Here is a 288,358-nt window from a genome sequence, read left to right on the forward strand (position 1 = left end):
TACATAAAGATAATACATACCAGGACCTTTTCAAGTCTATGTGAGGCCAGTTTCACACGTCCGTGTCTCCAGTACGTGTGGTGACAGTTTTCACACGTACCGGAGACATGTACACATGTACACCCATTCAAATGAATGGGTCTGTGCACATGTCAGTGTGTTTCCATGGACCATGTGTCCGCGGGCAAAACACACTGACATGTCTGTTTTTTGCCATCAGCACGGACGGCAAAACGTCCCGCACACGTGCACATGGAGAACACACATTGATGTCCTCCGTTTCACACGGATGGCCGCTGGGGAAGAAGTGCTACTGTAAGCGCTGTTCCCCGGCGACTGGTGCTGAAGTTGGCTTTCATCATCCTCCCCTGCTGTGCTAGCGAGCAGAGGAGAATGATGAGCGTTATATTAAAGTCCGAACGACAGCAGGTGGAGGCTTTTGGGACTGTTACCCCCATCATCCCACACCTGCTGCCGCTAATAACAGCACAAAAAAAAAACAAAAAAAAACAAAACAGCTCACCTGTTAGGCATGTGTTGTGGGGAAGCATGGATATCATGTAGTCATCACGTGAACAATAGAACAAAAAAAAGGGGAAAAATCCAGCTTCCAAAAATTCAAGATTTATTGACAATAAAATGCAAAGTCCAGTCAATTAATTCACATAATAGTGAGTGGCAGGCAACGTGTTTCGAACAATAACATGTCGTTTTTCAAAGCTGTGAGAAGGAACATGTTATTGTTCGAAACGCCTGCTACTCACTATTGTGTAAATGAATTGACTCGACTTTGCATTTTATCTACTATATAATGTGTCTAAGGGTCACTTCCGTCTTTTTGTCCTTCTGTCTGTCACGGATATTCATTGGTTGCGGCCTCTGTCTGTCATGGAATCCAAGTCGCTGATTGGTCTCACCAGCTACCTGTCATGGCTGCCGCGACCAATCAGCGATGGCCACAGTCCGATTAGTACCTCCCTACTCCCCTGCAGTCGGCGCTAGCTCCATACTCCCCGCAGTCACTGCTCACACAGGGTTAATGCCAGCGGTAACGGACCGCGTTATGCCGTGGGTAACTCACTCCGTTACCGCCGCTATTAACCCTGTGTGACCAAGTTTTTACTATTGAGGCTGCCTATGCAGCATCAATAGTAAAAATATCTAATGTTAAAAATAATAAAAAATAAATAAATCATTACATACCCACCTTTTGCGATGCTCCGGTGACCTCTGGCTGGTTCCGATGCCAAGGATGGTATGGGAGAAGGACCTGCCATGATGTCACGGTCATGTGACCGCGATGTCATCACAGGCCATGCGCGTCTGCGGGAGAAGGACCTGCCATGACGTCACGGTCATGTGACCGAACTACAAGGGGCTCTCGGAAGGTGAGTATATGTTTATTTTTTAACCTGTGACTTACGTGGCTGTGCAATATACTACGTCGCTGGGCAATATACTACGTGACTGGCCAATATACTACGTGGTTCTGTGCTGTATACTACGTCGCTGTGCAATATACTACGTGGCTCTGTGCTGTATACTACGTCACTGGGCAATATACTACGGAACTGGGTAATATACTACGTGGCTGGGCAATATACTACGTAACTGGGCAATATACAACATGGCTGGACAATATACTATGTCACTGGGCAATATACTACGTGGCTGGGCAATATACTACGTGGCTGGGCAATATACTACGTGGCAGGGCAATATACTACGTGACTGGGCAATATACTACGTGAATGGGCAATATACTACCTGACTGGGCAATATACTACGTGGCTGGGCAATATACTACGTGGCTGGGCAACATACTACGTGGCTGGGCAATATACAGTTAGGTCCATATATATTTGGACAGAGACAACATTTTTCTAAATTTGGTTATAGATATTACCACAATGAATTTTAAACAAAACAATTCAGATGCAGTTGAAGTTCAGACTTTCAGCTTTCATTTGAGGGTATCTACAGTAAAATTGGATGAAGGGTTTAGGAGTTTCAGCTCCTTAAAGGGACACTGTCACCTGAATTTGGAGGGAACAATCTTCAGCCATGGAGGCGGGGTTTTGGGGTTTTTGATTCACCCTTTCCTTACCCGCTGGCTGCATGCTGGCTGCAATATTGGATTGAAGTTCATTCTCTGTCCTCCGTAGTACATGCCTGCACAAGGCAATTCTCTGTCCTCCATAGTACACGCCTGCGCAAGGCAAGATTGCCTTGTGCAGGCATGTACTACGGAGGACAGAGAATGAACTTCAATCCAATATTGCAGCCAGCATGCAGCCAGCGGGTAAGGAAAGGGTGAATCAAACACCTGAAAACCCCGCCTACATGGCTGAAGATTGTTCCCTCCAAATTCAGGTGACAGTGTCCCTTTAACATGTGCCAACCTGTTTTTAAAGGGACCAAAAGTAATTGGACAATTGACTCCAAGGCTATTTCATGGACAGGTGTGGGCAATCCCTTCGTTATGTCATTCTCAATTAAGCAGATAAAAGGCCTGGAGTTGATTTGAGGTGTGGTGCTTGCATTTGGATGGTTTTGCTGTGAAGTAAACATGCGGTCAAAGGAGCTCTCCATGCAGGTGAAACAAGCCATCCTTAAGCTGTGAAAACAGAAAAAAAACTCATAGGAAGAAATTGCTACAATATTAGGAGTGGCAAAATCTACAGTTTGTAACATCCTGAGAAAGAAAGAAAGCACTGGTGAACTCATCAATGCAAAAAGATCTGGGCGCCCACGGAAGACAACAGCGGTGGATGATCGCAGAATAATCTCTGTGGTGAAGAGAAACCCCTTCACAACAGCCAACCAAGTGAACAACACTCTCCAGGAGGTCGGCGTATCAATATCCAAATCTACCATAAAGAGAAGACTGCATGAAAGTAAATACAGAGGGTTCACTGCACGGCGCAAGCCACTCATAAGCATCAAGAATAAAAAGGCTAGACTGGACTTTCCTAAAAAACATCTAAAAAAGCCAGCACAGTTCTGGAAGAACATTCTATGGACAGATGAAACCAAGATCAACCTCTACCAGAATGATGGAAAGAGAAAAGTATGGCGAAGGCGTGGTACAGCTCATGATCCAAAGCATACCACATCATCTGTAAAACACGGCGGAGGCAGTGTGATGGCTTGGGCATGCATGGCTGCCAGTGGCACTGGGTCACTAGTGTTTATTGATGATGTGACACAGGACAGAAGCAGCCGAATGAATTCTGAGGTATTCAGAGACATACTGTGTGCTCAGATCCAGCCAAATGCAGCAAAACTGATTGGTCATCGTTTCATACTACAGACGGACAATGACCCAAAACATAAAGCCAAAGCAACCCAGGAGTTTATTAAAGCAAAGAAGTGGAATATTCTTGAATGGCCAAGTCAGTCACCTGATCTCAACCCAATTGATCATGCATTTCACTTGTTAAAGACTAAACTTCAGACAGAAAGGCCCACAAACAAACAGCAGCTGAAGACCACCGCAGCGAAGGCCTGGAAGAGCATCAAAAAGGAGGAAACACAGACAGCGTCTGGTGATGTCCATGAGTTCAAGCCTTCAGGCAGTCATTGCTAACAAAGGGTTTTCAACCAAGTACTAAAAATGTACATTTTATTTAAAATGATTGAATCTGTCCAATTACTTTTGGTCCCTTTAAAAACAGGGTGGCACATGTTAAGGAGCTGAAACTCCTAAACCCCTCATCCAATTTTAATGTGGATACCCTCAAATGAAAGCTGGAAGTCTGAACTTCAACTGTATCTGCATAGTTTTGTTTAAAATTCATTGTGGTAATGTCTATAACCAAAATTAGAAAAATGTTGTCGCTCTCCAAATATATATGGACCTAACTGTACTACGTGACTGGGCAATAAACTACGTGGCTGGGCAATATACTACGTGACTGGGCAATATACTACGTGGCTGGGCAATATACTACATGACTGGGCAATATACTAAGTGGCTGGGCAATATACTACGTGGCTGGGCAATATACTACGTGACTGGGCAATATACTACATGACTGGGCAATATACTACGTGGCTGGGCAATATACTACGTGGCTGGGCAATATACTACGTGGCTGGGCAATATACTACGTGGCTGGGCAATATACTACGTGGGCTGTGCAATGTACTACGTGGCTGGGCAATATACTACGTGGCTGGGTAATATACTACGTGGCTGGGCAATATACTATGTGGACATGCATATTCTAGAATACCCGATGCGTTAGAATCGGGCCACCATCTAGTTCTCAATAAATCTGGAATTTTTTATGATGATCGGGGTATTCCACAGCCACCGGCTGCGATAGTTTGGAAATAAATGAAAAACCCAACGTGGGTTCCCCCCTATTTTATTGAGCCAACCAGTTGTCAGCTTCTGCAAGGTTGGTTATCAGGAATAGAGTGGTCCCAATACTGTTTTTTTTTTATTATTTAAATACATAATTTAAAAAAATGGCATGGGGTCCCCCCATTTTTGATAACCAGCCTTGCTAAAGCTCACAGCTGGGGGCTGCTGTTCTCAGGCTGGTAAGGGGCCATTGATATAGGCCCTCCAGCCTAAAAACAGCAGCCCGCATCTGCCCAGAAAAAGCCACCTCTATAAGACACCTCTCCATTACTAATTCTGTAGTTGTAATGTTAAATAAAGACACAGCCAGAATAAAGTTCTTTATTTGAAAAAAATTACACAGACTCCTTTAATGTTCTATATTAAACCATGCTTAGTTCGTGTGGTACTGACGTGGCACACGGTTGCCACACGTGTGTCACACGTAGTACACACACGGACACGGATATCTCCGGTACCGGTTTTTCCCGTATTGGAGATATCAGGACATGTGAAACCAGCCTAAGACTACCCACGATGAGTTTTTGATGACTTTTTCATGCTGCGTATTCTGGAAAAAATGCAAGTAACCTATTTTAATTAATGGCTACAAAAGATCTGTAACATCAATAACTCACTATAAGCTCATCGTCAGTGGCGTAGGAAGGGGGGTGCGGGGGGGTCGGTCCGCCCCGGGCGGCACAATGCTAGGGGCGGCCGGCGCTGCAGGAGAAGAAGATAAAAAAAAAAAAAAAAAAGACGCCCCTTTAAATCTTCGGGCGGCGCCGTCCGCCGCCACGACCAGGGCCAGCTCCCCCCACCCCCGGGTCCCGCCCCCCGCTCTAATACTCACCTCTCCTGGTTCCTGCGGCTTCAGCGTCCTCTGACTCTGCGACGTCTCAGAGCAGAGGGCGCGATGACGTCACTACTGTGCGCGCCGCTCTGCCTCTCTGTCCTGAGCGTCGCAGAGCCGGAGAGACGCTGACTGCACCGGACCTGCGCTGGGAACGGGAGAGGTGAGGATTTTACTTTTTTTTTTTTTTCTTTATGTCTGACTGTCTGGGGCTGGGGCAATGCTGGAGACCATGGGGCAGATTGCTGGACACACTGGGGCAGTACTGGAGACCATGGGGCAGAATGCTGGACACACTGGGGCAATACAGGAGACCATGGGGCAGATTGCTGGACACACTGGGGCAATACAGGAGACTATGGGGCAGATTGCTGGACACACTGGGGCAATACAGGAGACCATGGAGCAGATTGCTGGACACACTGGGGCAATACAGGAGACCATGGGGCAGATTGCTGGACACACTGGGGCAATACAGGAGACTATGGGGCAGATTGCTGGACACACTGGGGCAATACTGGAGACCATGGGGCAGAATGCTGGACACACTGGGGCAATACAGGAGACCATGGAGCAGATTGCTGGACACACTGGGGCAATACAGGAGACCATGGGGCAGATTGCTGGACACACTGGGGCAATACAGGAGACTATGGGGCAGATTGCTGGACACACTGGGGCAATACTGGAGACCATGGGGCAGAATGCTGGACACACTGGGGCAATACTGGAGACCATGGGGCAGAATGCTGGACACACTGGGGCAGTACAGGAGACTATGGGGCAGAATGCTGGATACACTGAATACTGGAGACCATGGGGCAGATTTCAGGACACATTGAGGCAATGCTGGAGACCATGGGGCAGAATGCTGGACACACTGGGGCAATACTGGAGACCATGGGGCAGAATGCTGGACACACTGGGGCAGTACAGGAGACTATGGGGCAGAATGCTGGATACACTGAATACTGGAGACCATGGGGCAGATTTCAGGACACATTGAGGCAATGCTGGAGACCCTGGGGCAGACTTCTGGACATACTGGGGCAATACTGGAGACCATGGGGCAGATTGCTGGACACACCGGGGCAATACTGGAGACCATGGGGCAGAATGCTGGACACACTGGGGCAATACAGGAGACCATGGAGCAGATTGCTGGACACACTGGGGCAATACAGGAGACCATGGGGCAGATTGCTGGACACACTGGGGCAATACAGGAGACTATGGGGCAGATTGCTGGACACACTGGGGCAATACTGGAGACCATGGGGCAGAATGCTGGACACACTGGGGCAATACTGGAGACCATGGGGCAGAATGCTGGACACACTGGGGCAGTACAGGAGACTATGGGGCAGAATGCTGGATACACTGAATACTGGAGACCATGGGGCAGATTTCAGGACACATTGAGGCAATGCTGGAGACCCTGGGGCAGACTTCTGGACATACTGGGGCAATACTGGAGACCATGGGGCAGATTGCTGGACACACCGGGGCAATACTGGAGACCATGGGGCAGAATGCTGGACACACTGGGGCAATACAGGAGACCATGGGGCAGATTGCTGGACACACTGGGGCAATACTGGAGACCCTGGGGCAGATTGCTGGACACACTGGGGCAATACTGGAGACCCTGGGGCAGATTTCTGGACAGATTGAGGCAATGCTGGAGACCCTGGGGCAGACTTCTGGACACACTGGGGCAATGCTGGACACTGGGGCAGATTGCTGGACACACTGGGGGTAATATACTGGACACACTGGGGCAATGCTGGACACTGGGGGTAATATGCTGGACACACTGGGGCAGACTGCTGGACACACTGGGGAAAGGCTGGACACTGGGGCAGATTGCTGGACACACTGAGGGCAGATTGCTGGACACACTGAGGGCAGATTGCTGGACACACTGGGGGTAATATGCTGGACATACTGGGGCAGATTGCTGGACACACTGGGGGTAATATGCTGGTCACACTGGGGCAGATTGCTGGACAACATGGGGGTAATATGCTGCACACACTGGGGCAGATTGCTGGACAACATGGGGGTAATATGCTGGACACACTGGGGGCAGGACTTGAGGCATGGACAGAATGTAGATACGGGGCATGATTGGAGACACGGGGCAGGATTGGATCATGGGGCAGGACGGATACGATGGAGGCTGGTGGGGCAGGATGGGGAGATCATATGGGGTAGAATGGATACTCATGAGGGCAGGATACGACAACATATGGCTGGAGCCAGGAATGAGATAAACGGGGCCAGGGTGGGGAATATTATTACCATAGGGAATAATTAAGGGATATTGTTACTGCAGTGATGTATTTATTTTATTTTTTGAGTATACTGTTTTAAATGGGGGGGCGGTCCTGTTACTGTGCAGAGTGACACTATATCACCTTTTTTTCTTCATGTGGTGTAATGTAGAAGTTGTGAAAAATTAAGTAATGTGTTCTGCAAGCGGAGCTCGAGATAACTGTGTTATTTCCTGCAGAAACGAGTCCTGGCTGGAAGGAATGATGGCGGTCTGTGCTGGATGAAAGATGAAGGACTTCACCTAGAGACGTCACTGGTGAGTCAGTGTTACCTATACACTGACACTATACACTGTATACTATATAGAGGTCCTGTGTATAATGTCACCAGCGATCTCTGTATTACCTCTACACAGACACTGCATACTAAGTACAGATCTCCTGTGAATACTGGCACTTATGGTGATAGTATTGTGTTTTTTTTTTATTACTGATCAGTATTGTAGTATTCAGTCACTATGTGGTGGTAATATGTGGTCTGGAAATGGTGCGGTGGTATTTGTCCCTTGTATGTAGTATTATTCGGTCACTATGTGGCCTGGTCATGGTGTGGTGGTATTAAGTCACAGGTGTGGCATGTGGGGGTGACACCATTAGGCCCAGTTTAAGTTCTACAAAACAGGAAAACCATTTTTGGTAACCTTTGTGTGTATTGAGCTGGGGGGGGGATGGGGGGGCGCCAAACTCGGGAACAGCCCCGGGCGGCAAAAGCTCTAGCTACGCCTCTGCTCATCGTGGGAATGTAATCTAAGTGCAGGTGCAGATGAGCATATTTTCAGTTTGAGTGCGATCCTACAAAACATTGGAATGCACTGGGACCAATGTTAGTCTATTGGACCATGCACATGTCCGATTTTTTCTTTGGACAAAGCCCGTCTGCGGAAAAAAATGCTGCATTCCCAGGTTTGACCCAATATTCAGATTGCCCCCGGCCATACAAGTCAATGACTCCTTGCAAACCATCAGACTGCACTTGGATGACATCTGAGTGCAGTCTAATTTCCACAGACGGATACATGGAGAAGATGGAGAATTTTTTTTCTACATTTTCTCCACATCCAAGACAATCAGGTCACACTCTGATAGGCGTTTTATTAGCATAATTGTCCCAATTCTCTAGGATGAGAGAATCTGTGGTTGCCTGCACCTGCCCAAAAGGGAAGCTATCTGCTGATTCATTCTGCTCAAAGCACCATTATACTCTGAAATGCTGTTTCAAAGAAAACGTAGTGATGATGAATCCAAGAGGCACACCCCGCAGGCTCATCTAGACTGACAGGTCTCTCCCTATATGTGACTGTGCAGGAACAGGTCTGTCAGCCTAGCTGAGCAGGAGGGGAGAAGTTTTCGGAGACCAGCCTCTTGAACTAGTCATGTCAATTCCAAATGCGCTTTCATCTATCTTTTTCTCTAAGGGGGGGCAGTTTTCCAGAGAAAACTATAGGTGTTGGCAATGCAGAAGCTGGCCTCTGATTAATGCTGCCATAGAATTGGATCAGCTGACATGTTCCCTTTAAAGAAGATAATAGATTTTATACCAATAACCTGTTTCTTCAGTGTCCAGGGACTAGTAAAGCAGGAAAATCAGGCTAGGCAACACTCACTGGATGGAGGAGAAATGTAAAATTACTTGTTTTCTTCTTCTTTCTTCCTTAAAGAAAAGGCAGAACAATGTACCATATTATGTGCAAATGTAACTTTTTATTTATTTCCAACTGATCCTCTGGATTGAATGAGTTATGTATGGTGACTGGCCTCTTATTTAATTAATAAGGTTTTTTAGTTTGAAGCACTGTGGAAACTATTGGTGCTATATAATCGAGTAAAATAAATACTGTAAAAACATGTTTCTGGTGATTTTACTGAATCCAGGTGCGAGAAAAACAACAATATTGAGTGTGTTGCCTACAGACGGGAAAGTTGCCATATACTTTAGATGTCAGCTCAATGATCATTCGGTCTCCAGTTATTCCTTCGAACCCCCGATACACAGCATGGCAGAGCGCATAAGTGGTCTGTAGGCCGATAAACTGCTGCCAGACATGGCTTATCTCATCTGAGTACAAAGAGATTGTGAATGTTAAAATCCCACTACCTAATACTTCTCTTTCCTGACATTTGTCATCAGGAAATGTCACTTCCACCAATATTAGTCTAATCTGCATGGCCACCTAAAGAACCTAACATTTCATAGGTAAAACTGACTTTTACCCTTCATTGTAATTCTGCATGCAATAAAAATGAGATGACTAGTGAAAAGTAATCTCTGTACAATAGGGTGTATCCATCTAAGGAACTTTAAAAACACAATCTCTTTAAGGGGTTAAAGTACAGTCCTTGATCTACCTAATGGCCATAAAGAGCTCCATTGTCCCAATGGACTTTGATGGTTTTTCATTATAGTATTAATCACTTAAAAAACTGACTGCTGCACTAAGCTGTCCAGGTTTTACGACCGAATCTGCGATCAGAGGTGCAGGTATATCGAGTCCGGAGGATGCAATTTTACTTTGGCCCTGGAGCTAAGGGGGCCCAAAAGGTCCCTTTGGCCAATACCTGCAGAAGACTTTGCATTGGGTCCCACAAGCTTCATGGTAAGCCACTGTCTGTGATTGAGGCAGAAGTGAACGTGGTCCAAACGCTGCTTGGGAAACTGGCTGCAGTAACCCAACGCATGTGTGAACCCAACCTTAAAGGGAACAGGCCGTGTCCCCAAATGCCCTTAGGCTAAGGCTGCCATCACACGGTCAGTATTTTACATCAGTATTTGTAAGCCAAAACCAGGAGTGGAACAATTAAGGCTCCTTTCCACTTGCGAGACATATGTCCGAGTCTCGCAGGTTAAAACCCTCCTCTGGCGCCGGCACTCCAGAGCGGAGCGTGCAGCTCCATCTGTTGCTGTGCGGCTGCATGCTCCGCTCCCAAGTGCCGGCGCCAGAGCTTGGTTTTAACCTGCGCAACACGGACGTATGTCTCGCAAGTGGAAAGGAGCCCTTAGAGGAAAAGTATAATAGAAACAAGTCACCTCTTCTGCATTTATCACCCACTCCTGGTTTTGGCTTACAGATACTGAGGTAAAATACTTACCAAATACTGAATGTGTGACGGCAGCCAAATAGTGTAAAAAAAGCTGTTCTGCTGCCTTACTAAAAGAGTGGCTGCCGGGAGAAAATGAACTTTGTTCCTCTTGGGAGCCATGCATCTGTACAGATTGAGCTGTCAAAGTTCCGGGGCATTCCCACAGCCGCTGCTCCAAATACTGTGATGATTGTAGCTGCACCGACGCGCCTCTAAGGCCGGAGTCACACTACAGCGAGATACGGCCGAGTCTCGCAGGTTAAAACCGAGTTCTAGCGCCGACACTCAGGAGTGGAGCGTGCAGCTCCATGTATTGCTATGCGGCCGCACGCTCCGCTCTGGAGTGCTGGTGCCAGAGCTTGTTTTTAACCTGCGAGACTCTGCCATATCTCGCTGTAGTGTGACTCCGGCCTAAGACTGAAAGCGTTAATTTTCTCCCGGTAGCCGCACTTTCACTAAGGTGGCCAGACAGCTATATAACACTATTAACCTACAGATTAATGCTATACCAGCAGTTAAATACCACTTAGTGACATGAGTTTCCCTTTAAAGGGTTGTTTGCGTCTTCAGCCAAAAAGGGGTTATCCACTACCAGGACATCTCCTTCTTGATGCAAATGTCCGGCCCCCATAAAATACTCAAGCCTATACTCCCCTCCCGTGCCGGCGTCGTTCCTGTTGTGCTGGTCTCGGGGCTCTGTTGCTGCTGCTGTGAAAAGTGACGCTGACACCCAATCAGCGTTGGCCTCGCTGTCTCCGACTTCGGACAAATCGAACAGGAAATTAGCGCTGCAGCTGATCTCGGACTTCTTCTTCATGCTCAATTTGACAGGAGGTGGAGACAGTGACGCCAGCACTGATTGTCACAACAGCTACACGGGAGCTACAGGAGACGGAGTGCCAACAACGCAGGAACGGTGCCACCACAGGAGGTGAATATTGTGTTATGGGAGCCAATTGAGGGGTGTGAGAAGTTGTCCAAGTAGTGGACAACTGCTTTAAGGAGTGCTCGGCTTCTGTCAGCAGGAGGTGGGGTGATGCACTCCTGAAGACTGACAGTGCAGACCAGCGCTCATGAGGAGGTGTGGTGGGGCGATGTGCTCCTGAAGACTTAGTCTGGACCTGCGGTCCTGAGGAGGTGGGGTGGGGCGATGCACTCCTGAAGACTGAAAGTCTGGACCAGCGATCACTAGGAGGTGGGGGGGGGCGATGCGCTCCTGAAGACTGAAGGTCTGCACCAGCGGTCACAAGGAGGTGGGGGGGGGGGGGGGTCGATGCGCTCCTGAAGACTGAAGGTCTGGACCAGCGGTCACAAGGAGGTGGGGTGCGGCGATGCGCCCCTGAAGACTGACAGTCCGGACCAGCGGTCACAAGGAGGTGGGGTGGGGTGATGCGCTCCTGAAGACTGACAGTCCAGACCAGCGGTCACAAGGAGGTGGGGCGATGCACTCCTGAAGACTGACAATCTGGACCAGCCGTCACAAGGAGGTAGTGTGGGGCGATACCCTCCTGAAGACTTACAGTCCAGACCAGCGGTCACGAGGAGGTGGGGTGGGGCGATGCACTCCTGAAGACAGACAGTCTGGACCAGCGGTCACAAGTAGGTGGGGTGATGCACTCCTGAAGCCTAACAGTCTGGACCAACGGTCACAAGGAGGTGGGGTGTGGCGATGCGCTCCTGAAGACTGACAGTCCGGACCAGCGGTCACAAGGAGGTGGGGTAGTGTTGTGAATTCTGTGGCTGAATTCACTCCTGTGGTCACAAGTGGTACTGCAGCTTCTGAGCTTCCTCCCTCAGGTGTTCTGGTGAGCTCGTTAACTGCTTCATTACTTAACTCCGCCTGATGCTGCTATCCTTGCTCCTTGTCAATGTTTCAGTGTTGGATCTGAGCTTCTCCTGATTGTTCCTGTGACCTGCTGCTCTGTATAGCTAAGTGCCTTTTGCTTTTTTGTTGCTTTTTTTCTGTCCAGCTTGTCTTTTGTTTTGCTGGAAGCTCTGAGACGCAAAGGGTGTACCGCCGTGCCGTTAGTTCGGCACGGTGGGTTTTTTTTTGCCCCCTTTGCGTGTCTCCTTGTCCCAGGAGAAGGCTCAACTTTTCGCTAATCGCAGACGCCGTGTGGGTCCCCGACTTCGTGTTGGGGATCTGGTTTGGTTATCTTCTCGTCATATTCCTATGAAGGTTTCCTCTCCTAAATTTAAACCTCGTTTTATTGGTCCGTATAGGATTTCTGAGGTTCTCAATCCTGTGTCTTTTCGTTTGACCCTCCCAGACTCCTTTTCCATACATAATGTATTCCATAGGTCGTTGTTGCGGAGATACGTGGCACCTATGGTTCCATCTGTTGAGCCTCCTGCCCCGGTTTTGGTGGAGGGGGAATTGGAGTATATTGTGGAGAAGATTTTGGATTCTCGTGTTTCTAGACGGAAACTCCAGTATCTGGTTAAATGGAAGGGTTATGCTCAGGAAGATAATTCCTGGGTTTTTGCCTCTGATGTTCATGCTTCCGATCTTGTTCGTGCCTTTCATGCGGCTCATCCTGGTCGGCCTGGGGGCTCTGGTGAGGGTTCGGTGACCCCTCCTCAAGGGGGGGGGTACTGTTGTGAATTCTGTGGCTGAATTCACTCCTGTGGTCACAAGTGGTACTGCAGCTTCTGAGCTTCCTCCCTCAGGTGTTCTGGTGAGCTCGTTAACTGCTTCATTACTTAACTCCGCCTGATGCTGCTATCCTTGCTCCTTGTCAATGTTTCAGTGTTGGATCTGAGCTTCTCCTGATTGTTCCTGTGACCTGCTGCTCTGTATAGCTAAGTGCCTTTTGCTTTTTTGTTGCTTTTTTTCTGTCCAGCTTGTCTTTTGTTTTGCTGGAAACTCTGAGACGCAAAGGGTGTACCGCCGTGCCGTTAGTTCGGCACGGTGGTTTTATTTGCCCCCTTTGGTTTTGCTTTAGGGTTTTTTGTAGACTGCAAAGTTCGCTTTACTGTCCTCGCTCTGTCCTAGAATATCGGGCCCCACTTTGCTGAATCTATTTCATCCCTACGTTTTGTCTTTTCATCTTACTCACAGTCATTATATGTGGGGGGCTGCCTTTTCCTTTGGGGAATTTCTCTGGGGCAAGTCAGGCCTATTTTTCTATCTTCAGGCTAGCTAGTTTCTTAGGCTGTGCCGAGTTGCCTAGGTAGTTGTTAGGCGCAATCCACAGCCGCTTTTAGTTGTGTTTAGGATAGGATCAGGTGTGCAGTCTACAGAGTTTCCACGTCTCAGAGCTCGTTCTTGTATTTTTGGGTATTTGTCAGATCACTGTGTGCGCTCTGATCGCTAAGCACACTGTGTTTCTGGATTGCCTTCATAACACCTGTCATTAGCAAACATAACAGGGTAGGGCGATGCGCTCCTGAAGACTGACAGTCCGGACCAGCGGTCACGAGGAGGTGGGGTAGGGCGATGCACTCCTGAAGACTGACAGTCCGTACCAGCGGTCACAAGGAGGTGGGTTGGGCCGATGCACTCCTGAAGACTGACAGTCTGGACCAGCAGTCACAAGGAGGTGGAGTGCGGCAATGCACTCCTGAAGACTGACAGTCCAGACCAGCGGTCACAAGGAGGTGGGGTGGGGCGATGTGTTGTGAATTCTGTGGCAGAGCTCCCTCCTGTGGTCACAAGTGGTACTTCGGCTGATTCTCTCTGTGAGCTTCTGTTGGTGGAGGGAAGTGGTACTGCGGCTTCTGAGTTTCCTCCCTCAGGTGATCTGGTGAGGTCGTTAGGTGCTTCTCTACTTAACTCTACCTAATGCTTTGATCCTGGCTTCCTGTCAATGTTCCAGTGTTGGACTTGCTTTTCCCTGGATCATTCTTGTGGCCTGCTGCTCTGCATAGCTAAGTTCTTCTTTGCTATTTGTTTGCTATTTTTTCTGTCCAGCTTGTCTAATTTGTTGCTGGAAGCTCTGGGACGCAAAGGGTGTACCTCCGTGCCGTTAGTTCGGTACGGAGGGTCTTTTTGCCCCCTTTGCGTGGTTTTCTTTAGGGTTTTGTGTAGACCGCAAAGTTACCTTTTCTATCCTCGTTCTGTTAAGAAAGTCGAGGCCTCACTTTGCTGAATCTATTTCATCTCTACGTTTGTCTTTTCATCTTAACTCACAGTCATTATATGTGGGGGGCTGCCTTTTCCTTTGGGGTATTTCTCTGAGGCAAGGTAGGCTTATTTTCTATCTTCAGGCTAGTTAGTTTCTCAGGCTGTGCCGAGTTGCATAGGCAGAGTTAGGCGCAATCCACGGCTGCCTCTAGTGTTGTTTGGAGAGGATTAGGGATTGCGGTCTGCAGAGTTCCCACGTCTCAGAGCTCGTTCTATGATTTTGGGTTATTGTCAGATCACTGTATGTGCTCTGACCGCTATGTCCATTGTAGTACTGAATTGCCTTTCATAACAGCGATGCACTCCTGAAGACTGACAGTCTGGACCAGCGGTCACAAGTAGGTGGGGTGGGGTGATGCACTCCTGAAGACTGACAGTCTGGCCCAGCAGTTACAAGTAGGTGGGGTGGGGCGATGCACTCCTGAAGACTGACAGTCTAGACCAGCGGTCACAAGGAGGTGGGGTGGGGCGATGCACTCTTGAAGACAGACAGTCTGGACCAGCGGTCACAAGTAGGTGGGGTGGGGCGATGCACTCCTGAAGACTGACAGTCTGGACCAGCAGTCACAAGGAGGTGGGGTGTTGCAATGCGCTCCTGAAGACTGACAGTCCGGACCAGTGGTCATGAGGAGGTGGGGTAGGGCGATGCACTCCTGAAGACTGACAGTTCGGACCAGCGGTCACGAGGAGGTGGGGTGTGGAGATGCACTCCTGAAGACTGACAGTCCGGACCAGCGGTCACAAGGCGGTGGGGTGGGGCGATGCATTCCTGAAGACTTACAGTCTGGACCTCCGGTCCTGAGGAGGTGGGGTGGGGCGATGCACTCCTGAAGACTGAAAGTCCGTACCAGCGGTCACAAGGAGGTGGGGTGGGGCGATGCGCTCCTGAAGACTGACAATCCGGACCAGCGGTCACAAGGAGGTGGGGTGGGGCGATGTGCTCCTGAAGACTGACAGTCCAGACCAGCGGTCACAAGGAGGTGGGGCGATGCACTCCTGAAGACTGACAATCCGGACCAACGGTCCTGAAGAGGTGGGGTGGGACGATGCACTCCTAAAGACTGACAGTCCGGACCAGCGGTCACGAGGTAGGGTAGGGCGATGCGCTCCTGAAGACTGACAGTCCGGACCAGTGGTCACGAGGAGGTGGGGTGATGCACTCCTGAAGACTGACAGTCCGGACCAGCGGTCACAAGGAGGTGGGGTGGGGCGATGCGCTCCTGAAGACTGACAGTCCGGACCAGCGGTCACGAGGAGGTGGGGTGGGGCGATGCGCTCCCGAAGACTGACAGTCCAGACCAGCGGTCATGAGGAGGTGGGGCGATGTGCTCCTGAAGACTGACAGTCCGGACCAGCAGTCACAAGGAGGTGGGGTGATGGACTCCTGAAGACTGATAGTCCGGACCAGCGGTCACGAGGTGGGGTAGAGCGATGCACTCCTGAAGACTGACAGTCTGGACCAGCGGTCACGAGGTGGGGTGATGGACTCCTGAAGACTGACAGTCCGGACCAGCGGTCACGAGGTGGGGTAGAGCGATGCACTCCTGAAGACTGACAGTCTGGACCAGCGGTCACGAGGTGGGGCGATGTGCTCCTGAAGACTGACAGTCTCCTGAAGACTGACAGTCCGGACCAGCGGTCACGAGGAGGTGGGGTGGGGCGATGTTCTCCTGAAGACTGACAGTCCGGACCAGCGGTCACGAGGAGGTGGGGTGGTGCGATGTTCTCCTGAAGACTGACAGTCCGGACCAGTGGTCACGACACTCGTGTGAATGGAGTGCTCCCATAGAAGTAGCTATGCCTTTTGCAGCAGGGCACTTAGACTGATCTAACTACCCAGCCAACTCAGAGTGGCACAAGCGGGCTGTAAAGTACAGCGCCGCCTAGGGGTGCACACTCTTTACCTAGGTACCCGGCCACAGTGGGATTGCAGAGTGGTCGGTAACCTAGGCAACAGTGTACAAATAAAAGTCTCTGTTATTGAGAACAGAGACGATTGCTCCTACATGCCCACTGCAATCTGACTGATTGGAGGAACGGAGATTGCCTAGAAAGAAGCAGAATGTGGATATAAAAAAAACCGGGAGAGCTGGTCCGCTATTGTCCTGAGCCCCGCACACCGGAGCGCCTCCGCTCACGCACCGTGTGTAGTGAGTAGTGACCACACTCAGCACCTCTAGACCAGAGGGATTGTAAATAACTACGCCCACTAGAGAAACACGTGACGTACGCGGCTCACCGCGCCTGCGCGTACCCTGCAGAGCGTGTTGTGGACGCGCTTTGTGCTCGTAACTCCCGAGCGCGCAGCCGCGGCCTCTCCGCCAGTGTTAGTCCGGTGCCCGCTGCCTGTATCTTCTCGTCTGCCATGGGCCTGCCCCCCTGGGATAACCGTCCCCTTGACAACTGAGCTCGGGCCGACATGTTGTGTGCACAGTCTCAGAGCCGTCGCTGACAAACACTGGGCCGGAGCCCCGACCCCCCTGAGGAGACGCCGCCATGGCCGAGCAGACCTATTCGTGGTGAGAGGGGCTGGTGTGGTGGGGATGTGGTTGGTGCTGGGCCGTACTGACCGGGCGCCGCGGTCTCGGCTTTGTCTGGGCCCCGGAGGGCTGTGCACCGGGCGGACCATTGTGGGAGTGCACAGAGGTCGTTGCGGGCCCGGTAATCGGTGGTGACTGCGGGCGGATGCGGCGGGCAGGATGGCGGCCGCTGATTGTGCTGTGGATTGTACCTGCTGCCGCCTTTGTGCGGTTCCTGTGTACAATGGGGGCTCTATGTAAACAATGGCCTGTGCCATCCCCCGGAGACGTGCCCCTTCTCCAGGGGTCCCCTATAATGGGGGCATCTTCTGTGGAGCTCTGGATGACCCCTATAACGGGACCGTCCCGGGGCCTCAGGACCGCTGCAGGGCGCATCATTTTGGGTTCTGGACCGGGCTTCAGGACTAGTGTCACCTTCTGTCTGTACAGACAACATGGTAGGAAGAGGAACTGGACCAAAATATTTGTCGTCATCATCATGTGCTTTGTTCTGTCTTCCTTCCTAAAGGTAAAATAACATGTAGGAGAAGAACATTTACACACTGCCCAGTGTCCTAATATTGAGGTCTGCACCTGGCTGCTGATGCTCCATTGTGTGGGTACCCGTCTGCTTTCTAATATCAGACTCCATGTAATGCAGTGGAACTTGCTGCATGCCTGGAGGGTCCTCCTGCACAAAGCACGGCCCGCCCGGAGGGGTCCTGTGTGTCCCCGGACCGGCAGTCACAATGCTAACGTATGATTGCAGTCAGAGCCCACCCTATAAAGCTTGTACGCTTTGGGGGAAAATGTCAGCGTTATTTTTAAGTTGTTGTAGTTCCTCAAAAGTTTATAAATCAGCTTCAATACCCCATAGCACAGTTGGGCAGCGGTGCTGTATGCCTCTATAGTTCTGCACCATCCACAAAGTATGGCTCACACTACACTGTAATCATATACTGCCGGCAATCTGCCAGAATGAGTACATGGGCATCAAAGTGTTTGAACTGGCTGGTATTTATTCATGTTTGTGTTATCAGCACCTCTGGGGCCCCCACCATAAATGCACACAGACTTCCTTTTAATTTTTTAAGGGACTGCTAAAGTGCAGTGCCCACGATATCTTTGGCAGTACCATATAGGATGAATGGAGCAGTGGCACAGCTTCATTCTAACAGCGCATTTCTGAACTGTTGTCATGATTGGCAGGGGTCCCCAATATTCAACAACTTATCCCCTATCTACAGTTAAGATGGAAATAGCCCTTTAAAGCTGATTTGGTAGTCTATGCTCCCTTATGTGAGGACATTGTAGTCTGGGGACAGATCAACTCTCCTGTTGACCAGAGTGATGAAAGGATAGGTTGGACACCGTTATGAGTCTGGTGTTTCTATGAGGGGAGCATGGTGGTGATTTCGGCTGGTTGCTTTGACAAGTGTTGTGAAAGCATTCTCCCGTGAGTCCACTGGACAGAGCATTTTCCCCTGTAAGCAGCGAGACAGCCGTATAAATCAGACCGAGTTCGGAACACAGTGCACGGACTGGCCGGTGGCTCTCCTGACCCGAACTTGACAGCTTAAAGGGACACTGTCACCTGAATTTGGAGGGAACAATCTTCAGCCATGGAGGCGGGGTTTTTGGGTGTTTGATTCACCCTTTCCTTACCCGCTGGCTGCATGCTGGCTGCAATATTGGATTGAAGTTCATTCTCTGTCCTCCATAGTACATGCCTGCGCAAGGCAAGATTGCCTTGCGCAGGTGTGTACTATGGAGGACAGAGAATGAACTTCAATCCAATATTGCATGCAGCCAGCGGGTAAGGAAAGGGTGAATCAAACACCCAAAAACCCCGCCTCCATGGCTGAAGATTGTTCCCTCCAAATTCAGGTGACAGTGTCCCTTTAATTTATTTTTATTCAGCTGTCACTCTCGGGGCGGTAGAGCCGACGGCCAGTCCATGCACTGCACACCGAACTCAGACTGATTTATACAGCCATCTGACTGCACCCTAAGGGTATGTGCACATGTTGAGGATTTTGCTGTGGATCCGCAGAAATGCTGCAGATCCGCAAGTGATTTACAGTACAATGTAAATCAATGGCAAAAAGAATGCTGTGCTGATGGTGCGGAAAAATCAGCACGGAAAACGCAGCAGAATCAAAAAAGGACCATGTCAATTCTTTTTGTGGATCTGCTGCGTTTCTGCTCCTATTCCGTAATAGAAATCCGCAGGGGTTAAAAAAAGGAAGCAATCGGCACAAAATCTGCAGCAAATTCGCAAAAAAAAGCACACAAGAAAAGCGTAGATTCTGACCTGTGTTTTCTGCCAAGAAATGCAGTATCAGCACAGAATATTCCACAGTAAAATCTGCAAGGTTTGCATATAGCCTTAAATTTCTGCAACAATTCTGTCACTGTGAATTCACTCATAAGACCAAGTTCCGTTCCCATGTGTGAAAGTGCTGCATCTTTTTATTTTTTTTTGCTGGTGTCTACACCTAAATTGGGTAAGGCTTCTCCTTGTGGAGAGTGACATTCCACCAAGATGCACATTCTCTGATTATTTGCTTTCTTCCCTTTTGTTTTTTTTTTTGTTCTGATTTGGTGCAATGTTTTTTAATGCATTTTTTTTAGTGCACAAACACTTTGACCCTAATTGTTTTTCACACAGGTTTTTATTAGGGGGCAGAATGGAGAAGCCTCTTAAAGGGAACCTTTCACCTCCAAAATCGAAGGTGAGGTAAGCCCACTGGCATCAGGTGCTTATCTACAGCATTCTGGAATGCTGTAGATAAGCCCCCCAATGTAACCTGAAAGATGAGAAAAAGAGGTTAGATTATACTCACCCAGGGGTGGTCCCGCTGCGGTGCGGTCCAATGGACGTCGCGGTCTGGTCCGGGGCCTCCCATCTTCTTACGATGACGTCCTCTTCTTGTCTTCACGCTCTGGCGCAGGCGTACTTTGTCTGACCTGTTGAAGGCAAAGCAAAGTACTGCAGTGCGCAGGCGCCAAGAAAGGTCAGAGAGGCCCGGCGCCTGTGCACTGCAGTACTTTGCTCTGCCCTCAACAGGGCAAAAGTACGCCGGAGCCGCAGCATGAATACAAGAGGAGGACATCATCGTAAGAAGATGGGAGGCCCCGGACCGCCCGCCCAGGTGAGTATAATCTAACCTCTTTTTCTCCTCTTTCTGGATACATCGGGGGGCTTATCTAGAGCATTCCAGAATGCTGTAGATAAGCCCCTGATGCCAGTGGGCTTAGCTCGAACCTGTCACCAGGTTTGACCTATATGAGATACAACCACCACCACCTTTCTGGCCTGATATACAGCATTCTGTAATGCTGTGCTGTATATCTGCCCCATCCTACTCCAATCCATGCCACTTCAGGCCTCCATGGGCACCTCTCCACAATCTTACTTCACTCGATGGTAGGAGTAGGATCGTGGCATAACAAATGCTGCTTGTTATGAATTTGATCAGGGGTCGATGCACCTCTGGCCAGAACTGTGGTGTATCGCCATGTCAGAAAATTTTTGCGCAACTCTGCATTTGAAAAAATGTTTGCAACTTTTCAAAGATCTGTACGAATTCTGACATAAAAGCCTAGATGAATCGGAGAAATAAGTCGCAGTTTTATGCGTAGAATCAAATTTTTTACAGGCCCCACCTGACCCCACTCATAAAAGCCTATAGAGAAAAAAATACTAAAAACCTAAAGTCAAACACAGTTGGGCTGGGTTTTCCACTTGGATCATGGAAAATGAACATCTTAATTCAGACTTCAGGGGTTTTCTGATAGACAAAGGCTCTGCCATATAAAAGGCTACACGCCTTATTGCAGCCAAAGACGCCAAAAAATGGCTCTTGTGGACGCAGCCTGTCTATGTATCACATGATCAAATGAATATAGCTGACATTGAAAGCTACATAAGGCCTGATTCACACATCTACAAGTGCTTCTCACGAAATTAGAATATCGCCAAAAAGTAAATTTATTTCAGTTCTTCAATGCAAAAAGTGAAACTCATATGTTATATAGAGTCATTACAAACAGTTATCTATTTCAAGTGTTTATTTCTGTTAATGATTATGGCTTGCAGCCAATGAAAACCCAATAGTCATTGTCTCAGTAAATTAGAATAATTAACAAAAAACACCTGCAAAGGCTTCCTAAGTGTTTAAAAGGGTCCCTTAGTCTGTTACAGTAGACTCCACAAACATAGGGAAGACTGGTGACTTGACAGATGTCCAGAAGGAAGATGTTCACAAGGAGGGTAAGGCAAAAAAGGTCATTGCTAAAGAAGCCGGCTGTTCAGAGGGCTGTATCCAAACATATTAATGGAAAGTTGAGTGGAAGGAAAAAGTGTGGTAGAAAAAGGTGCACAAGCAATCGGGATAACCGCAGCCTTGAAAGGATTGTTGAGAAAAGGCCATTCAAAAATTGGGGGGAGATTCACAAGGAGTGGACTGCTGCTGGAGTCATTGCTTCAAGAGCCACCACACACAGACACCAGGACATGGGCTACAAGTGTCGCATTCCTTGTGTCAAGCCACTCATGACAAATAGATAATGCCATTAGTGTCTTACCTGGGCCAAGGAGAAAAAAAACTGGACTGTTGCTCAGTGGTCCAAGGTGTTGTTTTCAGATGAAGGTAAAATTTTGCATTTCATTTGTAAATCAAGGTCCCAGAGTCTGGAGGAAGAGTGGAGAGGCACACAATCTGAGCCGCTTGAGGTCTAGTGTGAAGTTTCCACAATCGGTGATGGTTTGGGGAGCCATGTCATCTGCTGGTGTAGGTCCACTTTGTTTTATCAAGACCAAAGTCAGCTCAGCCGTCTATCAGGAAATTTTAGGGCACTTCATGCTTCCCTCTGCCGACAAGCTTTTTGGAGATGGAAATTTCATTCTCCAGCAGGACTTGGCGCTTGTCCACACTGCCAAAAGTACCAATACCTGGTTTTAAAACGACAATATCATTGTGCTTGATTAGCCAGCAAACTCACCTGACCTTAACCCCATAGAGAATATATGGGGTATTGTCAAGAGGAAGAGGAGAGACACCAGACCCAACAATGCAGACAAGCTGAAGGCTGCTATCAAAGCAACCTGGGCTTCCATAACACCTCAGCAGTGCCACAGGCTGATCGCCTCCTTGCCACACCGCATTGATGCAGTAATTGATGCAAAAAAAGCCCAGACCAAGTATTGAGTGCATTTACTGAACATGCACTTCGGTAGGCCAACACTTCAGGTTTTAACACCTTAATGACCAGAGATATTTTTGGTTATGTACCGTATATACTCGAGTATAAGCCGACCCCCCTAATTTTGCCACAAAAAACTGGGAAAACTTATTGACTCGAGTATAAGCCTAGGGTGGAAAATGCAGCAGCTACCGGTGAATTTCAAAAATAAAAATAGATGCTCCATACCGTTGATTATTGCCCCATAAGATGCTCCATATAAAGCTGTGCCACATATAATGCTCCATATTGTTCATTATTGCCCCATAGATGCTCCATATAAAGCTGTGCCATATATAATGCTCCATACTGTTAATTATTGCCCCATAGATGTGCCATATAAAACTGTGCCATATAGTGCTCTGCACCGTTCATTATTGCCCCATAGATGTGCCATATAAAGCTGTGCCATATAGTACTCTGCACCGTTCATTATTGCCCCATAGCTGCCATATAGTGCTCTGCGCCGTTCATTCCTGCACCATAGCTGCCATATAGTGCTCTGCGCCGTTCATTTCTGCCCCATAGCTGCCATATAGAGCTCTGCGCCGTTCATTCCTGCCCCATAGCTGCCATATAGTGCTCTGCACGTTCATTATTGCCCCATAGCTGCCATATAGTGCTTTGCGCCGTTCATTCCTGCCCCATAGCTGTGCCATATAGTGCTCTGCGCCGTTCATTCCTGCCCCATAGCTGTGCCATATAGTGCTCTGCGCCGTTCATTCCTGCCCCATAGCTGTGCCATATAGTGCTCTGCGCCGTTCATTCCTGCCCCATAGCTGTGCCATATAGTGCTCTGCGCCGTTCATTCCTGCCCCATAGCTGTGCCATATAGTGCTCTGCGCCGTTCATTCCTGCCCCATAGCTGTGCCATATAGTGCTCTGCGCCGTTCATTCCTGCCCCATAGCTGTGCCATATAGTGCTCTGCGCCGTTCGTTCCTGCCCCATAGCTGTGCCATATAGTGCTCTGTGCCGTTCATTCCTGCCCCATAGCTGTGCCATATAGTGCTCTGCGCCGTTCATTCCTGCCCCATAGCTGTGCCATATAGTGCTCTGCGCCGTTCATTCCTGCCCCATAGCTGTGCCATAGAAAGCTGTGCCATTGCTGCTGCAATAAAAAAAAAATGCCATACTCACCTCTCTTGCTTGCAGCTCCTCTGCGTCCGGTCCCGGCGTCTCTCCGCACTGACTGATCAGGCAGAGGGCGCCGCGCACGCTATATGCGTCATCGCGCCCTCTGACCTGAACAGTCAGTGCAAGAGGACGCGAAGACAGAGCGGCGCCTGGCGGGTGGAACGCGGACAGGTGAATATTACATACTTACCTGCTCCCGGCGTCCCGCTCCCTCTGCCTGTCACACGGTCTTCGGTGCCGCAGCCTCTTCCTCTATCAGCGGTCACCGACACCGCTGATTAGAGAAATGAATATGCGGCTCCACCCCTATGGGAGGTGGAGCCGCATATTCATTTCTCTAATGAGCGGTCCCACGTGACCGTTTACTGAGGAAGATCTGCAGCACCGAAGACCGTGTGACAGGCAGAGGGAGCGCCGGGACTAGGTAAGTATGCCTCAGCGCCCTCTCCCCCTCACCTGCCGTCCACCGTGACTCGAGTATAAGCCGAGAGGGGCACTTTCAGCCCAAAATTTTGGGCTGAAAATCTCGGCTTATACTCGAGTATATACGGTATTTTCATTTTTTGCTGCCCTTCTTCCCAGAACCATAACCTTTTTTTATTTTTTTGGTCAAAATGGTGAAAAAAATTCCAAAATTTGTTAAAAAAAAAAAAAAAAAAAAAAAGCGCTGTTTTGATACCCGTAACATCTCAATTTTTCGTGATCTGGGTTTGGGTGAAGGCTTATTTTTTGCGTGCTGAGCTGACTTTTTTTAATGATATCATTTTGGTGGAGATACAATCTTTTGATTTCCCGTTATTGCATATAAATGCAATGTCGTGGCGAAACACCCCTCCACCACCACCACCACCTAATTCTGACATTTTGACTTTTTTCTTGTTGCGTCGTTTAGCGATCGTGTTAATTCTTTTTTTATATTGATAGATGGGGCGATTCTGAAGTCGGCAATACCAAATGTGTGGTTGTTTTTTTTTTTTTTTTTGAATGGGGCGTAAGGGGTGGTTATTTGACATTTTTATATTTTTAAAACTTTTTTTTTTTTTTTTTTACTTTTGGCATTCTTCAATAGTCTCTGGGAGACTAGAAGCTGCCATAACCCAATTGGCCCTGCTACACACAGCTGAGGATCAGATCACCTGTATATAGAGGAATTGCTGACCTTGCTATGAGCGCCGACCACTGGGACCATAGGTGACTGTCCACGTTTTGTATTGAAGAAATGAAATAAATTAACTTTTTGATGATGCACTAATTTAGTGAGAAACACTTACATGCTTGCACTGACCACAGGTCTTACCTGTACTCAAAGGCATCTACAGACATAATATGGATGTGTGAATCCACATCCATTCTTTGGTTAGATGCAATGAAAACTGGTACGCTTTAGGCCATGTTCACACAATGCGTTTTTTACTGCGGAACCGCCGCGATTTTGCCACTGCGGGTCCGCAGCTGTTTTCCATGCAGGGTACAGTACAATGTTACCCTATGGAAAACAGGAACCGCTGTGCCCACATTGCGGAAATTCACTAAAAAAGCCGCGCTGAATTGCTGCGGTAAAAAAAGGACCATGTCATTTCTTTGTGCGGAACTGCAGCGGTTCTGCACCCATAGACCTCCATTGTGAGGTCAAACCCGCAGTAAAACCCGCAGACGAAAAAAATATCTGCGGGTTTTACTGCGGTTTGTGGTGCAGAACCGCTGCAGCAGGAAGTGCGGGGAAGCGGGCGGAAGTGCGTGGGCGGAGTGTGGCTGCCCCCCCGTGCTCCGATCCCGCCCCCCCGTGCTCCAATCCCACCGCCCCGTGCTCTTATCTCCCCCCCTTATACTTACCGGGCCTCCCGGTGTCCGTCCGTCTTCTCCCTGGGCGCCGCCATCTTCCAAAATGGCGGGCGCATGCGCAGTGCGCCCGCCGAATCTGCCGGCCAGCAGATTCGTTCCAGGCATATTTTGATCACTGTGATAACCTCAGTGATCAAAATAAAAAAAAAAGTAAATGACCCCCCCCCCCCCCCCCCTTATCACCCCCATAGGTAGTAACAATAATATAAAATAAAGAATTTTTTTTTCCCCCACTACAGTTAGAACTAGGGTTAGGGGTAGGGTTGGGGTTAGGGTATTTTCAGCCATTTTCACACATTTTCACACAGACAATCTGCTGAGAAAACTGCATAAAAAAACGCACTAAAAACCGCATAACAAAACGCACCAAAAACGCACCAAAAAACGCACGTGTTTTCTGCCAAGAGCTGCGGTTTTTAGTGCAGAAAAAACGGCAGGGAAATCAGGACGTGTGAACATAGCCTTACAAGACTTTTGTTGTTTAAGGGTATGTGCACACGTTGCGGAATCTCTGCGGATCCGCAGCGTTTTTTGAGGTGCAGAAACGCTGCAGATCCGCAAATGATTTACAGTACAATGTAAATCAATGTGAAAAAAAAATTCTGTGCACACTTTGCGGAAAATCCGCTGTGGAAACGCTGCGGTTTAAAAGTAGCATGTCACTTCTTTTTTGTGAATCTGCAGCGTTTTTGTACCCATTCTATTATAGAAAACCGCAGGGGTAAAAAATGCAGCATATCCGCAAGAAAACCGCAGCAAAAACGCAAAAAAAACGCTGCGGAACCACACAAACAACGCGAAAAATCCACAGGTGCGGATTCTGCCTCTCCTCTCCAGAAATTCCTAAGCCTAATCCGCAACGTGTGCACATAGCCTTAACCAATCATTCTTAAATGGGTTGTCTGTCTTAGGCTACAAGTCTACAGTGACTGTAGACTTGTGAATCCTCACTGTGTGCTGGGAGTGAGTGGTCATGTGACCACAAGTATGTGATTTACATACTTTTGGCTGCATTACGACAAGTGGTGTCTGTCCTCGCTCAATGCACTTGCGTTGACTGAGGCCGCGCACATCTAGTCGGCAAGTGACCATATGTTTCAACGCATCCGCTGCCCATTCTGAAGTCCGGGGAGGAGGGGGTGGAGTTTCGGCCGCGCGCGATGGACAAAAAAAGTTACATTGAACGTTTTTTGTGATGACGGTCCGCCAAAACACTACAGATCCGTCGCACGACGGGACGCAACGTGTGGCCATCCATCGCGATCCGTCGCTAATATAAGTCTATGGGCAAAAAACGCATCCTGTGAGCACATTTGCAGGATCCGTTTTTTTCCCCAAAACGACGTATTGCGACAGATTGCTAAAAACGCAAGTGTGAAAGTAGCCTTAGCGACAGATTGTGACGGATGGCCACACGTTTCATCCGTCGTACGCTGGATCTGTCGTAAAATTGCGGTCTGTCGGGCGGAGAAAACGTACAGAACGTTTTTCTGCACGTCGGAAAATCGCTCCCCGACGGATCCTGCGCTGCCTGTCGTTGGCTATAATGGAAGCCTATGGACGCCTATCCGTCACTGACTGTAAAAAGCAGGAATCCAGCGACTGATGCCGACTTTTCAGACTGAGCATGCGCGGAAGAATTTCACATCTTTTCAAAATTTTGACGGATCCTGTGCAGATTGTAAAAGCGGAAGTGTGAAAGAGGTCTAAGTGATCATATGCTGCCCAGTACTTTCTATGACTGACTAATTTTGTATGCATTGAAATGTTATATAGGAGACAAAAATTAAGTTTTTCTATTTAAATATAATCTGTCAATAGAAGGATCAACCCACTTGAGGAGTAGTATGGACATTTAGGTCATAGGAAGTTGACTACAATCATACCTTGATATCTGCAATCTAATGTCTTATTCCACAGAAATCCACATTTTTCATATATGTTAATAACCTCTTCCAGGCTTTGGGGAGTATGTTGTCTGGAAGAAAGCTCTGCCTCCTGAGCTTATTCTAAATAGAAGGGGGAGTTAATACATCACAGCCATTGCACATCACCCTGGTAACACCCCTTCTATTTATATTAATTTCTGGAGGCAGAGTTATCTTCCAGACATGATCCTCCCCATAGCCTGGAATTGGTCATTTACATAAAGTGATCAAATATGGTGACAGATTCCCTTTAAATAGGTTGTCCACTACAATGTAATTTAAACATTGTAAATGAGGCTTTCTTAAAATACCTTGCGTTACCAAATGTGCCTGTGAGCAGCGTCAGTACGTCATGTGGTGCTCTGATTAGGTATACATCAGTATGCCCACCTGCACCGCTTCACTTCCATCCCCGTGAGATTTGAGCATCAGAGAAGGGGCGGGCCAGACGGATGAAAGAGAAGGAGGTAATAGAATACAAGGGCTGACTAGATTCACTTAACCTTCCCGGTGAGGCACGTCATCATCGGGGCCGCTCCCCGCACCATATGCGGCGACCGCAGAGCTCTGCACACGCCGTATAAGGCGACACCGTCAAAACAGCTGACGTGTGTCAGGAAAGATGTGGGCTCATTGCTGGAGCCCACATCAAAGAGAGGGACACAATATGCACCGTACATGTATGGCTCATGTCGTGAAGGGTTTAAAGCACCAATTCATTGTTGTTTTTTTTAATCCCTTTATTAGGGATCACGTATGGAAGTGTAATGCATGTTCTTGCATACTCACCGGTCAAAGTGATTTTTTTTTTTTTTTTTTTTACCTGTTACAACTGCAGTCGCATAGTGTCAAAGCAAGGGTGAAAATGGCTGCCAGTGAGAATATCTCCACATGTAGCACACTTGCATACATGATTTTTAACAAATTGACCAAATGCTCTCCCTCCACCCCCACCACTCTCTGAAAAAAAAAACAACAAAATGCTGGAGTAATGCTTTAACCCCTTTCTGACATCGGACGTACTATCCCGTCGAGGTGGGGTGGGCCCCTATGACCACCGACGTGATAGTACGTCCAGTGCGATCGGCGGCGCTCACGGCCGGGTGTCAGCTGCCTATCGCAGCTGACATCCGGCACTATGTGCCAGGAGCGGTCACGGACCGCTCCCGGCACATTAACCCCCGGCACACCGCGATCAAACATGATCGCGATGTGCCGGCGGTGCAGGGAAGCATCGCGCAGGGAGGGGGCTCCCTGCGGGCTTCCCTGAGCCCCCCGCAGCAACGTGATGTGATCGCGTTGCTGCGAGGGTCTGCATACCTACCTCCCTGCTCCAGGCCCGGATCCAAAATGGCCGCGGCATCCGGGTCCTGCAGGAAGGGAGGTGGCTTCACAGAGCCTGCTCAGAGCAGGCACTGTGAAGCCTGCAGCACTGTAAGTCAGATCGGTGATCTGACAGAGTGCTGTGCAAACTGTCAGATCGATCTGTGATGTCCCCCCCTGGGACAAAGTAAAAAAGTAAAAAAAAAATTTTTCCAAATGTGTAAAAAATTAAAAAAAATATTCCTAAATAATGAAAAAAAAAAATTATTCCCATAAATACATTTCTTTAAATAAAAAAACAAACAAACAATAAAAGTACACATATTTAGTATCGCCGCGTCCGTAACGGCCCGACCTATAAAACTGACCCACTAGTTAACCCCTTCAGTAAACACCGTAAGAAAAAAAGAGGCAAAAAACAACGCTTTATTATCATACCGCTGAACAAAAAGTGGAATAACACGCGATCAAAAAGACAGCTATAAATAACCATGGTACCGCTGAAAACGTCATCTTGTCCCGCAAAAAACGAGCCGCCATACAGCATCATCAGCAAAAAAATAAAAAAGTTATAGTCCTGAGAATAAAGCAATGCAAAAATAATTATTTTTTCTGTAAAATAGTTTTTATCGTATAAAAGCGCCAAAACATAAAAAAATGATATAAATGAGGTGTCGCTGTAATCGTACTGACCCGAAGAATAAAACTGCTTTATCAATTTTACCAAACGCGGAACGGTATAAACGCCTCCCCCAAAAGAAATTCATGAATAGCTGGTTTTTGGTCATTCTGCCTCACAAAAATCGGAATAAAAAGTGATCAAAAAATGTCACGTGCCCGAAAATGTTACCAATAAAAACGTCAACTCGTCCTGCAAAAAACAAGACCTCACATGACTCTGTGGACCAAAATATGGAAAAATTATAGCTCTTAAAATGTGGTAACGCAAAAAATATTTTTTGCAATAAAAAGCGTCTTTCAGTGTGTGACGGCTGCCAATCATAAAAATCTGCTAAAAATCCCACTATAAAAGTAAATCAAACCCCCCTTCATCATCCCCTTAGTTAGGGAAAAATTAAAAAAAATGTATTTATTTCCATTTTCCCATTAGGGCTAGGGTTAGGGCTAGGGTTAGGGCTACAGTTTGGGTTGGGGCTAAAGTTAGGGTTAGAGTTGGGGCTAAAGTTACAGTTAGGGTTTAGATTACATTTACAGTTGGGAATAGGGTTGGGATTAGGGTTAGGGGTATGTCAGGGTTAGAGGTGTGGTTAGGGTTACTGTTGGGATTAGGGTTAGGGGTGTGTTTGGATTAGGGGTTCAGTTATAATTGGGGGGTTTCCACTGTTTAGGCACATCAGGGGCTCTCCAAACGCGACATGGCGTCCGATCTCAATTCCAGCCAATTCTGCGTTGAAAAAGTAAAACAGTGCTTCTTCCCTTCCGAGCTCTCCCGTGTGCCCAAACAGGGGTCTACCCCAACATATGGGGTATCGGCGTACTCTGGACAAATAGGACAACAACTTTTGGTGTCCAATTTCTCCTGTTACCCTTGGGAAAATACAAAACTGGGGGCTAAAAAATAATTTTTGTGGGAAAAATTTTTTGTTTTATTTTTACGGCTTTCCATTATAAACTTCGGTGGAGCCCTTAGTGGGTCATAGCGCTCACCACACATCTAGATAAGTTCCTTAGGGGGTCTACTTTCCAAAATGGTGTCACTTGTGGGGGGTTTCTACTGTTAAGGTACATTAGGGGCTCTGCAAACGCAATGTGACACCTGCAGACCATTCCATCTAAGTCTGCATTCAAATGGCACTCCTTCCCTTCCGAGCCCTCCCATGCACCCAAACAGTGGTTCCCCCCACATATGGTGTATCATCGCACTCAGGACAAATTGGGCAACAAATTTTGGGGTCCAATTTCTCCTGTTACCCTCGGGAAAATACAAAACTGGGGGCTAAAAAAATTTTGGTGGGAAAAATTTTTTGTTTTATTTTTACGGCTCTGCATTATAAACTTCTGTGAAGCACTTGGTGGGTCAAAGTGCTCACCACACCTCTAGATAAAGTTCCTTAGGGGGTCTACTTTCCAAAATGGTGTCACTTGTGGGGGGTTTCAATGTTTAGGCACATCAGGGGCTCTCCAAACGCAACATGGCATCCCATCTCAATTCCAGTCAATTTTGCACTGAAAAGTCAAATGGAGCTCCTTTCCTTCCGAGCTCTGCCATGCGCCCAAACAGTGGTTTACCATGCAGACCATGCAGAGTGTGCACAAAGACCTCCGCACCGACTCACGGTGCGGAGGTGCCACTCTGCATCCCAGAGCTTCCAGCTAGCAAGACAAAATCATGAAAGCAAGCTGGACAAGGAAGCAACGAACAAATAATTAACTAGCAGGGACTTAGCTTCTGCTGGAGTAGACAAGTCACCATAAAGATCCAAGAGCGAACTGAACAAGTACAAGAACATTGGCAGCTGGCATGGAGTAACGATCTGAGTGGAGTTAAATAGAGCAGCCAGCCAAAGAATAAACTACGTCACCTGTGGAAGGAACTTCAGAAGCAGCAGCTCCACTCACAGCCACCAGAGGGAGTCCATGGACAGAACTCGCCAAAGTACCCTTCATGACCACAGGAGGGAGTTCGATAACAGAATTCACAACAGCGTCCCATCTCAATTCCTGTCAATTTTGCATTGAAAAGTCAAACGGCGCTCCTTCCCTTCCGAGCTCTCCCATCCGCCCAAACAGTGGTTTACCCCCACATATGGGGTATCAACGTACTCAGGACAAATTGTACAACAACTTTTGGGGTCCAATTTCTTCTCTTACCTTTGGGAAAATAAAAAATTGGGGGCGAAAAGATAATTTTGGTGAAAAAATATGATTTTTTATTTTTACGGTTCCATATTATAAACTTCTGTGAAGCACTTGGTGGGTGAAAGTGCTCACCACACCTCTAGATAAGTTCCTTAGGGGGTCTACTTTCCAAAATGGTGTCACTTGTGGGGGGTTTCAATGTTTAGGCACATCAGGGGCTCTCCAAACGAAACATGGCGTCCCATCTCAATTCCAGTCAATTTTGCATTGAATAGTCAAATGGTGCTCCTTCCCTTCCGAGCTCTGCCATGCGCCCAAACAGTGGTTTACCCCCACATGTGGGGTATCGGCGTACTCAGGACAAATTGTAAAACAATGTTTGGGGTCCATTTTCTCCTGTTACCCTTGGTAAAATAAAACAAATTGGAGCTGAATTAAATTTTTTGTGAAAAAAAGTTAAATGTTCATTTTTATTTAAACATTCAAAAAATTCCTGTGAAGCACCAGAAGGGTTAATAAACTTCTTGAATATGGTTTTGAGCACCTTGAGGGATGTAGTTTTTAGAATGGTGTCACACTTGGGTATTTTCTATCATATAGACCCCTCAAAATGACTTCAAATGAGATGTGCTCCCCACAGTTTTAAGCGTACCCTAAAAACTCATTTGTTCAGACTGGCCTACCGCCTCAACGTATTAACCTAACGATCCCTGTGTGGCCTATTTATATGTAAAAAAACCAAAAAAAAAAACCAGGTTCCTCGCATCATGTTCTCATTCACTTTATGCAGTTAATAGCCTCTGTGTCTGTACTGCTACATACTTAGCCAGTTAACTGGTTCATGCAGCTTTACATGAACACCCGAGCCTTACACTATGGCCGGTCCGAATAACTACAGCAATTGTTACCATCCACCTCTCGTGTCTCCCCTTTTCCTCATAGTTTGTAAGCTTGCGAGCAGGGCCCTCATTCCTCCTGGTATCTGTTTTGAACTGTATTTCTGTTATGCTGTAATGTCTATTGTCTGTACAAGTCCCCTCTATAATTTGTAAAGCGCTGTGGAATATGTTGGCGCTATATAAATAAAAATTATTATTATTATTATTAGATGTGGTCCCTAAAAAAAAAAATGGTGTTGTAAAAATGAGAAATTGCTGGTCAACTTTTAACCCTTATAACTCTCTAACAAAAAAAAATTTTGGTTCCAAAATTGTGCTGATGTAAAGTAGACATGTGGGAAATGTTACTTATTAAGTATTTTGTGTGACATATCTCTGTGATTTAATTGCATAAAAATTCAAAGTTGGAAAATTGCGAAATTTTCATAATTTTCGCCAAATTTCCGTTTTTTTCACAAATAAACGCAGGTACGGTACTATCAAAGAATTTTTACCATTGTCATGAAGTACAATATGTCACGAGAAAACAATGTCAGAATCACTGGGATCCGTTGAAGCGTTCCAGAGTTATAACCTCATAAAGGGACAGTGGTCAGAATTGTAAAAATTGGCCCGGTCATTAATGTGCAAACCACCCTTAGGGTATGTTCACACGTTCCTGATTTCCATCCTTTTTTTTTCAGGACTGTTTTTTAAAAAACTGCAGCTCTTGGCAGAAAACGCAGGTCCTTTTTTTGGTCCTTTTTTTGATCCTTTTTTTGATCCTTTTTTTGATCCTTTTTATCCTTTTTTTATGCAGTTTTCTATGCAGAGTCTGTGTTTTCTAGGAAGTTTTTTAGGGTTAAAATGGCTGAAAATACCCTACCCCTAACCCTACCCCTAACCCTACCCCTAACCCTACCCCTAACCCTACCCCTACCCCTAACCCTACCCCTAACCCTACCCCTAACCCTACCCCTAACCCTACCCCTAACCCTACCCCTAACCCTACCCCTAACCCTACCCCTAACCCTACCCCTAACCCTACCCCTAACCCTACCCCTAACCCTACCCCTAACCCTACTCCTAACCCTACCCCTAACCCTACCCCTAACCCTACCCCTAACCCTACCCCTATCCCTAACCCTACCCCTACCCCTAACCCTACCCCTAACCCTACCCCTAACCCTACCCCTAACCCTAACCCTACCCCTAACCCTACCCCTAACCCTATTCTAACCTTAGTGGGAAAAAAAAAAAATCTTAATTTTTTTTATTGTCCCTACCTATGGGGGTGACAAAGGGGGGGGGGGTGTCATTTACTATTTTTTTTTATTTTGATCACTGAGATAGGTTATATCTCAGTGATCAAAATGCACTTTGGAACGAATCTGCCGGCCGGCAGATTCGGCGGGCGCACTGCGCATGCGCCCGCCATTTTGCAAGATGGCGGCGCCCAGGGAGAAGACGGCCGGACGGACATCGGGACGCCGGGTAAGTATACGGGGGGGAGATTAGGGCACAGGGGGGGGGGCATCGGAGCACTGGGGGGGGCATCGGAGCACGGGGCGGTGGGATTGGAGCACGGGGGGGCGGGATCGGAGCACGGGGGGGCAGCCACACTCCGCCCACGCACTTCCGCCCGCTTCCCCGCACTTCCTGCTGCAGCGGTTCTGCACCACAAACCGCAGTAAAACCCGCAGATATTTTTTTCATCTGCGGGTTTTACTGCGGGTTTGACCTCACAATGGAGGTCAATGGGTGCAGAACCGCTGCGGCTCCGAAAAAAGAAGTGACATGGTACTTCTTTTTTCCCGCAGCTATTCAGCTCAGTTTTTTTTTTTTTATTTTCCGCATTGTGGGCACAGCAGTTCCTGTTTTCCATAGGGTACAATGTAATGTACCCTGCATGGAAAACAGCTGCGGACCCGTAGCGGGAAAATCGCGGCAATTCCGCAAGAAAAAAAGGATCGTGTGAACATGGCCTAATGGTAAAGGGGTTAAAGGGAGTCTGTCAGCACAAAATGACTGTTCAAACCAAGCACAGGCGCTCGGCTCACCTTTTGGCGTGGCTGAGCAGTCACCCCACTGTTCTTCCCTCATCTGGCTCCTATAAAGTCAATAAAGGAAGAGCGGAATGGAGATAGATGGAAGATAAGCAGGTGGGAAGGTGCACTGAACTGTTTGGCCATGTTGACGGTGCACTGAGCACCTGTGCTTGGTTTGAATAGTTATTCTGTGCTGACAGGCCTAAAATACTGTTACAAAACTGATGTCTTTTTTTCCACAACAATGTCTGATTTGTGTTGGATTTTCTAAATAATCATTGCAAAAAAGGAATAAAACCTGCAAATAAAAATGCAATCCGATATGAGCTGGTTTATAGATAAATTGTGGTAAAAAATGCTGTAGTAATCTGTTTTTTGTAATGTTGCCAGTAATTGCAGCACTCGTTGCCATCAAAATAACACTGTTCAATAGAAACCTAACCCCACATTAATGAAGACTATCATACGACACAACTGGCACGTTATGATGGCTTTTATCATGAACAGAAACGGGCTCAAATTTGATCAAATGTAAAAAAAAAAATGCAAGAAATTATGTGAGATTAGAAGCATGTGAAAACATGTTTTGTTTTAACCATAGAAAATACATGTAACCATTGATATGTTTTCATCTCGTTGATTTATCGTCATACTATCATGGCAAACTTTTGAGGCAAAAGCGTCTCTTGGTTTAAAGTAATTGTCCCAACCCTTGTTTATCACAGGGTGTGATATTTTCTTAAGACGCAAAAGATGAATAAAGCATGTTTTTGCTTTGATGTGTCCTTGTTGCTAAGGTATACATAGGATAAACTGTTTCATGTCCTTATTAGTTGATCAAGTAAAAGTCAAGCACTTATTACTCGCCTCCTCAAAAACGCTTTGTTTGTCAAGGTGGATCCTTTTCATAGGCGTGGTAATATTTTACCAGGAAGTATGAAAGCAAGTGATTATCAGTCAAATAGGGTGTGCAGTATGCCAATACATTTGTTGTTAATACCTCCATAAAGTGGTGGGTCCATCATGTGCCTATTCAACCCTTAAGTTTTTTCACATTCTGCACTTCTTTTGTCAATAGTGTACTTACAGTACCTGCATTAAATCTTCTCAACACTGATTCCCAAAGTTTACCCTGGCTTTTTTTTCCTTTATGCTCTATTGATCCAATGATGGATCAGTACTGTACCAAATGACCAGCTAGTTTCAATATCCTCTGTATGTAGACATTATGCATCTGCATTAAGATTATCTCTAAGGCCTCTTTCACATGTCAGTGTCTCCGGTACATGTACTGACAGTTTTGTCACGTACCGGAGACACTGACACACGTAGACCCATTCAAATGAATGGGTCTATGCACATGTCTCCGTGTTTTCACGGACCGTGTGCAAAACACGGAGACATGTCCGCTTTTCTCTGGCAGCATGTACCGCAATACGTCCCGCACACGTGCACATGGATAACAGTGTGCACTCTCCTCCGTGTGCACGTAGCGCCCGTAGGAGAGACAGCGCTACAGTAAGTGCTGTCCCCCCTGTGTGTGGTGCTGAAGCCGGCATTCATTCCTTCTCCCCAGCAGCATTCGCTGGAGAGAAGGAATGAAAAATCAAGGTTTTTTTTTGTGTTTAAAAATAAAGTTTGTGGTTCCCCTCCCGCCTCCCATCCCCTGTGCGTCCGCCCGCTTGCTGAGAAATACTCACCCAGCTCCTGCGATGTCTCCTCTCAGCGCCGGCAGCAGGTCCTGTGTGAGCGGTCACATGGTCCCGCTCATTACAGTGATGAATATGCGCATATTCATCACCGTAATGAGCGGTACCATGTGATCGCTCACACAGGACCTGCTGCCGGCGCTGCGAGCATACATCGCAGGAGCAGGGTGAGTATTTTTCGGCAAGCGGGCGGGCGCACAGGGGATGGGAGGCGGGAGGGGAACCACAAACTTTATTTTTAACACACAAAAAAAAACTTGATTTTTTTTCATTCCTTCTCTCCAGCGAACGCTGCTGGGGAGAAGGAATGAATGCTGGCTTCAGCACCAAAAGCAGGGGACAGCGCTTAACTGTAGCGCTGTCTCCTGCACGGTCCGTGTGGTCCTCAGTCGGCACACGGGCGGCACACGGCTGCCGCACGTGTGCCACACTGATGTGCCACGTGAGCACACGGACACGGATAACTCCGGTACAGGAATTATCTGGACGTGTGAAAGAGGCCTAATGTGGCAGGAGCCAAAAAAATCATCATCTGTGAATTTGACTCAGTGCAGAATCTCAGTGGCACAGTACTTGCAATTTTATCATGCAGGCAGTTTTGGTGACCCCCCCCCCCCCCCCATTCAATCAACATAATGAAATGCATTTGCCTGGTAGACCATGAGAACAGATAACTTAATCGCTGAATCATAGAATGTTAGTTGTAGGGACCTCCAGGATCATCGTGTCTAACCCCCTGCTCAATGCCGTATGCACTAAACCATCTCAGACAGGTGTCTGTCCAGCCTCTGTTTGAAGACTTCCAATGAAGGAGAACTCGCAATCTTTGATGGCAACCTGTTACAATTATTGATCACCCTCTCTGTCAAAAGTTTTTTTTTTTTTGTCTAATATCACTTTCAGTTTAATTCCATTGCGTCTTGTGTTTCCGTTTGCAAATGAGAATAAGGACGATACCTCTACATTGTGTTATCCCGTCAGGTATTTGTCGACAGCTATTAAGTCTCCTCTTACCCTTCTTTTTTTGCAAGCTAAACATTCCCAGATCCTTTAACCGTTCCTCATATGACATAGTTTGCATTTTGTGCACCATCCTGGCAGCTCTTCTCTGAACTTGTTTCAGTTTGTTGATGTATTTTTTAAAATGTGGTGCCCAGAACTAGACACAGTATTCCAGATGAGGACTGATCAAGGAGGAGTAGAAGGGGGATAACTACTTCACGTAATCTAGACTCTGTGGTTCTCTTAATACAGCGTAGAACTGTTGGCCTCTTTTGCTGCTGCATCACACTGTTGACTGTTTTCACATGTGCTGTTGCTTAGTTCTATTCCTCCTATTCTGTAGATGTAATTTTCGTTTTTTTTTCCCATATGTGGAATCTTGCATTTCACCCTGTTAAATACCATTCAGTTAGTTGCTGACTATTGTTCAGTCTTCTCTAGAGCCTTCTGAATCCTTTCTCTGTCTTCTCTAGTGTTATCGACAGGGCCGTGGAGTTGGAGTCGTGGAGTCTGAGTTAGTATAAAATGGACCAGCTCCTAGAATATATAATATATTGGGTAAAGTAGTTCTGTGCAGTATGAGCTGTAAGTGTTTTCAGAAGAACTTGGGAAAGTTATAAATTGTCCTATAAATGTCTGTTTTGTTCCTGATCTAAGGATCTAGGCTTTTAATTGCGATGAATCTGTGCTGCACTTAATGTGCATGCTCAGTAGTGAGGCAGTGCTTTGGAGCAACGGAGTCGGTGTTTGGCTTACCGACTCCACCACCCTGGTTAGCTATCCCTCCTAGCTTTGCATCATCTGCAAATTTGATTAGTTCACCTTCAGTTCCCTTATCTAGATCATTTTTAAAAATGTTGAACAACACTGGGACCAGGAGAGAGAAACTTTTCCGATTGAATGTGCAACCATTTATTACCACTCTTTGCGTACGATCACTGAGCCATTTGTGAATACACCTAACCATAGCCTTGTCACTCCCAGACTTGGTAATTTTTTTCAATAAGGATTGTATGAGATACTTTATCACTTTGCTGAAGTCGAGATAAACTATATCTACCCCATTTCCATGATCCACCCAGTCAGTGATTCCATCATTGAAGGAAATTAGATGAGTCTGACATAACATAACTTGTTTGCTACAAATCTTCTTAACCTTTTTTGATGATGGGGACAATGTTTTCCTTTCTCCAATCTTCTGGGTCTTCTCCTGCTCTCCAGGATTTTTCAAAGATTGTGGCTAGCAGTTCTGCAATTTCCTCTAACTTAAATTCCCTAGGATGTAATCCATATGGACCATAACCATAACCATAACCATATGGTTACCCAGGGACCTCGGCATCGTTGGTCGCTGGAGAACTGTCTGTGTGACAGCTCCCCGGCGACCACACTACGATTTACCTACGATCACAGCCAGGTCATATCGCTGGTCGTGATCGTAGGTAAATCGTATAGTGTGACGGTACCCTTAGAGAAGACAGATGCAAAATAGGAATTTAAGTTTGGCCCTCTCAACATCATTTTTTACCACTTCACCCTTTTCATCCTGTAAAGAAAGTCCCATAGCTTCTTTGAGTGTTTATTTGCTTTTGACAAACCCCCCAAATCCTTTTTTTAACTGATTTTGGTCTCCCTTGCAAGCCTCACTTCATTACTGGCTTTAGCTCTTCTAACGCTTGCCCTGCATTCCCTGTAGACAGCATTAGATTTTTCTTTAGATATGCCTCCATCTTTCCATTTTATATAATTATCCTTTTTAGCAATTATTTGTGTTCATTCTTCCTGGCGCCTCTCCTTTTTTTTCAGGATCATTACTGATTGCACTGTGAAATATGCCATTAATTTTCAGATAAAAAGAACCATCCGAGTAAGGTAGTATTAGCAGAATTATATATAGTTGGGGACTAGTGACAAAATCCAAAATAGAAAAAAATTCAGCCTTATGTAAGTATTTTTGTCTTTTTGAATGGCCGAATTCTGTAGAAAAGTGCAGCCTGATGCTATTCTGACTGGAAACCCTCCATTTACTGAACAGGAGTCTTTTTGGCTTTAGCCCTCATACATATCCGATAACTGTTAGCAGTCGATCAAATGATCAGTTGGCCATCTCTTCCAACTCCCCCATACACACACGAACGCTTGGCTGCATTGATCAGCTTTTATTTTCAGAAAGCTGCTGCCAGACTCTCCTGGCATTGAATTATCTACCGAAGAACAAAAGGTCTTTCCATTGTAAGACAAACATGCTGCTTCCTTCTCTCCTCCAAGATGGATGTGAAGAGACAAAAAGCTACTGTACATATGCTGATATCAGCAGATTTGTGTGTTCCTTAAGTTTCGAACATAATGTGGTGTGAATAGAGCCACATTTGTGTATTTTCACTTTTAATGGGATCAGAGTTTACATGGAGTTTCCTGATCCATGTGTCCATTGAACAAAATCTTGATATTTTACTTTTGGCGACTAGGTTTGTGAATTTTGCATCCATGAAAACTGGGTGAGCAGGGCTCTGAAAACACTGTTGGCGCCATATTGATTACCGTATGTACCATGGGCCTCTTTCAATCTGATTTTCATGGCTTGTTAGTTACAACTGGTACAGCACGGCCTGAATACTACATAAAATTGTGTTTCTAAACCTGGACATCTATAGAACACATACTTTTTGTACTGTGCCAAAACCCCTCCAAGCCACATTATTCATACATGAGTTCCATTGTGTACAGATCAGTGTTCAGTTACAATATAACCTGTTCAACCAGCCACATGTGGCCTGATGCAGTCATTCAACATGTTCATTGTCCAGTTTGTCTGCTTTGACCAGGTTATTTCTCCTTCCATATTAAATGCTGATGAGGTCCCATATCAATATCTATGCTAAGTACAGTAAAATGTAATGACTGCAAGATAATCTGGCGTTTACTAAAGCCATTAAAGTATACCTATCATGTGTATGTGTGTGTACATAAGATGGTTGTCTCTGGCCATCATATGTCTCGCATCCCATGTATTCCTGCAGTTTTCCATTTTGATTACCCTATCCATTCAGTTGACAATGAAAAATAGGTAGAGACTAACTGTTATGTCTCCTATACCCCAGAACACCTAGCTAATTAATAGAAACTTCTTACCCCAATACACACAAGCAGATCCCTGAGAAGTATTATCCTTCTATATTATTTCAAAACACTCTTTTTCGGTGATTAATTTGTATCTCCGTTCATACTGCACCCATACACACAAATGATACACCATTTGAAAGGTAAACTTGCCCCCTTCAGCAAGAAAATAGCCAAACAAACCTCACATCCACGATGTGATCACAAAACACACTTTAAACATTATTTTTCATAAACCTTCAGTAAGGTGCAGGTGTGTGGTGCAGGTGGCACCACACTACCCCATGCATCCTACCACAAAACTGAAACAAATCCTAACATGTGCCTTGGGGGCTTTCCAGCTTGCCGAACTCCTTGCCCAGCCGATTTCAGGCAGGTACATATAAAATATTTGCTACATATGTGGAAGTAGAATAAACTTCAGCTTTAATGAATGCATCCTAAAAGGGATCGGACAGGTTCTGAACCATCAGATTTCCCGTATTATTGGACAGGCAGTCATTGAAAAGTCTATTTTCCTTCTAAGGTTGCAGCTATTGGGGTCACCTCTGGTTCCAAGTAAAATTTCCGGATGGGAGAGATTGGTGGAAACAACCTGGACAATTTTTTTTTTTTTTAAATCCAACCGTAGGGGAAAAAAGTAAAATAATCTGCAGATATTACTTTTTTTTTTTTTAACCCCTTCCCGACCTGTGAAACAGCATATGCTTCATGAAAGTCGGTGGCAATCCGACCTGTGAAGCATATGCTGTGTCACAGAATGATCGTCCCTGCAGGCCGGGTGAAAGGGTTAACTGTAATTTCACCTGACCTACAGGGACAGGGGGAGTGGTATTTCAGCCCAGGACAGGGGGGGTGCCCCCCTCCCCCCTGGCTCCGATCGCTCCGATTGGCTGTTTCACTTTCATCGGTGCAATTTGTAATATTTCACCTATGAAACGTGGTGAAATATTACAATCCAGCCATGGCCGATACTGCAATATCATCGGCCATGGCTGGAAACCCTGATCTGCCACCGATCTCCTCCCCAGTCCTCCGTCCTGTCCTGTAATGTGCTCCGCTCCCCTCCGTCCTCCTGTCCGCTCCCCAAAATGGCGGGCGCAAGCGCAGTGCGCCTTCCGAATTGGCCGGCAGATTCATTCCAGGGGATTGGGGTTGGGGGTGGGGGTTAGAATTGGGGTTAGAACTAGGGTTGGGGTTAGAATTGGAATTGGGGTTAGAATTGGGGTTAGAACTAGGGTTGGGGTTAGAATTGGGCTATGTGCACACAGTGCGTATTTGGCTGCGGATCCGCAGCGGATTGGCCACTGCGGATTCGTAGCAGTTTTCCATCAGGTTTACAGTTCCATGTAAACCTATGGAAAACCATATCCGCTGTGCCCATGGTGCGGAAATTACCACGCGGAAATGCTGCGTTGTATTTTCCGCAGCATGTCAATTCTTTGTGCGGATTCCGCAGCGTTTTACACCTGTTCCTCAATAGGAATCCGCAGGTGAAATCCACACAAAAAAACACTAAAAATCCACGGTAAATCCGCAGGTAAAACGCAGTGCCTTTTTCCTGCAGATTTTTCAAAAATGGTGCAGAAAAATCTCACACGAATCCGCAACGTGGGCACCTAGCCTTAGGGTTAGGGTTGGAATTAGGGTTAGGGTTGGAAATAGGGTTAAGATTAGGCTTGTGGTTAGGGTTATGGTTACGGGTGTGTTGGGATTAGGGTTGGGATTAGGGTTGGGATTAGGGTTGGGATTAGGGTTGGGGTTAGGGTTGGGGTTAGGGTTTGGGTTGGGATTAGGGATGGGATTAGGGATGGGATTAGGGTTGGGATTAGGGTTGGGATTGGGGTTGGGGTTGGGGTTAGGGTTGGGGTTGGGGTTAGGGTTATGGTTACGTGTGTGTTGGGATTAGGGTTGGGGTTTGGGTTGGGGTTTGGGTTGGGATTAGGGTTGGGATTAGGTTTGGGGTTAGGGTTGTGGTTAGGGGTGTGTTGGGGTTCAGGTTGTGATTAGGGTTATGGCTAGAGTAGGGTTAGGAGTGTGTTGGGGTTAGTGTTGGAGTTAGAATTGAGGGGTTTCAACTGTTTAGGCACATCAGGGGTCTCCGAACGCAACATGGCGCCATCATTGATTCCAGCCAATCTTGCGTTCAAAAAGTCAAATGGTGCTCCCTCCCTTCCGAGCCCCGACGTGTGCCCAAACAGTGGTTTACCCAAACATATGGGGTACAAGCGTACTCAGGAAAAATTGCACAGCAACTTTGGGGGTCTAATTTCTCCTGTTACCCTTGGGAAAATAACAAAATGGGGGCTAAAAAAATTATTTTTGTGGGAAAAAAATGATTTTTTATTTTCACGGCTCTGCGTTATAAAATTCTGTGAAGCACTTGGGGGTTCGAAGTGCTCACCACACATCTAGATTAGTTCCTTGGGAGGTCTAGTTTCCAAAATGGGGTCACTTGTGGGGGGTTTCTACTGTTTAGGCACATCAGGGGCTCTGCAAACGCAACGTGACGCCCGCAGACCATTCCATCAAAGTCTGCATTTCAAAACGTCACTACTTCCCTTCCGAGCCCAGACGTGTGCCCAAACAGTGGTTTACCCCCACATATGGGGTACCAGCATACTCAGGACAAACTGGGCAACAACTATTGGGGTCCAATTACTCCTGTTACCCTTGTGAAAGCAAAAAAATTGCTTGCTAAAACATAATTTTTCGGGAAAGAAAAATTATTTTTTATTTTCACGGCTCTGCGTTATAAACTTCTGTGAAGCACTTGGGGATTTAAAGTGGTCACCGCACATCTAGATTAGTTCCTTGGGAGGTCTAGTTTCCAAAATGGGGTCACTTGTGGGGGATCATAGGCAGCATCAATAGTATTTGATTGATTGTATTGGTCACACAGGGTTAATAGCAGCGTTAACGGAGTGCGTTACACCGCGGCATAATGCGGTCGGCTAACGCTGCCATTAACCCTGTCAGCGCTGACTGCGGGGAGTATGGAGCGGGCGCTGACTGCCGGGTGTAAGGAGCGGCCATTTTGCCGCCGGACTGTGCCCGTCGCTGATTGGTCGCAGCAAAACAGCCACGACCAATCTGCGACTTGGGATTTCCGTTACAGACAGACAGAAAGACACAGACAGAAAGACGGAAGTGGACCTTGGACAATTATATAGTAGATGTTGGGGGATCTCCTTTAGGATGGAGTCACACACCATGTATAAAATATTGGTCAGTTTTATACGAACGAGAATCACAGAAATGTTCCCTGAACAGTGATCCGTATGAAATCCGTGTGCAATGCGAGGATGCGATTTTCGTGCATGTAAGCATCCGCATGGCGATATAATATATCAGTAGTAACAAGAGAAAGAGGCTGATGTCTTTACCTGAGAGTTCATCAGTGAGCTTGTTATGCCATTCATTGTAAGGGGAAAGTTTGGATCTTTTTTTTTTTCTTCTGTGCTTCTCTCAGCTGATTTATGACCACATCTGAGTTGGGTATGCAGATAAACAAAGTGCCTGTCAGGGTATGTGTAGACTGGTGTACTTGTGCATTGTCCAACCCGCAACAGCCAGATGTTACAGTATAGTGGATGGGATATCAAGAAATCCCATTCGTCCACAGACGCCTGCGGATCACCTGTGGAGACAAACATGCGGTGCGTCTCTCTGGACCACAGTGTGTCAATTTTGTTCTCATTTCTCTCTTCAATTTCTGAAATACCATAACTTTTACGGTCACTGTAAAAACGGCTTGTAACCCCTTCATGACCCGGGGTATTTTCGTTTTTTGCTCCCCTTCTTCCCAGAGCCATAACTTTTTTTTTTATTTTTCCGTCAATATGGCCATGTGAGGGCTTATTTTTTGCGGGACGAGTTGTACTTTTGAACGACCTCATTGGTTTTAGCATGCCATGTACTAGGAAACAGGGGAAAAAATTACAAGTGCTGTGAAATTGCTAAAAAAGCACAATCCCACACTTGTTTTTTGTTTGGCTTTTTTGCTAGGTTCATTAAATGCTAAAACTGACCTGCCATTTTGACTCTCCAGGTCATTACGAGTTCATAGACACCAAACATGTTAATAATACAATAGGTTCTTTTTTTTTATCTAAGTGGTGAAAGAAAAAATCCAAACTTTGGTTAAAAAAAAAAAAATAATTGTGCTATTTTCCGATACCCGTAGCGTCTCCATTTTTCGTGATCTGGGGTCGGGTGAGAGCTTATTTTTTGCGCTTCAAGCTGACGTTTTTAATTATACCATTTTGGTGCAGATATGTTCTTTTGATCGCCTGTTATTGCATTTTAATGCAATGTCGCTGCGACCCCAAAAATGTAATTCTAGTGCTTCGAATTTTTTTCTCGCTATGCCGTTTAGCGATCAGGTTAATCCTTTTTTTATTGATAGATCAGGCGATTCTGAACGTGGCGATACCAAATATGTGTATATATATATATATTTTTATTTTGAATGGGGCAAAAGGGGGGTGATTTAAACATATATATAATTTTTTTTTTTTTCATATTTAAAATCCTTTTTTTGTGTAAATATATTTTTTATTAACCCCTTTACCCCCAAGGGTGGTTTGCACGTTAATGACCGGGCCAATTTTTACAATTCTGACCACTGTCCCTTTATGAGGTTATAACTCTGGAACGCTTCAATGGATCCTGGTAATTCTGACATTGTTTTCTCGTGACATATTGTACTTCATGACAATGGTAAAAATTCTTTGATAGTATCTGCGTTTATTTGTGAAAAAAACGGAAATTTCGCAATTTTCCAACTTTGAAATTTTATGCAATTAAATCACAGAGATATGTCACACAAAATACTTAATAAGTAACATTTCCCACATGTCTACTTTACATCAGCACAATTTTGGAACCAAAATTTTTTTTTGTTAGGGAGTTATAAGGGTTAAAAGTTGACCAGCAATTTCTCATTTCTACAACACCATTTTATTTTAGGGACCACATCTCATTTGAAGTCATTTTGAGGGGTCTATATGATAGAAAATACCCAAGTGTGACACCATTCTAAAAACTACACCCCTCAAGGTGCTCAAAACCATATTCAAGAAGTTTATTAACCCTTCTGGTGCTTCACAGGAATTTTTTGAATGTTTAAATAAAAATGAACATTTAACTCTTTCACAAAAAATTTAATTCAGCTCCAATTTGTTTTATTTTACCAAGGGTAACAGGAGAAAATGGACCCCAAACATTGTTGTACAATTTGTCCTGAGTATGCCAATACCCCACATGTGGGGGTAAACCACTGTTTGGGCGCATGGCAGAGCTCGGAAGCGAAGGAGTGCCATTTGACTTTTCAATGCAAAATTGGCTGGAATTGAGATGGGACGCCATGTTTTGTTTGGAGAGCCCCTGATGTGGCTAAACATTGAAACCCCCCACAAGTGACACCATTTTGGAAAGTAGACCCCCTAAGGAACTTATCTAGAGGTGTGGTGAGCACTTTGACCCACCAAGTGCTTCACAGAAGTTTATAATGTAGAACCGTAAAAATAAAAAATCATATTTTTTCACAAAAATTATCTTTTCGCCCCCAATTTTTTATTTTCCCAAGGGTAAGAGAAGAAATTGGACCCCAAAAGTTGTTGTACAATTTGTCCTGAGTACGCTGATACCCCATATGTGGGGGTAAACCACTGTTTGGGCGGATGGGAGAGCTCGGAAGGGAAGGAGCGCCGTTTGACTTTTCAAAGCAAAATTGACAGGAATTGAGATGGGACGCCATGTTGCGTTTGAAGAGCCACTGATGTGCCTAAACATTGAAACCCCCCCACAAATGACACCATTTTGGAAAGTAGACCCCCTAAGGAACTTATCTAGAGGTGTGGTGAGCACTTTGACCCACCAAGTGCTTCACAGAAGTTTATAATGGAGAGCCGTAAAAATAAAACAAAAATTTTTTCCCACAAAAATTATTTTTTAGCCCCCAGTTTTGTATTTTCCCGAGGGTAACAGGAGAAATTCGACCCCACAATTTGTTGTCCAATTTGTCCTGAGTGCGCTGATACCCCATATGTGGGGGGGAACCACTGTTTGGGCGCATGGGAGGGCTCGGAAGGGAAGGAGCTCCATTTGGAATGAGGACTTAGATGGAATGGTCTGCAGGTGTCACATTGCATTTGCAGAGCCCCTAATGTACCTAAACAGTAGAAACCTCCCACAAGTGACCCCATATTGGAAACTAGACCCCCCAGGGAACTAATCTAGATGTGTTGTGAGAACTTTGAACCCCCAAGTGTTTCACTACAGTTTATAACGCAGAGCCGTGAAAATAAAAAATATTTTTTTTCCCACAAAAAATATGTTTTAGCCCCGAGTTTTGTATTTTCCCAAGGGTAACAGGAGAAATTGGACCCCAAAAGTTGTTGTGCTATTTGTCCTGAGTACGCTGATACCCCATATGTTTGGGTAAACTCCTGTTTGGGCACACGGGAGAGCTCGGAAGGGAAGGAGCACTGTTTTACTTTTTCAACGCAGAATTGGCTGGAATTGAGATCGGACGCCATGTCGCGTTTGGAGAGCCCCTGATGTGCCTAAACAGTGGAAACCCCCCAATTATAACTGAAACCCTAATCCAAACACATCCCTAACCCTAATCCCAACAGTAACCCTAACCACACCTCTAACCCTGACACACCCCTAACCCTAATCCCAACCCTATTCCCAACCGTAAATGTAATCTAAACCCTAACTGTAACTTTAGCCCCAACCCAAACTGTAGCCATAGCCCTAGCCCTAACCCTAGCCCTAACCCTAGCCCTAACCCTAGCCCTAGCCCTAACCCTAACCCTAGCCCTAATGGGAAAATGGAAATAAATACATTTTTTTTAATTTTTCCCTAACTAAGGGGGTGATGAAGGGGGGTTTGATTTACTTTTATAGCGGGTTTTTTAGCGGATTTTTATGATTGGCAGCCGTCACACACTGAAAGACGCTTTTTATTGCAAAAAATATTTTTTGCGTTACCACATTTTGAGAGCTATAATTTTTCTATATTTTGGTCCACAGAGTCATGTGAGGTCTTGTTTTTTGCGGGACGAGTTGACGTTTTTATTGGTAACATTTTCGGGCACGTGACATTTTTTGATCGCTTTTTATTCCGATTTTTGTGAGGCAGAATGACCAAAAACCAGCTATTCATGAATTTCTTTTGGGGGAGGCGTTTATACCGTTCCGCGTTTGGTAAAATTGATAAAGCCGTTTTATTCTTCGGGTCAGTACGATTACAGCGACACCTCATTTATATCATTTTTTTATGTTTTGGCACTTTTATACGATAAAAACTATTTTATAGAAAAAATAATTATTTTGGCATCGCTTTATTCTCAGGACTATAACTTTTTTTTATTTTTTTGCTGATGATGCTGTATGGCGGCTCGTTTTTTGCGGGACAAGATGACGTTTTCAGCGGTACCATGGTTATTTATATCTGTCTTTTTGATCGCGTGTTATTCCACTTTTTGTTCAGCGGTATGATAATAAAGAGTTGTTTTTTGCCTCGTTTTTTTTTTTCTTCTTACGGTGTTTACTGAAGAAGTTAACTAGTGGGCCAGTTTTATAGGTCGGGCCGTTACGGACGCGGCGATACTAAATATGTGTACTTTTATTGTTTTGTTTTTTTAATTTAGATAAAGAAATGTATTTATGGGAATAATATATATATTTTTTTTTTCATTATTTTGGAATATTTTTTTTAATTTTTTTTTACACATTTGAAATTTTTTTTTTTTACTTTTTTACTTAGTCCCAGGGGGGGACATCACAGATCAGTGATCTGACAGTTTGCACAGCACTCTGTCAGATCACTGATCTGACATGCAGCGCTGCAGCCTTCACAGTGCCTGCTCTAAGCAGGCTCTGTGAAGCCACCTCCCTCCCTGCAGGACCCGGATCCGCGGCCATCTTGGATCCGGGGCTGGAGGGAGCAGGGAGGGAGGTGAGACCCTCGCAGCAACGCGATCACATCGCGTTGCTGCGGGGGGCTCAGGGAAGCCCGCAGGGAGCCCCCTCCCTGCGGGAAGCTTCCCTGTACCGCCGGCACATCGCGATCATCTTTGATCGCGGTGTGCCGGGGGTTAATGTGCCGGGGGCGGTCCGTGACCGCTCCTGGCACATAGTGCCGGATGTCAGCTGCGATAGGCAGCTGACACCCGGCCGCGATCGGCGGCGCTCCCCCCGTGAGCGCCGCCGATCGCACTGGACGTACTAGCCCGTCCATGGTCATAGGGGCCCACCCCACATGGACGGGATAGTACGTCCGATGTCAGAAAGGGGTTAAAGAGAAGAGAATTTTACAAGAAAAACAGTAGTTAAAAACTACGACAATGAGCAAAGTACTTTTCCTTATAATATACAATTCGAGAAGAGTAACACAAAAAACACTCATTCACAAACCTTGCATAAATCTTACATAAAAGAGAGAAAAGAAGAAAAAAAATTAGAGGGAGTAAACCCTCCAGAATGACTACGGTAACTTTAACTTATAAGCAAAAACTCCTTGCCCCCGCAACAGGCGAGGACTTTCAAAACCGTAAATAAAAGAAAGCATACCTAAAATCAGATCGCCCATGTCCCCAAGAGCGAGACATGAACGCAAATATTATTATTATAATTATAAAAGTAACTGGTAAATCATGGTACAGACCTATCACACCGAACTGGTGGAAGGAGAACAGCTCACCCAGGGGGGAGATAGAAAGAGGAGGAAATAGAGGGGGGAGCCCAAGTAGGTGGGGCTCAAGAAAAGAAAATTAAAATGAGAATACGAAAAGAAAAGAAAAATAGCTTAGTAATCAACTGTAGAATAGACAGGCGTATCAGGTAAACAGGTCAGGGAAACGAGCAGAATCTTTAAATAAAATCCATTCAGTCCAGATACCTAAAAAGGAGACCCTTGTCTGTGAAATGTTTGCATCAATTTCCTCCAACCTAAAGATGGTTTCAAATTCTGAAAACCACTCCACAACATCGGGGGGAACCGGGTCTCGCCATCGGCGGGGGATCACCGTCCTAGCAGCCGCTAGACAAAACTTAAGGATATCCTTTTTTTGGGATCCCACCGAACCGGGAATCATGGAGAGCAATGCTATCTCCGGAGTACCGGTGATGTGCTTGCCTGTGATCAAACCATAATTTCGGAAAACTTGGTCCCAGAATGTTCTAATCAAGGGGCAGTCCCACCAGAAAGGAGCCAAAAGGGAGCCAATGCCATTTCCACACCTCCAGCAGCAGTTTGAAATTGAGGGAGAAAATTTGTGTAACCTGTCAGGAGTGAGGTACCACCTATATTGCAGTTTATACCCCTTCTCCGAGGCCTCACTGGAACTCGGGAGTTTATGGTTCATCAGGAAGCAATGCTCCCATTCCTCATCCGACAAAGTCCGCCCCAAATCCTTTTCCCAAGCAGACTGGAAATAGAGCCTTGTGTCAGAGTCAGGTGTTGAAAGAATTGAGTAGAGGGAAGAGATTCCCCTGCTCGGGGCGTCTCCACTGGCAAACAACAGTTCCAAGGGAGAGAGTCTATAGTGCGAACTCCTTGGCAAATTCAAAGAGGCCAGGAAGGACCGGACCTGCAAGTACTCCCACCATAGAAGTTTAGTGGAGGGAGATTGGGTTTGGAGGGAACAGAGGGTGGGAATCTCGCCACGCTGTGAGATATCACCAATCCGTATGTCATCCTCGTATTTCCAACCCATGAAGGCTTTCCTGTGAATGCCCGGAGGAAATGCCGGGTTGCAAAAAATAGGTGTAAGAAGGCTGGCCCCAGAAGGAGCAGACCCCTTCACACCACTGCAGTGCCATGCCCTCATAGCCTCTGAGGTTAGGAAAGAAAATCTCCCCCGTTGAAGAGCATATTGCTTTGGGAGCCACTGAAGATAATGAAGAGGCAAATCGGACCATTCTTGTTCTAACTCTACCCATTTTTTAAATTTAATTTTATATTTCCAGTCCAAGAGGCGAACTAATATGGCCGCCCTGCAATAGCTTCGGAGGTTGGGAAGACCCACCCCACCAAACTGACGTGGCCTAGTAAAATCCTTTTTTTAACTTTTGCCATGCTTCAATAGCCTCCATGGGAGGCTAGAAGCTGGCACAACTCGATCGCCTCTGCTACATTGGAGCGAAGCTCAGATCGCTCATATGTAGTATAATTAAAGACTTGCTATGAGCGCCGACCACAGGGTAGCGCTCACAGCAATCCGGCATCAACAACCATAGAGGTCTTCAATAGACCTCTGGTTGTCATGCCGACGCATCACGGACCCCTGATCACGTGACTCGGGGGTCAGCGATGCCCTCATTTCCGATCCGATGGCCGGAAGCGCTAGTTAAATGCCGCTGTCAGCGTTTGACAGCGGCATTTAACTAGTTAATAGCGGTGGGTGGATCGCGATTCCACTTGCCGCTATTGCGGCAAAACTGTTCAAAACAGCTGACATGTCCCGGCTTTGATGCGGGCTCCGGCGGCAGGGGATCTGACCTCGGGCGTACTATCCCGTCTGAGGTCAGAAAGGGGTTAATTTGCATAAAAAAAACAACCCAAAGTTAAAGGCGCTTCAAAAACGCAACGTGTTAACATATCCTTAGTCTGACCTTGCAGAGAACATAAACCTGGTTTATTACAATGTTTACCTTCTTGATCTCTGTAAACATAGTACTAAATCAGTGCTTGTGTATACAGGAATAGGAAGCACTGACGGGTGCTTCTTCCTCCAGATCCAGTGATCATGTGTGTACTGTACGGAGGTAATAAGAACTGCTGGGTGTTAGAAAACCCACTTATGTCTGCTGAGCAGTCAGGTGGCTAGATTTACCCTGTATCTGAGGCTAATATACCAGCCACATGAAGAAATCTACAATAAAAAGATTATATATATATATATATACACACACACACACACACACACACACACACACACACACACACACACACACACACACACACACACATATACACACACACACACATATATATACACACACACACACACATATATATACACACACACACACATATATATACACACACACACACACATATATATACACACACACATATATATATATACACACACACACACACACACACACACATCTATTAATGGCTATGGACGTTTGCATTGCTGGTATCTGTAAACTCTGCTGGATTGGCCAATGAATAGCTGCTAATAGTTTTCTTTATACGGTAGTTGTATTTCTACAATGTATTTCGTTAGACAATGAGTTATCTAATACATCATTATTGGTATGAATGTCAGTTAAGTGTCTCCACCCAAGGTGAAAAATGATTTTGGGTGTAGTTACATGAAGGAAGATGCAACATGCAAATAATTCACTACTTTCCTTTCTCGTAGTCATGTAAAAGGAGACTTCTCGGTTTTGCGTAAAAAATTCACATTATCTTGGAATGCATAACAAATGGACTTGGTGCCCACATTTTCACTGTCACCTAAGAAGGCTGCAGCGCTTCTTAGGCTGTGTAGTGCCTCTTGATAGTCTGAGACTCTATTCCCAGCTCTTGGATTCACAAGTACTTCTCTATAAATAATAAATAATCTTTATTTTTATATAGCACTAACCTATTCCGCAGCGCTTTACAGTTTGCACACATTATCATCTCTGTCCACATTGGGGCTCACAATTCCCTATCAGTATATATCAATAAATTCCCTATCAGTATGTCTTTGGAATGTGGGAGGAAACCGGAGAACCACAGAGGAAACCCACGCAAACACGGAGAGAACATACAAACTCTTTTGCAGATGTTGTCCTGGGTGGGATTAGAACCCAGGACTCCAGCGCTGCAAGGCTGCAGTACTAACCACTGAGCCACCGTGCTGCCCGATGGGGAGTTTTAGAAGAGGAATATATCATTTGAACGTTATTTAATCTCATATGTCAGCCAGTGTATCACACTTACGGCATAGTCACACGAGGGCTTGATTGAGCATTCTCTCAACCTGCTTTTGCTTGATTTTAGGAGTTTAAAAGGGAATTTGTCAGCATGTTTTTGCTGCCTAATCTGATAAAAATGTAGGGACAGCTTCCCTGATTCCAGCAGTGTCAATTATTATTGTTGTTATACATTTTTATAGCGCCATTTATTCCATGGCGCTTTACATGTGAATACGGGGCAAATATAGACAAATACATTAAACATGAGCAAATCACAAGGCACACGGGTACATAAGGAGGGAGGACCCTGCCCGTGAGGGCTCACAGTCTGCAGGGGATGGACTTAGTTACTGGGCAACTTGGTGTAGTTTTTATAAAATAACTTTTATTAGGAGATTATCACTATAGGATTAGTAAACCTGCTGTCAGATGACGTCACCGCTGTGCTTTACGGCCAGCCGGCGCTCACAGTGCAGAGAAGCACAGCGCCAGGGGACAGACACCGGAATGTAAGTATGTAGTGTTTGGATTTTTTTACGTTTACACTGGTAACCTTGGTAAACATCGGGTTACTAAGCGCGGCTTTGCGCTTGGTAACCCGATGTTTACCCTGGTTACCAGTGAAGACATCGCTGGATCGGCGTCACACACGCCGATTCAGCGATGTCTGTGGGAGTCCAGCGACTAAATAAAGTTCTGGACTTTCTGCTCCGACCAACGATGGCACAGCAGGATCCTGATCGCTGCTGCCTGTCAAACTCAACGATATCGCTGTCCAGGACACTGCAACGTCACGGATCGCTAGCGATATCGTTCAGTGTGACGGTACCTGTATTCCTACTACTGTCAATTGTTTGTTTTCAATCCGGGGAGTCCTCTTTAAGTGATGGCACTTTCCCTTTAATGTTGTAACATATGTAGCTGTTGAACCTAGCAAACCTTTATCTCAAACTGGAGATGTGAAGATATGCTATGTTGTAACTAATCGATGAAAGGACATCACCATCCAGTCCAGAGCAGTCTTTTTCTTTTTACATGTTGTAAACTGGAGCAATAATACAGAATAACTGGTAGTGCAGCCCTTATTTTCCTACTGCCTTTTACTTAACGTGACTATTGTCAAGTTCTTGTATAGTTGTCCTTTAAATAGTAACTTCCGTATATACTAGAGTATAAGCCGACCCCCCTAATTGTGCCACAAAAAACTGGGAAAACCTAATGACGCGAGTATAAGCCTAGGGTGGGAAATGCAGCAGCTACTGGTAAATTTCAAAAATAAAAATAGATACCAATAAAAGTAAAATTTAGACATCGGTAGGTTACGTGTTTTTTTTTAATATCCATATTGAATCAGGAGCCCCATACAATGCTCCATACAGTTCATGATGGCCCCATAAGATGTTCCATATAAAAATACGCCCCATGTAATGCTCCATATACAAATGTGCCACATATAATGCTCCATGCAGTTCATTATGGCCCCATAAGATGCCCATATACAAATATGCCCCATATAATGCTCCATACAGTTCATTATGGCCCCATAAGATGCTCCATATAACAATGTGCCACATATAATGCTGCTGCTGCAATAAAAAAAAATGACATACTCCCCTCTCGTCGCTGCTCCTTAGCGTCCCGTCTCTCCGCACTGACTGTTCAGGCAGAGGGCGCCGTGCACACTAATACGTTATCGCGCCCTCTGACCTGAGCAGTCACCGCAGAGGACGCGGAAGACGGAGCGGCGCCGACGCTGTAACGAGGGAAGGTAAATATGAAATACTCACCTGCTCCTGGCGCGGTCCCTGGCAAGTTCTCCAGGACAGAAATGGTCTCTGGCGCCTGCAGCTTCTTCCTCTGTCAGCGGTCACTGGTACCGCTCATTACAGGAATGAATATGCGGCTCTACCCCTATGGGAGTGGAGTCCATATTCATTACTTTAATGAGCGGTACCACATGACCGCTGAACAGAGGAAGAAGCTGAGGGAGACCATGGGACATGCGGGGACCGTGTGAGGAACGCCAGGAGCAGGTTAGTATGTGACCGTCATCACTCCCCCTCACCCGCCGACCATGACTCGAGTATAAGCCGAGAAGGGCACTTTCAGCCCATTTTTTTGGGCTGAAAATCTCGGCTTATACTCGAGTATATACGGTATATATTCACATAAAGCAGTAGGTTTAAGTAAATTTTAAGATTAAGCCATCCTGTGTATGTACTTGAGGACACCACCATTTCCAGCGATAATAAAACTTAGATCATGCATTGTCACCAGTTGTCCCTTTTGCATGCTCCATCTCTAATTTGCAATCCACTGGGATCTGTCTGGAAGGAGAATCTGTGCCGTGATCTCTCCCATATACAGCACAGAACACAGAGGAAATCCTGTTCTTCAGTTAATAGACAAGCTGGGGCAGCGTGGAGCCATTCTACAGAAATGTTGAGCTGTCTAGATGTGACTCAGCTCTTGCGTGAGGTACAGTGACATGTAAAAGTCTGGGCACTCCTCCATGTCAAAATTATTCATATTGTGAGCAGTTAAGCAAGTTGAAGATGAACTTTTCTCTAAAAAGTCTAAAATGAAAGTTGACCGCTCCTGTGTTTAACTTATTATATTTTTCTTCTGTTTTGTATTTGTGTAGCAACACTGCAAACAGTCTATTGCTTTACACTATTGTATCTCTTATTGTTTGTGGGCTATGACCTTCTACGTTGAGAATTGTATATATTTTTTTATCTTCTAGTCTATATAATTCTTAATTTTGCTTAATTATATAAAGATTGTCTATGGGACAACATTTCTTGTGAGGTGTCTTTAGATGTTGAGGCTAATAAATTTGCGGATTATAAGGCAGATGTGAAGTGTCTATGGTTTTATCCCAATCCCTCACATAAAACTAAAATTACTTACATCCGCAATCTCTAAACTATACATAGGACCTGTCATTCTAGTTTGTGACTTTTACATGCATGAACTTTGTTATAGGCTTCATAATTGTGTGAAAATCACAGTTGCCAATTTAACAGGACATCGTGCCTCTTCTATTCTTGTAGTGATGATTTCATCAGATAGCTGTGCAGATTTGTTGGTGGCTACATACAGAGACTCAGGGCCTGCTATGTTACTGCAATAAAAATGCCTATAGTCAAAGCATTTTTTATTACTTTTCTACAAACCTTCTGTACTAGAGGTGATCATTTACTTTTGCAATGTTTTTGCTGTGGAACGTCAAATGAAAACTTTAATTATGAAAACTGACCAAGTAAAGTGAATGTTGTCACCATAGGAACCAAAACTGGAGTAACATAATAGCATCTTAAATGGGCTTGTCCAGTTTAATATTTTTTATTTTTTATTTTTCTATATTGAGTAGAAAATAAAGTTTTCAATTATACATGTATTTAACCCCTTTTCAGACACGACGTAATGGTACGTCATATGTTGGCCCCTTGTCTTTGCAGGATCTGAGGCCGCACTATTCATAGCAGGTGATGGCTGTGCCACTCAGCCATCATCTGCCTCTAACAGCCTCAAATAGGGCTGAGCTTTCCATGCAGATGTTAGCCTGTGAAATGCTGCTGTCAAGCTGTGACACAAGCAATTGCAGTGCACAGACTTGTGGGCATTCTGTGCTGCTAACCGCCCATTGGTTGCCTGGCATGGCGGTCTGTGACTGGCATTCATAAGAGACCATGATTTTTACTATACACAGCAATGTTATACTGTGTACAGCACAAGCGATCAGACGATTGCAGGTTCAAATCCCCTAAAATGGAACACAAAATACTGTAAAAATGAATTTAAAATATGAAAAAAATATATATGGTAAACTGTCAAATCGCTGTTCTTTTCCCCCATTTAAACATATGGCAACTTTTTTTTTATTTCCTTTTGTGGTTTCTCCATGTCTGCAAATGTCTGGTCTATCAAAATATAAAAATAACCTGATTGATAAATTAAAAAAAAATCCTAAGTACCGTACCTAGTTTTTGTTTTTATTTCTGCTGCTCTTCTCTAACTGAATAGTACTACCTATAGCTTCTGTAATGTGACCCCTGCCAGTCAGTACTGTCCAGGAATTTAACAAGCAGGTAGCATTTTTTTTTTAGGTGCAGGATTTATCCATGAATTCTTCAGGGCATCTCCCTATCGTGTGTACGGTTAGAGGGGTTGGCTAGTTTTTCTTTATTTTATTAGTCATATTGAGGACATGACTCTGGCACTTTCTAATGTATTAGTATTAGGCTGGGTACACACGATCAGTAATTGGCAGCGCTTTGGATGTAGCACATGTCCGCTGCCGTCTATTGATCACAGGTAAATCCTCATGTGGTCACTGAATCGTGCGTCATCATCACGTCCAATACATTGTACTGGTGAAATTTATCTAAAGGTACCTTCACACATAACGATATCGTTAACGATATCGTTGCTTTTTGTGACGTAGCAACGATATCGTTAAGGAAATCGTTGTGTGACAGCGACCAACGATCAGGCCCCTGCTGGGAGATCGTTGGTCGCTGAACAAAGTCCAGAACTTTATTTCGTCGCTGGATCTCCCGTGGACATCGCTGGATCGGCGTGTGTGACACCGATCCAGCGATGTCTTCACTGGTAACCAGGGTAAACATCGGGTAACTAAGCGCAGGGCCGCGCTTAGTAACCCGATGTTTACCCTGGTTACCAGCGTAAAAGTAAAAAAAAACAAACACTACATACTTACCTACCGCTGTCTGTCCCCGGCGCTGTGCTCTGCACTCCTCCTGTACTGGCTGTGAGCGTCGGTCAGCCGGAAAGCAGAGCGGTGACGTCACCGCTCTGCTTTCCGGCCGCTGTGCTCACAGTCAGTACAGGAGGAGTGCAGAGAAGCTGAGCGCCGGGGACAGACAGCGGTAGGTAAGTATGTAGTGTTTTTTTTTTTTTTACTTTTACGCTGGTAACCAGGGTAAACATCGGGTTACTAAGCGCGGCCCTGCGCTTAGTAACCCGATGTTTACCCTGGTTACCGGGGACTTCGGGATCGTTGGTCGCTGGAGAGCTGTCTGTGTGACAGCTCTCCAGCGACCAAACAGCGACGCTGCAGCGATCCGGATCGTTGTCGGTATCGCTGCAGCGTCGCTTAATGTGAAGGGGCCTTTAGGCTACTTTCACACAAGCGTTTTTTCAATACATTGCAATGCGTCTTTTATGGGAAAAAACGCATCCTGCAAAGTTGTCTGCCGTGTTGTGGTGGACCGCCGGGAGCAAAAAACGTTACATGTAACGTTTTTTGCTGCCGACGGTCTGCCATTTCCGACCGCGCATGCGCGGCCGGAACTCCGCCCCCACCTCCCCGCACTTCACAATGCGGCAGCGGATGCGCTGGAAAAATGCATCCGCTGCCCCCGTTGTGCGGCGCATTCACTGCAAGCGTCGGTACGTCGGCCCGACGCACTGCGACGGGCCGAGTCCGACGCTAGTGTGAAAGTAGCCTTAATAGACATGTTGCAGTCTGGAGAGATGTGCCGCATGTCTGTCTCCGCATGTGATCTTGAAATCCCATCCATTATAGTTTAACATCGGGACGGTGCAGAAGTACATAGCGGCAAACCCGCAGCATTTACTGATTGTCTGCACCTACCATTACAGGTTCTCTTCCTGTACTTGTTAGTGACGCCTTCCTTACAGACTGCACAGCTCTCCTGTGGCTACTGGAGAAGGGTCCTGTGAACAGACCTGTCCACCAGCCTAATCCAATTATAACCACATCCTATGTGCAGAGTATTACAATTAAAGGAGGCTGATGGACGGGTCTGGTAACATGCTCCTTCACCAGCAGCCATTGTATGGACAGGAGAGCTGTACAGTCTGAGGAAGACGTTACTAACAAGTGCAGGTGGACAACCTGTAATACTTGTGTATAGAAAGTGCCACAAAATCATGTTTGTTAAAATAAAGAAAAAGCCAATATGAGATGCAGCTGTAGACCTCATGATAAATCCTGCTCCTCCAAAATTACTATTACCTTTAAAGGGAACCTGTCACCCCGAAAATCGCGGGTGAGGTAAGCCCACCGGCATCAGGGGCTTATCTACAGCATTCTAAAGCAGATAGATGAAGCTGCAACCCATAATGAGGTCCTGGTTATGGGGGACTTTAACTACCCGGATATTAACTGGGAAACAGAAACCTGTGAAACCCATAAAGGCAACAGGTTTCTGCTAATAACCAAGAAAAATTATCTTTCACAATTGGTGCAGAATCCAACCAGAGGAGCAGCACTTTTAGACCTAATACTATCTAATAGACCTGACAGAATAACAAATCTGCAGGTGGTCGGGCATCTAGGAAATAGCGACCACAATATTGTACAGTTTCACCTGTCTTTCACTAGGGGGACTTGTCAGGGAGTCACAAAAACACTGAACTTTAGGAAGGCAAAGTTTGACCAGCTTAGAAATGCCCTTAATCTGGTAGACTGGGACAATATCCTCAGAAATAAGAATACAGATAATAAATGGGAAATGTTTAAGAACATCCTAAATAGGCAGTGTAAGCGGTTTATACCTTGTGGGAATAAAAGGACTAGAAATAGGAAAAACCCAATGTGGCTAAACAAAGAAGTAAGACAGGCAATTAACAGTAAAAAGAAAGCATTTGCACTACTAAAGCAGGATGGCACCATTGAAGCTCTAAAAAACTATAGGGAGAAAAATACTTTATCTAAAAAACTAATTAAAGCTGCCAAAAAGGAAACAGAGAAGCACATTGCTAAGGAGAGTAAAACTAATCCCAAACTGTTCTTCAACTATATCAATAGTAAAAGAATAAAAACTGAAAATGTAGGCCCCTTAAAAAATAGTGAGGAAAGAATGGTTGTAGATGACGAGGAAAAAGCTAACATATTAAACACCTTCTTCTCCACGGTATTCACGGTGGAAAATGAAATGCTAGGTGAAATCCCAAGAAACAATGAAAACCCTATATTAAGGGTCACCAATCTAACCCAAGAAGAGGTGCGAAACCGGCTAAATAAGATTAAAATAGATAAATCTCCGGGTCCGGATGGCATACACCCACGAGTACTAAGAGAACTAAGTAATGTAATAGATAAACCATTATTTCTTATTTTTAGGGACTCTATAGCGACAGGGTCTGTTCCGCAGGATTGGCGCATAGCAAATGTGGTGCCAATATTCAAAAAGGGCTCTAAAAGTGAACCTGGAAATTATAGGCCAGTAAGTCTAACCTCTATTGTTGGTAAAATATTTGAAGGGTTTCTGAGGGATGTTATTCTGGATTATCTCAATGAGAATAACTGTTTAACTCCATATCAGCATGGGTTTATGAGAAATCGCTCCTGTCAAACCAATCTAATCAGTTTTTATGAAGAGGTAAGCTATAGGCTGGACAACGGTGAGTCATTGGACGTGGTATATCTCGATTTTTCCAAAGCGTTTGATACCGTGCCGCACAAGAGGTTGGTACACAAAATGAGAATGCTTGGTCTGGGGGAAATTGTGTGTAAATGGGTTAGTAACTGGCTTAGTGATAGAAAGCAGAGGGTGGTTATAAATGGTATAGTCTCTAACTGGGTCGCTGTGACCAGTGGGGTACCGCAGGGGTCAGTATTGGGACCTGTTCTCTTCAACATATTCATTAATGATCTGGTAGAAGGTTTACACAGTAAAATATCGATATTTGCAGATGATACAAAACTATGTAAAGCAGTTAATACAAGAGAAGATAGTATTCTGCTACAGATGGATCTGGATAAGTTGGAAACTTGGGCTGAAAGGTGGCAGATGAGGTTTAACAATGATAAATGTAAGGTTATACACATGGGAAGAAGGAATCAATATCCCCATTACACACTGAATGGGAAACCACTGGGTAAATCTGACAGGGAGAAGGACTTGGGGATCCTAGTTAATGATAAACTTACCTGGAGCAGCCAGTGCCAGGCAGCAGCTGCCAAGGCAAACAGGATCATGGGGTGCATTAAAAGAGGTCTGGATACACATGATGAGAGCATTATACTGCCTCTGTACAAATCCCTAGTTAGACCGCACATGGAGTACTGTGTCCAGTTTTGGGCACCGGTGCTCAGGAAGGATATAATGGAACTAGAGAGAGTACAAAGGAGGGCAACAAAATTAATAAAGGGGATGGGAGAACTACAATACCCAGATAGATTAGCGAAATTAGGATTATTTAGTCTAGAAAAAAGACGACTGAGGGGCGATCTAATAACCATGTATAAGTATATAAGGGGACAATACAAATATCTCGCTGAGGATCTGTTTATACCAAGGAAGGTGACGGGCACAAGGGGGCATTCTTTGCGTCTGGAGGAGAGAAGGTTTTTCCACCAACATAGAAGAGGATTCTTTACTGTTAGGGCAGTGAGAATCTGGAATTGCTTGCCTGAGGAGGTGGTGATGGCGAACTCAGTCGAGGGGTTCAAGAGAGGCCTGGATGTCTTCCTGGAGCAGAACAATATTGTATCATACAATTAGGTTCTGTAGAAGGACGTAGATCTGGGGATTTATTATGATGGAATATAGGCTGAACTGGATGGACAAATGTCTTTTTTCGGCCTTACTAACTATGTATGTTGTAACATACATTTGCACCACATGTAGGGAGCTGGCTTAGGAGCTGAGCCTGCTTCTTACATGGTAGGCATTCGTGGGGCCTTCTGCTACCATCGGAGACCAGAAATGGTCCTGATTGCTGTTTTTTAACCACTTAGATGCTGCTGTCATTCTGACCGTGTCAGTTAAGTTGTCCAATTCTGAGTGCGAGTCCCTATTGGTAGCCTCCACTGTGATGTAAATGGCGTGTTCAGGTGAATTGCATTGAAAGTTTAATGAACTGCAGTATATATTGTGCAAATTATCACAGGTTCAAGTCTCTTAGGGGGACAAAAAGAAATGGAGACTATTTTTTTTAAATGATGTAAATTGTTAAAGTTTAAATCGCTCATATTATGCTGGCATATACCATAAATCATCGCTTTTAACACTTATGTGAACGTTGGATTCAAAGGGATATTTCCATCTCCAAGAGGCTTGTCTAATTGTAGTAGGTGTAATAATTATAGCAAATACCTCCAATTAGGAATGTAATACAGTTTTTCTGATTCGCTATGCTCATGATAATATTGGCAACTGCTTCCAATTAGAAACGTAGAATAGTTTTTTCTGATTCGCCATGTCTCTTTCCTCATGTGCAGGTATTGCAGGACCTTAAGTATCCATGGTTACAACCACTTATAGGGACACCTAGCTAGTTGATAGTGGTTGTAACCGTTGATGCCTAAGGTCCTGCAATGCCTGCACATGAGAAAAGAGACATAACGAATTAGAAGAAATATACTACGTTCTAATTGGAGGTATTTTCGAATATTATTATTACACCTACTAAATATTGGGATAGGATCTTTGAGATGAGAATACTCTTTTAATGTCGAGGAAAATGTTTATTATACAACTTTTAATTTGGGTAAAAAGACCTGCAGTGAATTCAGGACTGGCAAGTTTCACAAGAGAAAATAACCTAGAAATGTTTAGTTGTAAACAGAAAATGCTCCTTTATCTTCAATTACTGCTCTGACCTCTCCTGCTGGTAATTCCTGTTCTAATATTGCCAGTCATTGTTTCTAGCGGTTGGCAAATGATATAGTTTGGTAGTCCCGACATACATTTGGAGTTTGCAGGGTGCAATACTACTGCAAACTTGCCGAATTGGTTTTATACGTAGGTTACTCAGCACAATCCTGCTGACAGGTTCTCTTTAAAGGGGTTGTTCAGTCAACAACGATAAGTCTGCAGTCACTCTGGTGCAGCAGTGCAATAATTTTGGCGTACAGGTTCTCCTTTTTTTTTTTTTTTTTACAATGATGTTGTTTAAAAGGATTACCTGGTCAACACTGATAAATTTGCACTCATTCTGTGTGACTGCAGATTTCTGAATCTCCCCATCGCATGCACTGAGCACTGCGGGGATTCGCTGGATTATGACCTGGGAGCTTAAGCTATGTAAGAGTTATACATACCCCCAGCAATGTGGGCTCGGCCTCGTTCCATACAAGTGTATGGAGGTCAGGGGTATGTGTAACTCCTTCATGGCCTCCGTTCCCAGGTCTGAATCCGGCGAATCGCTGCAGTGCACACTGCGTGCTCTGGGGGGATTCAGAAATCTGCAGTCACACAGAGTGACTGCAGACTTATCAGTGTTGACCGGGCAATCCTTTTAAACCACATTGTTGTAAAAAGAAGGGGAAAAGTTATGCCAAAATGATTGCACTGTTGCACCAAATAAGGAAAACCTCTCCTATTCATTGCAGGGTCTGACTGCTTGGACCCTCTAAAGAAAGGAGCATTACAAAACCCAATCTGAGTGGAGGTTGAGCTTGCGCACCTCTGCTCCAGCCATCTGTATGGAGCTGCCAAAGATCACGGAGAGCACAGCTCTGAGCTTTCCCCTGAAGATCATTTGCCTGGTGCCAGTGAAATAGTGTGATATGGCTGAACGTTGGTAAAATATGATTAGCTGCTCACTGGTGTAAAGCTCTGCTCCAATATACACAACTATCTGCTCAGGGAGATTTTGTTATCTTTAACCTTTTAATTACAGAATTAAATTACATTTTTTTTTTTCACCTCAATCACATTTATTTTTCTTTCTTGCGTTTGTATGTTGTAGTGTTTGCATAGAGAAACCGAGACATAATTTCGTATTGGACTTTTTTCCAGGAATGTATGGGTTCTTATGTGTATTTGCTTCTTCATTTACACACTTGAAACTCATTAATTGGTACTAAATCATTCTGTCTACATCCAAGAAGTCACATACTAAAGATGGATTTAATTAAATTATATGTGTAAAAATAACATTTTTAGGCTGTGGTCACATATTCAGTTGTCATATTTTTGTAACGAATCCAGTATTAAAAAACAAAACCCTGATCAGTTTATAAATGGATACTTTGGTTTTGATTTTGCATCTGCTTTTGTTCTAATTGTATCTGTTCCCTTTTTACCTGCGGTGTCTCTATACATCTCTAATGTGCTGGGCATGAGTATTCCTAAAAAATGGACCTGTTAATTGGATCAGTTGACTAAGTCATCCGCTCTCATAAACTGTAATTTGAAAGAAAAATATCTGTTTACTTCCAGTGTTTTTTTTGGCTGGAGAAAAAGTCAGCAGACTGCAGCACTGTATAAACAAAACGTTTTGTCAGATGTGTAAAAAATGTTATAGTTTTATTTTAGTATATTAGTATTTTCTCTAGTCACCTTCCACGACCGCATAGGAGGTTGTCTCCACGCCCTAATGGGGGACAGGAAGCACAAGAGGTTAAAAGACCCTCCCACCTCCCAATCCTCAGTGTCTTTCCTGTCCCCCATGGGGCATGAAGAGGTTAACCGGTATGCTGTGTGGCCGCTGAATACAGCGTTACCTGATTTTATGTAGTCGGGCAGCGGCGGTCGGTTTCCCCTCCGCAGTGAGGCTGCTCCCGTCTTCCCCCTTGCAGTGGATTCCGGGACCTGTCCTGACCTTCCTGCGCCTCCTTTGGGGGTTAAGCATGTCAGTGATCCCTGGCTGGAGGCCTCCAGCAGCTCTCCGGCCCTTCTTCTCCCGCGCGCGTGCTGCTCGGCGAACCCGGAAGTGACGTGTGAAGCACTTCCGGGTAGCGCTTTTTGGCGACCTCTCTAGTTTCCGGTTTTGTCAGCCATCTTGGCCCCCAGAGTACCGAGCAGCTTATGGAGCACGCTGAAATTATCAAGCCTGCTCAGGACCCTGGGAGAAGGAAGGGGGGAAATGTTTTAGGATGCTGGGGGAGGGGTTTAAGGATATAAACCCTCCAGAAGACGCCATCAGGTAAGGCAGAATGGATGGTGTTCCTGTAAGCCTCGCGTCTGCAGAGCCCAGCGCTACCCCTGCCCCAGTAAGTGTGGGTTATGGGGGTGGGTTCTAGGATAGGCATACTGGGCAGATGTGTGTCACTCCTCTCCTTTTTTATTATAGGGAGTCAAGGCTACACACAAGCCCTCCAAGTCCGCACCTAAGTCTGCCATCTGCCTTAAGAAACTCCCTTCAAAATGGGACAAAAAATTGTGCCATTCATGCACAGAATAAGTAATTAGGGCTGAACATCCCTCCCTAATAGAAGAAATAAGATGTATTGTTAAAAATGAAGTCCAATCATCCCTTGCTAGCCTGTCACCTCCTAATACTACTCCATTAGCTCCGGGTCCTTCAGTTCCTAAGAAAAGGAAAATATATATTGATCCTTCTGAGTCTGACTCGGGCGGTTCTGTGAGTTCATTCTCGTTTAAATGGGAAGAATCCTCACTTAAGACCTTCAGAAAAGAGGACATATTTTTTCTCTATGGAGTATATGGAAGACCTAGTTTCTGCTGTGCGCAATACTATGGGGTTCGAACAACAGGAGTCCTCAGGTGCAATACAGGATGATCTGTTCAGTGGTCTGAAGGCGGAAAAACAGTTAGGTTTTCCTGTCCATGAAAATATTTAAAGTATGATTTCTCAGGAATGGGAATCTCCAGAGAAGCACTTAAATATTCCATCCGAATTAAAGAATAGATTTCCCTTGGAGGGAGAGTCCACCAATTGGGAAATCCCTAAAGTGGATGTCCAAGTTGCAAGAGTGTCTAAGAGGGCATCCCTTCCCTTTGAGGACTCGTCACAATTAAAAGATCCAATGGACAGAAAGGTAGAAAACCTCTTAAGAAAATCTTGGGAAACTTCTGCCTCATCATTTCAGACTAAAATTGCCTCCACATGCGTAGCTCGATCTATCTATAGGTGGATAAATCAGCTAGAAACCCACATATCCCAGGGAACCTTTAGAGGACAGCTGTTGGACTCTCTTCAGTTGTTGAAAAATTCTTCAGGGTTCCTAGCCGACGCATCTGCTGAGTCTGTTCATACAGCCGCTAGAGCAATGGCTCAGTCTAAAGCCCCCGTCACACATAGCGAGATCGCTGCTGAGTCACAAGTTTTGTGACGCAACAGCGACCTCAGTAGCGATCTCGCTATGTGTGACACGTAGCAGCGACCAGGCCCCTGCTGTGAGATCGCTGGTCGTGTCGGAATGGCCTGGACCGTTTTTTGATCGTTGAGGTCCCGCTGGGTAGCACACATCGCTGTGTTTGACACCTTACCAACGACCTCGTTGACAGGACGTCCCATTGAATCGTCATGAAATAGCATCGTTGTACAGGTCGCTACAGGTCGCCGCATCGCTGCTGCGTTGTTGGGGAGATCTCACTGTTTGACATCTCACCAGCGACCACATAGCGACGCAGCAACGATCCCTGACAGGTCGTATCGTTGTCGGGATCGCTTAAGCGTCGCTATGTGTGACGGGGCCTTTACTCTGCTAGAAGAGCTTTATGGCTAAAAATGTGGAGTGGTGATGTGACATCCAAAATCAAACTCTGCTCCATCCCGTTTAAAGGTGGACATGTGTTCAGGCCTGCCCTTGACGACATCTTGGAAAAGGCCACAGACAGAAAGAAGTCCTTACCAGAACAAAAAGTAACATAAAAGCGCTTTTTTCATTGCTCTTTACCGCAAACTGCTCAAAGGGGGAAGGGAAAAACGGGAAGGTGGAGCTATGCTAAGGGGAGGGGAAAAATATCCTTGTTCCCCAGAAGCAACAGGAAGATAAACAATGACTCGGACGCTGTAGGGGGGAGGCTCTCAAGGTTCCTTCACCAATGAGCATTAATATCAGAAAGTCATTGGGTGACAAACATTATCAGAGAGGGTCTATTGATAGAGTTCCAATCTCCTCCCCCTCGGGGCATACGAGTAACTTCTCTTCCCTCATCAAACTCCCAAAATCTTTTAATATCGGGTCTTCAGAATCTTCTGAAAGCAAATGTGGTTTCCCCAGTGCCAGATCAAGAACTAGGGGAGGGTCACTATTCCCATCTTTTTATAGTAAAAAAAACCATCTGGAGATGCACGGATAATAATAAATTTGAAGGGTCTAAATCGCCGCGTTCTGTACAGATAATTCAAAATGGAGTCGGTAAAAACAGCGATTCCACGGATAGGCCCACAATATGTCATGGTAACGATTGAACTAAAAGATGCTTATTTTCATATTCCCATTCACCCTTATCACAGAAAATATCTAAGATTCGCGGTCCTTCAAAATTGACAGATAAACCATTATCAATACAATGTGCTTCCATTCGGAATATCTTCGGCTCCGAGGATATTTTTAAAAATCATGGCAGAGACGGTGACATACATTCGCAAACAGGGCATCTGTATAGTACCCTATTTAGACGACCTGCTTATTATAGCTCCGACCTCTCACATACTCATAACTCAGGTTCAAAAAGTATTAGATATCCTCCAGTCGTTGGGGTGGATTCCAAATTTAAAAAATTCGGAGCTCCAGCCCTCCATGATAAGACAATTTTTAGGAGTGGTCCTAAATTCCAATCGACAAATGTTGTTTTTTCTGGAAGATCATCGCAACAACCTGATATGGAAAATAATGAATTTCAGAGGAATGAGATGTCCTACCATTCGAGAGGCAATGTCTGTTTTAGGCTCAATGACTGCCTGCATTCAGACTGTTCACTGGGCCCAAGCACACTCCAGAACCCTTCAAGCACATATATTAAAAAATTGGAACGGAAATCCCAATTCCCTAAACAGTTCAGACCCCTAGCAGAGTAACAGCGTCTTTGATTTGGTGGCTAAACACCGTGAATCTCAGGAGGGGAGAGGCATGGTGTCAATCTCCCCTCATCACGGTAACTACAGGTGGCAGCCAGAGGGGCTGGGGAGGTATGGTCCTGCATACTCCTTTCCAGGGTCTCTGGAGTCCGGAAATGGCTGCCAGTTCATCCAGTAATAGCGGTTGGATACTAGATAAAACTTAGCTTTTATTTATACTAAGAGTAAAAAATGAATGACCGCTAAAAGACACAAGATACAAAAACAACAGAAAAACCAGGGATCTGTGATACATGTGCCCTAAAACCAAACACAGCAAGGGAAAAACACATAGACGTGGACATATAACAGACAATTGACTGTGATAATTGGTCCTATTGTATGGATAGACCAAAAGATAGATAGCATATAGTACCAAAGAAACTGGGAAGTACTAGTCAATATATGCCACTCGCTAGGCGGTTGAATCATACCTCGCTCCCCTGATGATTCTGGTAGGATGAAACGCGTCGGGAGACGCTGTCTTATGTCACGGCCTCACCATTACCTTACCACGGCAAACTAGACCGACGGACTCTGGTGAGATCCACCCACAACAGTGGGCTATATGTGTGGTAATCCCAGCCCGCAACAGCAGGCGGGATCTGTTTTGCAATCCCATATGTTTGAACAGCAATTGGGTTGTATGCAGGTATAACGGTGTGCCAACACTAAAGGATTATGGTGTGCACTGAGTACCGTCATAACTACTATTAGCTATCCTAAAGGTTTTTACATAGGTGCGCTATATAAGGGTCCAGTGCATTATAGACGTTTTATGAGGCTTTTGTGACTACTGCTTTGTCATTGACTGTTAACATACACCTAGCACATCTGTCGTTGTTCCATACAACTAGCTTATGGTGTTAGCGCTATTTGCGCTTGGTAGCAACAACTATATAGTAACTAAGGGTATGTTCTAGTTTACACTCCCTATTTATGACTGGGGCATTTTTTTAGCCATTAGGTGGATATGATTTTTGGTGATATATTGTGGCACCACATTACCACACTAATATAGCGAGTGGCATATATTGACTAGTACTTCCCAGTTTCTTTGGTACTATATGCTATCTATCTTTTGGTCTATCCATACAATAGGACCAATTATCACAGTCAATTGTCTGTTGTATGTCCACGTCTGTGTTTTTCCCTTGCTGTGTTTGGTTTTAGGGCACATGTATCACAGATCCCTGGTTTTTCTGTTGTTTTTGTATCTTGTGTCTTTTAGCGGTCATTAATTTTTTACTCTTATGGTACCGTCACACTAGACGATATCGCTAGCGATCCATGACGTTGCAGCGTCCTGGCTAGCGATATCGTCCAGTGTGACAGGCAGCAGCGATCAGGATCCTGCTGTGCTGTCGCTGGTCGGGGAAGAAAGTCCAGAACTTTATTTGGTCGCTGGACTCCCCGCAGACATCGCTGAATCGGCGTGTGTGACACCGATTCAGCGATGTCTTCACTGGTAACCAGGGTAAACATCGGGTAACTAAGCGCAGGGCCGGGCTTAGTAACCCGATGTTTACCCTGGTTACCATCCTAAAAGTAAAAAAAACAAACACTACATACTTACCTACACAGCCGTCTGTCCTCCAGCGCTGTGCTCTGCTCTCCTCCTGTACTGGCTGTGAGCGTCGGTCAGCCGGAAAGCAGAGCGGTGACGGCACCGCTCTGCTTTCCGGCCGCTGTGCTCACACAGACAGTACAGGAGGAGTGCAGAGCACCGCGCTGTAGGTAAGTATGTAGTGTTTGTTTTTTTTACTTTTAGGATGGTAACCAGGGTAAACATCAGGTTACTAAGCGCGGCCCTGCGCTTAGTTACCCGATGTTTACCCTGGTTACCGGCATTGTTGGTCGCTGGAGAGCGGTCTGTGTGACAGCTCTCCAGCGACCAAACAGCGACGCTGCAGCGATCCGGATCGTTGTCGGTATCGCTGCAGCGTCGCTAAGTGTGACGGTACCTTTAGTATAAATAAAAGCTAAGTTTTATCTAGTATCCAACCGCTATTGCTTCTGCAATTCTCTTTTTTGGATTACTACCCAGCTATAGTACAGTTCATCCAATACCAGGGAGCTGAAGGCGGTGGAGAAAACCTTCTTGGCAGCAAGTGGGATCATTACAGGACATCACATAACAGTTTACTCGGACAATGTCACCATTGTAGCCCACCTCAATCATCAGGGGGGCACAAGGTTTGACAAACTAAAAGCTATATCGAGTCGAATATTTTGCTGGGCAGAGAAGCATTTACTATCCCTAACAGCTGTACACCTGAAGGGATCCGCCAACAGGCAGGCAGATTTTTTGAGCCGGCAGAATATAAAACCAGGAGAGTGGAAACTGAGTCGGGAGATCTATTTAATGTTGGTTTCCAGATGGGGTCTACCAGACGTCGACTTCTCTCTAAAGCCCAGAGACGGTTCCGAGGGGATAGATGCAGCAGTGGAGCTTCCCCCCCAATACCAATGATTGCCAGAACCCTCCAGAAAATCAGGGAGGAGCAGGTTCCAACTATAATAATAGCTCCAGTATGGCCAAAACGAAGTTGGTTCAGCCTAATAATCTTCAAGTTGACGGACCGGTGCTTCTACCTGTCAAGACAAACATCTTATCCCAGGGACCGATATATCATCCGGATCCTGGAAAACTGAAGTTGGCTGCCTGGCTTCTGAGGCCTGAGTACTAAAAGAGAAGGGGCTGTCGGATAGGGTGATAGCAACGCTTCAAACGTCTAGAAAGCCGGTCACTAATAAAATATACAACAAGATGTGGAAAAATACTGGATTTCTTACAGGGGGGCATAGACTTAGGCCTGAGCCCTAGTACTTTAAAGGTTCAGGTCTCTGCCCTCAGCTCTGTTTTTGATTTTTACTTAGCTGGCCACAGATGGATCAAAAGATTCATGGTGTCAGCCATAACGAAAAGTCTTAGAAGACGTCTCAATATTCCTCCATGGGATCTAAATGTGGTACTTAAGGGGCTCACACAACATCCATTTGAGCCTCTATCATCTTGTACTCCCCAGATTCTTTCTTGGAAAGCAGCCTTTCTAGTGGCTGTTACTACAGCGAGACGTGTCGGAGAACTTCAAACACTGTCCATTAGAGAACCCTACTTCACCGTTAGAGATGATAGCCTAGTTCTACGACTTGATCCATCATTTCTCCCTAAGGTTGTATCAGAATTTCATCGTTCCCAGGAGATACGGCTTCCCTCCTTTTGCCAAAATCCGAAAAATTCAGGTGAAAGAGAATTAAATACTCTTGATGTTAGTCGAACAATACTATACTACCTAGAACAGTCTAAACCTTGGAGGATTGACTCAAGTCGCTGCATGTCTCGGCTGTACGACAGTTGCAACACATGGGAAGATTGCCTAGCAAATGGGCAATCTCTGAAATATACAGCACAAACTGACAAGCTATTAAATATCTGCACCACAGGTCAATTCTTTTATAAAACACTAGATGGTGGCCCAATTCTAACGCATCAGGTATTCTAGAATATGTATGTATGTATATAGCAGCCACATAGTATATAGCACAGGCCACGTACCAAACAGTATATAACACAGCCCATGCAGTATATAACATTGCCCACGTAGTATTGCCCACGTAGTATATAGCAGCCACGTAGTATGCAACACTGCCAATGTAGTATATAGCACAGCCCACGCAGTATAGAACACTGCCCATGTAGTATATAGCACAGCCCACGTAGTTTATAGCACAGCCCACGCAGTATCGAACACTGGCCACGTAGTATATAGCAGCCAGGCAGGATATAACACAGCCCACGCAGTATATAGCAGTGTGGGCACCATATCCCTGTTAAATAAAATAAATAATAGTTCTATACTCACCCGCCGGCGTCCAGCGAAGCTGTGTCGATGTGCGTGCAGCTGCCGCCAGCTTCCGTTCCCAGCGATGCATTGCGAAATTACCCAGATGACTTAGAGGTCTCGCGAGACTACGAATTCTTCTGGGTAATTTCGCAATTCATCGCTGGGAACGGAAGCTGGCGGCAGCCGCGCGCGCCTCGGCAGACGACGGAAGGTGAGAATAGCAGGTGTTTTGTTCTTTTTATTATTTTTAACATTAGATCTTTTTACTATTGATGCTGCATAGGCAGGACAGGCAGCTGGCGAGACCAATCATCGATGTGGGATTTCCGTGACCGAAGTTGCAGACAGACAGACGGAAGTACCCTTTAGACAATTATATATATACTAGATGGCAGCCCGATTCTAAAGAATCGGGAGTCTAGAATCCATATATACTTTATTTATTCAAATGTAAGAATAATACAATTAATAAATAATAGTAAGAAAGAACAAAAAATGGCTGCACTCACCAGCTCTTGACAATTCTTGTTATTTAAGGTACAGTTACACAGGATCCATGAACATGCTTATGAGGGGAGGGATGAAAGACATCAGACGACAACTTTGCGTGTTGTGGCAAATGCCACAACAACGGTTCTTTGCTTAAGAACAATAATGTAAATAATAAATAATATGTATCAATAACTATGTATATTGGTATGTTCTATGACATTTTAAAATATTTCATTATTATGTGGAAAGGCTCTTAGTACCCATACTGGCGCATACTTGTGTGCCCATCAGGTATTTTCACAGTAATTTTACATCTGATGGGTTGGTATGAAACGTTTTTAATCATCTCTTGGGCTTAGCTAAGCCTTCATTTTAAATAATTCTAATAGGTACAACAGAAATAAAAGCCTTTTTGTGTACCCAAATTTTTTGTGTTTATTTTTACAGAAGTGTAAAATTTAAGAAATCAACGTTCACCGATGGGCTAATATAAGCATGCCCATCAACCACATCACGGTAGCCTTTGAACTGATGGGTCCTAACTAACTGATTCCTATTTCTTAATACTCAGACCTCTTTCACATCTGCATGTTTCTGATATTTGCAGAAGTAATGTTAAAAACAATACAACTTCCACACTTGGCACCAAAGAACTGACCTACAACACACTTTCAGCAAGTGCCATGCAATGTAGATGAAGCTTGGAGTTAACTTGCAGTAAATGCAGCAAACGCGGCTTCGGCAATTGCATTAAATGCAGCCACAACAAAAACACTGGTAAGTGGGATTTTGTGGCGAAAACAGCAGAAACCACATGTGCCGCACCTGCCGCAAGTGAAGTACAAATTCCGTATACATTGCATGCAACTTACAGCAAGAGTGGCGTGGGTCAGCCCTTAGGCAGGAAGTGCAGAAATAGCCTTTTTTCCACCATAAATTCTCCAAATAGCAGAAAAATGTTGATGTGAAAGCAAAATCTCTATTCTTTCCCTATCTATCTAAAAATGTACCTATCTATATATCTATTTCTATGTACAGAACACACCTGAAGATAGAGATGTGTGTGAACAGCCATCCCACCCGTCTCTTACCTGTTAACAAAAACCTCACCCTTTTTAAAAACAAAATGAAATCTCTCAGCAGCTATACTGCTGGAGCTTCAAATACAGGTTCCTATCACCAAATACAGGCATTTGAATGATACACATCTTACATCTTGTACTTAATGTGTGTTCTACTTACCTATAAAAATATGTATTGATATATCATATTTCTAAATTTATGTAGATATGATATAGAGTTATTAACCCTATATGCTAATGAGTACGTATGTTATATACGTATTTCCTACATAAGTACTTAAAATCTATATGTCTATGGCTACACTAATTTTTTTTTTTTCCCCCCTTATCTCTACGCATAGAATTTGCCTATTGCTGTCTGTTATTAGAAAAACTGAATAATGAAAAAAAAGAAAATTAAGTTTAAACTAAAATATTTTTGTACACAATATTACGTGTGAAGACTTTAGTACTATCAGCCAATAATTGTCCTTGAAGTGGTGTATTAACCACTTTAACCCTCACATTGCAACATTGCTTCACCCTGGAAAAAGCAACATACAATTGACCATGGGCAAAAGCAGGTTCTGGTAGATAAATGCCAACTCGATGGAGGGTCTGGCCTTGAGATTTATTTATGGTCATTGCAAATGCGGGCTTGATGGGAAATTGTCTCCGTCTTAATTTAAAAGGTAATCCAGTCTCTGATGGACACAAATCAATTCGTGGAATGAATACCACATTTCCTGCTGCTGACCCACTAATTACTTTAGCCAGTATGATATTGGCATGTAAGGCAGTGACAAAGAGCCGCGTACCATTGCAGAGACCTTTGTTCGTGTTCACATTACGTAATAACATGACAATGGTGCCAATTTTAAGTTTCAGCCGATGTGAAGGCATACCAGTTGGTTAGTGAATTCAAAAACTCAAGTGGGTATTGATCGAGGTCATCAGCTTCATCAGGGTGGCTTTTCGCTCTGCATCATTACCATACTTTATATCAGACCTGATCTTACGTGCGCCATCATAAGCTTTGGACTCTGTGTCATTAGTATACTTAACAGTGTCCTTACGCTTGCATCTATCCTCTGTACTCTTGTTAGCACGCTGTTTGCGCTTACGTGCGGCATCGGCGTCTTTTTGCTCTGCATTATTAGTATACTTTCTATCAGACCTAATCTTACGTGCGCCATCAGCAGCCTTGGGCTCTGTGTCATTAGTATCCTTACTATTAGAGCTCATGTTGGCTAAGCTAAACAGCTTTAAGCGTGGTGGTGGCAAACAACAGGTTAATAAGAGGCAGTGTCAGGTAGTAGGAAAATAGCCAGTTAATAATAGGCAATAGTTCTTTGCAGGAATGCAGATATTAATAAATAGGCAGTTTACATTGCAGAGAAATTGCTGGGCAATAATGGACAATGTCCTTATGTGGCAAATAATAGAGCAATATACCCAATGTGGAAAAGAAGAGGTTAATAAACGGCAGTCTCTCAGTATAACAGTCAGTGAATAATAGGCAGTATATGGAGAAAACACCAAACAAAAGTTCAAAATTGGTGTGAAAATGTCACTGAACCACTTCACAACTAAATATATATAGTTTTGGTAAATGGTATTATCATTTTTTTGACGAAATTCGGCAGGAGCTTGAAGAGCAACGTCACTGGGCCCGCCTCCACGCAGTAGAAACTTGCTGTGAGGTAAAAATTCAAAAATCGCACCAAAATGGCGGGCGGAGTGTGTCACAGTACGGCACGTTTCTGATTGGTCGCTCGCAGCAGGCGGCAACCAATCAGACACTGGACACTGTTGACGTCACTTATCTCCGGACATTAGCTCCGCACATTAGCTCCGGACAAAGCCACGGAAGTTGGCACAAATTGCAGGAAGTAGTATTCTAGGCAATTAATCTCCGGACATTAGCTCCGGACATTAGCTCCGGACATTGGCTCTGGACAAAGCCACGGAAGTTGGCACAAATTGCAGGAAGTAGTATTCTAGGCAATTATATATTAGATATACTAGATGGTGGCCCGATTCGAACGCATCGGCTATTTTAGAATATGTATGTCCACGTAGTATATTGCCCAGCCACGTAGTATCTTGCCCAGCCACGTAGTATCTTGCCCAGCCACGTAGTATCTTGCCCAGCCACGTAGTATCTTGCCCAGCCACGTAGTATCTTGCCCAGCCACGTAGTATCTTGCCCAGCCACGTAGTATCTTGCCCAGCCACGTAGTATACAGCACGGAGCCACGTAGTATGCACCATATCACTGTAAAAAAAAAAGAATTAAAATAAAAAAATGGTTACATACTCAACTCCTGGAGCCTCCGGATCAAAGCGGCCGGTTCCCGATGCTTGTCGCGCTCTGGTCTGAAGATTGCATTGCGGTCTCGCGAGATGATGACGTAGCAGTCTCGCAAGACCGTACGTCATCATCTCGCGAGACCGCAATGCATGCAGCGGTCACCAGGGCAGAGCGGGAAAGGCCGGTTCCTGATCCGGGGGGCCACCGGAGGGTGAGTATGTAACTATTTTTTATTTTTTAAATTATTTTTAACATTAGATATTTTTACTATTCATGCTGCATAAGCAGCATGAATAGTAAAAAGGTGGTCATACAGGGTTAATAGCAGCGTTAACCGAGTGCGTTACACCGCGGTCAACGCTGCCATTAACCCTGTGTGAGCGCTGACTGGAGGGGAGTATGCGGACGCCGGGCACTGACTGCGGGGAGGAAGGAGCGGCCATTTTCTTCCGGACTGTGGCCGTCGCTGATTGGTCGCGGCAGCCATGACAGGCAGCTGCCGAGACCAATCAGCGAATGAATAACCGTGACAGACAGAAAGAAAGAAAGAAAGGACAGAAGGAAGTGATCCTTAGACAATTATATAGTAGATATAGATGTGAATGAGGGACAAAAGGTTGGGCATGTTGGAAAACCAACAGGTCCCACACATTAGATCGGTCAGCCTTAGATATAACTCTCCATGGCTCCAGACTAGAAACCAATCCTATAGTCTGGCAGTTATTCTTCATCCATTTACTCTTTCATAACCTATTAATTGCATGTTTGTAGTATATGGGGCACGGAGAAGTGGCAATAAGACTGCCATGGATTTGCATTCACAGTTCTGCTGGTTGCTATAGGAAGCAGTCAGCAAACTTATTGGCTCCATAGCAGCTTAGCCAATCTCCGATTTATGCAGGACCGTTTTTCCTATCAGTTTACTGTCATACAATTCTCCAGTATCTGAATTCAGAGTTGAACCATAACAGGCTGTAACCCTGATCACAACAAGTAATGCAAGTTATTTGCAAGGTTACACTTTTCATATAGATTTACGTAATTCTTTGTGTAAGCTGGGAAGATAAGCACAAAGGTAAACTTGAGTGGTTCTAAAATGGGAAGAAGCCTAAGGCTATGTTCACATGCTGTGGATTTTGCAGCGGATCCGCAGCGGTTTCCCATGCGTTTACAGTACAATGTAAACCTATGGGAAACGCAATCCGCAGTTCACATGCGGAAAAAAACGCGCGGAAACGCAGCGGTTTACACCAGCTCCATAATAGAAAACCGCAGGTGGAATCCGCACAAAAACCGCGATAAATCCGCAGGAAAAACGCAGTGGACCATTTCTATGTGTGCACATACCCTAAATGGCATTTCAACCAGGTCATCGCTAATAAACAGATTTATTTACGCTGTGCTTCCCTCACTACAATGACTCCAACATCAGACTTCCTACTTTGGAATTGTCAGCCTTGTAACACATTTTTATGACAGATAAAATAAAAATCCCAAACAAAATATGCATCTTAAAATCACAAAAAATATTATGCAACCTTTAAAAAATTTTTAAATGTCCCATGCCAGTGATTCCCGATACCCTGCCAAAAAGTGTCAAGCTAACCAATTTTACTGTTAGGGTACGTTCACACTAGCGTTGCGCCGCCCTGCGTCGGCGACGCAACGCGCGACGCATCGAAAAACGCGCGCAAACGCGCGCAAAAACGCGCGCGTTTTGCGACGCGTGCGTCGTTTTTGACCAAAATCGGACGCACAGAAAATGCAACTTGTAGCGTTTTCGTGCGTCCGACGCCAGCGTCGGAAACGACGCACGTGGCGAAAAACGCAACCAAAAAGACGCACGCGTCCCCTATGTTAAACATAGGGGCGCGTCGCCGCTGCGTCGCCGCTGCGTCGCCGACGCAACAGCGGCGCAACGCTAATGTGAACTTAGACTTAAGCAGTGTGTTTCTGAACCAGGAATGTGCTGGGCAGTACTAAGAGAATAAAATATTAGAGGTTCTGAAGTCGTGACTTACTCATGGTCTACTTTCAAATACTACTACAGTAAAATGAAATCTACTGAATGAACTTATACTGTGGATTCACACAATGCATACCTTTCGCGGAACTTCAGCTGAGGGATTAGACACTAAAATCTACAAATAAAATGTATAGTACAATGTACCCAGCGGATTAAAAAAAATTCTGCCAAATCAGCATGTCGTAACTGTTGAGTAAATGACAGATTTTGATTCTGGTTTTAATTTATTGCATTGAGTTAAATCTGCAGCTTAGATTTTCACTTTTAACAACAAAATCTGCCTGTAACATTACATTTTAATTATAAATTTTGATGGAAGATTTTAGGAAAGTTCACATTTAACACATTGTGCACATGCCCTAATACTGTGTCATTTTAGATGCAGAGAAACCATAAAAAAGGTGGTGTAGGGCATGGCTTTGTACAGACATTGATGACATTTTATGAGCGAACAAAGCGAAAATAAAATGAGTACTACTTATAGAAGATGAATAAGCATGGAGCTATACATTATAGTGTCACAATCCCTGTGGCTGGGGAGGATAAACCTACATCAGAGGTATACTAGTCACCTTAAAATATTTGTCACCAGATCAGCAGATTGCAGTGAAGGATAAACCATTCTATAATGTCCATAATAGAGGCTGTTAGGATCAGTGCAAATATGTATTTCAACGTCTGTCTGGGCAGGTTTCATCTGTAGACTGTAAAATTCAAAGGAAACGTGAAGATTGATTCATCAAAGCTTTTATGCCAGAAAAGTGGTGTTTTCACAGCTCTTTGAATTGGCTTCACCGAAATGGACGAGGCTAAGAAAGGACATTTTTACGCCCAACTCTTTAGGAATTTGGCGCTTACTCCAGCAAGAGTGGTGCTGTGCCTTCATGCTCTGTTCCAGTCTTAATGAATTGCACTATAGTCTTACATGACTGGTAACTACAGTTGTGTTTTTTTTCGTTGCAGAAGTTCTGCACACTAGATGTTGTATGGTGTATGAGGGCAACTCTCGTCTGACATACAGACAGAATGCTAACACTGCTCTGTTAGAGAGTACCGTATATACTCGAGTATAAGCCGACCCGAGTATAAGCCGACCCCCCCTAATTTTGCCACAAAAAACTGGGAAAACTTATTGACTCGAGTATAAGCCTAGGGTGGAAATGCATCAACTTCCTGTGAATTTCAAAAATAAAAATAGATACCAATAAAAGTAAAATTAATTGAGACATCAGTAGCTGCGTTCATATATCCCCATATCTGCCCCATACTGTGCTCTGCTGCGTTCATATATCCCCATATCTGCCCCATACTGTGCTCTGCTGCGTTCATATATCCCCATATCTGCCCCATACTGTGCTCTGCTGCGTTCATATTGCCCCATAGATGTTCGGTATAAGTCTGTCCCATGGCCGCTGCTGCTGCAATAAAAAAAAAAAAAAAAAGCCATTCTCACCTCGCTGATTGCAGCTCCCAGCGTCCGGTCCCGGCGTCTCTCTGCACTGACTGATCAGGCAGAGGGCGCCGCGCACACTAGTGCGTCATCGCGCCCTCTGACCTGAACAGTCAGAGCGCAGATAGACGCCGGGAAGATGGAGCGGCGCCCGGCGGCTGGAACGTGGACAGGTGAATATAACATACTCACCTAGTCTTGGCGATCCTCGCGCTGTCCCCGCCTGTCACAACTGTCTTCGGTGCCGCAGCTTCTTTCTCTATCAGCGGTCACCGGCACCGCTGATTAGAGAAATGAATAGGCGGCTCCGCCCCTATGGGAGGTGGAGCCGCCTATTCATTTTTCTAATGAGTGGTCCCACGTGACCGCTGAAGAGAGGAAGAAGCTGCAGCGCCGAAGCCCGTGGGACGGCAGGGACAGCGCGAGGATCGCTGGGACTAGGTAAGTATACCTCAGCGCCCTCTCCCCCTCACCCGCCGACCCCACCTCTACCGTGACTCGAGTATAAGCCGAGGGGGGCACTTTCAGCCCAAAAATTTGGGCTGAAAATCTCGGCTTATACTCGAGTATATACGGTATATCCTTTTCACTTCTGGTAAACTTGTGTAGCAGAGAAGCTGTATGATGCAGATACCCTCTGGATCAGTGGGGTGAGCGTTATAAATGGAGTTTGCATTCTCTTGGCTTCTTTGTTTGTATTATAGAAAACGCTGAATGTTCTTTTTATGTATTTACATTTTGTACCTGCTTTACATTCGGACTACAATGGATATCAATAGGAGATCTGCATTGCTGTTTAAATGCAGTGGATTTTTTCCCGTTCAGCGGGGCTAATTTGAATGTGATATCTGCGGTCTATCAAGCTGCATATCTGCAGCAGAAATTTGAGGATATAACTCACATTTGAGGCAGTTACTGAATTCACACCTGAAATGCCTGAATGAGGCCATTGAATTGGACATCAGTGAAGCAGTGTCTGAGTACACACTGCAATGCATGGACAGCCTATGAGGCTTTCAAGTTTGGGACAGAAGACTGTGCAGCAGGTCCATACGTCTGGCTTGTACATGGAGTTACTAATAGGCTATGATCCAAACGCTGTGCGTACTCTGTGTGAACACTGCTGCAGATTATTAATTTGCACTGGTGTGCCAAGCAGCCAATCCCTGATTGTAGGCTGGCTGTCTTATTTGGTATTACTGCACCTGTGCAGTCGCCATCTTTGCTTGGGCCCACTGCACCTTGTTGGTGCATTTGATTTGAGGCCTGGACAGGTGAGCACCATTGCCAGTTTTTTCTGTGAGGTTTTTTTTTTAAATGTATATTTAAAATAAAACCCTGGCTTACACAATAGATCATTTTCTCATGATGCATGCCCTTTAAACCACATTTCACTTGGAGTGTTGCTTTGGGAAAAGCTAAGGTACCGTCACACTAAGCGACGCAGCGATACCAACAACGATGTCGATCGCTGCAGCGTCGCTGTTTGGTCGCTGGAGAGCTGTCACACAGACAGCTCTCCAGCGACCAACGATCCCGAAGTCCCCGGGTAACCATGGTAAACATCGGGTTACTAAGCGCAGGGGCGCGCTTAGTAACCCGATGTTTACCCTGGTTACCGTTGTAAATGTAAAAAAACAAACACTACATACTTACTTTCCCGGTGTCTGGTCATGTCCCTCGCCTTCAGCTTCCCGCACTGACTGAGCGCCGGCCGTAAAGTACATCGGTGACGTCACCGCTGTGCTTTGCTTTACGGCTGGCCGGCGCTCACCAGTCAGTGCGGGAAGCTGACGGCGGGGAACCTAACCAGACAGCGGGAATGTAAGTATGTACTGTTTGTTTTTTTTACATTTACAACGGTAACCAGGGTAAACATCGGGTTACTAAGTGCGGCCCTGCGCTTAGTAACCCGATGTTTACCCTGGTTACCAGTGAAGACATCGCTGGATCGGCGTCACACACGCCGATTCAGCGATGTCAGCGGGAGATCCAGCGACATAATAAAGTGCTGGAGTTTCCCCAGCGACCAACGATCTCCCAACAGGGGCCTGATCGTTGGTCGCTGTCACACAGAATGATTTAGTTAACGATATCGTTGCTACGTCACAAAAAGCAACAATATCGTTAACGATATCGTTCAGTGTGACGGTACCACTAGTTGAGAAGCCACATGTGAGATTTTGCCTAAGGGTTTAGTTAACACTTTAGAATCATCTTTAACACATACAAACTCTGTTTTGTCTCATGTTAAAAGCCAACCCTCATGTGAGCTGATTGTCTTGTCAAGGTGTGAGTTTCTAGTTTGATGTAAACACAATCTACAGGTTGTGTAATGACAAGTTCTCCAGCTTTCCAGGATACGTTTACGTTTTCATTGGCCATTGTAAAGTATGTAAAGAAGCTGAATACTTGTACAGGCCTAATACTACCAACAGTTCTTGAAGATTGGATCTAATCCAGGTACCTCTCTGTAAGGATGCATTTACACTGAAAGATTATCGTTGAGAAGTATCCTCAAAAATGCTAATTTCACAATTATCTTTCCATTTAGGCAGGCTAAAGATCAGTCGATGAATCAGTGAAATGTTATTTTGCGCAGTGCAAATGATCATTGTTCTTGGCGGTGCATTGTCCTGGGTAAACAGGTCTCTCTGTCATGAACTATGGCAGCGTTTGAGCACTGAGCGATGTATTACAGATTACTCAGTGTGCATCATTTGCTTTCATCTGCCTGCGTAAACAGGCTACTATGACCGCAGATCGGTAAGTTTACTGATTGGCGTACTTTTAGTTCCAAAGTCAGTGTTATAAATGGACGTAAAGGTTCTGTTCACATGTCAAATTGACAAAGATCCAGTGTGGGGGAAAAAAAACCTGGAAAACCCAGATTAATTACAATCTGAGCAAAAGCCGATGCAAAATGGGACTATAGTTTCCGTTTTTGAATGGATATGTCATGAAAAAGGTATCTGTTTAAAACTGGACACTTTGATTTCTGTTTACACTCATATTTGATCAGCAACAACGCTAGTAAAAACTGAGCAGCTCTTATATTTTGGGCATGATTTCAGAACGATACAAGGGAATGGTATTTGACACTTCCAGTCCCATTCAAATGAGTGGATCATGTACTGGAACCTTTTTGGTTTAATTTTTGTAACCAATACCGGAAATAACTACTGAACATTTGAAAAAAGGCTAAAATTATGAAGAATGAGGGGTTTGTCTGTGGATGTAGAAGCTTTAGTCAAAGCGGAAACAAACTATGGTACTTTAAGATAAAACCAGAAAGTCCCTTCTGTACTTTGGGCATTTGTTCCCCTTGCCTAGCTAAATCGGAACACACCTGCAGAGTTACTGAAGGTGGCAGGCGTTACACAACTGTATGTGCTCAATAAGGAACTTATCCTTGGATATTTATTTCTTCAGATGGCTTTTCTCTGAGATCCAGTGCATGATTACTGCTTCCCAAAGCAACTATGAGAGCCTGCATTATATAAAGGGCTCAATATAACCTCATACTTGGGCTTTTAAAAGAACAGTTTTTCAATACTTTTTCACAAAGATTTTTTTTTTTTTCCGGAATGCTTTTCTTCGTACTTTGGCACATTCCTCTTTTCATCGTAACTTCATTGTAACACTAGGTTGAACATGTAAATTGGAATGAGGTCCATTATCGCGTGGCTGAGGGTCTGAATAGTGGGTCCTCTGCGCCAGGCATTGAACTACATTGGACTTCCACTCTTTAGCCTAATCACTGAATCCAGGAACATGATCTTTCCATTTTGGGGATCTTTTGCAGGAGACTTGTCTCTGGGATCTGGCAGTGGGATGGTTAGCATGTGATAGGAGCCTGCTATATGTTTTGTAAGTACAGGAAGAATGTGTGAAATAGAAATTGTTTTAGTAAAAGACAAATAGCTATAAATGGTAAATGCTCAAACTGGGCTACAGTGGCGTACTACCAGTCCAGTTCTTTTGGTTAGAGACTGCGTCCCCTCTTAAAAGGAATCTTATCACCCCCCCCCCCCCCCCAAGACGAGTATGACCCATTAATATGGGCATACAGGTAATAGAAATGTTACTCTACCTGTATGCCTCATATTAATGGTCTAGTCAGGGGTGGAGAATGTTTTTTTTTTTTCTACCAAGGGCTATTTGGATATTTATACCATCCTTCGGGGGCCGCACAAACTCCACCCGCAAAGTATATCCTGACTGTGGCACTGGTGTCGGGACCTAATCTTTCATTGCATGCCCTTCAGTAGTGAACACTGCGTGTGTGCTAACGGAGCAAGAAGAAATTAGTGAGCTGGTGAGAATCAAAATACAGCTCTTTGTCCAAGAATGTGGTCCCCGATAATCTGCCCGGGGGCCTAATAAAAGGTCATCGAGGGCCGTAGATGGCCCTGGGGCCTGAGGTTCCCCACCCCTGGTTTAGTTGCTGAGAAATGTTATATCATTTCTTTGTTAGGGTACCGTCACACAGTGGCATTTTGATCGCTACGACGGCACGATCCGTGACGCTCCAGCATCGTAACAATATCGCTCCAGCGTCGTAAACTGCTGTCACACTTTGCCATGTACAACGCTGGAGCGATAATTTCATGACGTATGTGCGATGTAGAAGCCGTTGGTTACTATGCGCACATCGTATACAATATCGTGCACACCTTTGTTACACCATGCGATCATGCCGCCACAGCGGGACACTAGACGACGAAAGAAAGTTTCAAACGATCTGCTACGACGTACGATTCTCAGCGGGGTCCCTGATCGCAGGAGCGTGTCAGACACTGCGAGATCGCTGGAACGTCACGGATATATCGCTGGAACGTCACAAATCGTGCCGTCGTAGCGATCAAAATGCTACTGTGTGACGGTACCCTTAATGATTTTTTTTCCAGGCTCCGGGGTGTGCTGTGCCTGGAAGAAATCTCGGCCTCCTGTCTTCATTGTAATACTTGCCCCCTCCCCATCAGCGTCCGTTACGGGCCTGGAATCCTGCGCCGTGCACTCCCTGAGAAATACATACCTGATCCTTCCTTCTATGGGTGCTGCTGCATTCAGGGATCTTCTGCGCAGGCGACTTCAGTGCCCTCCGGTGTGCGTGCCGATAAGGTGCTCTCCCCACTTCCCTGCATAGTCATCACCATGTACACATGGTTCCTAGTGCTGACTGTGCAGGGAGGAAGTAGGGAGTGCATATTATCAGGGCGCACACCAGAGGTCACAGTGACTCACCGGCGCTTGAACAGAAGATCCTGTAGCTTTATATTACTTTATGGGCAATTTACCGTATTTGTTTTACACTGTTACATAGGACCACGTATTTCCAGAGGTTCACAGACAATGGTATTCCAAGAACAGTACAACAGCCTGTGCCATCTTCAGTGTAGTAGAGGGGTTTACAGGGAGACTTGTCTAGATCATTTTTTCCCAAACTCCAGTCCTCACAGCCCACAACATATCATGTTTTCAGAATTTCCTTCGTATTGCACAGGTAATGGAAAGATTATTATGGTATCAGAAAATGCCACAGGTTCTCTCACCTGTGCATTACTAGAATAATCCAGAAAACATGATGTGCTGGGGGCTGTGAGGACTGAAGTTTGGGAAATACTGGTCTAGATCATAGGTCAGGGGCTACATGTAACCTGTAATGCTGTTGTTTGGGGCCCCAAACCGTCCATTCAAAAACATGTACTTTCAATGTTAGAGGAGTGACACATGTCGGGAGTAGTAACCTGTAAGTACTAATGGTGCGGCCATAACTAAAGTCGAGGAATTGGTTATGCATGTGCGCAACAACCATTATTGTAGATTTATGGGAGGAATTAAGCACATAAAGTACAATACATGAAGTCACACAGACAGTCTTATCTTTTCTGGAGCATAGTCAGTGGCGAATGAGACCCCAATCTCCTGATTAATAATGGGCTTGCCCCATTTCCACTTACTAGACATTGATGGCATAAACTTTCATTTCTGAAATACTTAAAGGGGTTGTCTAGTATTTTTAGATGTATAACCTATGCTTCAGTGGGGGTTGACCTAGTCCAGGAGCCAGCGGCAGCGCAAAACTGTCCGTGTATAGCAGCTCCCGCGGGATACTGCAGATCAACCCCTATTCATGTGAAGAGAGGTGCAAGTCCAGTACGCGGCCACTGCAATGAGTTCATCCAGCCATGGCTTGTGGGGTTGCCAGGTGTGGTACTCCGACCGATCTGGTGTTGCTTACCTATCCTAAGGATAGGCCATCAATATAAAAGTACCAGAAAACTCATTTAATTCCCCTTAAAATGCTGGAACACTTCATAGAGTAAACATTTGTCATGTACTTTCATATTTCATTGCACCTATAATTGCGCGTTTCGCAATGAAATGCTTCGTCCAGGGGTGGTGGGTCCTCGGGTGCTCTTACATGGTAACTATACCTTTATTATTACTATGACTACATGTTTCATACCCTAATGGTTTAGCGCACTATACCTGTGCCTATGTGATTAATGATTGCTTATCAGCACTTTACCTACTTTGCACATATTTATGCACTTGTTGTATGCACAATTATTTGAATTATACCTATTGTGATTATTATTTTTGTTTTGTATATTCTTTGTCTGTATACTATCATGTATGCTGTCAGTATTGAAGTTGCCCCCGAGTGAGTCCCACCTTTGCTTCTGCACTGGTGACTACTGCCCTGTTTTTATTCCTTTTTTATATATATTCAATAAAGTTTGTACCTTTTATATACATTTGGCGGTCCCTTTTGTGAAGGTTTTTGCTTTGGTATTCTCAAACACTATGCTTGACAAGTGTGACCAACCTGTCAATCACTTTTCCAAGTGATATTTCAAATCGCTTGGAAAAGCGCAAGCATTCTGCAAGCTAAAAAAGCTTGTGTTTTGTGGGAAAACGCATGCGAATTCCGCATGCTTTTTACCCGCGACAGGGAGTTGCGGAAATGCTGCCGTCATTTCCGCAGCATTTCTGCAACGTGGGCACATAGCCTAAATGTAAGCAAAATTAAATCTAGAAATGCATTAGAAAGGTATAGTTACTCTTTAAGAACTTTTGCGTTCGCATGTCCTGTGTATATTCCTTCTGGAAATCAAGACTACTGCATGTTGCAATTCACCCTGTAAATTGGATGTGTCCATACAATTTGATACTCAGGGCTCGCACACCTTAAAGGGAAGGTACTGCGTTTGTAGGTCATTAATAAATCACTGTAATGTAGCATAACATGCTGCTATAAGCAAGTTTGAAATGCACGTGAAACAGATTTCATGTGTTATATGAGTTTAAAGAATGTACTGGGGGCTGACATCTTGGTTTTGCAGCAGTAGCAGGGCCCTATCAGTGTCAGATTACGGCACCCCATGGACATAGGGTCAGCGCTGGTCTATTATCTCCTATCTGTAACATTGCAGCAGCATTAGCAGTGAGCTGGGCACGCCTCTGTGGGCTGCACAACTCACTGCTGTAGGTGTGACTAGCTGCCATTTTATTATAGCCCAGTGCTATGTGCCGAGCTCCACTTACGCTCTATCACAGGACAGAAGAAGCCATCACTGCTCCTCTGTACTCCAAGCAGGCACATCCTCTGCTCCTCACACGCTGCCCTGTGTGCTTCTCCTGCTGTGTCTCCGCCTCCCCCTCACACACAGTCCCTGTGATCTCCTGTAAGCTGCACTCACAGCCTGCAGAGAGGGAGGTGACACCTGGAGAGAGAGAGAGCAGGGCAGCTGACAGGACAGGGATTAAGGTGGGGGAAGGGGGATGGCAAGAATGTTATTCACGAAAAATGCTGAGCCCACTGTGTTCTGCTCCTCTGTAAACAAGCTGCGCCTCTGATGCAGTAACTGCTGGTGATAGCAGGTCACAGGGCAGTCACACACAAAATGGCGCTGCCCTGTGATGCTGCTCTTCATTCTGCCCCAGGGATATTAGACCACCCAAAAGGGGAGGGAAATGGTGATGTCAGCAGTTACTGCCCCAATTTTCCAGGAAAGAATAAAGCTGCTAACTCTTACTATGGCTGTTTGAGGTCTAAAACGGAAAATGCTCCCCCCTAGTGGTCAATATGTATATTTGCAGAAAAATATATAATAACATAAGCAAACAGTGCAAACATTGCATTAATACATTTTAATTACTATTTTAAGCTTAATTTCACAAAAAAAACAAAATACAAGAAAACTGGTGGCACCTTCCCTTTAAAGACAAGGGGAAGGGTAGCGCAAGTTGTCTCTTTGCGGTAGGAATACAGAGGAAAGTCCGACTTCTGAAAATATCCTGATCCCTGTTTCATCGTGATTGCAAATATTTACTGATAGACATCTCTGGACAGATCAGTTCTTCCTAACTCCCTGGATCCATGGGATCCAACTGGTGTAGCTTTCTGAAATAAAAATCCGATACACATAAGCTTTTATGTAACAGTTACATCTTCAGTTTTCTAATGAATGAAACGTACAATTTATTAAATACTTGGCATCAATTTTCATTGCTGAAGTAGTTTTTACACTGTGAAAAAAGTGAGTGACACTGGTTGAGCTTCCTTCTACATGGCGCCTTTCACCTGCTGCTCATCGCCCAGGAGCCAGCAAGTGCCACCCATGTGTACTTCTCCCAAGGAAGCCAGAATTGACACCTGCAGCACGACACCCTGGGCTTTGTGTTGGGCAATCTTTTTGCATGCCTTTGCCTTGGACAATCGGGTGCTAAGAGGCAGCTGTGTGTGGTGTGTTCATTGTGTGCCCGAAGTAACAAGCTCTCACTGATCTCGGTGTGTCTGTAGAAGGTGACTGCAGTGGGAGCAGAGGAGAATGTGCTCATTGTCCGGCCCTGACAGAGCGCTCTGTGTCTTGGCCTGGCGTTTTCTACAGCCTCTCTGTGGTGGAAACTCCTGCCTGTGTAACAGACACAAATAGACTAAGACTGCAAACCAGTCATTTAAATCCCTCTGGCCTGTGTTGTGAGTTCAGAGACGGGGTTGGGTGGTGCTTTTGTCTTGAATGGTAGACGTAGTCTGCATAGTGTGTGGGTGGATGCAGTCGTCTAGCGTCATCCTGCCACCATACCGAACTTTATATGCAAGTTTATTAATGTGGTCTCTACAAGAAGTCCTCAATATCTGAAGGGCCATACATACATGCCCTGTGCGTATAACAGAAGGTGTATTCAGGGGGCTCGTGTTGCTTATTCACAGGGATGAAGGCATTCTGTGGGATGAGAACCGATTTCGTGGAGGCAGCAGGTTTAGTGTGCCCCACGCCTCTCTGGATCTGCATCTAGAAAATAAATCTTTGTAGAACGGTGACGTCTCGCTTTCTTTGTTGTAAGGCTTCCTTGCTGGTTCTTCAGGTTGTAGTCAGAATGCAGAGCAGGTCTGGTCAGCTCTTATTGGTTGTATTTCTGGTAGATTGTGAGCTTGGGGTTAACTCCTAAAAGGCATTGTGTAACGTAATTGAATAATACAGGCGCAAATGCTTCATGATATTTTGACAGACCTAGTTTTACAAGTTTCAGCATTTATTGGAAGGGCTTGTGTTTGCTTGTCCTCAATCAAAAAGCTCCAGTTCTAGTTGGATTTTTAGAGTGTGTGGGTTCTATGACTTCAATACATTTACCACCTTGATTGTAGAGTTTAATTCCAATATACATACTAATGTTAAACACGTTATTTGTGGATGGCTACGTGTGACTTGGTGACCAGTGATGGGAAACCTAACCTGTTCGGAGACGTGATTTTCTTTTTTTTTTTTTGTGGCAGGTCGCAGTGTGTCACAGAAGGAAATCATTGGATGTGAGGTGGCAATACGACACTGCGCTTTGTGTTGCGTGACACAGCGCTCTGTAGCACTAGCCTCATCCACGTATGAATTGATTACCAAAATCAGTGGCCAAAGTGACCCTTGAGGATCCTGGGCATGCATTGGAATGCCCACACTTCTCTAGTGTGACCAACCCAGACAATCCCTTGTAATATGGCTTTGCACTCGGTACTTTACTGTGACTTTTTTGCATGACTGTTGTTCACACTTTTTGGCCAAAAAACAGTCTCTGAATTTAAAAATCTAAATTAACCCCTTTCTGCCATCAGACGTACTATTCCGTCCATGTGGGGTGGGCTTTACTTCCCACGGACGGAATAGTACGTCAAAGGCGATCGGCCGCACTCACGGGGGGAGCGCGGCCGGGTGTCAGCTGCTTATCGCAGCTGACATCCGGCACTATGTGCCAGGAGCGGTCACGGACTGCCCCCGGCACATTAACCCCCGGCACACCGCGATCAAACATGATCGCGATGTGCTGGCGGTGCAGGGAAGCTTCCCGCAGGGAGGGGGCTCCCTGCGGGCTTCCCTGAGACCCCCGCAGCAACGCGATGTGATCGCGTTGCTCCGGGGGTCTCTCACCTCCTCCCTGCAGAAAGTCCCGGATCCAAGATGGCCGCGGATCCGGGTCCTGCAGGGAGGGAGGTGGCTTACCAAGTGCCTGCTCAGAGCAGGCACTTGGTAACGCTGCAGCGCTGTTTGACAGATCGGTGATCTGTCAGAGTGCTGTGCAAACTGGCAGATCACCAATCTGTATTGTCCCCCCCTGGGACAAAGTAAAAAAGTAAAAACATTTTTTTACAAGTGTGTAAAAAAAAATAAAAAAATCCTAAATAATGAAAAAAAAAAAAATATTATTCCCATAAATACATTTCTTTATCTAAATAAAAAAAAACCAAAACAATAAAAGTACACATATTTAGTATCGCCGCGTCCGTAACGACCCGACCTATAAAACTGGCCCACTAGTTAACCCCTTCAGTAAACACCGTAAGAAAAAAAAAAAAAAGAGGCAAAAAACAAAGCTTTATTATCATACCGCCGAACAAAAAGTGGAATAACACGCGATCAAAAAGACAGATATAAATAACCATGGTACCGCTGAAAGCGTCATCTTGTCCCGCAAAAAATGAGCCACCATACAGCATAATCAGCGAAAAAATAAAAAAGTTATAGTCCTCAGAATAAAGCGATGCAAAAATAATTATTTTTTCTATAAAATAGTTTTTATCGTATAAAAGCGCAAAAACATAAAAGAAATTATATAAATGAGGTGTCGCTGTAATCGTACTGACCCGAAGAATAAAACTGCTTTATCAATTTTACCAAACGCGGAACGGTATAAACGCCTCCCCCAAAAGAAATTCATGAATAGCTGGTTTTTGCTAATTCTGCCTCACAAAAATCGGAATAAAAAGCGATCAAAAAATGTCACGTGCCCGAATATGTTACCAATAAAAACGTCAACTCGTCCCGCAAAAAACAAGACCTCACATGACTCTGTGGACTCAAATATGGAAAAATTATAGCTCTCAAAATGTGGTAACGCAAAAAAATATTTTTTGCAATAAAAAGCGTCTTTCAGTGAGTGACTGCTGCCAATCATAAAAATCCGCTAAAAAACCCGCTATAAAAGTAAATCAAACCCCCCTTCATTACCCCTTTAGTTAGGGAAAAATAAAAAAAATGTATTTATTTCCTTTTTCCCATTAGGATTAGGGCTAGGGTTAGGGCTAGGGTTAGGGTTAGGGCTAGGGTTAAGGCTACAGTTAGGGTTAAGGCTACATTTAGGGTTAAGGCTACAGTTAGGGTTAAGGCTACAGTTAGGGTTAGGGTTTGGATTACATTTGCGGTTGGGATTAGGATTAGGGGTGTGTCTGGGTTAGAGGTGTGGTTAGGGTTACCGTTGGAATTAGGGTTAGGGGTGTGTTTGGGTTAGGGTTTCAGTTATAATTGGGGGGTTTCCACTGTTTAGACACATCAGGGGCTCTCCAAACACGACATGGCGTCCGATCTCAATTCCAGCCAATTCTGCGTTGAAAAAGTAAAACAGTGCTCCTTCCCTTCCGAGCTCTCCCGTGTGCCCAAACAGGGGTTTACCCTCACATATGGGGTATTAGCGCACTCAGGACAAATTGGAAACAAATTTTGGGGTCCAATTTCTCCTGTTGCCCTTGGGAAAATACAAAACTGGGGGCTAAAAAATATTTGTGGGAAAAAATTTTTGTTTTATTTTTACGGCTCTGCATTATAAACTTCTGTGAAGCTCTTGGTGGGTCAAAGTGCTCACCACACATCTAGATAAGTTCCTTAGGGGGTCTACTTTCCAAAATGGTGTCATTTGTGGGGGGTTTCAATATTTAGGCACATCAGTGGCTCTCCAAACGCAACATGGCGTCTCATCTCAATTCCTGTGAATTTTGCATTGAAAAGTCAAACGGCGCTCCTTCCCTTCCGAGGTCTCCCATGCGCCCAAACAGTGGTTTACCCCCATATATGGGGTATCAGAGTACTCAGGACAAATTGTGCAACAACTTTTTGGTTCCAATTTCTTCTCTTACCATTGGGAAAATAAAAAATTGGGGGCGAAAAGATAATTTTTGTGAAAAAAAAAAAATATTTTTTATTTTTACGGTTCTGCATTATAAACTTCTGTGAAGCACTTGGTGGGTCAAAGTGCTCACCACACCTCTAGATAAGTTCCTTAGGGGGTCTACTTTCCAAAATGGTGTCACTTGTGGGGGGTTTCAATGTTTAGGCACATCAGTGGCTCTCCGAACGCAACATGGCATCCCATCTCAATTCCAGTCAATTTTGCATTGAGAAGTCAAATGGCGCTCCTTCGCTTCCAAGCTCTGTCATGCGCCCAAACAGTGGTTTACCTCCACTTATGGGGTATCGGCGTACTCAGGACAAATTGTACAACAAGGTTTGGGGTCCATTTCTCCTGCAACTCTTGGCAAAATAAAACAAATTGGAGCTGAAGTAAATTTTTTGTGAAAAAAAGTTAAATGTTCATTTTTATTTAAACATTCCAAAAATTCCTGTGAAACACCTGAAGGGTTAATAAACTTCTTGAATGTGGTTTTGAGAACCTTGAGGGGTGCAGCTTTTAGAATGGTGTCACACTTGGGTATTTTCTATCATATAGACCCCTCAAAATGACTTCAAATGAGATGTGGTCCCTAAAATAAAATGGTGTTGTAAAAATGAGAAATTGCTGGTCAACTTTTAACCCTTATAACTCCCTAACAAAAAAAAATTTTGGTTCCAAAATTGTGCTGATGTAAAGTAGACATGTGGGAAATGTTACTTATTAAGTATTTTGTGTGACATATCTCTGTGATTTAATTGCATAAAAATTCAAAGTTGGAAAATTGCAAAATTTTCAAAATTTTCGCCATGTTTCCGTTTTTTTCACAAATAAACGCAGGTAATATCAAAGAAATTTTACCACTATCATGAAGTACAATATGTCACGAGAAAACAATGTCAGAATCACCGGGATCCGTTGAAGTGTTCCAGAGTTATAACCTCATAAAGGGACAGTGGTCAGAATTGTAAAAATTGGCCCGGTCCATAACGTGCAAACCACCCTTGGGGGTAAAGGGGTTAAAATCTATATTTAAGGTTAAGTACCATTGTAAGCACTGCACATGTTTGGCCACCGTTGCTATACTGAATTGGTGTCTGATATATATATTAGGCAATGTGCTATGTAATAAGATAATGAAAAAAATTATAACCTGCACATAAGCTGTGGAATAATGGGGAATTTTAATAATTAGGTATAATTAAAACGGGCTTGTAAAAATGTACTGCACAGCATGTGAGTTTCAGTAGCGTATTTTCAACAATAGAACGTCATTAGATGCGATAAATCCCCATGTACCGAAACACAAGTGCAGTTAATAAGAACGCAGCATTTTGGACGCAGTGAAAAGGCGCGGCGTCCAAAACGCTACTGTTCCTGATCGTGGGCACACAGCCTTAGGTTACTGAGTGCCGCCCTTCTTGCACAATCTGAATTTTTAGATTTAGCAGTGAAGCAGGGTTGAAAAGCTTACCCCATCCACACTGCTCTCTGTATACAGAGTCCATATATCCATAGACAGTGACATGCCTGCTAGTCACAGCAATGATAAGCTACTGGTGTTAAGGTACCTTCACACTGAACAACTTAGCAACGATATCGCTAGCGATCCGTGACGTTGCAGCGTCCTGGATAGCGATATCGTTGTGTTTGACACGCAGCAGCGATCAGGCCCCTGCTGTGACATCGCTGGTTGGAGCAGAAAGGCCAGAACTTTATTTCGTCGCTGGACTCCCGCAGACATCGCTGAATCGGCGTGTGTGACGCCGATTCAGCGATGTCTTCACTGGTAACCAGGGTAAACATCGGGTTACTAAGCGCAGGGCCGCACTTAGTAACCCGATGTTTACCCTGGTTACCAGTGTAAATGTGAAAAAAACCAAACACTACATACTTACATTCCGGTGTCTGTCGCGTCCCCCGGCGTTCTGCTTCCCTGCACTGTCAGCGCCGGCTGGCCGTAAAGCACAGCGGTGACGTCACCACTCTGCTTTACGGCCGGCCCTCACAGTCATTGCAGGAAGCAGAACGCCGGGGGACGCGACAGACACCAGAATGTAAGTATGTAGTGTTTTTTTTTTTTTTTTTTTTTTACATTTACACTGGTAACCAGGGTAAACATCGGGTTACTAAGCGCGGCCCTGCACTTAGTAACCCGATATTTACCCTGGTTACCAGTGAAGACATCGCTGAATCGGCGTCACACACGCCGATTCAGCGTCACACACGCCGATTCAGCGTCACACACGCCGATTCAGCGATGTCAGCGGGAGATCAGCGACCAAAATAAATTTCTGATCATTCCCCAGCGACCAATTATCTCCCAGCAGGGGCCTGATCGTTGGTCGCTGTCACGCATAACGATTTCGGTAACGATATCGTTGCTACGTCACAAAAAGCAGCGATAGCGTTAACGATTTCGTTATGTGTGACGGTACCTTTAGAACAAGCATAGTAAGCAAACAGTCTCCTGGATAAGAGAGGCATTACTGAAATCAATTTTTAGCCCCACCTCATGCTGTCTTCAGATTGCATAGGAAAAACCTGCTGACAGATTCCCTTCAACCTCCTGCTGACATCAGTTGTGTGCATAATGCAGCAATGATGATGTTGCACAGGGCCCGCAATTCAGAATATGCCCCTGTGATAGCAGCCGATAAGGAAGGGGTTCACCGTGGTCATGGGCCACTGATGAGGTCGCTGGACCAAGCCCCAGAAAATCTGATTGCTTAACTATAGTAGTTAGCAGTATAAATGAATAACCATGTAATTACCAATTTGACTTTAACTGTGCTCACTCTTCTGCTCTCGGCCAGGTTGATGTCACTTTCTTTGGTCACCTGACTGCTGAAGGCTATGATTGGCTGCAGTGGTCAGGTAACTAGAACAGTTTATCATCAGATATCCAACCACTGAAGTTCTGCACCCAGTTGTGTTAAAATCCTTGCTGTTGGAGAGCGAGTCTTAAATTGAGCCCAGCTGCTATGTACCTCCAGATAGAGTGGTAATCTGCAGTAAATTGCATTTACATAATGTGTGGCAGGCTTACTGGAGCAGTGGGTACAGTGATAAAATACAGTTTCATAGTCCCTGCAGCTACTTGGCCTTCCAGCCATCAGGGCAGTGCAAGGGCCATTACAGTCACTGTTCACTACAGTGTGTGAGCCTGTTATCACTCACCTACACATTGACTGGTCGTCTACACCCGTCCAAATACACACACGCCCTGCTCTGTACATGGTTATGGTGCGGTGACTGTAAGAGCCCTGCTCCAATGGTTGGAAATGAGCATCTTCCAGGGAGAATGCACCTTCTTTTCCTCTATAAGCAGCAGACACGATTGCCCGCTGACTACCGCTGTATCTGCAGGTGCACAGTGTTTTTGGAGGTGACCAGTCCACATTGTTCACAATTTTCTTTAACTGTAATCCCTGTTGGTAATGCAAGACTATTTTATTCTGAACTACAATTAATTTCTTCTACATTCTGATCAGAATTCAGGTTATAGTTATGTCACTAATCTATATATATTTTTTATTTCTACAGGGCTTACTCCTTGGTGGATTCCAGTCAAGTCTCCACGTTCCTTATTTCGATCCTCCTCATAGTCTATGGCAGCTTCAGGTTTGTGTCTTTATGCGTTGTACCACCTAAGTGTGACTTTTTTTTTTTTTTTTTTTTAGCTTCATAGCATGTTAGTGCTAAACTGTGCTTTGCATGTAAAAAAGCCATAAAATACAGCTTTATACACAGGCACGCTATCTTACCAGACAAGGCTATGCAATGTTAAGCGTATTTTCTGATGATCTTTGAAGCCATTCCTCACAAGATATGTGATGGTGATATTTCTTAGCACTGTCTGACCTAATTCTGGCAGTTTTGTTCAATATATTGTTTCAAGTTTAACTGCTGCTTTTTTTTTTTATAGAAACATCAATAATTAAGGGATTAGCTCGCCTGCTAAGCAGACTTTCCAAAAAATAATTTGTAAAAGCGTTTAAATCGAAAATGTGAATTTGTGGATTTCGGGTCCTTTCATTGGCCCACATTTATTATTCATTTTAAAGCTACATTCACAAAACCATTATCCATGTGCCTGTTCTATGTGATTTTTTTTTTTTTTTTTTGTGTGTTGCACACTCACTCCTATCTTTATTGATCCACATGTACATTCGTTTTAAAAGCCAATCCCTGTGTCAAATCAATTTCTCATTTGTTTTGTGAATCGGACTGCCATTAAAGATGGATTCAAAAAAATGGAAGACATACTTTCAACTTCAGCATTCCATCTGTTTTTCAACTGTATTTAACTGATCTGTTGTTAGAGGACATTTCTACAAATTTTGCATGTTGAGCTGCGCACACACAATGTAATAGTAGCTGCAGAGCGAAATATTTTTCCCCCCACCTCTCCATTGCAAATACATTAGCAATCAAATTATTGGTTCCTAATGAGTTAACTTTTATTAGGTTGGTATTATCAGATAGCAATTCATACAGGGAGAATTACATTAATTATGTGTCTAATAGTTTTATTCCGCTCTGCACCCACTATTATATTAACCCCTTCACGACATGCGCCGTACTTCTTCTTGCAGACCTCTATGGTTGTCGCTGCCTGATAGCGATGAGCGCTACCCGGTGGACAGCGCTCATAGCAAGTGAGGTATTCTGTTACATGCAGTTGATCTGATCATCGCCTGCATGTAGCAGAGCCAATCTGGTTATGGCAGCTTCTAATCTCCCATTGATTAGAAGATGCCAAAAGTAAAAAATAAAGTTTTTAATTACACAAAAAATGGAGAAAAAAAAGTTCAAATCACCCCCTTTCGCCCCATTCAAAATAAAACCATAAAAAACCAAACATACACACATTTGGTATTGCCACCTTTAGAATCGTCCGATCTATCAATATATATATAAAAAAGGGCGTAACGAAAAAAAAATCAAAACACCAGAATTAAATTTTTTGGTCGCTGCAACATTGCATTAAAATGCAAGAACGGGCGATCAAAAGATCATATCTGCACCAAAATGGTATATTTGAAACGTCAGTTCGGTACGCAAAAAGTAACCCCTCACCCAACCCAAAATGGAGACGCTACGGTTCTCGGGAAAATTACACATTTTTTTTTTTTTTTTTAAACAAACTTTAGATTTCTATTGACCACATAAATAAAAAAAGAATCTAGACATATTTGGTATCTATGAACTCGTAATGACCTGAACAACCACAATGGCATGTCAGTTTTAGCATTTGGTGAACATGGCAAAAAGCAAAACACAAAAAAAACCAAACAGAAAACCTAAAAACAATTCTGAAATTGCACTTTTTTTTTTTTTTTCAATTTCACCGCACTTGGAATTTTTTCCCATGTCTAAGTACACGACATGGTAAAATCAATGGTGTCGTTCAAAAGTACAACTTGTCCCGCAAAAAAGCAAGCCATCACATGGCCATATTGATGGAAAAATAAAGTCATGGCTCTAGGAAGAAGGGGAGCGAAAAACAAACACAAAAACGAAAAAGGGCTCCGTCATGAAGAGGTTAAACTGAATGTCCAGCTCAACATGTAAAATTAGTTGGAAGTTTTCTTTAACCCCTCAACGACTGCCGTTCCAAGACAGCTGTTAAGAGGCTTTAATCCTCAGCGCCGCTTTTTCCCTGTGCTCAGGGTTATGTGTTTAGCAAAACCACCACCAGTGGGCGAAAATGCCACGGTGACAACTGAAATAGAACTGCTGGTGTCTGCGACTTCAGCCCCTTCTGGTTTTGGAACTGGTTGGGGACAATTGACTCCTTAAATGCTGTTGTCAATTGTGACAATAGCATCTTAGTGGCTAAGTGGATGTAAAACACTCCTTTTAATACCGTCGGCCCCCTATGATCTTCATCGCGGGTGCCGATAGTTGCCATCAATCAGCCGAGGTCATCTGATGACCGCAGGGTACAGTGGCCTGTTATTCACTAGTATAAAAGGCTGAGTCAATGCAGGTCTTATACACTGCAGTACATGAGACCAATAATCAACAGTGAAAATGAAAAATGTTCATGTCCCAAAGTGGGACTAAGTGACAAAGTAATAATAATAAAAACACAAAATTATGAAAACCCGTTTAACAACTAAAAACACAGCTTTTTTTTTTTTGCTTAAAAAAAAAGGTATAGATCATTTGTATCGCTGCATCCGGAGCAACCAAATCTATAAAACAGTCATGTTGTTTTTCTGTATAGCAAACACAGTAAAATAATTAACTCCTTTACGACATTTGCTGTATTTATCATTATAGGTCTCCTCACCCTGTTTAATGTGGGCTCTGTCATGTTTTCCGGCACAGGACAGCTGATATCAGCTGACACATGCCCCTAACAGCCGCAGGTGGAATCACGATCCACCTTTGGCTCTTAACATGTTAAATGCAATTGTCAATCTCTGACAGCAGCATTTAACATGGCCACATCGGAAACGAGTCATTAGCTTCACCCATCGGCGCCACTGTTACATAATCACCTGGCGCCGATGGGTTTGAATGAGAACGCGGGATCTGCTGGAGACCCCTGCGCTTGTCATTGCCGCTCTGCTATGAGCCTTACCCAGTGGCTGGCGTTCATAGCAGATGATCAATTCTGCTACACATAGTAGGACTGAAGCACTGCTATGTATAGCACAAGTGATCAGAAGATCGCAGCTTCAATCAAATCTTCTATGGAGACTATTGAAACAAGTAAAAAGTAGAAAATGTTTTTAAAAATCTAAAAGTTCAAAACCGCCCCTTTCAAAATAAAATAATAATTAAAAACAAAATACACATATATGGTGTCGCCGCTTTCAGAAACGCCTGATCTATCAAAATGTAAAAAGAATTAATCCGATTGGATCAAAACGCCAGAATTCCTTTTTTTGGTCACTGCAACATTTTAACATGTTAAATGCCGCAGTCATTCCGCTGTAGGAAATTGGCTGTGGTGGTTATTTCCGCTCTATGAGCGCTGCCCAGTGGCTGGCTCTCATAGCTGATGATCAGTATTGCTACACATAGCAGAGCTGCAGCCCTATTATGTTTAGCACAAGTGATCGGATGATAGTCGCTTCAGTTCTTGTAAGGAGACTATTGAAGCAAGTAAAAAGTGGGGGAAAAAGTTTTTTTTTAAAAATATGAAAGTTCAAATCACCCCCTTCAAAGTAAAACAAAAAAAAAAATCAAACATACTCATTTGGTATTGCTGTGTTAAGAAACTCCTGATCTATCAGAATATAAAAAGAATGAATCCGTTCATTAAACTGCAAAATGAGAAAAAAAATCAAAATGCAACATTTCATTAAAATGCAATAACAAGTGATCAAAAGATTGTATGTACCCCAAAGTGATATCAATAAAAACATCAGCTCAGCTCGCAAAAAATAAGCCCTCACTCTGCCCCAGATCACAAAAAAATGAAGGCGCTACGGGTCTTGGAAAATTGCTTTTTTATTATTATTATTATTATTATTATTATTATTACAAACTTTTGATTTTTTTGTTAACTTAAATAAAAAAAACAACCTATACGTGTTTGGTATCTGCAAATTGGTAATGGCCTGGAGAATCATAATGGCAGGTCAGTTTTGGCATTTTAGTAAACATGGTAGAAACAAGAAAAACAATTGTGGAATTGCACCATTTTTGCAATTTCACCTTACTTTTAATTTTTTTCTCGTTTTCCAGGATACTATATGGTAAAAGCAATAAGGTCGTTCAAAAGTAGAACTCATCCTGTAAAAAAAAGAAGCCCTCACACAGCCACATTGATTGAAAAAATAAGAAAGTTATGTCTCTGGGAAGAAGGGAAGCAAAAAACAGATGTGCAAAAACTGAAAATCCCAAGATTTTCAAGGAGTTACAAGGAGTTAAGCTCAAAATTGGCTCTGTCGCTAAGGTGTTAAAATAGATAAAAGTTCAGATAGTCTACCTGCTTCAGTTTTTAAAAACAGATGATTAAACAATCTCGTACAATGCGGAGGCAATACACTTGCCACATGAGAGCAAATCGGTTCGTTTTACACAGACACAAAAATCGAAAGATCTGTGAATGTAGCCGTAGCCTGTTTTGGAGGCAATTGTACAAGTTTAGAGAGCCACACCTAAAATTATGCCAAATTAGTTCAACTTTGGCATTGTTTTATTCCCAGTTTGTGCCACAATTTCACTATGATATAGTGTAGCCTGTCCTTTTTGTCTTTGTTTTGCAAATCTGTTTAAAACTAGTTTTATTCTTTACAGGTCTCTGAATATGGACTTTGAAAATCAAGATAAAGAAAAGGACAGCAGTGGTTCTCCAGGAGCATTTAGTGGGAACAGCACCAATAATAGTAAGCATGACTTCAGATTGTGTCCCATATGGAATTCTATATTTTCCTACAACTACCATTATTTGCATGATTTTTTTTTTTTGTTATTAGACAGAATCTGAAGTATGTTTCAGAAGTTGTTACTCTAGATTGTAATCTAGATTGTAAACTTGATGGCAAAGCTTTAACCACATTGGCAACATCTCTAACAATTTCAGGGTATAAAGGAATTGCCTCATACACAGTTTTGATAAATGGTTGAACTCTTGTACTTTGAGAGCAAGTGAAAAATTTTACTTAAATCTGGTCAATCAGTTTGCTATGGGAATGGAATGCTTTTCCCTGTGGTAATGTTTTGACTGCTTCATGTGGTTCAAATACTTTTCAAAATGATACTCCTCATCTAATGAGGCTGAAGATAAGGTAGTAATGGTAAGACCCAAGTCCTCTTGCTCTTGGCAGTCCTGTAGCCCACTCATCCTAACTGCTACCTCAATCAGAGCTTCTTTTCATTTAGTAAGCTGTTCATCATCCAGCAATATACGATGACTCGGGTCCACATAAACAGCTGCCATAAGAATTTTATTTTCTTATAGCAGTGTCTCTCCATTTCATTAAAGCAGCAATGCCATCTGCGATTTAAACTCCCTCTTTGGGACAAGCAAAATAGCAAGTTCTACCACTCCTTTACGAAAATATCAGAAGTTAGATCCTCAGCTTCTAATTTTTTAGTCACTGTGAATAGGTGATGAAACAATTCCTTCAATTCACCTGCCACCTGTGTCCATTGACCTTCATGTAGTGTTACCAGAGGGTTGGCCGTATCTCCAAGATAGGGTTTTGGCTCCAGCAATCGCTAATTCATTAGCTAGGTGCTGCCCCACCGAGTTGCTTGATTGACAATTGCCCCTTTTCCACCTTGTCTCTTGAAGATGGAATCAATTTTAGAAGTTCTGGCAGCAATAACCAATTTCCTCACTTCGACAATAAGAGTTCCAGCATTTCCCTCTGGCGGACTATCTTATTGCCAGCTGCGACGAGTGCACAACACCGTGCATGTGATTAACGTGAGAAAGCTTTGAATAGTAATATTTGTTCCTCAGTTACAGGACTGTGGCCTTCCATCTCAAACATACTGAATCTGAAGTTTTCTTCTAGCTGCTGTTCACCTTCATTATTCTCATTCATCAGTTTACCTTATATACTCAAGTATAAGCCGAGATTTTCAGCCCATTTTTGGGGGCTGAAAGTCCCCCTCTCGGCTTATACTCGATTCATACCCAGGGGTCGGCAGGGGAGGGGGAGCGGGGGCTGTCTAATTATACTCACCTGCTCCTAGCGCGGTCCCTGGCGCCCCAGCTTGTTCCTGTAGTGAGCGGTCACATGGTACTGCTCATTACAGTAATGAATATGCTGCTCCACCTCCCATAAGGGTGGAGCCGCATATTCATTACTATAATGAGCGGTAACTGTGACCGCTCACTACAGGAAGAAGCAGGGACTGCACCGCACCAGGAGCAGGTGAGTATAACTGGGAGGGGATATTCACCTGCTTCCCGTTTCAGCCGCCGCTCTGTCTTCAGCATCTTCTGCAGTGACGCTCAGGTCAGAGGGCGCGATGACGTTGTTAGTGCGCGCCCTCTGCTGAACGTCAGTGCTGAAGACAGAGCGGCGCCAGAACGAGGAGCAGGTGAATATTGAAAGTGCCGGGGGCCTGAGCGACGGAGAGGCGAGTATGTGATTTTTTTTTTTTTTTTTTTTATCGCAGCAACAGCAAATGGGGCAAGTGTCTGTATGGAGCATCTATGGGGCCATAACGTTTGTGCAGCACTATATAGGGCAAGTGTCTGTATAGAGCATTGTATGGGGCCATAACGTTTGTGCAGCACTATATGGGGCAAGTGTCTGTATAGAGCATCTTATGGGGCCATAACGTTTGTGCAGCACTATATGGGGCAAGTGTCTTTATAGGGCCATAATCAATGTTTGTGCAGCACTATATGGGGCAAGTGTCTGTATGGGGCCATAATCAACATTTGTGCAGCATTATATTAAAAACACTTAACCTACTGATGTCTCAATTAATTTTAATTTTATTGGTATCTATTTTTATTTTTGAAATTCACCAGTAGCTGCTGCATTTCCCACCCTAGGCTTATACTCGAGTCATTAAGTTTTCCCAGTTTTTTTGTGGCAAAATTAGGGGGGTCGGCCTATACTCGAGTATATACGGTATTTGTTCTTATCGTGTTTGAAGCGTTCAATTACAATAGCAATAACCTGTTTTTCCACAAAGGCCAGGATAAAGTGACTGGTGACTTGTCATGAGCTTTAGTATCTTTTACTGCCAGTGTCTTGGTAACAATTTTCTTGTCACGATCAAAACAAACGTTGATGGTAAAATACAGATGCTTCTTACAAAATTAAAATATTAATAAAAAGTTAATTTATTTCAGTTCTTCAGTACAAAAAGTGAAACTCATATTAAGTCATTACGAACAGTGATGTATTTCAAGTGTTTATTTGTGTTAATGTTGATGATTATGGTTTACAGCCAATGAAAACCCAAGTCGTTTATCTCAGTACATTAGAATGCTTTATAGCACCAGCTTGAAAAATTATTTTAAAATCCGAAATGTTGGCCCACTGAAATCTAAATGCAACTCAATACTTGGTCGGCACTCAATACTTGGTCGGGGCTCATTTTGCATCAATTACTACATCAATGCGGCGTGCCATAGAGGCGATTAGCCTGTGGCACTGCTGAGGTGTTATGGAAGCCCAGGTTGCTTTGATAGCAGCCTTCAGCTCATCTGCATTGTTGGGTCTGGTGTCTCTCATCTTCCCCTTGACAATACCCCATAGATTCTCTATGGGATTAACGTCAGGCGAGTTTGTTGGCCAATCAAGCACAGTGATACTGTTGATTTTAAACGAGTTATTGGTACATTTGGCAGTGTGGACAGGTGCCAAGTCCTCTTGGAGAATTAAATTTCCATCTACAAATAGCTTGTCGGCAGAGTGAAGCATGAAGTGATCTAAAATTTCCTGGTAGGTGGCTGCGCTGACTTTTGGTCTTGATAAAACACAGTGGACCTACATCAGCAGATGACATAGCTGCCCAAACCATCACTGATTGTAGAAACTTCACACTAGACCTCAAGTAGCTTGCATTTTGTGCCTCTCCATTCTTCCTCCAGACTGTGGGACCTTGATTTCCAAATTAAATGGAAAATTTACTTTCATCTGAAAACAACACCTTTGACCGCTGAGCAACAGTCCAGTTCTTTTTCTCCTTGGCCCAGGTAAGACACTTCTGGCGTTGTCTATTGGTCATGACAGGCTTGACACAAGGAATGCAACACTTGTAGCCCCTGTCCTGATACGTCTGTGTGTGGTGGCTCTTGAAGAAATGACTCCAGCAGCAGTCCACTCCTTGTGAATCTTCCCCAAATTTTTGAATGGCCTTTTCTTAACAATCTTTTCAAGGCTGCGGTTATCCCGGTTGCTTGTGCACCTTTTTCTACCACTCTTTTTCCTTCCACTCAGCATCACATTAATATGCTTGAATACAGCTCTCTGTGTGAACAGCCAGATTCTTAAGCAATGACTTTGTGTCTTACCCTCCTTGTAAAGTGTGTCAATTACTGCCTTCTGGACATCTGTCAAGTCAGCAGTCTTCCCCATGATTGTGGAGCCTACTGAAACAGAATAAGGGACCTTTTTATACACTTAGAAAGCCTTTTGCAGGTGTTTGTTATTATAATTTACTGAGATGACTTCTGAATTTTCATTGGCTGTAAGCCATAATCAATAACATTAACAGAAATAAACTCTTGAAATAGATCACTCTGTATTGACTCTATATAATGAGTTTCACTTTTTGTATTGAAAAACTGAAATAAATTAACTTTTTGATGATATTCTAATTTTGTGTGAAGCACCTGCAGTTCACTCTGTGACGTGTGCAGGCATTCATTTTAAGAAATATAAAGCATCTCTTGAGTCTTTTTAAGATCCTCCTTTTAGTTAAGGACTTCTTTAATCATTAATTTTCTAATACTTTCTCTTTCCAGAGAAACCCCAAGTTTGCGGGCCATTTCTCCATTAAGAGCTGGTCGTACAAATAATAATGGTGCACAGTCTTTCACAACAAGCCCTATGAGCGGTCTTTTCTATCAAATAATTTTTATTGATTTTATAAATTTAATAGAGGTAAAGGGTAACGGAAAACAGGGTAGAAGGGACAAAGGGAAAAGACAGGCATACATATATAAACTACTGTAGCTTACTCAAACAGAAAAAGACTGTAGCTTACTCAAACAGATTAAATGTAGCTCAATATTAAACCTAATACAACTGTTTCTTCTTAATAACAAAAAAGTAAGTATGATGTATATAAGGGCCTGTCTGGAATCACCTAAGGTGACCCTAGGACTTTGTGGGGGCAAAGTACGGTTCATTTACAAGCTACAATTGAGGAATAAGTGGAAAACAGCTTTTCCGGGCCTTTGGTAATAAAGTTACTATTTTCAGTAAAATGTTGATTGTAGAACTATTTGACTTGGGATGAAAGTTTGATTTGGACATAGAAAGGAGTCCGGGAGAACCCATGGAGGATTTTATACCGGCTCATTTCAGGAAGTCAGCTCCCTCCGCTGGAGAAGAAATATTAAGCAACTTAGATGCAAATTTAATTTGTAGTGTAGATAACTGAGTCCAATTGTAAGGTATTCTGGCCTTTTGAAGCTCACGAGTAGTGGATTGAAATAATTTCCTTTTATGCAAGGTTTCCTTATACAGGTCTTTAAAAAAGGTTAAATGACTAAACGGAGAAGAGAGGAATCTTGGCTCTTTTGAAATAACGAGTAGTGTATTTCTGACCCAGTTGGGGTAAAAAGAGACGATAACCTCAGTAGCAGCATCAGACGAAAGAGTAGATGGCCTGCAAATTCTAAAGACCTTCTCAATTAAAGGGAACCTGTCACCCCGTTTTTTGAGATTGAGCTATAAATACTGTTAAATAGGGCCTGCGCTGTGTGTTCCTATAGTGTATGTAGTGTACCCCGATTCCCCACCTATGCTGAGAAATAACTTACCAAAGTCGCCGTTTTCGCCTGTCAATCAGGCTGGTCAGGTCGGGAGGGCGTGGTGACATCGCTGGTTCTTCCTCAGCTTTACGTTGGTGGCGTAGTGGCGTAGTGGTGAACAAGCAGCGCGCGATCTGCGCTGTAATCCCTTGCATCGGTGGGGGCGGCCATCTTCCTGGGGCCGCGCGTGCGCAGATCGAGTGCTCTGCTGCACGGGGCTTCAGGAAAATGGCCGCGGGATGCCTCGCGTGCGCATTAGAGATCGCGGCGGCCATTTTCCCAAAGCTGAGTTTGCATCTCGGCTTTGGGAAAATGGCCGCCGCGATCTCTAATGCGCACGCGCGGCATCCCGCGGCCATTTTCCTGAAGCCCCGTGCAGCAGAGCACTCGATCTGCGCACGCGCGGCCCCAGGAAGATGGCCGCCCCCACCGATGCAAGGGATTACAGCGCAGATCGCGCGCTGCTTGTTCACCACTACGCCACTACGCCACCAACGTAAAGCTGAGGAAGAACCAGCGATGTCACCACGCCCTCCCGACCTGACCAGCCTGATTGACAGGCGAAAACGGCGACTTTGGTAAGTTATTTCTCAGCATAGGTGGGGAATCGGGGTACACTACATACACTATAGGAACACACAGCGCAGGCCCTATTTAACAGTATTTATAGCTCAATCTCAAAAAACGGGGTGACAGGTTCCCTTTAAGTTTTTCCCATGGGCGTTGGGAATTAAATGAGAAACTAAGGAAGAGATGTAATCCCTCAACTGGAAAAACTGGACTGTTTTTGGAATCCCTCTGATCTTCACATTGTTTTTCCGTTTAAAGTCTTCAAGATTAGTTAGACTTTTTATGAAGGAAGTAATATCTTTTGGAATGTTTTTCAATGAATCTGAGATTGTAGTACTGTTCTGATCTTTAGTAGGATATGTGGACTCTTGAATTTTGAATGAGGAGACAATTCTCTTTGAGTTACATAAAGAGCCATCAGAAGCTCCATAGGATTTTGAAAGTGAGACATCCGCTATGCGCAATAACATATCTTTGAAGAGCTCTTTGATGAAACTCTCGGAAGTTTTGACTTTGTGTATAGAATCATCAGATTCCATTTCGATTTCAGGCGATATTTTTGTTGTCGTCATTACTAGTATTTTTCCCTGAAATATCTACTGAAACTAGGAGGGCCTTACATATGTTGATGATAAATTTTTATGTTGGGTTATCATCGGTTGCTTGAATATAATTTATCAATGAATTATTGTAATTACATTGCCCTTGTAATTTTCTCTGAATTAGTTTGACGGATTTATTTTTTTGTTTAAATTTTTCAAAAATTTCAGAATGTTCACAACTGGTTGCATGTTCTGAAGAAGAATATGAACATGAAGAAAAATTGTCACCGGGAACCATGTCATCAGAAAAATAGTTACCTCTGTAACCAAAAGAATCTGTATCGTTATAAAACTCCTCAGAGTGACTATTCTCCAACTTTCCCGATGAGTCCGAGGGATTCATCTGATTGATCAGATTTGTTTTCTATATCTTTGTGAGAAGAAACAAATTTGTCTGTGGAGAAGATGTTTGTTGTTTCCTTAACAAATTTAGCAGAGTAAAGAGCTACATTAGGAAATTCCCCTTTAATTTCCCCCAGATTGTAGTCTCTAGTAGTATGTGTGGATTTAGAAGGGGTACTCTTTTCAGGTAAAAATTTCAGATGCAGACTCACATTTTTCCCATTAGATAAAAGCTTGGCCTCATTTGACTGTAAATTAGACATGTGCCCTTTAAGGGTGTTACTTCTCAATATATTAGTTGACTGATAAAGTAGTTTTTTGCTTTTAAGTACTGGTAGTTTACTTATTGTTCCTGATGATTGATCAGTAAGGCCATTTCTTTGGACTTTACTCTCCTTTATTTTGTTTGATGCATTTGAGAGGGTTTTCCTCTCATTGTCTCTGTATGATATTTGCTCTCTGAAAGCTTCACCTTCTGCCTGGTCATGAAGGGGTGTCACTGATTTTGTAACTGTAAGACACTCCCTTCATCCTCCCTCTCTGAGTTCAATGCCCATCCTCTTATACTGCCATTGACCCTTGGTATAAACACAGTTGCATCATATCTCAGACCCTCTGGGATCTGGAGAGCCTAGTAAACACTGCCGAGGCCATGCAGCTTTGAAGACTTTGACTCTCCATCTGTTCCTGATTGTTGCGTCATGGCTGCAGTGATCACTGTGGTCCCTCTGCGCTTCTTCTTATAACTGGCAGCCTGCACCGGAGTCTGGATAGGAGCAGGAAACTTCTTTGCTTTAATTACCTCTCCCCTTAGTTGAGCCGCAGCCCCGGAAAACACTGCGATCCCTCGGCGCATCTTGTCAGCTGGCATCGGAGGTTCTGTAAGGTCGGGAATCTCAGCCACGTTACCATTTTCTTTTTTCTGCTGCATCATTGTTTCAGGATCTCACGTGTCCACCCGGCTTCTCCTCAGGACACCGTCAGCTGATAGTGGAGCCTCGTTAAGTGCAGGGAGCTTTACAGCTGATGACCGACAGGCGATCTGAGCACCATGAAGCCGTAACTCCTTCGGGTTTTGGCAGGGATCAATATTATGAGGTTAAGGCTTATTCACCTTTACCTCAGAAAAAAGCAGGCCTCCATTAGATCTCTTCACAGTGTCCCTCAGTTTCAATAAAGGAATTTTCTTGGATGAATGGTCTTTTTTCTTCTTATATCCAAGTCCAGGCATAATCGCACAGGTTTTATGACCAGGTATTCTATAATTAAAGGGAACCTGTCACCCCGAAAATCGTGGGTGAGGTAAGCCCACCGGCATCAGGGGCTTATCTACAGCATTTTGTAATGCTGTAGATAAGCCCCCAATGTTACCTGAAAAAGGAGAAAAAGACGTTATATTATACTTACCCAGGGGCGGTCCCGCTGCTGGTCAGGTCAGATGGGCGTCTCCGGTCCGCTGCGGCGCCTCCTATCTTCTTTCCATGACGTCCTCTTCTGATCTTCAGCCACAGCTCCGGCGCAGGCGTACTTTGCTCTTCCCTCTTGAGGGCAGAGGATATCGTACTGCAGTGCGCAAGCGCCGGAAGGGCAGAAGCCCGGCGCCTGCGCACTGCAGTACTTTGTCTGCCCTCAACAGGGCAGAGCAAAGTACGCCTGCGCCGGAGCCGTGGCTGAAGATCAGAAGATGACGTCTTGTAATGAAGATGGGAGGCGCCGCAGCGGACCAGAGACGCCCATCCGACCTGACCAGCAGCGGGACCGCCCCTGGGTAAGTATAATATAACGTCTTTTTTTCCTTTTTCAGGTATCATCGGGGGCTTATCTACAGCATTACAGAATGCTGTAGATAAGCCCCTGATGCCGGTGGGCTTACCTCACCCGCGATTTTCAGGGTGACAGGTGCCCTTTAAGTATGCTTTAGGTAGCTGAAAATAGGGGATTTTCAGGAGCTATGCAAAAGCACGTCCACTCTTGTCCACCGCAAACCGCGCCTCCTTTATGAGCTGTCTTTTAAACATATCTGCTGTCATTGTTACAGTAAATTTGCCTCTTACAAAATGTCTTGTAACTGATGTTTGAGACGCTCTTTCCTCCTTTGCATGGTGGGAAGTGCTGGGCACTGGTTTCTTGGTGTCGCTGCGATCTTTCTCAGTCACAGCTTTGAAAACTTCTAGGTGTAAGCGTTGTAAATGTCATTTTAGATTGGAAGCTCTTGTTGGAGCATTTTTATCATTGCCTGAGTATGCACTGATTTGAGCTCACAGCATTTTTCATCTGGCATACACTGACACAAAATATTTTTTATCTTGAGTTACTGTGAAATTGTCAAATACAGCTGACTTCATAGGAAGCATTTTAGGCATTTTCTAATCATATAAATACGACGTGTTGTCCTATAAAAAAAAAAAGCTATATTGTAATTCCTGCAAGAATAGGGAATCATGTAAATTTTGGATAGAAATTGAACAAACTTCGCATAAATCGATAGTGTACAGATGATGACAAATAAGTGTGTAATATGTTATTAGATGGCTTTATTCTGAACTTTCAGGGTATGTGCACACGTTCAGGTTTTTTCACGTTTTTTTCACGATAAAAACGCGATAAAACCGCATTAGAAACCGTAGACATATGCATCCTATCATTTAGAATGCATTCTGCAATTTTTGTGCACATGATGCGTTTGTTTCCGCGAAAAAAAACGCATCGCGGTAAAAAAAAGAAGGATGTTCATTAATTTTGCGGGGTTTTTTTTCCACATTTTTCCCGCTTTTCTATGCATTTGGAAAAACCGCAAAAAAAAAAAAAAAATGCATCAAAAACACAAAAAAAAAACGCATGCGGATTTCTGGCAGAAATGTCCGGTTTTTGTCAGGAATATTTCTGCCAGAAATCCTGACGTGTGCACATGCCCTCAATTTCAGGCGTTTTTCAGGGTGCAGCTCAGTAAGGCTAGGTTCACATTGTGTTCAGGGGCAACGGTAAACGGAGTACGTTACACCGCGGCATAACGCGGTGTAGCGTACTCCGTTAACGCCGCCATTGAATGCAGTGTCGGACGCATCGCCTAGCGCAGTGACGGACCCGAGACGCTGGCTGCAGCGTTTCCGGGTCCGTCACTGCTAGCGCAGATGGAGCTAGCAGAAGCTCCATCTGCGCTAGCGTGATGTGGCGCTTGCGCTAGCAGCAGCCCGTTAGCGTATGTGCTGAACGGGCTGCTGCTAACGCAATGTGACCCTAGCCTAAATGTTTCATATCATGATGCATCAGTCTGAGGAGGGAGAGAGCAAGTTTGTCCTACCCCAGAAAGAAACTGAAACTACTAGCAGAGTTAATAAATGAAGAGCATCAGTTCAACTAACTTCTCCACACATGAGCTCAGAGGAAAAGCAAACTAAAACATTCACATGTAAAGCACAATGGAATAAATGGCGCTATAAAAATGTATAATAATAATAATTAAGCATACATAGACAACACACACTGGACTATTGATTTATGCACAGTTTATTGAAAGTTTAGGGACAGCGACATTTTTTTCCTATCTAAATGCAAAAAGGAGAATCTAATTCCCAAAGGACTCTGGATTACAAACCCAATTCTTCATACCTACAATACCCATTATGCACAGAACCTGTGTCACAGGACTTCTGAGAGATTAAGGAATCATCTTTTGCATGTCTGCTACAGCATAAAGAGTAAAGTCCAAGGGCAATTTGAAACTCTGAGGAAAACACTTACAGAAGACGCAGAGCAAAAATTACAACAATATTACAACAAACTACGGACCCATCTAATTCATAACAAGGAAAAGAAACTGCACAGATTGCGCCTCAATTCAGGACTCTATGCAAACAGATACAAAAAGCCAAAACCTGACAACTTGGACAACCACTCCATTCCAGGCACAAATAACTGTGTCATTAATCTCTCAGATTATAAACCCAACAAAGTGGAGCTGGCCGTGCTTTCCAGAGGACTCTCATTTTGTCCCACTAAGGCCCTGGATAAAACTGAACTCTGCAGTGATATGGAACATTTTTTCAGGAGACTGCGCCTGAGGGAATATTTCAGTGATGCAGAAGATTCAGGACCCACCTGGACTGAAGGAAAAGGGATCCTAACAACAAAGAAGAGGTCAGACTGGACACCTCCACCTGGACGCAATCCTCATTTGGATAACTATATAGACTCCTTCAGACATTTGATAAAATCCACCATCATAGATACTAACAGGAGACAAGAATCCAACATCAGTGTCCAGGAGAGAAAGGCCATACAGTCTCTGAAAACCAGCAAAGAAATCATCATCAAACCTGCTGACAAGGGCGGTGCAATAGTCATGATGAACACATCAGACTATATGAGGGAAGCAAACAGACAACTTATGGACACACACACTACTACAAAAAATTGGAGTCAGATCCTACACAGGATTATTACAAGGAACTAAACAAGTTGGTATCTTGTCTGCCCGACGAATCCATAAGAACCAATGACCTGATACCAGAAAGTCCAAGAAAAGGGACATTCTACATGCTTCCCAAAGTCCACAAATCTGGAAACCCAGGAAGACCAATTATTTTGTGTGGGCACCCTTACTGAGCAGGTATCTGGATGGGTAGAGGGTATTCTTAAAACCCTGGTAAAGGATACACCCAGCTTCATTCAGGACACAACTGACCTATTGAATAAACTATCAGCAATAGGTCCTCTACCAGAAGGAACTATCCTGGCCACCATGGATGTGGAATCTTTGTACTCCAATATCCCACACCAGGATGGATTAAATGCCTGCAAATTCTTCCTGGAAAACGCAGGGACTGATGCAAATTCTGTGGTGAAACTTATAAAATTCATCCTCACCCACAATTACTTTGAGTTTGACAAGAAGATCTATCTACAGGAGACTGGCACAGCAATGGGAAGTAAAATGGCCCCACAGTATGCAAATCTTTTCATGGCCAAGCTTGAAAGCGACTTTTTGTCCTCATGCCCCATCAGGCCTCTGGCGTACTACCGCTACATTGATGACATTTTAATCATCTGGACGGAGTCTGAGCCACAGCTAAAGACGTTCCATGATCAGTTTAATCAATTTCACCCTACCATCAACTTGACACTCAACTACTCCTGCACTGAAATTAGCTTTTTGGACACTATCATTAAGCTGCAGAACAATAAAATAGAGACATCCCTGTATCAGAAGCCAATCGACCGCCCAACATACCTTAAATGGGACAGTTTCCATCCAAAACACATAAAAAACTCTATTGTCTACAGCCAAGCCATCAGATACAATCGTATATGTTCCAACCCAATGGATAGGGATGAGCACCTTGGTCGCCTCAGAAAGATCTTTTTGAATCAGGGCTACCATCCAAGAACAATTGAAAATCAGATCACAAGAGCCACCAGAATATCAAGGAATCACCTGCTACATTACAAAACTAAAGAAGAAAATAACCGGGTACCTCTAGTGGTTACCTACAATCCAAATCTGGAGGTGCTAAGGGGAGCTGCACGGAAATTGCAACCTTTACTGCAAAAAGATGCCCGCTTACAATCCATTTTTCCAGACCCCCCACTACTGTGTTTTAGGCAGCCCCCAAATCTAAGAAGCATCATTGTCAAGAGCTCCCTGTCCTCTCCAACAGCTGCAGGAACCTTTCCTTGAAACCAGAAAAAATGTAAAACCTGTCCATTTATAATGACCACGGACAAGATAAAGATCTCCAATTCACATCAGGACTACAAGATCCCAGGTACTTTCAGCTGTGTCACTTCTAATGTGGTGTACCTAATTATTTGTACTAAATGTCCAACTGGGGGTCTGTATGTGGGGGAGACAGGGCAGAAACTGAGAACAAGGATGAACTCTCATCGCCACACAATAAGAGAAAAAAGAATGGATCTACCGGTGGCAATACATTTCTGTCTCCCAAATCATAACATTATGGACATGAAATTACTTGTATTGAAAGGAAACTTCAAATCGCAGAAAGACAGGAGAGTCTGGGAATATAAACTGATGACGACCTTTAACACTCTTAATGCAGGAATGAATGTGTCACATGGATTTATGTCTTTTTACATCAACTAAGGAACTTGCCCCTCAGACCATGAAGGGTCATTACAACAGAGACCCTAATCACAGGACAATAAAACAATCCTTATCTAAGAATTGGCCCAATATTTATGGACGTAACTGTTTATCACCCATGGTAATTCTGCTTCATGTCACCTGGCTTATCCATGGTTTTTTTTTTTCCCCTTTTTTTTTTCCTTTTTTTTTTTTTTTTCCTATACTATGTTGTGCATAAATATGTGATTCTTCAGAATTTGTTTTAGTCTTTGCCTGATGAAGAGACCTGTGTAGTCTCGAAAGCTTGCAATTTGTTACCATCTTTTCAGTTAGCCATTAAGGGTATGTGCACACGATGCAGATTTAGTGCAGAACTGCAGCAGATTTTTCTGCAGCAGAAACGCTGCAGAACTGCACTGTGATCACAGTACAATGTAAATCAATGTGAAAAAAAAAAAAGCTGTGCACATGGTGCAGAAAAATCTGCGCAGAAACGCTGCAGATTTCAAAGAAGTGCCTGTCACTTCTTTTGTGCAGTTCTGCAGCGTTTCTGCACCCCTCCATAATAGAAATCTGCAGGTGCGTTTTTGATGCGTTTTTTGTGCAGATTTGTGCTCAAAAAACGCATCAAAAACGCACCTGCAGATTCTGCCAGGAGATGCAGATTTAGTGCAGAACTGCAGCAGATTTTTCTGCACCAAATCTGCATCGTGTGCACAAAAGGTATCAACCACTGAGGACTCTCAATTCTAAATATTTTTCTATCCACTGGCTAACACGGTACCAAGATATATTTCTTTCCTGTATTAGATATGCTTTAAGAAGTATTTGCCTTAATCCTGTTTTCCATTTCATGCTAGCAGTTCTTGAGACGAGTACAGGGCTGCAGGCATTCCTTATCAGTTCCTTTTTGTTCTGATTTGTACAGGAGGAGCTTTACTACTGACCATGTACATAAAGTGCAGCACAGATTCCTCTCAACTAAAAGCCGAGATCCTTAGATCAGGAACAGAACAGACATTTATAGAACATTTCATAACTTTCCCAAATTCTTATGAAAACCTATTCAGAACATATTGCATTGTACTACTGTACCCAGTGTATTATATATTTTAGGAGTCAGTCCATTTTACCAATTTCAACTCCACTAACATGAACTCTGACTCCACAGCCCTGGGTTTCAGAGTAGTTTTCTTAATCACGACTCTTACTTTCCTGAGTCATTTACTTGTTAAAATATACTGTTTTCTCTATAAGGAAATATGGTAATAACCATGTACACTTAAGAACAATGACCATAGCAAACAGAAACTGACCAGATCTGTCAATCAAGATTTGTGCCTGTCTCCCCCCAGCAACCAGGCAGTAATTAGCTTTCAAGTGCAGGGAATAAAGTACAAATTACTACTGGCGAGTCTAGTGAGCAATTATAGTAAGGGTATGTGCACACGTTCAGGATTTCTTGCAGAAAATTCCTGAGAATTCCGGACATTTTCTGCATGAAATCCGCAAGAAAACTGCATGCGTTTTTGCCGCGAATTTGCCGCGGTTTTGACGCGTTTTTTCCGCGGATTTTTCGGACACTTCCCAATGTATTTTGGAGTGGGAAATCCACAAAAAAAAACGGAAAATTATAGAACATGCTGCCTTTTTTGCCGCAATGCGTTTTTATCATTGAAAAAAACTCATGTGCACAAAACATGCGGAATTCATTCTAAATGATGGGATGCTTATTGTATGCGGTTTTTTTTGCGGTTTTATAGCGTTTTTAGCGGAAAAAAACGCAACGTGTGAACACAGCCTAAAGGTATGTGCACACGTTAAATATTTACAGATATTTCTGCACCAATTTTGCATCTCTTGGCAGGAAAAAACACAGTAAATGATAAATACATTGCCGTTTGTCCTGTTTTTGATGCATTGTTTACATGTGTTTTTGGTGCAGATTTTTCCCCACTCATTAGTATGAATGAAATCTGCAAGCAAAAACGCTGAAAGAATTGACATGCTGCCAATTTATATCTGCACCAAATCTGCAAGTCACAAATAAGCAATGTGTGCATGAGACTGGTGTCAGGAAAACCCTACAGGTTTTGTGACACATTTGTGCAGAAAAAAGTGACAAATTTGCAACATGTGCACAGGTCCTTATGCTCCCCATATATCAACTGTTTGAACGAAGGTGAAACCATACATGTTTGACATTTGTGTGACTATCGCAAATGCTTTAGTTCCCCTCCTGTCAGACAGGGCCCTTCAGAAGTGTGCCATTATAAACTTACTAAAACCTTTTAAAACGCAACCTGGCTGACCCTTGCTTTACAAAAGACTTCAGTGTGCAGTCCCTATGTGGTGAATTGTTACAGAATTGGTTCAAATCTGAGAAGTTTGCTGACCATTATCTAATTCAGGGGTCCCCAACTCCAGTCCTCAAGGCCCACCAACAGGTCATGTTTTCAGGATTTCCTTAGTATTGCCCAGGTGATAATTGCATTACCTGTGCAAAACAAAGCAAAACCTGAAAACATGATCTGTTGGTGGGCCTTGAGGACTGGAGTTGGGGAACGCTGATCTAATTTATGTGGCCTGACACCTCTCTGCTGCCTATCATCACCCCTCTTAGGGTACCGTCACACTAAAACGACGCTGCAGCGATACGACAACGATGTCGATCGCTGCAGCGTCGCTGTTTAGTCGCTGGAGAGCTGTCACACAGACAGCTCTCCAGCGACTAACGATCCCGAAGTCCCCGGTAACCAGGGTAAACATCGGGTTACTAAGTGCAGGGCCGCGCTTGGTAACCCGATGTTTACCCTGGTTACCAGCGTAAACGTAAAAAAAAAAAAAACTACATACTTACATTCCTGTCGCGTCCCTCGGTGCTGTGCTTCTCTGCACTGACAGTGAGCGCCGGACAGCCGGAAAGCAGAGCGGTGACGTCACCGCTGTACTTTACGGCTGGCCTGCGCTCACCTGTCAGTGCGGGAAGCTGAAGGCGAGGGACATGACCAGACACCGGGAATGTACGTATGTAGTGTTTGGTTTTTTTTTTTACATTTACGCTGGTAACCAGGGTAAATATCGGGTTACTAAGCGCGGCCCTGTGCTTAGTAACCCGATATTTACCCTGGTTACCAGTGAAGACATCGCTGAATCGGCGTCACACATGCCGATTCAGCGATGTCAGCTTGAGATCCAGCGACGAAATAAAGTTTCAAACGATCTGCTACGACGTACGATTCTCAGCGGGGTCCCTGATCGCAGTAGCGTGTCAGACACAGCGAGATCGTAAGGATATCGCTGGAACGTCACGGATCGTGCCGTCCTAGCGACCAAAGTGCCACTGTGTGACGGTACCCTAAGGGTACGTTCACATTAGCGTTGCGCCGCCCTGCGTCGGCGACGCAACGCGCGACGCATGTTAAAACGCGCGCAAACGCGCGCAAAAACGCGCGCGTTTTGCGACGCGTGCGTCGTTTTTGACAAAAATCGGACGCACAGAAAATGCAACTTGTTGCATTTTCTTGCGTCCGACGCTAGCGTCGGAAACGACGCACGTGGCGAAAAACGCCACCCAAAAAACGCACGCGTCCCCTATGTTAAACATAGGGGCGCGTCGCCGCTGCGTCGCCGCTGCGTCGCCGACGCAACAGCGGCGCAACGCTAATGTGAACGTACCCTTAGTGAGGAAATCTGTGCTTCAATGAGATGCACAGACTTTGTACCACAACGTAATAATCTTTCAAACATGGGACAACTAGTATTGTGGTATAAGCTGTGGAATAAAGCGGGATTATAATTTTGAATTCGTTTCTCATGCTCTGTAGAGAAAAATCACGTGTCACAATAAACGATTAACATTTTCATTTGCTGAGGCAGCCAAATTAAATACTGTAAAACAATGCAACTTTGTTCGGTCTAATGCAATTTTACTTGTGAAGAAGTTGCCGCAATTATTTGATGTTGTCTTGCAGCTTTGCTAGCTGCACATATGACAATGGCATGGAATGTAAGATTTGAAATATGCAAAAGCTATTAAGATATACGTGCACATCTGTTTTGCCAAATTTCTTCAGATTTTACTCTAGGATTGCAAAAAGTGAAATTCATTGTGGAAATTTGCAACAAAATGTGTTTTGTTTTTGTTTTTTTTTGTTTGTTTTTTTATCCATGGTGTTAATATGATATTCAATGTGGGGTAAATATAGCCTGGCATCATGAGTCTGCTGGACTGTCTGAATACAGTAACATCAAACTCATATAGTTTTTTCAAGTAGTGACAAATTTGGGAAAAAATAAAAAAAATTATTGATTTTTCATTTTACAAACAAAAATGCAATTACCATTACAATCCCTTCTTCCACTTAACCCCCAGCCTGTTTTCACCTTCCTGACAACCAAATGTTTACAATTCTGACTAGTGTCACTTTGAGGTAATAACTCCGGATTGCTTTAACATGCCGTATGTACTCGAGCATAAGCTGAAGCACCTATTTTTGCCTCGAAAAACTGGGAAAACTTGTTGACTTGAGTATAAGCCGGGTATGCATTGTCCCCATCCCTGTCCTTGTATGCATGGCCCCCCGTCCCTGTCCTTGTATGCATGGCCCCCCGTCCCTGTCCTTGTATGGATGGTGCCCCGCCCCTGTCCTTGTATGCATGGCGCCCCGCCCCTGTCCTTGTATGCATGGCTCCCCGTCCCTGTCCTTGTATGCATGGCCCCCCGTCCCTGTCCTTGTATGCATGGCTCCCCGTCCCTGTCCTTGTATGCATGGCGCCCCGTCCCTGTCCTTGTATGCATGGCGCCCCGTCCCTGTCCTTGTATGCATGGCGCCCCGTCCCTGTCCTTGTATGCATGGCGCCCCGTCCCTGTCCTTGTATGCATGGCGCCCCGTCCCTGTCCTTGTATGCATGGCGCCCCGTCCCTGTCCTTGTATGCATGGCGCCCCCGTCCCTGTCCTTGTATGCATGGCTCCCCCGTCCCTGTCCTTGTATGCATGGCTCCCCGTCCCTGTCCTTGTATGCATGGCTCCTTATCCCCGTCCTTGTATTCATGATTCCTATATATATTTAAAAAAACCATCCTCCTTACCTTCCCTATGCGCCCTGGCTGCATCTCGTTTTGGCACCAGCAGCTCTTCCAACTGAGTGATAACGTGTCCCCACTCATTAAAGTAATAAATATTCACTACACCCCCATGGAAGTGGAGAGGGGTGAATACTCATTACCTTAATCGCTCGGCCGTAAGAGCTTCTTGCGCCGGAATAAGATGCAGCGATGGCGCGCAGGAAAGGTAAGTAGGATGTGTGTTGGAAGCCACCGGCTGTGGTTTTAACTGTGCGCGCTATAAGAGAAATGAATATTTGCTGCCAGCGCAGTGAATATTCATTTCTCTTTAGCAGCGGGCACAGTTACAGCTGCCATCTCCTGCTATTGTGACCCTTTGCTCCCCCTCCTCCGCCGTCTTTCTGGGACAATGACTCTTGTATAAGCTGAGGGAGCGTTTAATTTTGAGATTTTTTTCGTGGCATAGTGTACTTCATGTTAGTGGTAAGTGTTGGACGATAAGACTTGCGTTTAAATATCTAATATCTATTTATATTTAAATTTGACAAAAAATTGATATTTTTAAATCTTGATTTTTTTTTTATGTCCTTAAATTGTTACACCACACAAAATAGATAATAAATAACATTTCCCACATGTCTACTTTAAATGAGCCTAATTTTTAAAAAATATTTTTTAATAATAATAATTTTTATTTATATAGCGCCAACATATTCCGCAGCACTTTACAATTAAGCGGGGACATGTACAGACAATAAATTCAGTACAAGTTAAGACAATTTAAACAGTGACACTAGGGGTGAGGTCCCGGCTCGCAAGCTTACAATCTACAGCTTTTTAGATTGAAAGTTAGAAGGGTTAAAAAGTTGATCAGCAATTTCTCATTTCTCCAACCAAATTTACAAAGCTGATTTTTATTTACTTATTTTTTTTGAAGGACCGCCACACATTTGAAGTGATACTGAGTGGACGTGACAAAAAATACCCCAAAGTGATACCATTTTAAAGACCGTACCCATCACTCAAAGTCCTCAAAGCCACATTCCAGAAGTTTAACCCTTAGGCCGGGGTCACACTACCGTAGAATATGGATGAGCGCTATTCTAGAAAACATCGCATAGCACTGGGACCAGTGTTAATCTATGGGGCAGCTCACATCACCATATTGTTTCTCCGGCGTATTCGACGTATTCAATTCGTATTCGATTGTACGCGTATATCGTTTGAGACTCGACAATGCAACCATTCGTCTTGCTTGCGAGAAATGCTTACACATTTTCCTCATTTCAGCCCATTGAGCCTTTAAATTTAAAGGTGAAAAGCAGAGCAGTGAGAAATGCAAAGCCAATCGGATGCATAGGTGCGAGAAAATCGCATCGTCGCATTGCAAATGCATTACACACGGGCGACCATATGGAGAACTCGTGTGACTCTCAGCAGGGAGACTCGGACCGATTTTTCATATGTTAAGTGTGACTCCAGCTTAAGGTCTAGGGTGCTTTAGCAGCAAATGTTTCATTTTCACAAGGGAAACAGGAGAAATCTGTTGTGCAATTTCTCCTGAGTACATACGCAGTACAAACTACTGTTTGGGCTCTCGGAAAGGAAGGAGTATCATTTTGACTTTCGGAGTACAACATTAGCTGGAATAGATAAGCGGGTGTTGTCAGTTTTGCAGAGCTCCTGATGTGCCTAAATAGTGGAAACCCCTCCCAGAAGTTACCCCATTTTGGAAACTACAACCCTCAATGAGCCTATTTAGAGCTGTGGGGAGCATCTTGAACCCACAGATGCACCACAGTATTTTATAACGTTGAGCTGTGAAAATGAGAAAAACAATTTTTTCCCCTCAAATGTTGCTTTTGCCCTGAATTTTTAATTTTCATAAGGGTAACAGGAAAAAAGTGGACCCTACAATGTATGCAATTAATCCAGAGTACACAGATTCCCCATATGTGGTGTAAAACTACTGTTTTAGGCAGGACTCGGAAGGGAAGTGCAATTTTGGCTGGAATAGATTGCAGATGTCATGTCATGAGCCTCTAACATGCTAAAACTGCAACTCTTGTGGAATTCATCTAGGGGTGTAGTGAGCATTATTAACCCTCAGGCGATTGACAGAATTGTGTAACATTGGGCTAAGTAAATGGAAAATTACAACTTTTTTTTTTTTTTTTTTTTACACTAAAATGTTTCTTTTGACACAAGTTTTTCATTGTCAAAAGGGATGATAGGAGAAAATGGACTATACAATTTGTTGCGGAGTTTCTTCCGAGTACCCTGATACCCCATAAGTAGTCAAAAATTACTTCTGAGGCACATTGCAAAGCTCAGAAGGGAAGAAGTGCCATGTTGTTCAGATTTTGCTGGAATTGTTGTGAGGGTGCTTTAGCAAGTTGGCCCTCAACCCCTGAGGTGCCAGAACAGCAGAACCCTTCCCTAAGTCAACCCATTTCACAAACTACACCCCCAGTGAATTCAGCATGGTGAAGTGAGCATGGTGACACCACATGTCCCATACATAATTTTATAACATTGGGTGTTGAAGAAAGAATAATTACATTTTTACCACTAAAATGTTAGGTTAGCCCCAAGTTATTAATTTAAAGGGAACCTGTCACCCCCAAAATCGCGGGTGAGGTAAGCCCACCTGCATCAGGGGCTTATCTACAGTATTCTGGAATGCTGTAAATAAGCCCCCGATGTATCCTAAAAGATGAGAAAAAGACGTTAGATTATACTCACCCAGGGGCGGTCCTGCTGCGGTCCGGGTCCGGCGCCTCCTATCTTCATCAGATGACGTCCTCTTCTGGTCTTCACGCTGCGGCTCTAGCGCAGGCGTACTTTGTCGGCCCTGTTGAGGGCAGATCAAAGTACTGCAGTGCGCAGGCGCCGGGAAAGGTCAGAGAGGCCCGGCGCCTGTGCACTGCAGTACTTTGCTCTGCCCTCAACAGGGCAGACAAAGTATGCCTGCGCTGGAGCCGCAGCGTGAAGACCAGAAGAGGACGTCACCTGATGAAGATGGGAGGCGCCGGATCCGGACCAACAGCGGGAACGCCCCTGGGTGAGTATAATCTAACGTCTTTTTATCTTTTAGGATACATCGGGGGCTTATCTACAGCATTCCAGAATGCTGTAGATAAGCCCCTGATGCCGGTGGGCTTACATCACCCGCGATTTTGGGGGTGACAGGTTCCCTTTAAATAAGGGCTAATGTGAAATAATTTCTCCTAACAAGCTAAGGTCTATTTTTCCTGAGCGCGCCAATAGCCTTCATGTAATCAGCAAATACTTATCAGGCACAGTGTTTTTGTCCCAGTTTTTATATTGTCACACAGGTAAATGGGTAAAAATGGAACTGAAATTTGTCCCACAATTTCTGCTAAACGTGGCAATACCCCATATGTCGCTGTACAGTACTACCGTATATACTCAAGTATAAGCCGACCCGAGTATAAGCCGACCCCCCCTAATTTTGCCACAAAAAGCTGGGAAAACCCAATGACTCGAATATAAGCCTAGGGTGGGAAATGCAACAGCTACCAGTAAATGCCAAAAGTAAAAATAGATACCAATAAAAGTAAGATTAATTGAGACATCAGTAGGTTGTGTTTTTGAATATCCTTATTAAATCAGGAGCCCCATATAATGTTCCATAAAGTTTATGATGAGCCCCATAAGATGCTCCATATTAAAATATGCCCCATATAATCCTGCATAAAGGTTAACCCCTTCCCGACCTGTGACACAGCGTATGCGTCATGAAAGTCGGTGCCAATCCGACCTGTGACGCATATGCTGTGTCACAGAAAGATCGCGTCCCTGCAGATCGGGTGAAAGGGTTAACTCCCATTTCACCCGATCTGCAGGGACAGGGGGAGTGGTAGTTTAGCCCAGGGGGGGTGGCTTCACCCCCTCGTGGCTACGATCGCTCTGATTGGCTGTTGAAAGTGAAACTGCCAATCAGAGCGATTTGTAATATTTCACCCATTATAACGGGTGAAATATTACAATCCAGCCATGGCCGATGCTGCAATATCATCGGCCATGGCTGGAAATACTAGTGTGCCCCCACCCCACCGATCGCCCCCCCAGCCCCCCGATCTGGCCGGTACACTGATCCGGCTCCCCTCCATCCAGTGCTCCACTCCCCCCCGTGCTCTTGTCCGCTCCCCCCGTGCTCCAATCACCCCCCCGTGCTCCAATCACCCCCCCTGCATTCAGATCCACCCCCCCGTGCTCCGTTCCACCCCCCCATGCTCCGTTCCAGCCCCCCGTGCTCCGTTCCAGCCCCCCGTGCTCCGTTCCACGCCCCCGTGCTCCGTTCCACGCCTGCCGCGCTCCGATTTCCCCCCCCCCCGTGCTCCGATCCCCCCCCCCCCCCCCGTGCTCCGATTCCCCCCCCCCGTGGTCCCCCTCCACCCCATCATACTTACCGATCCAGCCGGGATCCCGTCCGTCTTCTCCCTGGGCGCCGCCATCTTCCAAAATGGCGGGCGCATGCGCAGTGCGCCCGCCGAATCTGCCGGCCGGCAGATTCGTTCCAAAGTGCATTTTGATCACTGAGATAGATTATATCTCAGTGATCAAAATAAAAAAAATAATACATGACCCCCCCCCTTTGTCACCCCCATAGGTAGGGACAATAAAAAAATAAAGAAAATTTTTTTTTTCCACTAATGTTAGAATAGGGTTAGGGTTAGGGTTAGGGCTAGGGTTAGGGGTAGGGCTAGGGTTAGGGCTAGGGTTAGGGTTAGGGCTAGGGTTAGGGGTATGGCTAGGGTTAGGGGTAGGGTTAGGGCTAGGGTTAGGGTTTCGGTATGTGCACACGTATTCTGGTCCTCTGCGGATTTTTCCGCTGCGGATTTGATAAATCCGCAGTGCTAAACCGCTGCGGATTTATGGCGGATTTACCGCGTTTTTTTCTGCGCATTTCACTGCGGTTTTACAATTGCGATTTTCTATTTGAGCAGTTGTAAAACCGCTGCGGAATCCGCACAAAGAAGTGACATGCTGCGGAATGTAAACCGCTGCATTTCCGTGCAGTTTTTCCGCAGCATGTGTACAGCGATTTTTGTTTCCCGTAGGTTTACATTGAACTGTAAACTCATGGGAAACTGCTGCGGATCTGCAGCGTTTTCCGCAGCGTGTGCACATACCTTTAGAATTAGGCTATGTTCACACGGTGCGGATTTGGCTGCGGATTGGCCGCTGCGGATTCGCAGCAGTATTCCATCAGGTTTACAGTACCATGTAAACATATGAAAAACTAAATCCGCTGTGCCCATGGTGCAGAAAATACCGCGCGGAAACGCTGCGTTGTATTTTCCGCAGCATGTCAATTCTTTGTGCGGATTCCGCGGCTTTTTACACCTGTTCCTCAATAGGAATCCGCAGGTGAAATCCGCACAAAAAACACTGGAAATCCGCGGAAAATCCGCAGGTAAAACGCAGTGCCTTTTTACCCGCGGATTTTTCAAAAATGGTGCGGAAATATCTCACACGAATCCGCAACGTGGGCACATAGCCTTAGGGTTAGGGTTGGAATTAGGGTTGTGGTTAGGGTTGTGATTAGGGTTATGGCTACAGTTGGGATTAGGGTTAGGGGTGTGGGGGGGTTAGTGTTGGAGGTAGAATTGAGGGGTTACCACTGTTTAGGCACATCAGGGGTCTCCAAACGCAACATGGCGCCACCATTGATTCCAGCCAATCTCGTATTCAAAAAGTCAAATGGTGCTCCCTCACTTCCGAGCCCTGAAGTGTGCCCAAACAGTGGTTTACCCCCACATATGGGGTATCAGTGTACTCAGGATAAACTGCGCAACAATTACTGGGGTCCAATTTCTCCTGTTACCCTTGTGAATCTAAAAAAATGCTTGCTAAAACATCATTTTTGAGGAAAGAAAAATGATTTTTTATTTTCACGGCTCTGCGTTGTAAACGTCTGTGAAGCACTTGGGGGTTCAAAGTGCTCACCACATATCTAGATAAGTTCCTTGGGGGGTCTAGTTTCTAAAATGGGGTCACTTGTGGGGGGTTTCTACTGTTTAGGCACACCAGGGGCTCTGCAAACGCAATGTGACGCCCGCAGACCATTCCATCAAAGTCTGCATTTCAAAAGTCACTACTTCCCTTCTGAGCCCCGACGTGTGCCCAAACAGTGGTTTACCCCCACACATGGGGTATCAGCGTACTCAGGAGAAGCTGAACAACAATTATTGGGGTCCAATTTCTCCTGTTACCCTTGGGAAAATAAAAATTTCTGGGCTAAATAATTATTTTTGAGGAAAGAAAACGTATTTATTATTTTCACGGCTCTGCATTATAAACTTCTATGAAGCACTTGGGGGTTCAAAGTGCTCACGACACATCTAGATAAGTTCCTTTGGGGGTCTAGTTTCCAAAATGGGGTCACTTGTGGGGGGTTTCTACTGTTAAGCCACATCAGGGGCTCTGCAAACGCAACGTGACGCCCACAGAGCATTCCATCAAAGTCTGCATTTCAAAACGTCACTACTTCACTTCCGAGCCCCGGCATGTGCCCAAACAGTGATTTACCCCCACATATGGGGTATCACGGTACTCAGGAGAAACTGGACAACAACTTTTGGGGTCAAATTTCTCCTGTTACCCTTGGGAAAATAAAAAATTGCAGGCTAAAAGATCATTTTTGAGAAAATAATTTTTTTTTTTTATTTTCATGGCTCTGCGTTATAAACTTCTGTGAAGCACTTGGGGGTTCAAAGTCCTCACCACACATCTAGATTAGTTCCTTTGGGGGTCTAGTTTCCAAAATTGGGTCATTTCTGGGGGATCTCCAATGTTTAGGCACACAGGGGCTCTCCAAACGTGACATGGTGTCCGCTAATGATTGGAGCTAATTTTCCATTTAAAAAGCCAAATGGCATGCCATCCCTTCCGAGCCCTGCCGTGCGCTCAAACAGTGGTTTACCCCCACATATGGGGTATCAGCGTACTCAGGACAAACTGGACAACAATATTTGGGGTCCAATTTCCCCTATTATCCTTGGCAAAATAGGAAATTCCAGGCTAAAAAAAATCATTTTTGAGGAAAGAAAAATTATTTTTTATTTTCATGGCTCTGCGTTATAAACTTCTGTGAAGCACCTGGGGGTTTAAAGTGCTCAATGTGCATCTAGATAAGTTCCTTGGGGGGTCTAGTTTCCAAAATGGGGTCACTTGTGGGGGAGCTCCAATGTTTAGGCACACAGGGGCTCTCCAAACGCGACATGGTGTCCGCTAACAATTGGAGCTAATTTTCCATTCAAAAAGTCAAATGGCGCGCCTTCCCTTCCGAGCCCTGCCGAGTGCCCAAACAGTGGTTTACCCCCACATATGAGGTATCGGCGTACTCGGGAGAAATTGCCCAACAAATTTTATGATCCATTTTATCCTACTGCCCATGTGAAAATGAAAAAATTGAGGCGAAAAGAATTTTTTTGTGAAAAAAAAGTACTTTTTCATTTTTACAGATCAATTTGTGAAGCATCTGAGGGTTTAAAGTGCTCACTAGGCATCTAAATAAGTTCCTTGGGGGGTCTAGTTTCCAAAATGGGGTCACTTGTGGGGGAGCGCCAATGTTTAGGCACACAGGAGCTATCCAAACGCGACATGGTGTCCGCTAACGATGGAAATAATTTTTCATTCAAAAAGTCAAATGGCGCTCCTTCCCTTCCGAGCCTTACCATGTGCCCAAACAGTGGTTTACCCCCACATGTGAGGTATTGGTGTACTCAGGAGAAATTGCCCAACACATTTTAGGATCCATTTTATCCTGTTGCCCATGTGAAAATGAAAAAATTGAGGCTAAAAGAATTTTTTTGTGAAAAAAAAGTACTTTTTCATTTTTACGGATCAATTTGTGAAGCACCTGGGGGTTCAAAGTGCTCACTATGCATCTAGATAAGTTCCTTGGGGCGTCTAGTTTCCAAAATGGGGTCACTTGTGGGGGAGCTCCAATTTTTAGGCACACGGGTGCTCTCCAAACGTGACATGGTGTCCGCTAAAGAGTGGAGCCAATTTTTGATTCAAAAAGTCAAATGTCGCTCCTTCCCTTCCAAGCCCCTCCGGTGCGCCCAAACAGTGGTTTACCCCCACATATGAGGTATCAGCGTACTCAGGACAAATTGGACAACAACTTTCGTGGTTCAGTTTCTCTTTTTACCATTGGGAAAATAAAAAAATTGTTGCTAAAAGATAATTTTTGTGACTAAAAAGTTAAATGTTCATTTTTTCCTTCCTTGTTGCTTCTGCTGCTGTGAAGCACCTGAAGGGTTAATAAACTTCTTGAATGTGGTTTTGAGTACCTTGAGGGGTGCAGTTTTTAGAATGGTGTCACTTTTGGGTATTTTCAGCCATATAGACCCCTCAAACTGACTTCAAATGTGAGGTGGTCCCTAAAAAAAATGGTTTTGTAAATTTCGTTGTAAAAATGACAAATCGCTGGTCAAATTTTAACCCTTATAACTTCCTAACAAAAAAAAATTTTGTTTCCAAAATTGTGCTGATGTAAAGTAAACATGTGGGAAATCTTATTTATTAACTATTTTGTGTCACATATCTCTCTGGTTTAACAGAATAAAAATTCAAAATGTGAAAATTGCGAAATTTTCAAAATTTTCGCCAAATTTCCGTTTTTATCACAAATAAACGCAGAATTTATTGACCTAAATTTACCACTAACATGAAGCCCAATATGTCACGAAAAAACAATCTCAGAACCGCTAGGATCCGTTGAAGCGTTCCTGAGTTATTACCTCATAAAGGGACACTGGTCAGAATTGCAAAAAACGGCAAGGTCTTTAAGGTCAAAATAGGCTGGGTCATGAAGGGGTTAATAATGGCCCCATAAGATGCTCCATAGACACAAACGTTATGGCCCCATACAGTGCTGCGCAAACGTTATGGCCCCATACAGTGCTGCGCAAACGTTATGGCCCCATACAGTGCTGCGCAAACGTTATGGCCCCATACAGTGCTGCGCAAACGTTATGGCCCCATACAGTGCTGCGCAAACGTTATGGCCCCATACAGTGCTGCGCAAACGTTATGGCCCCATACAGTGCTGCGCAAACGTTATGGCCCCATACAGTGCTGCGCAAACGTTATGGCCCCATACAGTGCTGCGCAAACGTTATGGCCCCATACAGTGCTGCGCAAACGTTATGGCCCCATACAGTGCTGCGCAAACGTTATGGCCCCATACAGTGCTGCGCAAACGTTATGGCCCCATACAGTGCTGCGCAAACGTTATGGCCCCATACAGTGCTGCGCAAACGTTATGGCCCCATACAGTGCTGCGCAAACGTTATGGCCCCATACAGTGCTGCGCAAACGTTATGGCCCCATACAGTGCTGCGCAAACGTTATGGCCCCATACAGTGCTGCGCAAACGTTATGGCCCCATACAGTGCTGCGCAAACGTTATGGCCCCATACAGTGCTGCGCAAACGTTATGGCCCCATACAGTGCTGCGCAAACGTTATGGCCCCATACAGTGCTGCGCAAACGTTATGGCCCCATACAGTGCTGCGCAAACGTTATGGCCCCATACAGTGCTGCGCAAACGTTATGGCCCCATACAGTGCTGCGCAAACTGTATGGAGCATCTATGGGGCCATAACGACACTTGCCCTATTTGCTGATGCTGCGATAAAAAAAATCACATACTCACCTCTCCGTCGCTCAGGCCCCCGGCACTTTCAATACTCACCTGCTCATCGTTCCGGCGCCACTCCATCTTCAGCGTCTCCTGCACTGACGTTCAGGCAGAGGGTGCGCACTAACCACGTTACCGCGCCCTCTGACCTGAGCGTCACTGCTGAAGACGGAGCGGTGCCAGAACGAGGAGCAGGTGAATATCGTGCAGCGCTCCCCTCCCCATTATACTCCCCTGCTCCTGGCACGGTCCCTACACGTCTGTTCGCCGGCAGCTTCATCCTGTACTAAGCGGTCACCGTTACCGCTCATTACAGTAATGAATATGCGGCTCCACCTCTATGGGAGGTGGAGCCGCACATTCAATACTGTAATGAGCGGTACCATGTGACCGCTCAGTACAGGAAGAAGCTGTCAGCGCCGGGGAAAAGACGTGCAGGGACCGCGCCAGGAGTAGGTGAGTATAATTAGACAGCCCCCGCTTCCCCTCCCCTGCCGACCCCTGGGTATGACTCGAGTATAAGCAGAGAGGGGGACTTTCAGCCCCAAAAAATGGGCTGAAAATATCGGCTTATACTCGAGTATATACGGTACTTAGCCACACAGCGAGACTCGCGAAGGATGGGAAAACTGTTTGCCTCCTGGAGCGCAGATATTCCTAGAATAGTTTGCGGACTCCATATACAGAGCACCTAAGATCATTAGACATTAATGACATTAACCCCTTTACCCCCAAGGGTGGTTTGCACGTCAATGACCAGGCCAATTTTTACAATTCTGACCACTGTCCCTTTATGAGGTTATAACTCCGAAACGCTTCAACGGATCCTGGTGATTCTGACATTGTTTTCTCGTGACATATTGTACTTCATGATAGTGGTAAAATTTCTTTGATAGTACCTGCGTTTATTTGTGAAAAAAACGGAAATTTGGCGAAAATTTTGAAAATTTCGCAATTTTCAAACTTTGAATTTTTATGCAATTAAATCACAGAGATATGTCACACAAAATACTTAATAAGTAACATTTCCCACATGTCTCCTTTACATCAGCACAATTTTGGAACCAAATTTTTTTTTTGTTAGGGAGTTATAAGGGTTAAAAGTTGACCAGCAATTTCTCATTTTTACAACACCATTTTTTTTTAGGGACCACGTCTCATTTGAAGTCATTTTGAGGGGTCTATATAATAGAAAATGCCCAAGTGTGACACCATTCTAAAAACTGCACCCCTCAAGGTGCTCAAAACCACATTCAAGAAGTTTATTAACCCTTCAGGTGTTTAATAGGAATTTTTGGAATGTTTAAATAAAAATGAACATTTAACTTTTTTACACAAAAAATTTACTTCAGCTCCAATTTGTTTTATTTTACCAAGGGTAACAAAAGAAAATGGACCCCAAAAGTTGTTGTCCAATTTGTCCTGAGTACGCTGATACCCCATATGTGGCAGTAAACCACTGTTTGGGCGCATGGGAGAGCTCGGAAGGGAAGGAGCGCCGTTTGACTTTTCAATGCAAAATTGACAGGAATTGAGATGGGACGCCATGTTGCATTTGGAGAGCCACTGATGTGCCTAAACATTGAAACCCCCCCACAAGTGACACCATTTTGGAAAGTAGACCCCCTAAGGAACTTATCTGGATGTGTGGTGAGCACTTTGACCCACCAAGGGCTTCACAGAAGTTTATAATGCAGAGCCATAAAAATAAAACAAAATTTTTTTCCCACAAAAATTATATTTTAGCCCCCAGTTTTGTATTTTCCCTAGGGTAACAGGAGAAATTGGACCCCAAAAGTTGTTGTCCAATTTGTCCTGAGTACGCTGATACCCCATATGTGAGGGGGAACCACCGTTTGGGCGCATGGGAGGGCTCGGAAGGGAAGGAGCGCCATTTGGAATGCAGACTTAGATGGAATGGTCTGCAGGCGTCACATTGCGTTTGCAGAGCCCCTAATGTACCTAAACAGTAGAAACCCCCCACAAGTGACACCATTTTGGAAAGTAGACCCCCTAAGGATCTCATCTTGATGTGTTGTGAGAGCTTTGAACCCCCAAGTATTTCACTACAGTTTATAACGCAGAGCCATGCAAATAAAAAATATTTTTTTTTCCACAAAAATTATATTTTAGCCCCCAGTTTTGTATTTTTCCAAGGTTAGCAGGAGAAATTGGACCCTAAATGTTGTTGTCCAATTTGTCCTGAGTACGCTGATACCTGATATGTGGGGGGGAACCACCGTTTGGGCGCATGGGAGGGCTCGGAAGGGAAGGAGCATCATTTGGAATGCAGACTTAGATGGATTGGTCTGCAGGCGTCACATTGCGTTTGCAGAGCCCCTAATGTACCTAAACAGTAGAAACCCCCCACAAGTGACCCCATATTGGAAACTAGACCCCTCAATGAACTTATCTAGATGTGTTGTGAGAACTTTGAACCCCCAAGTGTTTCACTACAGTTTATAACGCAGAGACGTGAAAATAAAAAATCTTTTTGTTTTCCCACAAAAATTATTTTTAGCCCCCAGTTTTGTATTTTCCCAAGGGTAACAGGAGAAATTGGTCCACAAAAGTTGTTGTCCAATTTGTCCTGAGTACGCTGATACCCCATATGTGAGGGTAAACCCCTGTTTGGGCACACGGGAGAGCTCGGAAGGGAAGGAGCACTGTTTTACTTTTTCAACGCAGAATTGGCTGGAATTGAGATCGGACGCCATGTCGTGTTTGGAGAGCCCCTGATGTGCCGAAACAGTGGAAACCCCCCAATTATAACTGAAACCCTAATCTAAACACACCCCTAACCCTAATTCCAACGGTAACCCTAACCACACCTCTAACCCTGACACACCCCTAACCCTAATCCCAACCCTATTCCCAACTGTAAATGTAATCTAAACCCTAACCCTAACTGTAGCCCCAACCCTAACTGTAGCCCCAACCCTAGCCCTAACCCTAGCCCTAACCCTAGCCCTAACCCTAGCCCTAATGGGAAAATGGAAATAAATAATTTTTTTTTTATTTTTCCCTAAGTGGGTGATGAAGGGGGGTTTGATTTACTTTTATAGCGAGTTTTTTTAGCGGATTTTTATGATTGGCAGCCGTCACACACTGAAAGACGCTTTTTATTGCAAAAAATATTTTTTGCAATACCACATTTTGAGAGCTATAATTTTTCCATATTTTGGTCCACAGAGTCATGTGAGGTCTTGTTTTTTGCGGGACGAGTTGATGTTTTTACTGAAAACCTTTTCGGGCACGTGACATTTTTTGATCGCTTTTTATTCCGATTTTTGTGAGGAAGAATGACCAAAAACCAGCTATTCATGAATTTCTATTGGGGGAGGCGTTTATACCGTTCCGCGTTTGGTAAAATTGATAAATCAGTTTTATTCTTCGGGTCAGTACGATTACAGCGACACCTCATTTATATCATTTTTTTATGGTTTGGCGCTTTTATACGATAAAAACTATTTTACAGAAAAAATAATTATTTTTGCATCGCTTTATTCTCAGGACTATAACTTTTTTATTTTTTTGCTGATGATGCTGTATGGCGGCTCGTTTTTTGCGGGACAATATGACGCTTTCAGCGGTACCATGGTTATTTATATCTGTCCTTTTGATAGCGTGTTATTCCACTTTTTGTTCGGCGGTATGATAATAAAGCGTTGTTTTTTGCCTCGTTTTTTTTTTTTTTTTTCCTTACGGTGTTTACTGAAGGGGTTAACTAGTGGGACAGTTTTATAGGTCGGGTCGTTACGGACGCGGTGATACTAAATATGTGTACTTTTATTGTTTTTTTTTATTTATTTAGATGAAGAAATGTATTTATGGGAATTTTTTTTTTTTTTTCATTATTTTGGAATATTTTTTTTTATTTTTTTTTACACATTTTGGAAATTTTTTTTTTCTTTTTTACTTTGTCCCAGGGGGGGACATCACAGATCAGTGATCTGACAGTTTGCACAGCACTCTGTCAGATCACTGATCTGACATGCAGCGCTGCAGCCTTCACAGTGCCTGCTCTGAGCAGGCTCTGTGAAGCCACCTCCCTCCCTGCAGGACTCGGATCCGCGGCCATCTTGGATCCGGGGCTGGAGGGAGCAGGGAGGGAGGTGAGACCCTCGCAGCAACGCGATCACATCGCGTTGCTGCGGGGGGCTCAGGGAAGCCCGCAGGGAGCCCCCTCCCTGCGCGGTGCTTCCCTGCACCGCCGGCACATCGCGATCATGTTTGATCGCGGTGTGCCAGGGGTTAATGTGCCAGGCGCGGTCCGTGACCACTCCTGGCACATAGTGCCGGATGTCAGCTGCGATAAGCAGCTGACACCCGGCCGCGATCGGCCGCGCTCCCCCCGTGAGCGCGGCCGATCGGCTATGACGTACTATCCCGTCCAGGGTCAGATAAGCCCAGGGCACCTCGACGGGATAGTACGTCTAAGGTCACGGAGGGGTTAAAATGTAAGATTTTTCTGCAAATAAAATTGAAATTTTAATGTCATATTCAATTTTTATGCAAACCAATTGCATTTTTAATCACTGTTGTATACAGGTCCTTCTCAAAAAATTAGCATATAGTGTTAAATTTCATTATTTACCATAATGTAATGATTACAATTAAACTTTCATATATTATAGATTCATTATCCACCAACTGAAATTTGTCAGGTCTTTTATTGTTTTAATACTGATGATTTTGGCATACAACTCCTGATAACCCAAAAAACCTGTCTCAATAAATTAGCATATTTCACCCATCCAATCAAATAAAAGTTTTTTTTAATAACAAACAAAAAAACCATCAAATAATAATGTTCAGTTATGCACTCAATACTTGGTCGGGAATCCTTTGGCAGAAATGACTGCTTCAATGCGGCGTGGCATGGAGGCAATCAGCCTGTGACACTGCTGAGATGTTATGGAGGCCCAGGATGCTTCAATAGCGGCCTTAAGCTCATCCAGAGTGTTGGGTCTTGCGTCTCTCAACTTTCTCTTCACAATATCCCACAGATTCTCTATGGGGTTCAGGTCAGGAGAGTTGGCAGGCCAATTGAGCACAGTAATACCATGGTCAGTAAACCATTTACCAGTGGTTTTGGCACTGTGAGCAGGTGCCAGGTCGTGCTGAAAAATGAAATCTTCATCTCCATAAAGCATTTCAGCCGATGGAAGCATGAAGTGCTCCAAAATCTCCTGATAGCTAGCTGCATTGACCCTGCCCTTGATGAAACACAGTGGACCAACACCAGCAGCTGACATGGCACCCCACACCATCACTGACTGTGGGTACTTGACACTGGACTTCAGGCATTTTGGCATTTCCTTCTCCCCAGTCTTCCTCCAAACTCTGGCACCTTGATTTCCGAATGACATGCAAAATTTGCTTTCATCAGAAAAAAGTACTTGGGACCACTTAGCAACAGCTACTTCTCTGTAGCTCAAAAGTGGCTTTACCTGGGGAATGCGGCACCTGTAGCCTATTTCCTGCACACGCCTGTGCACGGTGGCTCTGGATGTTTCCACACCAGACTCAGTCCACTGCTTCCTCAGGTTCCCCAAGGTCTGGAATCGGTCCTTCTCCACAATCTTCCTCAGGGTCCGGTCTCCTCTTCTCGTTGTACAGCGTTTTCTGCCACATTGTTTCCTTCCAACAGACTTACCATTGAGGTGCCTTGATACAGCACTCTGGGAACAGCCTATTTGTTGAGAAATTTCTTTCTGGGTCTTACCCTCTTGCTTGAGGGTGTCAATGATGGCCTTCTTGACATGGTTTTGAGTAATGAACCAGGCAGGGAGTTTATAAAAGCCTCAGGTATCTTTTGACATGGTTTTGAGTAATGAACCAGGCAGGGAGTTTATAAAAGCCTCAGGTATCTTTTGCATGTGTTTAGAGTTAATTAGTTGATTCAGAAGATTAGGGTAATAGGTCGTTTAGAGAACCTTTTCTTGATATGCTAATTTATTGAGACAGGTTTTTTGGGTTATCAGGAGTTGTATGCCAAAATCATCAGTATTAAAACAATAAAAGACCTGACAAATTTCAGTTGGTGGATAATGAATCTATAATATATGAAAGTTTAATTGTAATCATGACATTATGGTAAATAATGAAATTTAACGCTATATGCTAATTTTTTGAGAAGGACCTGTATATACACAAAAATAGAAAGGAAAAGAGCCTTTCAAAAATCATCCTTTTTTGAAGAAGGGGAACAAGTGGTTCATTTTATTTAATTGCTAGTAAGGAATAGTACTGGTGACACTGTAAACAAGATCCTTAATGTATTTTATGTTTTATGTGCTATTCTATTCTTCATAGGTTCATCCTACAGAAAATGATATTAGTACTTTTCTAGATGGGGCAAAGTTTTCTGTGTTAAATGAAGTAGATGGCAACTATTTAGATCAGGAGTCTCAAACTCTGCAGGGTACTTGGGCCTTACATAAAAATTAATGTGAATTTGGAGGGCTGCATTATTTGCAGGATGCGATGACATTTTTAGTAATACCATATTGTTTTTTCTATAGACCTTTTTGATCATTAAAAAAAAAAAAAAACATTTTGGCTTGGTTTTTTATTTTCTGTTAAATTGCATTCATTGTATGGTTTATGGTAGTTTTATAGTATGGGTCATTACGGGTACGGAGATCACAAACATGCATGTTTTTGTTTACTTTCGTTTATACATAAAACTGCATTTTTAGTGTAAGGCTGTGTGCACACGTTGCGTTTTTTTCGCAATAAAAACGCATAAACGCATACGTATGCATCCCATCAATTATAATGCATTCTGCAATTTTTGTGCACACGATGCGTTTTTTTTTCCCGCGAAAAAAACGCATTGCGGTAAAAAAAACGCAGCATGTTCAGATTTTTCTCGTTTTTTCCCGCTATTTTAATGCATTAAAAAAAAATAGTGGAAAAAAACACACAAAAAAACGCATGAGGATTTCTTGCAGAAAATGTCCGGTACTTTTTCCCATAATCTAGATTATTATATAAGCTCATGTACAAATTTATTTATTAAAGCATCACTCAGGTGATTGATTTAGGTGGATTGGGTGCAAACCATCTTGGCAAGACTGGTTGGCGGTGTATGGGTTTGCCTGGCTCTCCCCCGACGCTTGGAGGGAGGGCTAGGAAGTTATTAGACATGTTAAGCTCCCATGTTCCTTAAGGTACCGTCACACATAACGATATCGTCAACGATATCGTTGCTTTTTGTGACGTAGCAACGATATCGTTAGCTAAATCGTTCTGTGTGACAGCGACCAACGATCAGGCCCCTGCTGGGAGATCGTTGGTCGCTGGGGAAAGTCCAGCACTTTATTTTGTCGCTGGATCTCCCGCTGACATCGCTGAATCGGCGTGCGTGACGCCGATTCAGCGATGTCTTCACTGGTAACCAGGGTAAATATCGGGTTACTAAGCGCAGGGCCGCGCTTAGTAACCCGATGTTTACCCTGGTTACCGTTGTAAATGTAAAAAAACAAACACTACATACTTACATTCCGGTATCTGGTCAGGTCCCTCGCCGTCAGCTTCCCGCACTGACTGGTGAGCGCCGGCCAGCCGTAAAGCACAGCACAGTGGTGACGTCACCGCTGTGCTTTACGGCCGGCACTCAGTCCGTGCGGGAAGCTGAAGGCGAGGGACGTGACCAGACACCGGAATGTAAGTATGTAGTGTTTGTTTTTTTACATTTACAATGGTAACCAGGGTAAACATCGGGTTACTAAGCGCGGCCCTGCACTTAGTAACCCGATATTTACCCTGGTTACCAGTGAAGACATCGCTGAATCGGCGTCACGCACGCCGATTCAGCGATGTCAGCGGGAGATCCAGCGACAAAATAAAGTGCTGGACTTTCCCCAGCGACCAACGATCTCCCAGTAGGGGCCTGATCGTTGGTCGCTGTCACACATAGCGATTTCGTTAACGATATCGTTGCTACGTCACAAAAAGCAACGATATCGTTATGTGTGACGGTACCTTAATTCCTTTGTTGTGGAGATAAGATGTTGCTGTAGGTTCATGTGTATTGCTGTGAATAGGAATTGCTTATTCAGCATTTTGGCGTAACCAGCTAAGGATAGTAAATGAAAAATGCATGTCCTTCAGAGATGGTGAATCATTTTGGGAATTTAACAAGCTTGCTCTTCTACAGGTATCCAGACTATTGACTCTACTCAGGCTTTGTTCCTTCCTATTGGCGCCTCTGTCTCTCTTCTGGTCATGTTCTTCTTCTTTGACTCTGTTCAGGTGGTGTTCACTATTTGCACTGCAGGTGAGTAATTTTCTTGTTCAGAGGGATAATTTAACACAAATGTAAAAAAGAAAGAATTTAATGTTCATTTTCTCTTTCAGTTCTCGCAACAATAGCATTTGCATTTCTCTTGCTCCCTATGTGCCAGTATTTAACCAGGCCCTGCTCTCCTCAGAATAAGTGAGTATGCATCCATGAATTCTGTGGATTTGAATCATGTCATTTGTTCTCAGTTGCAAAGTTTTGTTTTCAATCTGCCCCTTATTAAAAGGAGTAGTATGGTATATTTTATCTGTATAGGCCAAAGTACTAACAACCGGGTGTTTCCTAACTACCTGTCTGTGTCCGGTGCTGATCTCTACCAACATAAACCGCTCCTGCCCACGATTCGGCTGCGTCCGCTGAATTCACCTCACAGAGCGGCAGCTGCTCATATGATCTGTTCTGTTGACGGGGAGCCAACTGTGTCTGCAGGAAGCCGGCTGTCTGTTGGTTCGGACAAAAGTCGAGATGAAACAGCTGTATGAGTGTCTGAGCACAGTGTGAAAGCACCCTCAGCATCTAAGCTTAGTACATGTTCCCTAAAATGGCTGTATTTTGTGCTTGAATTAAATATAGAAGAGAATTCCAACAGAATAAGATATTGGGCATTGTTTGTTTGTTTTTTTGCAGCTTCTTGAATACAAGGTCACATTAAATGCACAAGATAAAAGCTTATCAAATGTGAGGTACATCGCAATAGTCTACCAATGTTTCCATTTTTGTTTCTCAGGATTTCCTTTGGATGCTGTGGCCGGTTTACAGTGGCAGAGCTGCTATCATTTTCTCTTTCTGTAATGCTAGTTCTTATTTGGGTACTGACAGGCCACTGGCTGCTCATGGACGGTGAGTTTTCTTGCCTTCTTTCTCAAAGACATCTCACATGTTATGTGGGGCACCAACGTAGGGAAACCATAGATTTTTAGCTAATAACCTTGGGTCCGTTTTAAATGGAGTCTGTCAGCAGGTTTTTGTTACCTCATCTGAGAGCAGCTTGATGTAGGCAAAGAGATGCTGAATCCAACGATGTATCACTTCCATAACTAGGTGCAGCCGTACTCACACAATTAGAGCTTTTAGATTTAGAATGAAGCAGAGCTGAAAAAGCTAACCCCCCACTCCCACCACGCCGCACACACACACACACACCAGGCTCTGTGTACAAAGTCCATAGACAGTGAGCTGCTTAGGCTACTTTCACACTAGCGTCGGCCCGGCGTACCGACGCATACTGTGCAAGCGCCACACAACGGGGGCAGCAGATGCATTTTTCCAGCTCATCCACTGCCCCATTGTGAGTTGCGGGGAGGTGGGGGCGGAGTTCCGGCCGCGCATGCGCTGTCGGAAATGGCAAACACAACACAGCAAAAAACATTACATGTAACGTTTTTTGCTGCCGACGGTCCGCCACAACACTGCGCAACCGTCGCACGACAGTTGCGACGTGTGGCAAAGCGTCGCAATGCGTTGCTAATGTTAGTCAATGGAGAAAAAACCGCATCCTGCAAGCAATTTTGCAGGATGCGTTTTTCTCCTAAACGACGCATTGCGACGTGCAGTGCACGACGCTAGTGTGAAAGTAGCCTTATCATTGTGTTGTCCAGCAATGTTAATCTTAGTGATAAATCCTTCACAGTTAGTAAAAAGCACACTTTGACAAGTGACACATCCTGAATTCTGTGTCTCATCCTCAGTCTTCTGCTGCTTTCAGAATACATAGCAAAACCTGCTGACAAATTCCCTTTAAAGATTTTTTTAGCCTTTGTCTGTACAACATGATGTAGTTGGGTAGTGCACATTACCACTGTCGTAACACATTGCATGAATTCCTTTTTGAAGAAGCCGGTTTGAACAATCCACCACTTTGTTTCTCTTTCCAGCCCTTGCAATGGGACTATGTGTAGCAATGATCGCCTTTGTCCGCCTGCCTAGCCTGAAGGTTTCCTGTCTTTTACTTTCGGGGCTACTTATATATGATGTGTTTTGGGTAAGCAGAATTGTTAATTTCAAAAGATTATCTGTTTTACAATAAATGTGGTATGAAATATGCAGAGTTATATAGTTAGTCTGATGATTATTCTATCCTGCAGCGATTGAAGGGAATCTCCGACCAAATTTACACTTAAACTAACCACATAGCCTTCCAGAACTGGATCAACAATAAAAAAAATTGTTCTGATTTAGATTTTAGATTTGTCCCTCCATTTCCACCCAAATTTTTATATATTGTAGGGGCTGCAATGTGCTGCTGATTGTTGGAGGTGCAAGGTCCTGAAATTGCACGCCCAATTCTAGTGCACAGCAATGTACTGGCTCAATAAAAAAACAATGAGTCCGTGCTCCACTCAGTGTGGTTTACCAGTCCAAAAACATAATATTGAGTAGAAACATCAGTGCAAGCACTCAGTTGCGGAATGAAGAGCAGTGTTTTGAGCAGCATTTTTACTTGGTGTCCAAGACTCTACAATGAGCATCATGTTGCTCCAATAATATAGAAAAACATGTTTTAAATGATGCTCATATAGAAAATCAGTAATGTTAGACTGCAAGCCTATGACAAAACACATTATAATAACTCCTCACAAAGTGCCGATGGACCTACTCTACAATGCTGTCAGCTACAGACTATTCTTATTACACGACATGAAGGATGTAAATTTGTGCCTTTCCTAACTTATTGTCATTTTGACAAGCTTTATGGGTGTTTTTATTCCCTAAAAATGTGTTCCTCGTACTTGTTGATGGACCATCACATTAGTTATAAGCAAAGACTGCATTGTCTGAGCCAGTTGGTCCACACGTTTGACCATGAAGTGGTCAAGGTAACATAGTTGGCACCTTGTGATTCTCCCCACTTTGACAACCATTGTATTGCTCAAGTACATATAAAAGAAAATTGTCATGTTGATAATTACATTTTGAAATGACAAAATATTGGGGAGCTCCAAAAATAAATGGTTGTTGTCCTCATTAAAACTTAAAAAAACATATATTTTTTTATAGAGGGTTTTAAGAGGACCAGCGCTACTTCTATCTATATACATAATTGTCTAAGGGGTACTTCCGTCTGTCTGTCCTTCTGTCACGGATATTCATTGGTCCTGGCCTCTGTCTATCATGGGAATCCAAGTCGCTGATTGGTCGCTGCAAAACACCCACGACCAATCAGCGACCGTCACAGTCCGAAAGAAAATGGCCGGCGCCCGCTCCCCGCAGTCACTGTCCCCGGCGCTCCGCTCCCCGCAGTCACTGTCCCCGGCGCTCCGCTCCCCGCACTGTGTCCCCGGCGCTCCGCTCCCCGCACTGTGTCCCCGGCGCTCCGCTCCCCGCACTGTGTCCCCGGCGCTCCGCTCCCCGCACTGTGTCCCCGGCGCTCCGCTCCCCGCACTGTGTCCCCGGCGCTCCGCTCCCCGCACTGTGTCCCCGGCGCTCCGCTCCCCGCACTGTGTCCCCGGCGCTCCGCTCCCCGCACTGTGTCCCCGGCGCTCCGCTCCCCGCACTGTGTCCCCGGCGCTCCGCTCCCCGCACTGTGTCCCCGGCGCTCCGCTCCCCACAAGCTCCATACTCCCCTCCGGTCACCGCTAACACAGGGTTAATGCCGGCGGTAACGCACTCCGTTACCGCCGCTATTAACCCTGTGTCCCCAACCTTTTACTATTGATGCTGCCTATGCGGCATCAATAGTAAAAATATGTCATGTTAAAAATAATAATAATAATAAAAAAAAACTGCTATACTCACCCTCCGCCGCCTTTCTCGCTCCTCTCCACGCTCCCGGCACCGCTCCATTGCAAGCAGCAGGTTCCGCTCCCATCCCAGGGCTGGTGTGGGACAAGGACCTGCCGTGACGTCACGGTCGGTCATGTGACCGTGACGTCATCATAGGTCCTGCTCACACCAACCCTGGGACGGGACCGCAAGCTGCTGCTTGCAATGGAGCGGTGCCGGGAGCGTGGAGAGGAGCGAGAAAGGCGACGGAGGGTAAGTATAGCAGGACTTCAACGGGCTATAGGTGAGTATATGTGTTTTTTTTTTTTGTTTGTTTGTTTTTTAAGTCTCTATACTACGTGGTTCTGTGCTGGGCAATATACTACGTGGCTCTGCTATATACTATGTGGCTGGGCAATACGTGGCTGGGCAATATACTACGACGCTGGGCAATATACTACGTGGCTGGGCAATATACTACGTGGCTGGGCAATATACTACGTGGCTGGGCAATATACTACGTGGCTGGGCAATATACTACGTGGCTGGGCAATATACTACGTGGCTGGGCAATATACTACGTGGCTGGGCAATATACTACGTGGCTGGGCAATATACTACGTGGCTGGGCAATATACTACGTGGCTGGGCAATATACTACGTGGCTGGGCAATATGCTACGTGGCTGGGCAATATGCTACGTGGCTGGGCAATATGCTACGTGGCTGGGCAATATACTACGTGGCTCTGTGCTGTATACTACGTGACTGGGCAATATACTACGTGGCTGGGCAATATACTACGTGGTTGGGCAATATACTACGTGGACATGCATATTCTAGAATACCCGATACGTTAGAATCGGGCCACCATCTAGTTTATTCATAATTTCCATTCCCATCATAAATTGGCTGCAGAGCTGATTGAACATCTTTTACTCTCTACTCCGTTATGGAGATATGGGCTTCTGCATTTCTCGCACCCTATAGGCAATTATACCTGCAGCCAATGGACATTTAATGATTACCTTCTATGACACTGCCTGGTCCTAAAAAGGCAGCATCATAGAGAGGCGGAAAATGCAAATAACCTTTTAAAAAAAAAAATCAAAAATGGCATTTTCAGTGTGATTTGGTGAGACTCGATGTGTCTCATTCGACCATGCAGAGAACTCGTCATTTCCTGTTTAACTGCGCCGACGGACGAGAAGAGCTGTGACGTGGAGCCCAGGAATATTGAAAATCATGTTGGGATCAGCATTTGTCACATACAATGCTTAGGACCTACTACAGGTGTTTGGGCAAACTGTCAACCTCCTTATTCCTCGATACTTGTAGTAGGTATCTGAAAAGCCCTGCTCTCATGATGATGATCATCATTCTCACATGGCAGCTTTCCTCTTCTCGCGTCACCGCATTAGCAGAAAATGACAGCAGTTGGGTTTTCTCGGTGTTGACAAGTGAGGTACATAAAGTCTAAGCAGATTATTTTGGAGATGCCAGTTTTGGCCTTCCCTGTGGGACTTTGCTTCTCTTTCCCACCCCATGAGCAACCTTGTTATGATTGAGCACCGTCAAAGAGGGGGAAAAGTAAACATGAAGAGTCTCTATTGCCGCTCCTTTAGTTGAAGGGGAAATATGCATATTGGGCTCTCTAAAGATCCTGAATCCAAATATCAACAATGCAGTGGAGAGAAGGGATTTGACCACGTATACATCTTTTACCGGCGGGCATTAAAAACACTGTAAAAAAGAAAAAATCCATAAACACCAAAAAGTGAACTTTTTACTCATTCTGACAGACAAAAGATGGAATAAAGGACTGGCAGAAAGTTGTACCTAAAATAATAAAGACAAATGGTATCCATGGAAACCTTAAGTTAACCTGAAACAACAAAGTTTGAACTTTCAGAATATGGCAATGCAAAGACCACATTTCTATGAAATCTTGTGTATCGTGAAAAACAAAACCTGTATAAATCTGTTATTGCTATAATCATACTGTTTTATCACTTTATACCGGAAAAAAACTGATTTGCTTGATTTTTGTTCATTCAGCGTGAAAAAAAAAATCCGAATAAAAAGCTAAAAAAGTTATGCACCCCCCAAAAATCCCTTATACAGCTGTTGCCCCCAAAATAAAAAATTATAGCTCTTAGAATATGGTGATTAAAAACATTTTTTAATGAAAATGTGTGTACAAGTAGCAAAGCAAAAGAAAAATTGAAATCTAGTATCGCTGTACTAGCGCGACTCGAGGAATATAGCAGTCTTATCACTTATACCGCACAGTAAACAAAGCATCTTTTTAGCGCACACAAGTGTGGTTGACCAGAGCTGTGTGCATGCCTAAAAGGAGCATACACCAAGCGGAGTCCAAAGTGACTCCATCTGTCTCACTATAGTGAGAAGTTTTGTCTGAACTTAATTTTGGGGGTATTTAAATGGAAGCCCCAACATACATGCTTAACATAGAGCATATAGGATAAATGTGAGCTTAACATCTTGTATCACTTTCAGCATAAGATTATGTAATCCAATATGTTACCACTTAAAATTTATTTCTCAAAAACAAGGACCCCATGCAGTTCTGTCTTCCTGAATAGAATTCAAAGGTATTTCCACATTACTTGAATCACATAAGCTCTGTAAATACAGCAAGGCGCCCTCCTCCAAATAAAAATCCCCCCCAACTCCACACGCTCTCTTCTGAGCCCCACAATGTGGATAAACCGCGGGTAACGACCACATTTTTGGCCGTCTCCATGTAACAATTCATGGGGTGTGCATTTCCAGAAGTTACAAGGTTTTTGCCCTTCATCAGTGCAAAGTTTCAGAATTGATTGGCTGGGTGGGAGGCCTTCAAGGTCTAAAGGTACCGTTACACTAAACGATTTACCAACGATCACGACCAGCAATGCGACCTGGCCGTGATTGTTGGTAAGTCGTTGTGTGGTCGCTGGGGAGCTGTCACACAGACAGCTCTCTCCAGCGACCAACGATCAGGGGAAAGACTTCGGCATCGTTGAAACTGTCTTCAACGATGCCGAAGTCCCCCTGCAGCACCCGGGTAACCATGGTAAACATCAGGTTACTAAGTGCAGAGCCGCGCTTAGTAACCCGATATTTACCCTGGTTACCATTGTAAAAGTAAAAAAAAAAACACTACATACTCACATTCTGATGTCTGTCACATCTCCCGGCGTCCACAGGGTTAAAACTGCTTTCGGCAAGAGCGCTGCTAATGCACGTGCTGCTGCCGAGAGCTTCCCTGCACTGACTGTGTCAGTGCCGGCTGTAAAGCAGAGCACAGCGGTGACGTCACCGCTGTTACTGCCGGCGCTGACAGTCAGTGCAGGGAAACTCTCTGCCGGAGCGCGTGCATTAGCAGCGCTCTTGCCGAAAGCAGTTTTAACCCTGTGGACGCCGGGGGACGTGACAGACATCAGAATGTATGTACTGTTTTTATTTATTTTTTTTTACTTTTACAATGGTAACCAGGGTAAATATCGGGTTACTAAGCGCGGCCCTGCACTTAGTAACCCGATGTTTACCCTGGTTACAAGTGAACACATCGCTGGATCGGCGTCACACACGCCGATCCAGCGATGACAGCGGGTGATCAGCGACCAAAAAAAGGTCCTGATCATTCCCCAGCGACCAATGATCTCCCAGCAGGGGCCTGATCGTTGGTCGCTGTCACACATAACGAGATCGTTAGCGGGATCGTTGCTACGTCACAAAAAGCATGACGTTGCAACGATATCCTTAACGATATCGTTATGTGTGAAGGTACCTTAAGTATCTGCTATAAGGCATCTTGCACACGATATTTGCATATGGTTTAACCATGTACTTCTTCTGCAGGTCTTCTTTTCTGCCTACATATTTAACAGCAATGTGATGGTCAAGGTGGCAACACAACCTGCTGATAATCCTCTGGATGTCTTGTCAAGGAAGCTCCATCTTGGCCCTAATGTTGGTAGGGACATACCTCGCCTGTCACTGCCAGGAAAACTCGTTTTTCCTAGGTAAGGTTCTCTTACTGAGAAATGCCTTCTGCTTTCTAGATCCAGCAATGCCTGTTGTAGATGAATCCAATCCTGTTTGTGCATCCTTACAATTCTTTACTACTGTCTTTGTGCAGTTCTACAGGCAGCCACTTTTCCATGCTTGGCATAGGGGACATTGTAATGCCAGGACTACTTCTCTGTTTCGTTCTGCGTTATGACAACTACAAGAAACAGGCGACAACTGATTCTTGTGGTGCACAGGGGACCGCCAACATTTCGGGACGAATGCAGAAGGTTTCCTACTTCCATTGCACGCTCATTGGGTACTTTGTGGGTAAGTAACCAGCACCTGCTATATTAAGCATATTTAGATTGGTCTTTCAAGATGCCCTCCTTCCTCTTCGATTAAAAAATGTTTACATTTTTTATGAATGGCAGTCCATTATTTTTTACAGTTTTGTTGTGTGAGTGTATTTGCTAGTTGCAGTGATCACTGACATATGATTTATGATCGGATCTGGATCTAGCCCACCCACATTGTCATCTTGGACTTGACATGTGAATTGAGTCTTTTTTTTTTTTTTTAAGATTTGAAGTATCATATCTGCTCTTAATATTTCTTTGGTGTAGTAATAATTTGAGTCTCTGTTTTCATTATAACCTGCCTTAAAGGGGTGCTCCGGGGAGATAAAAAATGTTTGTACTGTTCCTGCACTCATACACACTATAAAGATGAGATGTCCAGTGTGCTTTAATTATCTTTTTAACCCTTGTAATTCCGTGCTCCCTCAGATCTTCCCCCTCCCATCCTGGGTCATTACATCATACATCAAGTGCTGCTTCTGCTGTAAGGAACAGCCATCTTGAGAAGAGGGGCGTGGCCTGCTTGTAGTAGTCATGTGACACATTATTAGGGGACTGGATGCTACTACTAGAAGCTGTGAGCAGTTCACACCTCCTCACATCTGACTGCAGACAGGGAGACATTATCCAGGGGTCCGTTGTGACAGAAGCTGCTTTTCACTGCTCACCCCTCCGTCTAGGACATTACAGCAGTGTGCAGCTTCCCGCTGTTATCAGCCACTTTCCTGATAATAATTGTTTCTCAGCAGAGAACAGGGGAGTAACCAGGCCCCCTCTTCTCATGATGGCTGATCCTTACAGGGGAGAGCAGCACTTTGTGTATAATGTAATGACCCAGACTGGATGGGGAGCAGTAAGGGGCAGCTGCTGTCACACGGAATTACATGGGTTGTAAAGATCATATAACTGCACTGGACATCTCATCTTTATAGTTTGAGGGAAGGGACAGTACAATTGTTTTTTATCTCTCCAGAGTATCCTTTTAAATGAAGAGAGAAAAAAAAGCATGTGTGTTAATGTTGTTACATTACAGGACTGTTAACGGCGACGGTGGCTTCACGCATTCACAGAGCTGCACAACCTGCTTTGCTCTATTTGGTTCCCTTTACTTTATTACCGCTGCTCACCATGGCCTATTTAAAGGTAAGTTGTGTTCTTCTTTTTTTTTTAATCAAATATTTTTTTGGTTGAGCATTTTTCAAAAAATTACCAACATGAAAAAACTGTAACACAAGAAACCCAAAGGCACCCATCCCAGTGATTGAGTGCCTTTAAACAAAAAAACTACCCTCTTTTCCAAATATAATATAATGTAATGTCATCTTTAAAAGGAAAGTGGGTCAATACAAAAGTATGGGCACCCTGCATGGTTAGTACCTAGTAGCAATGCTTTTTGTACCCAGCCAAGAGTCTTTCAGTTCTTGTTTGAGGGATTTTCATCCGTTCTTCCTTGAAAATAATCTTCCAGCTCTGTGAGATTCCTGGGACGTCTTGCATGCACTGCTATATTGAGTTCTAGCCACAGATTTTTCAATGCTGATCAGTTCAGGAGACTGTGAGGGCCATTGTGAAATGGACTTATTTTACTTATCTCTTGACATCATCTCCCCCCTCCCAACCATTATCCCACTTGCCACCGCTAAAGGGCAAGTGGCAAGAGCGAGGCTAAGCACCAGATCTGATAGGTGCGCCTTTTCTGGGGCAGCTGAGAGCTGATGTTTTTAGCCTGGGGGGTGGAGGGCAATATCCATGGCCCCTTCCTAGGCTATTAATATCAGCCTGCAGCTGTCTGCCTAGCTTAGTAACATAGTAAGGCCGAAAAAAGACATTTGTCCATCCAGTTCAGCCTATATTCCATCATAATAAATCCCCAGATTTACGTCCTTCTACAGAACCTAATAATTGTATGATACAATATTATTCTGCTCCAGGAAGAAGGAATCCAGCGGTAGTATTGGAGAATGCGGGTTAGATTTTATAGGGGGCCCCAGGTCAATTTTTTTCTGGGATCTTCCTGTAAACCAGCCAGTAAACGCTAAGCCGACAGCTCTGAGCTGATATTATCCTGGGAACCTTTATGGCTATTGGTTCCTTCCCATAATATTAACATCAGCCCTCAGCCTCCGGCTTTCCCTCTACTGGTTATGAAAATTACGCGGGAGCCGACGCAATTTTTTTTTTCTTTAAATTAAGAGTTGCTGTTTGGTTACAGCCTATGTAGGTTCATTCTGTTAACGCTCATACGTAGGCTGGTGACAATGTGTTTGTGTGTGTTTACTTACCAGTTTAGTAATAAGGGTGTCTGGCAGACACCTTTTCATTAATAAACCTAGGGTTTGGTGTCAATGACAGCTGCTGACATCAAGCCCTAATCCCATTACCCTGATGCTACTGTATCAGAATGAAAAAGATGGTGTCGAACCTAGAAATTACATCACAAATCCTTTTTTTTTATATATATATATATATATCTTTATTTAGCTAAAAAAAAAGCCATTACTGTACAAAAGCGCATGCAAAAAAAAACACCAAAAATCGCTGCAAAACGTGCGTTTTTTCCTGCCAGGACTGTAGAAACCGTGCAGAAATTTCTGCAAGCAAATGCTCAATGGATGCACATAGCTTAATTATTGAGGCCACGTCAAAATTAATTGAGCTAGGCTAGGGGAGAGTCTAGCCATCGGGACCCTAAAGCCCCAAAGTTGTGGAATTCTTCTCTTTTGAAAAACACCCCTGTCATGACAGCGCATACAATTAATTTTAGGAATTAATTTATTTACTTTAAGAAGTTTTTTTTCTTTCCAATATAGGTAAGTAAGTTGGTACCTTGGTAAAGCAGTCTAGGAAAAGACAACTGATAATTTTCTTAAACTGGCAAATCCCCCAATATTGCCTAGTAAGCAGGTGATCGGCCAGGGGAAATATTGCATTTCAACACTGAGACAATTAGTCGCAGTACCTCTGACTAGGATTTACCTAATTTGGGACAATCACACGTAACATTATATAATCCAACATTAGACAGTTTGCATCTATAGTGAATTTGGCTGGCAACTCGTATTGTAGAATCGTAACGGTGTGTATACTCTGAGAAGCATGTAGTATTGAGAACGTCTTTGCGCCTCACGTATTGGGACTTCAGGGACTACTTGTAGGATATCAGTTCTAATTGGTTTCACGTCTCCCATGTTTTCATGTCTGTTACAGCCTATATTACCACAGTCTGGTACTGCCACTATTAATTTTGATATGTGGATTGTTCAGCAAGTGATGGTTCATAATCTCTTCTGTAACTTTGTGTTAGAGTGGATTAGATTTATTGAAGATCAGATATTCTGTCCAGTATTACACTGCACGCTGAAGACTTTGCTGACGCTATTCTCTCTCTCTCACAGGGTGACCTGCGCCGAATGTGGTCAGAACCGTTCCACACCAAGGCCAGCAGCTCCCGCTTCCTCGAAGTATGATGGGAACAGGAAACCACGCCAAACCTGGCAGAATTTTTTTCAATTTGGCATCTCTCTCCTCTGGATAAACTCAGTGTAAATGGACACAGCTACAACTGATGGACCTCAATGGAATTTTTGTTGTAAAATGATGGGAAAAAGCAAAAAAAAACTTTAGTGACTTCTACAAAAAGGTCCTTCTCTCTGAAACATGCCCTCAGCAGCGGACTATATTCCTGTTGGAACATCAGCGTTTAGACTAAAAAAAAATATATATATATATATATATATATATAAATATATATAAAAAAGAACTGGGATCCAGTGGATCTATATGGATTGGAAATCTCGGATTCCTTCAAGGTCTGGCCTACCTGTGGCTCTATGTAGCATGTGACTTTAAAGGCCTCTGAGCTCCAGAACTACTTTGGCTCTGCAAAACCTGTGGGACCAGACCCCATGAGGAGACGTGCAGCCCTCTAACCAGCTCTCCCTCCTGTTTTGTTTTGTTTTTTTTTTGTCTACCTTCCTCCCCCCCCCTTTTTTTTTAATTATATATATATTTTTTTCTTAAGTTTAAATATCTTCTGTGGTGTGAAGTGACTTTTTAGATCTCAGCCAGTGTGTGAGTTACTCAAAGTATATACATAGTCTGTCGTATTTAATTCCATTTCACCCTTTCCCCAATTCATGTTGCAGAGGGCGAGTCTGAGGTGATATATTTTCTATGGATAGGTTAAATATTCACAGAATAATGCCAGGTCAGGTCAGGCCTGCTGTGTTCTGTCGCATGTCCTGCACTTTCATCTTCGGCTTTCTATGACTAATCCATCCCAGCAAAGTGAAGCCTCGGTTCCAATCCATTGTATTGTGTGCTTGTTCTGATGTACTCATGGGCTGTTTAGTGACTGTATTTGGTTCTGATCAATGTAGTGACCTAGGGCAGATGAAATGTTCCAAAACCTTTGTCTCCATTTTTGCGCAGCCTTTTTAGCGGTTCCCTTGGACTCTTGCATGTCAAACTTGCTGCGCTCATCGCTCCCTCCATAATAATGTTACCTACCTGTAAATACATTTTCTTTTTTCTATTGTTTTGTATTTTAGTATTTTCATTTGTCTGCTGTATTTCTGATATTTCCATGTGACTACCCTCACTCATGAAAAGACTAAAGGAAAAAAAACCTCCAAATATGGTTCTGTATGTCTGCCTCTACTACTATTTTTTTTAAGCTGCAGTGTACAACTGCTGAACAGGTTAGGGCGGTCTAGCTGAGGAATGGGCAAATTGTATGGCCTGTAACATGGGTGTACTAGCGTCATTGAATGGAGCATTAACCTTAGAAATGGATGATACAAGTAATCAGGAGCTTTGTTACCCCCGTTGTTTCAGTCTGTAGGATTTTTTGCTTTTTTCTGAAAGTTAGTTTAGGAAGCCTGGAGAATGACTTGGAGCTGAGGGGTCTTAATATTATGTGCCGGGGGGTGAAAAGAGCAGAAAATCTGCATGATGGCTCTTCAGCCAATAGCTGCACAGCAGGAAGTGATGTAAGGGACCGTTGTCATTTTTGTACAACCTTTTAACTTGCAGCCGTTTTTGTGTTTACTGTAGTATTAAATGGAGTTTTCAGGAATATAAAAAAATAACTTAATTGTCCTCAATAAATTCCTAAATACTGCTAATTTGCAAATCCCTTTGTTTTTTCTAGGGAGGTAATCACTATAGAATTAAAATGCCGTCAGTCTTGATACTGACGGAAGAAAACTGCCCTAGAGTGTTAATAGGACAGAAGCCTGTGAGCATGTGCAGTAGAAAATTCCACCCCTTCCCCTGTCGAGAGAAAAAAATGTGCTCCCTGTGGATGTTCTGCTTTAACACTGGACATTTACCTGGTGTGCTGAGATGAGAAGAATCTGCCTACTGCTATCCACCCTGCCTTTTGTGAATGCTGAGGTGCTGCTGTCACATGTAGATAACTTGCCAGTATGTGATCTAGAGGTCACAACAGCTGTTCAGCATTCAGAACGCCATGGTAGACAGCAGTGTGAGCAGCCTTGTGTTACCTCCGCACCACTCATATCTCGAATACTAGATCAGATACAGGGTGGATAGTTTGCGCATCCTCTTGTTACCTCTGCACCCCATAGTATCTCCAGCATTGGATCAGATAGAAAGGGTTGCCAGCAGTGTGAGCAGCATCTTCTTACCTCAGCACTCCTGGTATCTACAGAATTAGATCAAAATATTCCCTGTGAGCTCATATTTATAATAATAATCTTAATAATAATAATCTTTATTTATATAGCGCCAACATATTCCGCAGCGCTTTACAGTTTAATAGTTTCAAACACAAAAGTCATAAGTAACAACGTTAACAATACAATAATTAAAGCAAAATAAGACGACCCTGCTCGTGAGAGCTTACAATCTACAATGAGGTGGGGGAGATACAAAGTACAGGTGTGTATTTACAATGATGTATTTACAATGATGGTCCAGCCATCTTCAGGGGTTGGGGAATAGATGGGGATAGTGAATGGGCTACACACACACAAACATAACATAATATTTCTACCTATTAGGAGGAGTGAAGCTCCCTACTGCACAGGCTTATATTTCTTACATCTAAGGAAATGGTTTTTTAGGAGGATTACCTCCTCAGACAAAATGTGATTCCCAATTAAATATATTTTAGATTTAAAAAAAAAAAAAAAAAAATTATTTTAGTTATTTTCTATGCCCATAGAACACCTTTAACGACCTAGTATATGGGGCAATATGCAGAACTTCCAGTTCTGGTATGTTACACGGCCGAGAAAATACATTTAAGAAACTGAAAACTTGCTCAGGGTTTATTGAAACATGTTCACCCGAATGTTGCGGTTCTCTGACAGCATCTCTTTTCTCTTGTCCACATCATCAAAAGCATCCTGTATCTGCCACAATGCCACACTAGCATTGTCTTGTCTCCAATTTTTCCACACAGGCCGCTCAGTACAACTGACTTTCATTAGTGAATGGGCTTGTCGGTGCAAGAAGTTGTGCAAACTGCCTGAAAACACATTTATGAGCTTAGCCTTAAAGGGAACCTGTCACCCCCAAAATCGAAGGTGAGTTAAGCCCACCGGCTTCAGGGGCTTATCTACAGCATTCTAGAATGCTGTAGATAAGCCCCCGATATATTCTGAAAGATGTATCCTGAAAGTCACGAAGGTCCTTCTCGCACAGCATCTTTGGAACCGGACCGCCGCCTGCAGCACCGAGGAGATTGGGACGTCAGAGGGTGAGTATAACCATTTTTTATTTTGAACATTACTATTGATGCTGCATATGCAGCATCAATAGTAAAACCAGTGCAGGAGTAAAACCCGCAGCGGAAACCGCAAGACAAAACGTGATAAATCTGCAGGGATAACTGCAGCGGTTTTGCCCTGCAGATTTATCAAATCCGCTACGGGAGAACCCGCAGGGACCCGAACCTACGTGTGCACATAGCCGAACACCATTTCTGGCCTGACTTCTCTAACGAGTAGTTGAGTGCAGCTGGGTCCCACTGTTTGTTGCCAGTTCTCAGCTCATGGCATTGTTAAAAAATTGTCTGATTTTAGAAGGGAAGTAAGCATTGTCATTCATTTGCTGCACTAAATTTCCTTGGCTGACCACTGTATCTATGATCCTTAATGCTAAGAAAAACAGCCAGATACTTATGCATCATGCAATACCATAAGGGAAGTGTATGGCTCCAGTTTTCTTATCCAGCAGGATAACGACCCCAAACATACAACCAAGCAATGTTATTAAGACCAACCTTCAGTATAATAAAGAAGTGTGTGTCCTGGAAAGTGATACTGCCGCCAAAGAGATGTGATCTTAGCATCACCAAATTTGTCAATAATTGCATGAAAAAACAGGATTTCTGCAAGCTTTCCATTATCAGAAGATTTGTGGTTAGTTCTCCAAGATGTTTGGAACAAGCATTCTGATGAGTTGCTTTAAAAACTGTTGTGTTCTCAGCTTCATTGACCGCTCCATTTAAGTGCACCTGAGCATGCAATACATTTGCTGGAGCCTGCATCAAACAGGGAGGTGACCTATGACATAGCTATGGGTAGTAAAGAGGCTAATTCGCCTGTTTAGGGTTATGGCTTGTTCACCATCATTGTTAGGAGCCAGATGATGCAAATTTCCCAGTTTTATAAAAACCCAACCTCTTCTAACTGTGTACCAACCACACAGCACCCATTGGTCTTCTAAGCCGTTCCCTTGCTGTCTTCTGATACCGTGCAAAGTGTTTTCAAGTTGCCTCTTCCTCAGTTCGAAATGTAATTAAGAAATGGTAGTTAACAGGAACACTAGAGGTCAAGATAAGGTCTGCAAGACCAAGGAAAACTTTACTGAGAGCTTGACTTCAAAAGACCTTCAGAAAGATTTAGCGGATTCTGGAGTTGTGGTACATTGTTCTACTGTTCAGAGACAGCTGCACAAAAATGGCCTTCATGGAACAGTCACCAGAAGAAAACCTCTCCTGCAACCTCACCAAAAAATTCAGCGTCAGAAGAAGGCAAAATAACACCTATACAAGTTTACTGCATTTTGGAAACCAGTCCTGTGGACCGATAATGTTAAAATATCACTGGCTACAATGATCAATGGTATGTGTGGAGAGAAAGGAACCAAGAATTTCAGGAAAGGAACATCTCGCCAACTATTAGGCAATGGAGGTGGATCCATCATGCATTGGGGTCGTGTTGCAGCCAATAGCATGGTGAACATTTCACCGGCAGAGGGAAGAATTGATTCAGTAAAATTTCAACAAATTTTTGATGCAAACATAACATCTGTAAAAAAAAAATATATATATATATATATATATATATATATATATATACACACATATACACACAGTAGAGACCAAAAGTTTGGACACACCTACTCATTTAAAGATTTTTATGTATTTTCATGACCATGAAAATTATAAATTCACACCAAAGGCATCAAAACTATGAATTAACGCATGTGGAATTATATACTTGACAAAAAAGTGTGAAACAACTGAAAATATGTCTTATATTCTAGGTTATTCAAAGTAGCCACCTTTTGCTTTGATGACTGCTTTGCACACTCTCGGCATTCTCTTGATGAGCTTCAAGAGGTAGTCACCAGGAATGGTCTTCCAACAATCTTGAAGGAGTTCCCAGAGATGCTTAGCACTTGTTGGCCCTTTTGCCTTCACTCTGCGGTCCAGGTCACCCCAAACCATCTCGATTGGGTTCAGGTCTGGTGACTGTGGAGGCCAGGTCATCTAGCGTGGCACCCCATCACTCTCCTTCTTGGTCACATAGCCCTTACACAGCCTGGAGGTGTGTTTGGGGTCATTGTCCTGTTGAAAAATAAATGATGGTCCAACTAAACATAAACCGGATGGAATAGCATGCTGCTGCAAGATGCTGTGGTAGCCATGCTGGTTCAGTATGCCTTCAAATTTGAATAAATCCCAACAGTGTCACCAGCAAAGCACCCCGAAACCATCACACCTCCTCCATGCTTCACGGTGGGAACCAGGCATGTAGTCCATCCGTTCACCTTTTCTGCGTCGCACAAAGACACAGTGATTGGAACTAAAGATCTCAAATTTGGACTCATCAGACCAAAGCACAGATTTCCACAGGTCTAATGTCCATTCCTTGTGTTCTTTATCCCAAACAAATCTCTTCTGCTTGTTGCCTGTCCTTAGCAGTGGTTTCCTAGCAGCTATTTTACAATGAAGGCCTGCTGCACAAAGTCTTCTCTTAACAGTTGTTGTAGAGATGTGTCTGCTGCTAGAACTCTGTGTGGCATTGACCTGGTCTCTAATCTGAGCTGCTGTCAACCTGCGATTTATGAGGCTGGTGACTCTGATAAACTTATTCTCAGAAGCAGAGGTGACTCTTGGTCTTCCTTTCCTGGGGCGGTCCTCATGTGAGCCAGTTTCTTTGTAGCGCTTGATGGTTTTTGCAACTGCACTTGGGGACACTTTCAAAGTTTTCCCAAATTTTCGGACAGATTGACCTTAATTTCTTAAATTAATGATGGCCACTAGTTTTTCTTTAGTTAGCTGCTTTTTTTCTTGCCATAATACAAATTCTAACAGTCTATTCAGTAGGACTATCAGCTGTGTATCCACCAGACTTCTGCACAACACAACTGATGGTCCCAACCCCATTTATAAGGCAAGAAATCCCACTAATTAAACCTGACTGGGCACACCTGTGAAGTGAAAACCATTTCCAGTGACTACCTCTTGAAGCTCATCAAGAGAATGCCAAGAGTGTGCAAAGCAGTCATTAAAGCAAAAGGTGGATACTTTGAATAACCGAGAATATAAGACATATTTTCAGTTGTTTCACACTTTAAGTATATAGTTCCACATGTGTTAATTCATAGTTTTGATGCCTTCAGTGTGAATTTACAAGCTTCATAGTCATGAAAATACAGAAAAATCTTTAAATGAGGTGTGTCCAAACTTTTGGTCTGTACTGTATATGTATATATATATATATGAAAGGAAGATGGCTTCTACAAATGGATAATGATCCTAAACACATGTCAAAATCCACAATAGATTACCTCAAAAGGCGCAAGCTGAAGGTTTTACTGTGGCCCTCACAGTTCCCTGATCTGGATATCATTGAAAATCTGTGGCTAGACCTCAAAATAGCAGTGCATGCAAGACGACCCAGGAATATCACAGAACATGAAGAATTTTCCAAGGAAGAATGGATGAAAATCCCTCAAATGAAACTCTTGCCTGGTTACAAAAAACATTTACAAGCTGTGATCGTTTCTGAAGGGGATTTTACTGGGTACTAACCATGCAGGGTTCCCAAACTTTTGCATCAGCCCATTTTTGCTTTTTATAAAAGGTGACAAAATATATACTGCTCTTTTTTCTGCCTAAAATAAAAGGAAATATGTCATCTTTAATTGTAGACCTTTTACAGATCATTTCATCTTCAACTTGCTTAACTGTTCACAATAAGTTATTTTGACCAGTGGTGCCCAAACGTTTACATACCACAATACAGACGTGTGTGCATGCATGCAGACACTACAAAACTTACCTACATGTGCTCTCTCACATACTTTGAATACCTATACAAACGCACACTTAAGTTTTTCGTTCATACACTGTTGCTTTTACATTAGACGTGTATGGTGATGTGTCAAATAATTCTGTGTGGGTCATAGTATTTTTGGTTGTGGTAAATTCACATAACCACCAAGAGAGTATCTTGCTGGACCACTCCGGGGATTTTTTTTTTTTCCTCCTCCTTTTCCTTATTTTCTTTGGGATCACAAGTGTAAGGCTATGTGCACACGTTCAGGATTTCTTGCAGAAATTTCCTGCGCAAAACAGGACATTTTCTGCAAGAAATCCGCATGCGTTTTTTTGCGCGTTTTTGTCGCGTTTTTTTTTTTTTTTTGCAGATTTCCCAATGCAATGATATAGTGGGAAATCCGCAAACAAAAAAGCAAAATTAATGAACATGCTGCGTTTTGTACCGCGATGCGTTTTTTTCGCGGAAAAAAATGCATCATGTGCACAAAAATTGCGGAATTTATTCTAAATGATGGGATGCATATTGTATGCTGTTTTTTGCGTTTTTATAGCAAAAAAAAGTGAAAAATCAGCAGCGTGTGCACACAGCCTGTGTCTTAACGGCAGCAACAAATTCACTAATCTTCTCGCTGCTCCAGCTGCGCTCCAGTACGTTGCTGCACTAAGTAACTGTATTTGTGACTTGACAAATCTAAGTGGTTGATGTCCAGAGCCAAGGTCGCTTAAAATTTTTTCATTACAAGTCAGAATTTCAGAACGGGGCTAATTAGCCTCGTTCTGAGTCCCAGACTTAAAGGGAACCTGCCGTCACAATTTAGTGTGCTAAAGTAAAGGTATGGCCATAATGGCGCAGTTATACTGATTTAATAGATACATGTACGGAAGAATGCTGCAGCCTGGTTCTTGTCTAATTCACGTTACACGTTTTATGCATTGAGGTGTGACTGTCAGCAGGGTTTTCGACTCTGCCTTGGCCCCTCTGCGTTTATATGAGCCTCCTTTTGATTACACTCATCTTCAACAAAATGGCGGTGCACGCGCTGATTCAGACCTCGGCGCAATTACCTGTGGCAAGGGTGGCTCTAGCTCAAACATTAAAAAAAAAGGCGAAAATGATATTGCTCCAAAACTTATAACGTTAATTAAACAAGAACCAGGCTGCAAATTTCTTTTCTACAGGTATCTACTAAGAGACAGAAAACCCTGTTGTTTACTAGATGCAAAACAGCTGCATATTGCAGGTGTAATTACTCCTACAACGAGAAACCCAACTCCATGAAAATGAACATAGGAGGAGCCTGCGGAGTATAAAGGTTAAAATGGTAGATTTTTATTTGACAAAATATCATAAAATTAGCAAAAAACGTGAATAAAGTCTAGTGACGTTTGTGAGTAGTAGTAGAAGACCTATGAGCTGGTATTTGGTTGCTCTGTGTACGAGTTAAACTAAGTGGGAATAAATGCAGGGTTAGGAGAGGCACATCTTACCAGTAGTAAAAAGAGCTTAGGCAGGCCAAAGGTGTCGGATGGCAGGACCCCGACGCGCGTTTTGCGTGTAAACCACCACTTTCTCAAGGGGAATGCCTACGGGTTGGTATTTGGTTGCTCTTACCTTTAGCGATTTTAACCTTTATACTCCACATCCTCCTGTGTTCAGGTATCTATTAAATCAGTATAAGGCCGGTATCACACTCAGCGTATAAAAATACGGTCCGTAATTTATCTCAGTAGACACATATATGTATATATATTAATATTTCATCCAGCGCGAGATGGCTTTAAAGTCGGTAATTCAATTGCCGGCTTTTGCTATCTCCTTCCTAAACCCGACATGATATGAGACATGGTTTACATACAGTAAACCATCTCATATCCCCATTTTTTTTGCATATTCCACACTACTAATGTTAGTAGTGTGTATGTGCAAAATTTGGGCGCTCTAGCTATTAAATTAAAGGGTTAAATGGCGGAAAAAAATGGCGTGGGCTCCCGCGCAATTTTCTCCGCCAGAGTAGTAAAGCCAGTGACTGAGGACAGATATTAATAGCCTGGAGAGGGTCCATGGTTATTGTTCCCCCCCCCCCCCCCCTGTCCCCGGCTAAAAACATCTCCCCCAGCCACCCCAGAAAAGGCACATCTGGAAGATGAGATATGGGGTAATGAAGGGTTAATGTCACCTTGCTATTGTAAGGTGACATTAAGCCAGATTAATAATGGAGAGGCGTCAATTATGACACCTATCCATTATTAATCCAATAGTCTGAAATGGTTAAATAAAACACAAACACATTATTACAAAGTCTTTTAATGAAATAAAAACACAGGTTGTTGGAATATTTTATTATCCTGGTAATCCACCTGAAGACCCTCGCTCTGTAACAAAGGAAAAATAAAAAAACATTATCTCATACCTTCCGATGATCTGTCACGTCCCATGATGTAAATCCTTCTGAACACTATGTGCCACGGACCGCCCCCGGCACATTAACCCCCGACACACCGCGATCAAACATGATCGCGGTGTGCCGGCGGTACAAGGAAGCATCGCGCAGGGAGGGGGCTCCCTGCGGGCTTCCCTGAGACCCCCGCAGCAACGTGATGTGATCGCGTTGCTGCGAGGGTCTCCTTAGGGAGGTGGCTTCACAGAGTCTGCTCAGAGCAGGCACTGTGAAGCCTGCAGTGCTCTGAGACAGATCGGTGATCTGACAGGGTGCTGTGCAAACTGTCAGATCAGCGATCTATGATGTCCCCCCTCTCCCTCCCCCCCGGGACAAAGTAAAAAAGTTACAAAAAAAAAATTTCCACACGTGTAAAAAATAAAAAAAAATTCCTAAATAATGAAAAAATTATATATATTATTCCCATAAATTAATTTCTTTATCTAAATAAAAAAAAAAAAAAAAGTACACATATTTAGTATCGCCACGTCCGTAACGACCCAACCTATAAAATTGTCCCACTAGTTAACCCCTTCAGTGAACACCGTAAGAAAAAAAAGGCAAAAAACGCTTTATTATCATACCGCCGAACAAAAAGTGGAATGCCACGCGATCAAAAAGACAGATATAAATAACCATGGTACCGCTGAAAACGTCATCTTGTCCCGCAAAAAAACGAGCCGCCATGCAGCATCATCAGCAAAAAAATAAAAAAGTTATAGTCCTCAGAATAAAGCAATGCAAAAATAATTATTTTTTCTATAAAATAGTTTTTATCGTATAAAAGCGCCAAAACATAAAAAAATGATATAAATGAGGTATCGCTGTAATCGTACTGACCCGAAGAATAAAGCTGCTTTATCAATTTTACCAAACGCGGAACGGTATAAACGCCTCCCCCAAAAGAAATTCATGAATAGCTGGTTCTGCCTCACAAAAATCGGAATTAAAAGCGATCAAAAAATGTCACATGCCTGAAAATGTTACCAATAAAAACGTCAACTTGTCCCGCAAAAACAAGACCTCACATGACTCTGTGGACCAAAATATGGAAAAATTATAGCTCTCAAAATGTGGTAACGCAAAAAATATTTTTTGCAATAAAAAGTGTCCTTTAGTGTGTGACGGCTGCCAATCATAAAAATCCGCTAAAAAACCCGCTATAAAAGTAAATCAAACCCCCCTTCATCACCCCCTTAGTTTGGGAAAAATTTAAAAAATGTACTTATTTCCATTTTCCCGTTAGGGTTGGGGCTAGGGTTAAGGCTACAGTTAGAGTTGGGGCTAAAGTTAGGGTTAGGGTTTGGATTACATTTACGGTTGGGATTAGGGTTAGGGGTGTGTCTGGGTTAGAGGTGTGGTTAGGGTTACCGTTGGGATTAGGGTTAGGGGGTGTATTTGGATTAGGGTTTCAGTTATAATTGGGGGGCTTCCACTGTTTAGGCACATCAGGGGCTCTCCAAACGCGACATGGCGTCTGATCTCAATTCCAGCCAATTCTGCGTTGAAAAAGTAAAACAATGCTCCTTCCCTTCCGAGCTCTTCCGTGTGCCCAAACAGGGGTTTACCCCAACATATGGGGTATCAGCGTACTCAGGACAAATTGGACAACAACATTTGGGGTCCAATTTCTTCTCTTACCCTTGGGAAAATAAATTGGGGGCGAAAAGATAATTTTTGTGAAAAAAAACGATTTTTTTATTTTTACGGTTCTGCATTATAAACTTCTGTGAAGCACTTGGTGGGTCAAAGTGCTCACCACACCTCTAGATAAGTTCCTTAGGGGGTCTACTTTCTAAAATGGTGTGACTTGTGGGGGGTTTCAATGTTTAGGCACATCAGTGGCTCTCCAAATGCAACATGGCGTCCCATCTCAATTCCTGTCAATTTTGCATTGAAAAGTCAATGGCGCTTCCGAGCTCTGTCATGCACCCAAACAGTGGTTTACCCCCTCATGTGGGGTATCGGCGTACTCAGGACAAATTGTACAACAACTTTTGGGGTCCATTTTCTCCTGTTACCCTTGGTAAAATAAAACAAATTGGAGCTGAAATAAATTTTTTGTTAAAAAAAGTTAAATGTTCATTTTTATTTAAACATTCCAAAAATTCCTGTGAAACACCTGAAGGGTTAATAAACTTCTTGAATATGGTTTTGAGCACCTTGAAGGGTGCGGTTTTTAGAATGGTGTCACACTTGGGTATTTTCTATCATATAGACCCCTCAAAATTGCTTCAAATGAGGTGTGGTCCCTAAAGAAAAATGGTGTTGTAAAAATGAGAAATTGCTGGTCAACTTTTAACCCTTATAACTCCCTAACAAAAAAAAATTTTGGTTCCAAAATTGTGCTGATGTAAAGTAGACATTTGGGAAATGTTACTTATTAAGTATTTTGTGTGACATATCTCTGTGATTTAATTGCATAAAAACTCAAAGTTGGAAAATTGCGAAATTTTCAAAATTTTCGCCAAATTTCCGTTTTTTTCACAAATAAACGCAGGTAATATCAAAGAAATTTTACCACTATCATGAAGTACAATATGTCACGAGAAAACAATGTCAGAATCACTGGGATCCGTTGAAGCGTTCCAGAGTTATAACCTCATAAAGGGACAGTGGTCAGAATTGTAAAAATTGGCCCGGTCCATAACATGCAAACCACCCTTGGGGGTAAAGGGGTTAAGCTATCTAGCGCTGTATGAAATATTAATATATATACATATGTCTCACTGATAGAATAGGTATATATATATATATATGTGTCCACATTTATTCTACCTATTCTATTGTAACCTGTCAGTGTGATTTTACTGTACACCGCACTGAATTGCCGTCTTTTCTATAGAACACCGCTGCGTATTTCTCGCAAGTCACACTGCTGGTCCGTGTGTAATCCGTACTTTTCTGGCCCCCATAGACTTTCATTGGCGTATTTTTTGCGCAATACGGTGACAAATGCAGCATGCTGCGATTTTCTACGGCCGTAGAACACCGTATAATACGGATGAGTAAAATACGGCAGATATGAGCAGGGGCATAGAGAAGCATTGTACCGTATGCAATCCGTATTTTCAGCACCTCTCTTACGTCCGTAAAACACGGTAGTGTGACGCTGGCCTAAGAGTGCCATTGTGGCCATACTTTTTTTTTTAACATGCTAAATTGCGATGACCGGTTCTCTTTAAGTTGCGAGAGTAACTGCTCTTCCACACCGTGATCTGGCAGGTTACTTACGCCGTCACGTGGTGCCATAGCGCTGCTGAAAATGGGACAAGGATTCAATAGAGCAAAAAAAGGGGAGAAGCCAGCGCAGTCTAAGGTTAAGATGCAATACATGAAGTGCAAATGCACATATTAATTTCTAACACTATTTTCAAAATGAGACATTTAGCAAACAATTGATCAATTCTTTGAGCCACCCCGCCTCTTCACGGCAATCTCATATTGGGGCAGTCCTACACTACTTTTTTTATATTCGCTGTGCCATAGAGGCCTCCTAAATGAACTAAATGCAAGACCACATTAAAAACATGCTGTACCTGGAGCATATACTGAGTCACCCCCATGGCGCCAGAGTAGGCAAGCGAGGATAAAGGTTGACCAGGTCCAGACACACATTTCGGATCCAACCTCCACACTGCCCATCCAGAGCCACAGATGAAGAGTGAAACAGGCTGAGGCACAGGTGCATAATTAAACAAAGCCTGAGGCAGGGCAGGGCTGCTGTGTGTGGACAGCAGCCTATCAATCACTGAGACACAGAAAGAATGGCGCACATAACCAGGATTCAATACATCCAAAATTACAACTGGAAAAACTATAGATTAAAAAAAAAACTCTTTAGTACTTAATTTAAAATCCTGGTTCTAGGAAAATTGCACATAGTACAACGGACGGATGCTCTTCGGTATTATGGCTCACTCATGGCGTGCTACTCCTATGACATCATCCCTATTGATACCAGAATCTAAGATCATCTCTCATGAATAACTAAATACAACGTGAAGTGCAGTAAACATCGAAAACTTAATGCAAACAATACTATTGGTATAAAAACTGAGAATCCAGTAAGTAGCTTATGCTTTGGAGCAGATTGTGAACCTTTCAATACCTTTACACCTGTAAGATCGTGGTTATAGACTTGAATGTTTAGAAACTGCTGAAACAGTGACAGCTTTAGAGTTGAGGGTACCGGACACGTGGCTCCTGCCTCTCGTCTTTAGAGAACATACTGGAGTTTGCATAAAGAGCATTTGATTAAATACATGACATGTATTAAAGTTGATAACTCCTAAGGCCATGCTCACACTATCAGTATTTTACATGAGTATCTGTAAACCACAACCAGGAGTGGGTGATAAATGCAGAAGTGGTGACGTGTTTCTATTGTACTTTTCCTCTGACTGTTCCACTCCTGATTTTGGCTTACAAATACTGATAGTGTGAATGTGGCTGAACATAGACTGTACCATTATTCAATGATCAGAAAGAATCTGCACAAAGCTGACCACTGGCGAAAAAAAAAACAAAACAAAAAAAACAAGTGGAAAGCCACATTTTTTCCTGTGCAATTATTTTTGGTGTTAAACACACTAGGTGAGGATGTTGGTAATAGTGTGAGCCCTTCTGGGGACAAACCTAATATCCTGTTGCAAAATCATTTTTAAACCCTGGTCTGGACATAAGATTGGTGTTTTTGACAATATAATCTCGCTTTATACTGTATGATAAAGGTTACACAATAATTCTTGTCCAATTACATCCATATGGCACTCACTGCCTAAATGCCCGAAGACATTTACACCTCCATTGAGACCTGTAGTGGCTGACATTGGCTCCTTCAGACAGTACCTTAGAGCTGGAGTCTACCACTATCTACAACCCCCTAATACACGTTTTCTAGGTTGTAAAAAGGATTATAAAGTAATTTCCTAGATCTGCAGTGATATGCACTGATACACAGCAATAAATGGTGAAAGGGAAACCATCACCAGGTTTTTGCTGCTGCTTCATCTGAGGAAAGTATAATGTAAAGAAAGAGACTGATTCTTGCTTTACTGGGTGCAGCAGTTGTTATACTATCAGAGCTTTCTCTGGTATAGATGTAGCAGTGTTCAAAAACATAAGTATATTGACAGTAAACTGCTAATCAGTGTTGGGGGCCGTGGTTGGACCAGTAGGCCTGCAGGCAGCACTGATAATCTTCTGTTGATAAAACTCCTATAGTATTGAAACTACAGCACACAGCCTAGTAAGTGACATCACTGAAATTAGTGTCTCAGCCTCTACCTCATGGTGTCCGCGATTACATAAGAAAGGCCTGCTGACGTACTTCCCTTTAAGCTGTGATGTCATAGGCCATCATGCCCGCAAAACCTCAGTGGAGTTTCTCACATATCATCTTGATAGATTTAGGACATGTATAGTGTTAAACAATTTTTATTGAAAGCGGTGACGTTTCTACTAAAACACAATTACTTTACATTTAATCATAGAACGTGTGTGTGTGTGTGTGTGTGTGACACACCTAAAAAAAAAAAAAAGGGAAGACTAAAATACCACATCCTAGATGTCACTGAAATAAATATTTCAGTTGCACTATTCTTTACTTCGTGGAATGCATTGAGAACAAATAAACATAAAAATTATCAGTGTAAATCAAAATTAATATCTCATGTAGGTCTGGATTTGGAATGATAATCAAAGTGGAAAATCAAATTACAGGGTGATCTAACTTCAGTGGAAATGCCTCAAGACAAGGAAATGATGCTCAGTAGTGTGTGTGGCCTCTACGTGCCTGTATGAGCTCCCTACAATGCCTGAGCATACTCCTCATGAGGTGGCGGATGTTCCCTTGAGGGATCTCCTCCCAGACCTGAATTAAAGCATCACTCAACTCCTGGACAGTCTGTGGTGCAATGTGGCGTTGATGGGTGGACCAAGACATGATGTCCCAGATATGCTTGATTGGATTAAGGTCTGGGGAGCAGGCAGGCCAGTCCATAGCATCAAAGCCTTCATCATGCAAAAGCTGCTGACGCCCTTCAGCCACATGAGGCCTAACATCGTCATGCATCAGATAGAACCTGAGGGCCAACCGCACCAGCATATGGTCTCACAAGGGGTCTGAGGATCTCATCCCTGTACTTTATGGCAGTCAGGGTACCTCTAGCTAACACATGGAGAACTGTGTGGCCCTCGAAAGAAATGCCTCCCCACACCATTACTGACCCACTGCCAAACAGGTCATGCTGGAGGATGTTACAGGCCGCTGAACGTTTTTCATAGCATCTCTAAATTCTGTCACGTACTCAGTGTGAACCTGCTCTCATCCGCAAAGAGCACAGGGCATCAATGTCGAATCTGGTGTTCTCTGGCAAATGCCAACCACCTGGCATGGTGTTGGGCTGTAAGCACAACTTCCCTTGTAACATAGTAACATAGTTATTAAGGTTGAAGGTAGATTTTAAGTCCATCTAGTTCAACCCATAGCCTAACCTAACATGTCCTAACATGTTGATCCAGAGGAAGTAAAAAAAAAGGCTCTTCACAGATGTGGGCTGAATCCAATCATGAATGGCCTGAACCTTAACCGGATCCATTTCTATAGATGAGGGAGAAAAAATTAAACCCAAAAAAGAAACCTTCTGCACTCCAAAGAGGCACTTTGACCCCTTCACAAACAAAGCATTATTACGGAGGATCTGAAATACCATCCTGACCTGTTTCACATAAGACTCCCAATCATTGGAAAAAAATCAAAATATCATCCAAATATACAACCATGAATTTATCAAGATAACTCCGAAAGATATCATGCATGAAGGATTGGAACACAGATGGGGCATTAGAGAGTCCGAATGGCATCACAAGGTATTCAAAATGACCTTCGGGCGTATTAAATGCAGTTTTCCATTCGTCACCCTGCTTGATACGAATAAGATTATATGCCCCTCGAAGGTCAATCTTAGTAAACCAGCTAGACCCCTTAATCCTAGCAAACAAATCAGTAAGCAAAGGCAAGGGGTATTGAAATTTAACCGTGATCTTATTCAAGAGGCGATAATCAATACAGGGTCTCAAGGAGCCATCCTTCTTGGCAACAAAAAAGAACCCCGCTCCCAACGGTGAAGAAGATGGCCGAATATGCCCTTTCTCCAAAGACTCCTTAATATAGCTCCGCATGGCGGTATGTTCAGGCACAAACAGGTTGAAAAGTCGGCCCTTAGGGAACTTACAACCTGGAATCAAATCAATAGCACAATCACAGTCCCTATGCGGTGGAAGGGAACTGGATTTGGGCTCATCGAATACATCCTGGAAGTCAGACAAAAACTCAGGAACTTCAGAAGAGGGGGAAGAGGAGATTGACATCAAAGGAACCTGATCATGAACCCCCTGACAACCCCAACTAGTCACAGACATGGATTTCCAATCTAACACCAGATTATGTAGCTGCAACCATGGAAAACCCAGCACAATATCATCATGCAAATTATGCAACACCAGAAAACGACAATCTTCCTGAATGGCTGGCGCCATGCGCATGGTCAGCTGTGTCCAAAACTGAGGTTTATTTTTAGCCAATGGTGTAGCATCAATGCCCCTCAAAGGAATAGGGTTCTGCAAAGGCTGCAAGGGAAAACCACAACGTCTGGCAAATTCTAAGTCCATTAAGTTCAGAGCGGCGCCTGAATCCACAAATGCCATGACAGAAAATGATGATAATGAGCAGATTAAGGTCACAGATAACAGAAATTTAGGTTGTATAGTACTGATGGCAACAGAACTAGCGATTCTCTTAGTACGCTTAGGGCAATCAGAAATAACATGAGCAGAATCGCCGCAGTAAAAACACAACCTATTCTGACGCCTGAATGTTTGACATTCAGCTCTAGACAAAATCCTATCACACTGCATAGGCTCAGGGCTCCGCTCAGAGGACAACGCCACAGTGTGCACAATTCTGCGCTCGCGCAAGCGCCGATCAATCTGAATGGCCAGAGACATAGAATCACTCAGACCAGCAGGCGTGGGGAACCCCACCATAACATCTTTAACGGATTCAGAAAGACCCTTTCTGAAAATTGCCGCCAAGGCATCCTTATTCCATTTAGTCAGTACAGACCATTTTCTAAATTTCTGGCAATACAATTCTGCCGCTTCTTGACCTTGACACAGGGCTAACCAGATTTTCTCAGCCTGATCCACAGAATTAGGCTCATCATACAACAACCCCAATGCCTGAAAGAACGAATCAACATTAAGCAAAGCAGGATTGGCAGATTCCAGGGAAAATGCCCAATCCTGTGGGTCACCACGCAGCAGAGATATGATGATTTTAACCTGCTGAATAGGATCACCAGAAGACCGGGTCTTAATGCAAAAAACAGTTTACAGTTATTTTTGAAACTCAAAAATTTGGATCTGTCACCAAAGAATAAATCAGGAGTGGGAATCTTAGGTTCTAAGGCAGGAGTCTGAACAATGAAATCTGAAATACCCTGTACCCTAGCAGCAAGCTGATCCACCCGAGAAACTAACTCCTGAACATTCATGTTAATACTAGACTCCGTAGCCACCCAGAGGTAAAGAGGGAGAAACAGACCAAACAGGCTAAGGAAAAAAAAATGGCTCAAAATCTTTCCACCCTTCTTCTGAGATGCAATTAACTCATTGTTGGCCAGTTGTACTGTTATGATCTGGTGGCCTTGGAGCAGCATGAGACATACATAGTAACATAGTAAGGCCGAAAAAAGACATTTGTCCATCCAGTTCAGCCTATATTCCATCATAATAAATCCCCAGATCTACGTCCTTCTACAGAACCTAATAATTGTATGATACAATTATACAAGACGTACTCTGGAGAAGGTGGTCCCTGTACTGACCGCAAACCCTGAACCTAGCAGCGCAACTAGAAGTAGCCGTGGGGGGTACCTAACACTCCCTAGACCCCTCGGCACAGCCTAAGATCTAAATACCCCTAAAGACAGAAACAGGAAACCTATCTTGCCTCAGAGAAAATCCCCAAAGGATAGATAGCCCCCCACAAATATTGACTGTGAGAGGAGAGGGAAATAACATACGCAGATATGAAATCAGATTTTAGCATAGGAGGCCATACTAGCTAAAAAGAAAGAATAGAACAGAGTACTATGCGGTCAGTATAAAAACACTAGAAAATATCCACCACAGAAAATACGAATAACCACATCTGACTAAAGATATGGGGGTATATCTGCATCTCCAGAGAAATAGCCAGGCTGCAAAAAATCCTTCACAGACCAAGCTGGACAAGACAAAAACATGAAAATGCACAGAACTATAAGGTCCACTGCAGGTGGACAGCAAAAACAATGCCAGGACTTATCTTTGTAGAAAAACACAGCAAACTGGAGAGACCAGCAGGGAAGTGAATCCTTCAAGAACAATGGACAACCGGCACTGACTAAAGGATCCAGCAAAGCCATATACCCCAGTCAATTTTGCAATTAGTAGATACACCTGTCCACTCCTGCAGTCCAGGCACAACTGCATTACCCTCTACAACCACCGGAGGGAGCCCAAAAGCTGAATTCACAACAGTCATCCACCCATACACCCAGGTCTTTTTCATTGACGGTTTTGCCCAGAGTTTTAGAATTAAGCACATATTGATATATCTTATTACTTCTACCCAAGTGCATGACCTTACATGTATCCCCATTAAAGCTCATTTGCCATTTATCAACCCAAGCTTCTAGTTTACATAAATCATCCTGTAATATAAAATTGTCCTCCTCTGTATTGATTACCCTGCAGAGTTTAGTGTCATCTGCAAATATTGAAATTCCACTCTGTATGACCCCTACAAGGTCATTAATAAATATGTTAAAAAGAAGAGGGCCCAATACTGACCCCTGTGGTACCCCACTGCTAAACGCAACCCAGTCCGAGTGTGCTCCATTAATAACCACCCTTTGTTTCCTATCCTTGAGCCAGCTCTTAACCCACTTACACATATTTTCCCCTATCCCCATTATTCTCATTTTATGTATCAACCTTTTGTGTGGCATCATATCAAAAGCTTTTGAAAAGTCCATATACACTACGTCCACTGAGTTCCCTTGGTCCAGTCCGAAACTTACCTCTTCATAGAAATTGATCAGATTTGTCTGACAGGAACAGTCCCTAGTAAACCCATGTTGGTATTGGGTCATGAGGTTATTCCTCTTCACATACTCCAGCATAGCATCCCTTAGAATGCCCTCCAGGATTTTACCCACAGTAAATGTGGGATTTTAGTGTTCCCTTTATTTTTTGAGCAGTGTATATATATGAGGAGAACTGGGACCATCATACTATATATATGGGCAACTGGTGCCATTGTACTATTTTTATGGTGGGAACTGGGGCCATCGCACTATATATACTATATATGTGGGGATACCTTCATAATATATATATATATATATATATGTATATATATATATATATATATATATATATATATATATACATATATATATATATATATATATAAATAAAAGAAACTGTGGAGACTGTCATATGCGGGCTGTGGGGCCACCATATTCCATATAGGCATATAGGGGGCTGTAGGGATATGATACTATATATAGAAGGGATGAGGATCATCATACTATATATGGGAAGCTGTGAGGTACATAAAATCGCAATTAGAGAGCTGGCTGTAGGGGACCATCATACTATATAAAGGGGGTTTTGGAGACGTACTATTTGTGGGGAGCTGTAGTATATACTGTATAGTATATATAGAAAACTGTAATGCCTCATACTATATATAGGACACAGTGGGGACATCATATTGCATATAGGGGGCTATGTAGCCATTTTACTATATATAGGGAGTTTTGGGGTCCTCAATGTATAATAAAGGGGTATTGGGGGCTGTAGGACCATCATTCTGTATATACAGAGCTGTGTGGGTGCTCAGAGGACATTATTTGTTATGAATGGGGACATTATTAATTTTGATAGGGGTACTCAGGTTCCATTTTTTGGGGGGGACATTATTACTTTAAGTGAGCACTCAAGGGTATTTGTTGCTGGAAGGGGGCACTTGGGATATTATAGACTTCAAAGTACCATATAGGTCTTTGCACAGTAGGTGCATTAACATTTTCTGTGGGACACTTATATTTTTTGGGGTGAGACGAGTAATCCTAGTAATGACAAAACTGATTAAATATTGGGGTCACTGGACCACACTGCAGGTGCACACAGAGTGTGGAGTTTTTGTAGGTTGGGAATAGATGGAGACGGCGCTGAAAATGTGAGAAGTCAAATGTACCTTTGTTGCAATCTGTGCAGATGAGTCCTGGCTGGAGAAGTTGTCATGTCGGTCTGGGCCTGATAGAAAAGTGAACAACCCGAATCAGAAAGAACGTCAAGTGTAAGTTACTATATATAACTGTACTGTAATCACTTGTTCTGCGGAACTGGTATCTACCAATATACGGTAGATATAATAAGCTCTGTTCTGCTCCCATATCTTTGGAGTTAGCTTGGTTCTGCCCCTATATCTCTGGAGTAAGCTTGATTCTGCTCCCATATCTATGGAGTAAGCTTGGTTCTGCTCCCATATCTATGCAGCAAGCTCCATTCTGTTCCCATATCTTTGTACCAGCCTGTTTTTAAAGCCTGTGATCTCTGCTGCTTTAATGCAATGGCCAGAGATAAGCAGTGAAAAGGAGAGCCACTGAAACTCAAGGGCCACTGCCTTGTGATTGCCCCTGGGCTGAAAAGTGCCAGACAGCCCCTGTCTGTCTCTCCACTCTTCCTCCAGACTCTGGGACCTTGATTTCCAAGGTCTAGTGTAAAGTATCCACAATCAATAATAGTTTCAGGAGTCATGTCATTTGCTGGTGTAAGGACCACTGTTTTGTCAAGGCCAAAGTCAGCACAGCCGTCTACCAGGAAATTTTAGAGCACTTCATGATTCCTTCTGCCGACCAGCATTTTGGAGATGGAAATTGAATTCTCCAGCAGGACTTGGCACCTGTCCATACTGCCAAAAGTACCAATACCTGGTTTAAAAACAACAGTATAACTGTGCTTGATTGGCAAGAAAACTCGTCTGACCTTAACCCCATAGAGAATCTATGGAGTATTGTCAAGAGGAAGATGAGACACCAGACCCAACAATGCAGACGAGCTGAAGGCTGCTATCAAAGCAACCTGGGCTTCCATAACACCTCAGCAGTGCCATAGACCGATCCCCTTCATGCCATGCCGCATTGATGCAGTAATTGATGCAAAAGGTGCCCCGACCAAGTATTGAGAGCATTTACTGAGCATACATTTCATTAGGCCAACATTTCAGATGTTAAAATAATTTTTCAAGCTGGTGTTATAAAGTATTCTAACTTACTGAGATGACTTTTGGGTTTTCATTGGCTGTAAGCCATAATCATCAACATTAACAGAAATAAACACTTGAAATAGATCACTCTGTTTGTAATGACTTTATATAATATATGAGATTCACTTTTTGTATTGAAGAACTGATATAAATTAACTTTTTGATGATATTCTAATTTTGTGGGATGCACCTGTGTGTGACCATTCTTGACTGGTCCAGCCAGAGCCCTGACCTAAACCCAATTGAGCATCTGTGGAGATACCTGAAAATGGCTGTCCACCAACGTTTACCATCCAACTGGACGGAACTGGAGAGGATCGGCAAGGAAGAATGGCAGAGGATCCCCAAATCCAGGTGTGAAAAACTTGTTGCATCATTCCCAAGAAGATTCATGGCTGTACTAGCTCAAAAGGTGCTACTACTCCATACTGAGCAAAGGCTCTGAATACTTATGACATGTGATATTTTAGTTTTTCATTTTTTTAATACATTTGAAAAATTACTACATTTCTGGGGGGTTTTCAGTCAAGATGGGATGCAGAGTGTACATTAATGAGAATAAAATGACTTTTTTTTAATTTACCAAATGACTGCAATGAATCAAAGAGTGAAAAATGAATACTTTCCGTACCCACTCTAAGTGCACCCCACAAGACAGACACCCCAGTACACCCAACCAACAAGTATTTCAAGTATTTTGCACCTGTGCTACCTCCGCCTTTATCATGGGGGTCTACTGCATTCTGCTAGAGCATTGTAATCTGACATGCTTTTTTGTGACTTTAAATGATGTTTCAGTCAACTCAGTAGGGGACAGATTCTTAGTATGAGGCAGCGGCGCGCTGTCAAAGTGTACAAGCAAATCACACCAGCATTGATAGGTACTTTCCCAATGTTAAGTATCTTACACAGCTATTTCAGTTAACCCCTTCACCGCCTTGGAATTTTCCATTTTTCAGCTTTCGTATTTTGCTCCCTTTATTCACCAACTTCCCAGAGCCGTATTATTTTTTCCATCAATATGGCCATGTGACAGGTTTTTATTTTGTGGGACCATTTGTACTTTTGAATGACAACACTGATTTTACCATATAGTGTGCCGGAAAATGGGAAAAAAATTCTGAGTACTATTCCCCAACTATAATAGTCTCCTTAGGACACTTGAAGCTGCGATCTTCTGATTTCATGTGCTATCTATAGCATAAATCATCTCCTATGATCGCCGGCCAGAGAATCATAAATACCCTAATATAAAAAGTGAAAAGCAATAAACATTGAAAATTTAATTTAAATAAAAACTTATGTAAATAATAGTAAAAATATCATGGCCCTGGGAGAAAAAAGACCAATAATGATAATTCAGATCTGGTTTTATATTTGACCCCAATGTAATTCTAGTATCCAGTAACTCTTCCTTGTAAGTAATTTACATCCACGATCGCGGTTTGTGAACCTTTCAATAACTTATTTAAAACCTGCAAAATCGCGGTTATGGACTTGAGCGCCGTGTGTAGGAACTGCTGGAACAGTGACAGCTTTCGAGTTGAGAGTATCGGACATGTGCCGCCGCAGTAATCTTTAGAGCACCGGCAGTAAAACCAACATACTGGAGTTTGCATTAAGAGCGTTCTATTAAATGACAAAACATGTATTACAGTTAATAAAACTCCTAATATAGTTTCTATTATTATGAAAAGATTGGAAAGAATTTGACTTGTCCACAAAACCACATGTCTTGCACATAGTGCGACCACAGTGTGATCCACATGTCGAAAACCACATTTTTTCTGTGTAATTATTTTTGGTGGTAAATACACTAGGTGAGAATATTAGTAACAGTGGGAGACAAACCCATATCCTGTTGCAAAAGCATTTTTAAACCCTGGTATAGATATAAGATTGACAAATACACTGTATGCTAAAGTATTGTGTCCATAAAAGGATGAACACTTTTTTTATTTTGTGCTTGAGAAACTTTTTCTTTTGGTATGCCAAAGTCTATTACAAAGGTTTCACACTGATTCTTGTTGTTTTGCTTGAGTTTAGTTTTCTCTGATTGAACTTGTTTTTTTTTTCTATCAGATACATTTTTATTAAGCATATTAAATTGACATCCACTCATATGGCAGTATTCATTTTGATTAAACAAGAGAAAAAAACCCTCCTCCCCTCCCCCCTCCCTCCCGGAGACCAAATTCGGAGCGCATAGTAATCAGTCTATGTTAACTGAAAGAAAACAGAGTAAACAATTCACATATGTTATACAGTCTAGTGTACCATACAAATAACCATCAATTATTCCCATCCAGCCATGGCTGCCACAGTTTGTGGAAAAATCCCATCCTGTTCCTCTTCCTCTTAGTGTTTATACTTTTCTCAAGCTGGATAATATGGTTCGTTTGAGTACTGAAATCTCGTCTGGTTGGAGGTTCCTCCCTGATCCAATACCTTGCGATCAATTTCCTCGCAATAAACAATAATCGTGCAATTGCAATTTTAGTTGTGTTGTCCGCTAATATTTCCTCCACATACCCTAGTACGAAAATCAACGGGTCTCTAGGAATTGAACACCCATATATCACTTCAATTCGGTTCAGCACTGCAACCCAGTACGAAGATAATCTGGGGCAAAGCCAGAGCATATGTAATATTCCCGCCTGAGACTGTGAACATCTAGGACACTCAGAATTGTATCTCAACCCAGCTTTAAATAACATGTCAGGTGTCCTGTAGACCCTATTTATCACGTACAATTGCGAAAATCTCATGGGTTCACTCATAGATAACTTGGGTATGTACTCTAAAATAGACTCCCACCTGTCTATCTCACCCAGGTCAGCCTCCCACTTCCTTGTGGCCCTAATAGGGTGGTCTACTAAAAAGGTATGTAATAGATCTCCGTATACTTCTGATATTGCCCCCTTCGTTCCACTATTATTAAGTATAAAATCCAATGTGAGATCTGTCTGTATCACTATAGGCCCTCTCCTACTCTGTGCCTGGAGTGCATGCTGAACCCGTGTATATTGAAAAATATTTAGCCTTGGGAATTGAAATTCTTGCTGCAACATATCATATGACCTAAGATTCCCTCTGCACATCAACTGGTCTATCAGCACAATCCCCTTTTCCTTCCCCTCCCCCATTCCCTCCATATTGTAAAATTCATGAAAATACGGTATATATTATCAAAAATAGGTGAAAATTCTGTAAACCGCACTACTCCCCTAATTCGTTCAATGGTCTGCCATAGCTTGTGGATTAAATTTATGGTATGGTATGTAGGCCCCAATTTCTTAAAAAGTCCCGCTTCTAGACCCCTACTCAAAGGCCAAGCTTCAATAATATATACCAAACTACTATGAACCTGTCCCTTCTCAAGTCCAACCCCCAATTTCCGAAGATGTTGGCTCTGCACAGACAAGACCAGGGGTTAGGAAGGGCTAGCCCTCCTTCATTTTTTTGGCCTCTGTAATATTTCTTGCTTAATTCTCGGGCTCTTCTTACCCCACACTAACTCACCCATTAATGATTTCATCCTGCGGAATCTGCTCAATGGGATCCAAACAGGAGAATGTATAATAACTGCGGCATTGCAACCATCTTAAGGAGATTCACTCTACCCACTACCGATAAATGCAGCTTGTTCCGAGCTGAAATTTTGGTGCGTAGTCTTTGTATTAATGGCTCCAGATTGAGCTCCTCAAATCTTATCAGTGGGAGAGCTATGTGGCTCCCCAGATATTAAAATTTTGGAACCACCCTTAATTTAGTGCTTTCCTCCACCTCCCTTGTACAATCGTATTCTCTGTCTACCTGCAAGACACACAATTTATCCCAATTGATAATCAGCCCTGCTATTCGCCCAAATCTTTCAATTAATGACACTACATTTCTTAAAGGCTCCCCAGGGCTCTCGAGGAAAAGCAGGATGTCATCAACATACAGAGCAACTTTCTCCTCCATTTTCCCATACACAAATCCTCTTACTACATCTAATACTACGTATAATTGCTGCAGCCAATGGCTCCACCGCCAGGGCAAATAGCAACAGGGACAACGGGGACCCCTGTCTTGTACCTCTAAACAATTGAAACTTTCTGACAGTGCATTGTTCACTTTAATCTTAGCCACTGTAGAGGAGTACAATAATCTCACCCACGAAATAAAAACTGGCCCAAACCCACAGCGACTCAGCACCGGCCACAGTCTGATTGAACTTGTTAATTATTTACACATATTACTAGCTCTATCGAGAGACCAACTGGCATAATCTCAACCTTTAAGTCCACACATTCTGCATTTCCACTTTATACCACGTAATTTGGGTTCTTACTACTGTATTTCTCCAAAGTAATGTTTGTTTGTTTTTTGTTACAATGTGTTGGATGGCATGATTTAATTTGTAACACAGCATCACATGCCATAGGTTCTCTGCAAGGAAGTTTGTCTTTAGTGCTGTGATACCATTTAGTGTAGTAGCCAAATAATTAATACAGATATCAATTAAACAATTGTAAATCTGAGGTTAAAGTGATTATGATTAATATTTTACATAAAAAACATGTTGCCTCTTCCCCTGAGCCATCCCACACCAGTAGTAGGTCAGCAATGAAGCGTACCTACCATTTGTGGGTGCCAAAGGGATTGGAAATGATGGTAAAGTTCCAGCTCTTCCCATCTGTCAATGACTATATACGCAAGGTGAAGACTTCCTCCCTATAGAAACCCCTTGTTTCTGTGTGTATGTATGTACATATATATACAGGTCCTTCTAAAAAAATTAGCATATAGTGTTAAATTTCATTATTTACCATAATGTAATGATTACAATTAAACTTTCATATATTATAGATTCATTATCCACCAACTGAAATTTGTCAGGTCTTTTATTGTTTCAATACTGATGATTTTGGCATACAACTCCTGATAACCCAAAAAACCTGTCTCAATAAATTAGCATATCAAGAAAAGGTTCTCTAAACGACCTATTACCCTAATCTTCTGAATCAACTAATTAACTCTAAACACATGCAAAAGATACCTGAGGCTTTTATAAACTCCCTGCCTGGTTCATTACTCAAAACCCCCATCATGGGTAAGACTAGCGACCTGACAGATGTCAAGAAGGCCATCATTGACACCCTCAAGCAAGAGGGTAAGACCCAGAAAGAAATTTCTCAACAAATAGGCTGTTCCCAGAGTGCTGTATCAAGGCACCTCAATGGTAAGTCTGTTGGAAGGAAACAATGTGGCAGAAAACGCTGTACAACGAGAAGAGGAGACCGGACCCTGAGGAAGATTGTGGAGAAGGACCGATTCCAGACCTTGGGGAACCTGAGGAAGCAGTGGACTGAGTCTGGTGTGGAAACATCCAGAGCCACCGTGCACAGGCGTGTGCAGGAAATGGGCTACAGGTGCCGCATTCCCCAGGTTAAGCCACTTTTGAGCTACAGAGAAGCAGCACTGGACTGTTGCTAAGTGGTCCCAAGTACTTTTTTCTGATGAAAGCAAATTTTGCATGTCATTCGGAAATCAAGGTGCCAGAGTCTGGAGGAAGACTGGGGAGAAGGAAATGCCAAAATGCCTGAAGTCCAGTGTCAAGTACCCACAGTCAGTGATGGTGTGGGGTGCCATGTCAGCTGCTGGTGTTGGTCCACTGTGTTTCATCAAGGGCAGGGTCAATGCAGCTAGCTATCAGGAGATTTTGGAGCACTTCATGCTTCCATCGGCTGAAATGCTTTATGGAGATGAAGATTTCATTTTTCAGCACGACCTGGCACCTGCTCACAGTGCCAAAACCACTGGTAAATGGTTTACTGACCATGGTATTACTGTGCTCAATTGGCCTGCCAACTCTCCTGACCTGAACCCCATAGAGAATCTGTGGGATATTGTGAAGAGAAAGTTGAGAGACGCAAGACCCAACACTCTGGATGAGCTTAAGGCCGCTATTGAAGCATCCTGGGCCTCCATAACATCTCAGCAGTGTCACAGGCTGATTGCCTCCATGCCACGCCGCATTGAAGCAGTCATTTCTGCCAAAGGATTCCCGACCAAGTATTGAGTGCATAACTGAACATTATTATTTGTTGGTTTTTTTGTTTGTTATTAAAAAACACTTTTATTTGATTGGATGGGTGAAATATGCTAATTTATTGAGACAGGTTTTTTGGGTTATCAGGAGTTGTATGCCAAAATCATCAGTATTAAAACAATAAAAGACCTGACAAATTTCAGTTGGTGGATAATGAATCTATAATATATGAAAGTTTAATTGTAATCATTACATTATGGTAAATAATGAAATTTAACACTATATGCTAATTTTTTGAGAAGGACCTGTATATCTATATAAGTGTGCGTGTATATGTATGTACATATACCGTGTATACTCGATTATAAGCTGACCCGAGTATAAGCCGACCCCCTAATTTTGCCACAAAAAAACTGGGAAAACTTAATGACTCGAGTATAAGCCTAGGGTGGAAAATGCAGCAGCTACCGGTAAATGTCAAAAATAAAAATAGATACCAATAAAAGTAAAATTAATTGAGACATCAGTAGGTTAAGTATTTTTGAATATCCATATTGAATCTGGAGCCCCATATAATGCTCCATACAGTTCATGATGGGCCCCATAAGATGCTCCATATTAAAATATGCCCAATATAATTCTGCACAAATGTTGATTATGACCCCATAAGATACTCCATACAGACATTTGCCCATTATATAATGCTTCCCAAATGCTGGCCTCATAGAGACATTTGCTCCATGCTGCCATACAATGCTGCACAAAAGCTGATTATGGCCCCATAAGATGCTCCATAGAAATATTTGCCCCGTATAATGCTCCACAAATGTTGATTATGGCCCCATAAGATGCTCCATAGACACATTTGCCCTGTATAATGCTGCACAAATGCTGATTATGGCCCCATAAGATGCTCCATAGACACATTTGCCCCGTATAATGCTCTACAAATGCTGATTATGGACCCATAAGATGTTCCATAGAGATATTTGCCCCGTATAATGCTGCACAAATGCTGATTATGGCCCCATAAGATGCTCCGTAGACACATTTGCCCCGTATAATGCTCCACAAATGTTGATTATGGCCCCATAAGATGCTCCATAGACACATTTGCCCCATTTAATGCTGCACAAATGCTGGTTATGGCCCCATAGACACATTTGCCTCGTATAATGCTCTGCAAATGCCGATTATGGCCCCATAAGATGCTCCATAGACCCATTTGCCCCATGTAATGCTGCACAAATGCTGATTATGGCCCCATAGACACATTTGCCCCGTATAATGCTCTACAAATGCTGATTATGGCCCCATAAGATGCTCCATAAAGATATTTGCCCCATATGCTGATGCTGCGCTTAAACAAAATAAAAAAATTACATACTCACCTCTCCCTCTCGTCGCTCAGGCCCCAGGCACTTGCTGTAGTCACATTTCCCCGTTCCACCGCCGGGCACTGGTCCGTATTCCACGTCCTCTGCACTGACGCTCCACCAGAGGGCACACACTAACCACGTCATAGCGCCCTCTGACCTGAGCATCATAGTCAGATGATGCGGAAGATGGAGCGGCGCCCAGCGGTGGAATGGGGACAGGTGAATATGTTTGTGCTCCCCCTCCCCATTATACTCACCTGCTCCCAGCGCGGTCCCTGGCAGCTTCTCTGATGGACTCTTCGGGCGCCGGCAGCTTCTTCCACCGTTGAGCGGTCACTGATACCGCTCATTCAGTAATGAATATGCGGCTCCACCCCTATGGGAGTGGAGTCGCGTCCATATTCATTACTGTAATGAGCGGTACCACGTGACCACTCAATCCTGGAAGAGCTGCTGGTGCCTGGAGACCATCGGAGATGCAGGGACCTCGCCAGGAACAGGTGAGTATGTCACAGCCGCTGCTCCCGCTCCCCCGCCAACCCCTCTGGGACAATGACTCGAGTATAAGCCAAGAGGGGCACTTTCAGCCTAAAAAAATGCGCTGAAAATTTCAGCTTATACTCGAGTATATACGGTATATACACTGCTCAAAAAAGTAAAGGGAACACTAAAATCCCACATCCTAGAAATCACTGAATGAAATATTCGAGTTGTAAATCTTTATTCATTGCATAGTGGAATATGTTTAGAACAATAAAACGTAAAAATTATCAACGAAAATCACAACTAATATCCCACGGAGGTCTGGAATTGGAATGATGCTCAAAATCAAAGTGGAAAATAAAGATACTGGCCGATCCAACTTCAGTGGAAATGCCTCAAGACAAGGAAATGATGCTCAGTAGTGTGTGTGGCCTCCATGTGCCTTTATCGCCTCCCTACATCCTCTGGGCATGCTCCTGATGAGGTGGCGGATGGTCTCCTGAGGGATCTCCTCCCAGACCTGGACTAAAGCATCAGCTAACTCCTGGACAGTCTGTGTTGCAACATGATGTTGGTGGATGCTGCGAGACATGATGTCCCAGATGTGTTCAATCGAATTCAGGTCTGGGGAATGGGCGGGACAGTTCACAGCTTCAATGCCTTCATCTTGCAGGAACTGCTGACACACTCCAGCCACATGAGGTCTGGCATTGTCCTGCATTAGAAGAAACCCAGGGCCAACGGCACCAGCATATGGTCTTACAAGGGGTCTGAAGATTTCATCTCCATACCTAATGACAGTCAGGCTACCTCTGGAAAGCACATGGAGGGCTGTGCGGCCCTCCAAAGAAATGCCACCCCACATCATTACTGATCCACTGCCAAACTGGTCATGCTGAAGGATGTTGCAGGCAGCAGATCACTCTGCACTGCGTCTCCAGACTCTGCCACGTCTGTCACATGTGCTCAATGTGAGCCTGCTTTCATCTGTGAAGAGCACAGGGCACAAGTGGCAAATTTGTCAATCCTGGTGTTCTGTGGCAAATGCCAAGCGTCCTGCACGGTATTGGGCTGTGAGCACAACCCCCATCTGTGGACGTTGGGCACTCAGACCATCCTCAGAGTTGGTTTCTAATCGTTTGTGCAGACACATGCACATTTGTGGCCTGCTGCAGGTCATTTTGCAGAGCTCTGGCAGTGCTCCTCCTGTTTCTCCTTGCACAAAGGCTGAGGTAGCAGTCCTGCTGCCGGGTTGTAGCTCTCCTACACGTCTCCTGGTGTACTGGCCTGTCTCCTAGTAGCGCCTCCAGCCTCTGGACACTACGCTGACAGACACAACAAACCTTTTTGCCACAGATCGTATTGATGTGCCATCCTGGATGAGCTGCACTACCTGAACCACTTGTGTGGGTTGTCCGTCTCATGCTGCCACGAGTGTAAAAGCACAACCAACATTCAAAAGTGACCAAAACATCAGCCAGAAAGCATTAGTACTGAGATGCTGTCTGTGGTCCCCACCTGCAGAACCACTCCTTTATTGAGGATGTCTTGATAATTGCCAATAATTTCCATCTGTTGTCTATTCCATTTGCACAACAGCATGTGACATTGATTGTCAAAAAGTGTTGCTTCCCAAGTGGACAGTTTGATTTCACAGAAGTTTGATTTACTTGGAGTTATATTCTGTTGTTTAAGTGTTCCCTTTATTTTTTTGAGGAGTGTGTATACAAATATATGTGTGCATGTATGCACACACACACATACTGTATATATATATATATATATATATATATATATATATACATACACATATATAAAATCACACTTCTGTGAAATCAACCTGTCCAGTTATGAAGAAACACTGCTGTTGTGCAAATGGAACAGGCAGAAATTATAGGCAATTAGCAAGACAACCCCTTTAAAGGAGCGGTTCTGAAGGGGTGACCATAGAACATTTCTCGATTCTCATCCTTTTCGGCTGTTTTGGTCACTTTTGCATTTTGTCATTGCTCTCACCCCTAAAGGTACTGTACAATAGCATGATGCGGTGTCTACAACCCACAGAAGTTGCTCAGGTAGTGCAGCTCAACCAGGATGGCACATTAATGCAAGCAGTGCCAAGAAGGGTAGCTGTGTCTGTCAGGACAGTGTCCAGAGCATCGAGCAGATACCAGGAGACAGGCCAGTACATTACAAGATGTGGAGAACATATTAGGGCAACAACCCAGCAGCAGGACAGCTACCTCCTCCTTTGTGCAAGGTGGAACAGGATGAGCAGTGCTAGGGCCCTGTAAAATGACCTCCAGCAGGCCACTAACATCCATGTGTCTGCTCATTTTGTCAGAAACAAACTCCATGAGGGTGGTATGAGGACCCAAGGTCCTTAAAAGTGATTTCAGGGAATTAGGCTGCAAGCTGAAAACAAGGAGCTCCAACGTGGTATTTTCCAAAATACTGCCTGTACCACGTGCCATGCCAGCGAGGCAACGGGATATTATGGAGGTTAATAAGTGGCTCAAAAATTGTTGTAAGAAGGAGGGGTTTGGGTTCCTGCAGAACTGGGTCGACTTCTCAGTTGGCTACAGGCTCTACGCTAGGGACAGGCTGCACCTCAATTGGGAAGGTGCAGCTGTGCTGGGGGAGAAAATGTCTAGAAGGTTGGAGGAGTGTTAAAACTAGGGAATGGGGGGGAGGGTATTCATTTTATAGGAGGGGAAGATAGTGCAGACAGAGACATGGGCACAAATAAGGAAGTTGGGGGTGGCGGTGGCATGGGGGGTGGGGTTAGAACAATTAATAATTTAACAAATAGATTAATGGCTGCACTCAAAGTTAATCTGTGCTAGAGCAAGGAAATGTGCGATACATGATATGGGAATAGCATAATGGCTTGTGAAATATATGAAAAAAACACATGAGATTCTTAGCACAAGATTTGGCCAAAAGTTGTGAGCCCATCCACCAATCATCAAGGTAATCTCAGAACGGATGGGTACCTGACGATTGGTGGATGGGCTCACAACTTTTGGCCAAATCTTGTGCTAAGAATCTCATGTGTTTTTTCATATATTTCACAAGCCATTATGCTATTCCCATTTCATGTATCGCACGTTTCCTTGCTCTAGCACAGATTAACTTTGAGTGCAGCCATTAATCTATTTGCTATATGACTTTTTTGGTTATGCACCAGTTCAGACTAGATTGCTGTTCAGTCAGTTTTTCTATATCTACTAATTAATAATTTAAGTAAGAATAGAGCTCCAGAGAGATACATATAATGTATGTATACTAATGCCAGAAGCCTTGCCAACAAAATGAACAAATTAGAATTAATGTTGTTGGAGCATAATTATGACATGGTGGGGATATCTGAAACATGGCTGGATGAGAGCCATGACTGGGCTGTTAACTTGCAGGGCTATAGTCTGTTCAGAAATGACTGAATGGATGAGCGAGGGGGAGGTGTGTGTTTATATGTAAAATCATCTTTAAAACCCATCCTGCGTGATAATATAGGTGAATCTAATGAAAATGTAGAGTCCCTGTGGGTGGAGATAAGGGGAGGGGGAAAAAAATAAATTACTGATGGGGTTTGTTATAAGTCTCCAAAAATAATGGAAGCAACGGAGAATATCCTCATAAAGTAAATTGATGAAGCAGCGACTCAAGGAGAAGTCATTATTATGGGGGACTTCAACTACCCTGAAATACATTTGGGAACAGAAACCTGCAGTTCCAGCAAAGGTAATGACAACTATGAGACAATTACACACAACTGGTTCAGAACCCAGCAAGAAGGGGGGCACTGCTAGACCTAATATTAACCAACAGACCAGACCGCATAGCAAATGTAAGGGTTGGGGGTCACTTGGGGAATAGTGATCACAAAATAATAAATTTTCATGTATCCTTTAATAACGTGTAGTGGAGGGGTTACAAGGACACTAAACTTCTGGAGGGCAAATTTCCAACGGATGAGAGAGGATCTTGGTGCAATTAACTGGGACGATATCCTGAGACATAAAAATACACAAAGAAAATGGGAGACGTTTATTAGCATCCTGGATAGGACCTGTGCACAGTATATACCGTATGGGAATAAACAGACTAGAAATAGGAGGAAATCAATATGGCTAAATAGAGCTGTAAGGGGCGCAATAAGTGACAAAAAGAAAGCATTTGGAGAATTAAAGGAAGTAGGTAGTAATGAGGCATTAAATAAATACAGAAAATTAAATAAATTCTGTAAAAAGCAAATTAAGGCAGCAAAGATTGAGACAGAGAGGACTCATTGCCAGAGAGAGTAAAAATAATCCCAAAATATTCTTTAACTACGTAAATAGTAAGAAACTAAAAAAATTATAGTGTTGGCCCCCTTAAAAATAGTCTGGGTGAAATGGTGGATGAGGATGAGGATGAGGAAAAAGCCAATATGCTAAATGACTTTTTTTCATCAGTATTTACACAAGAAAATTCCATGGCAGACAATATGATTAGTGATAACAAAAATTCCCCATTAAGTGTCACCTGCTTAACCCAGCAGGAAGTACGGCAGCGTCTAAAAATCACTAAAATTTACAAATATCCGGGCCTGGATGGGATACACCCCCGAGTACTGCAGGAATTAAGTACAGTCCTTGATAGACCATTATTTTTAATCTTTAACCCCTATTTGTCATTGGACGTACTATTCCGTCCATGTGGGGTAGGCCTTAATTCCCACGGATGGAATAGTACGTCCGGCGCGATCGACAGCGCTCACGGGGGGAGCGCGGCCTATCGCGGTCGGGTGTCAGCTGCCTATCCCAGCTGACATCCGGCACTATGTGCCAGGAGCGGTCACGGACCGCTCCCGGCACATTAACCCCCGGCACACCACGATCAAACATGATCGCTGTGTGCCGGCAGTGCAGGGAAGCATTGCGCAGGGAGGGGGCTTCCTGCGTGCTTCCCTGAGACCCCCGCAGCAACGCAATGTGATCGAGTTGCTGCAAGGGTCTCTTACCTACCTCCCTGCAGCAAGGCCCGGATCCAAAATGGCCGCGGCATCCGGGTCCTGCAGAGAGGGAGGTGGCTTAACAAGTGCCTGCTCAGAGCAGGTGCTTGGTAAGCCTGCAGCGCTGTAAGTCAGATCGCTGATCTGACAGAGTGCTGTGCAAACTGTCAGATCAGCGATCTGTGATGTCCCCCCCCCTGGGACAAAGTAAAAAAGTCCCCCAAAAAATTTCCACACGTGTAAAAAAAAAAAATATTATTCCCATAAATACATTTCTTTATCTAACTAAAAAAATAAAATAAATAAAAGTACACATATTTAGTACCGCCGCATCCATAACGACCCAGCCTATAAAACTGTCCCACTAGTTAACCCCTTCAGTAAACACCGTAAGGAAAAAAAAAACGAGGCACAAAACAACGCTTTATTATCATACATCCAAACAAGTTCAAGCTGCCCTGCAGTCCGAGGGTACAACAGTGTCAACCTGTACTATCCGTCGGCATCTGAATGAAAAGGGATTGTACGGTAGGAGACCCAGGAAGACCCCACTTCTTACCCCGAGACATAAAAAAGCCAGGCTGGAGTTTGCCAAAACGTACCTGAAAAAGCCTAAAACGTTTTGGAAGAATGTTCTCTGGTCAGATGAGACAAAAGTAGAGCTTTTTGGGCAAAGGCATCAACATAGAGTTTACAGGAGAAAAAAAGAGGCATTCAAAGAAAAGAACACGGTCCCTACAGTCAAACATGGCGGAGGTTCCCTGATGTTTTGGGGTTGTTTTGCTACCTCTGGCACTGGACTGCTTGACCGTGTGCATGGCATTATGAAGTCTGAAGACTACCAACAAATTTTGTAGCATAATGTAGGGCCCAGTGTGAGAAAGCTGGGTCTCCCTCAGAGGTCATGGGTCTTCCAGCAGGACAATGACCCAAAACACACTTCAAAAAGCACTAGAAAATGGTTTGAGAGAAAGCACTGGAGACTTCTAAGGTGGCCAGCAATGAGTCCAGACCTGAATCCCATAGAACACCTGTGGAGAGATCTAAAAATGGCAGTTTGGAGAAGGCACCCTTCAAATATCAGGGACCTGGAGCAGTTTGCCAAAGAAGAATGGTCTAAAATTCCAGCAGAGCATTGTAAGAAACTCATTGATGGTTACCGGAAGTGGTTGGTCGCAGTTATTTTGGCTAAAGGTTGTGCAACCAAGTATTAGGCTGAGGGTGTTAATACTTTTGTCTGGCCCATTTTTTGAGTTTTGTGTGAAATGATCAATGTTTTGCTTTTTGCCTCATTCTCTTTTGTGTTTTTTCATTTAAGACAAATTAAATGAAGATAATAATACCAAATAATTTGTGTTTGCAATAATTTTCAGGAAGAAAATGAGTATTATCTGACTGAATTGCAGGGGTGTCAATACTTTTGGCCATGACTGTATACAAGTCACTAGTTCGACCACACTTAGAATACTGTGTACAGTTCTGGTCTCCGGTGTATAAGAAAGACATAGCTGAACTGGAGCAGGTGCAGAGAAGAGCGACCAAGGTTATTAGAGGACTGGGGGGTCTGCAATACCAAGATAGGTTATTACACTTGAGGCTATTTATTTTGGAAAAAACGAAGGCTAAGGGGTGATCTTATGTTAATGTATAAATATATGAGGGGACAGTACAAAGACCATTCTGATGATCTTTTTAATCATAGACCTGAGACAGGGACAAGGGGGCTTCCTCTACGTCTGGAGGAAGGAAGGTTTAAGCATAATAACAGACACGGATTCTTTACTGTAAGAGCAGTGAGACTATGGAACTCTCTGCTGTATGATGTTGTAATGAGTGATTCATTACTTAAATTTAAGAGGGGCCTGGATACCTTTCTGGAAAAGTATAATGTTACAGGGAATATACACTAGATTCCTTGATAGGGCGTTGATCCAGGGAACTAGTCTATTTGCCGTATGTGGAGTCGGGAAGAAATTTTTTTTGGATCAACATGTTAGGGCATGTTAGAATAGGCTATGGGTTGAACTAGATGGACTTAAAGTCTTCCTTCAACCTTAATAATAGCTATGTTACTATGTTAGGTAACACACTGACTCACCAGTGACGTCTCTAGCTGAAGTCCTTCATCTTTGCTTTTCTTTTTCATCCAGCTGAGACCGCCATAAATTCTTCCAGCCAGGACTTGCCTTTGCATAAAATAACACAGTTACCTAGAGCACCGCTTCCAGAGCACATTGCCCACATTTTCCCATTCTTCAACACTACACATCTGAATACAGAGGTGCACCCACAATCTACTATATAATTGTCTAAGGGTCACTTCCGTCTTTCTATCTGTCCTTCTGTCTTTCGGTCACGGATATTCATTGGTCGCGGCCTCTGTCTGTCATGGAATCCAAGTCGCTGATTGGTCGTGGCAAAACGCCCACGATCATTGCCACGACCAATCAGCGACGGGCGCAGTCCAGCGGCAACATGGCTGCTCCTTCCTCCCCGCAGTCAGTGCCTGCTCCATACTCCCCTCCAGTCAGCGCTCACACAGGGTTAATGTCAGCGCTAATGGACCGCGTTATGCCGCGGTGTAACGCACTCCATTAAAGCTGCTATTAACCCTGTGTGACCAACTTTTTTACTATTGATGCTGCCTATGCAGCATCAATAGTAAAAAGATCTAATGTTAAAAATAATAATAAAAAAAACTAAAAAATCATCATATACTCACCTTCTGGCGCCTTTCCTGCTCCTCGCGATGCTCCGGTAACCGGTCCATGCATTGCGATCTCGCAAGATGATGACGTAGTGGTCTCGCAAGACCGCTACGTCATCATCTCGCAAGACCGCAATGCACTCTTGAGAACGGAGCACGCGAGGAGCGTCGGTAAACGCTTCCTGGATCCAGGGGCCAATGGAAGGTGAGTATATAACTATTTTTTATTTTAATTCTTTTTTTTTTTTTTAACAGGGATATGATGCCCACATTGCTATGTACTATGCGGGCTGTGCAATATATTACGCAGGCTGTGCAATATACTACGTGGCTGGGCAATGTACTACGCGGGCTGTGCCATATACTACGCGGGCTTTGCAATATAGTACACGGGCTGCGCAATATACTACGTGACTGGGCAATATACTACGTGACTGGGCAATATACTGGACACTGGTGCAGAAAGCTGGACACAGGGGCAGAAAGCTGGACACTGGTGTAGAATGCTGGACACTGATACAGAAAGCTGGACATTGGGGCAGAAAGCTGGACACTAGTGCAGAATGTTGGATACTGATGCAGAAAGCTGGACACAGGGGCAGAACGCTGGACACAGGGGCAGAACGCTGGACACAGGGGCAGAAAGCTGGACACAGGGGCAGAAAGCTGGACACTGGTGCAGAAAGCTGGACACTGGTGCAGAAAGCTGGACATAGGGGCAGAATGCTGGACACGGGCAGAATGCTGGACACTGATGTAGAAAGCTGGACATTGGGGCTAAACGCTGGACACAGGGGCAGAAAGCTAGACACTGGTGCAGAAAGCTGGGCACTGGGGCAGAAAGCTAGACACTGGTGCAGAAAGCTGGACACTGGTGCAGAAAGCTGGACACTGGTGCAGAATGTTGGATACTGATGCAGAAAGCTGGACACAGGGGCAGAACGCTGGACACAGGGGCAGAACGCTGGACACAGGGGCAGAACGCTGGACACAGGGGCAGAACGCTGGACACAGGGGCAGAAAGCTGGACACAGGGGCAGAAAGCTGGACACTGGTGCAGAAAGCTGGACACTGGTGCAGAAAGCTGGACACTGGTGCAGAAAGCTGGACACTGGTGCAGAAAGCTGGACACTGGTGCAGAAAGCTGGACACTGGTGCAGAAAGCTGGACACTGGTGCAGAAAGCTGGACACTGGTGCAGAAAGCTGGACACAGGGGCAGAATGCTGGACACGGGCAGAATGCTGGACACTGATGTAGAAAGCTGGACATTGGGGCAAAACGCTGGACACAGGGGCAGAAAGCTAGACACTGGTGCAGAAAGCTGGACACTGGTGCAGAAAGCTGGACACTGGTGCAGAATGTTGGATACTGATGCAGAAAGCTGGACACAGGGGCAGAACGCTGGACACAGGGGCAGAAAGCTGGACACTGGTGCAGAAAGCTGGACACGGGCAGAAAGCTGGACACAGGGGCAGAAAGCTGGACACGGGCAGAATGCTGGACACTGATGTAGAAAGCTGGACATTGGGGCAAAACGCTGGACACGGGCAGAACGCTGGACACGGGCAGAAAGCTGGACACAGGGGCAGAAAGCTGGACACTGGTGCAGAAAGCTGGACACTGGTGCAGAAAGCTGGACACTGGAGCAGAAAGCTGGACACTGGAGCAGAAAGCTGGACACAGGGGCAGAATGCTGGACACGGGCAGAATGCTGGACACTGATGTAGAAAGCTGGACATTGGGGCAAAATGCTGGACACAGGGGCAGAAAGCTAGACACTGGTGCAGAAAGCTGGACACTGGTGCAGAATGTTGGATACTGATGCAGAAAGCTGGACACAGGGGCAGAACGCTGGACACAGGGGCAGAAAGCTGGACACTGGTGCAGAAAGCTGGACACGGGCAGAAAGCTGGACACAGGGGCAGAAAGCTGGACACGGGCAGAATGCTGGACACTGATGTAGAAAGCTGGACATTGGGGCAAAACGCTGGACACAGGGGCAGAAAGCTGGACACAGGGGCAGAAAGCTGGACACAGGAGCAGAACACTGGACACAGGGGCAGAAAGCTGGACACGGGCAGAAAGCTGGACACGGGCAGAATGCTGGATACTGGTGCAGAATGCTGGACACTGATGCAGAAAGCTGGACATTGGGGCAGAAAGCTGGACACTGGTGCAGAATGTTGGACACTGGTGCAGAAAGCTGGACACTGGTGCAGAAAGCTGGACACTGGTGCAGAAAGCTGGACACTGGTGCAGAAAGCTGGACACTGGTGCAGAAAGCTGGACACAGGGGCAGAAAGCTGGACATAGGGGCAGAACGCTGGACACGGGCAGAAAGCTGGATACGGGCAGAAAGCTGGACACTGGTGCAGAAAGCTGGACACAGGGGCAGAAAGCTGAACACAGGGGCAGATCGCTGGACACAGGGGCAGAAAGCTGGACATAGGGGAAGAACGCTGGAAATAGGGGCAGAACGCTGGACATAGGGGCAGAACGCTGGACCCAGGGGCAGAACGCTGGACACGGGCAGAAAGCTGGATACGGGCAGAAAGCTGGACACTGGTGCAGAAAGCTGGACACGGGCAGAACGCTGGACATAAGGGCAGAAAGCTGGATACAGGGGCAGAAAGCTGGACACAGGGGCAGAAAGCTGAACACAGGGGCAGAACGCTGGACACAGGGGCAGAACGCTGGACACAGGGGCAGAAAGCTGGACACAGGGGCAGAACGCTGGACATAAGGGCAGAAAGCTGGACATAAGGGCAGAAAGCTGGACACAGGGGCAGAACGCTGGACACAGGGGCAGAACGCTGGACACAGGGGCAGAAAGCTGGACACAGGGGCAGAAAGCTGGACACAGGGGCAGAACGCTGGACATAAGGGCAGAAAGCTGGACATAAGGGCAGAAAGCTGGACACTGGTGCAGAAAGCTGGACACTGGTGCAGAATGCTGGACACTGGTGCAGAAAGCTGGACACTGGTGCAGAAAGCTGGACACAGGGGCAGAACGCTGGACATAAGGGCAGAAAGCTGGACACAGGGGCAGAAAGCTGGACACTGGTGCAGAAAGCTGGACACTGGTGCAGAATGCTGGACACTGGTGCAGAATGCTGGACACTGGTGCAGAATGCTGGACACTGGTGCAGAATGCTGGACACAGGGGCAGAAAGCTGGACACGGGCAGAAAGCTGGACATTGGTGCAGAAAGCTGGACACTGGAAGATGCGCCTATTCTGGCACTTAGCCTCTCTCTTCCCACTCCCGTGTAGCAGTGGGATATGGGGTAATGAAGGGTTAATGTCACCTTGCTATTGTGAGGTGACATTAAGTCAGATTAATAATGGAGAGACGTCAATTATGACACCTATCCATTATTAATCCAATAGTATGAAATGGTTAAAAAAACACACACACATTATTACAAAGTATTTTAATGAAATAAATACACAGGTTGTTGCAATATTTTATTATACTGGTAATCCACCTGAAGACCCTTGTCACCTGAAACAAATGTAAACAAAACAAACAACAATATTCCATACCTTCCGACGATCAGTCTCGTCCCACTCTGTAAATCCATCTGAAAGGGTTAACTAATTTTACAAACAGAAACCTGCTAATGCAGCCACCCCTGCCTGTAAAAACCCGGCGAATGAATGGAATGTAGGTGAATGACCTGTAGGTACCTCGAGTTGCGGTGATGCGCCATCTGCTGGATGTCCTCAAATGAACTCAAGCCTGAGAAAATATTCTGAAAAGTTCCCACTGACATCATATATATATATATATATATATATGTTTTTACGATTATTTGAGCCCATGGATCCATTGTATGTCCGTATTGCAAGCCTGCAAGAAAATCTCGCAGTACGGATGCCATACGGATTACATACGGAGGATGCCATGCGCAAAATACGCTTACACACCCTGCCTACGGATGACATACGAATCACTATTTTGGGGAATTTTCTGCATATTACGGCCATAAATAACGGACCGTATTTTCATACACTGAGTGTGACGCCGGCCTAATAGGTTAGAGTAGAATAGGGCCCGGCCAAAAGAGTCTACCTTGTCGTCATGGCAGATTAAAAAAATCTTTTGGCCAAAACAAAAGCTGCTGGCTATGTGTGATCTGGTGATGGGACTGTCAGTGTGATAGGTGAGAAGCGGAGTTTTTCCAAGAGAGAGCAGTGGGACTGTGGACAGTTCGAGGGGTGGAGCGTGGAGGCAGGGCTGGGGTGGAGACTGGGCAGAGTCTTAAGGGGGCCCCGAAAATTTTGCCAGTATGGGGCCCAAAATTTCTAGTGGCAGCCCTGCATACATATGGTATTGAACATTAGGTCGGTCGAGGTATTCTCTGGAGATTGTATATCCCCCACCTCACAGATCTGTCAATAAAGTAAGTCTGCCTTACCTTGGTGTACCGATTCAGGAATTTCTGGAAAAGCATGCCTTGGATCTTTTTCCTCCCACACAGCACAGAAAAGGTTACTATTCCCTGATGTTTCTTCTGCCAAACCCCAATAAAAAAAATAGACGTCTCCGCAAATGTTCAAGATGCGGTTGTAGGTTTGTCATCACCTTGCTTTCCATAGAAGAGGTGATCGGCTTGTTGGATCTCAAAGACGTTTTCGTTCATATACCTACCGCCGCACAGCACAGGCAGTGTCTCCCAATCGATTTTGTAAAAAAGGTTAAAGAAGCATTCCTCCCATCATAGTTTTTTATCCTCTTATTATAATGCAAACATCATATTATATAGCACTGTGTACTTACAATTGCTCATTTTGTCTTTCCACCCGGCTAATTGTTTTTTCTCTGCTCTATGTAGTAACTGGAAGTCTCTTGTCCCTGCATTTATCATCCCCCTCTTCATCTCCTGACCCAGCTGTTCCACTCCCCCCCCTACCTGACAGTGACTTTTGCAGTGACACATGACTCATACAAGGAAAATTGACCTCCTGTTTCTACATAGAGCTTAGAAGGATTTAGCTAGTCAGTTATGAATCACGTGATGTCATAGACTTAATGGAGAACAGAAGAATTAGATGGGTAGAAAGTCAAAATTAGCAACTGTAACTTCACAGTGACATATAATATGATGACTGCAATATATCAGGATAGAAATTTTGATGGGTGGGATTCTTTAAAATACCACATATTCAGTTTGTTGCCCTTTTATGTTCTGGGGGTACTCATCAAGACCTCAGTGGTACTTTTTTTTTTTTTCTTTTACATAAGCTTTATCTCCTACAATGATAATTGACTGCTTCTACAGAGATATTTCAGAGCATTTAGACATTGTGGTAATGAAAGTCTTCTTTCAACCAGAGAAGATTCTTACTATTAAATGGTATTATTGGCAATACTTCACATCCAAGTCATCTCAACCAGGACACAAAAAGAGTATTGAGCCCGTTTACTTCAATAAAGGCTGTATCTTGGGTCAAAGCCCATCTCAGAACAAGATAGTTAGAACTTGGAACAGAGACCAAGCTGGCCTCACCAAGAAAGTAATTTGTTCCAAAACAGTGTATTGTGTTAACCATGGATGCCTCAAGCCAGGGTTGGGGAGCACACCATCATTGTTTTATCACGAGGACACCAAGAGATCCTCGAGCTTGAGACATTATCGTGTTGAGTTTTGTTTTGTTACAATGTCAAATGAAATTTTAAAAAATTAAATATAAAAAATATATACACTGCTCAAAAAATAAAAGGGAACACTAAAATCTCACATCCTAGATATCACCGAATGAAATATACCAGTTGTAAATCTTTATTCATTACATAGTGGAATGTGTTGAGAACAATAAAACCTAAAAATTATCAATGTAAATCACAACTAATATCCCACGGAGGTCTGGAGTTGGAATGATGCTCAAAATCAAAGTGGAAATTGAAGCTACAGGCTGATCCAACTTCAGTGGAAATACCTCAAGACAAGGAAATGATGCTCAATAGTGTGCCTGTATGACCTCCCTAAAATGCCTGGGCATGCTCCTGAGGGATCTCCTCCCAGACCTGGACTAAAGCATCCGCCAACTCCTGGACAGTCTGTGGTGCAACGTGACGTTGGTGAATAGTACGAGACATGATGTCGCAGATGTGTTCAATCAGATTCAGGTCTGGGGAACGGGCGGGTCAGTCCATAGCTTCAATGCCTTCATCTTCAGGAACTGCTGACACACTCCAGCCACATGAGGTCTGGCATTCTCCTGCATTAGGAGGAACCCAGGGCCAACCTCACCAGCATATGGTCTCACAAGGGGACAGAGGATCTCCTTTCAGTACCTAATGGCAGACAGGCTACTTCTCGCAAGCACATGGCTCCAAAGACATGCCACCCCACACCATTACTGACCCACTCGCAAACCGGTCATGCTGAAGGATGTTGCAGGCAGCAGATGTGTCACATGTGCTCAGTGTGAACCTGCTTTCATCTGTGAAGAGCATAGGGTGCCAGTGATGAATTTGCCATTCCTAGTGTTCTATGGTAAATGCCAAGCATCCTGCACGGTGTTGGGCTGTGAGCACAACCCCATCTGTGGACGTCGGGCACTCAGACCATCCTCATGGAGTCCGTTTCTAACCATTTGTGCAGACACATGCACATTTTGGCCTGCTGAAGGTCATTTTGCAGGGCTCTGGCAGTGCTCCTCCTTGCACAAAGGCTGAGGTAGCAGTCCTGCTGCTGGGTTGCTGCCCTCCTACGGCCCCCTCCACGTCTCCTGGTGTACTGACCTGTCTCCTGGTAGCGCCTCCAGCCTCTGGACACTACGCTGACAGACACACCAAACCTTCTTGCCATAGCTCGCATTGATGTGCCATGCTGGATGAGCTGCACTACCTATGCCAATTGTGTGGGTTGTAGAGTCCGTCTCATGCCACCACGAGTGTGAAAGCACAACCAACATTCAAAAGTGACCAAAACATCAGCCAGAAAGCATTGGTACTGAGATGTGGTCTGTGGTCCCCATCTGCAGAACCACTCCTTTATTGAGTGTGTCTTGATAATTGCTAATAATTTCCATCTGGGGACATGGAAACATTTGACACCTTCTGACACTTTTGAAGAGACACACCAATTGCAACCTGACACTACTTACTATGAGAGAGGTCACACAAATAGGGTTCAAAGAAAAATAATGTATTTATTGGTAAAATAGCCAGGATCCGGTCACAAACCAAGGATTAGAATATTAACCTGAGAGGCTGGTCTAGAAATTTGACCTCCATGTTGACTCTCTAAATAAGGCCTTTATACATAGAAAGCTGTTCACAGATTGAGGGACAGCCAAGCTGATGTGAGCCATTCCATATTCATCCCCCCTTAGGGAGCAGAATGCCGGACTGCAAAGTTTAGATATTTCTGTAAGTTTTCTGACTTTATTTTTAGTAGTAGTAGTACTTCCGGGACTCATCGCCCGTGTGTTCGGTAAGCGGTGACAGCGTGTATGAGCGGGGTGCATGGTCTCTGTCAGGGTGTGAGTTATGCTCCCACTGCAGTACAGGACAGATGCTGAATGCTGGACAGAGGAGACAGATTAACTCTTGCAGGTGCCACCCCCAGTCACATGCTGAGAAGCAGGTACGTGACAGTTTGTTTTTAAGTTATGCATGCTTGTGGCATGTCAAGCCTGAGAATGAAGTTGTTTCCTTGCCTACCATTGATCTCTTTGGGGTCCTACCAGTGAGAAACCCCTCTTTCATTCCATAAAGATCACTGATAGAAACTTTCAATTTGTTTTCGAATATGCAAAAAAAAAAAAAATCCATACATATTCAATTACATTTTATTAAAAAGTCTACATTGTTCTGTAAATTTTAAAGTGTGTGCCTGACAAACAGAATACAAATTTTAAATATTTGCTAAATGATCACATTTGTCATACACATGGACCCCAGAAATCTATGGCTACATGACAATGTATTTAGGTAACCAAACCTGTGCTCCATGTGTAGAACATGAATGAAGAGAGTCAGAGTTTTGGGGATATCTGGAGGTTACACTTTAATTTGAATGCATAACACTTTAGGCTTTTTTTTTCGTGTTTCTGCCCGGGAGGGGCAATTATACATTTCTGGGGGTGTTTTTGAACCAAAGTTGAACGCTGATCCAGAAAAAAGGGGAAGTTACATTACATTTTCTATTCCTTTTCAATCCACTTCTGGCTTTGGCTGAAAAACAAACACCAGACGTTTGCAGCAATTTTAGTCATGGACTTGTTCTTGCGGATGTTTTCCCAGAGTAGTGCAATTAGTAAGGCAGGGACTTTTTATCTGTGTACAATCCTGGTAATAAAACCTTACATTATCGAATTCTACATCCCTGAAAGCAATAGCTCGGTGATGGATGGCTTTGTTGGAAATATGAAGCTCAAGAAATTTGGTAGTTGTCCCAGATTTAAGGCATTTTGGTAAGTTTTTTTGTTTTGTCTCTGGTGCTTTATTGCTGATATTCTTTAAGCAGTTGGTTGGCGATTACCAGTCTTTGGATCTCACTGGTCCCTTCGTAGATTTCAGTGATTCGCGCATCTCTGTAATGACGTTCAGCAGGCATCTCCGTCACATACCCCATGCCACCAAGAATCTGAATGGCCTGGAAAGATATATCAATACAAAATATGAGCTGAGCAGTGAGAATGCCTGAATAATTTCATGGAAAAGACATGAAAATTCAAACTACCGGTGGCTGCTTAATAAAAAAAAAACAACAACAGGTTTTTGACTACATTGGATTCCATCTTTAGGACGTTATATTTCTTGGTACCCCAGCCATAAATATGCAGTCCAATAGCCATGTTAAAGTGTAAATAGTGATGTGTATTCACAGAGAGTGAGGTTAGACCTGGCATATATGTCAGTGACCGCTTCAGAGGGCACCATGATTGCTGTTGAACTCATTTTATTGTGGTTCCCTGTAGCATCAGGACTCTAGAACAAGGGGGTAATGGCTGCGGAGTTCGTAATCTAAGGTTCCACTGACTTCTACATTCTACACTCAGACTCCTGAGTAATTAATTAGTAGCTTTAGTAGTAACAAGTTAGTGCAGTAAATTGGGGAAAAAAAGGTAAATCAAGTGCAATCAATAGCTTATTGATATTGATGCACAAAGAAAAAAAATGTAAAATGAGTCACGAGTGATGGCATAGCCAAAAGGGAATGACAACAATATACCGTATTTTTCACTATATAAGACGCACCTAGATTTTAGAGGAGGAAAATAAGAAAAAAAATATTTAGAGCCAAATAGTGTGCAAAAAACTTGCGAATGATGCACTGTTATGGAGGATCTGTGGTGAAGCACTATTATGGGGGATCAGTGGTGACGCACTGTTATGGGGGGGGATCAGTGGTGACGCACTGTTATGGGGGATCAGTGGTGACGCACTGTTATGGGGGGATCAGTGGTGACGCACTGTTATGGGAGGATCTGTGGATGACAGTTATACAGGATCTGCGGATGACACTATACATTGTGCAGGGACAGATATCTGATTGGTGGAGGCAGCTCAGCAACAGTTCCCTCCACCGATTAATATCTATCCCTGCAAAGAAGGAGAATCATGCTTCTTTCCCTCCTCTACTTTAGGGCTCCGTGTGCAGCGGAGCCCAGAATTCACCCTGCTGCCAGCTAGTATTTGCCGAGAGCTACTGCAGCGCATGCGCAGATTGAGAGCTCCATCTGCGCATGCGCTGATTCGGTGGCCATTTTCTTGAAGTCCTGTGCAGTAGGCACAGGCGCTTATTCCGGAAACCGGAAGCGCAATGACGCTGCCCTGCACTGTGCCACCCGAACACCAGAGAAATCAGCACTGCCACCCCCAGCTCCGCTGCACTGCCCCACCGGTGACCCTGCCTCTTGCCAGCCCGCCCACTCCGCAGCCAGCACCGCTGCTCCCGCCAGCACCGCAGTAAGAGATTCCATCACTGTTTCCCTATTTTTTTTTCACTATTCCGATTGTAAGACGCACCCCCATTTCCCCCCCAATTTTGGTGAAATAAAAGTGACGACTTACTAAACTAACAAATACACTAAGGGAAAGTAACAATGTTTAATAACTAGAAAAAACCCCCATAAAAAGATATATACTTTATTAAATGACCAAAAATAGAAAAAGTAAGTATAAAAACCTACAAAAAAACCCTATCCAATATATACAGTCCTCAAAAGAAAAGGACTATAATGCCCTATAGATAACCTAAATATACACTGGTAGAATACAAATAGCCTAATAGATGTGTAACGCAGCAATTTGTGATATAAAGAAGCAACTGTAAGGGTGAATAGATGTAGGTGAAAATGTCCCTACAGGCTATACAGAATATCTACGCGCTGATCCTACCTAGGTGCGGAGGTTGGCACCCTAAGAAATATCGAGAATGGCGCCCCCGCTCGTACGATGACTATCCCTGTTCTCCTATCTACTCCCTATAAGAGATAGGTATAGAAACAGAAGGCCAGATGGCTGTAAATAACTTGTGGAGATATGTGATCCCAATAATACAGGCCCACCCCTCAAATGTGATGTGAGACCAAGGGATAGAACTAAACACACATTAGGAGCAAATACTATAGAACAAACAGAATAAATCTACCAGTGCTATAATTCATAATACATAGCAAATGCTGTAATACCAGATACACAGTAAATGCTCAGGACTGATTAAAGATAATACATGTATACCATATAGATAAATAGAGTCGCGCTACCACATACATCTAGATACATGACACCTAGATACTTTCGACAGTGTGAACAATACAGCTAATGTACAACATAGTAAAGACAAAAATGATATACTCATCTACTGTATTAAATAGTCCACAACTGAAGATCAATCCAGATGCAGTGGCCAGAATAACGATAACCGCGCTGACAACTTCTCCAAAAAACCTCTCGACGCGTTTCCCCCAAACAGAACTGGGTTCATCAGGAGAGACCAGATAACAACATGGCAGTGATGGATTGAAAAGATAGCCCTAAATGTTGTTAAATGTTGTTGTACACATTTGAGGGGTGGGCCTGTATTATTGGGATCACATATCTCCACAAGTTATTTACAGCCATCTGGCCTTCTGTTTCTATACCTATCTCTTATAGGGAGTAGATAGGAGACCAGGGATAGTCATCGTACGAGCGGGGGCGCCATTCTCGATATTTCTTAGGGTGCCAACCTCCGCACCTAGGTAGGATCAGCGCGTAGATATTCTGTATAGCCTGTAGGGACATTTTCACCTACATCTATTCACCCTTACAGTTGCTTCTTTATATCACAAATTGCTGCGTTACACATCTATTAGGCTATTTGTATTCTACCAGTGTATATTTAGGTTATCTATAGGGCATTATAGTCCTTTTCTTTTGAGGACTGTGTATATTGGATAGGGGTTTTTTGTAGGTTTTTATACTTACTTTTTCTATTTTTGGTCATTTAATAAAGTATATATCTTTTTATGGGGGTTTTTTCTAGTTGTGAAATAAAAGTGAGTCTTACAAAGTGGAAAATACGGTAACTAAAAATGTAAATCAGAGACAGTGCATGTGCAAATTATCAAAAATCTAACCCAATAAAAAAAGTGAACAGATGTATAAACGTTAACAAATTGCCACATGATGTTGGATGTAACAAATGATGCAAAAAATAATGATCTCAATTAGGGCAAAATATACATATTCATAATTAATTATGACTCAGTGGACAGAGCCAGCCCGCACCTGTGTTTCCCAGACTCCAACCCTCACGGCCCTAAGCACATCATGTTTTTAGTATTTCTTTAGTATTGCATGGGTGAAAGAACCTGTGCCTTGATAATGCCATCACCTGTGCAATACTAGCGAAAACCATTATCTGTAGGGGGCCGTGAAGACTGAAGTCTAGGAAACACTGGATTACGCCTTTGTCAGGAAATGTAGCAGACATGTGCCCTTCACCCACTGACTATAGTGAGGCTGGAGCTAATGCCATCCAGTAGGGAAGATTGATTACTCTGTGTTACAAAGGTTTTGTCCCTCGGACAATTTTGACTTTGAGTGTTCCTAATAAGATTTTTTTTTCATGCTGATTTCAGAAATGACTTTTTCTGAAACCGTATATTATGAATTTTCCATTGAAATAACAAATTGCTGATCTACACATATGCAAGCACTTATTACGCGAATTCAGCGCAGGCGCAATGAATCATTCGACTGACTGTGTCCGGAGCGTTCGACTGACTGTGTCCGGAGCATACCACATCTCCTGGGCAGGGGAGGAATCAAAAGACAATACTGACATTACAGCAGGGGATCACCGAGGATTTATTTTGTGAGGTAAAATATTTCACTGACTGTTTTTAAACAATATTTTACCTCACAAAATGTATCCTCTACGATTTCAAGAGAGCACAGACGGGAGAAGTCATCACATGGGGAAAGAGAGTGGACAGGTGGGTGAGCACATGGGGGGGAGGGGGGGGGGGGAATAGATTCTCAACGCTGTAAAGCCTGCCCTCATCGTGACATTACCGCCCTCCCTCGGGCCTCCATCTAGTTACTATCATATATGCGATTCGCCTGAATACTTTTCACTTTAAAAAACTGAAGATTTATTTCGAAATGTCACGTCAGTGTCTCAACAGCAGTGAATTTCTGCTACATATGCGAACAATATACAATGAAAGCACAAAAGAAGGAAATGACTCCACTTTTTAATGCATATGAACTATACTTCGAATGTTCAATTGGAGTTCAGGACAAACCGTGGGCACCTCGTATATGCTGTGCATCTTGTTCTAGAAGCCTTAGAGCATGGCTGAATGGATCACGACCTTCAATACCGTTCGCTGTCCCAATGATATGGAGAGAGCAGAGAAATCATGTAACAGATTGCGGAATATCTTGTTACATTTGTAAGGCAGAAGTAGCAAAGAATAAGAAATCAATAGAATATCCTAATCTTCCTTTAGCCATAAGACCAGTGCCACACGATGAAAGTCTTTGTGTTCCAAAGCCGCCCAAAGTATGGACAATGGAAGACAACGAATATGAACTAACAATGTCAGTGGAAAATGAAACTACTGCAGACCCAGACGTTGAGCCTTCTACATCTAATCCACATCTGTTCAGTCAAGCTGATCTGAGTGACTTGGTCACAGATTTGAAATTGTCAGAGAGGCAGGCAGAATTATTGGGATCAAGGCTACAAGAACGGAATCTCTTCTTATTACCAGGAACAAGAGTTTCTGTTTTTCGTAGTTGTCAAGAAGACCTTAATCAATTTTGCAACCATGTCGACAGTCTAACCTTTTGCAAAGACGTCTTGGGGTTGTTTGGTGCTCTTGGATGCGAACATGACCCTAAGGAATGGCGATTGTTCATTGACTCGTCAGTTTTAAGTCTGAAGGCTGTTTTACTACACAATAGAAATATCTATCCTTCTATACCTATTGGACATCTCGTACACATGAAAGAAACATATGAGAATATGCAGTTACTGTTGACCCACATTAATTATAGAAATTATAACTGGAACATATGTGGTGATCTAAAAGTTGTTGCACTTCTTCTTGGACTGCAGCTTGGATATACCAAGTATTGTTGTTTTATTTGTGAGTGGGACAGTCGTGCACGAGAAAAGCAGTGTGTCAGAAAAGACACGCCGTGAAAACCTGGTTGCTGGACAGAAGAATGTTAAACATAATCCTCTCGCTGATCCAGCAAAGATATTTCTCCCTCCTTTGCATATTAAACTTGGGCTTAAGAAGAATTTTGTCAAAGCAATGAACAAAGAATCGGAAGCATTTTCTTACTAGTGACAGAAATTTCCAAGAATAAGTGATGCAAAGATTAAAGAAGGTAATTGTATTGGCCCACAGATCAGAGATATAATGAATGACAGTAGCTTTGATGATCTTTTGAAAGTTGCTGAACAAGTGGCATGGAGAGCCTTTAAAGATGTGACCTTCAACTTCCTTGGCAACAGCAGGGCACTGAACATGCTCATAGCATATCATTTGATGAAATGCAATATGTCACTAAAAATGCATTTTTTACATTCTCACTTGGACTTTTTTCCAATATTGGTGCCGTTAGCGATGAACACTGTGAAAGATTTCACCAAGACACTGCGCTGATGGAGAAAAGGTACCAGGAAAAGTGGAGTACGTCAATGCTGGCTATTGCTGGAATCTTATTTGAGAAGCATCTGACAAGTATTACACCATGTTCCAAATTATTATGCAAATTACATTGTTCTCGGACTTTCCTAAACGGTCGGTGCAAATGACAGTCAGTCTAATAAAAGTCATCACCCATTAGAGAAACCTCCCAATGATAACCGTATAATCTCAAAAATGAACAACATCCACAGTCCTGAGAGGAATGGAGCTATTAAATTTTATATACAGTATTTAATCTGGTAATGTAGGCTGTGTTTATGAAAAATAAACAAATGTTACAAAATGGGAACAAAATAATACAGTATATACAATCACATATAATAAAAGGGATAACAAAAGAAAAAGTGCTAAACCAGTGTCACAGTAATGGCTCAGTGCTTAGAGGAGGGAAGCACTCCTAAGCACAGGGATGGGGAACCTCAGGCCCGCAGGCTGCTTAACCCCTTTCCCACCTTAGACGTATAATTACGTCTAAGGTGGCCACCCCCGTTTGCTGCGGGCTCCGGCAGTGAGCCTGCAACTTTTCCGGCACATGTCAGCTGATTTGAACAACTGACATGTACACCTAACAGTTGCGGGTGGAATCACAATCCACCCGTGGCTGTTAACATGTTAAATGTCTTTGTCAATCTCTGACAGCGGCATTTAACATGCTCACGCCGGAATCGCGTCACTAATCCCGCACATCGGCGCCTGTGTTACATGACTGCGGGTCACCGATGGGCTGGCATGACAACCCCTGTTGTTGTCATTGCCAAATATCTTTGAGCTCTGCCCAGGTATCGGTGGTCATAGCAAGTGAGCATTTTAGCTACATAGAGCAGGGCTGAAGCCCTGATCTGTGGAATAGCCAACTGTCAAGAGAAAAATTGTAAAATCCATAAAGACATATCACTCTCTCACTGAACATATGAATTATACCCAGGGCCCGGAACTTACGACTGAAACGTATTCTACTGCTCAACCCCTGAGTGCCAAGTTTTTCTTTATTTATGGTACTCTAGGTAGCAGCTATGCTGGGTATTGCAGCGCTGTTCCATTGACACATATGCGACAATGATGCAATACCCATCACAGCCTCCAAACACAGATAATGCAATGTAAATATTAAATAGGCTGCAGGACTTGCATTAATATGCCATGAATATATTGAGATGCCAGCATTCCTATATAAACTGACTGCCAGCCTTCTTCGCTCATATAAAAGTATATGTATCATTGCTTCTGGTGGATGTGTGGGACTGATTGATTCTTTACATGTGCAGGGTGGAGAGTTGAGTAATCTATATCTACTATATAATTGTCTAAGGGTCACTTCCGTCTTTCTGTCATTCTGTCTGTCACGGATATTCATTGGTCGCGGCCTCTGTCTGTCAAGGAAATCCAAGTCGCTGATTGGTCGCGGCAAAACAGCCACGACCAATCAGCGACGGGCACAGTACGGAAGAAAATGGCCGCTCCTAACTCCCCGCAGTCACTGCCCAGCGCCCGCATACTCCCCTCCAGTCACCGCCAACAGAGGGCTAATGCCGGGGGTAATGGACTGGGTTATGCCGCGGGTAACGCACTCCTTAACCGCTGCTATTAACCCTGTGTGTCCTCAACTTTTTACTATTGATGCTGCCTATGCGGCATCAATAGTAAAAAAATGTAATGTTAAAAATAATTAAAAAACAAAAAACCTGCTATACTCACCCTCCGTTGTCCGCAGAGCCGGCCGCCATCTTCCGTTCCTGGCGATGCATTGCGAAATTACCCAGAAGATTTAGCAGCCTCGCAAGACCGCTAAGTCATCTGGGTAATTTTGCAATGCATCCTGGGAATGGAAGATGGAGGCAGCCGCGCGCTACAAGGGGCCCTCAGATCCAAAGGTGAGTAAGTTAGAACTACAAGGGGCCCTCAGATCCGAAGGCGAGTATGTTAGAACTACAAGGGGCCCTCGGATCGGAAGGTGAGTATGTTTATTTTTTAACCCTGCTGTTGTCTTCTGTCTGGGGAGACCGATTGTGAACTTTGGTAATTTTTGGGGTGTTCAAGATGCGGTTCTGAAACTTGTGGTTGATTGACCACAAATGAGGATGGATCGGTCGGCCACGGGTTTCAGAGCCGCATCTTGAATATTTTAAAGAATATTGAAGTTCAAGGTCGGTCGTTTTTGACCGAAGACAACAGCAGGGTTAACCTGTGACATACGTGGCTGGGCAATATACTTCGTGGCTGGGCAATATACTATGTAGCTGGGCAATATACTACGTAGCTGGGCAATATACTATGTGGCTGGGCAATATACTACGTGGGCTGTGCAATATACTACGTGGACATGCATATTCTAGAATACCTGATGCATTGGTCCACGTCCATCTGTTTGTCTGTCTGTAACAGAAATCCAGCGTCGCTGATTTGTCGCAGCCGGCTGGGTGCGACCAATCAGCGACAGGCACAGTCTGGTCGCGAATTGGCCCCTCCCTACTCCCCTCCAGTCAGTGCCCCCTCCATACTCCCCTCCAGTCAGTGCCCACATAGCGTTTTAGCAGTCCGTTAGACTGCGTACCACCGTGGCATAACGCGGTGTAACACAGTCCGTTAACGCTGCCATTAACCCTGTGTGACCAATTTTTTACTATTAATGCTGCCTATGCAGCATCAATAGAAAAAACATATAATGTTAAAAGTAATAATAATTTTAAAAAAATCATTATATTTTCACCTTACGGAGTCCGCAGCAGCTGTTCCCGCTCCTCGCGATGCTCCGGTCCTCTGTTAAAAAAAGAATTAAAATAAAAAGTAGGTATATACTCACCTTCCGGCGGCCCCCGGATCGAGCCTAGGCCTTTAGCGATGCTCCTGCGACGCTCCGGTCCCAAAAATGTATTGCGGCAATGACCCCAGCTGACGTAGCAGTCTCGAGAGACCACTACATCATCACGGGTTATTGCCGCAAGGCATTACTGGGAACTGAGCGTCGCAAGGAGCATCGCTAAAGGCCTGGGCTGGATCCGGGGGCTGCCGGAAGGTGAGTAGATCCCTATTTTTTATTTTAATTCTTTTTTAACAGTGATATGGTGCCCAAATTGCTATATACTGCGTGGGCTGCGCTATATACTGCGTGGGCTGCGCCTGCCGGGCGCGACCAATCAGCGACAGACACAGTCCGGCCGCGAATTGGCACAGGATTTGAACTACGCTTCTGTAATTGGACGCGCCCGGCCGGCCAAATCCTGTGTATTCATTGCATTATTCTGAAATCTTCATAAATAAACTACATACATATTCTAGAATATCCGATGCGTTAGAATCAGGCCACCATCTAGTCACTTAATAAATGATCTTATGATGTTAGCTGAAAACCCATTTTTTATATCGGAATATATCCAGCCAATAAATACCTTTTGTAATTTGCACACTACTATCTGCTTCCATTGAGAAAGAATATCTTGGGCACTCTCTATACTCAAGATCTTGTATGTTATGGGCAGGTGAATCACAGCAAAACATTTACACATACCTGGTGTGAAATATTGGTAGCAGCCTCAGATGCTGCTAGTTTCGCCATTGCAGCTTCCTAGTAAAAGAAAATATGTTACAACAAGGCAGGATATGCTAGTGTGCTGTACAAACTTCCAGATGGAGGCAATCTAACCTTAGTAAAAGGCTTCTTGTTATCCTTCAGCATTGAAGCTCTCCAGGTCAGAAGCCTTGCACTTTCTAGGGCTAGAGCCATGTCCGCCAGCTTAAACTGTGAGGTGGAGATAAACAGATGAAAAAAAATGGACAGCAATAAAGCTCACACATCAAGTAGCTATTTAAATTCTGTACCTGAATAGCTTGCAACTTGGTAATTGGTGATCCAAACGCAAACCTTTTCTCTGCATAGTCTACTGCACAGTCCAGAGCGGCCTGAGCGATGCCAAGAGCCTGTGATGCAATGCCAATCCTGCCGGCATCTAAAGTTTGCTGAAAGAAAAAACATAGGTTTAACCCCTTCATGACCTTGGGATTTTTCGTTTTTCCGTGTTCGTTTTTCACTCCCTCCTTCCCAGAGCCATAACTTTTTTATTTTTCCGTCAATTTGGCCATGTGAGGGCTTATTTTTTGCGGGACGAGTTGTATTTTTGAACGACATCATTGGTTTTCGCATGTCATGTACTAGAAAACGGGAAAAAAATTCCAAGTGCAGTGAAATTGCAAAAAAAAGTGCAATCCCACACTTGTTTTTTGTTTGGCTTTTTTGCTAGGTTCACTAAATGCTAAAACTGACCTGCCATTATGATTCTCCAGGTCAGTACGAGTTCATAGACACCTAACATGTCTAGGTTATTTTTTACCTAAGTGGTGAAAAAAAATTCTAAACTTTGCTAAAAAAAAAAAAAAAAAAAAAGAAAAAAAAAAAATTTGCGCCATTTTCTGATACTTGTAGCGTCTCCATTTTTCATGATCTGGGGTCGGTCGAGGGCTTATTTTTTGCGTGCCGAGATGACGTTTTTAATTATAGCATTTTGGTGCAGATATGTTCTTTTGATCGCCCGTTATTGCATTTTAATGCAATGTCGCGGCGACCAAAAAAACCGTAATTCTGGCGTTTCGCATTTTTTTCTCGCTACGCCGTTTAGCGATCAGGTTAATGCTTTTTTTTAATTGATAGATCGGGCAATTCTGAGCGCGGCGATACCAAATATGTGTAGATTTGATTTTTTTTTTTTATTCATTTATTTTGATTGGGGCGAAAGGGGGGTGATTTAAACTTTTATATTTTTTTTTATTTTTTTCACATTTTTTTTTTACTTTTTCCATGCTTCAATAGCCTCCATGGGAGGCTAGAAGCTGGCATAGCACGATCGGCTCTGCTACATAGCAGCGATCAGCTGATCGCTGCTATGTAGCTGAAAATCAGGTGTGCTGTGAGCGCCGACCACAGGGTGGCGCTCACAGCTGCCGGGGATCAGTAACCATAGACGTCTCAAGGACCTCTATGGTTACTATTCTGAAGCATCGCCGACCTCTGATCATGTGACGGGGGTCGGCGATGCGATCATTTCCGGCTGCCCGGCCGGAAGTGGTAGTTAAATGCCGCTGTCTGCGTTTGACAGCGGCATTTAACTAGTTAATAGGTGCGGGCAGATCGCGATTCTGCCCGCGCCTATTACGGGCACATGTCAGCTGTTCAAAACAGCTGACATGTCCCGGCTTTGATGCGGGCTCACCGCGGAGCCCTGCATCAAAGCAGGGGATCTGACCTCGGACATACTATCCCGTCCGAGGTCAGAAAGGGGTTAAACAAATATAAAAAAACTTAACAAGCGAATACACAGAATCCTTTTTACCATGGCAATTTTGAAGCCCATTCCAGTGTGTCCTAGGAGATTCTCACGTGGTATGCGGCAGTCTTCAAAGATCAAATTGGCAGTGGAAGATGCTCGGATTCCCAACTTATCCTCTTTCTTGCCAAGAGAAAGGCCCGGAGTTGGCATTTCGACCAAAAAAGCACTAATACCCTGTAAAAGTACAAATTATGTCTAAGACTAAATGTATAAGTAAATGCCCAAAGTATAACCAGTTTATCTAGTGCTACTGCATTTACTGTACACAAAAAAACCCGTAAAGAAATGAACTGGGATAAAGACTGGCGTGCATGCAGCATGGAAGTGCACGTTCATACTGGTCACAAAACAGAAAAAAAAAAGAAAGAAACATAATAAGCAAATACCCTGTAGTAAATAAACCACAATAGTGTATGAAAATAATATAGGGTTTTTGGTTAACATAATTTTGATTAAAAAAATGCAAAAGCCATCCCACCACTTCACGGTGACCCTAATTGGGACAGTCCTAACTCCATTATTAAAAACCTTACTGTTTGTCAAGTAACATACATGTGGGTAAGGCTTGAGAAGGACTGGACCCAGCCTAGTAGACACACAGCCAAGGGGGACCACATCAATATAATGTCCAGCTCAAAGAAAAGGCAGGCCACACATTTACCGTATATGCACAGAGTGCAAGCAAACTTAAAAAAAAAACTAAAGAAAGGAACTGGGATTTAAACTGCCGTGCATGCAGCATGTAAGCACACGTTCACACTGGCCACTCATTTTCATGCACTATTGCTGTTTATTTACTTATGTTTGTCTGTTTTGTTTTTTATTTTATTTACTGTACACAGTATTCTGCTAGGTAAACCCACTCATATTAATGGGAATAATTCTCTGGGAATAGGAAACAAATTAATAAAAGGAAAGGTCATTATGCATAGATTCCTAAATACCGTATATACTCAAGTATAAGCCGAGATTTTCAGCCCATTTTTGGGGGCTGAAAGTCACCCTCTCGGCTCATACTCGAATCATACCCGGGGGTCGGCAGGGGAGGGGGAGCGGGGGCTATCTAATTATACTTACCTACTGCTGGCGCGGTCCCTGCACGTCCCTGCTTCTTCCAGCGCTGCAGATTCTTCCTGTGCTGAGCGGTCACATGGTACCGCTCATTACAGTAATGAATATGCGGCTCCACCTCCCATAGAGGTGGAGCCGCATATTCATTACTGTAATGAGCGGTACCATGTGACCGCTCAATACAGGAAGAAAATGCAGCGCTGGAAGAAGGGACTGCACAGTGCCAGCAGTAGTTGAGTATACGGGAAGGGGAGCGCAGCTCTGCGCGATATTTACCGCTCCCCGTTCCGGTGCGGCTCTGTCTTCATTGTCCTCTGGCTGTGATGCTCAGGTCAGAGGGCGCGGTGACGTAGTCAGTGCGTGCCCTCTGCTGAACGTCAGTGCTGAAGACGGAGCCGCACGAGGAGCAGGTAAATATTGAAAGTGCCGGGGGTCCTGAGCGAAGAGAGGTGAGTATGTGATTTTTTTTTATCGCAGCAAAAGCATATGGGGCAAGTGACTGTACGGAGGGCAGCACGGTGGCGCAGTGGTTAGCACTGCAGCCTTGCAGCGCTGGAGTCCTGGGTTCTAATCCCACCCTGGACAACATCTGCAAAGAGTTTGTATGTTCTCTCCGTGTTTGCGTGGGTTTCCTCCGGGTACTCCGGTTTCCTCCCACACTCCAAAGACATAGTGATAGGGAATTTAGATTGTGAGCCCCAACAGGGACAGCGCTATATAAAAATAAAGATTATTATTATCTTATGGGGCCATAACACATGTGCAGCACTATAAGGGGCAAGTCACTGTATGGAGCATCTTATGGGGCCATAACGCTTGTGCAGCACTATAATGGGGCAAGTGACTGTACGGAGCATCTTATGGGGCCATAACACTTGTGCAGCATTATATGGGGCAAGTGACTGTATGGAGACTCTTATGGGGCCATAACGCTTGTGCAGCACTATAATGGGGCAAGTGACTGTATGGAGCATCTTATGGGGCCATAACGCTTGTGCAGCACTATAATGGGGCAAGTGACTGTACGGAGCATCTTATGGGGCCATAACACTTGTGCAGCATTATATGGGGCAAGTGACTGTATGGAGACTCTTATGGGGCCATAACGCTTGTGCAGCACTATAATGGGGCAAGTGACTGTACGGAGCATCTTATGGGGCCATAACACTTGTGCAGCATTATATGGGGCAAGTGACTGTATGGAGACTCTTATGGGGCCATAACGTTTGTGCAGCACTATATAGGGCAAATATCTCTATGGAGCATCTTATGCTTATTACCCTTTATGCAGGATTATATGGGGCATATTTTAATATGGAGCATCTAATGGGGCCCATCAAACTTTATGGAGCATTATATGGGGCTCCTGATTCAATATGGATATTCAAAAACACTTAACCTACTGATGTCTCAATTAATTTTACTTTTATTGGTATCTATGTTTACGTTTGACATTTACTGGTAGCTGCTGCATTTTCCACCCTAGGCTTATACTCGAGTCATTAAGTTTTCCCAGTTTTTTGTTGCAAAATTAAGGGGGGGTCGGCTTTTACTCGGGTCGGCTTATACTCGAGTATATACGGTACCTTTAATCAGCAGAACTCATTTGTTTTATTTATACAGGTAATCAATATAGCATAGAAAAATGACCACTGTATTGTTATAATAACAGAAACCTGTCCAGAATTTAAATAGGATAGGTGCCTATGAGCACTTGCAGTGGAAAGTTTGGGACTCCAAGTTGATATTCTGTTCTTCTAACACTTAATACATCAGGAGTGCAGACGATAAAAGGAGGCTACACACTGGTATCCACCTGGCTGCAGTGACCAGCAGATCCAAGCAATGGAGCCTCTACTGCACATGCTCACAAACATCACTTCTATTAACAGTCTAGGAAAGGTTTTTAGCAGTGTCGCAAGACAGCTGTAATTTACTGCATCACAGCGATTACTCTTCTAGATGAATAAAGAATTACTTGCTTGGAATTTACTTATATGTCATTTCCTTTATGCATTTTTCCTATCCCTAGCACAACCATTACCAGTCAAAAGTTTGTACACATGTTTATTCAAAGGTTTCCTTGTTCTTATTGGAATCTGTACATTGTAGGTTCAGACTAAAGGTAGCAAAAAGGAGATTTTTGTGTTCTCACCATAAAATCTCTTTCTCTTAGCCTCTAATTGGGGGACACAGGACCATGGGTGTTATGCTGCTGTCCACTAGGAGGCGACACTATGCATAATCTGAAAAAGATTAACTGTGGCTCCTCCTCTGCAGTATACACCCCTGGACGGCGTCAGCCTTCTCCAGTTTTGTGCAAAAGCAGTAGGAGGAATGTAACATGAATAACATAGGCATGCCTATAAGAAGGCCACTATGTACGAGCTCAAAGAACAATATGAGAACTCAACAGGGTGGGAGCTGTGTCCCCCAATTAGAGGCTAAGAGAAAGAGATTTTACGGTGAGTACACAAAAATCTCCTTTACTCTGTCGCCTCATTGGGGGGACACAGGACCATGGGACGTCCCAAAGCAGTCCCTGGGTGGGAAGCAATGGACGAATATTGTGCAGACAGGCCGCTACACTTGGGGCACCGCCGCCTGCAGAACACATCTACCCAGGCTCGCGTCCGCTGAGGACTGGGTATGAACCCTGTAGTGTTTAGTAAACGTGTATAGGCTAGTCCAAGTGGCCGCCTTACACACTTGTTGTGCCGAAGCCTGGTGCCGAATGGCCCAGGAGGCCCCTACCGCCCGTGTAGAGTGTGCCGTAATACCGGCTGGAAGAGGAGAATTCTTAAGGCGGTAGGCGTCTTGTATGGTGGATCTGATCCACCTGGCAAGGGTAACCTTGGAAGCTGGCAGACCCTTGCGGCCGCCTTCCAGAAGAAGGAAGGGAATCAGACCTCCGGAAGAACGTAGTCCTAGACACATATATACGCAATGCCCTGACAAGGTCAAGCGTATGCAGAGCCTTCTCCACTCTATGAACCGACCGAAGAAAAGAGTGGCATTGAATTTTCCTCATTAAGGTGGAAGTGGGACACAACCTTCGGAAGGAAGGATGGGACCGTACAGAAAAAACTACCTTGTCCAGGTGAAAAACCAGGAAAGGCAGTCTGCAGGAGAGTGCTGTCAGTTCAGACACCCTGCGTAGCGAGGTGATTGCCACCAGGAAAAAAGTCGTAGTTACTCACCGATAACGGTGTTTCTCGGAGCCCATGACAGCACTACGGAGAGAGGGGATCCGCCCTTCAGGGACAGGAAACCTACAGATAAAAGGGCGGTACCTCTCCCTCGCATCAGTTGGTTTACAGAGCATCGGAGGACCTCCAGGTTAGTTTACAACAGAGAAAAAATCATATTACAACATTTCTTAAAAGAGGAACCCCGTGCCTATACTCATACTATATACACTATATAAATTATATGTAATTAAAGGTGCTCACCGCACACGTGATGGGAGGGAATAAGCGAGTGCTGTCATGGGCTCCGAGAAACACCGTTATCGGTGAGTAACTACGACTTTCTCGGTCTCCCATGACAGCACTACGGAGAGAATTGCAGAGACTAAGCTTAGGGAGGGACCACCGCCTCGAGAACCCTTCGTCCGAAGGTTAAGTCAGACACAGAGGCTAGATTTAATCTATAGTGTCTAAAAAAGGTCGATGGTGATGACCAGGTGGCCGCTTTACAGATTTGCTCTATTGATACCTCTGACCTCTCAGCCCATGAGGTAGCTACTGCTCTTGTGGAATGTGCTCTTATACCATCTGGGATCTCATTCCCCGAGGATGAATATGCCAAGACTATCGCCTCCTTTATCCACCTCGCCAAAGTACCCTTGGATGCCCGAAATCCTTTTCTGGGACCCTGGAAACAGACAAACAGAGAGCCTTCCTTCCTATACTCTCTGGTGGAATCTAAATATTGGATTAGGCACCTTCTGACGTCTAGATTATGGAAGTTCTGCTCTTTCTCATTTTTTGGGTTTGGACAAAAGGAGGGCAGGGAGACTTCTTGTGACCTATGGAATTTTGATGCCACTTTTGGCAAATAGGCCGGGTCAGGTCTAAGAGTGACTCTATCATCTAATATTTTAGTGAAGGGTGGATTAGAGGATAAGGCTTGAATGTCACTTATTCTGCGTGCGGATGTTAACGCTACCAAGAGAATGGTTTTAAGTGATAGAGTTTTAATGGGAATCGACTCTATGGGTTCGAATGGAGGACCCGTTAACGCCGAGAGGACTAAATTTAAGTCCCATGAGGGCACTTTCTGAGCGACCAATGGCTTTGATCTTGTCACCGCCTTAACAAATCTAATTATCCATGGGTTGGCCGCAATATTATGATTATAGAGTGCTCCTAGAGCTGCTATTTGTACTTTAAGAGTACTAACCGACAACCCCTGTTCCAGACCTTTTTGTAGTAACTCCAGTATTTTAGGAATTGAGGGCCCATCTTGGACTTTTACTTTGGAGACGGACAGAAATTTTTTCCAAGTTTTCCCATATATTCTAGTAGTGAGGGGTTTTCTACTTTTTAACAACGTGGTGACTAAGTTATCTGAGAAACCCCTTTCTTTTAATAGTCCCCGTTCAAAAACCAGGCTGTCAAATGTAAGTTCGATTCCTGTGGGTGGAAGATCGGCCCTTGATGTAGAAGGTCTGGTATATTCGGCAGAACCCATGGGTCCGAGACCGAAAGCATCCTCAGCCAGGAGAACCACGTCCTTTTTGGCCAGAACGGGGCTATGAGGATCATTTTCGCTTTGTCCTCTCTGACTTTCCGAATGACTGCCGGGATCAGAATAGTTGGAGGAAAAGCATAAGTTAATTTTTGAGTCCACGGAATCATAAAGGCATCTAGAGCCTGTGGATTCCCTACCGGGTTCAGTGAGCAGAATTTGTTCACCTTTTTGTTTTTGTAATTGGCGAATAGATCTATTGTCGGTGCTCCCCACATTTTTGTGATCTGATCGTAGATGGATTGGTTTAGGGACCACTCGCCTTGTTTTAACAGCGATCGACTCAGGTAATCTGCTCTCTCGTTGTTTGAACCCTGAATGTGTAGCGCAGAGAGGGATAGTAGATTTTCTTCTGCAAGGTTGAAAATTTTGGCTGAAGAACTCATGAGTGCCTGAGACCTTGTTCCTCCCTGGTGGTTTATATACGCTACAGTCGCTTTGTTGTCCGAAAGGATTCGGACATGATGTCCCTGAATATAGGTCAGAAAAGAAAGAAGAGCCTGAAGCACTGCCCAAAGTTCTTTTTGGTTTGAGGATGCTGATATTTCCTGAACTGACCAGGTTCCCTGAGCCACTCTGTCCCCCATGTGAGCCCCCCACCCTGTGGGACTCGCATCGGTTGTTATCACCCGGGATATTTGTGTCACCCAAGGAACTCCCTTCGATAAGTTTTGGCTTTCTGCCCACCAACGAAGAGAATGAATAACTGAGGAATTCAGGGTGATTCGACTTTCCAATTTGTCTTTTAGTATTGACTGCCATTCAAGTACGTGCCACTGAAGTTCTCTTGTGTGGAACTGTGCGAAGGGTATCGCTGGTAGGCATGAGGACAGAGAGCCTAGTAGTGACATTGCTCTCCTTAGAGTCATGGAAGGATGGTGAAAGGTTCGCTCTATCATGGCTAATATGTTGTCTTTTTTGGGGTTTGGAAGTCGGCATTCTTGGACTCGGGAGTCTAATGTCAGACCTAGGAACTCCTGTACTTGACAGGGTTCCAACTTTGATTTTTTTAAGTTTATGAGCCACCCCAAGTCCGTCAAGATAGTCATTACCCGGTCCCTCTGCTCTTTGCAACTTTGGGCCGAGTTGCTTACGATGAGAAAGTCGTCTAGGTAGGGACTATTAATATATTTTGTTCCCTTATGTGGGCCATCATTTCCGCTATTACCTTCGTGAATATTCGAGGAGCTATAGAGATTCCGAACGGAAGAGCTCTGTACTGAAAAAATCTTAATTGTCCTTTTATGGGAACTGCCAATCTCAGGAATTTTTGAGACTGATTGTGGATGGGCACATGATAATATGCATCGGTTAGGTCTATCACGACCATGTAGCAATTTGGAAACAGGATTTTTATGGTGGACTTTATTGTTTCCATTTTGAATTTGTAATTTTTTACGTATTTGTTCAGGTTTTTTAGATTTATAATGGTCCGAAAAGACCCATCGGGTTTTGGTACTAAAAAAAAAGAGGGGAGAAAAACCCTTCTCCTACTTCCTGAGGAGGGATTTCTTGAATCACAGATTTTTGCAGTAGGGAAATAATTTCTTTCTCTAAAGCTGCTTGTTCTGCCACTGAAGATCTTATTTTCGTTTCTATGTATTTCCGGGGAGGAAAAGAAATAAAATCTATTTTTAGACCGTACTGTATGATGTTTAGAATCCAGGTGTTGTTGGATATTTTCTTCCAGGCGGGAAGGAATGATGTGAGTCTTCCCCCTACCGTAGGCACAATGTCATTTGGAGGGTTTTTTGTCGCGAGAGGTGTTGCCAAAGAGGTAACCTCTATCCCTTCTCCTGCCTTCTTCCCATTTATTCTGCTCCCTGAGGGGTCTGCGGCGGAAAAATCTCCGATTCCGAAAGGACTGTCTGAATGGGGCTGGGCCCAAATTTGGAAACCCCTTCTTTTTGTCTCCTGCTTTTTGGAGGATGTCATCCAGGGTCTCTCCAAACAGAAAATTTCCTTCACACGGAATAGAACATAGCTTTAGCTTTGTCTGGAGATCCCCAGGCCAGCTTTTGAGCCATAAGGTTCTTCTGGCTGCATTGGAGAGAGCAGCGGCCTTAGATGTTAACCGTACGGAGTCTGCCGAGGAGTCCGCCAGGAATGCTGCTGCTGCTCTAATTGCAGGGATAGAATCCAGTAATTTATTCCTGGGTAGCCCGTCTCTAATTTGACTCTCTAATTGATCAATCCACACCATCAGAGATCTGGAGGTGCAGGTAGCCGCAACAGTAGGCCTCAAGCTACCCCCAGCCGATTCCCATGCCCCTTTAAGAAATGTGTCTGCTTTCTTATCTAAAGGGTCTCTGAGGGTACCCATGTCCTCGAACGGGAGCGCAAATTTTTTCGAGGCTTTTGCCACCGCTACATCCAACTTTGGTGCCTTATCCCAGGAAGTGGATGCGTCATCTTCGAAGGGATACTTCCTTTTAAGCGAGGGCACCGAAGAGTTTCTCCTATCTGGTTTTTCCCATTCTTTTTTAATTAGGGATTGGACATTGGGGTTTAGAGGAAAGGTTTTCCGTTTTTTTTGTCCCAAGCCACCAAACATTACGTCTTGGGCTGTTTTGTCAGGTTTAGGCTCCTCCACCCCCATAGTAGCCCTAACGGCTCTCACTAAGGCATCCACTTCCTCGAGTGGAAAACAATGTCGGCCTGAATCTTCCTCGGAGGAGGATAGGGAGGAATCAGAATCGTCCGAATCTGCGTCTACAGATGAGGATCGGACAGAGTGGGATTCTACTGTTTCCTTTACTTTATCTTTTCCTTTATTGGAGGAAGATACAGCATTCTGAACCTCAGATCTAATAATATTTTTTAGCTCGGATGCAAAGTCGGGATTCTCCTCACATAGCACACGCTGGATACATGATTTACAAAGCTTTTTGTCCCAGGCTACTGGTAAAGCTTTGTCACAGATGGGGCAGGAATTGTTTTTCCTTTTCTCCAACTTCTTCTTTCCCGGTTCTGGAGGGGGCCCTGGGTCTGGAATGGAAGGTTCCCGAGGAGGTGAATTAGTCTTCGCAGCAGACCTGCTGCGCTGTGTAGAACGGCTGCTAGACCCACTCCTAGCGCTCTTAGGGTCTATCTTCTTATGGTGCTGCTGCCTGGGCTGCAGCTCCTGTGGATCGCTGTCTTCCATGATTTACAGGGAGATGGTGCGACAACTATGTGTGCACCATCTCCCTATTTGTATTTGGCGCCACCTCCGGCGTTCCCCGCACTTCCGGTCCTGCGTCACGTCCTCCAGGGAGAAGAGAAGCTACCGCGCATGCGCGCGACGATGACCCGGAAGTCCTGCCGCATTTCCGGAGCGGCGGCCATCTTAGTACACCCGGAGCGTGCGCTTATCGGCACAGGAGCTCCGGGTGATCCAGCGCCCCTTCCTCTCATCAGAATCGGCGGCGTTCTCCCTCCGCTCACCCTGAAGAACCCCTCGGTTCCAGCGGTGGCGGCTTCGGGAGCCGGACAAGCCGCGGCAGGAGCCTCCTCGCTGCCGGAACTCGACCGCCCGGTCCATCGGTCTTCATAACAGGTACCACCGGAAAGAGGTTCAGGGACAGGAAACCAACTGATGCGAGGGAGAGGTACCGCCCTTTTATCTGTAGGTTTCCTGTCCCTGAAGGGCGGATCCCCTCTCTCCGTAGTGCAGTCATGGGAGACCGAGAAAAACCACCTTCTGGAATAGAAGGCAGAGCGGGACCTCCTTAAGGGGTTTGAAGGGTGGTTCCTGCAATGCTGTCAGGACCAGGTTGAGGTCCCATGTTTCCAGTGGTCGTCTGTAGGGGGGAACCAATCGGGAAACCCCCTGAAGAAAAGTCCTTACTTGCGGCTTGGTAGCAATGCGCCTTTGAAAAAAGCACTGAGAGGGCTGACACCTGGCTCTTAAGCGAGCCCAGGGACAGCCTGGCCTCCAGACCCGATTGGAGAAAACCAAGTACTTTGGGTAAGGAATAAGGGAGTGGAATCTGGCTACGAGATTCGCACCAGGTAAAGAAAGCTTTCCAGGTACGGTAATAGATCTTGGCAGAGGCTGGCGTCCATGCCCTGATCATGGTTCCAATGACGTCCGTCGAGAGCCCTGACTGGGTTAGAACCTAGGTTTCAAGGGCCACGCCGTCAAATTGAGAGCCCCTGAGTTCTGGTGGTAGAACGGGCCTTGTGATCCAAGATCTGGGCGGACGGGGAGGCGCCAGGTGGCGTCTGCTGTAAGTTGTACGATGTCAGCGTACCATGTACGTCTGGGCCAGACCGGTGCGATTAAGATGGTTGGAACTCCATCTTGCTTGATTTTTCCTCACCACTCTGGATAACAGGGGGAGAGGTGGAAAAAAAGTACAGAAGCTGGAACTGGGTCCAGTCCTGAACCAGAGCATCTGCTCCGAGCGACCACGGATCGTGTGTTCTAGCCATGAAGTTGGAGACCTTGGCATTGAAGTGGGATGCTATTAGGTCCACATCTGGGGTCCCCTAGCTGTCACATCTGGCGAAAAATTTCGGGATGGAGAGACCACTGTCCCGAATCTATTCTTTGTCGTCTGAGGAAGACTGCTTCCCAGTTGTCCACATCCGGAATGTGGACCGCCGAGAGAACCGAGCCTGTGTCCTCCACCTAGTGGAGGATGTGCGACACTTTTCGCATCGCCTGGGTACTGCGGGTCCCCCCTTGGTAATTCACCTATGCCACAGTTGTGGCATTGTGCGATTGTATTCTGATGTGAGAAGCTGCCAGTAAGTGATGGAAGGCCCTCAATGCCAGGAGGATGGCACGAATTTTGTTGATGGGCATGGTCGCTTCCACTGGGGACCACTTGCCCTGTGTTGTAGGTGCACTGCCCCCCAACCCGTCAGGCTTGCGTCGGTGGTCAGAACCTTCCATTGACCTGTGAGAAAGGATTTTTCTTTGCTAGCAAGGTTGGCTTGAACAGGCAGTGCAGGGACCTCCTGGTTGACGATATTAGCTGGAATTCCCTGTCGAGAGGAAACAGGATTCCTGTCCCAGGACTTGAGAATGGCTAGTTGGAGAGGCCTGAGGTGAAACTGGGCCAAATGGGACCGCTTTATTGCTGCCCCCATCTTGCCAGGGACTCTCATAGCAAACCGGAGAGATCGGAGGGGTTTGCAGAGGAGGAAGCGAACTTCTAGGCGGAGAGCCAGTGCCTTGTCCCTGGGAAAAGGCACTAGACCCCTGGAGGTGTTGTCTAGCATTCCCAGGAAGGTCAGAGACTGACTCAGGGTTGGTGATGACCTTTGTAGGTTGACTAACCAGCCCATGCGACTCAGTGTTGTTTGTAATTGAGACGCTGAGCTCGCAGTCATTGAAGGCAGGAGCCTTGATGAGTAGATCGTCCGGGTATGGAACGAGTACTATGCCTCTGGAGTGCAGGACGTCCATGGTGGCTGCCTCGTCTGGGTATGGAACGACTACTATGCCTGTGGAGTCAGAAACAAAACCTCAGATGCAGATACCATTTCCATAAAGAACAGTCCTGTATGGATCACCCAGGACTAATTGGGATAATACCCTGAGATACTTCCTAATATATTTTAAGACCAAAGAACATGAAGTATAGCAACTCATAAATACGTTTAAAAATATATATTTATTAATGCAATAAAGCAAATCCTATAAATTACAAAACATAACTCCAAATAAATAACCACAAAATATATCATACAGAGTCAATTGAGTATTGAGAATGGGTGCACTAAAACCAGTGTTGCATCATGTATACAGAAAAAGGGGTATAAATTGTCGTAATTCGATCCAATGGATGCCTATCGGGAAAAATGACATGCCAGTGCTTACTACGTCCCTAAGCAACCATAAAGATCAAAACTTATATCACTAAGTGAAAGGGATACACCCCATGGTCCAGTGACCCCAAAATAGTATTAATATAAGGGAACTAGTCCCATTCTGTAATCTTACCCTTTTCTTTCTCCATGAATGTCAACACGCGCCCAATTACGACAATTTATACCCCTTTTTCTGTATACATGATGCAACACTGGTTTTAGTGCACCCATTCTCAATACTCAATTGACTCTGTATGATATATTTTTGGTTATTTATTTGGAGTTATGTTTTGTAATTTATAGGATTTGCTTTATTGCATTAATAAATATATATTTTTAAACGTATTTATGAGTTGCTATACTTCATGTTCTTTGGTCTTTATTTGCCTGTGGAGTGCAGGACGTCCATGGTGGCTGCCATGACCTTGGTAAACACTCTGGGAGCCGTGGCGAGTCCGAACGGGAAAGCCACGAACTGGTAGTGGTCCCGGTCGATTGCGAACCTGAGAAACCTCTGATGGGCCGGTGCAATCGGTATATTCAGGTATGCGTCTTGTATGTCTATGGAGGCGAGATATTCTCCCTTCTCCATAGACGCAATGATGGACCGAAGAGACTCCGTGCGAAAGTGACGGACCCGTACATATTTGTTGAGATGTTTTAGGTCCAGTATGGGCCGCACACTGCCTCCTTTCTTGGGTACTACGAATAGATTGGAGTAGAACCCTCGGAAGCGCTCGGCTGTGGGGACCAGTACTATGACTCCTGCTTGAAGAAGCGAGGAAACCGCTTGGTGGAAGGCACGAGCCTTGGCTGACGGTTTCGGGGGGGAGGAGGGAGAGGGATGTTTGGCGAGAGGAAGAATCGGTTCGTGGTTGGAAGTTGTACACTATCTTGTATCCGGAAGACACTAGTTCCCCGATCCACCTGTTTTCAGTAGTAGGCATACAGACTTGCTGAAAGGAGCAAAGTCGCCTACGGGTGGGATGTCTGCCAGGGTGCCTGAGTCATGAGGAGGAAAAAAAAGTCTGAGGTTTTCCTCCTTTGGTCTTTGACTGGCCTGCTTTTAACTGCCAGGTCTTGTCCGACCTTTGCGTCGACCGTGAGTTGTCCCTGTGTGGGGAACGGTTGCGTGCTGGACGCAAGACGGACCAGCCCGAGGAATTCCGAAAGAATCGGAATCGGGTTTGTTACATTTTTTGTCAGTGCGTATAGGTTTCAGTTGAGGGAGAGAAATACTCCTACCCCCGGTGGCGTTGGATATCATTGTGTCCAACCTTTCACCAAAAAAGGTCACCCACTGAGATACGGGAAGTGTGTGAGGGACTTTGAGGCTGCGTCCACTTTCCATTCCGCATCCAGAGGATACGCCAAGTCGTGATGGCGTTTGATGCTATCCTCGTTACGCCCCTTGCTGAATCCAGAGCTGCATGAAGCATGTAATCTGCTACAACTGCTATTTAAACCGCTTGGTCCGACAGGTCAGGGGCAGATGCTTGGAGGCCAGCTTGTAAATTTTTGGCCCAAGCCAGGATGGCCTTGGCGGCCCACACTGAAGCGAACGCGGGAGCTAGGGAGGCCCCTGCCGCCTCAAAAAATTGAACGAGCCATGCATTCTACCTGCCGGTCTGCTGCGTCCCTGAGGGTTGAGCTATCTGGCAGTGAAGAGAGGGTCTGTGCTGCTAGTCTAGAGACTGGGGGGTCCACTTCGGGTGGATCTGTCCATTCCTTGGTGTGAGAAAAGGTACTTTGCCTCCAGATATTTGCGATTAGCGAATTTTTTGTCAGGCTGTGAGAGCTGCTTTTTAAGGATCGCTTTAAACTCTTGGTTAGAGAAAACCTTAGGCAGCCTCAGAGGTCCTTCAAAGGAGATCTTGGGGCCTCTGGTGGCAGATTAGAAATGTCCAGCACCCGATGGATGGAAGAGGTTATGTCCTTGATTAGCGCTGTATTGTTAGGGGGGATTGGGATCAGAGACCCCTCCGTTTGCCTGTCTGAGTCGGAGTCACAGATGCCTTCCGAATCCTGTGTATCGCTGAGGCGTTCCCTGCTGGGTGAGCTGGGGAGGAAGCCTTCACTGGTCGGGGATTACGGAGATCTGCATTGTCTGCCCCTGGAAGGGGACGGTCTGGATGACCTGGAACTACGGTGTCTCTCCCTATAAAGGGGATGACCGTGCTATAGGATGACGCAGATGGACTTGACCTATGGGTCCGCTTGCGTCCTGACCTAGACGTGGATATGCCAGGTCGTTCTGTTCCTGAGTCAAGCTCTCCCTTTGCTTGGTAACGGTCATAGCCGAGGCATGACTCTGCAGAGCCTGAAGCAATGTGGAGGTTTGTTATCTATAGACTGCGTCATAGATTGCGACCTCTGAGTGACCCATTTCGGCGTGGCATTAGACACTGAGGCATTGGCAGGGGCTTCTTGGGGCTCTGACACATTAGTTTGTATGCAGTTCTGGCAATGTGGGTACGTGCTGCCGCTGGGGAGAGCGGTCCCGCAGGCTGTGCAGAATGCATAATAGCAGTTCTGCCTGGTTCTCTTGGACCTTGAGCCCGGCATAGCGCACAGAGTGCAGAAGGGCTGCCGGCAGAGGGCCTTACAGGGTTAGAGAAACCTATAGGGGAGCCTTATAGGTAATATGGATTCACAGCTGAGTAAAGAACCCAGCTATGATCTTACCCCACCAGTGTGCTCCTAGGCCCAGCGCCGAAGATCCACAGTCCTGTGCCCCCCCGGAGACTGGCTGCCTGGTCCTGGTCTACAGACCGGGAGATGCAGGGTTAATCTGCAGCAGAAAATGGCTGCTGAGAAGGAGAGGAGGGGGAGAAGGGGGCGGAGAGCTGGAAAAAAGGCGGCAAGGCTATGTAAAAACGCGCCCTTTCTGTCTCGATCCACCCCCTCTATGACACTGTAGAGTGTCATATTAGTCATCCGGGAGCGGGCCGGGGGGCGGAGAGGAGGCTGCAGCTTCAGCTAGGCCGAAGCCGGGGCCTAAATTAGATGCCTGAGGCCCAGAAGGGCTTCAGGCCGGTGCAAAAGTCTGGGAGGGGGTCGGATCAGAACCGGACCCCCCCGGATTTACAGGCAGGATGGCGGTGGGGCTATAAGCGGAAGGGGGAGCCTGGTTGGGGTCTCCCTGAGGCAGTATAGAGCTGATGCTGCCGCAGAGACAGGGGTGAAAGGAGCCCTGTGTCTGTCTGTGCCATGCCTGCCTGCACTCCCCCCGGCCCCAACAGGAGCCCGCAGCTGGGCTGGGGTCCCTGAATGCAGGCGCAGTGTGCTGGCCCATTGCTGGGAGCTGTAGAGTGCTGCCTGTACAGGCCCTACCTGAGGTGTCTCAACCTAATACCCCCAGAGGGGGATTAGGGAGGGTGCTGCTGTCATCATCAGGGGCCTTTATCCTCACCTCGACCTCAACCCAGAAACCAAAAGGAATTGGGGAAGGAGGGGGGTCTCGACTTCGAACCAGCACCTGAGGGACTGGGGAAGGAGCAACATGGGGAAATATCCATCTCTACTTCAACCGGGCACCCCGTAATAGGGGGCCGAGGAAGGAGCCATGCCGGGAGTCTCACAGGAGACCCTCTTTTCTTCATCTGTAATCCGTAGGGAAAAAAAAAACGGTGTAAAAAAAAATCTTAGGTGTGCCTCCTATGCGACACTAAGCAAAAACTGGAGAAGGCTGACGCCGTCCAGGGGTGTATACTGCAGAGGAGGAGCCACAGTTAATCTTTTTCAGATTATGCATAGTGTCGCCTCCTAGTGGACAGCAGCATAACACCCATGGTCCTGTGTCCCCCAATGAGGCGACAGAGTAATCATAGAGGAACACATGTAAACAAGGAGTAAAGAGACATGTGTGAGGCAAATCAAAACGCGAAAAAAACGCATAGCGGTAAAAAAAAGTAGCATGTTCATTAATTTTGCAGATTTTTCGCGTTTTTCCCGCTATTTAATGCATTGGGAAAAATGTGGGAAAAAAAAAAAACCCATAAAAACGTGCAAAAAAACGCATTAAAAAAAAACGTGATTTCTGCAAGAAATCCTGATGTGTGCACATAGCCTCAATGTGCACATTCCTGTAAGAACAAGAAATCCATTGTATGAGCAGGTATGTGCAAACGTTTGACTGACACTGTACCATAAATGCTTAATTTTCATGTGAAGAAGTAGACACTGCCATTTTGTGGTTATTATAGTGTTCCCACATACTATATGCCCAGATTATTTTGTTACCATATAAACCTTCTCTCTATGATACTCCTTGTACACATTCTGGACAGTCTTTGACTATTTAACCAATTAAATTTTGGTGTAAGCTGTTCTGAATAGGACTAAATCTTTTTCTGCTGTATTTTTTCCCAGCATCTCTTGCTCGTAGATCTATGTGCTGTTTAAAGAGAACCTAATCATCAGATTCATGCTGCCCAAGCCACCGTCAGTATGAATTAGAGCCAGCTGCACTATTGCAGTCAGGTATATATTTTTCTAAAATGCTATGGTGCTTCAGAGAAAATATTCTTTATATAGTTCTACTGCACGTGATTGACCGGTCTCTCCCTCGTGTATACATAGGGAGAGACATGTCAATCACCGGGAACAGCAGTGGGAAGGGCCGGATACATTTGGTCTCAAGCTGTGGTCCCACATGTATTTTAAAGTATATTTTCTCTGAAACGCGGGATGATTTTTATTATATATTTTTTTTTTTTTTAAACAAATGCATTGTAGCCATGTATAAAGGTCTAAAAAGTGAAATGTGGTTGCATTATGACAGGATATTTCTCCAGGAGGCTCTATTTATTGCTAGGAAGGCAACAGCACTAAGATGGATGGGAAGCCTCCACTATTAACCAGTGGAAAAAATTAGTGACTGATATACCATATGAGAATATATTATATAAAAGTATAGGTTGTCCCCAGACGTTCCAAAAGATATGGAAGAGATGGTGTGACTCACCCTTAACGCACTTGTCCCCTAGTGCCATGACTTCATCTATCTCACGTTACGAGCCCTGATGTGTGTCCCTTTCAGCATATGGAATATGATGTATGTAAGCTAAAAGAGTGTGCTTTGATATGACCTGAACTGGTACGCGTTTAGAATTTTGATAAAGAACCTGTTAATTTAGTTGAGAGTGCAATGCTTTATAATGGAAATTGTCCTAATATGCTTTGCTCCATTCTGTTTGTTTAATTTTCTTTATTTGTTTACTCTATTATTGAGAATGTAATGTTACCTCCATGATATTGTATTGAATGGAAAAAGGTAACTGATTAAATCATTCTGACCTTATACTGTGATATTATAGGTTTGTAACTTTAGCCTGTGGAATTGTTCAATAAAAAAAAGAGTTTGAAAAAAAAAAAAAAGGTCTAAAAAGAATTATAAAAAGACAAACAAAGATATTATATTGTGACATTACAAATGACATCTCCATGTAATAGGGGCCGGCGAGTGGGATTTTTATGGATGTCTTTTTAGTAAAACTATAGCTGTACTCAAGATATTTTTTCCAATTTTCTTAGAGGTAATATCTATATAATGTCTCGTAATTAAGCAAAAAATTACAATAGAAGGCATAATATCAGTATAAAACAAGTCTTATTTCTACAGGTCCCTGAACTCACTCACCTTGTGTTTCATGGACTTATCTGTTGTAGCAAAAACAACAACTGCAGAGGCATCCCATGCATTCGTAATCCAAGATTTTGTTCCATTCAGAACCCATTCATCCCCAACCAGCCTGGCAACTGTACTTGCAGCCCCTGCATCACTGCCATTACCTAAAAATGACAAGAGAACAGTATTTTAGCTCCAAAGCACAATGTCAATTTCTAACCAATAGGTACGTTTGCATGTATACCTTTAGGTATTCAGTTGCTTAGGTTATATTTCACCAAGGTTGACATGCAGGTAAATATTAGCCATCGCTCATTGATACTGGTAGTATGGCCTTAATAGATAACTTAGTGCAGAAGTATTTGCACAGTTACAGAATTTTCATGATTTAGCCCCTGTACGCCAATACAATGGTTTCAAATCATCAAGATGTGATATCTCCAAGCCATTCACTAATTTATTGGAGATACTGTAAAGATAGAGGACATTTCCTTCATACTTTGTGAGACTGTCCCCTTATCCAATACATATGAACAAAGCACTCTCAGACCTGCTGTAAATACCACTGATTCCAAACCCAGCAATGGCGGTACTCTGGTTTGGTACATTTTCCAACTCCAAAGTCTAGATATATTGTCTGCTAATGAATTATGGCTCCATAACTAGATTTTGGAAAACAACTACTACAATCCCCTTCAGCTTTGGAAATGATGTATTCTGTCAATATTTCAGTAAAGATGAAAGAATGCTTGCAGTAAAAAATCCCAAGCTTTTGGGAGGTTTGCAGCACTATATTTTACTTCCATCCATAATTCGTTTTTATCACACACTATATTTATAGAGGACAACCAAAAAAGAAAAAAAAACTGTCACATAAATATAACAGGTTTCACATATAGTCTGGTCTTAATTAGCTTATCTTCTGCATTCCATGGTAAATTTCATGTCACTTCAGTATAGATTGTAAGTGGACTTGGGTTTGATACTTAAATACCCATATACCGGTAAATATATTTTATGAGAATATCCACATTATTACAGTACACTGCTATTAAAACAGGTTTTACAAGTTTCAAGTTATGGCCTATTGATAGGACAGTAGATAAGTTATTGACCGATGTGATCCCCAGTGATCCGAAAAAGGGACTTTGCAGTGCCTCTTGAGTGGAGATTAAGTAAGCACGTCTCTATAACATTCATTTTCAATGGAACTGCAGTAATAGCGCAGTATAGCACTCTACTTTCTTCAGCAACCCAATAGTGGTTTATCCATTTACCATAAAGGACTTAGAGTATGTGCACAAAATCCGTCATTGCTGCGTGTTGGAAGCTGTGTACTTCTGCAGCATCCAAATGTTACAGCATAGTGGATGGAATTTCAAGAAATCGCATGCCCACTATGCGTGCACCGACGCCTGCGGATCACTCATGGAAATGAACATGCGGCACGTCTTTCCAGGACGCAGAATGTCTCTATCTTGTGGAGACCCGAGTCTCATCAAGATAAATGTCACCCATACAATGTACGGGTGAATCCGCACAGTTCAACAAACACATGTGGATTCACAAGATTTCAATAACTGGCAGCGCTTTGGACGCAGCGAACATGTGCTGCATCCAAACAGCTGCCAATTCCTGAACATGTGCACCTACCCTAAGGCACTGATGTGGATTTGACACTGCGTATTTAAGGTAAGTTCACACTGGGCGTTTTTTATGCTAATTTTCAACTGCTTTTTTACAGTACAAGCAAAGCCTATGAGATTTCAGAAAATCTCATGCACACACATTGGTTTTTTTTGTCATCAGGATTTTGTGCTTTGCAGCGTTTTTTTGACAGAGCATGTCACTTTTTTCAGCACTTTTTCACCTATTGACTTGAATGGATGGTGAAAACAGGCTGCAAATGTGCAGGGTGACTTTTTTTGCAGCATATTTGCTGCAGAAAAGTCAAGGACAGCTGGATGTGACCTCACAGTCAGCTTTGCTACATCTAGGTGGCAGGCCGCGTGACGATTCCTTACAGCCTGTAATCCAGCCGAGTGGACCCGAACCCCATTCACTTGAATGGGGGGCCTGACAATACTTGAAACCAGCCCCACACTGTCAAACGAGAGCGTGAGCGCTTAGCTGTGATTGGAGGTGCACAATTTACCTCCGGTCACTGGTGTTAGCTGATGGGACTACCGCTCCTATCATCTGACACCTGCTGCCACTAATAACAGTGAGAGGAGTGGCTGATGGGAGTATTCATCTGCCGCTCCTGCGCTGTAAATAAATTAAAAAAAAAAAAAAATCTGTGTGGGTTCCCCCCTATTTTTGATAACAAGCCAGGCAAAACTCACAGCTGGGGCTGCAACCTTCAGCTGTCAGCGTTAGCAAGGCTAGTTATCAAGAACAGAGGGGTCCCCATGCTGTTTTTTATTTCAATTATTTTAAAAAAACGGCATCAGGTCCCCCCCATTTTTGACAACCAGCCAGGGGCGGATTATAAGAGGGTCATTCTGGGCGGTACCCCAGGGCCCAGTGGTATGGGGGGACCCTGGGCTACCGCACAGATTGCCCGCCGGCCACCGCCATCAGGGCATTACTGCACATGCCCCTATCATTTATGTGCCCCCGGACCCAGTGGGCAGAGAGGGGGCCCGCATCAGGCCCAGTCTCATCTGCTCACCGGCCCCCTACCGGCGCTGCGGCGGTTTCCTATTGACGTGCGCGTGCGCCCACACGTCAATAGTTAACAATTTAACTATTAAGAATATATTATATATTACTGCATTATAGTGGTGCACCTGATCTCTTTACGATTAATAGTTAACAACAGCCGCCAGCCAATTGAAGGCTGGCAGCTGAACTCGGCCGCAGGCGCATCGCACACGTCGCCGGCGTCTGACGTCATTGTCAGTCGCTGGCGAGTGCGTGCTGCTGTAGGGAGCTCGCCGCCTGGAGCTCTGGTCAGGTGAGGAGAACTCGGTTTTTGTTTTTTGATAACTTAACGGTGGAGACACTGGGGGCAATGCTGGAGGACACACTGGGGCAGATGATTGCTGGACACACTGACTGGGAAAAACCACCAGTCACAATAATGCAGAATCCCAGAGAAAAATATAAACCAAAACCAAGAGACAGATCCCTAAAAAATAACTTTTAATAATACGATTAAAAAGACTATATTTATCCACAATATAAGTAAAACAGTATTAAATGTACCTAGTAGACCCTATGTCGAACTACAATGAGTCCTGCCTGACAGTGGAGGTTGGCACCCTACTTTTCTGCGGTAGGCGCCCCCACTCCTCGACGGCTTGCCCTTACAGGCCCTAAAAAGACCTACAATCAGAAAAGGCTAGTAAGCCCTACTAAACAGACCTATAATAGTCACCTGCCTAACAGTGGAGGTAGACACCCTAATTTACTGCAGTAGGTGCCCCCATTCAACGGCGGCTAGCCCTAGGGTCCCTAACAGTCCCTATATTTCGGGATAGACAAAAGATATTGTCCCACAAACACCACCGATACCCGTAAGAGAGAAAAAAACAAATAGAAAAAGTAACCTAAGCAAAAAAATATAAACAACAAAAAATGTATACTAACACTGTACTCAACCAGTGTACCATAGGGAGCACAACAAGATGCTATGATGGAGAAAAAATGCTCCCCTACAGGTAATGTACCGTCAAATGACTTAACCCTGATACGGGTATACAGAGTGCAATAATATTTTTGTTCACAAACAGATACCCAGCACTCAAATAAGGTCCAATCTTGTTTCACTATATAGTATGTCAGTGCTTGATGTAAAATGACAAGTAATGTATGTCCATAAATGTGACATAATAACAAGAGAAGGACAAAAAAGGAAAAACCTCCAAGTAGCAAAAAAACAGGACCACAACCACCACTCCGTAATGATATGAGGAGGGCTCCCAAGAATATATATAATGAGGATTCAGGGACTCAGCCGTCCTATTAATGCAAATAGACAATGAAATTATTTATCACCAGTGTACTCATCTATTTGCTGAATTTCCATAGTGTGGATCCGGCTGCTACCAGGCAAACAAAGCGGTTTCATATAGATGAATGTAACCAGCATCTGTCAAATAATCATTAGCACCTCCATCCTGTTTGTGGCTGCCTAACCCCTGATGAACCCCCGCCATTCCCTAGGGGGGGGGGGGGGGGGGGGGGAAACGCGTCGGGCATTGCTTGGGGATTATTTGACAGATGCTGGTTACATTCATCTTCTCTTGTTATTATGTCACATTTATGGACATACATTACTTGTCATTTTACATCAAGCACTGACATACTATATAGTGAAACAAGATTGGACATTATTTGAGTGCTGGGTATCTGTTTGTGGACAAAAATATTATTGCACTCTGTATACCCGTATCAGGGTTAAGTCATTTGACGGTACAATACCTGTAGGGGAGCATTTTTTCTCCATCACAGCATCTTGTTGTGCTCCCTATGGTACACTGGTTGAGTACAGTGTTAGTATACATTTTTTGTTGTTTATATTTTTTTGCTTAGGTTACTTTTTCTATTTTTGTTTTGTTTTTTTCTCTCTTACGGGTATCGGTGGTGTTTGTGGGACAATATCTTTTGTCTATCCCGAAATATAGGGACTGTTAGGGACCCTAGGGCTAGCCGCCGTTGAGTGGGGGCACCTACCGCAGTAAATTAGGGTGTCTACCTCCACTGTTAGGCAGGCGACTATTATAGGTCTGTTTAGTAGGGCTTACTAGCCTTTTCTGATTGTAGGTCTTTTTAGGGCCTGTAAGGGCAAGCCGTCGAGGAGTGGGGGCGCCTACCGCAGAAAAGTAGGGTGCCAACCTCCACTGCCAGGCAGGACTCATTGTAGTTCGACATAGGGTCTACTAGGTACACACTCACTGGGGCAATGCTGGAGACACTGGGGCAGATTGATGGACACACTGGGGGCAATGCAGGAGGACACACTGGGGCAGATGATTGCTGGACACACTGGGGCAGATTGCTGGACACACTGGGGGCAGGACTGGAGGCATGGGCAGAATGTAGATATGGGGCATGATTGGAGACACGAGGCAGAATGAAAGACATGGAGCAGGATTGGATCATGGGGCAGGATGGATACAATGGAGACAGATGGGGCAGGATGGGGAGATCATATGGGGTAGAATGGATACTCATGAGGGCAGGATGCGAGAACATATGGCTGGAGCCAGGAATGAGATAAACGGGGCCAGGATGGGGAATATTATTACCATAGGGGCTAATTAAGGGATATTATTACTGCAGTGATGTATTTATTTTATTTTTTGAGTGTCCTTTTTTTTTAAATGGGGGGGCGGTCATGTTACTGTGTAGAGTGACACTATATCGCCTTTTTTTCTTCATGTGGTGTAATGTAGAAGTTGTGAAAAATTAAGTTATGTGTTCTGCAAGCGGAGCTTGAGATAACTTATTTCCTGCAGAAACGAGTCTTGGCTGGAAGAAATGATGGCGGTCTGTGCTGGATGAAAGATGAAGGACTTCACCTGGAGACGTCACTGGTGAGTCAGTGTTACCTATACACTGTATACTATATACAGAGGTCCTGTGTACAATGTCACCAGTGATCACCTATACCAGTATTACCTATACATTATATACAGAGCTCCTGTGTATAATACTACCAGTGATCTCTGTATTACCTCTACACAGACACTGCATACTAAGTACAGATCTCCTGTGAATACTGGCACTTATGGTGATAGCATTGTGTTTTTTTTTATTACTGATCAGTATTGTAGTATCTAACCGCTGTCTCTAACATCATATCCTCCCTCTATCTGAATCAAAAACTGAACTCCTTGTGTTCTCTCCCTCTACTAACCTACCTTTGCCTGACATTGCCATCTCCGTGTGCGGTTCCACCATTACTCCAAAGCAACATGCCCGCTGCCTTGGGGTCATCCTTGATTCTGACCTTTCATTCACCCCCCCACATCCGATCACTGGCTCGCTCTTCTTATCTGCATCTCAAAAACATTTCTAGAATTCGCCCTTTTCTTACCTTCGACTCTGCAAAAACTCTTTCACTTATTCATTCTCGTCTGGACTATTGTAACTCTCTACTAATCGGCCTCCCTCCTACCAAACTCTCCCCGCTCCAATCTGTCCTGAATGCTGCTGCCAGGATCATATTCCTCACCAACCATTACACCGATGCCTCTACCTTGTGCCAGTCATTACACTGGCTACCCATCCACTCCAGAATCCAGTACAAAACTACTACCCTCATGCACAAAGCTCTCCATGGCTCAGCACCACCCTACATCTCCTCTCTGGTCTTAGTCTACCACCCTACCCGTGCCCTCCGCTCCGCTAATGACCTCAGGTTACCATCCTCAATATTCAGAACCTCCCACTCCCGTCTCCAAGACTTTACACGTGCTGCGCCGATTCTTTGGAATGCACTACCTAGGTTAATACGATTAATCCCCAATTCCCACAGTTTTAAGCGTGCCCTAAAAACTCATTTGTTCAGACTGGCCTACCGCCTCAATGCATTAACCTAACGATCCCGGTGTGGCCTATTTAAAAAAAACAAATAAAAAAAAACAAAAAAAAAAAACAAAAAAAAAAACCACAATATAATCAGGTTCCTCGCATTATGTTCTCATTCACTTTAAGCAGTTAATAGCCCTCTGTGTCTGTACTGCTACATACTTAGGCAGTTAACTGGTTCATGCAGCTTTACATGAACACCTGAGCCTTACACTATGGCTGGTCCGAATAACTATAGCAATTGTTACCATCCACCTCTCGTGTCTCCCCTTTTCCTCATAGTTTGTAAGCTTGCGAGCAGGGCCCTCATTCCTCCTGGTATCTGTTTTGAACTGTATTTCTGTTATGCTGTAATGTCTATTGTCTGTGCAAGTCCCCTCTATAATTTGTAAAGCCCTGCGGAATATGTTGGCGCTATATAAATAAAAATTATTATTATATATTAATATTATTCTGTCACTATGTGGTAATATGTGGTCTGGAAATGGTGTTGTGGTATTTGTCCCTTGTATGTGCTATTTGGTCACCAAGAGGTGGTAATATGTGGTCTTGACATGGTGCGGTGGTATTTGTTCCTTGTATGTGATATAATAATAATAATCTTTATTTTTATATAGCGCTAACATATTCCGCAGCGCTTTACAGTTTTGCACACATTATCATCACTGTCCCTGATGGGGCTCACAATCTAGAATCCCTATCAGTATGTCTTTGGAATGTGGGAGGAAACCCACCCATTCGATCACTGTGGTTGTAAATTGTGGTCTGGTCATGGTTCGGTGGTATTTGTTCCTTGTATGTGATATTATTCGATCACTGTGGTAGTAATTTGTGGTCTGATCATGGTTCGGTGGTATTTGTTCCTTGTATGTGATATTGGTCAAAATATAGCTAAATTGTATTGCATATTTTAACAAATACTTAATAGGTTACAGTAGAGTAGGGCCCGGCCTTTTTTCTGGAATAATCTGGTTCAGGTATAACATGACCCCCGTCACATGACCGGGGGGGCCCACAGTGTCTGAACAGCCCGGGGCCCTGGCTACCCTTAATCCACACCTGCAACCAGCCTTGCTAAAGCAAACAGCTGGGGGCTGGTATTCTCAGGCTGGTAAGAGGCCATGTATATTGCCACCCCCCCCCCCCCCCCAGCCTTAAAATAGCAGCCCGCAGCCACCCAGAAAAGGCACATCTATTAGATGCGCCGACTCTGGCCCTTTGCCCGGCTCTTCCCACTGGCCTTGCAGCAGTGGCAAGTGTGGTTCATATTTGTGGGGTTGATTTCACCTTTGTAATGTCAGGTGACATAAGCCCACGGCTTAGTAATGGAGAGACATCTATAAGATTATAAGACAACTCTCCATTACTAATCCTATAGTTGTATGGTAAATAAAGACACAGCCAGAATAAAGTCTTATTAGAAATAAAACAAAACTCACTTTTCCATTTTTATTTAAAAAAAAAACAAAACAAAAAAAAAAACAGTTATACTCACCTAACGCCTATTCCACCGAAGCCCTGGTTCTCCTGTAATAAACCAAAAATTAAAAAAACAACAACCTATCCGTCGTTCTGTCCCGCGCTGTAATCCATGTCTGGGGGACAAATAGTTTTCAACCAGGATGGTGCCAAGATGCGATCGTCCAAATTGAGAACCACTGGTGACTGTACTTCTGCGAGCGTGGCCTCAGTGACGTCATCGAGGTTATCTCCGGTCACTGACGCTCCGTCCCCATCCAGACTGAACTGCGGAGACCTCGGTGAGATCCCCGCTAGCACCAAGAGAAAGTCGCAAGGTGCAGAGAGGCTAGTTCACAGGGAGAATTTATACACAAGTTCTCAAAGTAAAGATGATCAAATTAAACAAGAGTCCAAAATATTAGACTTTTTTTTGCTATAGAGGAAAATGATCCAATATCATATGTCTTCGAGTGGCAACAATATTTTTAGGATTAGTAAATAATTCCAAGGTGAAATTAAAGTCTGGTGTCTTAAATCAATGGGATGACATTTAGGTGTTATTGGGTGGCCTGTTTTTAAAGCTTTAAGGCTATGTGCACAAGTCAGGATTCTTTGCATAAAATTCCTGACCAAATACAGGACATTTTCTGCACAAAATCCGCATGCGTATTTTTGCGGATCTTCCCCAATTGAAAAATCCGCAAAATTAATGAACATGCTGCATTTTTTTTAGCGGAAAAATTGTGGATTGCATTCTAAATATAGGATGAATAATGGATGCGTTATTATAGCGAAAAAACGTGAAAAAAACGTGAAAAATCCAGAATGTGTGCACATAGCCTAAAGAGCAGAGATCTATCAAAGTTTGATTTTCACGACACGTTTGGGGAAGTGCATCGTGACACACACAAGCAAAGGAGATTTCTGAGAACCTCAGAAGAAGAGATGTTCACACTCATCAAGCTGGAAATGGTTACAAAATCTCTAAAGAGCTTGGACTCCACCAATGCTCAGTCAGACAGATTATGTACAAATGGTTGAAATTCAAGAGCATTATTACACTCCCAAAGAGTGGTTGACACACAAAAAGAACTCCAATAGAAAGCATGGTCACAAAGAAACCAAAAGGTAGCTCTAATCAACTAAAGGCCTTGGTCACAGTTAATTTTCACGAATCTACCATCAGGAAAACATTGAACAATGGCATGCATGGCAGGATTGCAAGGAATAAGCCACTGCTCTTTAAAAAAAAAATAACACTGCGGCCCTTCTGCAGTTTTCTAAAGTTCACCTAGCCAAGCCATAAGGCTACTGCAACAATGTTTTGTGCACAGATGAGACCAAAATAGAGATATTTGGTTTAAATGAGACGTGTTATGTTTGGACAAAAACAAATTGCATTACAACAAACAAAACCCCTTACCATCTGTGAAACACGATCGTGGTAGCATCATGGTTTGGGCATGTTTTGCTACATGTAGGCCAGGACAACTTGCCATCATTGATGACAAAATGAACTCTGAATTTTGTCAGCGATTTCTAAAGGAAAATGTCAGGACATCTGTTCATGAAGTTACCGTATTTTTCGCTTTGTAAGACTCTCCGGATTATAAGACGCACCCCAAATTTTGAGGAGAAAAATAACTTTTTTTAATAAATTGGTGGGGCGTCTTATAATCCATGCGTCTTATTACTTACCACGGGTTGTGGCTGTGGTGGATCAGGGTCCCAGGGTCGTTGCTGGAGGCAGGAGTGGAGCATTGCTGCAGGCTGGGATGAGGGGGTCTGCAGGGGGCTCCTGTGCTGCAGGCTGGGATGAGGGGTCTGCAGGAGGCTCCTGTGCTGCAGGGCTGTCTCCGGTGCTGCGGGGGGGCTCTGGCGACATTTTGTGAAAGGCCAGAGCCTGTATGACTGACTCCGGGAAAATGGCCGCCGGAATCTCGAGAGATGAGATCTCAGCGCTGAAATCTCATCTCCCGAGATTCCAGCGGCCATTTTCCCAGAATTAGTCATACTGGAACGCATGGACGAACTGCCGGGGGGCTCTGGTCTTTCACAAAATGTCGCCAGAGCCCCCCGCAGCACCGGAGCCTCCAGCATCACTCGGGGCAGCAGCGGACAACCCCGGCAGCGGCGGCGGACACCCCTCATCCCAGCCTGTAATGGTAAGCGGTATATCCACTTTGTTAGACGCACCCACATTTCCCCCCCAAATTTGGGGGAAATAAAGTGCGTCTTACAAAGCGGAAAATACGGTAATTTTAAGAAAACATGAAGCAAGAGTCAGTCTACAAAAGATTATTAAAGAAGAATAAAGTAAAAGTTTCAGAATTGTCAAATCAAAAGTCCAAACCTTAAGGCTATGTGCACACCTTCAGGATTTCTTGCAGAAATTTCCTGAGCAAAACTGGACATTTTCTGCAAGAAATCCGCATGTGTTTTTCTCGCGTTTTTGGTGCGGTTTTTATTTGCGGATTACTTTTTAAGTCTTGTGTGAAAACCTGATGCAGTTTGAGATCAACTTTATCCAGAAACATGGAAATCTCTGAAGGGTTCACAAACTTTCAAACACAACTGTATTCATAAGCACTTTACAAACCTGGTTCACTTAGTGCAAAGCAGCCGATCTTGTCCCCGCTACAAAATGGGGTAATCCACTTCTTTTTCTGCTCTTCAGAGCCATTTTTGAGGATTGGACCTAAATATAGAGACTACAAAAAGCTACAGATAAATAAATGACAACAATGTAGCACTGTTTAACAAATAAGGCTACTTTCAGGCTGTGTGCACACGTTGCGGTTTTTTCGCGTTTTTCCCCGATAAAAACGCTATAAAACCGCAGAAAAAACGCATACAATAAGCATCCCATCATTTAGAATGAATTCTGCATGTTTTGTGCACATGATGCTTTTTTTCCGCGAAAAAAATGCATCGCGGTAAAAACCGCAGCATGTTCATTAATTTTCCGTTTTTTTTTGCGGATTTCCCACTACAAAATGCATTGTTCTGTTCTGCCATGGAGAAGCAAGCCATGCAACTGGAGTCCTGACAGAGCTTCACGGAAGGAGACAACGCCCTCCTGGGTACTACTCTTAACCCAGTGGCCCGTGGAGTCCCAACCTGCATGAGAACCACGTTGCAACCCACCTGTACTGGACAAGGCTTCTGACATCATTATGGGTCACCAGTTGAAGATCCTGGCCCATAGCACCTGTCTGCCATAGCACCTGCTACGTCTGCAATGCCCTATTCTGCTCGTCACTGTCTCCAGATGTGCTGTTCATAACCCAGCTACTCTCCTACCTCTGCCAAGGGGGAGAAGGTGAAGCTCACATCTCTGAAATCAGTGGAAGAGGTAGTCGACTCCGAAATGGCTCAACGCGATTGTCTCGCTGTCATGAGACAAGAAGACCTCTGGAAGTTCCTGACCTGACGCTCTTTGTGGTTTAACCAAGGTATGCAGACCAAGAAGGCCGTTCGCACACTGGTATAGCAGTAGTTACAGAAGATACCTGCTGCCAGCAAAACGGCTGCCTCCACCCAGAGCCTTGATAGAAGCATGCAATAGGTCCATTCAACACACAGCCACGACAAATCTGGAGGGAAAGAGACTTCATCATGGCTAATGGAACGCCGGTCAGAGACAGCCAAATCCATACAAAAACAAATGGAGTCCTTGTTGATGCCAGGAAGAGTTGCGGTGGTAAAAGGTGAAGACGCACACACACTGGAGACACCTCAAGAGAAGCAGTGGGCAGCAGACTAACTGAAGCAACAGCAAAAGAAGCAGCAATGATACTACTTGACACAGAAACATCTCATCTGTACTGTAATATGGATCCAGAAACGGAGGACAAAGGGCTATCCTTGGAAAAAGATGTCCTAACATTCCAGAAGCAAGTATCCAAAGAAGAGAAGAAGAAAAGGGACCAAGATGGAGCCACACCGATGAAAAACGCCTAAGGATGAACAAGGGAAATTGAAGGCCTCAAACAAATGGCCCTACATACTTAATGCTAGACAGGAAACAGTGGAGCTATAGCTTAAGGAGTTTTAGTCTTTCCCTTAGGTCTCACATACGCACACACACACACACTAGCAGGTCCTACAAACTCAGCACTATAGGATCCTACTAATATTCCCAGTTTAGGGTTATACCTTTTCTAACTACAGTTGTCTATATGCAGACGTTTATTGTTAAATAAGGCATGTGACTAAATTTGTTCTCAAGTTCCATTCATCCCAGATCCTGAGGACCTAGAAGGTGCCCACCAGATCCTGCCCGATGACTGACTCCTCATCACCAAACCTAGAGATGACAGCCCGTTCCAAGTCCTGTCTACTACCACAGCAGTCCATGGGTCCACGCTTCCAACTGCAAGGATATGCCAGATCCAGAATCCAGTGGCAGCTGCCACTCTTCATCCGTCTGACACTTATCCTTCACCTAGTCCAAGGGGTAGCCAGTCACCAAGGGGTAGTCACTCATGAGGAGGGTATAGTGACATTTTGGTATAATATCTCCACCCCAAGAGTAACATATCAATTTGATTATTGCCTCATAGTAGAATGCCCAGGCCCCATGGCACAGTTTGACATCTGGCTAAACACACAATTCATCTGTGTCACCACTGCTGAAACAGGGGACGGTTCAAACTGTGAGGATTGGTCACTTGTTGGGTGGCACACTGGTGAAAGTGACTGGGGACATCAACCAGTCCAGGCCCTGCAACGCAGAGACAAATGGGGAATCAGCCTATTAACCCGCATGACCCTGTCCAAAGCCCCATTTAAGGGCCAGAGGGGCCTTCCAGATTCAATACTCCACATCCCTGCCACTCAGTGCCCCAGAGAGGGATGCATAGTCCTGTACCTCACCATTGACAACCCCTCAGAGAATGACCAAGGGTTATATGTACTAGGTTCAAGTACTAAACTTGGGAGGCAGAATGGTGGCACAAAAGGTAAATTTTGAAAAGAAGCATAGTTACCAGTGGGGGCACACAGGGGGTACATGATAGATTCAAAGCCAGGAACAAGACAGCAGTTGGGCTTAAACCCACCATTCCCATAAATAAGAACATACAGTGGATAAACTACCTATACTATAATCAACAACGGTTTATAAAATACACTAGGGATACCATAAAGGCACTTATTGACCCATTAAGTTTGCCATAGCTATTCTATCTGTTTTAACTGTATTAAGCCTTAATTCTCTACCTGCATAGCTACATGTCTTAAGAAAATGATGATGAGGACCATGGAAACCAAAGTGATGATGACCATACATGCTGATTTCAAAGATCCCCTAGATGAAAGAAGCTGCTGTGAAAACCATGAGAGGATCCACATCCCCCGGAATACGTCTGCCTGAAGCACACCAATAGGGAAAGACCAGGATCTGACTTCCTCCTGTGCAAAGTCGGTTAGGAGGGGGTCCATCTACTAGAGATGGACCGTCTCGTTTATACGGTGAAGGTTAGTTAGTTAGATAGGCTCCAGATTAGGCACAGAGGAGCAGATCGATAGGCTCGACGAGATCAGAGTTTTGATTTTGCATATCTCCAAAGGGGGGACTGTTAAGGAGAGAATATATGGCATATGAAGATATACTGAAATCAAACTTATATGGACGCTTTGCTTAACATTAGACTCGTGTAGCTTTAAGGTTCTCTGATTCACTGTCATAAAGACTAAATTCTGTTGATTACTCTGTACCAGGATGTACCAACATCCGTGTAAATCCCCTAGTCTTATCGAGAGTAAATGTATCTGCACGAAGGTGAATCGCTCGCCAATAAACCAAAGATAAGTAGAATGCATGCATAGACAGATGTCAGCTTGACCCAAAGGCGCCATTAGGGCGATAACGGTACAGAAATGGATTAAAAGTAATAATCATTAGAATTATGGTAATATAGTAATAACGATAATAACATAGAACATGTATAGAACATGTAAGATCAAGAGTTTTCTGATAAGTGTTAAGTTGGAAAAACCCATGATGTAATGTGCTGCGACTGCCCAATTTTTCCATAAAAAGAGCGGTCCGACGAATAAAGAACCAGAAGTCTTTGAGAGACAATTGCTTGCATTTGTGTCCTGATTTCTCCGGCCGTAATACCTCACATCCAATTTGGCAGCAGACAACTAAGATGAGAACACACGCATCCCGTGTGCCCTAACAGGGAAGTGTCCGGAAAAAACCGCGGCAAAAACACATCAAAACCGCGGCAAAAACGCATGTGGTTTTCTTGCAGATTTCTTGCAGAAAATGTCCGGAATTCTCAGGAATTTTCTGCGAGAAATCCTGAACGTGTGCACATAGCCTCACACTGGCGTTTTTTGCCAGACGTCGCAATGCGTCGTTTATGGCAAAAAACGCATCCTGCAAAGTTGTTTGCAGGATGCGTTTTTTTGCCCCATAGATTAACATTAGCGACGCATTGCGACGCTTTGCCACACGTTGCAACCGTCATGCGACGGTTGCGCCGTGTTGTGGCGGACCGCCGGGAGCTAAAACGTTAAATGTAACGTTTTTTGCTCCTGACGGACCGCTTTTTCCGACCGCGCATGCGCTGCCGGAACTCCGCCCCCACCTCACAATGGGGCAGCGGATGCGCTGGAGAAATGCATCCGCTGCACCCGTTGTGCAGTGAGTCAAACGCTAGCGTCGGAATCTGTGCCCGACGCATTGCGACGGGGAGATTCCGACGCTAGTGTGAAAGTAGCACGTTAAATAAAGCAAAATCCCCACTCAGAGCAGATTGTCATGTGGACGTTTTGTCTGCAGAATCAAATACAGACTTCCTAGCAGAACTGCTCATAATAGCCGAATCACCATGCAATTGTGCCAGTGCTGTGTCTAGTTGTTAAGGCTCATCTGGCAGGTTTTTCTGACAATCAGGTAGATGTATTAAAGAGGATATCTACGACTAGAATATTGCTAACCTATCCTAAGGATAGATCTTTAACCCTTGCCCATATTAGAACATGTATTAAAGCACCACTCCAGCATTTCTTTTTATTGCGGCGCTGGAGTGATGCTTCCAAGTTAAAGCCCCTGCACCTAGTCTGATACTTAGCTGCCGCGGTCTTCCTCTTCGATCACCACCATTCCGGTCAGTCTCCAGCAGTTCGTGACCTGCCGGGTTGCTCCAGTGTTTGCTGAACAAGTCAGAGGTCACAAACCAATGCAAGTCTATGAGAGCCTTGTTCTGGCTTTCATACACTCAGCATTCTTCTAACATGTGGGTGGAGCTTAGCCTCAGCGGTGCGGTCATACACAGCCCATTTATGTCACGAGAGTGCAGTAAAGTACAGGGTAGCATTACCCCACCCCAGCCTGTGGCTGCCACTGATGTTTTCTGGCTGGCACACAAGTGACGAGCCCTATTTATTAAAAGGCACAAATTCTTAATAAATCAGATGCATTCTACACCGGAGTGCTAGTTATTAGGAATAAATCCCCCCCCCCCATTTACTGGAACAAAGTCCGCACTGTACAATCTTTATCTCACATTGTTGACACTCATGATGACTCCGGTGGACGCACAGCCACGACTTATTTCTTCTATTGCAATAGAATAAGCCAAGTAGTCAAGTCCGGCTCCACCTAGATCTTCTGGGACCTCCACCGACAGTAATCCCATCTGTCCCATCTTCTGAACCTGGAGAGAGATTTTCAATGTACCAAAAATTAAACAAATCGCTGGACCACGCGACTCTTGGCTATATGTTTGCGTGGGTTTCCTCCCACATACCAAAGACATACTGATAGGGAATTCAGATTGTGAGCCCCATCGGGGACAGCGATGATAATGTGTGCAACCTGTAAAGCGCTGCGGAATATGTTAATAAAAACTATTTCATTTATTTATTTATAGCGGCTACTAGGAGCCCTAAAGAACAATGTAGCAGCCGTGACAATTCCAACAGCGGCTTCAACCATCATCTCATTATGCAATAATAGGAATAAGCCAATACTTCACATTTGATCAGGTGTTTTGCACAAGTCCCCCCTACTCCAGCACACAAGGCCTGACAGATACCTGGCAAGTCCCATCAGCAGGTATGTAATGTGCACACAGGGGGTAAAGGAATTTACAGGTAAGGGCATGGAGCCTTGTAATGGTGCTGACATGGACATGCTGGCACTTGTAGTTCTAAGCAGCCAGCAGTGTGAATGGGGATTGGTGGAAACTACCCAGAAGCCAGTGCACAGCGGCCAGTGGGTGAAAGGGCAGCAGCCCCGGCATTGCGGTCACACCTGTTCCTTCGGGTACCGGTGCTCCCGGTCCAGCTGGGCAGCTATGGGCTGGAGCTCTTTCTCGGCGAAGTCCCTGCATGTGTCCCGCAGCATGCGGTGAGTGTCCGGCAGCTCCACAGTCTGGTACACGGTGTGCAAGCCCCGGGCAGCTGTGGAGACAACACAGGTCAGCAGCTGCCGGCCAGAGGACGCACTACCGTCACTTCTCCCGCTCTCCTCACCTGTGTGCGGCCGCCATGCTCTGCACAACACCGAAATGCCCCGTAACATGGTTGCCCGGCTCTCCCTGAGTGAAGTGAACGACTCCTGCACCAGCCGTGCACACAGGCTCCTCCCCGTCGTCCCAAGGCCCCGCCCACCCCTGACGTAACGTAGCCCAGCCCAATCACGTGATGCATGTAAACAGTCCGCAGGACTCGCCTTCTAGGCACATTCGATTGCTCAGGTCTTGCCGCCATTTCTTCATAAACTCACAACTCACGTTTGTTTTTCTCAAAATTCCTTTATTTCTTACAGAAAAATACAAGTTCTTGTGAATCTACCCAAAGTGTGGAAGGAGCAGGAGGTACAAACACAGCTTAAAGGCACAGTGACCTCAGAAATTAATTGGGTCCAGTACTTTTAGCGGCTTCTTTATTTGCTCCTGTAGCTGGCGGTGCTGTGGTGGCCATAGCTTGTCCGGGTTACAGAGCCGGACCCCAGCAGTGGTCCCCAGGACGCGTCACCACTACCTGCGTCACCCGTGTAATGGCAGCTGGGACGAGGGACCAGACGCTGCATAGCGAAAAAATGACCCCCCTCAGCACGGCTGGGAGCAAAATGCAGAATTACACGGAAAAATAACCCTTGTTCTATAGCAGTGTTCCCCAAGTCCGGTCCTCAAGAGCCACCAACAGGTCATGGTTTCAGGATTTCCTTAGTATTGCACAGGTGATAATTCCATCACCTACACAGGCAATAAGTCCATCACCTGTGCAATATTAAGGAAATCCTGAAAACATGACCTGTTGGTGGCTCTTGAGGACCGGACTTGGGGAACACTGGTCTAGGTTATACAAGGCATATACAATAGTACAGAGTCTCCACCATTAACCTTAGGTGTTCTTTTACACTTTTCATATCACAATGTTTAAGAAAACAAACCATTCTGCTATTCTCACACTGACCACTAGGGTTTAGACTCCTAGTTGTAGTGATGAGCGAGCGTGTTCAGATGGTATCTGATGGGCACGCTTGTGTCCTTATGTATTTTTGGCGTGCTAGAAAAGAACGCTCGAGTCCCTACAGCGGCATGATTTGTGGCTGTTTGACAGCAGCAACATATGCAGGGATTGCCTAACAAATCGGAAACCCCTGCATGTGTTGTGACTGGTGAACAGCCATGAGACATGCAGCCGCAGGGACTCTGGCGGTTTTTTTTGTAGCACGCCAAATATATGGTACTCGATTAGGACAGGAACACTAGCTCATCACTACCCAGTTCCTGTTTTTTTTTCTCCACGAAATCTACATGTACATTAGTAGCAACACTGCAACTAATGAGCGTGTAAAAAAGTGGGGGACCTGTGTCAGGTATTGTTAATGGGAATCTGTCATCAGGATTTTGCTACTCCATCTGAGAGCAGTATAATATAGGGGCAGATACCCCGATTTCAATGATGTATCACTTACTGGGATGCTTTCTGTGATGATAAAATCATTGCTTTATCCTCTGCAGATCTAGCAGCTCTCTGAATGTTTAGCTCTGTATAATCCCTCCCGCACCACTGATGAGCAGTTTCTGCCCATGAATAGTGTACACTGAAATCTGACAGTGATGGAAAATACACAGAGCTCATGAAAAGGGAGGACTTCCTGGCATCAAGTTTAATAGTTCTCTAGACATATTCTACTGCTGATAATACAGTTATTTTTATCAAAACTACAGCAAGCAGCACAGTGAGTGACACATCACTGCAATCAGGGTCTCCGCCACTTCATAATGCTGCTCTCAGATTAAGTGACAAAAACATGGTGACAGAATCCTTTTAATGGTGAATCCTGTCTTTAATGATCAAGAGAGAGCTAAAGTCTAATACAAATTGTGATATGAAGAAAAAAAAAAAAAACTGATTCAAACTATTGGATTATTTTCTAATGATACACTTTTTTTTTCAATGAAAACAACATTACATGTATCTGTCCCAAAGTCACAAATGAAGGGAGTTTTAGATAAAGATTACACTACTCATTTACAGTTTATGAATATAATCCAGTAGATCCCAGGATTAGCAGCATCATCTGCCGACATCTACAAATATCCCTTGGACAAACATTTAACACTCAATTGTAATTTGCATTTCTAAAAGCCATGGCACAGAGCAAAAAGCTTTTCAAGCCCATGTCCCTTGTAACAACTTCAAGCATAAATTTCCCTTCAATTATCCTATGAATTTGCTTGTACAAAAGAACAAGCTCAGATAGCGGCTAGCTGGTAGTAAGCAAGGTAATGAGCTAATAACAGACAAATTGATCATTTTTATAAAAAGTTAGAACAGGCGATTGCTAGTGCTCCATTATACAGCTCTAAGGAATAGGACCGAAAATATGGTTCTCTTCAAAAGTGCGATCTGACGAAACATCACATCGCACTCGTACCATTGTTATTCTATGGGACTGCGCACATGTCGGATTTGGTCCTCGGACAGACAGGGGGAGGGAAAAAAAATAAATAAATAAATAAAAAATCGCAGTATGCTTGATTTGCATTAGATATTCAGATCATATGATTTGCATTTAGATCACACTTGACCATGCAAGTCAATGAATCCGTGGAAAACATTGGACTGCACACAATTTTCACGGATTGAGAAAGAAGGTTTTTTGGCCCATCTTCTCCATATCTGAGAAAATTTGGTGGAGTGACTCTAGCCTAAGAGCCAGCATTAAAGAAGCAGGGCTTCATAATGTGCCCGATGTGAAGCAAAAAAGGACAGTTCAGACAGGAGGCTCTAAACTAGAATTGCCACAAGCAGTTTTCTCAACTTCCGCAGGATTACACCATTTCCCTGCCTCTATGCTTGGTACTTGATTGACAGTTCGGACCAGTGTTACGGCCGGCCGAACTGTGTGCTCTCCATTGTTGCCAGCACAGCCAGCTTTGTCTCTGCAGCATCAGAAGAGTGTAGCTTCAAAGCTATACATATTACATGACAAGCTATCTAGAAATGAACTTTTAAGCACGCGCTCCTGCCTAGGAGAGCAAGCACCTCTGATAGAATGCAGAATGGCTGGTAACCTAGGAAACAGAGGTAAACAATACCATTAAAATTCCCTTCATTCCAGAGAATGGGAGAGGATTTTTAATATAAGGAAATTACAAAGTCACATTTTTTTTGTGCCAATTTAACCATTTATGATGAGAATAACTCTTTAAGAAATAGTGTTTGGATGAGACAAGCTAATAGATGGAGCTATGCTCAAATCCTAATCCTTTCGATTCCATTCAGTTGAATTATAGGTAAAATATGGAGGCATCAAAAACAAAGCTTGTTCACGCGCTGCGTTTTTCGCCACGGGGAAACAGTACAAGGGTTTGACAGTACAAGCAAAGTGAATGAGATTTATGAAACTTTATGCACATGCTTTTTTTTCCCTTTTGGATTTGAACCATCGGAGAATTTTTAAAATCTGCATTTTTGCATCCATTCAAATAGGGTGGTGAGGGTAAAAAAATTAAAATTCGCATGACTATTACAGAGTTTTTCCTAGAAAACACTTAGGGTATTTGCAGCAGATGATTTTTTTGCAGCAAAAACCAAAGGGCATGTGCAAACCTTGAGTATGTTTCCACGTTCAGGAAACGATGCGTTTTTTACGCTGCGTTGAGCCGCAGCGTCAAAAACGCAGCGTCCAGATGTTACAGCATACTGGAGGGGATTTCATGAAATCCCATCTCCACTATGCATTAAAAGACGCATGTGGCATACCCGCGAAAACACACATGCGGCGCGTCTTTTAAGAACGCAGCATGTCCTTACATTTCAGAAACAACGCAAGGACAGCGCAGGTGACCTGCCAGTAACATCAGGTGCAGATTTGGTCAGGATTTTACCTGCATAAAAGCCTAACTAAATCCTGATGCAATCCTGAACGTGGACACATACCCTAAGAGTATGTGCACACGTAGGAAAAGAGGTGCAGAATTTTCTACACAAAATCCGCATCTCCTGGCAGAATCCGCAGCCGCGGTTTTTATGGGGATTTTGGCACTGCCGATTTTTAACATGGAGTGCAGAAACGCTGCAGATCCGCACAAAAGTAGTGACATGCACTTCTTTGAAATCCGCAGCAATTCCGCACAGCTTTTTTTTTCCCCCCTTTGACCAACATTGTACTGTACATCACAGTGCGGATCTGCAGCGTTTCTGCGCGGAAAAATCCACTGCGGATCCGCAGCAAATCCGCACCATGTGCACATAGCCTAAGAGTTGTATATGGAGAAGTCTTGCACTCATTGCTTCACACGTTATGGGCATGATATAGAAGCAAGCCCCATGTCTGAAGTTGTGATCAATGGAGGTTCTGCCAAGTACAGGCCATAGACCACATATTTCCCTTTTACACCAGTATGCTTTTTTAACAGTAAAGTATCACATCATGGGTGCTTATTAGTATTCATAGAGACATTAACTGGTATGGTATGGACCCAATATACTGCAATATCTGCCCAGTACAATCCTCAACCTGATCTCAGTCTGTGAAAATGGAAGACATTTATCTGTCCTGGCCCCCACTCCCTTGGTGGCAGGTAGACAATACCTGGTATTTGGATAATAAATTATTGCTTAAAGTTTTATTGGAACAATCATGTATAAAAGGCCTTTAAAAACTATCGAGAATGAAAATGGGACCTTACTGACACATCGTTAGAGAAAAAAGGACTATTTATAAATAATATGTTTGCGGGTATTTTTTTTTTGTTTTTTTTTTAGCAGATGCTACCGAAGTTTCATTTGGGCCAGACAGTAAACAAGATGCTTTAGACATTTTACCAAACTTGAGTTATGAAATATATAAAAGCGTTATAATGCTCTGTACACTTTAAAAACAAAAAAAATATGGGGAAAAGGAGGTTATGGTATTGCACAAACCAAATTATGGAAACCTTTTAAGATTTCAAATATGTATATTCTCGTAACAGCGACTGTTCTCCTATAGCTTCCTCCACAGCGCAAAAGCCCAATAAAAAGGACGATCGCACGGATATTATAAAAATAAATTAATTTTTTTTGTACAAAGTCTTCAGTTCTGTATTACAGCACAATATAAAAGGGGGGGGAATGAAAAATAGAAATGTCCATAATATTTCAAGCACAGGATTGACCTCAAATATATCTCCTAATCCTCTGCTCTCGTCAAGGAATGTTCTGTCTCAAAACAGATCAGTCGAAGGAAGCATGGCCCTACTGGCCACCATTGTAGGCATAATCTGCTTTATTGTGCATGATGAGCTTGTTATCCACAAAGTAGAAACTATCAGATCTGGTCTCATACGGGTTATCAATCATCAAGCGAACTGTAGGGAAGAGAGAGAAAAATGTAAAAGTCATTGAATTTAAAAAAAAAAAAAAAAAAAAAAAAAAATGGTTTTAGCCTTTTTGCAATTATATTTCACAATCTATAGTTATATTGTTGTATAATTAAAAGAAAAAAAAACTATGTACTCTAAATACAACTTTAACCAATGCAAAGTAAAAAAAATAAAAAATCTCCATTCATATATCGGATACAAGTTTGGGTAGCACTACAGGAGCAAGTACCAGTGTATGCTATCCCCCCCCCCCCCATTTACTTTCGAGAGGGGGGGGGTCGTTCTGTAGAAATGAACTGGCACTGCACAATCCTTTTAAGGTCTTTAACTTTATTTTCCTTCTAAAACTTATGGCTAAGAAAGGCTACACACATGTAGAAAGCATGGAAATAGAGGAGAAAATCAGTGCTGCATCTATGCATAACTATCAGAACAGAAGAAGCTCTCAACATTGGTTTCTAGGTTAAGCTTATGTTAATTCAAAAACACTTACTCAGTTCTTCTGAAAGTTGTGGGAATTCATACATGTGTTCACATGTGTTACTGCTGTTTGGAATGCAAAAGCCAAAGTCAAAATCAAAGCTTTTAAGTATGCGATCGCGGAAATAATGTCTCTCAATCATTCGGAAACTCTTCACCGGTTTATCTCCTACAGTAAACTCAACACTAAAAAAAAAAAAAAAACACAAAACAAAACAAACAATTCAGTAAAACCCATACAAATAAAATATTTTGCTAAAATAGTGTATTTTATAGTTTATTAATTAACTACTTAGTGCCCCAGAACCCCAACCAATTCGGCTCAGTTTAAGAGGATGATGGTGTAAATAATAAACAAAATTCATTAGAAGGTGTTGAAGTGTAATGAATTTAGTGCATCTTACTGCTGCTGTGAGCCAAGATACACTGCAGTCGTGGGAATTTATGTCACTATTTAAGCCTAAATTACGATTCAATGCGTCTGACAAATCTACCACGTGGAGTTGGCCAGTGAGGGCTCATACTAATCTGCAAGAAATACGGAAAAGTGTGATCCGATCAAAAAAAAAAAAAAAAAAAAAAAAAAAAAAAAAAAAATCAGATTGCACTCTGACCAATGTTAATCTACACTGCTCAAAGAAAATAAAGGGAACACTAAAATCCCACATCCTAGAGATCACTGAATTAAATATTCCAGTTGCAAATCTATTCATTACATAGTGGAATGTGTGGAGAAGAATAAAACATAAAAATGATCAATGTAAATAAAAATTAATATTCCATGGAGGCCTGAATTTGGAATGATGCTCAAAATCAAAGTGGAAAATGAAGCTACAGGCTGATCCAACTTCAGTGAAAATGCCTCAAGACAAGGAAATGATGCTCAGTAGTGTGTGGCCCCCACGTGCCTGTATGACCTCCCTACAACGCCTGGGCATGCTCCTGATAAGGTGGATGGTCTCCTGAGGGATCTCCTCCCAGACCTGGACTACAGCATCCGCCAACTCCTGGACAGTCTGTGGTGCAGTGTGATGATGGTGGATGGTGCGAGACATGATGTCCCAGATGTGTTCCATCGGATTCAGGACTGGGGAACGGGCGGGCAAGTCCATAGTTTCAATGCCTTCATCTTGCAGGAACTGCTGACACTCTACAGCCACATGAGGTCTGGCATTTTCCTGCATTAGGAGGAACCCAGGGCCAACCGCACCAGCATATGGTCTCACAAGGGGTCTGAGGATCTCATCTCGGTACCTAATGGCAGTCAGGCTACCTCTGGCGAGCACATGTAGGGCTGTACGGCCCTCCAAAGAAATGCCACCCCACACCATTACTGACCCACTGCCGAACCGGTCATGCTGAAGGATGTTGCAGGCAGCAGATCGCTCTCCACGGCGTCTCCAGACTGTCACATGTGCTCAGTGTAAGCCTGCTTTCATCTGTGAAGAGCAGAGGGCGCTAGTGGTGAATTTGTCTATCCTGGTGTTCTGTGGCAAATGCCAAGCATCCTGCAGGGTTTTGATCTGTGTGCTTGGGCTGTGAGCACAACCCCCATCTGTGGACGTCGGGCACTCAGACCATCCTCATGGTGTCGGTTTCTAACCGTTTGTGCAGACACATGCACATTTGTGGCCTGCTGGAGGTCATTTTTCAGGGCTCTGGCATTGCTCCTTCTGTTCCTCGCTGCACAAAGGCTGAGGTAGCGGTCCTGCTGCTGGGTTGTTGCCTTCCTACGGCCCTCTCCACATCTCCTGGTGCACTGGCCTGTCTCCTGGTAGCGCCTCCAGCCTCTGGACACTACGCTGACAGACGCAGTAAACCTTCTTGCCACAGCTCGCATTGATGTGCCATCCTGGATGAGCTGCACTACCTGAGCCACTTGTGTGGGTTGTAGAGTCTGTCTCATGCTACCACGAGTGTGAAAGCACAACCAACATTCAAAAGTGACCAAAACATCAGCCAGAAAGCATTGGTACTGAGATGTGGTCTGTGGTCCCCACCTGCAGAACCACTCCTTTATTGAGTGTCTTGATAATTGCCAATAATTTCCATCTGTTGTCTATTCCATTTGCACAACAGCATGTGAAATTGATTGTCAAACATTGTTGCTTCGTAAGTGGACAGTTTGATTTCATTGATTTTTTTTGAGCAGTGTATGATTCCCTGCTCATCTGCGATTTTTTTTCCTCAGCATGCTACGACGATTGCCCACGCATATCGAACGAGACTCGCCAATGCGAGTCTAAGGATGCGATTTAAAAAAAAAAATGGATCTCAACACTTGGACCTTATATACATAAGATAGCAAGATGTCAGTGACGTATATAATTAGTTCAGTGCTTATGTAGCTTACTGTATATGTATTTAATAAAAGCATTTCTGAAAAAAAAAGGCATGGGATGCCTTGAAATGTTATTAACCAGCATAGGGAAAGCAAACAGCTGGGGGCAGATATTTATAGCCTGGGAAGGGGGTAATACCCATGGACCTTCCTAGGCTATTAATATCAGCTCACATCTGTATACATGGCTTTTAGTGGTTATTAAAAGGGAGACAAACCCCCCCCCCCCCAAAAAAAAAAAAAAAATATGACATGGGGTCTCCCTATAATGAATAACCAGCAAAGGCAATTGCATGTGTCTTTATTTCAAATAGAGGACTTTATTAAGGGTGTGACTTTAGTAATGGGGGGGGGGGGGTTCAGTCTATAAGACGCATCTCCATTACTAACCCCTGGGCCTGCTGTCAGCTATCAATACAAAGCTGAAATTAACCCCAATACTATCCCCCCACTTACCAACGGCACCAGGGCAAGAGGGAAGAGAGAGGCCAAGTGTCAGAATTGGCGCATCTTATGGATGCACCTTTTCTGGGATGGCTGAAAGCTGATCTTTTTAGTCTGACACAATGCCAATATCCATGGCCCCTTCCTAGCCTAGTAATACCAGCCCACAGCTGTCTCTCTAGCCTATGCTGGTTATTAATTAAAGGGAAACAGCTATTGTGTAATGGCTTTGTGTAGCTGGTAGCTCTTAAAGTGTTACCAAACAGGCTTTGCGCTAGCCACTCCCTCTAGTTGGTCCCAGGGGAACCATGGCCTTCACCCTTATATATGGATCTGAACTTAGTCAGGGCCCTCTGTGTTGAGTCCAAAAAGTAATTGCTGGCAGAGAATACTCAGAATACTGGGTAAGAATCAGGAAGTCAAGGTCAGGAACAAAACAGTCAGTCAGGTAGCCAAAATTAAAACCGAGGTCAAGGACATGAAACAAACCTGCTGAGCAGAAGCAGAGTAACAGGCATAAAGTAAGACTTAGGCCACCTCAGTATTTGTAAACCAAAACCAGGAGTGGGTAATAAATGCAGAAGAAGTCGTGACGTGTTTCTATTATACTTTTCTGCTGATTGTTCTACTCCTGGTTTTGCCTTACAGATAACCAGCACCCTGTAACAAGACACAGACACTCTGGGTGGGACCACAAGTCCCAACCACTTTAATGTAACAAAACCACAACTACACCACTTAACACCTCTATTCAGAAACAACTTATTCTAACAGTGCACGAGAAGCACAGCCACAATTTAGGTTGCTAAGTGATTCGACCCGGATTTTGCACCAATTTTACAGCCGTAGCCTAAACTTCTGGACTACACGACACATTTAATAATACTTGTAAGGCTATGTTCACACCTTGCGTCGGGTCCCTGCGGGTTCTCCCGCAGCGGATTTGATAAATCTGCAGGGCAAAACAACTGCGGTTCTCCCTGCAGATTTATCGCGGTTTGTTCCACGTTTTCCGCTGCGGGTTTCCGCCTATACTATTGATGCTGCATATGCAGCAATATGCAGCATCAATAGTAATGTTAAAAATAATAAAAATTGGTTATACTCACCCTCTGATGTCCGGATCTCCTGGGCGCTGCACCCGGCGGTCCGGTTCCAAAGATGCTGTGGGAGAAGGACCCTTCGTGACGTCACGGTCATGTGACCGCGACGTCACCGCAGGTCCTGGTCGCACAGCAACTCTGACCGGACGGCCGCGTGCAGCGCCCAGGAGCTCCGGACATCAGAGGGTGAGTATAACCAGATTTTTTATTTTTTAACCCCAAATATGGTTCCCAGGGCCTGGAGGAGAGTCTCCTCTCCTCCACCCCGGGTACCACCCGCACATTATCCGCTTACTTCCCGCAACGTGGGCACAGCCCCATGCGGGAAGTAAGCGGTTCAATGTATTCCTATGGGTGCAGAATCGCAGCGATTCTGCACAAAGAAGTGACATGCTGCGCGTTGTAAACCGCTGCGTTCCTGCGCAGTTTTTCCCGCAGCATGTGCACAGCGGTTTGCGGTTTCCATAGGGTTTACATGTTACTGTAAACGCTATGGAAACTGCTGCGGACCCGCAGCATCAAAATCGCGGCGGTTCCGCGGTAAAAACCGCTAAGTGTGAATATAGCCTTAGAAGTGCATAGAAAAGGCAGCAGTATTAGTCTCTGAAATCACAAATTAAGGGGATGGATTTCAGACTACACGCTACTAAAATAGGTCACTGATTACAACTGTGACCTTAATAGCAAGAACGAAAGAAAAGAAATAGCAAGTAAACTCTATCCAAAGTGTTGCTCTATGTTTTGTTAAAACTGATCATTTTCAACAGTTAGGGAGAAACATGTTCAAAATGATATATTTCTTTATTATGATGAGATTATAATGTGGGTTAGAATTGTAAAAAATCATAGCATGCCCAGCGTGTGTAAAACTGTATGCTTCCGTAAGGGTCCGAGGAGAAATGCCTGGCATGCATGAGTTCTTCTCCGAGACATCAACTCCTGAAGGAATTTGCACCTATTACATATTGACTACGTACTTTAAATAGCGTGCCAATTTTTTATTTTAATTGACTATCATTTTTTTTTGAGGGGCATTGGGGCAGCAGAATGACAATTTAACAGATGAGGTATTATAGGGTCTCTCAATAGCACATGCATTTATTTGTAGAAACAGAATAAAGGCTGTGGCTCAGCTCCTGGCAGAACAACGGACTAAAAAATAATCTATCATGTCTAACAGAAGGCATCAGGATCCTCCCATACACATTTTGTATGCTGTTATTGATCCAATGTGTATGAGACCGGGTACATAAAGAAGCCTGAAACCAGCTTTAGGCCGGTTTCACACGTCAGTGGCTCCGGTACGTGAGGTGACAGTTTCCTCACGTACCGGAGAAACTGACTCACGTAGACACATTGAAATCAATGTGTCTCTGCACATGTCAGCGTGTTTTCACGGACCGTGTGTCCGTTTGGAAAACATGGAGACATATCAGTGTTCATGGGAGCGCATGGATTACACGGACCCATTAAAGTCAATGGGTCCGTGTAAAACACGTACCACACGGACGTTGTCCGTGTGCCGTGCAGGAGACAGCGCTACAGTAAGCGCTGTCCCCCCACGTGGTGCTGAAGCTGCCATTCATATCTTCTCTGCAGCAGTGTTTGCTGTAGAGAAGATATGAATAATCCTTTTTTTTTTTTTTTTTGTTTCTCGTGTTAAAATAAAGATCCATGTCCCCACCCCCCTCCCACCACCTGTGCGCCCGCCCGCTGTTATTAAAATACTCACCCAGCTCCCTCACTGGCGCTGCTTCCTGTCCTGGCCGCACCTTCTACTGTATGAGCGGTATGGGAGGTGGAGCCGCATATTCATGACTGTAATGGGCGGCCCCACGTGACCGCTCATACAGTAGAAGGTGCGGCCAGGACAAGAAGCAGCGCCAGCGAGGGAGCCGGGTGAGTATTTTAATAACAGCGGGCAAGCGCACAGGGGGTGGGAGGGGGGTGGGGACAGAAATCTTTATTTTAAACACGAGAAACAAAAAAAAAAAAAAAAGGATTATTCATATCTTCTCTACAGCAAACGCTGTTGCAGAGAAGATATGATTGGCAGCTTCAGCACCAGATGCAGGGGACAGCGCTTATCTCTAGCGCTGTCTCCTGCACAGTGCGTGTGGTACCCGGTCGGCACACGGGCGGCACACGTGTGCCACAGAAACGCACGGACATGGATAATTCCGGTACCGAAATTATCTGGACGTGTGAGACTGCCCTTAGTAAGGATTTCACTGGACTACTCACGTAGCTCCGACTTTTCGAAGTCTAAGAAATGCTGGTGTGAACTGATATCGGACAAACCGACCAGCGCTATTATCCACGTGTCCTGCTTCTTCATCCTCGTCTTCTTGTTCTATTGCAAAAAAAAACAAAAAAAAAAAAACACACAAGAGATAAACATATTTAGAAATTCATTCTGATGGGAAAAAACATCCAGAGACCCCATGTCAGAGACATCACAGTGTTTTGTTAAAGGGACATTAAACAATAAAAAGGCTTCCATCATACACAAAAAAAAATACAAAAACCCCCCACAACAATCCTTTTAGAATACCACAACGCTAGCCGCCACAGACATTCTAGCTTTTTACATGGCTGTGCTGTACATTTGACCACAAACAGGCAATAATAAAAACTGATCTCGTGGTTAGTAATAAGCGAATTGCCTAATAATGGCAGGTATGTGGGTGCAATTGTACCCTACTTTAATATATGAAACAATTGTCCTTGGTTTAAAAGGATGTGTCTCTAGCGTTCAGTTTTCCTTCATGTGTGTTTTGTGGTCAATAACTGTTCAATAAGAGAAGTGATCAGCCTGCATTATACAGGGAATCCACCATTAATGAGAGCCAGTAGTGGAGCCTAAGGAGAGGAAACAGAACTGGAAGCTTTATCTGTCTATAGCTCATCATTTTAGGATCCATTTCCACTTCTGACTTTTAAAACCTGCAAAGTGGTCTGAGACGCAGAATCTGGCTTGGTTTGTGCAGCCATGATGTGCTATATCAGCAATATTCATACTGTAAGGTAGTAGTGTAAGTGGCCAAGGGCATTTCACTCTACAAAATGGACTGTTCGCTACCAGCGCATCCAGAACACCAGTGCATCCACATGGGGATATCTGCTGCTCCGAGTGGGGCAAACTGTTGTGGAAATGCTGGAAATTTTCAGCAGATTTTCCCCTTTGCATAGACAAGAGTGTAATTCATAAGGAAAATCTGCAGCATAAATTTACATGCTGTGGATATCTAATCTGCAGCAGCGATCAATTTCCGCTGTGGTGAATTTGTAAAGTCTTATCCACAATGCTGCTTCTGTGATATGCAGTGAATTTTCCACCTGAACAATCCCTGTGTATCCATATTGTGGGAACATGCCCTTAAAGTGTTGTCTGTGAAGAGATACATTTAAAGGAGTCATTCAGAACTTATACATTGATGATATGTCATCAATATCAGACTTATGGGGGTCTGACACTCCCACTGATCAGCTACATGATGCTACCATGATGGCCGGATGCAATCGGTTTATGGAGTATTACATCACAGCACTGTAGTCTGTTTACTAGTAGTGCTGAGCAAGTATACTCGTTACTCGAGATTTCCCAAGCATGCTCGGGGGTCCTCCGAGTATTTTTTAGTGCTTGGAGATTTAGTTTTCATCGCCGCAGCTGAATGATTTACATCTGTTAGCCAGCTTGATTACATGTGGGGATTCCCTAGCAACCAGGCAACCCCCACATGTACTTGTGCTGGCTAACAGCTGTAAATCATTCAGCTGCGTCAACAAAAACTAAATCTCCGAGCACTAAAAAATACTCGGAGATCACCCGAGCGTGCTCGAGAAATCTCGAGCAACGAGTATATTCGCTCATCACTAGTCATTCTTGGGTACTGCAGATCAGCTCCTATTCACTTCAATAAATGCTAATCTGCAGCACCCTTCCCCCGAGAACCACTACACCACACAAGTCAAGCTCTGGCTAATGGGACGAATTTGGCCAGCTACGCTGATACTACCCCTTGGCACTGCACCTTCAACTATATCGACATCCTGGATGCCAATACAGATGAACTAATGATGGAAGGGGGGCCGTCAGCTGACATTCCTTCCTCCATCATACTCCCTCTGTATGTGACGACTCAGCTTAGTGGGAACGATGATGCCACTATTTTGCGTCCACTGTGTCGAGAAGTGAAGAGCCACAGAAGACATGCTGCAGAGAATTATACTGTAAGGAGCACTATGTGGGGCCCATTATTCTCTGTGGAGGACTAGGCGGGGCCCATTATACTGCATGGAGGACTAGGCCGGGGCCCATTATGCTGCATGGAGGACTAGGCGGGGCCCATTATACTGCATGGAGGACTAGGCCGGGGCCCATTATGCTGCATGGAGGACTAGGCGGGGCCCATTATGCTGCATGGAGGACTAGGCGGGGCCCATTATGCTGCATGGAGGACTAGGCGGGGCCCATTATGCTGCATGGAGGACTAGGCGGGGCCCATTATGCTGCATGGAGGACTAGGCGGGGCCCATTATGCTGCATGGAGGACTAGGCGGGGCCCATTATGCTGCATGGAGGACTAGGCGGGGCCCATTATGCTGCATGGAGGACTAGGCGGGGCCCATTATGCTGCATGGAGGACTAGGCGGGGCCCATTATGCTGCATGGAGGACTAGGCGGGGCCCATTATGCTGCATGGAGGACTAGGCGGGGCCCATTATGCTGCATGGAGGACTAGGCGGGGCCCATTATGCTGCATGGAGGACTAGGCGGGGCCCATTATGCTGCATGGAGGACTAGGCGGGGCCCATTATGCTGCATGGAGGACTAGGCGGGGCCCATTATGCTGCATGGAGGACTAGGCGGGGCCCATTATGCTGCATGGAGGACTAGGCGGGGCCCATTATGCTGCATGGAGGACTAGGCGGGGCCCATTATGCTGCATGGAGGACTAGGCGGGGCCCATTATGCTGCATGGAGGACTAGGCGGGGCCCATTATGCTGCATGGAGGACTAGGCGGGGCCCATTATGCTGCATGGAGGACTAGGCGGGGCCCATTATGCTGCATGGAGGACTAGGCGGGGCCCATTATGCTGCATGGAGGACTAGGCGGGGCCCATTATGCTGCATGGAGGACTAGGCGGGGCCCATTATGCTGCATGGAGGACTAGGCGGGGCCCATTATGCTGCATGGAGGACTAGGCGGGGCCCATTATGCTGCATGGAGGACTAGGCGGGGCCCATTATGCTGCATGGAGGACTAGGCGGGGCCCATTATGCTGCATGGAGGACTAGGCGGGGCCCATTATGCTGCATGGAGGACTAGGCGGGGCCCATTATGCTGCATGGAGGACTAGGCGGGGCCCATTATGCTGCATGGAGGACTAGGCGGGGCCCATTATGCTGCATGGAGGACTAGGCGGGGCCCATTATGCTGCATGGAGGACTAGGCGGGGCCCATTATGCTGCATGGAGGACTAGGCGGGGCCCATTATGCTGCATGGAGGACTAGGCGGGGCCCATTATGCTGCATGGAGGACTAGGCGGGGCCCATTATGCTGCATGGAGGACTAGGCGGGGCCCATTATGCTGCATGGAGGACTAGGCGGGGCCCATTATGCTGCATGGAGGACTAGGCGGGGCCCATTATGCTGCATGGAGGACTAGGCGGGGCCCATTATGCTGCATGGAGGACTAGGCGGGGCCCATTATGCTGCATGGAGGACTAGGCGGGGCCCATTATGCTGCATGGAGGACTAGGCGGGGCCCATTATGCTGCATGGAGGACTAGGCGGGGCCCATTATGCTGCATGGAGGACTAGGCGGGGCCCATTATGCTGCATGGAGGACTAGGCGGGGCCCATTATGCTGCATGGAGGACTAGGCGGGGCCCATTATGCTGCATGGAGGACTAGGCGGGGCCCATTATACTGCATGGAGGACTAGGCGGGGCCCATTATGCTGCATGGAGGACTAGGCGGGGCCCATTATGCTGCATGGAGGACTAGGCGGGGCCCATTATGCTGCATGGAGGACTAGGCGGGGCCCATTATGCTGCATGGAGGACTAGGCGGGGCCCATTATGCTGCATGGAGGACTAGGCGGGGCCCATTATGCTGCATGGAGGACTAGGCGGGGCCCATTATGCTGCATGGAGGACTAGGCGGGGCCCATTATGCTGCATGGAGGACTAGGCGGGGCCCATTATGCTGCATGGAGGACTAGGCGGGGCCCATTATGCTGCATGGAGGACTAGGCGGGGCCCATTATGCTGCATGGAGGACTAGGCGGGGCCCATTATGCTGCATGGAGGACTAGGCGGGGCCCATTATGCTGCATGGAGGACTAGGCGGGGCCCATTATGCTGCATGGAGGACTAGGCGGGGCCCATTATGCTGCATGGAGGACTAGGCGGGGCCCATTATGCTGCATGGAGGACTAGGCGGGGCCCATTATGCTGCATGGAGGACTAGGCGGGGCCCATTATGCTGCATGGAGGACTAGGCGGGGCCCATTATGCTGCATGGAGGACTAGGCGGGGCCCATTATACTGCATGGAGGACTAGGCGGGGCCCATTATACTGCATGGCGGAACACGCGGGGGCCCATTATACTGCATGGCGGAACACGCGGGGGACCATTATTCTGTATGGAGGAACACGCGGGGCCCCATTATTCTGTATGGAGGAACATGCGGGGCCCATTATTCTGCATGGAGGAACATGTGGGGCCCATTTTGTATGCAGCACCGTATGCGGCGCTATTATTCTGTATGGAATAAGGAAAAACTTCCTGAATTGTAGACACTTTCCTCCTCCTGAGGAAGCAAGGCTTTTTGGCACACGAAACGCATGTTGGGGTTTGACAGAGATCTGCATGGGAACTGGTCTTAGAGATGGGTAATTATTGCCTTCATTTATTTGTACCTAATTAGGCATGTTGGCACATTAAGCTATTTATACTGTGGCGGTGTGTCCTGAAGGGAGTATATATAGTTCAGCTCTACCTGATATGATCAGTGACATAAGCCGTGACTAGGCTGTTACTAAATGATTTACTATATGTGCCTACTTTTCCAGTGCTTTTAGGAGCCCCTCGGTCACTCTTTCACACCTGAGGATTTGTTCACTTATTTAAATGTACCTGACCCATGTAATCAACATTTATTATGTAAATTATTGATTTCATAAACTGTGTTTAGTTTTTCTGGTAATTGTTTGACTCTGTCCTCCTTTATATTCATGAATTGTAGACACGTTTTTAGTAAATATCAAGGTGGTCCCTCGACTTAGTCCAAGCTTTTAATTTTAGCCCTCTGTGTATTTGAGTTTGGCATACTTGTGCTACACAGTGTACAGAACAGAACTGTTCCGCTACATACACTATTGACACCCAGCCACTGAGGGAGCTGTAAATAGCTGATTGTCGGCCTTGCACCATTCTGAGAAGTTATATATTGATGACCTATTGGTCAACAATAAATTAGTCCTGAACAGCCCCTTTATTAACAGTACCATTCAGTCCTCCATTTATTTTAATGTGCGTGGTGAACTTAGGGCAATATATAAGAGGTATATGGAGCGCTGGATGACATTTTGCTAGGTGGCACTGTGCTTATATGATGCATGGATGATGACGCGTTTGGAGGCGACTATTTTATAGCTGGCGGAAGTCAGTGTATGACTGTATTATGGCACTGTATGCCGGTATTCATTATTATCATTTTATTTCTATAGCGCCAACATATTTCTTACCACTTTCCAATTCAGAAGGGGGACGTATTGTATTGTAGAACCATAGTGGTGGTAATCATTGTACACTGCAGAACAGTGAGATTACACCAAGAATGAGAAGTTGTGCAATTATGGAAATCGCAGGATCAAGAGAGAATAGTGATAAGCAAACGATGAAACTAATTTGGAAAAATATCTTGACTTATTCAGAATCAAGTGGCTTGCAGCGATTTGGTGGTAGAACCTGTGGTACGCAATTTCTCCAGTGTCCCAGGAGCTAGTTTTCAACATGATAACGCCAAGTCACATGTTCATGCTACTGTAAGCAGCCTGTATGGCTGAACATGGTACCATGGCCTGCTCCAGACTAGTCACCAATCGAGCATATCTGGGATGTTGTGGGTCAGTAATTACAAAGGAAGCTGCTGGCAGCGGACCTTGATGATTTGTCCAAGTGCATTCAGCGTCGCAGAACATTCCTCAAAAGACCATTACTAACCTCATTGATAACAGCCAAGGTGTGTAAATCTGTATGTAAAGCTCATTCTTGATACTGAATAAATTGAGATAATTTGCATATGATTAGCATGTCTATCGATGCTGTGATTTCCATAATGCATTGGCTTTTCCTTATTGGTGTTGGAATCTCAACGTTGAAAAGAGCACGGCAGTATAGTGGCACCACCGGTATGGCGGCATTGACGGTGTGTGGCACCACCAGTATGGCGGCATTGCCTATGTGTGGCGGAATTGTGGCACCTCCGACATGGAAGAATTGTGGCACCACTGGTATGGTGGCATAGCCTGTGTGTGGCAGCACTGTGGCACCACCAGTATGGCGGCATAGCCTGTGTGTGGCAGCACTGTGGCACCACCAGTATGGCGGCATAGCCTGTGTGTGGCAGCACTGTGGCACCACCAGTATGGCGGCATTGCCTGTGTGTGGCAGCACTGTGGCACCACCAGTATGGCGGCATTGCCTGTGTGTGGCAGCATTGTGGCACCTCCGCCATGGCAGCAATGTGGCCAGCTGGTACTGGATAGACCCACACACGGGCGCTCCCGCAGTCACTACCTGGGCACGGCTTGGAGATCTCGAACAGCACGGTGCCAGTCTCCAGATCCCGGATCTTGAAGCGGGTGAAGTCAATGCCATACACGTTCTCGTCCGGCTTGCACAGATAATCTAGTGGCGAGACAAAGCCCAATGAGAGGAGCCGTTACCGAGGAGCGCGCCCGCCGCCCCAGCACCCGACTTACTGTCCGTGACTCTGCTCAGGCCCAGGACGTGCTCCGGTCTCAGCTCCTTGAGGCCCAATAACTCGTGCTCGGTGACCGGAGTCACAGCCCGGTGGTCGGAGTCGCTGACTTCCCGGCCCTGCACCCTCCGCGCTTTCAGCCGGTTGATCACTCCGCCTCCGGCTTTTTTGCGTTCTGCCTCTCGGTTCGACCCGCTCATTTCTACAACAAGATGGCGGCTGCCACCCCCGCTAGTGCCGTAACTATGGAGAGTAGGCGGGTCCCACGGTTTCCAAGCAACATCTATGACCTAAGCACATAAGGCGTGTCTCCACTGATGCTTCCACCAATGAGCGTGCAGGGTTACTGTGGCACTGGAGCGCGATGTGAGAGGACGGCGCAGCCGCAGAGCAGAGAGTCCTCGTCTTGCACTCGGGGCACGGGGCAGCGCTTTGTTCTTTAGTGGTGGCCTCGTCGTCCTGAGGGCGGTAGGGCAGCCCCCCACTTACACTGTCACATTAGTCCTTCTGCCCCTGCTGGTGGTCACTTGTCACATGCACAGGGACTGGTCCCACCAGTATAACCTCTGGCTATCTCCAGGCATAGTGTATCATCATGGAGGGGGTCCCTGCCCGTCAGCTAAACTTGTGGGGTCTCCAGTTAATTTCACATATCAGTCATGTGACCTCTGCCCCCAATCACTGGCCTCAGTGGTCATGTGCCAGATATGCAAAGGTTAGTGATTGGCTGCAGTAGTCAGGTGACTGACAGCTCCTGCTCTTAGAGCAGGGGTCCCCAACTCCAGGCCTCGAGGGCCGCCAACAGTGCAGGTTTTCAGGATTTCTTTAGTATTGCATCGGTGGTAATGTGATCATCTGCACAGGTGATGATTCCAACCCCTGTGCAATACTAAGGAAATCCTGAAGACCTGCACTGTTGGCGGCCCTCGAGGCCTGGAGTTGGGGACCACCGTCTTAGAGCAATGAAGGGTTTACACCCTTGGGGCCCAGTCTGTATAACCATTAGACATGGGCACAGGGCGGCCGCCTAGTTCGGGCCGACTAGTTTCTATGTCTATACATCAAGGGTGTCAAACTGCATTCCTCGAGGGTTTCAAACAGGTCATGTTTTCAGGATTTCCTTGCATTGCACAGGTGATAATTTAATCACCTGCAGAGAATGATTCCAGCCCCTTGTGCAATGCTAAGGAAATCTTGAAAACACGCATGGTTTGCGGCCCTCAAGGAATGCAGTTTGACACCCCTGCTATACATCCTGTAATGGACATGCGGGTGCCATGGAGGAGGGCACCTAGTGGAAGCACTGAGTTACACATAGCAGTGGGCAGTATAATTTTTACATGTCTCATAATAGCTTCTTGGGGCTGAGTTTTTTTTTTTTAGGGGGTTGTATGAGTAAAGGCGTTTGTGTCTGATTCAGCGCCTACTCTCAGGCTCAGTGGCACCTATAGACTGATGACCCTGCAGTGCGCCTGTGCTGTACATCTCCATAAATCCCCATCTGCACAGGAGAAGCGCCGCTCCACATCACAGGATGATGACAAATCGCCAACTTCATCGGCACATGATCACAAAGTGACCACTGAGACGGGTTCACTGCAGAAGAGGCGGGTAGTTACCAGGACCTACACAACACCTATGGAGGAAGAGTCCCAGACAACCCTCTTAACACTCTTGCATCCCTCCAATCTATTCTAAACTCTGCTGCCTGACTAATCCACCTGTTCCCCCCCCCCTTCCCGCTATTCCCCGGCCTCTCCCCTTTGTCAATCCCTTCACTGGCTCCCCATTACCCAGAGACTCCAGTACAAAACCCTAACCATGACGTACAGTACAAAGCCATCCACAACCTGTCTCCTCCATACATCTGTGACCTCGTCCCCCGGTACTTTCCTGCACGCAACCTCCGATCCTCACAAGATCTCCTTCTCTACTCCCCTCTTATCTCCTCTTCCCACAATCGTATACAAGATTTCTCTTGCGTATCACCCCTACTCTGGAACCCTCTACCACAACACATCAGACTCTCGCCTACCATCGAAACCTTCAAAAAGAACCTGAAGACGCACCTCTTCCGACAAGCCTACAACCTGCAGTAACCACCGATCGACCAAACCACTGCATGACCAGCTCTACCCTCACCTACTGTATCCTCACCCATCCCTTGTAGATTGTGAGCCCTCGCGGGCAGGGTCCTCTCTCCTCCTGTACCAGTTGTGACTTGTATTGCTCAAGATTATTGTACCTGTTTTTATTATGTATACCCCTCCTCATATGTAAAGCGCCATGGAATAAATGGCGCTATAATAATCTACTATATAATTGTCTAAGGGTCACTTCCGTCTGTCTGTCTGTCCTTCTGTCATGGTTATTCATTCGCTGATTGGTCTCGCCAGCTGCCAGATGACGGCTGCCGCGACCAATCAGCGACGGGCACAGTCCGGAAGAAAATGGCCGCTCCTTACTCCCCGCAGTCAGTGCCTGTCGCCCGCATACTCCCCTCCGGTCACCGCTAACACAGGGTTAATGCCGGCGGTAACGGACCGCGTTATGCTGCGGGTAACGCACTCCATTACCGCCGCTATTAACCCTGTGTGTCCCCAACTTTTTACTATTGATGCTGCCTATGCGGCATCAATAGTAAAAACTGTAATGTTAAAAATAATTAAAAAAATAAATAAACCTGCTATACTCCCCCTCCGTAGTTCGCTGAGCCGTTCCCGCCGGCCGCCATCTTCCGCTGCAGTTTCCGGTGGCAAAGATGGTATGGCAGAAAGACCTGCCATGACGTCACGGTCATGTGACCGCGACGTCATCACAGGTCCTGCGCTCTGATACCAACCCTGGAACCGCCAGCTGCCGTGGACTACAAGGGGCCTTCCGAAAGGTGAGTATATGTTTATTTTTTATTTTTTCACCTGTGACAAACCTGGCTGGGCAATATACTACGTGGGATGTGCAATATACTACGTGGACATGCATATTCTAGAATACCCGATGCGTTAGAATCGGGCCACCATCTAGTAAATAATAATAACCCATTAGGCCCAGGAGAGGTAAATCAGAATGTGTAGGTTCCTAGTGTAAACGGACCTACAGTGCATGTTTTCAATCCGTATTATGCCATTTGCTCTTGCGGGTACAGAGGTTCAGGTGTAGATTTTCCCCATGACATAAAATTGCATTAGATATGTGAATTCCGCAGGTTAAAAAAACAGAACTGCAGTGGAAACGCTTGTGATATGCACATGACTGCATCAATGACGTAAGTGGCTTGGCCAAAATAAGGAAGTATCAGAAACAAAGCAGCTTTACAAAGCACATGAGATAACCTATTTGAAAAGAACCATACAACTCAAACATATACACAATCAAAATAACATCCCTACAGAAACAATGTGTCACACTTAAATATTTCATCAACTTTGTTAAAAGCCTATCAAATATTGTAAAATAAAATCGGAAATACAAGACGTGAAAACCGATCCATGGGTTGGGGATATGTAAAAATAGGATCAAATGTCAAGGATTGATACAACAACGAATGGATACATACATATAGGTATATATAAGTATACTAGATGGTGGCCCGATTCTAACGCATCGGGTATTCTAGAACATGCCTAACCACGTAGTATATTGCCCAGTCACGTAGTATATTGCCCAGCCACGTAGTATATTGCCCAGTCACGTAGTATACAGCAGACACGTAGTATACAGCACAGACACGTAGTATGCACCATATCCCTGTTAAAAAAAAAAGAAAATAAAAAATAGTTACATACTCACCTTCCGGAGCCTCCCGATCGAAGCGGCCGGTTAACGATGCTCCTCGCACGCTCCGGTCTGAAGAGTGCATTGCGGTCTCGCGAGACCCCTACATCATCATCTCGCGAGATCGCAACATGGACCGGTTTCCTGACCATCGCGAGCGGGAAAGGCCTGTTGTGGATCAGAGGGGCCGACGGACTGTGAGTATATAACGATTTTTTAATTATTTTTAACATTAGATCTTTTTACTATTCATGCTGCATAGGCCGCATGAATAGTAAAAAGTTGGTCACACAGGGTTAATAGCAGCGTTAATGGAGTGCGTTAAACCGCGGTCAACGCTGCCATTAACCCTGTGTGAGCGCTGACCGGAGGGGAGTATGCGGGCGCCGGGCACTGACTGCAGGGAGGAAAGAGCGGCCATTTTCTTCCAGACTGTGCCCGTCGCTGATTGGTCGTGGCTGTTTTGCCGCGACCAATCAGCAACTTGGATTTCCATGACAGACAAAGGCCGTGACCAATGAATATCTGTGACAGACAGACGGAAGGGGCCCTTAGATTCAGGTTCATATCTACTATATAAATTGTCTAAGATACTATTAAAGCTCAATTTAAGACATATACAAATGTTACCAAGGTTATCAAAACAAGGACATTTTCACAAATAATAAGTTATTTGAGAAACTACTAAAGACATCGGGATTATAGATTTACATTGTTCAATCCCGAAACACGGATATTATTTACCGGTAATGTGTTTTTGTCGTAACCCATGACGGCACCACGAGAGAGGGGATCCACCCTTCAAGGACAGGAAACCTTCAAGATAAAAAGGGCGTCTCTTCTCTCCGCATCAGTTGGTTTACAGAGCCCACTCCCAGTTTAGTGTACACACAGAAATCATATCTACATACTTCATTCTTAACCTCCAAAACCGAAAGGGAGTGAATGAACAAAACAAAAGACTCACAAAGCCAAAAAGAGTGATTAGATTGAGGGTTGAATATAAGGGTGCAGTCATGGGTTACAAAAAAAAACAAAAACACATTACCGGTAAACAATATCCGTGTTTTTCAGTCACCCATGATGGCACCACGAGAGAATTATAGAGACTTGTATTCTTAGGGCTCCTTTTCACTTGCGAGACATACGTCCGTGTCTCGCAGGTTAAAACCCTCCTTTGGCGCCGCCACTCCGGAGCAGAGCGTGCGGCCGCATAGCAACACAGGGAGCCGCCCGCTCCGAAGTGCCGGCGCCAGAATAGGGTTTTAACCTGCGAGACACGGCCGTATGTCTCGCAAGTGAAAAGGAGCCCTTAGGGAGGGACCACAGCCTTTAGAACCCTTCTTCCGAACGAGGAGGTCAGAGGAGGCCGATAGATCCAGCTTGTAGTGCTTAAAGAAGGTGGACGGAGAGGACCATGTGGCCACCTTACAGATCTGGTCGATGGAGGAGCCTGCTCTCTCTGCCCAGGATGCTGCCCCAGCTCGTGTAGAAAGAGCCTTTAGACCTTCAGGCTATGTGCCAACGTTGCAGAATTGCCTCTGGAATTTTTTGTGCGAATTCTGCATCTCTTGACAGAAAACGCAGGTGCGGATTTCATGCGTTTTTACCCCTGCAGATTTCTATAACGGACTGGGTACAAAAATGCTGCAGATCAACACAAAAATAGTGACATGCTCCTTCTTTTAATCCACAGCTTTTCCGTGCGGAATTTTCCGCATCATTAGCACAGCATTTTTTTTTCTTCATTGATTTACATTGTACTGTAAATCACTTGCGGATCTGCACGGTAAAAAACGCTGCGGATCTGCAGTAAATCCGCAACGTGTGCACATAGCCTCAGGAATGGCCCTGCCTGCACTAACATAGGCTAACTTGGTGGCTGTTACAGAACCCCCAGCACCAAGAATATGTTATGCAGTATATATTATGTATAATAGGTTCCATGTGAAATGCATCAGTCCACAGGCTGCGCCCCTGGGCAGAGAGGACAAGATATCCCCCTTCTGTCCTCCCCCACCTTTGTAATTCCCCCAGTAAATATCAGCAGGCTCTGGCCCCCTGCGGATATTGTAATGCATGTCTGGCCTGCTTTTTCTATTGGCCTGCCCTGTGTATCTGTGTTATATATTCTGTGTGCTGTAAATAAAGTGAGTTCTTTTAGACTGGAAATATGTGGGGTAGCAGTTAGCTTTTATAGTCAGCTCTCACGTAACCAAGGAATTCCAGCCAGCGTCCTTCATTCAGAATCCAGCAAAAGCAGAGTGGACCTCCTGAAACACGGAGTGGTACTGAAAGAGGTACCCCAGCTTGTTAGACCCCGTTACACTGGTGGCAGACAGCGGGATCTGATACCCATTCTACAGGAGGAAAGGAATGAATGGAAGACAACTACCAGAAGTTAAAAAGGACTACATTAAAAGATCTGGTGGAAGCCCGAGGGTTAATCGCCAGCAACAAAACAAAAGCGGATTTGATAGCAGCCATCATGGAAGACGACAATGCAGCGCCCCCCAATGTGAACGTGGAGGAGACTGAATTCCAGAGGGAGGTAAAGAACAGACTGGCGTTCTATGGCCCAAACCCTGCAGTAGAGATCATACGAGGTGATGGCTGATGTGCGTACTGATCTGAAGGAAAAGATGGCCGAGCGGACCAGGATAGAGCTAGACAAGATGGAGATGGCAGAGCGGACCAAAGTGGAGCTGGCCAAGATGGAGATGGCAGAGCGGAGAGAGAAGAGTCAGCGAGCAGGGGGAGCTCTGGCTTCCGCCCAGGTACCTTCAACATCCTCCGCACGTTTTCCCAACCACGACAACCTCATACCCATTCATCCAGCCCCCACTCCCCCGGTCCCCCTACCTGGAGCACTATGGAACGCACGCTCCATCTGCAACAAACTGCCATTTATCCATGATCTCTTCATCAACAACAAACTCTCCTTCCTCGGCCTCACCGAAACCTGGCTCACCCCCTCTGACTCAGCCTCTCCAGCTGCGCTCTCCTATGGCGGATTCCACCTCTCTCACACCCCTCGCCCCAGCAACAAACGCGGTGGAGGAGTTGGCTTGCTCCTGTCCGACACCTGCTCCTTCACTCCAATACCGCTACCACCCTCCGCTTCTCTTCCCTTGTTTGAGGTGCACTCTGTCCGCATCTATTCCCCCTCCAACCTCCAGCTGGCTGTCATCTACCGCCCCCCAGAACTAGCCATCTCCACCTTTCTCGACCACTTCACCACCTGGCTACTTCATTTCCTCTCTGTTGACATCCCCACTATCATCATGGGTGATTTCAATATCCCCATTGACACTTCCACCTCAGCTGCCTCTAAACTTCTATCACTGACTGTCTCCTTTGGCCTCACTCAATGGTCCTCTGAGGCCACTCACAAAGATGGCCACACGCTGGACCTCATCTTCACCCACCTCTGCTCCCTTACTAATCTCACTAACACACCCCTCCCCCTGTCTGACCACAACCTACTGACATTCTCGTCCCTCTCCTCTCCTAGTGTGCAACCCCCACTCCACAAACTCACTCACCCTCGCAGAAATCTCAAACATCTCAACTTACAATCACTCTCTGAGTCCCTTCTCCCTCTCACTGACATAGCTTCCCTTCATGACACAGATGCTGCTGCCACTTTTTATAACATCACAATAACAGCAACACTCGATTCGGCCGCCCCACTCATGCATAGTAAAACACGTACAATTAACAGGCAGCCCTGGCTGACCAGCCTGACCAAAGAATTGAGACGGGCTTCCAGGATTGCTGAGCGGAGATGGAAGCGATCCCACTCTGCCGACCACTTCACTGCATACAAGCAGTCCCTCGCCAGCTTCAAGTCTGCGCTCACTGCCGCAAAACAAACTTACTTCTCATCCCTCATATCCTCCCTGTCCCACAACCCTAAACAGCTTTTCAACACTTTCAATTCTCTTCTCCGTCCCCCCGCACCTCCTCCCTCCCCCCTCGTTTCTGCTGATGACTTCACCTCTTTCTTTAAACAGAAGATCGTATCAATCAGAGAAAGCTTTGGCCCACAGCACCCACTACCCCTCTTAGCTCCTCAACCCTGCTCCTCAAAAACCAGCTTCTCCACCATGACAGAAGATCAGCTCTCCACTCTCCTGTCAAGATCACACCTCACCACCTGCACGCTTGACCCGCTCCCATCCCACCTCATCCCTAACCTTTCCACGGTCTTCATCCCAACCCTAACGCACCTCTTCAACCTCTCACTCACAACAGGTGTCTTTCCCTCATCCTTCAAGCATGCCAAGATCACACCCATCCTCAAAAAGCCCTCCCTTGACCCATCCTCTGTGTCTAGCTATCGCCCAATATCTCTTTTCCCTTATGCCTCCAAATTGCTGGAGCAACACGTCCATCTTGAACTGTCCTCCCACTTCTCCTCCTGCTCCCTCTTTGATCGGTTACAATCAGGCTTCCGTTCCCATCACTCAACTGAAACTGCCCTAACTAAAGTCACCAATGACCTACTAACTGCCAGGAGCAAGCGACACTACTCTGTCCTCCTTCTCCTGGGCCTGTCTTCTGCCTTTGACACTGTAGACCACTCCCTTTTGCTACAAATCCTCTCATCCCTTGGCATCACAGACTTGGCCCTTTCCTGGATCTCGTCATATCTGACAGACCGAACATTCAGTGTCTCCCTCCCCCACACCACCTCCTCACTTCGCCCCTTGTCAGTCGGTGCTCCTCAAGGCTCTGTTCTAGGACCCCTACTCTTCTCCATCTACACTTTCGGCCTGGGACTGCTCATAGAATCCCACGGTTTGCAGTACCATCTCTACGCTGATGACACGCAGATCTACCTCTCCGGACCTGACCTCTCCTCCTTGCTTACCAAAATCCCGCACTGTCTGTCTGCCATTTCAGCTTTCTTTTCTGCTCGCTTTCTACAACTGAACATGGACAAAACAGAATTCATCATCTTTCCCCCATCTCACTCTACCCCTCCACCAGACCTATCCATCAATGTCAATGGCTGCTCACTATCCCCAGTCCCACACGCCCGGTGCCTCGGGGTGATCCTCGACTCTGCCCTCTCTTTCAAGCCACATATCCAAGCCCTTGCCTCCTCCTGTCGTCTCAAACTCAAAAATATTTCCCGGATCCGTGCTTTCCTTGACCGCAACACTGCAAAAACGCTAGTGCATGCCCTTATCATCTCCCGCCTCGACTACTGCAACCTCCTACTCTCTGGACTCCCCTCTAGCACTCTGGCACCACTCCAATCCATCCTACACTCTGCTGCCCGACTAATCTACCTGTCCCCCCGCTATTCCCCAGCCTCTCCCCTGTGTCAAGCCCTTCACTGGCTTCCTATCGCCCAGAGACTCCAGTTCAAAACCCTCACACTGACATACAAAGCCATCCACAACCTGTCTCCTCTATACATCTGTGACATGGTCTCCCGGTACCTACCTACACGCAACCTCCGATCCTCCCAAGACCTCCTTCTCTACTCCCCTCTCATCTCTTCTTCCCATAACCGCATCCAAGACTTCTCCCGTGCTTCCCCCATACTCTGGAACTCTCTACCCCAACACATCAGACTCGCGCCTACCATAGAAACCTTCAAAAAGAACCTGAAGACTCATCTCTTCCGACAAGCCTACAGCCTGCAGTGATCCTCAACCTACTGAACAGCCGCACAGCCAGCTCTTCCCTCTCCTAGTGTATCCTCACCCACCCCCTGCAGACTGTGAGCCCTCGCGGGCAGGGTCCTCCCTCCTTATGTACTCGTGTGCCTTGTTATCTGCTCATGTTTAATGTATTTGTCTATATTTGCCCCGTATTCACATGTAAAGCGCCATGGAATAAATGGCGCTATAAAAATGCATAATATATATAACAGTAAGCCACAAAAAAGATCCAGTATAATGCCTTCCGACAGTTGGGGGAGGCAGAGGAAGACATTGATGGCTTTCTGCAGGACTTTGAGCGGCAGTGTGCCCTTCATCAAGAGAAGCCAGAGGAACGGGTTCAGATTCTGGCCAGCAAGCAGACAGGCCGGGCAGCGGACGCCTATCGCACGGTACCTGATGAGGACTGTATGGACTATGAGCGGATCAAAGAAGTGATCTTGGCCCGGTATGCGCTGACAGCAGAGGCATACCGCCAAAAGTTCTGCGGACTTATAAAATGAGTAACCGATACCCATGCTGAATGGGCCTGTAAATTACGGCGGTCACTGCTACAGTGGGTACAAGGGAGCCAAGCAACCACTAAGGAGTATGTCCTCCAGCTCTTCTTGTTAGAACGATTCTTTAATGGACTAAACCCCGAGACACAGGAATGGCTTCGGGACAGGCGGCCAATGACTCTTGAGGAAGCCACTCGTCTGGCCGATGAACATCATGACGCCAGGATACCTCAGTTGTCAGGATCAAAGATGGTCACTAGGGGTCCGCCCATGGACCTGGAGGGCCCCAAACCACCGAAGTTTGTAGGGGGACCAGCTGGAAACCCAGCCTACCACAGTTCCCCTGGGGCGCGATGCCACACCTGCCGTCAGTTGGGCCACCTGCAAAGACAATGTCCCAACCGGACTCAGCATACCCAGTGGCCAAAGGCGGGAACAGCTACCTTCCGCCGGGCCGCTGTACACTGCTACCAAGGCGAAGCTGACCCGGCATTGGGGGCTACAACTAACCAAGGGGTGGAAGACATGGAGGAAGTGCTGCATGAAGTAGACCCCGTGCAGGCAGCCCGGGCAGATAATCGACAACAGCATCGACAGGTCGTGTGGGTTAATGGGAAACGCATGCAGGGACTAAGAGATTCCGGAGCAACTTTGACCCTTGTGAAGCCTCATCTCGTCCGGGACCAAGAGAAGACGGACCGGACAGTGGCAGTCCGTGTAGCAGGGTGAGCCATACAACGACTGCCCACTGCCAGGATTCACCTGAACTGGGGAGTTGGGGATGGCCTTGTTGAGGTCGGCTTGATGGAGGATTTGCCTGCAGACGTTTTGCTGGGAAATGACTTGGGGCCCATGTTGTCTGCCTTCTCGGTTGCCCCTCTGGCTGAGACATATCCTGTGACCACCCGGAGACAAGCTCGAGCTGCGGAGGCGGAATCACACTCAGAGGAGGCCCAGGTAAGACATCCCAGCCCTACACGTATTCCCATAGCCAGACACATTTCTTGGGCCACCCCAGATGAATTTAAGAGGGAGTTACTTGAGGATCATTCATTGGAGGGATATCGTGGGAAGGCACAGGAGGGGAGAGGGGTACTGGAAGGGGAACAGTTTATATGGAAGCAGGGACTCCTCTACCGGATCACAGAGCAGCACCACACAGGGACGAGCCCCACTATAAAACGACAGCTGGTAGTTCCCAAGAAGTATAGGCAGGAGTTACTGCGAATCTCTCATGACATACCCTTGGCCGGGCACTTCGGCGTCAGTCGCACCAGGCATCGTCTGACACAAAACTTCTTTTGGCCGGGGGTAACCTATGATGTTCGTCAATACTGCCAGACCTGTGACAGTTGCCAGCGCATTGGCAAGAGGGGAGATCGATGCAAGGCCAAATTACGCCCCCTCCCCATTGTGGAGGAACCATTTAGCCGAGTAGCGGTCGATCTGATAGGGCCGTTAGCCAAACCCAGTCTGTCAGGGAAAAGGTATATATTGACAGTGGTAGATTATGCCACACGGTATCCAGAGGCGGTTGCGTTACCTAACATACTGGCAGAGACAGTGGCAGCTGCCCTGCTCCAGGTTTTCTCACGGGTTGGATTTCCCCGGGAGATTATCTCAGACCAGGGTACCCAGTTTACAGCAGAGGTGACCAACCAACTGTGGAAGCTGTGCGGCGTAAAGTCCATTAGAAGCGCCCCGTACCACCCGCAAACCAATGGGTTGTGTGAACGCTTTAACGGGACGTTAAAACAACTCATTGGGACTTTTACCAGGACCTACAGGGACTGGGAGAAATTCTTGCCTCACCTCCTGTTTGCCTATTGAGAGGTGCCCCAAGAATCCACGGGGTTCTCCCCATTCGAACTGGTATACGGGAGACGGGTAACGGGACCCCTAGACTTAGTGCTAGAACACTGGGAAGGGGAGGGCAGCATAGAAGGGGTACCTATTGTACCCTATGTGCTGGAATTTCGGGACCGCCTACAGGAGCTGACCCAGGCTGTACGTGGGAACATGCAGGTGGCCCAGCGGCGCCAGCGCGTATGGTACGATCGGAGGGCCAGAGAGCGCACCTTAGAAATAGGGCAGAAGGTCCTGGTGTTAGTGCCCACTAGGCAGAACAAGTTCCAAGCTGCATGGCAGGGGCCCTACCAGGTAGTGAGGAAAATAGCCGACACCACCTATAATGTCACCGATTGTGACGACCCCAGGGTTATCCGCATGTTCCATGTGAATATGCTGAAGCCCTATCGGGAGTGCCCTGAAGAGGTAGTGGCCATCTGTGCACCTGAAGCAGAGGATTTAGCCGGACTTCCCTTGCCTGATCTCTTAGGGGAGAGGACTCAGTCTAAAACATGGGACCAGGTACACTGGGGTGAAGACTTAGGTCCCCGGGAGAGACAGCAGGCGAAGGAGTTGTTTAGGCAGCGACAGAGGATGTTTTCGGGGAAACCCGGGTACACTCACCTGGCACAACACAAGGTTGAGACCCAGGATCAGACCCCCCTGCGACAACCCCCCTTCCGCGTCCCTGAGTCTGTACGAGAAGGGATGCGACAAGAGATACAAGAGATGTTGCGTTTAGGGGTCATTGAAGAGTCAGATAGTCCCTGGGCATCCCCCATAGTGTTAGTGCCCAAGAAGGATGGGAGTACACGGTTTTGTGTAGACTATCGTAAGCTCAATGAGAAAACAGTGACGGATGCGTATCCCATGCCGCGTGTGAATGACTTGTTAGACCGGCTGGCAGCAGGGGCAAAGTATTTGACCACCATCGATCTATGCAAAGGCTACTGGCAGATTCCCCTTAGTCCTGATGCGATTCCCAAGTCGGCATTTGTCACCCTGTTTGGCTTATTCCAGTTTCGAGTTATGCCATTCGGGATGAAGACTGCCCCGGCGACCTTCCAGAGGCTGGCTGACCGGCTTCTGGATGGTCTCCAGGACTATGCGTGTGCCTACCTGGATGACATCGCCATCTACAGCGTGACATGGGAAGAGCATCTAGGTCACCTAGAGACAGTATTAGACAGGATCCACAAGGCCGGAATCACCCTGAACCCAAACAAGTGTCACATGGGCAAAGCAGAGGTTCAGTATTTAGGGCATTGGGTGGGAAGTGGGAAACAGAGACCAGAACCAGCCAAGATTGAGGCCATAGCCAAATGGCCCACCCCACGCACTAAAACCCAGGTCATGGCGTTTCTAGAGACAGCGGGGTATTACAGGAAATTCGTTCCCAATTACAGCAGCGTGGCCAAGCCCCTCACTGATCTGACCCGTAAGAACCAACCCCGCCAGGTAACCTGGACCCCAGAGTGTGAGGAAGCCTTCCGCCAGCTAAAGGACGCTCTCACCAATACCCCTGTATTGGCCGCACCCGATCCAACTAAACGTTTCCTTGTTCACACAGACGCTTCTATGTTTGGATTGGGGGCAGTACTAAGCCAAGTCGGGCCGGACGGCCAAGAGCACCCGGTAGCTTACCTGAGTCGGAAACTACTGCCCCGTGAAGTGAGCTATGCGGCCATTGAGAAGGAGTGCCTGGCAATAGTATGGGCACTCAAAAAGTTACAACCATTTTTGTATGGACGACAGTTTTCCCTCCCAACGGACAATAATCTCCTAGTCTGGCTTAATCGGGTCTCCGGAGACAATGCCAGATTACTGCGGTGGAGTTTAGCGCTACAACCTCTGGACTTCACCATCCACTACAGACCCGGCAAACAAAACGGTAATGCCGATGGACTAAGTCGACAAACGGAACTTGTACCAACCCCATAAACATCAGTCATCCCCAAACCGATCCGTTAAGGATCAGACTGTGTATGCCGATCGCGTCGCTGAAAAGGGGAGCCGTGTTACAGAAACCCCAGCACCAAGAATATGTTATGCAGTATATATTATGTATAATAGGTTCCATGTGAAATGCATCAGTCCACAGGCTGCGCCCCTGGGCAGAGAGGACAAGACATCCCCCTTCTGTCCTCCCCCACCTTTGTAATTCCCCCAGTAAATATCAGCAGGCTCCGGCCCCCTGCGGCTATTGTAATGTATGTCTGGCCTGCTTTTTCTATTGGCCTGCCCTGTGTATCTGTGTTATATATTCTGTGTGCTGTAAATAAAGTGAGTTCTTGTAGACTGGAAATATGTGGGGTAGCAGTCAGCTTTTATATGCTCTCACGTAACCAAGGAATTCCAGCCAGCGTCCTTCATTCAGAATCCAGCAAAAGCAGAGTGGACCTCCTGAAACACGGGGTGGTACTGAAAGAGGTACCCCAGCTTGTTAGACCCCGTTACAATGGCCTCTCTAACTCATCTCGCTAAAGGTCTGTTTAGACAATCTCAGGCTATGTGCACACGTTGCGGATTGGTGTGCGGATTTTTCCGCACTGTTTTTGCAATATCCGCAGGTAAACCACACTGTGGATTACCCGCGGATTCACCACGGTTTTTGTGTGGATTCCTATTGAGGAGCAGGTGTAAACCGCTGCGGAATCCACACAAAGAATTGACGTGCTAAGGAAAATACAGCGCTGCATTTCCGCGCGTTTTTTTCCGCAGCATGTGCACTGCGGATTTTGTTTTCCATACATTTACATGGTACTGTACAATGCCTTGGAAATAGCTGCAGATAATATTTTTTTATTTATATAGCGCCAACATATTCCGCAGCACTTTACAATTAAGCGGGGACATGTACAGACAATAAATTCAATACAAGTTAAGACAATTTAAACAGTGACATTAGGAGTGAGGTCCGTGCTCGCAAGCTTACAATCTACAGTCATGGACAAAATGAGAATGAGACAAATATTAATTTTTCCAAAGTCTGCTTCATTTTTGCTAATGGCAATTTGCATATACTCCTGAATGTCAGAGTGATCAGCTTAACAGCAATTACTGTACTTGCAAAGTCAATATTTGCCCAGAAAATGAACTTTAACCCCCAAAACACATTTCAACATCATTGCGGTCCTGCCTTAAAAAGAAGCAGCTAACATCGTTTTAGTGATTGATCCATTAACACAGGTGTGGGTGTTGATGAGGACAGGGCTGGTGATCAGTCGTGATTAAGTAAGAATGACATCACTGGACACTTTAAAAGGAGGCTGGTGCTTGGTGTCATTGTTTCTCTTCTGTTAACCATGGTTATCTCTAAAGAAACACGTGCAGCCATCATTGCACTGCACAAAAATGGCCTAACAGGGAAGAGTATCGCAGCTACAAAGATTGCACCTCAGTCAACAATCTATCGCATCATCAAGAACTTCAAGGAGAGAGCTTCCATTTTTGTCAAAAAGGCTCCAGGGCGCCCAAGAAAGACCAGCAAGCGCCAGGACCGTATATTAAACCTGTTTCAGCTGCGGGATCGGACTACCAGCAGTGCCGAGCTTGCTCAGGAATGGCAGCAGGCTAGTGTGAGTGCTTCTGCACGCACTGTGAGGCGGAGACTCTTTGAGCAAGGCCTGGTTTCAAGGAGGTTTCCAGAAAAAAAACATCAGGGACCGACTGATATTCTGCAAAAGGTATAGGGAGTGGACTGCTGAGGACTGGGGCAAAGTCATTTTCTCTGATGAATCCAATTTCTATTGTTTGGGACATCTAGAAAACCGCTTAGTCGGAGAAGATGAGGTGAGCGCTACCAGCAGTCTTGTCTCATGCCAACTGTAAAGCATCCAGAAACCATTCATGTGTGGGGTTGCTTCTCAGCCAAGGGAATCGGCTCACTCACAGTCTTGCCTAAAAAACACAGCCATGAATAAAGAATTGTACCAGAATGTCCTCCAAGAGCAACTTCTCCCAACCGTCCAAGAGCAGTTTGGCGCCCAACAATGCCTTTTCAAGCATGATGGAGCACCTTGCCATAAAGCAAAGGTGATAACTAAATGGCTCATGGAACAAAACAGAGATTTTAGGTCCATGGCCTGGAAACTCCCCAGATCTTAATCCCATTGAGAACTTGTGGTCATTCATCAAGAGACGGGTGGACAAACAAAAACCAACAAATTCTGGCAAAATGCAAGCATTGATTATGCAAGAATGGACTGCTATCAGTCAGGATTTGGTCCAGAAGTTGATTGAGAGCATGCCAGGGAGAATTGCAGAGGTCTTGAAGAAAAAGGGTCAACACTGCAAATATTGACTTGCTGCATTAACTCATTCTAACTGTCAATATAACCTATTGGTACTCATAATATGATTGCAATTATATTTCTGTATGTGATATAAACATCAGACAAACACTAATAAAAACCAGAGGGCAGCAGATCATGTGAAAATATAATTTTGGTGTCATTCTCAAAAATTTTGGCCATGACGGTACAAGGAAATGGGGGGACACAATAGGTGAAAAGTGCTTGTTATTTCAGGTCTGGCAACTATAATAAATAGGGATTTTCATATAAAGCTGCATGATCCGGTCATCACGTGTGTTTAAGTGTAATAGTCAAGTATCAAGTGCAGTTATCATGTGCATGGAGGGTGTGGAGACAGATGAATAGTAGGATGCAGATTCAGAGTAATATTTGGAAGGAGGGAACAGGGCAAAGTTAGTTTACTGAGTAGTTGATGTGGTAGGCTTGTTTGAAGAGATGGGTTTTCAAAGTGCGCTTGAATAGGTCGTCAGCATTGGATCCGCAGCAAAATCCACAACGTGCATATTGCCTAAAGCCCTTCCTAGCTCCCTGGAAATATACAAATAGGGCCCTCTGCTTCATCCAGAGTTCGGTTACCTCCACATACCGCAGTAAGCACCTCCTGACATCAAGGGTGTGTAGCTTCTTCTGATTGCTGGGATTGGAACAAAGAGATAGTATTGCCATCTCCTGTGTCCTATGAAAACTGCTAACCATCTTAGGGAGATATGCTGGGTCTAATGTTAAAATCACCCTGTCTTCCATGATCTGAGTGTAAGGGGGGTCTACTGCTAAAGTGTGCGTGTCGCTAATCCTGCAGGCTGAAGTGCCACCAGAAGGGACGTTTTTAGCGAGTATCTTTTCTGAGACCAAATGTAATGGCTCAAAAGGGTTCTGTCAGAGCATTCAACACTAAATTCAAATCCCATGGAGGGGTTCTACACGTAGGGACCACCTTTGCTCTACTACAGGCCCTAATAAAGTTATACAGAGCCCCCAGCGCCGAGACCCAAACCTTAAGGGTACTCACCAAGAGGCCCAATTCTAGCCTTTACTGAGGGTTTCCCCCATCAAGGACAGGAAACCAACTGATGCTGAGAGAGGAGCCACCCTTTTTATCTTGAAGTTCTCCTGTCCTTGAAGGGCCGATCCCCTCTCTTGTGATGCCATCATGGGTGACTGAAAAATACAGATTGCATGTTTTAACCATTAATGCATAGGTTCCCATGTGCACGTATTAACAGGATTTTTTTCGAGGTCAAGTGCGTTCTGGCTTGCGACTTGACTTTGATGCGCCCAGATGTCATGGCCTCTATGGATTTTTACTAGTGATGAGCGAATATAATCATTACTCGAGATTTCTCGAGGGTCGTCCGTGTATTTTTTAGTGCTCGGAGATTTAGTTTTTCTTGCCGCAGCTGAATGATTTACATCTGTTAGCCAGCATAAGTACATGTGGGGATTCCCTAGCAACCAGGCAACCCCCACATGGATTTATGCTGGCAGATGTAAATCATTCAGCTGAGGTGAGGAAAACAATCTCCGAGCACAAAAAAAAAAAAAAAAATACTCTCGGGACCTCCGAGCATGCTTGAGAAATCTCGAGTAACAAGTAAATTCGCTCATCACTAATTTTTACTTGAAGGTTTTGTTGGTTTCCATTGCTTGGGGAGGGTGTGCCCCATGCTGGAACATATATAATATCTATAGGCACTTGATTATATCACTTGACCAGGAAATAATACTTCTAATATATACAAATGGGAACTTTTGTCTTATGGCTGAAATATGGGGGCTGGCTTTTGGGATTGGACAACTGAAATATAAATAGAGGTCTTACCCCAACACGTGGATGTCCGTTTTCATGTGTTATATTTTCCAGTTTTTATTTCAGTATTTGATAGGCTTTTAAGAATACAAATGTTTTATCTCTGATGTGACACATTGTCTTTTTGGTGTGTAATGTTGTAAATATCCCTACAGAAACAAAAACAGCAGTGTCAGAAATTTACCTAAGGCCACGTGTACACGTTCAGTATTTGGTGAGTTTTTACCGCAGTACAACCAGGACACAATTGAGATGGATGGGGACTTCAACCTACTCCAATTAATGAGTATTCAAGATACATTGACGACACTGGAAGTCAGAATAGCTATGGGCAAATCAACAATGAAGTCACTGGTCAAGATCTTCAAATCGAGAATCATTTCACTGGTGAAGAAGACACTGCTCATACATAGTCTGGTCTTTTCTGTAGTAACATATGGATGCGAAACCTGGACGATAAAGAGAAGAGTAAACGCCTTTGAAATGAGGTGCTGGAGAAAGGAGGCTATCAATACCATGGTTGACAAGAAGAACAAACAAAACAATTTTGGACCAAATCAAGCCAGATGTCACTCAAAGCAGGGATCATCAAGCTATGACTTGCCTACTTTGGACACATCAGATAAAGAGAGCAATCACTGGAGAAAGACATCATGGTCAGACGAAGAGAAGGAATAAGGCCGGGATCACACACAGCGAGATACGGCCGAGTCTCGGTTAAAAACACATAAATACATGGAGCCGCACGCACCGCTCCAGAGTGCCGGTGCCAGAGCTTGTTTTTAACCTGCGAGACTCGGCTGCATCTCGCTGTAGTGTGACTCCGGCCTTAGGCAAAGAGGAAGATCAGCAACCTCAATGGCTTGATGCAATTTAAATAACGGCAGAGAAGTCCCTTTTTGGACCCATCTAGGTATTCCTACAGAGAATTCATCTATTAAGTTGCCATGGCTCAAGATAGAGCTGAACGTGGATACAAATTAGTAATAATATTAATTATTATTATGCCAGTAACTAAGCTCAGCGGCTCTGCCCGAGTTAGCACAAGCCATAGAGCTCACAGATTGGTTGCCACACTGTCAAATCAGCACTGCCAACAACAGTAGTCACCAGAAACAGAGACCGACTCCGTACTGGGCTGAAGGAGGGGAAGTAAAGAACAGCGCTATAAAATATATCTCTATATATATCTATCTCAAACAAAAGAAAACACTGCATTGCAGACAGGGACAGGCGGTTTCCCAAACCGGAATAACCCTGTAGCTGCACGCAAATTTTTGCCTTAGCTGGGTTCACTCATTCTGCAGGGGGCACAAGCCAAATGATCCACATTTTTAATAAAAGCATATTACAAATAAGTTGTTCGAGCACATTCAAAACTTTTAAGGCCTATAAGAGTAAAATAATTAAAAAAAAAAAACCACTATGCTACAACATTGCGCAGAATTGGGAGAGCTTGCAGGATCATATGAATTCTTGGTTTCCAAGTGACAAGTCCAGTTGAAAATCTGTAGTGAAGCAGTTGGTATCTTTATAAACACCACAATTCAGATGAAGTGATAAATCCAGGTGACAAAGTACATAAACCGATAAAACAGAATATGTGGGGATTACTGCAATAACAGTTTCTTTGCCTTTTCTAGCCTATAACCAAAGCAAAACGGGACAAAAGACCACCAGATAGTATGTAGGCTCGAGAATATCGTATATACTTGAGTATAAGCCGACCCGAGTATAAGCCGACCCCCCCAATTTTGCCACAAAAAACTGGGAAAACTTATTGACTCGAGTATAAGCCTAGGGTGGAAAATGGAGCAGCTACCGGTTAATGTCAAAAATAAAATAGATACCAATAAAAGTAAAATTAATTGAGACATCAGTAGGTTAAGTGTTTTTAAATATCCATATTGAATCAGGAGCCCCATATAATGCTCCATACAGTTCATTATTGCCCCATAGATGCTCCATATAAAGCTGTGCCCCATATACAATGCTCTGCACCGTTCATTATTGCCCCATAGCTGTGCCATATAGTGCTCTGCACCGTTCATTATTGCCCCATAGCTGTGCCATATAGTGCTCTGCACCGTTCATTATTGCCCCATAGCTGTGCCATATAGTGCTCTGCACCGTTCATTTTTGTCCCATAGCTGTGCCATATAGTGCTCTGCACCGTTCATTGTTGCCCCATAACTGTGCCATATAGTGCTCTGCACCGTTCATTATTGCCCCATAGCTGTGCCATATAGTGCTCTGCACCGTTCATTATTGCCCCATAGAAAGCTGTGCCATATAGTGCTCTGCACCGTTCATTGTTGCCCCATAGCTGTGCCATATAGTGCTCTGCACCGTTCATTATTGCCCCATAGAAAGCTGTGCCATATAGTGCTCTGCACCGTTCATTGTTGCCCCATAGCTGTGCCATATAGTGCTCTGCACCGTTCATTATTGCCCCATAGCTGTGCCATATAGTGCTCTGCACCGTTCATTATTGCCCCATAGATGCTCCATAGAAAGCTGTGCCATTGCTGCTGCTGCTGCAATAAAAAAAAAAAAAAAAGCCATACTCACCTCTCTTGCTTGCAGCTCCTCAGAATCCCGTCCCAGTGTCTCTCCGCACTGACTGATCAGGCAGAAAGCGGCGCGCACACAATACGTCATTGCGCCCTCTGACCTGCACGGTCAGAGCGCAGAGACGCCGGGAAGATGGAGCGACGCCCGGCGTGTGGAAAGGGGATAGGTAAATATGACATACTTACCTGCTCCCGGCGTCCCGCTCCTTCTCCCGGACAGCTGGTCTTCAGTGCCGCAGCCTCTTCCTCTATCAGCGGTCACCGTTACCGCTGATTAGAGAAATGAATATGCGGCTCCACCCCTATGGGAGCTAGAGAATAATATTCATTTCTCTAATGAGCGGTCCCACGTGACCGCTGAAAAGGGGAAGAGCTGCAGCACCCGAAGACTGTGGGATGGCAGGGGGAGCGCCGGGACTAGGTAAGTATGCCTCAGCTCTCTCTCCCCCTCACCGGCCGACCCTGCCACCCACCGTGACTCGAGTATAAGCCGAGAGGGGCACTTTCAGCCCAAAAATTTGGGCTGAAAATCTCGGCTTATACTCGAGTATATACGGTAATTAAAATATGCCTTTATTTGTAAAGGTTTCAAAAACCTGACCTGCACATCCAAACATATAATAATAGACTCAGTCTATGTTTGGATGTGCAGGTCAGGTTTTTGAAATGTATTCTCTAGCCTTCTGATCGTGCACTCCGCCTCCTAGCTTCAGGTGTTTTAATTACAGCAGGTCCAATACCCCTCCACAGAGAGAGAGAATTTTAGTCTAGGAAGAGGTTTCACATGTACCCATTCAGATGGAGACGTTTATTCTCAGCGAGGTAAGGCAAGTGTAGGACCTGGTATAAGAGAGATGCCGTAAAGAGGCTACCAGGTACACATAAAATTGGCCATTTTTATGCGCTAAAAGCTCTCATTTTTCATATTTCTAGTGCAGTAATGCAGTTCAAATTTCGTGTTTTCAAGTTTGAATGTTTTAGCGCTGCAGTGTGCTGCCTTATTTACTTAACTTTATTTGTAAAGGTGGCAATGATTACATAAATAAAAATATAGAAAAGTGCGCAAGAGCAGGATTAAACAAGATAATAGATATAATTATTCCCAGCAAAAATACCCCTAAATACCAAAATACAAGGATTTTTATTTCAGCTGTGCCTCTCAAAAAGCACCAAAAAATTTTTGTATATAAAAACCAGGTGTAAGTTTGATTTTTTACACAATCTCAAAAATATATTAATAATAGCAACATAATTCACAAAGATAAAGTGCTAAAGTGCATCAAAAACCAAACCAGTTATAGTTGGGTATATATAAAAAATTAAACACAAGCTGGATAATTAACCCCTTCATGACCCAGCCTATCTTGACCTTAAAGACCTGGCCGTTTTTTTGTAATTCGGACCAGTGTCCCTTTATGAGGTAACAACTCAGGAACGCTTCAACGAATCCTAGCGGTTCTGAGATTGTTTTTTGTGACATATTGGGCTTCATGTTAGTGGTAAATTTAGGTCGATACTTTTTGCGTTTGAAAAAAATGAAAATTTGGCTAAAATTTTGAAAATGTTGCAATTTTCAAATTTTGAATTTTTATTCTGTTAAACGAGAGTTATGTGACACAAAATATTTAATAAACAACATTACCCACGTGTCTACTTTACATCAGCACAATTTTGGAACCAAATTTCTTTTTCGCTAGGAAGTTACAAGGGTTAAAATTTGACAAGCGATTTCTCATTTTTACAGCAAAATTTACAAAACCATTTTTTTAGGGACCACCTCACATTTGAAGTCAGTTTGAGGGGTCTATATGGCTGAAAATACCCAAAATAGACACCATTCTAAAAACTGCACCCCTCAAGGTACTCAAAACCACATTCAAGAAGTTTATTAACCCTTCAGGTGCTTCACAGCAGCAGAAGCAACATGGAAGGAAAAAATGAACATTAACTTTTTAGTCACAAAACTGATGTTTTAGCAACAATTTTTTTATTTTCCCAAGGGTAAAAAGAGAAACTGGACACAAAGTTATTGTACAATTTGTCCTGAGTACACCGATACCCCATATGTGGGGGGGAACCACTGTCTGGGCGCACGGCAGGTCTCGGAAGGGAAGGAGCGCCATTTGACTTTTTCAATGAAAAATTGGCTCCAATCTTTAGCGGACACCATGTCGCGTTTGGAGAGCCCCTGTGTGCCTAAACATTGGAGCTCCCCCACAAGTGACCCCATTTTGGGAACTAGACCCCCCCAAGGAACTTATCTAGGTGCATAGTGAGCACTTTGAACCCCCAGGTGCTTCACAAATTGATCCGTAAAAATGAAAAAGTACTTTTTTTTCACAAAAAACTTATTTTAGCCTCAATTTTTTTCATTTTCACATGGGTAACAGGATAAAATGGATCCTAAAATGTGTTGGGCAATTTCTCCTCAGTACATTGATACCTCACATGTGGGGGGCAAACCACTGTTTGGGCACACGGTAGGGCTCAGAAGGGAAGGAGCGCCATTTGACTTTTTGAATGAAAAATTAGCTCCAATCGTTAGCTGACACCATGTCGCGTTTGGATAGCCCGTGTGCCTAAACATTGGAGCTTCCCCACATGTGACCCCATTTTGGAAACTAGACCTCCCAAGGAACTAATCTAGATGTGTGGTGACCACTTTAAACCCTCAAGTGCTTCACAGAAGTTTATAACGCAGAGCCGTGAAAATAAAAAATCATGTTTCTTTCCTCAAAAATGATGTTTTAGCAATCAATTTTTTATTTTCACAAGGGTAACAGGAGAAATTGGACCCCAATAGTTGTTGCTGAGTTTGTCCTGAGTACACTGATACCCAATATGTGGGGGTAAACCACTGTTTGGGCGCACGTCGGGGATCGGAAGGGAAGTAGTGACTTTTGAAATGCAGACTTTGATGGAATGGTCTGCGGGGGTCACGTTGCGTTTGCAGAGCCCCTGATGTGCCTAAACAGTAGAAACCCCCCACAAGTGACCCCATTTTAGAAACTAGACCCCCCAAGGAACTTATCTAGATATGTGGTGAGCACTTTGAACCCCCAATTGCTTCACAAAAGTTTACAACGCAGAGCCGTGAAAATAAAAAAATCATTTTTCTTTCCTCAAAAATGATGTTTTAGCAAGCAATTTTTTATTTTCACAATGGTAACAGGAGAAATTGGACCCCAATAGTTGTTGCCCAGTTTGTCCTGAGTATGCTGGTACCCCGTATGTGGGGGTAAACCACTGTTTGGGCGCACGTCGGGGCTCGGAAGTGAGGGAGCACCATTTGACTTTTTGAACGCAAGATTGGCTGGAATCAATGGTGGCGCCATGTTGCGTTTGGAGACCCCTGATGTGCCTTAACAGTGGAAACCCCTCAATTCTAACTCCAACACTAACCCCAACACACCCCTAACCCCAATCCCAACTCTAGCCATAACCCTAATCCCAACACACCCCTAACCACAACCCTAAGCCCAACACACCCCTAACCCTAATCCCAACACACCCCTAACCCTAATCCCAACCCTAACCCCAACACATCCCTAACCCCATTTCCAACCCTAGCCCTAATTCCAACCCTAAGGCTATGTGCCCACGTTGCGGATTCGTGTGAGATTTTTCCGCACCATTTTTAAAAATCCGCAGGTAAAAGGCACTGCATTTTACCTGCAGATTTACAGCGGATTTCCAGTGTTTTTTGTGTGGATTTCACCTGTGGATTCCTATTGAGGAACAGGTGTAAAACACTGCGGAATCTGCACAAAGAATTGACATGCTGCTAAAAATACAACACCGCGTTTCCGCGCAGTATTTTCCGCACCATGGGTGCGGATTTGGTTTTCCATAGGGTTACATGGTACTGTAAACCTGATGGAAAACTGCTACAAATTCGCACCATGTGCACATAGCCTAAGACTAGGTTCACATTGCGTTAGTGCAATCCGTCCAAATCTGCTGCAGATCCGCAGCCAAATCCGCACCGTTTGCACAAAGCCTAATTCTAACCCTAACCCTAATTCTAGCCGTAACCCAAACCCTAACCCTAAGGCCAGGTTCACACTGCGCTAGCAGCAGCCCGTTCAGCACATATGCTAACGGGCTTCTGCTAGCGCAAGTGGCGACGTTTGCATCGCGCTAGTGCAGATAGAGCTAGCAGATGCTCTATCTGCGCTAGCAGTGACGGACCCGGAAACGCTGCAGCCCGCGTCTCCGGGTCCGTCACTCAATGACGGCACATCCCTAGCGTACGCCCATTGTGGGCATGCGCTAGTGATGCGTCCGACAATGCTGTCAATGGCAGCCATAACGGACTACGTTACACCGCGTTTATGCCGTGGTGTAATGTAGTCCGTCTAACGGACTGCTTAGACGCAGTGTGAACTAACCCTAACCCTAGTGGGGCAAAGAAAAAAAAAAAGTCTTTATTTTATTTTTGTCCCTACCTATAGGGGTGATAAGGGGGGGTATTTATTATTTTTTTAATTTTGATTGCTGTGATAGAACCTATCACAGCGATCAAAATGTACCTGTAACGAATCTGCCGGCCGATTCGGCGGGCGCACTGCGCATGCGCCCGCCATTTTGGAAGATGGTGGCACCCATCAAACAGACGGACGGACACCGGGAGGTCGGTAAGTATGGGGGGGGGGTGTGATCGGACAGTGGGGTGGGGGAGAGCGGACAGCGTGGGGTGGGGGGTTTGCGGCGGGCAGGAAGACGGAGGGGAGCGGAGGAGAGCATTTGACAGGACGGAGGACTGGAGGGGAGGCGATCGGTGGTGGTGGGTGGTGGCTATTGCAGCATCGGCCATGGCTGGATTGTAATATTTCACCAATTTTCATTGGTGAAATATTACTATCGCTCTGATTGAAAGTGAAACGTCACTTTCAACAGCCAATCAGAGCAATTGTAGCCACGGGGGAAGGGGTGTGAAGCCACCTCCCCTGGGCTAAAGTACAACTCCCCCTGTCCCTGCAGGCCGGGTGAAATTACAGTTAACCCTTTCACCAGGCCTGCAGGAGCCCAATCCGGCCATGACGCATATGCTGCATCACAGGTCGGATTGGCACAGGTTTTCATGATGCATACAGTGCGTCAAAGGTCGGGAAGGGGTTAAAGTGCAACGACCTAAATTGAGGTCAGACAATGTACAAACTACACAAGCAAAGTGAGGATATTTGCAAAGAGATAGGTATGATAGCACAGCAATATGTAAACCATATACCTGGGGGAATAAGCCGAGTCCCGTGCCTGCGCACACCCGACGCGCGTCAGGACGATACGCGCGTCGGGTGTGCGCAGGCACGGGACTCAGCTTACCCCCCAGGTATATGGTTTCTATATTGCTGTGCTATCTTATACCCATCTCTTTGCAAATATCCTCACTTTGTGTGGTTTGCACATTGTCTGACCTCAATTTAGGTCATTGCACTCTGGCACTTAACTTATCCAACTATAATTGGTTTGGTTTTTGATGCACTTTATCTTTGTGAATTATGTTGCTATTATTAATATATTTGAGATTGATTATTTTTACACAAACTTACACCTGGTTTTTATATACGGTATATAAAAAAAAAAAAATGTTGGCGCTTTTTGAGAGGCACAGCTGAAATAAAAATCCTTGTATTTTGGTATTTAGGGGTATTTTTGCTGTGAATAATCATATCTATTATCTTATTTAATCATGCTCTTGCGCACTTATCTATATTTTTATTTATGTAATCATTGCCACCTTTACAAATAAAGGCATATTTTAATTATTCTCGAGCCTACATACTATCTGGTGGTCTGTTGTCCCGTTTTGCTTTGGTTTTAGTCTCCTCTTTGCAGTGGTTTCCACTGTTGGTCTTCACAGCGCACCCTGGTTGTCTATTTTCTACGATATTGGTATATGAGAGATATATATTGAGATCTGTGTATATTTTGGGTGTGCTGTGTTTCTAATTTAATCTTTTCTAGCCTATGCAGCAAGCCTCATAATAAAGCAGGGGAAACTCCGTAAGTAAAAAGCTATTGCTCCTTCCCCTTGAGAGAGACATGTGGTTTTCACACTTTTAGTGATAATCTTCGCAGAGGGAAATTAGTATTATTGGCCAGGTAAGAAAAACAACTGCTCAGACCATAGCTTGCCCCAATAGGAAACGTCAGGGTTAGCTTCCTCCAGAGACGTTGAAATGGTCAGTGGCTTCCATCAAAACTTGTCACTTCCTGTTCATCTAAGCCTTGTTTAATAGCTCAATATTATTTCTGCAGAAATATTAAAAAGGAATGTATGACAAACAAATTTTTTAAAACAAATTTATTACAGAAAATGTTATATTTTTCCTTAAGTTTTTTTTGTCACATACTGGGTGCTTGCCATTTTTACTTGCTGCTGTGCAAGTGTCAGATCATGACAGTTAGGCCAGGTTCATACTGCGTTGAACGGGCTGCTGTAACGCAAGTGCTGACTTTGGCACAGCGCTAGCGCAGATAGAGCTAGCAGATGCTCTATCTGCGCTAGCAGTGACAGACCCGGAAACGCTGCAGCCCGCGTCCCAGGGTCCGTCGCTCAATGACGGCACATGGCTAGCGCATGCCCATTGTGGGCGTGCGCTAGCGATGCATCCGACATTGCACTCAATGGCTGCGCTAGCGGACTACGTTACACCGCGTTATAACGTAGTCCATCTAACGGACTGGGGGAACGCAATGTGAACCCAGCCTAACATACTGCAGGTATGGTAGAGCCGGGCCATTGGCTATTCAACTGAGTTGAACATCCCCCACCATGGGTAATTGACAGCTGTGGTGGGAAGCCTAGCGCTGGATTGATGTAGCAACTGTGCTGGGCTGCTGTATTCCTATATCACCACTACTTACAGCAGTGACAGGAGGCATGGACACCAGCCTGACATTACACTACCAATACCAGGCTACCAACCCGTTAGGAGAAAAAAAAAAAAATTAATAACGTTTAGTATCAACACAATCCTATGTACCGGGGGGTGGGAGTTGGGATTGCACTGCGGGGAAGTTGCTCCATTTCAATTTTTTTTTTTTTTTTTAAATCACTTCGCAGAAAACCCAGAATCTGCGCTGGCGTCCATCCTCAGTGACGCTGTCTAAATCTCAGTAACGCATGCAGCCACCATATCTCTGCATGGTGATCCCAAACTTCATCCCCCCCTCCTTTTATAAACGCCCAGAAGGGGAAGGAGTGACTTCACACATGCGAGCAGATCCCACCATTTGCTGCAGTCAGAATGTGAGCTAGCAGTATCAATAGCTGCTCCCTCTATTTACAAACTTGATTATTTAACCCCTTTACCCCCAAGGGTGGTTTGCACGTCAATGACCAGGCCAATTTTTACAATTCTGACCACTGTCCCTTTAGGAGGTTATAACTCTGGAACGCTTCAACGGATCCCGGTGATTCTGACATTGTTTTCTCGTGACATATTGTACTTCATGATAGTGGTAAAATTTATTTGATAGTACCTGCGTTTATTTGTGAAAAAAACGGAAATTTGGCGAAAATTTTGAAAATTTCGCAATTTTCAAACTTTGAATTTTTATGCAATTAAATCACAGAGATATGTCACACAAAATACTTAATAAGTAACATTTCCCACATGTCTCCTTTACATCAGCATAATTTTGGAACCAATTTTTTTTTTTTATTAGGGAGTTATAAGGGTTAAAAGTTGACCAGCAATTTCTCATTTTTACAACACCATTTTTTTTTTTTTTTTTTTTTTAGGGACCACATCTCATTTGAAGTCATTTTGAGGGGTCTATATGATAGAAAATACCCAAGTGTGACACCATTCTAAAAACTGCACCCCTCAAGGTGCTCAAAACCATATTCAAGAAGTTTATTAACCCTTCACGTGTTTAATAGGAATTTTTGGAATGTTTAAATAAAAATGAACATTTAACTTTTTTTTTTTTTACACAAAAAATTTACTTCAGCTCCAATTTGTTTTATTTTACCAAGGGTAACAGGAGAAAATGGACCCCAAAAGTTGTTGTCCAATTTGTCCTGAGTATGCTGATACCCCATATGTGGCAGTAAACCACTGTTTGGGCGCATGGGAGAGCTCGGAAGGGAAGGAGCGCCGTTTGACTTTTCAATGCAAAATTGACAGGAATTGAGATGGGACGCCATGTTGCGTTTGGAGAGCCACTGATGTGCCTAAACATTGAAACCCCCCACAAGTGACACCATTTTGGAAAGTAGACCCCTAAGGAACTTATCTGGATGTGTGGTGAGCACTTTGACCCACCAAGGGCTTCACAGAAACTAATAATGCAGAGCCATAAAAATAAAACAAAATTTTTTTCCCACAAAAATTATATTTTAGCCCCCAGTTTTGTATTTTTCCAAGGTTAGCAGGAGAAATTGGACCCTAAATGTTGTTGTCCAATTTGTCCTGAGTACGCTGATACCCGATATGTGGGGGGAACCACCGTTTGGGCGCATGGGAGGGCTCGGAAGGGAAGGAGCGCCATTTGGAATGCAGACTTAGATGGAATGGTCTGCAGTTGTCACATTGCGTTTGCAGAGCCCCTAATGTACCTAAACAGTAGAAACCCCCCACAAGTGACCCCATATTGGAAACTAGACCCCTCAATGAACTTATCTAGATGTGTTGTGAGAACTTTGAACCCCAAGTGTTTCACTACAGTTTATAACGCAGAGCCGTGAAAATAAAAAATCTTTTTGTTTTCCCACAAAAATTATTTTTTAGCCCCCAGTTTTGTATTTTCCCAAGGGTAACAGGAGAAATTGGACCACAAAAGTTGTTGTCCTATTTGTCCTGAGTACGCTGATACCCGATATGTTGGGGTAAACCCCTGTTTGGGCACACGGGAGAGCTCGGAAGGGAAGGAGCACTGTTTTACTTTTTCAACGCAGAATTGGCTGGAATTGAGATTGGACGCCATGTCGTGTTTGGAGAGCCCCTGATGTGCCGAAACAGTGGAAACCCCCCAATTATAACTGAAACCCTAATCTAAACACACCCCTAACCCCAATTCCAACGGTAACCCTAACCACACCTCTAACCCTGACACACCCCTAACCCTAATCCCAACTGTAAATGTAATCTAAACCCTAACCCTAACTTTAGCCCCAACCCTAAGGGTATGTGCACACGATGCAGATTTAGTGCAGAAAAATCTGCTGCAGTTCTGCACTAAATCTGCATCTCCTGGCAGAATCTGCAGGTGCGTTTTTTATGCATTTTTGATGCATTTTTTTGAGCACAAATCTGCACAAAAAACGCATCAAAAACGCACCTGCAGATTTCTATTATGGAGGGGTGCAGAAACGCTGCAGAACTGCACAAAAGAAGTGACAGGCACTTCTTTGAAAACTGCAGCGTTTCTGCGCAGATTTTTCTGCACCATGTGCACAGCTTTTTTTTTTCCCCATTGATTTACATTGTACTGTGATCACAGTGCAGTTCTGCAGCGTTTCTGCTGCAGAAAAATCTGCAGCAGTTCTGCACTAAATCTGCATTGTGTGCACATACCCTAACTGTAGCCCCAACCCTAACCCTAGCCCTAATCCTAACCCTAGTGGGAAAATGGAAATAAATACATTTTTTTTTATTTTTCCCTAACTAAGGGGGTGATGAAGGGGGGTTTGATTTACTTTTATAGCGAGTTTTTTAGCGGATTTTTATGATTGGCAGCCGTCACACACTGAAAGACGCTTTTTATTGCAAAAAATATTTTTTTGCAATACCACATTTTGAGAGCTATAATTTTTCCATATTTTGGTCCACAGTCATGTGAGGTCTTGTTTTTTGTGGGACGAGTTGACGTTTTTATTGAAAACATTTTCGGGCACGTGACATTTTTTGATCGCTTTTTATTCCGATTTTTGTGAGGAAGAATGACCAAAAACCAGCTATTCATGAATTTCTATTGGGGGAGGCGTTTATACCGTTCCGCGTTTGGTAAAATTGATAAATCAGTTTTATTCTTCGGGTCAGTACGATTACAGCGATACCTCATTTATATCATTTTTTTATGTTTTGGCGCTTTTATACGATAAAAACTATTTTACAGAAAAAATAATTATATTTGCATCGCTTTATTCTCAGGACTATAACTTTTTTATTTTTTTGCTGATGATGCTGTATGGCGGCTCGTTTTTTGTGGGACAAGATGACGTTTTCAGCGGTACCATGGTTATTTATATCTGTCTTTTTGATCGCGTGCTATTCCACTTTTTGTTCGGCGGTATGATAATAAAGCGTTGTTTTTTTGCCTCTTTTTTTTTTTTCCTTACGGTGTTTACTGAAGGGGTTAACTAGTGGGACAGTTTTATAGGTCGGGTCGTTACGGACGCGGCGATACTAAATATGTGCACTTTTATTGTTTTTTTTTTATTTAGATGAAGAAATGTATTTATGGGAATATTATATATATTTTTTTCATTATTTTGGAATATATATATATTTTTTTTTTTTTACACATTTAGAAATTTTTTTTTTTACTTTACTTTGTCCCAGGGGGGGACATCACAGATCGGTGATCTGACAGTTTGCACAGCACTCTGTCAGATCACTGATCTGACATGCAGCGCTGCAGCCTTCACAGTGCCTGCTCTGAGCAGGCTCTATGAAGCCACCTCCCTCCCTGCAGGACCCGGATCCGCGGCCATCTTGGATCCGGGGCTCGAGCAGGCAGGGAGGGAGGTAAGACCCCCGCAGCAACACGATCACATCGCGTTGCTGCGGGGGGCTCAGGGAAGCCCGCAGGGAGCCCCCTCCCTGCGCGATGCTTCCCTGCACCGCCGGCACATCGCGATCATGTTTGATCGTGGTGTGCCAGGGGTTAATGTGCCAGGGGCGGTCCGTGACCGCTCCTGGCACATAGTGCCGGATGTCAGCTGCGATAAGCAGCTGACACCCGGCCGCGATCGGCGGCGCTCCCCCCGTGAGCGCTGCCGATCGCTATGACGTACTATCCCGTCCAGGGTCAGATAAGCCCAGGGCACCTCGACGGGATAGTACGTCTAAGGTCACAGAGGGGTTAAAAAAAAAATGTTTCATATTTTCTACAGTGAAAAGGTATTTTTTTTAAACATTAAATGATTTAAAATGATTCAATAGTTGATTTTTTATGACATTCCCTTTAAAAAAGAAAAAAAAAAACCTAGTAGAGCAAAATGGTTATTATTTCCCTCCTTACTGTAACAGCGCATGCATCTCCGACAAAGGGTTAAGCAGATTGTTGGTTCAGTTCTTACACAGAAAAATCAGCAAAACACAGAAAAGTATAATATAAACTTTATTTTCTTTATAAACTGGTTGTAATTCCAGATTTCCAGATCAATAAAACAAAACCCCTCAAAAAAAAGAAAAAAAAAAAAAGAAAAAGAAAGGTGTGTTGGCAGTTGAACAATTTCTGCAGCATCTCCTGGTTCAGGAGCGCATGGGGAATACTCCAGAAGGACACTCACTCAAGGCATGAAAGCAAACCATACAGCAAGGCAGAGAAAAAAAAAATATACTGTTCATTAATGATGCAGAAAACTAAGCTATTAAAAATAGGTCATGTATAGTTAACTTTAGACACTTACCATGGCGGACTGATGCAAAAAACCAAGCCAATGGAAGAAACGATGTAAATTTAAGATATGCATCGTAGGGGTCTTAATAGTTCATTTTGCGGCTTCGTGTCACAGTAGTATGGCTGCAGATTTTATAACCCAAAATAAAATGGACTGAAATCACTACTGACCCAAGTGGATGACAAACGGAGCTCACTATCGGCTAGTAACCCATCATGACCAAGCTTCAAATCAGAGCTGAAGCCCGGACTCCAATTCATACAGCCAAATATGAAACTAAACCAAAATCCAAATTAAGGATTAGCTCATGTGTAGCTACGCTAAAGCCAATTGTGTAAATGGCAGAATAAGGCTGCAATGTATTTTGAATCTGCATACAAATCATAAAAAAACTGCAATAAAAAAAAAAAAAAAAGCTACCGTACATCCACAACCCTAAAGAAAAGGGAAATGGAAACAATCATTAAAAATTCTGAAGCCTGGAGACCGTACCGTTTTGTTACTTGACAGTTCTAAAGGTTTACACCTCAGATGAATGGGGGGTGGGGGGGGGGGGGGGGAGAAATCACAGGC

At 44.6% G+C, this 288,358-nt stretch overlaps 4 protein-coding genes across 5 annotated transcripts in view; 1 reads left to right on the top strand and 3 right to left on the bottom strand.

Annotated features, from left to right (window-relative positions):
* Positions 1–17,015: 17,015 nt before the first annotated feature.
* Positions 17,016–146,532, top strand: SPPL3 (signal peptide peptidase like 3). The gene is made up of 11 exons (XM_069757952.1): positions 17,016–17,263; positions 94,179–94,256; positions 98,895–98,983; positions 134,566–134,685; positions 134,766–134,844; positions 135,437–135,549; positions 136,584–136,690; positions 142,278–142,441; positions 142,558–142,757; positions 143,820–143,929; positions 146,182–146,532. Exons 1-11 carry the CDS (start codon positions 17,241–17,243, stop codon positions 146,251–146,253), a joined length of 1,155 nt encoding a protein of 384 aa, XP_069614053.1. The 5' UTR covers positions 17,016–17,240; the 3' UTR covers positions 146,254–146,532.
* Positions 146,533–191,541: 45,009 nt separating this feature from the next.
* On the bottom strand, positions 191,542–237,122 carry ACADS (acyl-CoA dehydrogenase short chain). Of its 2 annotated transcripts, none has more exons than XM_069757965.1 (10): positions 236,993–237,122; positions 236,772–236,920; positions 236,023–236,172; positions 231,099–231,210; positions 220,511–220,662; positions 203,248–203,418; positions 201,743–201,880; positions 201,567–201,662; positions 201,432–201,488; positions 191,542–192,363 (listed from the first exon to the last, which is right to left on the bottom strand). In XM_069757965.1, exons 1-10 carry the CDS (start codon positions 237,039–237,041, stop codon positions 192,211–192,213), a joined length of 1,227 nt encoding a protein of 408 aa, XP_069614066.1. In that variant the 5' UTR covers positions 237,042–237,122; the 3' UTR covers positions 191,542–192,210. The 2 variants fall into 2 exon arrangements, with proteins under 2 accessions (XP_069614066.1, XP_069614074.1); XM_069757973.1 differs by lacking the exon at positions 191,542–192,363 and adding an exon at positions 200,615–200,683.
* Positions 237,123–237,253: 131 nt separating this feature from the next.
* Positions 237,254–255,952, bottom strand: UNC119B (unc-119 lipid binding chaperone B). The gene is made up of 5 exons (XM_069757985.1): positions 255,713–255,952; positions 255,528–255,638; positions 248,956–249,064; positions 242,837–243,009; positions 237,254–242,328 (listed from the first exon to the last, which is right to left on the bottom strand). The coding sequence occupies exons 1-5, from the start codon at positions 255,909–255,911 to the stop codon at positions 242,216–242,218; spliced, it is 705 nt and encodes a 234-aa protein (XP_069614086.1). The 5' UTR covers positions 255,912–255,952; the 3' UTR covers positions 237,254–242,215.
* Positions 255,953–287,485: 31,533 nt separating this feature from the next.
* Positions 287,486–288,358, bottom strand: part of MLEC (malectin) — an 8,644-nt gene continuing 7,771 nt past the window's right edge. The window contains exon 5 of the mRNA XM_069758000.1: positions 287,486–288,358. This exon is cut by the window's right edge and continues 2,357 nt beyond it. The gene's annotated coding sequence lies outside the window, so the exon portion shown is untranslated.

This window comes from Ranitomeya imitator, chromosome 1 (genome assembly GCF_032444005.1).
Source record: "Ranitomeya imitator isolate aRanImi1 chromosome 1, aRanImi1.pri, whole genome shotgun sequence".
Classification (NCBI taxonomy): domain Eukaryota; kingdom Metazoa; phylum Chordata; class Amphibia; order Anura; family Dendrobatidae; genus Ranitomeya; species Ranitomeya imitator.

Coding starts and splice junctions, on each gene's coding strand:
- UNC119B (XM_069757985.1), bottom strand. CDS start 255,911: ATGAGCGGGTCGAACCGAGAGGCAGAACGCAAAAAAGCCGGAGGCGGA. Junction 243,010..248,955: donor CTTCGAAAAGTCGGAGCTAC/GTGAGTAGTCCA, acceptor TTTTTTTTTTAG/TGTTGAGTTTACTGTAGGAG. Junction 242,329..242,836: donor ACAACTTTCAGAAGAACTGA/GTAAGTGTTTTT, acceptor TCTTCCCTACAG/TTCGCTTGATGATTGATAAC.
- SPPL3 (XM_069757952.1), top strand. CDS start 17,241: ATGGCCGAGCAGACCTATTCGTG. Junction 17,264..94,178: donor GCCGAGCAGACCTATTCGTG/GTGAGAGGGGCT, acceptor TTATTTCTACAG/GGCTTACTCCTTGGTGGATT. Junction 134,686..134,765: donor GTTCACTATTTGCACTGCAG/GTGAGTAATTTT, acceptor TTTCTCTTTCAG/TTCTCGCAACAATAGCATTT.
- ACADS (XM_069757965.1), bottom strand. CDS start 237,041: ATGTTACGGGGCATTTCGGTGTTGTGCAGAGCATGGCGGCCGCACACA. Junction 220,663..231,098: donor CTTTGCACTAAGTGAACCAG/GTTTGTAAAGTG, acceptor TGTCATTTTTAG/GTAATGGCAGTGATGCAGGG. Junction 201,663..201,742: donor CCAAGTTGCAAGCTATTCAG/GTACAGAATTTA, acceptor TCCACCTCACAG/TTTAAGCTGGCGGACATGGC.